The sequence below is a fragment of the Neovison vison genome, chromosome X (assembly GCF_020171115.1).
Source record: "Neovison vison isolate M4711 chromosome X, ASM_NN_V1, whole genome shotgun sequence".
NCBI classification, from domain to species: Eukaryota; Metazoa; Chordata; class Mammalia; order Carnivora; family Mustelidae; genus Neogale; species Neogale vison.
In genome coordinates this window covers 37288178-37576535 of record NC_058105.1, presented here as the reverse complement: position 1 = coordinate 37576535, position 288358 = coordinate 37288178, and the positions used below count along the sequence as shown (strand labels likewise).

The window sequence follows — 288358 nt, the reverse complement described above, 5'->3', positions numbered from 1 at the left end:
ACTATTACTATTATGATTATTATCACCATAAGTCAGCCACTGGTGGGGGTGGGAGGAGGAAGGTGGCAGTGAGTCGAATGCTTGGAACCTTTCCAGCCACTTGTCTGATTCCTAAGAGAAGAAATGATTTGGGGGTCCTTATCGACCCAGGGCCCCAGTCGGAGCTTTGTCATTGACTAGCTCTGGGACTTGGTAGCAATTTCTCTAAGCATCAGCGCCTGCCTCGTAGGTGTTCTTAGCTTAGCCCGACTGTCTGGGTAGTGTTGGTGGCTAATGGTGAGCATGGGAAGGTTTACAAATAACCTGAATGCCTCCCGCCACCAACCCTCAGATCTGCATCCCTATCTACCTGGGCTACTTGAACTTCACCTGAAGTCTTTGCCTTGTGCGGGGGCTCAGGGACCAATTCTGCCCTGCCTCTGGTGGTTAAAAGGATCATGATTCGGAAAGTTTGTGGGCTCTGGTAAACCTTTCTGCTAGTTGACCTTGACCTTGTTCCCCAGTTGTGGAAAGCAGGTGGGAGACTGCCTCTGTGAGTAAACCCTCACCTGGTAGGCTCGGGACTGGCGTGCTTTTTGTGCCGGCTGGCCGCACACTCCAGAGCCTTGGCCATCAAATTCTAGCCCCATGGTGGGGACACGGGTTGTCAGATTTCCCTCCGGGTATCTGACACGGGGGCAAACTGGCTTTTTATTATTACCGTGGCAGGCCTCTATTAATAGCACCCACGGCCCATCCTCTCAAACCCTGGTTTCCCTGCACCCAAAACCCTCGGAACTCCTGATCATTGCACTCAGCCTCCAGCACCAGTTCCCCTTACCTACCCCCCCAACACCTCCCCCTCTGCCCACACTTCCACATCGAAGCCTAGCTCCCCAGACTCCTGGGTCTGCTCAGTTGCAGAGGATATGTCTCATTTCTGTCTCATCTCTGGAATTGCGTGAATCTCCTCTTTTCTCTGGGACAGCCAGAGGCGGGCAGAGGGGGCTGGCGCAACTATTGGGGGTGAGGGGGAAAAGGGGTGGAGTTGCATAGGCCAAGTGCTAAAGCGGAGCTTCTGGAGGGCTGTCAAATGAAAGGCGGCCAGAGGCAAATGTCAGAGCCTATATAGAGGCAGGAATCTGGGACCAGAGAGACGGAGCAAGCACTAGCAAGTCAGGAGCAGTGGGGCGGGTGGGCGGGCAGGCTGGCTGGCTGGCGGGCAGGAGGGGGGCGTGGCAGGGGATAGCTAAGGGAGATTGCAGAGAACAGCTGCTGGTACTGGGTCTCACTTTAATGAACTGGCTGGGCATGGGGCATAAGTAAATTGGCCAGACCCAAAGAGCCAGGGGCGCAGAGGACATACTCTCTTCTCCCTAACTGGCAAGGTAAGATCTTTCCGGGTTTTGCCTGGTGGGGAACTGTAGCATATTCAGGGATTTTTCTGAAGATGGGAAGTGGACATCTATGAATGCTCTTTTGACTCATCTTTCCCATTGTGCTAATTATTAGGGCAACCAAGGTGCCAGTAGGAGGCTAATATTTTTCTTCCTATGCCCCTTTCTGGGACTGTCCATGCTGGAGATTGGCGGTGGGGATGGTGGGTGGTGGGGGTTGTGTTGGTGATGTGACTAAGAGGGAGAAAAGGCAGACAAGGTTGCTCATTCTAGCACAGTGAGATAGCACATTATGCCATAGTAGGGGGCTCTGGCATTGAACGTACCCGGCAATCTGTGTGACAGCAGGCAAGTTATTAAGCTTCTCTGGGCCTTAGTTACCTCGCTGATGAAGATGGAGTGCTGAAATCTCTTAGCGACGTTGTGGGGACCAAATGAGATGATGCGTGTAAAGTGCCTAGCAGGGTGCTTGCCAGTCAGCACATGCTTAGGAAATGTTCACTGTTAGTATTTCTTTAGCTAGTATTCTTGTTATCATTATGGAGGCACAATGCCACGAGATTGATGACTTTTGTGACATTGTCCCAAATAAGCAAGTGTTCCGTTTGTGGCATGGGCAGGCTGTGGGGGTGCGTCAATATTGTGTAATGTGCGTGTTGCTTTCCAAGCTATGTGCCAAGAAGCCCCTCCTGGGGCTGCTTATGGGGGCGGACTGGAGATTGCCCACCTGTGTGTTATCGAAGAAAGTTGAAATCTGTACGTGCTATTCAAATGATGTCAGAACGGCAACTTAATGCAGCGTTAGGGATGCCAAAGTCTAGACAACACCAAGGAAGGGGTGATCATAAGGACCATACAGTTTTTACTGTCACCGTGACCCTACTTAGCCCCAAACCCTGGCTAATCTGAGAAAGCTGGAAAATGGGAGTAATAATACTATCATACAGGGTGAAAGATTCAAATGAGATAACACTTGCAAATCCCTGTACCTTCTAGAGAGTTTGGAGTTTGCGTGCAATTGCCTAAGTGTAGTGCCTGGAACACACTAAGTGAGCAACCCATGGTAGTCGTAGTGGTTGCTGCGTTTGTCAGTAATAAAAATGATAATAGACAGGATTTTTGATTCACAAAATGCTGTGATATTAAACAGGATTTTCAGCCCATGGATCAGATAAATGCCTTGCTTTTTCCTGAGAGGGACCTTCAGGACCATCAGAGTAGCAAAATGGGGATTAACCCCCTGGGCAGGACTCAATGAGTCCTAAGAACTAATGATCAGCCCCCCGGGCAAAAAGCTTTCTCCTGCAGGTCCCCCGGTGCCTTGGCTGTGAGTGCTCTGGTGGGAGAAGGAGACTGCACTTCTCACAGTTTCCCACAAGGTGGCGCTGTCGCTTCATTTGTTTTGGGACGCCGAGGCTCCTGGCTCCGGAGCTAGCCGGCATTTATAGCGTTTAGAAATGGAGAGGCTGTGCTGTGCTGGGCTCTGGGACTGAGTGGATTGGTTTGAAAAGAATAGGGCTGGAAGAGATCTTTGCTCCAGCTTTAAGTCCGTTCGCGGTTGCACAGATCCTTTGACTTGATAGGCCCATCTCTGGTGCCACGTATCTGCAACGCGCGGAAAAGGTCCCCGTCGCCAGTCATTGGTCTATCTCCCAATCTTTTTGATAACTGGCTTTTGACTACCAAACTTGTTTCCTGTTTACAGATTTTCTTGCCATTTGGGCTTCAGCACGACTCCTTGATCTCATCACTTTAGGGACTCTCCCTAGACGATCTTGATCTTGTGGCCATGGCCGACATGTCGATACCTTTAAGCTCACTCCGATTCAACAGTATGCTGAGGGAGGAAAATGTTGAGCCCCAGAACAGGGGGACGACCTTCTCTGGACCAATAATAGAGACCAGAGCAGAGGTCCAGATCTTACAGTCTCAAGTACAGCCTACAGTCTCTACATCAGCGTCAGACCCCGGAGGGATGTCTGCACAGTTGATGACATCCCCAGCCTTTGACACCATGTCTGCTCCTCTAATGGGAGCATCAAATGCTGGAGCACTGTCCCCACCACTGATGCCAGCCTCGGACTCCGGGGCACTGTCCCCATTGCTCATGCCAGCTTCTGATGCGGAAGTGCTGTCCCCCTTGCTCATGCCAGCCTCAGATTCTGGAACACTCTCCCCATTGCTGTCCACTTCAGACTATGGATTAATGTCCCCGGGGCTGATGACAATTCCCGACTTTGGAACAATGTCCACAGCACTAATGACCACACCACATTCTGCAGAGATATCACCATTGGCGATGCCAGCTTCATCCTCTGGAGTGATGTCTGCACCGATAATGAACACTCCAGCCTCTGAAGCGATGTCCACACCCTTGATGCTGGCCCCAGATTCTGGAGAGATATCTTCGCTCCTAATGCCAGATATAAATCCTGGAGTGATGTCCACGCAGCAGCCAATGCCAGCTCCAAGCTCTGAAGTCATGTCACCATTGCAAATTACTGATGAAGACACTGAAGCAATGTCTAAAGTCCTAATGACTGCTCTGGCCTCTGGAGAGATATCTTCACTGCTAATGTCAGGCACAGACTCTGAAGCCTTATCCTCACTGATAATGTCAGCCCTTGCTTCGGAAACAACGTCAACCCAGCCAATGAGCACCCAAGACTCTGCGGAAATCTCCACCCAGCTAATGTCTGGCACAGATCCCGGAGTAGGGTCTTCACTGATAATGTCAACGCCAGGTTCTGGAGCAATGTCTGCACCAGTCCTGGCGGTCCCAGATGCCGGAGAGGTGTCCACATTGCCTAAGGTAGCTCCAGACACCGAAGCCATGTCCCCACTGCTCACGACAGCCTTAACTTCGGGAGTGATGCCCAGCCAGCTGATGTCAGCCCAAGACTCTGGATTGATGCCCCCACAATTAACACAAAATCTAGACCCTCAAATCATGTCTACTCCAGCAATGAGAGCAGCAGCCACTGGAGACCAGTTGGACCAGTTGGGACCAATGAGAGCCTCAGACCCGAGAGTGAGGTCCATACCACGAATGAAAGCTCTAGCCTCTGGCAATATGCCAACACTGCTAAAGTCAGTCCCAGACTCTCCAGCCATGTCTGCCCCACTGATGACAGCCACAACCTCTGGAGCCATGTCCATGGAGCAAATGTCAACTGCGGCCTCTAGAGTGATGTCCACACAGTTAACCATGGCCAGAACTTCTGGAGCGGTGTCTACAGGCTTAACAAAAGCCACAGCTGGTGGGGCAATGTCCACGCTACGAATGAGACCCCCAGCCTCTGCCATGATGTCCACGCCACTAAGGAGAGCCCCAGCCTCTATGGCTATGTCCACACAGCCAATGACAGTCCAAGCCTCTGAAACAATGTCCATGCTACAACTGTCTGCCCCAGCCTCTGGACCCATGTCCACACTGCCAATGAGAGCCCCTGTCTCTGGAGCGATATCCATGCCACAAAGAAGAGCCACAGCCTCGGGAGTGACAGCTGTGACACAAATGAGAGCCTCAGCCTCTGGAGCAATGTCCACCACGCTGATGACGGCCAAAGCCTCTGGAGCCATGTCTCCACTGCTAATGAGAGACACAGCCTCAGGAGTGATGTCCTTGCCACAAATGAGAGCTACGGCCTCGGGAACAGTGTCCAAGCCACTAACAACATCCAAAGCCTCAGAAGCAATGTACATGCAGCAAATGACAACCACAGCTTCTGGAGACATCTCCACGGTGCTAATGAGAGACACCGCTTCTGGAGTTAGGTCCATGAGGCAGATGACAGACACGGCCTCTGTGGGGATGTCCACACCACTAATGAGAGCCCCGGCCTCTGGAGACATGTCCACACCACAAATGACAGCTGCAGCTTCTGGAACTATGGCCATGCCTCTAATGGGAGCCCCAGGCCCTGGAGTGATGCCCACAGCATTAATGAGAGCCACAGCCTCTGGAAAGATGCCCAGTCAGCCAATGAGCACCCACGACTCTGGAGGGATGTCCATGTCCTTCATGAGATCCATGACCTCTGGAGGGGTCTCCCAACTGCAGATGCAAACCCGAGCCTCAGAAATGATGTCCACACCCAAAATGAGAGCCCCAACCTCTGGGGTGCTGCCCACACCACTAATGAGAGCCCCAGACCCTGGAGAGATGTCCGCACTGCTCACCCAAGCTTCATCCTCTGGAGAGATGTCCCCACCACTTATGAGACCCCCAGTTTCTGGAGAGATGGCCACATCTCTGAGAGTCCCAGCGTATGGGGCAATGTCTACTCCACAAATAACAGCTTCAGCCCCTGGAATGATGCCCATGCCACAAATGATGGCTCCAGTGTCTGGAGCCATGTCCACACCCCTGATGAGATCCACAGCCTGTGAAGCAATGTCCATGCCTCAAATGATAGCCACGGCCTCTGGAGGGGTGTCCCTGCCACTGATGAGAAGCCCCACCTCTGGAGCAATGTCTGCACCTCAAATAATGCCCGCAGATTCTGGAGAGATGTGCACACTATCGATGAGAGCTCCAGCCTCTGGGGTAATGTCTCCGCCAGTGGTAAGAGCCCCAGTCTCTGGAATCGTGTCCGTACCACTAAGGAGACCTTCAGCCTCTGAAGCTGTATCTGCAGAGATATTGAGAGGTCCAGCCTCTGGAAAAATGGCCTCTGCACAAATGACAGCCATGGCCTCTGGAGGGATGTCCAAGCCATTAACGAGAGCCACAGCCCCTGGAACCATGCCCATGCCATTGATGTCAGCCATGGCTTCTGGAGACATGTCTGTGCCGCTAATGAAAAGCATGGCCTCTGGGACAGTGTTCACACTCCAAACAAGAGTCACGAGTTCTGGATCTACGTCCTTGCCACAAACCACATACGCAACTTCCGGAGGGATGCCTGTGCCGCCAATGAAAGCCTCAGGTTCTGGAATGATGTCCACGCCAATTCTGAGAGCCACGGTGCCTGGAGGGATGTCCGTGCCACCAGTGAGGGGCCCAGTCCCGGGAGCCCTGTCCACACCCCAGATGGCAGCCACAGTCTCCGGAGTGATGTCCACTTTGGAAATCAAAGCCATGGATTCTGGAGAAACCTCTGCCTCTCACGTCAATGTCACAGCGTCTGGATCAAAGTCCATACCCCACACAACTGCTACAACAGCCGAAACAAGGAAGCCAACACCACAGGAAGTCCCATCCTTTGGCATGTTGACCCCAGCACTCTGTTACCTCTTAGACGAGCAGGAGGCAGCCCGGGGCTCATGCTCTGTGGAGGAGGAGATGGAGGTCGATGAGGAGAAGCAAATGAAGGGCTTTTTGAATGACTCTGAGAAAATGGCGTTTCTGGTGTCCCTTCATCTTGGGGCAGCAGAGAGGTGGTCCATCTTGCAGATGGAGGTAGGCAACCCCCTCTCCGATGAAAACAGATCTTTCCTGAGCAGATCACAGGGCTTATATGACTCCCTGTCCGAGATAGACATCCTCAGTGCCGTTCTTTGCCATCCCAAGCAGGGCCAGAAGTCAGTCAGGCAGTACGCCACTGACTTCCTGCTGCTGGCCCGACATTTGTCTTGGTCTGATGCCATTCTACGGACCAGGTTTCTGGAAGGACTCTCAGAAGCTGTTACCACCAAAATGGGCCGGATCTTCCTGAAGGTGGCTGGCAGCCTAAAGGAGCTGATAGACAGGTCCCTGTATACCGAGTGCCAGCTGGCTGAAGAGAAGGATTCCCCGGGCAGCTCTGGCCAGGTTCTGCTGTCAGCCTGTAAGCGGAATAATGAAGAGGCAATGGAGAATGAACTGAACTCCTATCAGCAGACTGAGGAGGTAATGATGGGGGAAACACACTCAAGGGCAGTGGTGGGGGGTGATGGGGAATGCACCCTGCTCCTTTGGGTAGAATAAGGAAGAGGTGAATGGGAGGCATTGAACTTCTAGCCCCCAACCCCCAACCCGGAGTTTCATCAGTGTCCTGGCTATGCAGTGATTGGGGGCATATTAACCTCTTTGAAGCAATGCCCCTGCCCGAGTTCCTGGGGGCGGGGAGGGGCTGGGATGGCTAAAGGTCTAAGTCTTCTGATTATGAGGGAACGACCTGGGGCCCAACTCTCCAATTATCCCAAGGGAGGCATCATCTTTGCGGGGAGCTCAGTCCTACCTACAGGCACATGTGTTGTAGACCCAGGTCACTAGGGAATCTGGCCAGCCTAGTCCTCAGTCACACGTTATGTGCATGTGGTACGTTAGCCAAGTTTCTTGAACTGCTTAGTTACTGACGTTATCCAGGCAGAACCCCCTTAGCATCATAGTAAGTGTGGCTCTTACCTCTGCTGGTTTTTGTCTGTCTGTTTTTCTCACTCCCAGCACCAGCATGTTCCCAAACGCTGTTACTACCTGAAAGAGCATGGAGACCCTCAAGAGGGTCTGCATGACCACCTTCGACAGAGCACAGGCCATCACAAGGCCCCCACCAACAAGTAATGCTTTCTGGAATCTTCTCCTGTGATGTCTGACTCCGCTGCTAACTTGAGGACTGGTTCCTGGACCCATTCCATTCAGTTACATCATAAACCTTGTGGCCTTCCTCCTTCAGCTTCCCTGCTCCAAGCACAATCCCCCACCCCCTCGTAACTCCCTGATGTCTGACTTGACCTTCTCTTTTACCCCACATGCCTATGACCTGTCCTGACAATCAGAAGTGTGGACTTCGAGAGTGTTTGGTGTATGAAGTTCTGAACTCCTATTGCCGTCAAGACCAGTCCTAATTCCTGGTCGAGAGAAAAGTCTAGGCAGGATAAACCATGTCCTACCTCCAAAACACCTTAGAGTGTCTTGCCATGTGTCATCAGGCAAATGTGAGGAAGACCTGGTCCTATTTCACTGGGCAGGGGAGCCTGTAAAGAGAGTGATGCCCGCTCCTAAACCACTCTTCATATGCCTCAACTTATGCACCCAAGATGGGTCTCCAGGGTCCTTGCACTGTTTATAGTCTCCATCTTAAACCATTCGTTTTGATCCACAATAGTAATCATAGTAGTGGCTAACATGTATTGATTATGTATTATGTGATTGGTAATTGACAAGCACCATCTCACTACACTGTTATCATAACCCAACTTGTTCTTGTGTTGTCAACTTCTGACTTCTTGATCTTTTGTCTATGGCCCCTGTTTTGTTCCTCGGTGTCAATTGTTAGCTCTGATCTTGGTGGCTCCCTCAGTAATCAAGTGCCCCCCGCTCCCCTTGGCTATTGTGCTTTGTGACCAGCACTCTTGATAAAGTTCTTGGTCTTTAAACAGGCATAGATAGTTAGAACATTCTATGAGCCGTGTTTGCCTTCAGGTGGTGGGATTGTGGATGTTCTTATTTTCCTCTTTCTACTTCTCTGTACTTTCCAGATTCTCGCAGTAAGCATGTATTACATTTGTAATCATAAAAGTCAATAAAGTTCATTTATTGGAAAAAAAAAGAAAAAACATGGCTGACAGAATTTGATTTATAGAGTCCTTCATTCAATCGATATTGGTTATCTAACATGTGTCAGCCACTGTTTTAAGGACAGGCAGATAAAAACCCTGACAGAATGAAAGCTCCGTTCCAGTGGAAGGAGTGATAAGCAAGAAAAGCCATAAGTAAGATAGACTGAAATCATGGTAAAGACCATGAAGACAAGAAATTGGGATAATGGGGACTCTGATACTAGCAGATACTAATTTATTTATTTAATAATAGCCCACATAACTGAGTTACTCAAAGATCTTTAAAAAAACCAGGAGGAGTGGCATGATGAGAAACACATTTTAGAAAGTTACTTTGGCGACAGTTTGGAGGCAGAATAGGGGAAATGGTTGAGAGCAGTTCTGAGTCCCCTGTCATAATAGTACAGGTGACCGACTTGCTGGCTGACTCGGGCATGGGCTGGGACAGCAGGGATGGAAAGAGAGGACAGGCATCAAACACTCTCTGAGGACTCTAGTTGGCTTCTCCATTACCATAAATATTGGGTCTGATTCCAGGAAGAGGAAAATGATTCTCAGAAAAAACAAAGATTGGCAGACAAATTAGCAGCCCCATGGTCATATAGATAAGAATCTGGCTCTCAGGGCTGCCTGTGGATGTGTCAATCACCAGTGCTGTTGTCCCTGGAGAAAAGAGGGGACAGTGAGTTGGGAAACCCAAATTTGAGGGTGGGGAGGCAGCAGGCCTCAGGAGAACCAGCTTTCCCCTCTTCTCTGGTTCCGTTGGCTCACAGCTCTTAGCTCAGCAAAGCACAGTCAAGCTTACTCTCTACTGAAATAGAAATGAATGTACCGAATCACAGTTGGTGTCTGGAAAATGTATGTGGGAAAGAAAATGTCTTAAAACTGAAACTTTTTTTTTTTAAGAGAGGGAGAGAGAAGGAGGGGAGGGGCAGAGGGAGAGAGAGAGAGAGAATATTAAGCAGGCTCCCTGCCCAGCGTAGACCCTGACATGGGGCTCGACCTCATGACCCTGAGATCGTGACCTGAGCTGAAATTAAGAGCTGTCCACTGAACTGAATGAGCCGCCCCGGCATCCCCAAACTGATTTTCTTATAGCCATGAACACGGAGAACAATAACAATTATTTTTTAAAAAACATTTTATCATTGAAGTATAGTTGATGTATAGTGCTATATTACTTTTGGGTGTATGACATAACGATTCAGTGATTCTGTACATTACTCAGGGCTCATCACAGTGAGTGGACTCACCATACAACATCCTTATGATATTATTGACTACAGTCCCTAGGCCATACTTTTCATCCCTGAGACTAGTTATTTTCTAATTGGAAATCCCCTGGTTCTTTTCTTTATTTTCCTCCCTGTGTTTTCCCCCTTCCCTTTTGCCTCCCCTCTTCTTTAAGCGAATGTCACTAGAGATAAATGGAACAAAAGAAGCCCAATCAGACACTGCCAGAGCCCAATGCCTGCTCCTCTACCCACCCCAAAGCTTATATTTAGAAATGTTTCAAGAGCCACCCAGCCTCTACATAGAGCTGGGCTATCATATGCCCAAGTACTTGAGACAGTTTTGTCTGCTGTAAACTGGTGTTTTAAGTTTCTCCAGGCCTCGCTGGCCTGTGGGTAAAAATAAAATCACATAAGCAGTAAAAACTCATATGGCACTGGCCCCTGTCCCCACCTGTGTGCTACATGACTTCAAGCCCTTGAATGTTTCCTCCAGGGATCTGTGGAAGACCCTGGCAGCTTCCCGTGTTCTGAGGTAGTCCTCTGCTCCTGTTCTCCAGTTCCCACCCTGCCTCATGGCTCTCAGCTGTCCATTTTGCCACATGAGGTTGGCTCCTCTGCCCCAGCTGCTGGTGGGTGCCTCTGGCTGTGGGAATACAGAAGCCCCTGCTGAGGTGGGGCAGGCAATGGGGCTGCCCTCCCTACTGGCAGCTTCGGCCAAAGTCACTGATGGTTCACAGGGGTGGGGATTGGGTTGTGGGTGGTGGTGGTAGTAATTCCCCTCTCCCGTCTGTGCCACATGCTGCCCCTTTGCCACCTGGACACTGAAGCATTGCTTTTAACCCTGTATCTCAGTGAGGCCCATGGGAGAAGAGTGGCTTCAGCTGCTTCCTCTGTTAATATCTCTGAGGCCACACACCACTCCTCCTTGTTCCAGCTCAGTGCTGGCATGCTAAAGCCACCCAGTCTTCTAATCAGACCCAACCTCCAGCTCCCATCCCCACGTCTCTATCCCTGCCCTGTGAGGCACCGTTAAGTCCACAGATCTCTTCAAAACCACTATCTTCCCTGTGAACAGACACCAGGAACTCTCTCCACACACCTAATTCTGGACGGCCGGGTAGGTGGTGGGGAAAGCCAGTGTCACCTTGTCCTGATCCTCTACCTTCTTGCCATTCTCCCATCCACCAGCTGGTCTCTGTTTCTGCTCCTCAGGGACCAAGAGTATATAAAGCCTTCTCTTAAAGACCACTTTCTCCAGGCAAACATAGACTTGGACTGCCACTTAGTGATGGATGTTTCCGTTTCTGGAACTTCAAGTCTCACGTTGGGCCCAGACAAGATCCTGTGGCACTGGACTAGTTTGATCAGATCAGCCCAAATACAGGACCTTTTCCTCTCAACCTCATTCTCCAACCAGAATAATTACAACGTCCTCAGGGCCAAGTGGAGGGTAGGGTTGGTTCGGACCTCTTCAGCATCTGGTCTCTTCAGGGGTTCTATTTAAACTGTGGAGAAAGATCTAAAAGAAAATTCTTGACTGAATACTGGCAAAAGCCACATTTTAATATGAGTATTTATTGCGCATTGACCAGGGTCCCAAGATCTGGACTAATTTCTTTACCTGCATTGTCCCATGCCCTCTTCAAAACAACCGTGAGAGGAAGGGTGCTCTTATTAACCTTATTTTCCAGAGTGAGAATCTCTGGTACAGAGAGGTTAAGTAACTGGCTCAAGGCTCTAGAGCTAAAAAGTAGCAGAGTAGTGATTTGAACATGAGCCACTAGGCTCCAGAGCCACACTCCACTATGTATTTGAAGATCATAAAGTCTGAGGGCCTGAAAAAAGTGGCCCTGATTTCCCCTTTAAACCAATAACCTCTTGAGCCCTCCAGGGCAGAAGTGATAGAGTCAGAAGAGATACAGCCTAGCTAACCATGGAATGCTCACAACAGTCCTTCAGGAGCAAAACTGTGAACCTCTGATCCTACACACTGCTCACTCATCACTCAAGAGTCAGTGTGAAATATAGACATTTTCCAACAAAGACTGAGTCAATTGACCATTCCTACAAAAGATGCTGCTCTAAGGGCTGGGCGAAGCTTGGGGAAGCTGGCAAGATTTAGAAAAGAAGAAAGCTCCCATCCCTTGACAACCTTTGTTGAAAATTTCACTGGTCTAAGCACTAGTGTATAAACAGGTATGAAACAGACTGACTGTGGCTTTCCCATGATACCCTCTAATATCTTTAAAATTTGATTCTTTTTTGGGTCAGACTTCTACTGAGATATAATTCATATACCATATATTTCACCATGTATTTTTTAATTTTTATTTTTGAGAGAGAAAGAAAGAGAGTGTGAGTGGGTGGTGGGGGTGGAAAGGGGTGGAGGAAGAGGGAGAGAAAGAATATTAAGCAGTCCCCATGCCCAGCATGGAGCCTGACATAGGGCTCAATCTCACGACCCTGAGATCATGACCTGAGCCGAAATCAAGAGTTAGATGTCCAACTGAGTCACTCACACACCCTTATTTCAGCCATTTAAAGTGTATAATGGAAGGTTTTGTTGTTTTTCCCTTTTAGTATATTCACATAGTTGTGTAACCATCACTGTAATCTAATTTTAGAACATTCCCATAAACCCAAAAAAATATTCGGTATCCATTACTCAATCACTCCGCAGGCCCTCTTCCCCTAGCACCTGGAAACCACTAACCTACTTTCTGTATCTGTAGATTTACCCCTTCTGGACATCTTAGATAAAAGGAATCATATTACATGTAGCCTCTTAGGGCTGGCTTCTTTTGCTTAACCTAATGTTTTCAAGGTTCAATCATGTTGTAGCACATATCAGTAGTTCCTTTTTCCAGCTGAATAATATTCCATTGTATGTATATACTGTGCTTTATTTATCCATTCATCATTTGATGGGGATTTTGGTTGTTTCCACCTTTTGACTATTATGAATACTGTTGCTATGAACCTTTTTCTACAAGTTTTTGTGTAAACATTGCTGGTGCAAACATAACTGGGAGTGACATTGCTGGAGCATATGATAATTCTATGTTTAACCATTTTAGAAACTGCCAGACTCTTTTCTGAAGTGGTGGCATCATTTTGTATTCCCTTCAGCAGTACATGAAACATGCAAGTTTTCCACATTCTTGCCAACACTTGTTACTATCTCTTTTGGATTATAGCCATCCTAGTAAGTATCCCATTGTGGTTTTGAAATCCATTTCCCTGATGGCTAATGATGCTGAGTGTCCCTCTAGGATCTTTTTGATACAAACTCAACTTTGCAACTCAATCTTGCAATGTATTACCATACATACGGTTGAAAGCTTCACCTTTTGAGAGTATTCTGCAAGATGCTATTGCTCCCTGGCTGTCCAGCCCACCTCCAACTATGCCTTTGCCCTAAACCTTCTCAGAATTGGGGGGAAGGGCTTAGAAGGGCAAAGTCTCATGGCACCAACCTTACCCATAGCAGCTTTCTTTCTTTTGCTACTTTCTGCAACAGAGAGTGCCTCAGAAGAAAGGTGAGTGTTGGCTTATATTTTGGAGTTTTCTGGAGGTCCAGGAGCTCTAGCTCAAAAGAAAATTTGCAGGGACATTGGCATCTTTCTTGTGGAGTCTTCCTCCATTGACCAAAACCAAAAATAGTCCAAACAAATCGTTTATTGCTATGGTCTTCTACTGGGCTAAGGCACCACTCAGAGCTTCTCCATAACCCAATCACTGAGAGAGAGAGAGAGAGAGAGAGAGAGAGAGAGAGGATGAAACAAGATGAAAAACTCCCTTCCAATTCCAGCTGTGCCAGTGACAACCTCTGTGACCTTGGGCAAGTCATTTGACCATTCTGGGCCTCACTATCCTCATCTTTATTATTGTTCAATTCTTATTAGAGGTGATAATTCCTTTTCTGTTTGGACAGGCTCTGGGTGTAGGAAGATGTCTAAGCAGCCTGGGGAGAGGATTGCTCGATGGAAGCCCAGTGTGAGCCATTGCTAGAGGGCAGCATTGTATCAATAATTATTCTAATGACACTGGCTGAGGTGTGGTCGCCTCAGAATTCTTTAATTCAAAAATGTAGTCTTTTCCTTACCCATAAATGAAGTTTTCACAAAAGGAAGATAATTTCTGGAAATTCAGAGAGAAACCAGAGAGGAGTGCAACTGGCCCCCTTCACGTTTCATTGTCCCTGAACAAATTTAAGATTACAAAAGAGAGATGGTGTATTATAATTCCTAATTAAGCCTGTTTGTTTTTGGTCGCAGTTGGATACAGTTGCACAAATACCTTTTCCTCCTTGGAGGTCCACCAGCACCATAATGGAAATGTTTAAATTCATTTGCAGGGGCGCCTGAGTGGTTCAGTGGGTTAAGCCTCTGCCTTTGGCTCAGATCATGATCTTAGGGTCTTGAGATTGAGCCCCGCATCGGGCTCTCTGCTCTGCAGGGAGCCTGCTTCCTCCTCTCTCTCTGCCTGCCTCTCTGCCTACTTGTGATCTCTCTCTCTCTCTCTGTCAAATAAATAAATAAAAAATCTTTAAAAAATTTCATTTGCAACCTCTCCTAGAGATTTGACTCACAGATTCAGTGACAGAATGTCTCATTAGAATGCTTACTATATTCAGTTTCCACCTTCCTTGGCTTATATTTATTACAAACAAAAAAATAGAATGCTTAAGAATCATCCAGGAGCGCCCGGGTGGCTCAGTCAGTTAAGCATCTGCTTCTTGATTTCAGCTTTGTTCATGATCTCAGGGTCGTGAGATGGAGCCCTGCATCAGGCTCTGTGCTCAGCGGAGTCTGCTTTAGAGTCTCTTTCTCCCTCTCCTTCTCCCTCTCTGCTGCTACCTTTAAAATAAATAAATAAGCCTTTAAAAAAACGATCATCCAGAAATTCCCCATTAAATCTTTTGAGTACTTGCCACATTTCACAATGGCTAAGTCTCTCCATGTCAAGGTGGCAGCCCAAGTCACTCATCTAGGCAAAAAATATATGTGGCTGCAACAACTATTCAAACCATGTACTTCTGGCTGTGTCCCCTTCAGCTGATGCAAGGAAAATGAGCAATTAATTTGTAATGTCTGCTAAGAACAGGGATCTGGGTATACAAATTAAGAAAATTGCTATCCTTAAGGTAAAGTTATGCAAATGGATTTGATTTCTTATTAATAACGATAACAATAAACAAAATAGTATTTTTAGTAGCAAAGTAGGATATTAGTGAAAGGGAACTGGGGTATCTCAAAAAACTTCCAAACTATGACCGGTCCTGGGTGAGAAGGTGCAGCTAACTTTCAAGAACTAGAATCAGGGATTTGAATGCCACCAGTATTCTTGGTTTTTCTCTCAGCTTCTCAGCTCTGCATCTCTCTACACATTGACTTGCTTCTTTTCTCTCTATAGGCTGGCTTTCTCCACATGGTAGGTGACTGGAACCTCTAGCACAACTCTGTCCAATATGGCAGCCATGCATCCCACATGGCTACTGAACATTTGAAAGATGGCTAGTCCGAATTGAGATGTGATGGCTGTTAAGTATAAACTGTTAAGGACACAGTTAGAGCTTAGATTTTGAAGACTGAGTATGAGAAAAAAAGAAGAATTGAAGTATCTTATTAACTAAAAAAAGTTGCATATGGAAAATGATAACGTAGTACATGTATTACGTGAAATAAAACACATTAAAATGAATTCCACCCATTTTCCTTCTTAATGTGGTAATTAGAACACTTGAAATTACAAATTTGGCTCACGTAATATTTCTATTGGACAACTTGCAACTTGCAGCTACTTGGGAAGTGATTGATTGAGTTCTGAAACAAAGCACAAAAAATGAGAGAAAGAGGCCTTATCGATGAAGCTGGGCCAAATATCCACTAGAGGCATTCTTAGGTGGCCTAAGGGGGAGGATCATGTGGAGGCACAGCAGGTCCAGCTGGGACATAAAGTTGGTTTAGCCAGATAGACAATTCTCAGAAGCATGGAGGGGCTACTAGATCGATAATGTGGAAGATATTCTCTAATCTGGGGTCATCCTAAATGCTTTTTCTCTTTTTTTACCCTCAAGCTCCAATAACCAATTATGTAGCAAGTTCTATTGATTCTACCTCCACCCACTTTTCACCATCCTCAATGTATCATTCTTTTACTTCACTTACTGTCCTCTCAGCTAGGGCTATGCTGTCACAGGCAGATGACTTTTAAACAAGTGTAATGTACAACCAAAAAGACTCTCTTTTCCCTCAAGATAAGCATTTGGGAAGACACACATTTATTTCCAAGCAAGATGGTTTTAGTTACGTCCAGGTTCTGCCACTTATCATCCATGGGAACAGGCCTTGTCACTCAGTTTTTCTGGGACTCAGTGTGCACATATCTAAATTGGGACTCCTATGAACACTTTCACATAGAAAGTGTCATTTTAGAGACTGGACCACACTGCAAAGGCAGTCATCGACACTTCCTACAGTACTGCCTTAATTACAGGGACACAAACATTTTCAGCAGCAGCAGTTTTTCTTTCTTTGAAAGTAGATTTGATTTTTCAATGGTCAGAAATCATTGAAAGTCAAGTCTAATGAGATGTGAGCTCAAGCTGGGTAATACCAAGTCTGGAAAAAGAGAAAGACAGAGAGAGAGAGAGACAAAGAGAAAGCAATGACACTAGCTTTATTATCCCTCCAGGAGAGGTTCTGAAAGTGTGTATTGCAGTAGCAAACATTGCTGGACTAAGCAGGTGGTCTTCAGCCCTGATGGTTCTGATGTACCATGCTCATTTGCATGTGGAGGAACTCAAGTATTGTTTTTATACGTACATTAAAAACTGTCTGACTACTGGCTGGCTCAACTTTGAAAATAACTCTTCATGCTTTTTTTTTTTCTTACAAAGTTGTTTCTCTCAAATATTGCTAACAACCCTGTAGCAATGGGATATGTACTATTTCCAATTTAGAGACATGGAAACTGAGACCCAGAGATTCTAAGTAGCCTACTTTTGAGGACTCTGTCCAGGGACAGAGTCTGGATGTGATTGGACCATTTGGTTCTGAACCTTGTCTCTTCTGTTGAGTATGCTGTCTGCTTGGCGTCTCCACTTTTTTTCCATGTAAATCATAATAATGATAATAATTACAATGATAAAATGGAGGTGCAGAGAAGTGAAAGGATTTGTCCAAGGACACAGTTAGAGCTTAGGTTTGGCTTCAGAAATGACTCTGTTAGTCTGCTTGCTGATCTGGTCTTTCCTCTAAGCAGCTCATCCACCCCCCCCCCTTTTTTTATCACCAACATCCGCCTGTCTACTTGCCCTCAACATCATACCAAAGTCCTCTATGTCCTCCTCCTGCTGCCACCATTATACTGGCATAGCTTTCTCTGATGACCTCTTAGATACTAAATCCAGCAGCAGGCACACGCAGGTAGTCTCATTTTAGAAGTAGGGGATCTGAATCTGTATAGGGAGACTATAACCACAGCAACAAATGAACCAGAAAATGTCAGTGACTTAACGCAATAGAAGTTCATTTCTCACTCATGTAATAGACCAGTGTGGGTATTCTTAGTGGCTAGCTTTCAGCCCCAGGGTGTTTCAGGAACCCTGAGTCCTTTCATATTCTGTCTTGGCTATACTCCATGACCTGAGGTTCCATTCCATTGGTGAACACTAGTCACATGGCCTCATCCAGATATAAGGGGAACAGGAAATCATAGTCCCTGACAGGGCAGCCACTTCCCTGTAACAGTGGTACTCTCAGGAAGAGACAGTGCAAATATTAGTGAACCACTATTCTTTTCTATCACACAAACTCAGAAATGTTGCAAGGTCACCCAGCTATTAAGTGGTAGAGAAGAGGATTTGAAGCCAAGTCTGTCTAAATCTACAATTTGTCCTTTAAATTATCTTGCCTTCTGCCTTTTTATAAGAAAATTATTTTCTTCTTTAAAAAAGAACTCAGCTCTGATCTATCTCATAACCTCTAATCACACACTGCAAGGTAGAAATACCAGGAAAGAAAAGCTGTGTCCTGGAAATGCCCTTGTTTCAGACTGCACTTTTGGACATGTGGTTCATACTCAGAAATTCTGAAATGATGATAATGATGTTCATAGTTTACTTTTGCAGTTTTGATTCCCATCCTCTCCTTCCAACTGATCTTTTCCTGGTATTTCCATGTTATAGTCTACCACTCTGAATCCACTAATTTGTCCTACCTATGAGGAAACTAATTTGCCCTTCATTTTCACATATACTCCAACAAGTTGGAGTTGAGGAGGCACAAATGGTAGTAGAATGTCTTCAAGTATTTTAAAAACTAACAACTCAATGCAAATAACTGGTTAATTGTAAAATTATTAATTGACTGTTTTAAACTCTAAAACCAGTTCTTTGACTTGCCACCAATTTCTTCTCTCCTCAGAAGTGCTTTGAGATTCTGGATCCAACTGTGGATGGAGCCAAAAGAAATATTTACATTTCCATGTATCTGTGTTCTCTGATATACAGTTGACCTTTGAGCAACTGTCAAGTTGACCCCAGCATTCAAAAATCTGTATATAACTTCTGACTCCTCAAAAACTTAACTACTAACAGCCTACTGTTGGTCAGAAGTCTTACCAGTAACATAAACTATTGATTAACATGTATTTTTTGTGTTATAGGATTTATATACCATATTCTTACAATAAAGAAAGCTACAAGAAAGAAAATGTTATTAAGAAAATCATAAGGAAGAGAAAACACATTTTTCAGTACTGTATTATGGAAAAAATACACACATAATTGGACCTGCACAGTTCAAACTCTGTGTTGTTCAAGTGTCAACTGTAATTCTCCTTCCTTTATTTTACTCACCCCAATTCAAGTACTTCTTTCCAGAATCCCTGATTAGGAAATCCCCTGGCTGCCTTGAAATAATTGAGATATGTGATCTTTGCTAAGAATGCTTGAATCTATGAGAAGCTCCTGGAGATGGCTGAAGACAAAGGTGTAAGCTTTACTAAGTGGGGACCCAAGTGTTACCAAGGCCAAGACCTCAACTCCCATTGTGGCCTTGATGCAAGCTTTCATTTTCCCTCTGGAGAGAAGACTGTTCACTTCTTATCTAATACTTGGGAAGGGCCTAAAGACCACCCTTATGTAGCAAAAGGTCCCACCCCGAGTTTAAACTATACCCATGAATAGTATTCAGATGTATCCCCGCAAGAAAGTCTATTTGCATGAGGGATTTCGGAATTTCCTAGGAAAGAATTCATCCCTACTGGAGAAGTAGTTAGGTCTGCAGTCTTGGTCCAATTACAGAGCCCTAGTATGGGAAAGGAGGACTGACTTGGGGGACCACTGTGTTATCTGTGATTTGGCTGTGTCACTAATTCAACATCCTTTTGTTAAGTATGAATAAAATGGAAGAATCATTTCTTCTACTTCGCCATAGAACTCCATGCGGCTTTGGTGCTTTGAGGACTCCAAGTGTCAGTCCCAGTAGAGGAGAAGCTCTGTCTGGAAGAAGTGACGGCAACCAGCAGATACCTTGGCCACTCAGCAAAGCCTGTTATGGAGGCTGCAGGGTCGAATCTCAGAATGGCAAAGTGAGTCATCATTGTCACCAAAGAATGACCCATGTTTTTGCTGACTTTAGTGCCTAATCCCTGCAAAGTTTTCTCTGAGAGTTCTGGATGTTGTCTCTCAGGTAGGCACAAAGAAGTACTGTCAAAAAAGCATTTGGTTCCTGCCATTTTCCCCCTTAGCACTGTAGTAGGATTTTGAAGACATTGCTTCAACCCCAACTCCTGAAATGGGTGCATAATTAGGAACCCTGACAGGGGCAAAGGTCATTTCTCAGCATTTGAATTAGTATCAGGGTCTCAAGACCCCAAATAAAATAGCCACATTCTCATGATCCAAAAAGCATGAGCATATGAACCATGTAGGGAAGTCTAAATCTCTGTGCTAGAAAGATCAAAGTGAGATGAAAACTGACCCAAGTAGAAATGCAATTACAAGGTCTTAGATCTGTAGCTCTTGAGTAGAGCCAAATGCGAATGGCTTAATCCACAGAAATGATTGCTTATGTTACCGATTTTCAGAAATTTTGTTGTATAGCCTTTGGCTTATTGATCTACTACACTTTCAAGACAGCAGAGAACATTCAGTACCACCTTCTGGACTATTCCTTGAATACAGTTTTCTCTGATGTGGCCTGAGAGACATGAGGCACTATTCTTGCTGTATCTGTTGCCTTTACTTGGCCTTGCTACCGAAGATTCTACCTCTAATCTGGACACTCTAGTCTCTAAATTTCTCTCTTCACTCAAACTGTGACACAGATAAGATTTGAGCTTGATAGGGTAGTAATGATTTTTTTTAACTAGGGCACAGGTAATTCAGGACAGAGAAGTGTGAAGAACTTGAGGAGAATGTACACATGGAAGCATTATCTGCTCATTCATTTACAGAACAGTTATGGAGAGTGACTAAGTTATATTAGACTCTGTCCAAAGTGTTTATTGACTACGGATAGGTTGAAATGAACACCTATCCATGAATCTGTCACTATGACTCTCTTCAAATGCCTTAAAGATGAACAAAACTGATATGGGCCTTTTCCTTTTGGCACATATTCCTCTTCCATCATCTAATGACTCCCCCTTCTATGTAAAATTATACATGATCCAGGAGAGACCCAATTTTGGTAGGCACATAAATGGCTCCTTAATGATGTCCGCATTCCACTCATTGGAAACTGTAAATAGATTTTATGGCAAAGGAAAATTAAATTTTGCAGATGGAATTAAGGTTGCTAATTAGCCGACCCTGATATGAGGAGATTATTATGGATTACCCAGGTGTGTCAATAATATTCACAGGGGTATTTGAAAGAGGAGGAGGGAAGGAGAAGAGAGAGAACCCGAGTAATGTAACATGAGAAGGACTTGGCCCTATGTTGCTGGCTTTGAAAGACGGAAGAGGAGAGTCAAAAACTAAGAAACAGAGGAAACGTCTAGAAGCTGGAAAAGGCAAGGAAGTAGATTACTTGTGGAGTTCCCAGAAAGAATGTAGTCCTGCCTATCCCTCCATTTTAGCCCAGTGAGACCAATTTTGGACTTCTGACTTCTGGGACTATAAGATAATAAGTTTGTGTTATTTTAAAGACTAAGTTGGTGATAATTTGTTACAGCAGCAACAGGAAAACAAATACAGCAAGAAATTGTCTAAATCAGTAATTCTCAGCCTTGATTGCATGATACAATCACTTGTAGATCTTTTAAGGGGAGGTGAATCATGAAAGACTATGGACTCTGAAAAACAATCTGAGGGGTTTGAAGTGGCGGGGGGGTGGGAGGTTGGGGTACCAGGTGGTGGGTATTATAGAGGGCACAGATTGCATGGAGCACTGGGTATGGTGAAAAAATAATGAATACCGTTATGCTGAAAATATATAAATTTAATTTAAAAAAAAAATCTTAATGTTCAGGTCACACTTCAGACCAACCAGAAACTCAAAGTGATATTTAGGCATCAGTTTTTTAAGCTTTCCAGGTAATTCCAATGCATAGCCCGATTAAGAAACCACTGGCTCGACTAAATAATTCTTGGTATCACTATATTTTAATAGTGAAAATCTTTCTTGGCTGAGCACAGTCTCTTCTTACCTCTTTCTATCAGTTTGTCTTTCAGCAGGACAAGAAAAAGTCAAAAGAGATTCAATGTCCAGAATTCCTGGAATATAAAGCAAGAAGAGAAGTGTTTAACACATCCTCTCAAGGAGCTGAAATAGAAGGTAAAGCAGGAGCAGAGACTCTCACCAAGCCTCTGTTTTGGTAGATCTATTCCTTTTTGAATGCCTGGATGTGTATCTATTTGTAAAATGCCATTTGTTTTCTTTTCAGTAAGGCACATAAAAGTCATTGGAAGATGGACACAAGCCGCCAAGTTCATCTTCAAGGATGACCTCTCAAGACTTCCATGTAAGAAAGACAAGTCAATTGCATGCCTGACCAAATAGACCTGTCACTTACCAGAGACAAGTGTGACATATGTCTATGTTACTGGCATCAGCAAGCAGGAGTTTGGAGTTCTTGGCCTTTGCAAAACTGAGAGTTGCTTTTGAAGAATGAGGACTAAGGAATTAAATATATATGAAATTAACTGTGTCATTAGCAAAAATGAATTAGATATATAAAATTATAATATATATTATATATAAGATATATAAATTATAAATCATATATCATATAAATTATTAAATTATAATATAGAATTATATATTATAATATATATAATTTTTATATATCTAATTCATTTTTTTCTAATGACACATTTAATTTCATATACTTTCTATGTATATGCATATATAAATTATATATGTATATATTAATTATATACATATATATATATATGTGTGTGTGTGTATGTGTGTGTGTGTGTTAAGTATTTATATATATCCTGAACCTGATTCCTCTTAGAGATTCAGGCAGAATTTATTATGGCAATTTGACTATGACATATAGGTAATATGAACCCAGACAGTACTATTAAATCTTTCTGGCTACAAAAGAATATGCCATTCCATTGCCAGTCTAACAGCGAAGCTTTCCAATGGACTATTTTCTGATCTGGCAAGGAGGCTGATAGATTTCTCTTTCTTCATGGAGAGCAAAGGATGGAGAATACAGAAAGCCTGCTTTAGCCCAGAAAAGTAGGATGTGTATAGAAGGCTGCCATGAACCACTGTTCCCTAGGTTAGGGTTAGGTCCAAGGCAGATGAAAGGTTTTCTGTAGAATCGACTTGAAAAGCCTGAGTAGGGGCGAAGTGCCAAGGGTTAGGGGTACACAGGAGGTGACTTGCTCCAGTTCATCATCAGTGATTATATGCATCTCTACATTTAATACCGACATAGTGGTAGCTTAACATTGGCTACAATGGGAGTATTTATGCCACAGATCTTGGCAAATGTTACAATCCTCCTCCTCCAAAGACCTGGATGTTCAATATTCACAATACAGTAAAACAGGCTGGGTCTGAAAGGTCTGGTGAGAGGATGAGGAATGTTTTGTTTGGAGAAGAAAAGACCTAAGTGAACCTAACTGCTGCTAAGGGAAGAGGGATCAGATACCTTCTTTATTTCTCTAAAGGATAAATCAGAACTACTGTGCATGTGTGCACGTGTGTATGTGTATGTGGGGGAGGATTCCATGGAGACTGGATTCAACTCGATATAAAAACCAAGAATTCATTAATATTTAGTACCATTCCAAAGGGGACAACTTCATCTTGGGAGATAGTGACATTCCACATCACTGGAAGTGAGCAAATAGAGGCTTAAAAACTTGATAAGAGTTCAAAACCAGTACAAGGGGAAGTATTTCATAATAGCTCACAGAATGCTTCTAAACCCATTTATATAATTTCCCTCCTAACTGGCTGGCTTCTTTCTTCCTCAAGGTAGTACCTTATGGGAACACAAGCAGAGTGGGAGGGTCTTCACCTCCCAATCTTCTTTTCTCTAGATTAATATTGGTAAAGGTTTTTCCTCTGACCAGCTACCTGTATGTATCTTTGAAGAAAGCCTGAAAGATATCTATCATCTATTTTTTTTTTTGCCATGTGCTTCTGAAGGCACAATACTATCCAAAAGTGTTTCCCAAAATGAATTAAAATAAGCATTCTACTTAAGCCAGGAGAAAAATAATTCACATTAAATTAAGCAGGCATTGGAAACAATTATAGTGGAGTGGAAAGAGTAGTTACATGTTTACATTGCTTGATACTATGTTCTACACAGTCACGTCAAACATAGCAGCTATGAAAAATAAACATAAGAAGAAACAGAGGAATTTTATTAGATTAAACATCTTTTCCTAGCAGCAGCTCATGGTTCTCTTTAGTCCACTGTCTGTTTTCATTAAACCAATTGTGATTTTTTGAAGCCCTGAGGCGCATGACCAAGGACTGGTTTCCATGGTTTGAATAGCTATCCACCTGCATGGGATGCATGAGGTATTCACATGGAGAAAGGCAGCTGAATTTTCAAGTATCTCCATCTTTTATCACAACCTACTTGATAGAATGGAGTGAAAATCTTGTGTTTGTATGTGTGCGTGTGCGTGTGCGTGTACTTGTGCGTGTACGTGTGCGTGCACACACAGAGCTCTTAATGTGATATATGTGGCTTCAAGTAGTATATATGTACCCTGGGTTTGGTGATACTTAGACCTTGTTTAGAACAGCAAAGAGTTTAGAATTAAAACAGAGTTATAAGAAAGTATTTCTGGATTGTCAGACTAAGGACTTCAAAAAAAAATCTGCTCTTCCATAAAATGAACAAGAACATAAAGAAACATTGTGAAAATGAGCCTTTTCAGAACTCTGAAAATTGACCCAAATCATTCAACCATCCAAGAACTATTTATTCAAGAAAAATGGCTGAATCTCAATAAAAGCAACGAGCTTTGTGATGTTTTAACTTGCTCTGTTCCCATTCCCCTCTCCCCAGCTCACTGGGAGCCTTACAAACTAACAGCTTTACAACTATGGTAGTTGTGAGAATCGGTAACCTGGAAGCCCCTGGAGGAGGCAAAGTGTGTTTTGAGCTCCCTCATTTTTGAGGGAAAATTGAGCTCCCTTATTTTCAGAAAATTGCAATTGTCAATACTTGACCTCCTTAACACCTTCCTGGAAATTTGACCTGCTGGGCTTGTCTTTATTTGAACTCACTCAGAGCTTACTCACTGTGAAGCATCTGTTCCCTGGGCCATTTAAACAAAATAATGGTGCTAGAAAATTATGGAGGCCAGCAAATGGTATGTTAGGTGGGATACTCAGGGAGGTGTTCATTTATAAGGTGATGTTTATTCAGACACCCAACCTAAAATGGTGGAATGAGCCACGTAGCTATTTGGGGGCAGAAGAAGGGAATTTTAGGCTGAAGTAACAGCATATACTAAGGCCCTGAAGTGGGAGCATGCTTGGTTTCTTTCAGGAGAAGATAACTTGATTCTAATCTTTCTTCTGTCTTTACTGACTTGGGGATTCACTGGCTCTCATGACTTCAATGGCCATCACTACAGTATTCTCCACGAGGCCTCTGCTACACTGTCTCCATATACAGAACTCATTCAGAAAAGTTTTCATGAAATACTGCTTCTGTCAAGGTATTCTCCTGCTTAAGAATGTCTAGGTGATTTCTATTTGCCTACAATTAAAAAAAAGTCCAAATTCCTCCCCAATTCTCCAAAACCCTGCACCAATGTGATCTTGTGTTCTATTTAGCACTTGTGCTGTTTTATAGACTTTGATTCCACTCCTATCCTGACCACTTCAGTTCAGCCTGTCATTCTTTCCTGGATGTAATTTTTTTTTTTTTATCGTGGCAGAATATACATAAATTTTACCATTCTAACATTGAAGTAATTACTGATAATGAAGCTTACTTTTGCCATTTTGTTATTTGTTTTCTTTTTCTTAAAAATATTTTATTTATCAATTTGAGAGAGATAGAGAGAGAGAGAGAGACAGAGCATGAGCAGGGTGGAAGGACAGAGAGAGAGGGAAAAGCAGACTCCATGCTTAGCAGGGAGCTGACCTAGAGCTCCATCCCAGGACACTGAGATCATGGCCTGAGCCAAAAGCAGATACTTAATCGACTGAGCCACCCAGGTGCCCCTGGTATTTGTTTTCTATATGTCTTCTATCTTTTTTTGTTGTTGTTCCTCATTCCTTTCGTGATTGTCCTCTTTTGTATTTGGTTGAGTCTTTTTGTAATGACACATTTTGATTCCTTTCTCATTTCCTTTTGTTTATATGCTATAGATATATTCTTTGTGGTTACCACAGGGATTTACATATAACATCCTCAAGTTATAGGAATTTATTTTATTTTATTTTATTTTATTTTCCCCAATTTATTTATTTTCAGAAAAACAGTATTCATTATTTTTTCACCACACCCAGTGCTCCATGCAAGCCGTGCCCTCTATATACCCACCACCTGGTACCCCAACCTCCCACCCCCCCGCCACTTCAAACCCCTCAGATTGTTTTTCAGAGTCCATAGTCTCTCATGGTTCACCTCCCCTTCCAATTTACCCAAATTCCCTACTCCTCTCTAACGCCCCTTGTCCTCCATGCTATTTGTTATGCTCCACAAATAAGTGAAACCATATGATAATTGACTCTCTCTGCTTGACTTATTTCACTCAGCATAATCTCTTCCAGTCCCGTCCATGTTGCTACAAAAGTTGGGTATTCATCCTTTCTGATGGAGGCATAATACTCCATAGTGTATATGGACCACATCTTCCTTATCCATTCATCCGTTGAAGGGCATCTTGGTTCTTTTTATTTTTTATTCAGCATAATCCCCTCCCAGTTCCATCTATGCCATTGCAAGTGGTGGGTATTCATCCTTTCTGATGGCTGAATAATATTCCATTGTATATATGAACCACATCTGCCTACTGTTGAATCCCTCCAGTGAATTTTTCAATTCAGTTATTGTATTTTTGACCCTCAGATTTCAGTTCATTTCCTTTGAGAAATTTCTACTTGTTAATCTCATTTTGCTTGTATATTGTTTTATGGATTTCCTTTAGTTCTTTGTGTTTTCCTTTAACTATTTGGGCATATTTAAGACAGTTGTTTAAAAATCTTTGGTATATCCAATACCTGTGTTTCTTCAGGAATGATTTCTGCCCTTTTATTTTCTTCCTTTGATTGGGACATGTTTTCCTATTTCTTTACATGCCTTGTGATTTTTCTGCTGAAAATTGAACATTTGAAAAAAAACACACAGCTCTCCCAATCTTTGTGAATTGGTTCTGCACTAAGGCAGACCTTCACTAATTAGAAGGACACCTTGTGAATCTTTGGATCCACCCAGTGTGAACACTTAAGGTCTTCTGTGGTCTTCTGTGAACATGTGTCTTGCCCGGCCCAGTTTTTGTTTTTTCTACAATTCCTCCATATACATGGATGACTTTAAACATCTTAATTTCTCAAAGAGTCTTACCCCAGCTTCTTCTCATGACCCTAGATGTTCTATTGTATTTTTTCCACCCATATTCTCTTGCCCCAGGTATTGGAAGATCTGTGGTCCTCCTGTGGCTTTCATGAGCTATGCCCACTGTGTATTTCTATGACTTTTCCCACTTTGAGATCTGAGTTAGGTGAAACAGAGTGTCCTCTTTCAGGTATCCATCAGAGGTCAGAATGTTGCAAATAATGTGTGCTCTGTTCCCTCTAGTTCAAGAAAGGAAATGAGGAACTGGGCCAGCTCTTCCTTCAGACCTTGCCATACTGCATTAAGGATGAAGTAGAGGCAAGGGTAAATAAAAATGCCATAGGGTCTCCTGTGTGGCTCAGTCAGTTAAGCATATCTGACTCTTCATTTTGGCTCAGGTCAGGATCTCAGGGTAGTCAGTTTGAGCTCTGTGCTGGGCATGAAGCCTACTTAAAATTCTCTCCCTCCTTCTCCCTCTGCCCTTCCACATTGATCTTTCTTTCTAAAAAAATGCCATGAAATTTCTTATTGCTTTGAATGCGTGTGTGTGTGTTTTTTAATTGGGTGTTCACTTCGTTGTTGTAGACCTTTGACTCTTTTTCAGAGCTCGTATAACATTATTTTAGCCAGCCTCTAGTTGTTTCTCATATATTTCTTTGGGGAAATGTGGACCTACAGCTTCCTAGTCTGTGATCTTACTGATATCACTGTTGGATATGATATTAGGCTTATTTTTGTCCTTCCTTACATGTCATCACTTCTACCCACAGTATCCTTATTTCTATTTCCTCTACCTGTTAGTTTAATGTAATGGTGAAGACTAAGGGCTCCAAAGCCAGTCTGACCTCACCTTGAACCAAGATGTGTCACTTACTTGAGATATGATAATGTCACTGAGCCTCAGTTTCTCATCTCTAAGATGAGTATGCAATAGTAACAATGCTACTTCCATTTCAGGTAATAAGATAATGTCTTTCATGTACAGTCCAAGCATATAGTTATTCCTTAAGGTTAGATGTTGCTATTGTTTTTATACTGCAGAGAAATACCATTTTTCATTTACTAGCTTTGTGACCTTAGGCAAGTTACTTAACCACTCCAAGATTCAGTCTTGAAATGTGGCTAATTATAATATGTACCTCACAGGAATGTTAAGATTAAATGAGATATTGCCTATGAAATGCTTGTAAAATGTGGGCAGTAGTACCCAAATGAACAGTTAAGTGTTTTAGGGGATGAGCAAAGCTGAAATCCCAGTTGTGTAGAATGATTGGAATAGTTATGAAAAAGTTAGGATTTAAGTTTGGTCATGAAAAATAAGTATAATTTGTGGAAGTGCCTGGGTGGCCCAGTGGGCTGGGCCTCTGACTCTTGGTTTCAGCTCAGGTCATGGTATCATGGTCGTGGGATGAGCCCTGTATTGCGGTCCACACTCGGCGTGGAATCTGCTTCAGATTCTCTCTCCCTCTCCCTAGGCTCTCTGCCCCTCTGCCCCCTCCATGCTTGTGCACAAGCTCTCTCTCTCTGTCTCAAAAATAAATAAAATCTTTAAAAAACAGTGTAATTTGTGGAGTTGGAGAAAGAACGAGTAAATTCAAAGAAGAAGGAACAGTATATGTAAAGTTCAGGGAGGTGAAAATAAGTGGGGTGTGTCAGAGAACAGAAAAGTTATTACTAATGTTGAGGCAAGTGTAGGAGCAGATCCGGGACAGATTTCTAGGGCCATTGGTATTATTTAAAGTACCACTGCTATAACAGATTAACCTTCAATTCTCAGTGGTTTATAATATAATAACTGTTTCTCATTCAACTCATAATCTTCTGGGGGTGTTCCTGGTTGGGTAGCTTTCCACTTATGCCATCATACAGGGACCCAGGATCCTTCCATTTCATGACTCTGGCTCCCCTACGTCCTTGGCATTCTTTCCATCCGGCTGGAGGAAGGGAAAAGAGAGAATGGAATAGTGTGTATAGGAGGTTTTTATGGGTCAGGCCAAGAAGTCATATATGTTACTCCTGTTCACATTTCACTGGCTAGTACTCAGTCACATGGCCACACCTAAATGCAATGGAGGCTGGGAAGCATAGTCTGACTTTGAAGAGTCTATAAGTTTGTTATGATCATTTAATCATATGAGGATTTTTTTATTTTAATTTTTTTCAGCGTAACAGTATTCATTATTTTTGCATGACACCCAGTGCTCCATGCAATCCATGCCCTCTCCAATACCCACCACCTGGTACCCCAACCTCCCACCCCCCAACCCTTCAAACCCCTCAGATTGTTTTTCAGAGTCCATAATCTCTCATGGTTCACCTCCCCTTCCAATTTCCCTCAACTCCCTTCTCCTCTCCATCTTCCCCTTGTCCTCCATGCTATTTGTTATACTCCACAAATAAGTGAAACCATATGATAACTTCTTTTAAAGAAGACATTGATTCTATTTTTGTGTGTCACTTTGGCTCTTTATTCTTAAAAAAATCAGTCCAGAAGTGAGATAAAGACCTTTATAGGCTTTAAGTGAAACCGCAAAAAGATGATTGTACTCACACCCATACACAATTTAAAATAAATAAAAGTATCACTAAACTATAAATTAAGTATAATGAAGTTCAAAAAAGTTTTGGGTTTTTTCCCTCCGTGATGACTGCTTTGATTCTTTTTAAAGAAAATTCAGTTTCTTTTTTTTTCCCCAGAAGCTTTTAATTCTAATTTTGGGGGGGGCATCTTTGTTGGTGTGTCTGTTTTGGCTATTTATTGGGTAATCCAGTTCAAGTCTAACCTTTCAGAAAACCACCTTAATGTAAAATTATTCTTTGGTTTCACTTTGAGGAGTTTAGGGCAAGTCTGTTGAAGTGGGGAACCATAACTTCACTTCCTTCCTTTCACATGTTGTTTATGGACGCAGGAAAAAAAGAGGCAGTTCAGAGAGATTTAATTCTGACAGAAAACAAGACAACTGTTATTTTCTGGCTTAAGACTTGCTGTACAGACCTGCTCTAGAGAATAATTCAAAGTAGGACCTATTTTTAACAGGAAGAGCCACAAAAGGTAGGGTTTGGATTGAGCTTAGTTTTTGACTCCCCATTAAAGTGGTGATTGTTATTCTGAAATCCAGACCTACAGCTCACCACAAAATAACGGAGTCAAAAATCAAAATCAATCAAGAATTATCAGGAGAATTTAGTTGCTTTCTTAAAAAGCTCTAAATGACATGTGAGAATGAGATCAGAACCAATGTTTCAAGTGCACTTATAAAATTGATTATGTTTCTTCCTTCTTGTTTCTCTTTGTCCTTTATTTTTTATTTATTTCATTATGGTTATAAAAGCAGCTAACCATTTCATTTTTATCATGGTTAAATCATATGAATCATTCTTATGTAAATAACATTGTGGATGTGGCATTTCTCTGCAGTACTTTAATATTTGATTATAAGATTTAAGACTAAACCCTACTGTGTCACTTGAACAGTCATTCCGGCTCAACCTCAGAGAGAACAAGGAGGCAACATATCTAACTTAGAGAAGACACAACAGGCTCCCCAAAGTGATCATGTTGTCTTAATGTGATGATAATCTATACTACAGTGTTGGCATAATAGAAAGTGGCAGAATAGAAAGTTGGCATAATAGAAAGTAAGGGGCACATATCAGAGGTATCAATAACATCAACATGTGAAGCCAAACAAGGTCATAAGGATGGATTTTATTCAATGAGACATGAGGGAGGGAAGTGGACATGTCCTCTGAGTCATATGATCAACACTAGGCACTAAGACTAGAGGACTTGGCTGCTGGGTGACTATGGCTCAAGGAGGTAAAGGTAAGAATCCAAAATGTCTTACTCCAAAATTTCAAGCTTACATGACTGGGGAGACAGAAGAAAAGGGAACATTTAGGGGAAATAGTGGGTTAAAATTGGAATAAGGTTGATTTGGGGGTGGCCACGGACCATTGACATGGGTAGTGTAGAGCTCAGATTTAGAGAGATAGGGCCATTGCTCCAGGGAGATTCCTGCTGGAGCCAGAGTTGGGAGTCATGTAGCAGATAGAAAGCTGGGAGAAGAGTTTCTTGAAGAAGACTACATAGATTCAAATGGACAGATTGGGGAACTTAATACAGGTAGAGAAATACCATGGTGTAGACAAAAGCAAAACAAAAAATGAAAGCAACAAAACCAAAAAGCATATATTCTTGTCCTCTAAAGTATATTACCCTCCAGCCATTCCTTCATGGGTTCCTGGGTCTAAAGCATAGCAAGGGAAATTGAGATTCTACCAGAAGACACGATACCACACATGTCTCCAAAAAAGAGATCTACATGGTACAAAAACAGTGAAATGTTTGTCCCATGAAGGAAATGTTAAAAAGCAAGGCTTTTTTTTGTTTTCTTTTGTTCTACTTGTATGTTTCGAGAATAACAATTAGGATGTAATCTGACCTTTCAATACACAGTTGACCTTTGAACATGGGTCTGATCTGTGTAGGTCCACTTATACGTGGCTCTTTTCCAATAAATACAGTGCAGTACTGTGAATGTAATTTCTTTTCCTTATAATTTTGTTTCTTTTTAAGAAATATTTATTTATTTATTTGTTTATATATTTGAGGGGGGGGGAGGCACAGGGAGAGGCAGAGGGGGATGGAGAGAGAGAGTTTTAAGCAAATTCCACATGCAATGGGGAACCCAACACAAGGCTCAGTTTCATGACCCTGAGATCATGACCTGAGCTGAAACCAGGAGTTGGATGCTTAACTGACTGCACCAACCAGGCACCCCTCTTCCTTATGATTTTCTTTTTTGGGGGGTAAAGATTTGTTTATTTATTTTTAGAGAGAAAGAGAGACAGCACGTGGAGGGAGGAGCAGAGGGAGATAATCCTTCAAGCAGATTCTCCACTGAGCCCAGAGCTGGACACAGGGCTCAATCCCATGACCTATGAAATCATGACCTAAGTCAAAACCAAGAGTCGGATGCTTAAATGACTGAGCTATCCACGCAGTCCCCATGTCTTATGATTTTCTTAATAACATTTTCTTCTCTGTAGCTTACTTTATTGTAGGAATATAGCATATAATACATGAAACATACAAAATATGTGATAATCAACTGCTAACGTTATCAGTAAGGCTTCTGGTGAACAGCAGGCTCTTAGTAGTTAAGTTTTAGGAGAATCAAAAGTTTTATGTGGATTTTCAACTTGTGGGGGTTTGGTACCCCTAACCTCTATGTGGTTAAGGGTCAACTTATATATGTATTCTGTATTGGTGAAAAAGAGCAAATTGGCTAGAACTAGGATCTAGAGCCTAGGCCCCTTGCTTTTTCTCCTTAACTTACTTTATTTTTTTAATCCTTTTGAAAAGTATTTTAGCACCATCGAGAATATGTGAAAGATTTATGGAAAATCAGGACTCAGCACTAATTTTGGGTCACATACTTATTCAGTGTGAAGAGTAAGTCAATGTTTCTCTTCTGTACTTCTATCTTAATGGGTGTATTATTTGGGTAAAAAACTAGACTTTAAGCTGTAATATAGACTATTAGGTGTTAACTCCAAAACGAATTTGTTTTTTCTGAGATTCAAAAGAGGTTTGTTTATATGTTTGAAATTAAGACTCATTTTCCCCAGATCAAACACATATTTTTGATGTATTTTCCACTCACAAACAATTGCCATCTAAATAGAAAAATATACACTCAAGTTAAGGAAGCAATGCATCCTTATCGATACAGAGGATTTCTGGCAGAAAGTCATTTATCGTGTAGCTCTCAATTCCCGTTTTGCTGAAGGCCTTCCTTTTAAAGAGAATCTCTGTCCACTTCAGTAGATATCCACTGAAATAACCACTTTCAGTTGAGGCAGTGTTTTTATTGTTTTTCTCCAGCTATTTGTTTGATTTGTTGCTCTACAGTTGTTTGTCACTATGCACAGTTGACCATAACAAATAACCACTGTAAAATCTGCTTTCAACATTGAAAAATGTCTGAATTAATTTTCCTGGTAGAGGCTCAGAAACCAGGAACCAATCAATGTCTGTTTTAGGGTGTTGCAGCCACCGATTCCTTGATACTCTCCTGATAAACCCAAACAGCAACCACTACAACAACCCAGCTCTTGTGAGCACCATAGGAAATACATCACTTACCTTGTTTCATTGAATCCTTACAACGGTCCACCAAGATGATTACTATTACATTCCTGTTTTGCAAAAGAAGCTGATTTAAGTTATTTGTTTCAAAGTCACACGGCAAGTGGCAGAGTTGAGCCAGGAATACAAGCTGATCTAATACCAAGGTCCTGGCCGCTCTATTTCTTCTCAAAGTTATGCTGTACTTTAGACATCCCAAATAACTTGAAAAAGGAGAAAATATGGTGGAAACTGTGATGAAGATATCTCAAATATTTTCTCTGACTGTAAAGGTTTATTTACATTCAAAGAGTCAAACTGGTTTGCAAGATTTTACTTTACTCCTTGCCCCCACCCCAAGTTTGCTGCTTAATTATATATCTAGAAGTAAATGCCAAGTGGGTCAATTCAGGTCTTTATCAGAATTGTGTCAAATATCATCTTCACAGTGAAGTCTACCTTGCCTGCTGTATTAAAAATTGCACCATTCCCCTACCCCCAATACTCCCTATTTGTCTTCACTGATTTAATCTTCTCTTTGGCACTCACTGACATCTAATATACTATGGCACTAACCTGTTTATTTTGTTCGTTATTTCCCAACCAGGATGTAAGCCCCTCCAGGGGCAAGAATTGCTCATTATAGTATCCCAAAAATTGTGTCTAAAATTGTGTTTTATACATGATACTTTATGTGGGAAACCCAAAGAACTCCAAAATTGCTAGAACTCATAACAGGAATCCAGAAATGTGACAGGATTATAAAATCAATGCACAGAAATTAGTTGCAAATCTATACACTAGCAATAAAACAGAAGAAAGAGAAATTAAGGAATCAATCCCATTTACAATTGCACCAAAAACCATAAGATACTTAAGAATAAACCTAACCCAAGAGGTAAAGGATCTGTATTCTGAAAACTACAGAACGCTCATGAAAGAAATTGAGGAAGACACAAAGAAATGGAAAAACATTCCATACTCATGGATTGGAAGAATAAATAAGGTTAAAATGTCTATGCTACCCAGAGAAGTCTACACATTCAATGCAATCTATCAAAAAACCATTGACATTTTTCACAGAGCTGGAACAAATAATCCTAAACTTTGTATGGAACAAGAAGAGACCCCAAATAGTCAGAGGAATGTTGAAAAAGAAAACCAAAGCTGGTGGCATTACAATTCTGGACTTCAAGCTGTATTATAAAGTTGCAGTCATCAAGACAGTATGCTACTGGCACAAAAACAGACTTATAGATGAATGGAACAGAATAGAGAACCTAGAAATGGACCCTCAACTCTGTGGTCAACTAATCTTTGAGAAAGCAGGAAAGAATATCTAATGGAATAAAGAAAGTCTCTTCAACAGATGGTGTTGGGAAAATTGGATATCCACATGCAGAAGAATGAAACTGGACCACTTTCTTATACCATACACAAAAATAAACTCAAAATGGATAAAATATCTAAGCGTGAGGTAGGAATCCAACAAAATTGTAGAGGACAATGCAGACAACAATCTCTTTGACCTTGGTTGCAGCAACTTCTTGTAGACATGTCTCCAAACACAAGAGAAATAAAAGCAAAAATGAACTATTGGGACTTTATCAGGATAAAAGCTTCTGCACAGCAAAGGAAACAGTCAACAAAAGTACATGGCAGTCTGAGGGGTTTGAAGTGGTGGGGGGGTGGGAGGTTGGGGTACCAGGTGGTGGGTATTGTAGAGGGCACAGCTTGCATGGAGCACTGGGTGTGGTGAAAAAATAATGAATACTGTTTTTGTGAAAATAAATAAATTGGAAAATAAATAAATAAATAAATAAATAAAAAATAATGAATAATGTTTTTCTGAAAATAAATAAATTGGAAAAAAATAATTAAAAAAATTAAAAAAATAAAAAAAATAAAATTAAATTAAATTAAAAAAAAAAAGTAAATGGCAACCGACAGCATGGGACAACATATTTGCTAATGACATATCAGATGAAGGGATAGTATCCAAAATCTATAAAGAACTTACCAAATTCAACACCCCAAAACCAAAAAGTCCAACCAGAAATGGGCAGAAGACATAAACAAGAATTTCTCCAAAGTACTTGGCATATAAAAGTCAGTGGATGTTACAATCATCATCATCATCATCATCATTACTATTATGATATTATGAGTCTTTACATATTTTATCATGAGTATTTGACATTTACTACTCAAAACTGTTGTGGCTTTAGGAGACGACCAAACCAACGTCTGTGGTTGAAAACATGGGGTGGGGGCCACTATGAGAATTATGGCCAGAAACCATGAATTACTTTTGTGGGGTTGCCCAATTAAATGTTGACACAAGTAACTACAGGATGCAGTGGATTTTTGAAAGTTTTCTGGATTCTGGACAGACTAGAACAATGGACAGAGTTGAGTAGGGAAAGGCAGTCCATCTGAAGTTTTAAATTTTGGCACTGAGGTTCATCTCTCCACATACATTACTACTCTCCTTTTATACAGACAAATGGCTGCGTATGATTCCTTACACAGAATGGTTTTAGCAACTAACTAATGAGCAAGACAGAGGGGAAGAAAAATGGTGGAACTGGTAAATGAAGTCAAGGCCATCATCACCATTTTAGGTTCTGACCATAAGATATGAAGTTTCTTGGTGACTACATATGACAGACAAAGAAAGAGAGAGAGCTGGAACCCAACACAAAGTCTGTTCACTAGGTCAGTGCAGGCAGGGTACTCAGGGTGAGTGGTACTTGAAAATCAACTAGTCATCATGAAGTAGATCTCTTTACATGCAGCGGAGGCCCTAGGTCCTACTGAGATCTGATCCTGGGGAAAAATTTGAACAAATACAAGAGTAGTTGGGAAGATCACTCTATGAAGGGAGTATTTGAATGATTATCTGATTTGGTGACAGAAGGATCCTGAAGGTATGATTAGAACATGTGGAATTGTTTGTGGGGTGAAAGGAATTCAAGTCCAGGAGAACAAGGTAGGCAAAGCAGTGGAGTTGAAAAAGCACAGAGAGGCTGAAATGTCAGGGTGTAATAGTTCAGTGATGTGGGTCAAGGCTGGAAATGTAGGTTGGGGCCATGTTGTGAATGGTTTGAATACCAAGCTGAAGAGTTTTAGGATTAATTCAAAATAGGAAACTGTTCAAAGTTTTAACATAGAAGCACAACTTGCTTAGAGCTATGCCTTAGAACAGATTAATTTGTTAGCAAATTGGAGGGTAGCTTTCAAAGTTGTTAACTGGAGACAGAAAAACCAGTTTAGACAATTGCTGCTGTCTGGACAGAAGAGAATTTGGGACTAAACTGGGGTTGTGGCAGTAGGAATGGACATGAAAACCAAAGCCAAAGCATTTAAGTAAGTCTGGCGGAGAATGGCATCTGATTGGCTCCAAGACAGATGAGATAGGCACAGATTTGGAGGGTCTGTGCTGTGGGGAAGAAATGGGCAACATTTCCCCTATGTGAGAACGTGGACAAGAGCTTACCATTGAGTCCAAGACACTCACTTAGTAAAAATTCTCTCATAGGTAGAATCAGTTTTAAAAATAAATGGAAAAAGCAGCCCACCTTTGCTTCTTTGGATACTCTGTCAATTTGAAATAATTCCAATTATTTACCTAGATTCAAAAAAAATACCACCACATTCTGGTTTCATGATGGTAGAAAAGAGATACTTTTAGACCCAACTTTTGAAAAAATACCTGATTTTCAGGACAGCCAAATGCAACTAAAGACAGAGACTGGAGTACATTCAATTTTGCTGTATTTTTGAGGCCACAGAAGTTCAGAGCAACCAAAGTGAATTGAGAGGAACGAAGAAAGCCAAATAAAACAGTTAAGAGTTGAGTGTCAAGAAATGCTTCATGACCATGCTTAAATTGGAGCCTTTAGTTAAGGGGCACTGCAGGCAAAATTGCAAGTAGCCTTGAACCTTTTTAGAAATGGCCAGTGTTTAAAGTCATACTCATCTAGCCTGCTTATGTAAGACTTCTAATCTTTAGAAGACTTAGGAAATGCTGACCTCAAATTTCCCCGTGTGTCTTTTTAGTGTAAGTTAGATACACTGGAAAGCAAAGACATGCAGCCTGGCTACTGGGAACAATTTCTTGAACAGCTGGAGAGAAATATGGTTCATCTAATTCACACAAAACCTCCTTTCAGGTAGATGTCTTATTTTGGTTAGGTTGAGAACTTTTTGAACTGTTCAAATGTTACTTTTGTTCTGATTCTTCCAAGCCAATACTCTCTTTGGGGTGAGTGACTCAAGGTTGACAGAGTTATAAGAAGGGCCATTAGGCTTGGGCCTACTCAACACTATAGGAAGATCTGCAATTAGTCTGCTGAGACTGTGAATATCTAATATGAACATAAGCAGAGCAAAGAATTTTGGCTTCCTAAATTCCACTTGGATGGACCAATCTACCTGAATTGATTGCATACATTGATCAAACAGACCAGGGGACTTCAGTTCCTATTTCATGACCTTATGGAGGGACCATAGTTAAAGTCAAATCTAGCTAGTGGGTTCCAATTAGTAGGGTCTCAAGTGAGCATATCAAGAGCCTGTGTTGTGATGATCTTTGGGAATGACAAGGTGATTGAAGAAGCTAGGGCCTGTGTCTTCACTTTGCTGTTCAGAAGGTTGTTCTCAAACATACTGTTGAAGCCCTATAACCAGTGCTGATAGGAATCTGGTGATTTTGTCACCTTTTAGACAAGCCACAATGTATGGTTTTAGGGAAAGGTGTTGGGTCTGGTCTCAGTATCACCGTGGAGCAAGTGAATTCTAAGTTATTTTTGCCAGTCATTTCCTAGAAAGCAATAACTATGTAGGTTGTTACTTGCAAATTATTGCCAGTTAAGCTAGGGTGACCATTGTCTGGATTTGCTCAGGACTGAGGGGATTCCCAGAAAATGGGATTTTCAGTGCTAAAACTAGGACTGTCTGGGGCAAACTGGGGCACTCAAAACTGGTCACTCTAATCTCGGGCATTTGCAAAGTCTAAGCAAATTGAAGTTTAATCTTTAGCATTTGTTTTATTTTTTTTTCAGTGTCCCAAGATTCATTGTTTATGCACCACACCCAGTCCATGCAATACGTGCCCTCCATAATACTCACCACCAGGCTCACCCAACCCCCCACTCCCCTCCCCTCCAAAAGCCTAGTTTGTTTCTCAGAGTACATGGTCTCTCATGGTTTGTCTCCCCCTCCGATTTCCCCCAACTCAATTCTCCTCTCCATCTCCCCATGTCCTCCGTGTTATTCCTTGTGCTCCACAAGGACATGAAACCATATGATACTTGACTCTCTGCTTGACTTATTTCACTCAGCATAATCTCTTCCAGTCCCATCCATGTTGATACAAAAGTTGGGTGTTCACCCTTTTAAATGGAGACATAATACTCCATTGTATATATGGACCATATCTTCTTTATCCATTTTATCTGTTGAAGGGCATCTTGGTTCTTTCCACAGTTTGGCTACTGTGGCCATTGCTGCTATGAGCTTTGGGGCACAGATGGCCCTTCTTTTCACTACATCTGTATCTTTGAGGTAAATACACAATAGTACAATAGCAGGGTCAAAGGCAGTTCTATTTTTAATTTCTAGAGGAATCTCCACACTGTTTTCCTAAGTGGCTGCACCAACTTGCATTCCCAACAGTGTAAGAGGGTTCCCCTTTCTCCACATCCTCTCCAATACTTGTTGTTTACTGTCTTGTTAATTTTGGCCATTCTAACTGGTGTAAGGTGGTATCTCAATGTGGTTTTGATTTGAATCTCCCTGAAGGCTAGTGATGATGAACATTCTTTCCTGTGTCTGTTAGCCATTTGTATGTCTTCTTTGGAGAAGTGTCTGTTCATGTCTTCTGCCCATTTTTTGACATGATTATCTGTTTTTTGGGTGTTGAATTTGAGGAGTTCTTTATGGATCTTGGATATCAGCCCTTTGTCTGTAGTGTCATTTGTGAATATCTTCTCCCATGCTGTGGGTTGCCTCTTTGTTTTGTTGACTGTTTCCTTTGCTCTGCAGAAGCTTTTTATCTTGATGAAGTCCCAGAAGTTCATTTTTGCTTTTGTCTCCTTTGCCTTTGGAGACATATCTTGAAAGAGGTTGCTGTGGCTGATGTTGAAGAGGTTACTGCCTGTGTTCTTCTCTAGAATTTTGATAGTTTCCTGCCTCATGTTGAAGTCTTTTATCCATTCAAGTTTATCTTTGTGTATGATGTAAGAGAATGGTTGAGTTTCATTCTTCTACACATAGCTGTCCAGTTTTCCCAGCACCATTTATTGAAGAGACTTTTTCCCACTGTATATTTTTTCCTGCTTTGTTGAAGATTATTTGACCATAGAGTTAAGGATCCATATCTGGGCTATCTACTCTGTTCCACTGGTCTATGTGTCTATTTTTGTGCCAGTACCATGCTGTCTTGGTGATCACAGCTTTTTAATAAAGCTTGAAATCAGGCAATGTGATGCCCCCAGTTTTGTTTTCTTTTTCAATATTTCCTCAGAAATTCAGATTCTCTTCTGGTTCCATATAAATTTTAGGATTGTTTGTTTCAGCTCTTTGGAAAATGCCAGTGGAATTTTGATCGGATTGGCATTGAAAGTATAGATTGCTCTAGGCGGTATAGACATTTTAACAATGTTTATTCTTCCTATCCATGAGCATGGAATGTTCTTTTTGTGTCTTCTTCAATTTCTTTCTTTTTATATTTTTAAAGATTTTATTTATTTACCTGACAGACAGAGATCACAAGTAGGCAGAGAGGCAGGCAGAGAGAGGAGGAGGAAACAGGCTCCCTGCTGAGCAGAGAGCCTGATGTGGGGCTTGATCCCAGGACCCTGGGATCATGACCTGAGCCGAAGGCAGAGGCTTTAACCCACTGAGCCACCCAGGCGCCCCTCTTCTTCATTTTCTTAATGAGAGTTCTGTAGTTCCTTAAGTACAGAACCTTTATCTCTTTGGTTAGGTTTATTCCCAGGTATCTTGTGGTTCTAGGTGCTATAGTAAATGGAATTGATTCTCTAATTTCCCTTTCTATGTTTTTATTGTTAGTGTATAAGAAAGCAACTGATTTTTGTACATTGATATTGTATCCTGCCATATTATTGAACTGCTGTATGAGTTCTAGTAGTTTGGGTGTGGAGTATTTTGTGTTTTCCATATAAAGTACCATGCCATCTGCGAAGAGAGAGAGTTTGAATTCTTCTTTGCCAATTTGAATGAGGCAACATTGCATTATAGTTACAAACATACATGATGCCTTAGACATACCTGATTTCAAATCTGGTTCTACTTATTACCTATATGACTGAAGGTCAATTAATTTCTCTGATGCTTGAAGTCATCATATGTAGAATCTCTCTCTCTCTCTATATATATATGTGTGTGTGTGTGTGTGTGTGTGTGTATAGTATTAGAATCTGTGTCAAATGGTAGATGTGATAATTAAATAAACTAAGAACACTGTGTCTATCTCAATGCCTGACACATAGTAAGCACTCATTACTTGTTAGAAATTATGTAAATCAGCTCTGATTAGCTCGGAGGAGGGATGTCACACTTGTGGAGGGCAGAGATAGGGTAAATGGTGTATAGAGACCTGCCAAATGCTCCAAGCAACATCTCTGCCTGTCACTGACACCATCAAGTACCAATGGATCTGTTTGATTATATGTCCCAACTGGCAAAGCAGTTTGTACAACAGCCTGGACTTGTTGTAGACCCATTTCTTGCTCTGGGCCTCCCTCAAAAAGGCAGATTTAGGGATCACTCCATAATAGGCTAGCGTAACACATCCAAATGGGGTAATATGTTGTCTTCAAAATCCAGGAAGGATTTCCCACAGGGTGTTTTGACCTTTTCTTGGTTGTAGGAGGGGCCAGAGACAATGTGTATCTTTCACTTTAAAAGGGATATTTTGAGTCCCATATCAGGTTCCCTGCTTGGTGGGGAGCCTGCTCCCTGCTCCCTGCTTCTCCCTCTGCCTGAAGCTCCCCCTGCTTGTGCTCATGCTCTCTTTCTCTGTGAAATAAATAAATAAATAAATCTTTTAAAAAAGACAAGTAAGACTTGGAAAGCTATAAAATAATAAAATAAAAACAAAATGAAAGGGATATTTCAAAATGCCCCAATACCACTTGATCCCTAGAAATTCCACTGAAGTAGAAGGTCCCTGAATTTTTGTTAGATATATTTCTTACCCTCTGATATGCAAATGTCATACAATAAGGCTAGTGTAGTTGATACTTCTTATTTACTAAGTAGAGTCAGCCTAATGTCATCAATGTAATGGACCCATGTGGTAATTTGTGCAAGTTGATCAAGATCCTTATGAACTAAATTATGACATAAGTGTCAGAGAGTTGATATCTGCTTCTGGTCGTCTTTACTGACAGGAATGAAGAAGAAGGCATTTGTGAAATAATTGCTGTATACCAAGCTCCAGGGGACATTCTGATTTGCTCAAGCAAAGAAACCATATCTGGTAGAGCAGGTGCAAATTATAGTCACTGCCTGGTAAAGTACATGATAATCCACTGCCATTCTCAATGATCCACCTGTCTTTAGCATAAACCAAATAGGGGAGTTGAATGGGGATGTGGTGGGAATCACCACCCCTGCATCTTTCAAAACCTTCATAGTAGCGCTAATCTCTGCAATTTCTACAGGAATGCAGAATTGCTTTTGATTTACTATTTTTCTAAAACTCTCTATAGGCAGTTCTAATGACTTCTGCTTAGGCTTTCCTACTATAATAGCGTTCACTCCACCAGTCAGGGAATCAATGTGGAGATTCTGCCAGCTGCTTAGTATGTCTATTCTAATTATGCATTCTGGAACTGGGGAAGTAAGCTCAGAATGAATAACCCACTCTACCCACCATGAGATGGACTGGAGCTATATTTCCATTGATCATCTGACCTCCAGAAGCCCCTACTTTGACTGGTGGTCCGTAGTGATGTCTTGGGTCTCCTGGAATTAGTGTCAGTTCAGGTAGTCCTAAAAACATTGGATTATTTCCATTCCTCAATGCACAGTTACCCTGCTAAAAGACTATGGGTCCCTTTGGGGAAGGGTGGGAGAAAGATTAACAGTATACATTTTCAGTAGTATACCAGGGTCCTTCCTCAAGGGGACCCAGTCTCCCTTTCATTCAAAGTGTTCTGGGTCTGTAAACTAGTTCAAGTCTGGGAATTGATTGAAGGGCTATGGATCTTTGTTTTTATGATTCAGGTCAGACTTTTGTTCACTTGACTTACATTTTTGCTTATACAGATTAAGTAACAATTTAATGGACTTTCTATTTCACTTCTAGGAATACCATGATCAATTAGTCAGTGCCAGAGCACTACATGAGCTAGACTATTTTGACTGCTGCTTTGATTCTGCTATCCATTATGGTCAACATGTTCATGTTTCCTTTGTGACTGAGTGCTGCCATTGACCCCTTCCACCCTGGGATTCAACTAGTTCCATTTTATTTAGGTGTCCCAGTTCAGTGACCATAGTTCCCCTTGTAAGATCTGGTGTATGGAGAATAGTTATCACAAAGCTTTCCAAGGATGCCAGAGCTCCCCTCACAAACTTATTTGTCATAGTACTGGTTAAAGGTATGTCTTCTCCACCCCCTCAGGGTAGCTGAGTAGTTTTCATATGACAAATCCATGCTAACATCCCAATCTCCCTAAGCCTTTGAATTCCTTCCTCTATATTAAACCAAGGGAGATCCAGCATTCCTAACTTGCTCACAGCAAGCCACCCTTTGGTCCATGTTTCAGCCAACCAACCAACCAAATGGTTAGAGCTCTTTCTGACTCCCTAAGCTGCAACATTAAATGCAGAATCTCTGCTTAGTGAATCTATACCAAATTTTGCTTGATCCAACTTCATGTTCCTTCCACTGCTATCCCACACTCCTAATATACATTCCCACACATGTTCCCTAGGTTTTTGTCTGTATACATTAGAACACTCAGGTAGTTCTTTTGGAACAAAGTGTACCTACCCATGGGCCACTCTGCACCTCACCTTTAGGCGCTTGGTGGAACTTGAAATCTAGTTATAGGGTCCAAAATTGAAGTAAGGGAGTAAGGGAGTGTATCATGAGGAGATTTGGCATTGTCTTGCATGGCAACTGCCTCAGGGGAGGCCATTATACTTCCCTCAGGCAATGCAAGGTTAGTCCCACGAAAGGGGTAGAGGAGCCACTTTTACAGGGAGCAAGGAGGCTCTTTCTCCACAAATTGTGGAGAAGTCTCTTCCACCAACAAAAGAGACTCATCAATATTTAGGGGCTTTTGTCTCTAGCTTCATCAGTGTCTTCCTACACATCCCCATTCCAAATTTCAGGATATCATTCCTTCTCATCAATGCCTGTGTGTTTACAGTAGACACACCAGGAGGCTGGGAATTCAACTTGAATTGTAGTTCAGTCTGTCACAGGGTGAGATAGATTCTGTGTTTGATTTTCAACAGTTTCAACCCCACAGCCCACATGGAAGCCATTTGGGCATTTATGTGGCACCTGAACTGAGCTGGGAATTCAAGCCCTTGAGCTCATCTTTTTGTTTTCCTGCTTTGTCTGATGACATGGAGCCAAACCAGCCAATCTCATTATACTCATTAATTTGACCAAAATGTTTGAAACTGGCATACATATAATCAATCACATCCTTGCTTCTTATAAGTGGATGATGAGAAACATCCAATGGTAGTATTTTGCATATCTATATTGCTAGATCACACCACAGGTTATCTGTGCTCTCTTTATTACTGCAAATAATGTCATTAGCATCTTTAAATCTAATCAGATCAGAGAGATAATTCCAGAATCCCCAGAACCAATTCAGAAAAATCCTTAAAATTCTGTTCTCCTACAGCCACTCTTGGCAGCAAAATCTACATTAGTCAAGTTTTTCAGAGAAACAGAACCAATAGGATATGTGTGTGGGGAGTGTGTGTGTGTGTGTATGTGTGTGTGTGTGTGTGTGTGTGTGTGGATGTGGATTTATTATAAGGATTTAGCTCATGTAATTATGGAGTCTGACAAGTCCCAATATCTGTAGTCAGCAAGCTGGAGACCCAGGGAAACCAGTTGCGTAGCTCCAGTCTGAGTCTGAGGACCTGAAAACTAGGAGAGTTGATAGTATAGTTCCAGCCTCAAGGTCAGCAGGCTGAAACCCAGGAAGAGCTGATATTTCCGTTTGAGAGTGAGGGAAGAAACTCAAGGCAGTCAGGCAAGAGGAGTCCCCTCTTACTCAAGGGAAGATCATTCTTATTGTTCTTCTTAGATCTTCAACTGATTAGATGAGGCTCATCCAGGTCAGGGAAAGGAAACTGTTTTACTCAGTCTACTGGTTCAAATGCTAATCTCATTGAAATACCTTGGGGTGCCTGGGTGACTCAGTTGGTTAAGCATCTGATTTTGGCTCAAGTCATAATCGCAGGGTCTTGGAATTGAGCCCTACATTGGGTTGGGTGCTCAGTGGGGAGTTTGCTTCTTCCTTTTTCTCTATCCTCCCCTGTTTGTGCTCTCTCTCTCTCAAATAAATAAATAAATAGTATCTTTAAAAAAATACCTTTGCAAACACACCTGGAGTAATGTTTGACCAAAGTCTGGGCTCTCCATGGCCCAGTCAGGTTGACATGTAAAATTAACTATCACAGTACTTTTAATAACAAAAACTGGTTTTCAACTGACACTGTTAAGAAAATGAGAAGACAACTTATGAATCTATCTGAAAAAAGCTGGGACAGTAATTATCATGATGTTAATGTTAGTTACCACTGGTTGGTATTTTTTCATTTTCTCTATTGTACATTGTGTATTATTGGATATTATTGTTTATTTTTTCTTTTCAAAAAATTAACAAGTATTGCTTTTGCAATATAGTAAATAGTATTGTAAGGTAAAAATAAAAGAAAATGAGAAGACATAACAGACTTTGGGAGAAAATATTCTTAAAGATCTTTACTTGGCATTATAAAGAGCTCTTACAATTCAATAATAAGAAACAAAACAGCTCAATTTTTTTTAAAGATTTTATTTATTTATTTGACAGAGAGAGATCACAAGTAGGCAGAGAGGCAGGCAGAGAGAGAGAGGAGGAAGCAGGATCCCTGCTGAGCAGAGAGCCCGATGCGGGACTCGATCCCAGTACCCTGAGATCATGACCTGAGCCGAAGGCAGCGGCTTAACCCATTGAGCCACCCAGGCACCCCAACAGCTCAATTTTTAAAAATGGGCAAATGACTTGGATACTTCATCAAAGAATATATATGAATGGCTAATTGGCCAAAACATACCTGAAAAAGTGTTTAAAGTAATTAGTCACTAGGGAAATGCAAATTAAAATCACAATGAGATACCATTTCACAGCCACTAGAATTAATAATATTGGAAAGACTACAATAACACAGGTAGATGAGGTTGTAGGACAACTGGAATTCTCGTACATTACTGGTAGGTATTAAAATGGCACTGCCCTGGGTGTGGTGCAAAAACAATGAATACTGTTATGCTGAAAAGAAATTAAAAAAATAATAATTAAAAAAATAAAATAAAATGGCACTGCCACTTTGTAAAACAGTTTGGCGGTTTCTTATGAAGTTAAACATACATCTACCCATGACTCAGCAGTGCCACTTGGAGGCATTTATCCAACAGAAATGAAAACATGTGTCCACACAAAGACTTGTGCACAAATGTTCATAGAAGCTTTATTCATAACAGCTGGAAGCTGGAAATGATCTAAATGTCCATAAACTAGTGATTAAACAAATGTGGCATATCCATATATGGAATACTACTTGGTAATGAAAAGGAATAAATAACTATTGGAAAAAAAATAACTATTGGATACTGGGAATGGCAGGGGTGAATTTCAAAAGTGGTATGCTGAATTAAAGAAACAAGACACAGAAGAATACATACTATATGCCTCCAAATATAACACAGTCTATATCAGCCCAAACTAATCTATGATATCTAAATAACACCACCAGTTGTTTTGGTCTTGAGGGAGATGGACTGCAAAGGAGCACGAGGGAACATTCCTGTGTGGTGAAAATGTTCCAAAGCTTAATTGGTGGGATTGTGACATGAATATATACATTTATCAGCAGATCACACATTCAAATAGGTGCATTTTATTGCCATGGACATTATAGATCAATAAAGTTAATTTGTAAAAAATATTGAATACAAAACTTCAGTAGATACATACAGCAATAGACTGAACATCACTGAAGGGAGAATTGCTGAACTGAATAAGAGATTTTATTCAATGAGATCTCTCATTGGGGAAATCACCCAAGATGCAGGACAGAGAGCTAAAGAGAGAGAAAATATGAAAGGTAAAAGAAGAGGTTGTAATGTTCATGTCTAACAGGAGTTCCAGGAAGAGAAAATGGAGGTAAGGAAGAGGAATAATTTTAGTGGCTGAGAATTTTCCAGAATTGAACCCAGACACAGGTGAAGATGTCCAGTGAAATCCAAGTAGGAGAAATAAAAACAAATTAACTTTTAGCCACGTCACTATAAGGCTTCAAAACATTGGCTCTGGCAGCCCTTTAGGATTTTAAGTGCCCTTGCTGATTATTTTCCAGGTTGCCTTTCTCTCTACCTGAAACTTCTTCTTTTTTTTTTTTTTTTCAGAAACTTCTTTTGACTGTCTCCTCCTCAGAGAAACTAATGAGCTTGAAGGGGAAATCTGAAGAGCATGGTCACTGAGCTTCTAGAAGTTTCTTTTTCTTTCAATCTCATCCTCCACAGAGATCTGGCAGATGTCTGCATTCCAGGCACTCTCATATTTTCATTTTATATCTGTTTGGGTAAGAAAAATCTTTGGCTTTCCTGAGATTTCAGGCACATAAATAGGGAAGACTAGCTAATTTGTACAAAAGGATCTTCCCAGAACACTGAAACAATACTCCCTAAATGGCCACCGTTCTATGCAAGCCCAAGACTGGCTGCTGGACCACTGTGAACCCTATCTCTACATCTAGGGCTTGTAGCTCTCTCAATCTCCTCTTCCTTCTATCATAAATGTACAACCCTTTCACTGCTCCTTAGTATCTCTTAAGGGTAGGCCAGGAAAAGGAGATGGAATTTAAAGGAGCCAATCCAGCTTCTTGAGAGCTGCTCTTGCAGCTCTAGAGGAGGTGGTTGAAAATGTGGCAGACTGATTTTTAAGGTCTTAAATAACGGTGAACTCTGATGATCTGGGCCCTTTATGCAGCTCTTCTCTATGTCTTCACTGGCAAGTCAGGCAGTAGCAGATGCTTTATGTCTTTTCTTTTCTTTTCTTCCTTCCTTCTTTTCTCTCTTTCTTTCTTTCTCTCTCTCTTTCTTTCTTTCTTTCTTTTATTATGTTCGGTTAGCCAACATATAGTACATCATTAGTTTTTGATGTAGTGTTCAACGATTCACTAGTTGTGTATAACACGCAGTGCTCATCACAACACGTGTCATCCTTAGTACTCATGACCCGGCTACCCTATCCTGCCCACCCCCAGTACAGGTGATGGATATGAAGGTGAGCACTTGTCATGATGAGTACCGGGTGTTGTATGGAAGTGTTGTATCCTTAGATTCTACACCTGAAACTAATATTCCACTGCATGTTAACTGCATTTGAAATGAAAATTTGAAAAAGGAAAAAAAAATTAAAAATATTTAAACTCTGAGGGGTTTGAAGTGGTGGGGGGGTGGGAGGTTGGGGTACCAGGTGGTCGGTATTATAGAGGGCATGGCTTGCATGGAGCACTGGGTGTGGTGAAAAAAATAATGAATAAAGTTTTTCTGAAAATAAATAAATTGGAAAAAAAAATCTTAATAAAAAAAAAATCTAGTGCAGGAAAAAAAAAAATTTAAACTAAACCTACCAACCAACCAGCCAAAAAACCGTTACAGCCAGTTCTCAATCTAAAGGAGAAAGAAAAATTTCACATAATCACACCATTAGGAGTGTAACTTTTTCTCCCCCCAGAAAAAAACACGAGATTGGCATGTCAGGAATGCAAATATTTGTCTGTATCTGCGGATTCCAGCCTTTCTCACAGTCCCCTTGCTAATTGTTCTGCCAGGCAGGCTTTTGCCTTTTACAAAACAAACCTGACCTGTGTGTCACTGCCCTTTTTAACAAAATTCAATCTCAAAAAATAAAATAATGAAGGTGCCCTTAAAGGACGTATGGATGGAAAAAAGAAAAAGCTTAAGTCAATAGAAATTGAATAAGAGGTTGGAACCTTGGGGTAAAATTACACATAACTAATTGGAATTCTTTTCTTTTCATGAGATAATAAAATTAGGCTCCTTAATAACTATTCCTTGGGATTAAATGAATGGCCCGAGGATACTGAGAGGGGAAGACAGGGCTAGTCTGTAGTGATTAGGGGACCCAAGTCTGTTGCCACAGTTACAGAGAAAATGCTCGACTATATTTTCTGAAGAGTCAGATGGTTTACTGGTGCTTTAACAGAAGTGATGGACCAGTTTTAACCAGAAGGACAGAATTATTTGAGTCTGTTTAGAGAGGGCACAATCTAGGGGGGGGGGAAAGACTAACTCAAATCAGCCATCCATACATTTACGTTTCCATGGCATCAAGCATGAGGAATGGGGGAAACAGCTGAATGATGGATTCAATTTAGCTTTTTTACCTGGATGCCTCTGCAAATACTCTGAGTCTTTTAAGGGCACTTACCTTGCTTGATACGTCATTTCTCTTCCACACAGCACTTACCATGTAAGAGCCTACAGTGACCGCTTGATCAAATGGTCAGTAGGATACTTGACTGTTCTGTATAAAGGATTTAAGTTTGCATCAGTCTGCAAAAGTGTGTCTACACAGTCCCCAAAGACTCCTGTTTCTATTCTTTGTTGGAGGGTTGCTGTTGGGTAGTGGCTTTCCTCTAGGAATGGCATTTCCTGCCCCATCTCACCAATTCAATGTTAGAGGAATTGCTTTGTGTCATTTTCTGGCCAGAGTGGTTAAGGAGCAGCAACTTTAGTCTACCTCCCCGTCTCTTGGCTGAATGGAGGGAACTCTGAAGGACCAAGCATGAGATAAAGGGAGCTGAGGCCCCCCATGGGACACTTGCACATGCAAGAACACTCCCATTGGCCTTTGAAATACTTTTACTTTGCTAGGCTACCCAGAGCCTGGAGAATATGTGTTAGAGCAGCTATACATATCTTAACTGATACACTGTGAATTTTAACATCTAAGGGCTAGACTGATCTCTGGGAGGCCACTTCTGTGGAGTCTGCATGGTGTCAGCAGAGAGGGGTAACAAGACCTTCTGGTAGTTCTCCGTGGCCACAGCTCTGTCACTGGGGAACTGAGCTGGGTATCTTCTATTTGCCCTTTCCAAGTCTCCTCTCCACCCCTTTCCTCCCTGCTCTCTGCCCTCTATAATTTGAACTGTATGGATTACATCAAGCAGCCCTCTTGCCCTCTGGCATGTGACAGGGTTTGGCTAATAGGAAGCTCCCCCAGGAGGTCAGAGGGAATGAGGAGCATGAGGTCAGAGTCTTGATTGCCTTGGCTTTTCCTTGTGAAGTTTCCTGGAGGTGGTTGTATCCCTCCACCAAAGGTCATTGCTGCTCTCACAGTGGCCTTCTCCACACCTCCCTCCTCTGCCTTCCAGAAACCACCATTTGTCTTGTGCCTAAAGAGGATTAGGGTTAGTGGTAGCTTTGTTACTCCTAGCTCTGGACTACTGCGCTATCCATTATGGGTCCCCTATATCCCATTCACTTTTATATAAATAGCCCCTTTTATGTGTCAATTATCTCTCAGTGATGCCGGGGATGGGGATAGCCCCTTAATTCAACATCTCTCCAATTCTCCTGATTTGAATGTGCCATCTGTTTCTTGTTGAAAGCCTGACTGAGACAGGGAACCAGGATTAGATGCTCATGAGATAGTCTCCATTAGTTAATATGAATGGGGCCCGTTGGATCTGCCAGTCTTATCCAATCCTAGTTGTGTAAACTTTGGGGTAAGACTTTTCATTTTCATAGCAGCCACAGTGGCTGGCTGAGGACATTGAATTTTTACCCTAGCAGAGGTGTCGAAAGTTGTAGCCTAAAACAGTTGGCTTCAAGTTTGACACTTCTTAAAAATGTTATGTACGTAGGTGAATTGTGCTTTCTACTATATTTGTGCTTTAAAGAAGTGGGATATGGTAGTGATGAGCACTTGGCATTGGTTCAATTTAGCCTTCAAATTAGGCTATTTCTATTGCTTATTAGCTATGACCTTGGACAAGTCACTTTGTCTCTGTAAGTCTTACTTTCCTCATCACTAAAGTAAGGATAAAAATATTATTCCCCTCATGTAGTTGTATTGTGGACTAAATGCTGGACTCCTATTTAGTGCTCAGTAAATTCTAGTTCCATATAATTATATATGCCTGAATAAAATTGATGCTTCAAGAAGATGGACCTTGTGTAGCATCTAGCTAAATGACACTCATTCCAGTTTGAGAAGCAAGCATACATTTGTACGAAGTCTAAAGTTATGTTAGGAAAAGCAAAATTAATATAAGGGTCAATATTACTGATTTTTGATTGCTGATATTTGATGTCTCAGAAGAAAGAAAGGAAGGAAAGAAAGAAGGAAGGAAGGAAAGACTAATGGAGGGAGAGAGGCAGAAGGACAGTGAGAAAGAGAGGCATGTCATCTTGAAGAGGCTGTATAGCATAACAATTAAGGACATAAGCCAGGTTCAAAATCCTGACTCTGTTGCTTATTAACAGTGGGAACCTTGGGCAACTTAACCTCTATGTGCTTCAGTTTCTTCGTCTATAAAATGGGGCGTAAAAATGGTATCTGTCCACAGGATTGTCCTAAAGATTACAGGAGTCAAAAGTAAAGTGATTACAACAGTGCCTGGAACACAGTAAGCACCGTGTGAATGTTTATTATTATTTATTATCTCTTGGGGAAATGCAGAATTTAGTTTTACTTCCTTATGCATCATTTTTATTTTGAATTACATATGGAGGGACACGCTATACATTTTTCAAGTGCTTAGTGTCATTAACGATTTTAATCAGGCCTTGCCCTGCTTCAAAGCATTTCTTGTGTTTGGAATACACTCCTGAGGTAACCCCCCACCTTCTTAGAGTAGCCTACCCCATTTCCTCTCTGACTGCCAAAATTATATGCATCCCAGCCCCCCCCACTCTCCAAGTTATTAGTTGTTCTTTCTCTTCTGAACTCTCACAGCATTCTGTTGACCATACTGTATGTAAATACTTTACCGACCAACTGAAAATTTCTTCTTTACATCTTTGTAATCCTGGTATCTGGCACGTGGTAGGCTTTCAATAAATATTCATTGGATTGAAACAAGTATTCAGCCACAGTGTATACAATGGTCTCACTTGGCTTTAATCTTAACCACAACCAAGCAAAATTGGCATTCCAATCCCTATTTTATAGTAGGGAACTCCAGACTATAGAAGAAAGAACTTTTGTTGTCAGGACCAAATCTCTCTTGCTACAAATTAAGCTTACTTCTTCTTCTGGAGTAACACCTTATAACACTGTATACATTAAAAAAATTTGATTAATTTATTTACTTTTTAAATTTTATTTTATTTTTTCAGTGTTCCAAGATTCATGTTGATATACCACACCCAGTGCTCCATGCAATACATGCCCTCCTTAATACCAACCACCAGGCTCACCCATCCCCTCACCCTCTCCCTCCAAACACCTCAGTTTGTTTCTCAGAGTCCACAGTCTCTCATGGTTCATTTCCCCCTCCAATCTGACCCAATTCACTTTTCCTTTCTTTCTCCTAATGCCCTCCATATTATTCCTACACTCCACAAGTAAGTGAAACCATATGATAATTGACTTTCTCTGTTTGACTTATTTCACTCAGCATAATCTCCTCCAGTCCTGTCCATGTTGATACAAAAGTTGGATATTCAACCTTTCTGATGGCTGAGTAATATTCCATTGTGTATATGGACCTTATCTTCTTTATCCATTTGTCTGTTGAAGGACATCTTAGCTCTTTCCACAGTTTGGTGATTGTGGACATTGCTGCAATGAATATTGGGGTACATATGGCCCCTCTTTTCACTACATCTGTATCTTTGGGATAAGTACCCAGTAGTGCAAATTGGACAGCTATGATAGAAGAATGAAAATTGGGCATTCTCTTACACCATACACAAAGATAAACTCTCAATGGATGAAAGACCTCAATGTGAGACAGGAATTCATCAAAATCCTAGAGAAGAATATAGGCAGTAACCTCTTCAACATTGGCCACAGCAACTTTTTAAGACACATCTCCAAAAAAAAAAAAAAAAAAAGACACATCTCCAAAGGCAAAGGAAGCAAAAGCAAAAATGAACTTTTGGGACTTCATCAAGATAAAAACTTCCACACGGCAAAGGAAATAGTCAACAAAACAAAGAGGCAACCCACAGAATGGGAGAAGATATTCACAAATGACACTACATACAAAGGGCTGATATCCAAGATCTATAAAGAACTCCTCAAATTCAACACCCCAAAAGGATAATCATGTCAAAAAATAGGCAGAAGACATGAACAGACACTTCTCCAAAGAAGACATACAAATGGCTAGCAGACACATGAAAAAATGTTAAACACTGTATAATTTTTTAAAAAAAGATTTTATTTATTTATTTGACAGAGAGAGACACAGCAAAAGAGGGAACATAAGCAGGGGGAGTGGAAGAGGGAGAAGCAGGCTTCCCACTGAGCAAGGAGCCTAATGTAGGGCTCAATACCAGGATCCTGGGATCATAACTTGAGCCAAAGGCAGTTGCTTAACAACTGAGCCACCCAGGTGCCACAACACTCTATACTTTTAACAGTAACTTAAGAGCATGATGTTTTCTTCTGTGCTCAAAAAAACTGAGAATTAACCTATTGGCCACATTTCAATATAGAACCTAACACTTTTCTCATGCTAAGTCTTAGAAGATCAGTCTTTTCCCCAATGAAGATATTAGAGATAAGGTAGAGAGACATGTGAGCCAATGTTAGAGCCATAGTTTCAGGTTAGAAATTAGCACATCCAAGGAAGTTTCCAGGAGAAATCAGTCCAGGGGCCTACCCAGTTAGGAGTCAGAGTTCTTTAGGCCATGATCTAAAACTTAGTCTGAGAACCCAAAGTCAGTAAAGGGGTCAAAGCCAAGTGAAGGCTGCCATAGAATCAGTCACCAGAACAGCTCTGAGGATGGTCATTGAATAGAAAATGACAAACAAATTTTTCCTGACCAGTGAGTCCAGAAGGTAAAGGGTTGACTCTCCTTGAGGAAATCTGAAGACCAGCCATTATATGGAGGATCCATGATGTATCAACCAAGAGATAGACATTTGCCTGTTTTTCCCAACCACATGTTACAGGCCATGCCCCAATTCTGACCCTATGCCAAAATGACAGAGTGAAATTACAACTACAAATATAATTTACACTAATAAACTAGAACTCTCTTTGATTAAAGTCACAAGTTTGTAATTGATATCAAAGTAATTAATTATCAAAATTAATGTCTGAAAACTGGTTACCCATTCTGATTTGTTAGTTTTTTGACAGAGGGAAGAAGTAGAAAGAGAAGAAGGAGGAGAAGATGTTCATTTTGACTTAAAATGCAGACCTTATGGTAAATTGTCATTGAATTGGTTCTTATCATTAAATACTTTTTACTTTAGGTCATTTCAATGTGCAAACAGTACTACAAGTTAAATCTCAATTAGCAGGTAGAAGAGACCTAAATTGTTTCTGGTCAGTTCAATTGAAACAGTTGACTATTTTTGTGGATATGGTCTCGTGTAAGAAGAGCCATATTTGAAATACAGTTTATAATGTAAACAAGCATGCCTCTGATTGTGCAAACAAGCTTGCAGTAGATGGAGTCTCTTTAGAATGAGGACAAATCTACAGGAGCATGATCAAGCTGAGTGTATTTGAAAAGGTTCAGTTTCTAAATTGTCCCATCTTAATCAGATGGCCCCATAAACCAAGAGAGCAGAATTTCTGGGTCTCTTCCACTGAGGGGTCATGGGCCTGGGTTAATGAATTGGAGTCACTGATTTTCCATCATGTCTGATTCATGAGTTCTGTCTAGATTCTGTTTCAAGACTTATTCACCAAGGAGACTGTCTTCTGCTCACACAACAAAAGAGAGAAAACCTAATGAGAACTAAATGGAAAATAAAGAGTTGTTTCTTCTTCAGATTCATTTTGGCTCTAGAGTGAACGCACATGCTTGAGGGTGTGTTTTTGTAAACCTCCCTTCCCCCCTTCTCCGAAGTTACTTAGTTGGCTTACCCCATGGTTGTGACTAAGTTGGAACAGTCTTCCTGGGTGTGCCTTTCTCTGTCTGGAGGGAGTTCAGAAGAAGCGGGATCAGATCATTTTGACCTGGAGCAGACTACGGTTGGGGTTGTTATCCCATTGTAACCTTTGGTCCTTGGGATAACAAATCTTTTGTCTTCTAAGTGCCCTCACCTTTAAGTGTCTGTAAGGCTGTCAGAAGACACAGTAAGAAACAGACCTTTTTTGTTCCTGTGGGAATTATTGTTGGCTTCTCCAAAATTTGGCTATGTGTCTAGGATCCGGATGTTATTTGCAGGGCACAGTTGAGAAAAATGTCCAAATAGACTATCCCTAAGCATATGTATATGTTGCTTCACCCACATATATCTATTTTAAGTGTAGTTCAGAGTTGGTTCCCACACTTGTTGGTCCCTGAGAGTCCTGAAGGACAGAGTGTAACACTTGTACACTCAGAAAAGTTTAAGGTCCAATTCAGACCTCAAAAGAGTTCTTTTAATGACTGTTAGTTACTCCTTTATTTTTTAATTTTTTTTAAATTCATTTTTTATTTATTTTCAGCATAACAGTATTCATTATTTTTTCACCATACCCAGTGCTCCATGCAATCCATGTCCTCTATAATACCCACCACCTGCTACCCCAACCTCCCACCCCCCGCCACTTCAAACCCCTCAGATTGTTTTTTAGAGTCCATAGTCTCTCATGGTTCACCACCCCTTCCAATTTTCCCCATAACAAATAGCATGGAGGACATGGGGAGTTAGAGAGGAGAAGGGAGTTAGTTACTCCTTTAACTGCTAGAACTGTGACCTGCTTTTTCAAATCTCTCTATAGGACTAAAAGCTCTATGCCAGGATTCCAGGCACTCTCAGACTTTTCCTTGCCTGGGTTGTTTCAATGAGAAGTCAGACTTCTTTGTTTCCAAGTTCCCATGAACTCACTTTCTTCCTTCACTTTGCTTTGGTTTACCTTCTTTTCCTTTCTAGAAGTGGCCACGTGAACAAGTAGAGGATGGAGTTGTGTATTGTGATTGAGAGGTACCATGGGAGGTGCTACTAGAGAAAACCACACAAGGAATTCCACCACTCAGCATTAGTGTCTCATCTACTTGCCAGGTCTGCCTTCTGAGATCGTGTCTTTCCTTGCAGTAGCAGGGCCCAACGTCCTTGTTTCTTTTTCCAACGTGGACTCTTTCTCCCTAAACCTGGTTGCAGAGTTGATAGCGAACTCCCTTGGCCCCTTGTCCCTGTGGATGTTTCTAATGATAAGCCCAATGGTTCATTGAGGGTCTAGAGCAGCCTACAGTGGGGGTTGGCAAACTCTATTTCTCTGCCTGAACCTGGGGCTCCTGTCTGTTTCTGTAAGCACAGGTTTTTTGGGAAGCTAGCCATACCCATTGGTTTGCTTATTTTCTATGACAGCTTTTGCATTCTAATTGCAGAGGTGAGTAGTTATTACAAGAGTCAATATATGGCCTGTAATGTCTGAGATATTTACTATCTGGTATTTTGTAGAAAAAAGTTATCTGACCCCTACTCTAGGGGTTTAAAGGCTGATCACTACAGGAGAATGAGCACAAATAGCAAATATGGAGCCAAGTTGTAAAATTTATGACTTCTTATATAACGGCTTCTGGTCAATTGTTTCTGATTCCTAATGTGAAAAATCCAAATCCAGATAGGCCTCAGGTGATTGCTTTTAACTTTGTGGGTGGGGCGCCTGGGTGGCTCAGTGGGTTAAGCCGCTGCTTTCGGCTCAGGTCATGATCTCAGGGTCCTGGGATCGAGTCCCGCGTCGGGCTCTCTGCTCAGCAGGGAGCCTGCTTCCTCCTCTCTCTCTGCCTGCCTCTCTGCCTACTTGTGATCTCTCTCTGTCAAATAAATAAATAAAATCTTTAAAAAAAAACAGAAAAAAAACAAAAAAAAAACTTTGTGGGTGGACATTACCCTCTGCTTCATGCCTTCCCTTTCTGCTACAGAGATAGGCAGGTGCATTCAACTCTACGAAGGTCTATCTTCTCAGCCTATAGTCTCAAAATGCAATCCAGGTGAAAAATTCAGGTGCCTCCTTCATACAAAAGAGGCAATTTTTATCTCTGGGACCCCTAGACTGGGTGACATTTAGGTACACTAGTTTCTTCTTGTTCTCTACACCTGTACCCCCAACTCCACCCAGAAACATATCTACATGGACACTCTGCTTATTTCTTAGTTGGGATTAAGATGTAAATGTGTTATGGAAAAGATTAATGCAGCCAATAAAATCTTGGTTTAATTCTTCTTACTAGTTTCCTAGCAGAGGGCAGGACTCTAAATATCAAATGGCTGTCTGCTTCTGAGCCTAGATATTCTTTTCCCAGAGTTGAAGCTACTTAATTCCCTTTGCAGGCTTCAGCTACCACTACTCTCAAGGACCAAAGCTAGCCTTGGTCAAGTAAGATGAATAGTCTCCTTGTCTCATACTCTGGGAAAAGACATTAGGTTAACCATGTTTTAAGGAAGCCCTGACCTTGTATTCTAGCTCTTACAGCCCTGTGGCCTTATTTCCCAATCATTCATTTTGTCTTGCTTTATAATCTCATACCTCCAGTTCTACTTTGTCTGTATCTTCATGGGACAGGAATCCTGTCATAAACCCCAAACCCAATGGATGGGACCCTGATATCTGCCAACATATTTCCTGGATATTGAATTCTTATCTGGATTTCTAAGTGTTATCTACTTTGGATAACAAGTTGTTATATTCCATTCAGTCTGGAGATAAATATTATTTCATTTTAGATTCCCCCAGTACCTACTGTTGGACCATTAAACAAATAATTACTGCATCCATGCTGAAGATTCCCGTTCTTATTCTTAGAACTAATATTGATTCCATTTGGGAGTTTCTACCTCCCTGATGGTTCCCCTGGGCCTCCCCAAGGTGGCTTAGAGCCTTGGAGATCCAAGAACACCAACCTTGGCTGGGAAAAGTAGTATCATATAGTCAATGAAAGCTCATGGAAAATTTGACTGATCTGACCTTTTTGAGGCTAATGCGATTTTCATGGCTATTTTTTGTTCTCCCTTGTTTACATTCTTAGTATCATTTTCATGTACTTTTCCTAATTTGTTTTTAGCCTGTGTCTTTTTCATAAATTTGTACACCTTGCCTCTGATGACTGAGAAATTGTGTGAAGACTGCAGTGTGATGATTTACCCTCTAGGATGTGTTACCCTGGCATGAATTGTAAGGTTTTGATTTAGAGGCCCAAGGAGGTTAAACTATAGCCCTAACCTCCCCCAGCATTTCATCATGGCATCTGGCAGAGGCAGTTTGAATGAGGGAGAGAGTCCTGGATGGAGATGGATGAAAGAACACTACTTTGTTTCCTTCTTAAGAAGCACTTAGCATAATTCCTGATAGAGTATCTACTCATGAAAGCATTTGTTAAATTAATAACAGTGTGAGTTTTTAAAATGCTGGCTCAACCCATTCATTCAGTTAACATTGTCTGTAGGTTGTTAATAGTGGTTTTCCTGTGTGTGTGTGTGTGTGTGTGTGTGTGTATACTCTTCTCTGACCAAAGTAATTCATCTTCTTCCCTCTGTTTCCTCAGCACATAAACAGTGATAAAACACAGTTTGTGCAATTGAAGAGCATCTGAATTTTTCCCTAAAAGAGAAGTGTTTTAAGCAACACCAAACCTGAAAGCTCTGAGGTGGGGTAAGAGCTCATATTTATGACATTCAATAAAAGTCCTTGCTTGAAAAGAACATCCCCTTCCATGAGACTTGGATGACATGAGGGTGAACTGAAGATAGTGAGAAGTTAAACACTGGCTTGGGTTTCAACACAGCTTGGGTTCATAAGGCATGGTGTGCCTGGCCTTGTCAGATTAATGAACCCTATGGCAGCAGACTGTTCCTGATGCCTATCAGCTGCACTTGGTGGGCTCTAGCTGTGGTGCAGCCAGAACTGGTGGAGGAATTTTCCTGTTGTATGTTCAGACCATGTCTCAGCCAGTTTTAGGATGCAATGATTCTTTCTCATCTTATAGCCTTTTTGAGCTATTGATCATATTTTTATAGATAAGGAAACTCAGAATCAAAGAGACGAAGTGGCCAGTTCATCAACTGCCCAGGTAAGACTTGGGACTAAACTTGAACTTGACTTTCCTGATTTCTCAGTTCAGGGTTTTTTTTTTTTTATCTCCCCCACTTTATCATCTTGACTGTGGTGACACTAATCATTCTTCTTGGATATCTTGGCTCTATGGTCAAACCACTGGGATTAAAAGTGTCTGATGTTATAACCACTGGTTGAAAATCAGGAAATAATAGTCCATAAACCCCAATCACTTAGTTGATTATCTGACCAAAATGACTACATGTACATATGGACAAATAAAACAGAAGTCTTCACCTTCTTTCAAAGTATCCACCTCTCTACAATTTCTCCATGTAGGGTGAACCAATTTAGCTAATTGTGCTAGGATATGATTTATTAGTGATAGAAGCAATCTGTTATGTTTTGTTTCCTCAGTTTTCCTCAGAACAACTCTGAGGCCTTTGTTCTCATTAAGAACCTACCTACCTTCTTAAGACTCTCCAGTGACCTCTACTGGCACACGGATAATTAATATTTACTGTCTGCTATGTACAAGATGCTCCTCTGGGCACTGTGTGTGTATAGAAGGGAAAGTAGTTCATGAGCTACAAGATCTTACAATCCAGTTAGGGAGGCAAGGTTAATACTTAAGAGACAGACATAGGGGCGCCTGGGTAGCTCAGTGGGTTAAACCGCTGCCTTTGGCTCGGGTTGTGATCTCAGGGTCCTGGGATCGAGTCCCGCATTGGGCTCTCTGCTCAGTGGGGAGCCTGCTTCCTCCTCTCTCTCTGCCTGCCTCTCCATCTACTTGTGATCTCTCTCTGTCAAATAAATAAAATCTTAAAAAAAAAAGAGACAGACATAGAGCAATACAAGAGGTGTATAGCCAAATGCTGGTGTGAGTGCTACTGATTACGAAGAGGGACAGATATCCTTAGTCTGTGCAGTGAAAAATTTTCTGAGAATATGGGACTTGATCTAGACCTCAAAAACTTATTAGGATTTTGAATTTTTAAGAAGATTTTATTTAATTATTTGACAGAGAGAGAAAAAAAGGGAGGGAGAACAAGCTGGCAGAGCAGCCGGCAGAAGGAGGGAGAAGCAGGCTCCCTACTGAGCAGAGAGCCAAATTTGGGGCTCAATCCCAGGACCCCGGGATCATGACTTGAGCCAAAGGCAGATGCTTAACCGACTGAGCCACCCAGATGCCCCTTATTAGGATTTTGATAGACAAAATCCAGGTAGAGAAATAGCCTAGAAAATATAAGGGTGAGAAACATTGGAGTTGGGGCAACAATAAGATAATCAGTATAAATGGAGTAGAGAGTATGTCTGGGAGGAGTAAACTCAGCCCAAACTCCTCTGCCTAATCCTCAAACCCTACATCATCTGTCCTCATGCAGTCATGCTACAATCCAGTGACATTTCTTCTTCCCAAAGAATAGCCTAAAACAACATTATCTTGATAAAGTCTAATGCCCTAGTAGTTTTACCTTCCTCCACACCCAATTGGTACCAAAACCAATTGCATTTCAAAACTGAGTAGCAACTCCACCAAAGCCTATTAAACCAGTGTGAGCACCCAAAGAGCAGAAGTAGGATACTGCTCCTTAAATGAATGTTTTGTCCTAGAATGAGCAATGTTGTTAGGGATGATAGGGAAGGTCATGGAAACAGTTTTGCAAACTTTGTATGCTGGAATTAATCGCCTTCAGTTTTGAAAGGGCCTATTTATCTTTCTCATTTACAGTAAAAATTCGGTGAAAGGGAAAAGTTGCTTCTAAATAATGGCAGGAAAATACCCAGTCTTTTAGAAAATTAGCTGGCTCTTAGTGGAACTGATCCACCTCTTGAGCAAGCTGTGTGGTGTAAGGTCTGAGACATTCCCTAGTGCTCCCATTACTGTTTCAGATCTTTGTCATGCCAACTGCTTGGAGGTTTCTTCAAACAAGCCTCCAGTGCTTACTCACGAAAAAGCCCTAACTCAGCTGCATGGTCTTTCACCTCAAGGTGACACATCTCACCTGTGTGTAAATGTATTTTCCCATAATTACCCCAACAGCTGTATTTTGATGATATCCCTGGGGAATAATTGTCAATGGCTAAAACACAGTCAGCTCATCTCACCAGTGAATAATGTGCTTCCTGGATTCCACCAAGTTAAAATGAACCTCTCAGATCCTTCGTGTCTGGAATGATTTCTAGGGAAGAACGAGTGACTGAGACTGCTGACACTTTTCAGAACAAACACTTGATGACTTTGACACTTGCTCCAATGTACTTGTCTTGGGATAATCTTGTACACCATGTAAGGTGATCCAACTGTTTCCTTGTCCTCTTGTTTGCACACATCAGTGTTCGTGTTTGAATGAAAGCTCCTAGCAGGCAAGGACCATGCTCCTCAGAACTCTGCTTTTTAGAGCTCCCAAGACAGAACAAAATATCTTCCCTCATTTAAAAATGTCTGTAAAGTTGCTTGGAGAGAGATTTGGGGCAATGTTGTTGGCTGTGTCAGGCTCCAAGTTCCAGACAGATATTGGAATGGGTTAGCTAAATAAGAGATGAGGTCAAATGAGTAGCAAATGTCCAGATATTTCTTTTTATTAGTTTATTTGCCTAATTCTACCCATGACCAATTAGGGAAATGGTGATACAATTAGATGTGGATTTGGAGAGCAGTTGTGTTTCAAACACAAGTAGTCCTTATATCCAATGGCAAAATGGTATTTATGTATTTAGGCATAGGAGTTAAGCTTGCTTTTCCTCTAAAATAAGGATTCACAACTTATTTCAGAGGAGGAATTACATGGATAGAATCTTTAATCTCTTCTGTGCCTATAGGAGTGTTGAAGGTGTCCTTCTCAGGGTTCTTATTGGGTAGATATTTTGGAAACAAGTCATACGTGGGACATGTCCTTGGGAAATCCATTTTTGAAACTCTAAGACATGCATATATTTCGTCAATTCAATTTCACTTATTCGGGGAGGAAGTTCATTGCTGACTGGCTGAGGCAGCTTGGAAGGAATCCTTCTCTTATCCTTTCCTGGTTACAAATTACTCAGTTCATCTGTTCATTACAACCATTCTCTTCCATTTCTGTAATTGACCTCTGGGAGTTGTGGTGTAGTAAGGCACCTAATTTGTTCATATCTTCCTGTTGCATGCCCTCATAAAATCTCCTTCCACACTCACTCTGGGGTTGGTTGTGTGATTTGCTTTGGCCATTTGGGCAGTAGCACATGCACAAGCAGAGACTTGAAAATTCTTCCCATGTGGGGCTTGCTTTCTTTCACTGCCTATAAGAATCTATCAAGAACACTAGATGAAGAAGCTTGTGCCAGCCTGCTGAATAAAGTTGTATATGGAAGCCCAGTACACCCACAGCTTTGCCCCAGTCATGAGCCTACAAAATGTTAGACACGTGAGTGAGATTGTCCTTGATCATTAAGCTGTTAGTTGCCTCATGACCTCATCACTATAGCATAGCATAAAAGAAGATTATGCTGAGTGAAATAAGTCAAGCAGAGAGAGTCAATTATCATATGGTTTCACTTATTTGTGGAGCATAACAAATAGCATGGAGGACAAGGGGCGTTAGAGAGGAGTAGGGAATTTGGATAAATTGGAAGGGGAGGTGAACCATGAGAGACTATGGACTCTGAAAAATAGTCTGAGGGGTCTGAAGTGGCGGGGGGGTGGAAGGTTGGGGTACCAGGTGGTGGGTATTATAGAGGGCACGGCTTGCATGGAGCACTGGGTGTGGTGAAAAAATAATGAATACTGTTTTTCTGAAAATAAATAAATTGGAAAAAAAAAAGAACACAACAGAGATCACCCCAATTGCTTAGTTCAGAAGAATCATCAAAACTAGCACCAGGATGAGGCAAGTGAAGTGCCTAGGACATAAAATTTAAGGAGGCACTTACTCTCAGAATCATACAAGTACAGGGTTGACAGTTGCATTAGCCCAAGAGTGAGTGGCTCCTTAAATTTTGTGCCTTAGGCACATTGCTTGCCTTACTCTAATCCCAGTCCAGTGAGCCACCAGGAGACCCACAGAATTATGAGCCAAATAAATGCTGGTGGTTTTAAATCATGAAGGTTTTGTATGATTTGTTACACAGCAATAGATAACTGGTATATGTTGACTATTTCCAACATTCTCCCCCCCCCACCCCCCCACCCCCGCTTTGTTTAGAATGACAGAATAAGCCTGCTAGGAACTGAACTGCAAATCCAATCAGGTCGTTTAGCTCCTCCAGAGAAGATCCCCTGATGCAGTGGATGAACAAAAAGTTTTCCACATGAGCTATGGATCCAAGTTGTCACTTGTTCTTAGAATCCTTAGTCTAGGGGTTGATGGTGCACCGTTTTCATAAAGCTGGTATCCGCTGAGCTAATGGCAGGATGTAGCTGGTTCTTTTTTCTTTTTTTTCCCTATACCTAGTTATGTCTAATGAGCCCACACCCACACCCTTAGTCTCCTCAGTAACAATCATTAACCTAAGCCATCTTGAAGGCTTTGTGCATTTAGACCCTCCCCACAGTCATCTTCTGAGGAGAAACTAAAAGAAGCTAGATTAACATGACCTAACCTCTCTTTCCCTATGAAAGAAAACCTTTTTTTAAATAACAGCATCAATTGTTGTCTTTCAATATTCTGTGTCTTCTTAAGAAGAGGTAATATGAAGTAGGGTTTAAGGAAGCATACATTCAGAGATATATTCAGTTCCTTTTATCACAATAAACTGCAAATAATCTACCCTAGATAGTACTTACTCTGCGTTATACAGAATCTTTCTCACACACATCAGATGTCAAAGAGCTGTCCCCCCAGTTCCCTGTTTGTGTATTTCAAGCAGTTCAAGCAACTTCTGTGCTCTAATGGTTTTGTCCTGCTGGCAATTCATCAAGTGCTTTGCTTTTATTTCTAATTGCATTAGTGGAAGTTTCTAGTGAGTGACCACATCATACTAATTTCTGGAACTTAACATTTTCTCACCTTTTTTTTTCTTAAGAAAAGGAAGATTGTGCTCCTTTCACATGGCTTTCTTCATCTTTTCCTCCTTTAGGAACTTTCCTATATCTTATAATTTCTAGATCTAACTAAAGTGCTTAAGAAATCAGGATCTGTGGGGCACCTGGGTGGCTCAGTGGGTTAAGCCTCTGCCTTCAGCTCAGGTCATGATCTCAGGGTCCTGGGATTGAGTCCTGCATGGGCTCTCTGCTCAACAGGGAGCCTGCTTCCCCGCCCCCCTGCTTTCCTCTCTGCCTACTTGTGATTTCTCTCTGTCAAACAAATAAATAAAATCTTTAAAAAATAAATCAGAATCTGTGACAGACCTTTAGACATGTTGAGATGGTATCTTTCCAATCAAGTCTTCTCTGGACCTAAAACAGCTGTCTTCCCTTGCTGCCAGTCAGGACTGGGGTTTTCTCATATATGCTCCCAAGCATCCCTGGCTCCTGGTATATATTATGTTGTCCTGCTACATTACACTCGTGGCTGCTTATTTATATCCTACAATGTAATGTAAGTTTCTCAAGGATGAGAACGCTATCTCATTTTTCTCTATATCTTCAGCACAGTGCCTTACACATAGTAGGTGCTCATTAAATTCAGTAGGATTATTCTATGAAATAATGGATGAATCAAGAAATAAATAGGACCAAGAGCTGAAGCTGGAGAACCACTTTGGCTCTTTAGGGCATATAACAAAGAGCTTAAGAACAAAGGGCTTTTGAATCAGATTGGTTTCAGTCTCTAGCTCCAAATCATACTAGCCCTGTGGCCTTAGGCAACTTACTTAAGATCTTGGTGAGATGATTTTGTTGCCACCTGACACAATGCCTGGCACATAGTAAAGAGGGACTCAAAATGGTGGCCTCTCTCAGTAGTGGAGGTAGTAGAAACAGGCATGACAGCATCTTTTGAGCTTTCCATAGAAGGTCAGTTTTCACTGTGCAGGGCTCAGGACCCTGAGAATGCTGGTACCAAGGGGATAACTCTCCATTATGTCACCAGAAACAGTTGAAGCCATTCCCTTCAAGGTGGAGATAAAAGTATAAATATCCAGGGTTAGGTATTTATTGCACTGAGAAGAATTGGTGTGATCATAAAATGAGAATGCATTTAGTGCTTTTTATATCAAGACAGCAGAACACTTTAACACCAACAGATGAGAACGATTTTGAAGTGGTTGAGTATTGGCCTTTTAAGTCATGACCTTACTTGCTTACCCACCTACACCAGAGTAGCTGCTACTGTTCAAACATTTTAGACTTCCTTTTTGGGAAATGTCATTAGAGCTGGTTTTGAGACACATAAGAAACCAGTTTTTGTCAGTGTATGTGTGTGTGTGTGTTTTAAATCATTCAGTTGTAGTCACACAACCCGTGCCATGAACATACACCCTATCATCAGTCCATGGACATTAGCACTGGCCTTTGACCTGGATTCCACAACATAGTTTCCCAAGAGCCCAGCTTCCACTGTGACAGACTTTCTAATCAGTGGGGAGAAAGGATTCTTTCTCTTGGATTTGCACAGAATGGTTCTAAGAGTGGGAATGTGCCATATGTTGTTTCCTAATAGACCTTGGGGTATTAAATGTGGAACAAGCCTTTAAGTATTTTTAATTTCTGCTGACCAAAAAAAGGTGATCTTTCCTCCATATTAAATAGAAACACTGATTTTTTTTTACTTCAAAAACATAATATGTTTTGGGGCACCTGGGTGGCTTAGTGGGTTAAAGCCTCTGCCTTCGGCTCAGGTCATGATCTCAGGGTCCTGGGATCGAGCCCCACATCAGACTCTCTGCTTGGCAGGGAGCCTGCTTTCCCCTCTCTCTCTGCCTGCCTCTCTGCCTACTTGTGGATCTCTGTCAAATAAATAAATAAAATCTTAAAAAAAACACAATATGTTTCATTGTAACAAAAAGTAAAGTATATGAGGGGAAAAAAGAGTTATTTCCCATCTTCTTCTTCCTCCAAATTTCCAATTATCCTCCTAATGAGGTCAGTATTATCAGCTTGATATGTGCATTTCCATACTGTTCTATCTGCACAAACACACATAAACACACAGGTTTCCCCCCTTTTGTGGTTTACAAAAATGAGACCATACTATATACATTATTCTAACAATCAATGTCTACTTGCCAATACCTTATGGACATTTCTCCTCTGGTCAGTACTATAGATATAATGCATTAAAAAAATCTACAGAGTATTCTGTTAAATGGATGTACTTTACTTTATTTTACCATCACCTTATTGATGGATATTATGTTGTTTCCATCTTTTATGCCATTATACATAATGCTGCTTTATAGTCCATATAAGCTTGTACTTCCAATTCTACAAATTATACTCCCTGCCATGAAAATGCTGAGCTAAAGGGCATGTGTATTTAAGATTTTTTGAACCACTGCCAGAATACAAAAAGTTTGATCAATTCACATTCCCACCAGCAATGTGTGAGGGTACTCACCAATATTGAATACTAACAATCTCTTAAGTTTTTATTTTTATTTATTTATTTATTTGACAGGCAGAGATCACATGCAGGCAGAGAGGCAGGCAGAGAGAGAGAGAGAGAGAGAGAGAGAGAGAGAGAAGCAGGCTCTCTGCTGAGCAGAGAGCCCGATATGGGGCTTGATCCCAAGACCCCGGGATCACGACCCGAGCCGAAGGCAGAGGCTTTAACCCACTGAGCCACCCAGGTGCCCCTTAAGTTTTTATTTTTATACTCAAAGGTAAAAAGTATTTCCTTGTGCTATTAAGTGAAGGTACTTTGCATTGTCACATGTGGCTTTGCCATATGCATTCTGGCACACTTTCTGTTGATAATCTGAATAAGCAAGTTGAGATTTTCTGCTATGATTCACCTGTTCATAATCTTTGCTCCTTTTCTATTACATGAGTCATCTTTTTCATATCAAGTTGTAAAAGCCTTTAAAAATAGGAGGGATATCAACTCAGCCTGTTGTATGCATTGCAGATATTTTTCTCCCAGTTTGTTTTTCTACTGAAAATTTTCCATTGTCTTCTGCTTGTGAAATTCCTTTCAAGGAGCCATTTGGACATCTCTTTATGGTTGAAAAACTTTCCCTTTTGACCTAATTCTTTGTGTTGCAATTCACCTCTCTTTCCCTGGGTTCTGTGCCTCATTATTGCTCTTCATCTCCCCAAAGACAACTGAGCTGTGTCTTTTGGAGCTTTTCTCCTGACAGAATGCAGTGAATTGACTGACCAGTTTAGTCAAGTACATCCTTTGACTTACTTTTTTTCTTTCCGTTATGTTGACTGGTTCACTGAATTGACCTTGTTAGCCAGTCTTTTTGGCACTATAAATCTGTGTGTGCACCTGTCTGTGCATGGGTACGTGTGTGCACACATGCAATAGCAGAATCACTACACTGTGGTTCCAGTTGTTGCCTTCATTTGAACTGGCCTTCCTTGGTCCATTTCCCTGGCATTGCAATCAGCAGCCTCATGGTGGATATATTCTACTTCAGTTACCTCAGTGGGTAGAGAGAAGATGAGTTTGATTGAGAATTCTGTTATGATTCTTTCTCTGAGCATATAGAGCATATAGAGCAAAACTGTGAAAAAGGTCTATTTGGTTGTTGATATCCCCCTGTCTTATCTTTCAGGGCTGTGTCTCTGATTACTTTCCTGGCACCGTGTTCATGCTCTCTACACCTTTCTTTCTCTCCCTGTAGCCAAATATCTGTCTTATTTTCCAGCAGCTAGGTTCTTGGCACAGTGACTGAAAGTAACACCTTTTCTGGGTGATTCTGGGTGTTGAGAGCTGAGGCAATAAGAATAAGGTGAGGTTATGGTTAAGAGATTGGTGAATGGGGAAATGACATTCCCCAGATGGACTCTTCAAAAGGCTAGTTCTGTGAGGGGTGTAAAGAGGGCTTATGGGGAGAAAATTTCAGTAGATAAATATTGCATAGAGTCAGACAGCTGGATTTAAGAGCTTCCTTGGTTGTGTGTCTACTATGTAAACTTCAGAAAGTCATTTTATCTCCCTGGGCCTCGGTCTCATCATTGATAAAATGGGGACAAGCACAACACAAAGATCGTAAGAATGGTTAGTGGATAGAATAAGCTACTATTGGTAAAATACTGAGCATGAGGCCTGATATTGTAAATACCCAATTAATATGCGCTCTTCTTATTCATAAATACCTTTTGGAAACCCTGGGTTATATAGATCACATCTCTAAATCTCTAATATGCTGATGTTCCTAGTGTATCAACATAAAAGAAGTAGAAAAAGTAAATGCTTTATTATATCATAGATCCCTCTTTCTATTAACATAATTCTCAATCAACTTGTGCTCTGTGGAGAACGTTTGGGAAATATCAATGTAGAAAGAAGGCATGATTTTGAGAAAGAACACTTGAGTTCCAGACAGCTCTCTTGTTTATGTGATTTTGAGCAACTCATTTAATTTCTCTGGGCCGCAGGTTACCTATTTGTACAATGAGGAGCATGAGACTGTCTGTTTTTACCTGCCTTACAAGTTACAGGGAGAGACCTTTATAAGCTCTCACCCACTATACCAACCTCAGGGACCAGGAGCAGGAGTGATTGTCCTGAAGCCAGGTGCAGAAAGAGGTAAATGGAGGACTCCTTGTGTGTCAAGTTCAAGGGCATAATTAGTGAGACCTTTTGATGGCAGTGATTAGGAGTGAGGTTTGCACACAGCCCAGCTTCCTGAACTTGCAATATGAATTGATAGACCCTCTGGAAATCAAATATATACCCAATACATACTAAAATTTTAGGGGTTGGAAACAGTCTCCAGTATTTTCTCTTCAGGGCTTTTTAAAAGGCAGCCTTCAAGAAAGGTGATACTTACCTGAAATAGCAGCCTGAGGAGGAAGATCATCTGGGACAGAAGAGCCTCCTCAGTACCCTTCAAATCAGATCTCCGAGGCAATGGTCTCCTTCCTCTACAAAGTGGAGCAGGCACAGGTTCAAATTAATTTTTCCTCTGCCTGTTGTTCCCAGACTCATGCAACCCAATGGAAAGACTATACAAGAAAACATATGACTGACCCTTGTCTGTAACATTTTGGCTGGATGTTAAGCTTCCCTGCCTTGGATCCACCCACTCCTTCCTTAATCAGTAACTTTCAGCATTCTCCCAACTGGTCTGAAGGCTTGATGAGTATTCTGGAAAGAGCACTGGGCTGGGAGTTGAGACCTGGAGGTCCTATGTGTGCTACTGACTCACTCTGTGACATGAGGCAAGCCATGACCCCTCCTTGAACCTCAGTTTTCTCATCTGTTACACAAGGCATTTGAACCGGGGTGATCTTAATGTTCCCTTGCAGTTCAGTCTACAGTTTCACTTGTTTGTCTATACCCTCAGATCAGAGTCACTTGCATTCCATTTTCCTGTGTGGAGCATATCCATTTAAGGCTAATTGCAGGATGTTGGAGATCTGTCCAGGAACATATGAAGCATTGGAATATTCATTTGAAATTAATCAGACACAACCCAACATGCAGGTGGCTGCTCTTCCCCTTCGACTCCTGGCTCTTGGGATCTATCCTCCTGGAAGGTGTTCATGGTTTACAGCTGCAGAGGACAGCCTGTGGATTATTGCCCAGAAGAGCAACTTCTGTGAATGGGAGGGGTGAAGGCAAGACCACTCACTGGGCTTCTTCTCTGGTGGATAGGGGTAAGAATGTTGCAGGATGGGGTACAGAACAGGAGTCAAGAAATGCAGTCCTACCAATAATAAGAACTGAGGTTAGAGTCCTCATTTTTTGGCCCTTTGTCTTTCTATCTGGGAATTGGCTGGGACTGGTATCATGAAGGAGACTATCTCATGCTGGCGCACTCCAAACCTTTTCAAATATAATGATGCCTGGTATCACATAGGTCACATAGTGGTCTGGAATTTTTCATATCTCACCAGTGCTTGAATCCCTATGGACCTCCCCCAACCCTTTTGCCTTCTGCTCTTCAGCTATATTCAACTTGAGTTCTCTCATTTGGGGGGCCTTTGCATATACTGCCCTCAAGGTGACTCACTGTCTCTTGTGGGGAATCTTTTTCCCCTTCAGTACTCAGCTCGAATGTTAGAGTCTATGTGATATCTTCTGCTATTATTCTTGACCAAGTTGATCATTCCTTCTTCTGTTTTCCTAGGACTCTGGACATTCCTCTGTTGTATACCCACTAGGCTGCAAGCTCCCTAGAGGCAAAAACTTGGGAATTGATATAATTCTAGTTTCAGTAAGAGACAAATCCCCAAATCTCAGTCTCAATAGTTTAAGGAAGTAGTCTATTTCTCATTCATATAAAGTCCAGTTGATGTTGGTAGGGTGTATACTAGTATTATGTATTCTGTTTCATGAAATCATTCAGGACCCAGGCTGACAGAGGTGCTAGCATCTTTAACATGTGGCTTCCAATGTCCTCTTGAGAGTCCATATCCAGCCCACTAATGGTGGACGAGAAAGAAGAAAGAAGATCATACACCTCAGGTGCTTTTTATAGGTTAAGTTGGTTAAATGGCACATATTAACTTCTATTCACTTTCTGTTTGCTGGAACTCAATCATATCACCACCTCTAACTATAAAGAAGGGGAATGTAGTCTAATTATGTGCATGAGAGAAAGAAGGAAAGGCTTTTGGCAAACACATAGCTATCTTTAGAGACCATAATACTTTATTCACTGTGAAATCCCCAGGACTGAACACAGTGACTGGGAGTTGGTGACTACATTGGATTGTGATTGAAATTCCACCTCTGGATCATGACTTCATGGTCTAGTATCTTATTACCCCAATCAAGCATGGACATATAGTAGGAGCTCAATAAATAATGGCTGGTCGTTATTTAAATTGCAGTATCCCAGGGGTATTTCTGCACTAGAAGAATTTTTGTATAATTCACCTCCTAAGGACAACTCATGCTGTAGAAGATTGTTTCTCATCAGGTTGGTTACTTTTCACTTGATCTTTGAGCCAACATTCTCCAATCACCGAATTCACTGGTTACTCAAACTTTTTGGAACCTAGGTGTCAATTCCTGTCTAGCAAAAGGCAATGTCTTAAGCCCTGAGCCTCTTCCTGTTTGGTGGCCTGTCATTCTCTCTATTTTTTCCCCCTTTTCCAAAAACACACACTTCATTTTTGCATCTTATATTTTTTTGGCCAACTCCAAGTGTATTTTAGCTACCTTCTGCCCATTATTTTCATAATTGGAGGGATAGAGGTGAATGGAATGAAGGAGATGATGATATCCTAGCCAACGTTAGTTGGTGTTAGTGTTAGTTAGTGTTATGAATACCTTATAATGCTTATCTCTGCTGTAGTCTAATCTAATCCAGCCCAGCCCAGCCTAGCCCAGACTAGTCATTGTGCTTCAGGCATCAGCAGTTGGAGACACATTTCTGTGTCTCCAACAATAAATTTCTGTGTCTTCCAGCAATAAAGAGGATATTGACTAATGGTGACTGGGAAATGTGTTCTTGTCTTTCAAAATGTCCTGGCAGTTAAAGGTCCACTCAATCACATATTGCTGTTCCATAGAGACCTCTTCTCTGTGATAGAAATATAATCTATAGTAGTCATGTAGGCCAGGAAATACCAATACTTCTAAACAGGTCTGGAGAATCAGGGGTGCCTGGGTGGCTCAGATGTTGTGTCTGCCTTTGGCTCAGGTCATGATCCCAGAGTCCTGGGATCAAGCCCCACGTCAGGCTTCTTGCTCCATGGGAGCCTGCTTCTTCCTCTCCCACTCCCCCTCCCACTGCTAGTGTTCTCTCTCTTGTTGTCTTAAAGAAAAAAAAACAGGTCTGGAGAATCACCTGTACATGGCAAGCAGTAGCATTTGACCAAGGAGGACACAATATTTGGGATTAGAGACTGCCTAAAGTAAGCCTGAATCAATTTTGTAATATGGTCACAGTAGCCTTTGAAAGGCCTCAGGCTCCCTTCCCTGAGGTCTTCCTCTTGCTACAAGGTGATTTTTGATGGATCCCTTTCAGAGGCTCAAAATCCTGTGCCCCTAAAATCTCTCCCCTACTCCCCTTGACCATACCTGCTCAGGTCGTTTCCACTCCTAGGAAAATGACAGTCAATGTGCTTTTCCATTTCCCCCAAATTTCCTTGTCCACCCTTTGTGACTGAGAGAAAAAAGGATCTAAAGTCTGACTCAATGAGTAAGTAGGAGAAAAGGGGATCTAAATTCTGACTTGATGAGTAAGTAGGAGAGGTGGTTATTAGTCTCTGAAAGGCAGCTCTTTGCTTTGCCAATGCTTAATGGTAGCTCTGGCCTTCCCCAATTATTTTTTCCAGAAAAGGGTCCTTTTTCTTCCATAGAATTTGGATCACAGACAACTGGATACTGGAGCATGATTTATTTATTTTTCTTACTTCTCCTTTAGGTAAACATATGGTAGCTTATTCAACTGACTGAGGACTTCAGATGCAAATTTTCCTTGGCTCTCAGATAGTTCAAGGAAAATCTCTCAGGCTTTGGGCTTACTGAAGGGAAAAACCAAAAAATGACCCCCTTCTCTGACCCTTGAAGGTGAAATGACCACATACTGCTATTGAATCTGTGGAGGTCAGAGCTTTTGAGGAGAAGGAAGGTAAGTAAAAAAATTTAATCTACTGAGCAATATAGCACAAATCATAGTCATTAGAGGCATTTTTGGGAGAAGAACTGGAGAAGCTGAAATGTGGCTTTCTCTGAAGTTTCTATCTAAAAGTTAAAAAGAAAACTCCTCTGAGTTAGGGAAGCAGAACTTGTGAGATTCAGGAGGTAGGGGTCAGAGGTTGGGAAAAGAGAGAAAAAAGAGAGGGAGAAGGAGTGGGAAGGAGGAAGAGAGAATGAGATTGAAAGGGACAGAGAGAGAAAGCTTGAGAGAGAGAATATAAAAACGTTGGCCCCAGACACTTTTTTCCTTTAAAAGAGGAGAGAAATGTTTATTTGGATTAACCAAGAAAACAAAAGGAAATCTAATAAGCACTGTAAATTCTGTTCCCAAAGTGTTTGTGTCAAATGCCTTTCTTGTCTGTGGTATAGTAATAACGAAATTAGAGGAAAAAAAAAATCCTGGGGTTGTTTACTCAAGAAAAAAATTGAAAAAAAAAAACAAAAACAAAAAACAAACCCCAAACCAGGGAAAGATGTTTAATTTAATCATTTGGAGAAAGAAATTGCATGAAGTTGCTTTTCTTACTCTGCTGTGAAAATCCCGTCTGAGTCACCAGAGAGTCCATAAGTCACTAAAGGAGAATGTCAGATGGATTTTGCATACACATTAATACTTTTAAGGGCAGCTTGATAGGCAGTATCATTTCTGGGGTGGGAGGCTCTGACAGCCACCCTTACAATGTTGATCTTGTAACTTAGAAAAATTGGGCTTAATCATTATATCTCCTGCTACCCTCACCCACCCCATGGTTCCCAAGAAGGCATTTCTAAGAACTTTGGCCCTGATTCAACACTAGTTTTGATGACTTCCAGAAAAAAGAACATTATTCAAATTTAAGAACATGAAAGGAGAGAGAGGATCCTTATCTTAAAAGCCTACTTAGTATAGTCAAGTTCTCTTGTTTATTTACACAATGGTGGATGCTCATATGCTAAGGAATTTCTGATCAACACCTATAGGGAGGTGTGCAGACTGAGAGTACAGAAGAAATGGTATGAACCAGTCCCGGGTTCAGTTCCCCAGTTTGCCCCAAGTCATTTAACCTCTCTGAGCTTATTTTTCCATGTGTACAATCAGGCTGATAATAATAGTATCTGTTCCACATGACTGTTGCAAGGTTTAAATGAGATAAGGATGTAAGTGTTCAATAGCTATTAGGCATAATAATTATAAAATAACTACATTCAAAATCAATCTGTACAATCCACCATGTCAGCAACCCAAAGAAGAAAAATCATACGATCCTGCTAATTGGTGCAGAAAAAGCATTTGGCAAAGTCCAACACATTTCATGGCAAAAACTTTCAGCAAGTTAAGAATGAAAGAGAATTACCTCAGCCTGATAAGGAGCATCCATAAAACAAAGCAAAACAAAAACAAAGAAAGCTACACATACACATAAAAACTACAACTAACATCATAATGGTGAAAGATTGAATGCTTTCTTTCTACGATTGGAAACAAAGCAAGGATTTTTATTCTCAGCATGAAATTGCTATAGAAATATAAACATGGATGGAAATTAAGATGAACACACTAATGTTTTAGCAAGCCTTAACTTTAAACAACAAATTTTTCTTTTTCTCATTCTTGAAGCTCTCTCTTCCCTTCATTTGTTCTTCTGCAGTCTTTTGTTCCAAGAACTCAGTACCAATATCGCTATCTTGCTGACTTCAAGGTATACTTAGTAACAAGGCTCAGATGGCTGGTGCCAGTGCCAGTCATGGGAATACCTTGACGACATGACATACTCAGTTGGCAACACATACCAGATTCTTGTTGAAACTGTCCAGATCCTATATTTTACTGTAAAACCATTTAGCTTTTTACCCTAGGCCAGCTTGCAGTCTTGGAGATACTAGCCTGCTATAGCCTCCTTTGCCTAGCAAGGTAATAAACTACCTTTCTTCCTTATACCAAAACTCTGTATTGGCATTATGTATTTTGGCTCTGGAGAACAGAAGCTAGTTTTCCACAATAAGCACTCTTGTTCACCATCATACTGGAAGTCCTAGCCACTGCAATAAAACAAGAAATAAAAAGCATACATATTGGGAAGGAAGAAATAAAATTGCCCTTATTTATAGATGACAGAATTGTCTTTGCAGAAAATCCCAAGTCTGCAAAAAAATTCTGTAGAACTAATAAGTGAGTTTGGAAAGTTTGCAGGATATAAAATCAACACCTATATATCAATTGCATTTCTATATACTAACAAATGAATGTGTAGAAAGTTAAATTAAAAATAAAAACTATTTACAGTCACTCCAAATAAAATTAAATACTTAGCATAAACTTAAAACATATACAAATTTATATGCTAAAATTACAAAACAGTAATAAAAAAAACAAAGAAGACCTGCATAAATAGACATGGTATATTCAGGGATTGAAAGAGTCAACAGAGTAAAAATGTCAATCCCCTTCAGATTTATCCATATGTTTTATGCAAATCTTATCAAAATTCCAACAAGATTTTTTTGTAGACATAAACAAGCTTATTTTAAAATTTATATAGAAAGGTAGAGGCCCTAGAGTGGTTAAAACAATTTTTAAAAAGTGGAATAAAGTTGGAGGAATTATTCTATCCAAAATTAAGACTTTCTATATGGCCATAATAATCAAGATAGTGTGGTGCCAATGCATAGATATGTGGAATATAGATCAATGGAACAGAATAAGTAACCAATACAATTAAGCTCAATATAATGTTAACAAAGGTGCAAAAGTAGTTCAACTGAAGAAGAATAAAGTGTCTTTTCGGCAAATGGTGCCAGAGGAACTGGACATCCATAGGCAAAACCCCCCCCCACAAACAAAAAACAAACAAAAAACCCCACCTTGACCTAAAACTTACTCCTTATACAAAAATTAACCTAAAAAGGATCATAGCCTTAAAAATAAAAACATAAAACTTTTAGGGGAAAAAAAATCTTTAGGATCTAGAGCTAGGCAAAGTGTTCTCAGACTTGACACCAAAACATGATCCATAAAACGGAAAATTGATTAATTGGACCTCATCAAAATTAAAAGTGTTTGTTCTGTGGAAGTATACATGAAGAGAATGAAAAGACAAGCAAGAGACTGGAAGAAAATAATTGTAAACCACAGTTGCCACAAAGGACTAGTGTCTAGAATATATAAAGTAGTCTTAAAAACTCAACATTTAAAAGCAGGCAATCCAATTGGAAAATGGGCAAAAGACGTGAAGAAGCATTTCACCAAAGAAGAAATACAGATGTCAATTAAGTACATTAAAATATGTTCAATACCATTAGCCATAGGGCAATGCCAATTAGAACCACAATGAGATGTCACTACAAAAACCTACAAGAATTAAAAAAAAAACAGTGAAAAAAATATTGGAAGGATGTGGAGAAACTGGAGCATTTGTACAGTACTGGTGAAAATGTAAAAATGGTACAGCCACTCTTGAAAGCAGTTTGAAAGTTTCTTACAAAACCGAACATAAAATTACCAATGACCTACCAATTTCACTATTAGGTATTTATTCCAGGGAAATAAAAAAATCGTGTGAATATAAAAACCTGTATAAGAATCTTAATAGAACTTTTGCTTTTAGTCACCCAAAACTGAAATAATCTCAAAGGTCTTTAATTAGGTGAATGATTAAGCAAACTGTGGTGTATTCATACCATGGACTACTACTACTCAGCAATATAAAGGAATGAACTATGTGCAACAACTTGGATGAATCTCCAGGGAATTGTGCTGAATGTATAAAGCCAATCCCCCAGAGTTACATAGTATGTGATTCCATTTACATAATATTTTGATGTGACAACTTTTAAAATGGAGGACAAATAAAAGGTTTCTGGGGGTTGAGGATATGGGGAGTATTGAAGATAGGTATTGGGCATGGTTGTAAATAGGTACCGGGAGGGATCCTTGAAGTGTAAAAACTTGCACTATCTCAACCCTTATACATACGCTGAAATTGTATAGAACTTAATGCACCTGCATACACACATATACAAATATGAATGAGGGGAAATATGAATAATATTGGCTGATTGTATCATGTTACATTGAATGTTAATATCCTGGTTTTGATTTTATACTATAGGTTTTCAAGATGTTAACACTCAGGAAAACTGGGTAAAATGTACATGGGATCTCTCCACATTATTTCTTATAACTGCCTTATAACTGTAAGTCTACAATTATCTCAAAAATTTCATTTAAAAAATCAACATTTATGAATCTTAACGTTATTATTTATTCTCTAGGATATAGTGACACCCAAAACCACATTGCTCTTTTGTTGCAGTGCTGAGGGTTGAGAGCCGATTTAAATTGGACTGTAAGTATAAAACTTAACCGTTTTATGGTTGCCCATTGGGGAACTCCATAATGAAATTGTGGAGTCAAAACACTGGGTCTCAGCTTTGCCACTTATTAACTGGTGTGACCTCTAGCCAATCTGTCTCTTTTTCCTCATCATTAAAATGGAAGTTACAATTTTTTCCTTCCCAAAGAAAGAATAGGGAGGCCAAGTGTAAACATAGAAGGACTGGCTGCCCTCTGGCACCAATTAGCTCTTGAGAGCAATAATGGAATATTCACATCAGAATACTCCCTATGCCCCAGCCTGGCACAGTATTTCTCCCTGGGAGTACTATGGACATTTTATGTAGTATAGTTCCATTGTGTGGGATTAGCTCACACATTGCAGAATATTTAGCATTCCTGGTTCCCAGCCACTAAATTCCAGTAGTGTCATTACCATCCCCCTTCTTTGCACCAAATGTCTATATGTTTCTGGTTGCCCTTTGGGGAACATGCTCGCTCCCTAGTTGAGAACCACAAGCAGGTATCTCACTAGTATACAGTAGGTTCCCAATAAATATTTGACTAACAGCTTGATTGATGGATTTTTTTCTCTTGGCTATACCTTGGGCTCATCTCATCATTGGTCTCTAGAGCTAATGTAGGTTTGTTTGCTGTGCTCTGCCCAACACCCAGACAATTATTTGCATGGGCATAATTTCACTAAGATCTTAGCTGTGGAAATGAGTGGGTGATTCCCAAGCTTGGACCCCCTGGGAGATGTAACTGGAAGGTGAAGGTGAGGCATTCTCCCCTGTGCATTTTAGAGTCTATGTGGATAAATCTTGCAGAGGGCTACAAGCCCTTCACAACATTGTTGAGCTAATGCATTCATTGCAGGTATAGTCAACTCTCAGTTACCCTCAGATGGAATATCCAAATGACAGTGAAATAATTAGGTACAGTTAGTAGATAATGAAGCACTTCAGGTGCCCTATTTACTAGTTTTTGCTTTTCTTTAGTCTCTCATGAGGACTAAATCTAGCCCCAAATGCTTATTTACCTCTTTCAACCCCACAAAGATATAAACTAGAAACTCAATAAGTTGAGAGAAAGAAGGACGGTTTTTTAAGAAGTTCCTGCCCTAGCCAACGCAACCTCTCCTTGTAGCCCCAAAAGCTAACAAACTTCCTTAGTTGCCCTGCAGGAAAGGGAGCATATCTAGGTGGACAACAAATATACCTCCAAACCACTCTCAAATCCCTCTCCTTCCTAATTCCTCACCATTTCCATTGTCTCCATCCTAACCCAAACCACAAATCTCTCTTGCTTGGAATGTTGCAGTAACCTCTGACAAGGTAAATAAGTACTTTGCTCAGTGCCTTTCAGCATTCTGACTGCAACTTTATTATTATTGTCTAATATATGCAGTTTTTCAAATTAAAACGTCCACTGTAATACAGGTAAGGAGTGGTTAAGATTAGGAAACGTTTAGAGAATATTTTGGACAGTTGAGATGCATTAATTATTTGTATAAAAATTGTTGCCATTAGATGTGTTATTTTCCTAATGCCTGAAACTCCTCTTATGTTTTCCATATACTACTCATTAGCTTAGAAAAATCTGATTTTTACGTATTGCATGGAGCACTGGGTATGGTGCATAAACAATGAATGCTGGAACACTGAAAAGAAATAAAATAAAATAAAATGGAAAAAAATCTGTGATTTTTAGATGGAGGAAGGAGTAACCTACAATTTCTTCAAAAAGCTAGTGTTTCTTATCTCTTTCTTTTTGTGATAGAGCATCTTTTAAGAATGTAAATGCATACCACACTTCTCCCATCCTACCTGCCTTCTGGGCCATCACACTTGCTGTGTTCTTTACCTCTACAATGGACTGAATGTTTGTGCCTCCCCCCTTCTGATTCGTATGTTGAAATATAATGTCTGAGGTGATGTATTAAGAGGTGGAGTTTTGGAAGGTACTTTGATCATGAGGGTGGAGCTCCTATGAGCAGGACTGGTGCTTTTATAAAAGAGACCCCACAGAGCTCCCTTGGTCCTTCCACCATAGAAGGACCTGGCAAAAAGTTGTTCAGGGAACACCTCCTCACCAGACACCAAATTTGCTAGTACCTTTTATCTTGTACTTCCGAGCCTCCAGAACCATGGGAAATAAGTGTTTTCTGCTTATAAGCCACCCAGTTTATCATATTTTTGTTATAGCAAACTGAACAGGGTAAGACAGCTTGCAATTCACTGTGTTGAGTGCTGGAGATGCAGTGGTGGTTCAGGCTACTGAAGCCATTATGAAGTTTAAAGTCTTACAGAGCAGTTAGCTAATAGTCAATCACTAATAAATATCTAATTACAAATTATCTTAAGTACCCAAAGAAAAAGGAAGAATGTTGTAAGAAGGTTCTTAACCCCAGTGTACATGGTTGGCTCCTTCTTTTCTTTTCTTTTTTTTCTTAAAGATTTTATTTATTTATTGACAGAGAGAGATCACAAGTAGGCATAGAGGCAGGCAGAGAGAGAGGAGGAAGCAGGCTCCCCGCTGAGCGGAGTGCCCGATGCGGGACTCGAGCCCAGGACCCTGAGATCATGACCCGAGCCGAAGGCAGCGGCTCAACCCACTGAGCCACCCAGGCGCCCCCCTTCTTTTCTTTTTTTAGCTTTTCATTTGAAAATAATTTCAGATTTATGGAATAGTATGCCCTTTATTCAGATTCCCCTCATGTTGCTATTTTGCTCCCATTTTATCATTTGCTTCCTTTATGTTTAATTAAAAAAATCATTGGAAAGTAAGTTGTATACTTTATAGCTCTTTACCCCTAAACACTTTAGCATGTAGTTCCAAATTATTGGGATATTCTCTTATATAATCACATTACAGTTATTTTTTAATATGATTTCTTCCTTTCTTGCTTTGAGAGAGAGAGGGAGAGAGACAGTGCAGGAGTGGGAGGGGCAGAGAGAGAAGGAGAGAGAGAATCTCAAGCAGACTCCATGCTGAGTGTAGACCCTGATGTGATTGATGCATGGTCTCAGGACCCTGAGATCACAACCTGAGCCAAAACCAAGAGTCAGGTGCTCAACAATACAGGTGATCCCACATTACAGTTATTAATCACAAGGATTTAACATTGATGCTATTTGTTAATCTGCTCTCTGTACTCAAATTTGTCGGTTGATCCAAAAATGTCCTTTATAGGATTCTCCCTCCTTCAGTACAAGATCCAGTCTACAATCACACACTGAATTCATTGCCATGCTTCTTTGATACTCTGAAATCATTTCTCAACTTTTCTCTGTCTTTTATGATATTGACAATTTTAAAGAATGTAGGCCTCCTGTCATGGACCTAATTGTGTCCCACTCTCAACAAATTCATATATACTGAAGCCCAAACCACCAATGTGATTGTATTTGAAGGTATCCTATAACAAGGTAATTACGATTAAATGAGAGCACAAAGGCACAGCCCTAGTCCAATAGAATTAGTGTACTTATGAGAAGAGGAAGAGAATGTTCATACATGTACAATGAGTACAACAGTACTCATTGTAAGTAGTACTTACAATGGCCAAAATATGTAAACAACCTAGGTGTCCATAGATGGAAAAATGGATAAAGAAGATAGAAAACACACACACACACACACACACACACACACACACATGCACACACACAGAGGAATATTACTCAGCCACAAAAAAGAACAGAATCTTGCCATTTACAACAACATGGATGGCCCTTGGAGAACTAAGTAAAATAAGTCAGACAGAGAGAGACAAATCCCATATGATTTCACTCATATGGGGAATCTAAAAGCAAAACAAACAAATTAAAACAAAACAAAATACCAAGTTCACAAATACAGAGAAAAGATTGGTGGTTGCCAGAGGGGAGTGGAGAGTGGAGCAGGGTGAAATGGGTGAAGGGGATCAAAGGGTTCAAATTTCCAGGTGTAAATAAATAAGTCATGGGGAGATAACGTACAGCATGGTGACTAGAGTTAACAATACTGTATTGCATATTTGAAAGTTGCTAAAAGAACAAATCTTAAAAGTTCTCATCAAAAGTAAAGAATTTGGGACTATGTATGGTGATAATGGTCCCTAGACTTATTGTGGTGATCATTTCACAGTGTATACAAATATCAAATCATTTTGTCATACAACTGAAGTTAATATATATAACTGATTACATTATACCTCAATTTTTTTTTTTAAAAGAAGAGCCAAGATGCCCTTCAGCACACGAACGGATAAAGAAGATGTGGTCCATACATACAATGGAATATTACTCAGTTATCAGAAAGGATGAATACCCAACTTTTGCATCAACATGGAAGGGACCGGAGATTATGCTGAGTGTAATAAGTCAAGCAGAGAGAGTCAATTATCATATGATTTCACTTATTTGTGTAGCATAAAGAATAGCATGGAGGACATTAGGAGAAGGAGGGGAAAAATGAAGGGGGAGAAACAGGAGTAGAAGACAAACCATGAGAGATTCTGGACTCCAGGAAACAAATGGAGGGTTTTAGAAGGGAGGGCAGTTGGAGGGATGGGTGAGCCTAGTGCCCTCCTCAAGGAGGGCACAGATTGCATGGAGCACTGGGTGTTACATGCAAACAATGAGTCATAGAACACTACATGAAAAACTAATGTTGCACTGTATGGTGACTAACATAACACAATTAAAAAAAAGAAGAAGAGACACCAGAGAGTTCTGTCTCTATATGAGCACAGAAGAAAGCCCAGGTGAGGTCATAGCAAGAAAGTGGCCATCTATGAGCCAGGGAGAAAGGTCTCACCAGAAATCAACCCTGATGACACCTTGATCTTGAACTTCTAGCCTCTAGAACTGTGAGGAAATAAGTGTCTGCTGTTGAAGCTGCTAAGTCTGTGGCACTTTGTTATGGTAGCCTGAAGAGACTATTACACCCCCTTTCAAAAATAACATGTGCCTCATCTGGAGCTTGTTGGATATTTCTTCATAATCAAATTCAGATGTGCCAGAATACTATGTAAATGATGTTGTGTCCTTAGTATACCACATATGGGGACACACAATGTTAACCTGCTCCTCATTGGTGATGATGATTTTATCACCTGATCAAAATAATGTCTGGTTTCTCCACTGTAAAGTTACTATCTTTTCCTTAGCAACAAATATGCAATCTGTGGAGATACAATTTTTAAAAGATTTTATTTATTTATTTGAGAGAGGGAGAATGTGCATGTGAGAGAGAACACAGGTTGGGGGCAGAGGGAGAGGGAGAAGCAGGCTCCCCGCTGACCAAGGAGTCTGACATGGGGCTCGATTCCAGGACCCTGGGATCATGACCTGAGCTGAACGCAGATGCTTAGCTGGCTGCACCACCCTGGCACCCTTACAGAGAGATATTTTAAGGCCACATAAATATCTTATTATTTATCATGTTGGTTCTTTCATATCCTTCAAGTCTTTACCTAATGTTAGCTCTTCAAAGATGCCTTCTTTGACCACCCTTATCTAAATTGAACCCTCCCCTTTGGCTCTCATGTTGCCTCTGTTTTCTTTACAGCACTCACCCTAACTTGTGATGATGCATCATTTGTGTGTTTGTTAATGTCTGTCCTCCACCAGCTCATTAATTGTGCGGGTCAAGTCTTTCTGTGCTGGGAATGCAGTAGGTGCTCAATAAATACATGTCACATGAATGAATAAATGGAAGCATGCATGGTGTGGGATTTGTTAAACAGCTTAGTATATCTCACCGGTGCTGCCCTTTGAAGAGAAATTCTCCTCTTGATCTTTACTAACTTTACAATCCATGTTGTGTGTGTGTGTGTGTGTGTGTATGAGCGTGCATGCGTGTGTATGCACTCACACACCAGAATCAGATGTGCACTACATTTATGGCTCTTAGACATCATTTTCTTACTGACTTATCAGCTATTCAGCACACAAAGCTAAAAGTCAGCCCATGTAATACATCCTGGCAGGATTTATAATTCAATAAATCCATAATCAAACAAGGGTGCCAATAGCCCGTGGCAGGAGGCTGATTGATTAGCAGGCCAGATTGCACTAATAGGTGTCTTCTAGAAGAAACCTCTCCAGCTCCCAGGACATGGCTCTGGGAAACCAGATTGTTTTCTCCCCTCATTTAGAAGAACACCACCCAATCTCAGGTGCAGAATAATAGAGTTGACTCAAGGAATAATTGTTAAGTAGGTCAAACCTGTGGTTGGGATTTCTTTTTTGGGTAGATTTCTCCCATCCTGTGGGGTACAAACCATCCCTTCATTCCATGGTATCATGCTGTTGTCCCCCTTCATTGTCCTCTCCAGGTGGCACCCTAAGTTCTGGACCTTTCCCCAGCACTCATTATCACTTTCTAGACAAACAGTTATGACCTTTGGCGTTATCTTTAAACTGCTATATGCATAGCAATAAAGTGAGATATAGTGTGTTAAAGAGCCTGGCATAGTGCCTGCCATATAGGAGGTATTAAGTAAAATGTCTCAGGACTCTGGTGCTCCCTGCTTCCAATAATAACAGCTTGCTGTGGTACAACTAATCTGAATACTATATTAATTTGATAGAAATCAGTGTGCTGTCCCACCTCAGGCATTTGCACTTTGACCACCCTGTGATTCCTGGAACTGTAATACTTTAACCCCAAGGAACGAGTCTTGAGTGATAGATTCTAAGGCCCAGTGGCCAGCTGGGTCAGTAGATAATTTCATGACAGCTACCAATACCTTTGTGTTCAGAGAGTACCTTTTATGCAGTCTATTCAAAGATTAACACATATTTATTGTGGCTTCTCTGGTAGACTCTCATATGGCACATCTGTATTTGGTGTCCCTCCCAGCACTCTCTCTACCTACAGAAGAATTATGTTTCCCCCATGCCTTTAAAATCAGGCATAAAATATGAACATTAGGGGTATGTGTTACCTCTAGGTAGAAACGTGGAGAACCAGTCACTTTCCCTTTTCCATATGATGTATTGATTGGCACCTCTAACATGGCTCCTTCTCTATCAGCTGGGATCCCAGAGTGAGGACAACTAAGATCTGCTAATGAGTAGAATTCTCCCCACTGCTCTCCTACAAACCTGGTTGGGACATGTAGTGTGAGCAAGAAAGAAATGTTTACTATAAGCCATTAACATTTTGAGATTGCTTCTTCCTGCAGCATAATCTAGTTTATCCTAGCTTGTTTCACTGCCAGAGATGCTGGAAGAGGGATAATAAACAACTCATCCACCTTTGGTACATAACAATTGTTGAACTTGGGCTGAGAGACCAATTTGCTTTTTGCTTCAGTTATGGTATAAATATTGAAAAAATCCAAGTCACAGAGCTCAAGGAGTGCAGGTGTGAGAGGTGGCATTCTTAAAGACAAAGCCTGTTCTGTGACTAAACACTCTCTCCCTTTGCCCTCTCTCCCTGGATAATGAGGTAGAACCTTTGAGCTGCCCCCCAGAGGTCTCAGCTCAATGGCTGTCAAGATGTTATAAAAACATATTATAAATTTTCACTTTTTCTCATCATAAACCAGTGTGAGAGTGGACATCTGTGTTGCAAGTGGAGTTTTCTGCTTTTAGTGACTTGACACTTTAGCCCTTTTGTTACAAACCCAGTTTTAATTTTTTTTAACATAGTCCAGGCACCACACATAAACCTCTGTACCCAGGGGAGGCCTATGTGGTCAGTTCCATTAGGGGCCTAAGCTTTTGATTTTTCTTTATTTTGCTTGAATTGATTACAAGTGTTCCAACAAGTAGTCAGGTGATTTCCTTGTCTGGGAAGTTCAAGGACAAGGGGGAAACAAAGCTGTTGAGGCACATATAGTAATTGATGAACTTGGGGAAAGCATATTAGTGACCACATGAGTGAAAACAGGGCACTGGTGGTCAGTGTTTTTTCTAGTTTTCAGGTTTGATATTTGCAGAGTCCTTTGTATCCAGAAAATTGCAAGTGAAAACTAGATATTCAATAAATATTCAATGGGCACTTGTCAGTCCTCATATTACTTGATCTCTCAGTCTTTGGCATTTCACACAGTTGACCTCCCCTCCTTGAAATACCCTCTTCTCTTGGTTTCTGACACTCCTCCTGGTTCTCACCATATATCTCTAGTTCTTCCTTGATCTCTTTTGCTGGATATTCCACCTCTGCCTAGTTGCTGAATGTTGGTATCACAGTGGTTCTGTCTTTGTACCTATTCTGAATCGTCACACTATCCCAGAATAATTTCACCCATTTCCATTACTCTATCTACTACCTCAGTATCTCCAACCAGAATCGCCTCCTAGAACAACATCTATATATCCAAATGCCTACTGAACATACTCATTTGGATGTCCCATGGGCATCTGAAAATCAACATGTCCAAAAGACTATATGATCTCCTGCTCACTCAGCTCCTTCTTCTATATGTTACTTACCTCACTGAAGGCACCATAATCTACCCAGTTGCCCAAAGAAGAACACAAATATTATTCATGATCACTCTCTCTCTCCCATCATATCTAGCTAATACTATATACTGGTGACTGTCAAATCTCTCTATATTTATGTTCCCATTGGTTTATAACATTCAAAGAGAAGTTTCATAGGCATCTTAAAGTCAATAGTTTCCAAATATAATTCATCACTTCCCCTTTTTAGTCTATTTCATTCGCGTTAGTTCTGACCAAGCCTAAATATTATTTTCACCATACATGCCATGTGATTTTATGCCTCCATGAATTTACTTAATAGGGTTTCCTCTGTCTAAAATACTCTTCTTTTCTCCATGTCATTCCATGTCCAGCACTAATGTTGTTTCTCTGTGAAGTCTTTCATAACATCCCTTAGAATAAATTATCTATTCATCTGTGTTCCTTTGCCATATCATAACTGTCCCCAAACACCCACCATATTATAACACATTTATTTTTCATGTTTGTCTTTCTATTAGACTTGAAGTTTCTTGGTGGCAGAGACCATGCTTTACTAATCTTTGTTCCCCTAGTGCCTCATAGTGTGCCTGACACAAAGTCAGCCCTCAATTCATGTTTGGGAAATAAGGGAATTTATTAAATAATATTTTACTGATATCATCTTTATTAAATAATATTTTACCAATCTCCACATTTTCTGAGGAATATGGACAAGGTTAGAGACCAAGTAGACTTGAATGGCGACAGTGAAGAGATAGTTTCATATATTTCTTCAAGTAACTATGAATCCCTTATATTTATAAAGCCCTTTAAGCAATCAAACAATAATAAGGCACATGGTTTTATGCAATCCTTACAGCAATCTTGGGAGTTGGGTAGGTAGGGTAGGAATTATCCTCTTTCAGAAGACACAAATTACTAAAAAAAATTACTAAAGGACACCTAGCCCACTTTTCTTGAGGCATTAGTACAAGGATGGTAAACTTGTTCCTCAGTTCTGTGATGGTCCAAGCTAGAGTAAATAGGCTTCATCATATAAAGAGAAAGCACTGAATTGGATAAGAAACTAGATCCTGGATTAAGTTACTAGGAGAAGTTGTAGTTCTAGGTCCTTGAATTATTTGAGGACACATTTAGTTCCATAGGTCTCTGATGATGACAATAACTGCAAATATAGCTATGTGCAGATGCCATCTTATTTAATTCTTGCAGAAACCCTATGAGATATCTTCATTTACAAAATAAGAAAACTGAAGCTCAAGGAACTTAAGCAAATTGTCCAAGGTTACACAGCTAGTATTTAACATAGCTGGAACTCTAGGCCTATCTGACTTGAATGCTGTTCATTCTTTTCTCTGTATTTTTAAAGTTTTTAAAAAATAGACTTTATTTTTTAGAGTAAATTTAGGTTCACACCAAAATTGAGTGTTAGGAACAGAGAGTTCCCATATATCTCCTTCTCCCACGTACACATAGCTTCTTTCAGTATTAACTTTTTCCACCAGAGTGGTATATTTGTTATGATCAATAACTCTACATTGATGTATCATTATCACCCAAAGTCCAAACTCTATGACTTGGATTCTATGACTCTATGGTTTGTTGTACATTCTGTGGGTTTGGATAAATGCATAATATAATGAACACACCATTACAATATTATACAGAATAGTTCTACTGCCCAAAGAATACTCTCTTCTATACCAATTCATCTCTCACTCTCTACAGCCACTGGCAATCATGGATCCTTTTACTGTGACCACGGTTTTGCCTTTTCTAGAATGTGATATAGTTAGAATCACATGGTATGTAGTCTTTTCAGATTGGCTTCTTTCATTTAGTAATGTGCATTTGAGGTTTATCCATGTCTTTTCATGAGTTGGTCGCTCATTTCTTTTTAGTGCTAAATAATATTCTATTGTCTGGGCGTACCACAGTTTATTTATCCACATCCATACTGAGGGGCATTTTGGTTGCTTCCTTATTTTGGTAATTATGAATAAAGTTGCTATAAGCATCTATGTGTAGGTTTTTGTGTGGATATAAGCTTTCAACCCATTTGGATAAATACCAAGAAGAACGACTGCTGGATTGTATTGTAAGAGTATGTTTAGTTTTGTAAGAAACAGACACACTGTCTTCCAAAATGGCTGCATCATTTTGTATTCCTTTCAGCAATGGATGAGTGTTCCTGTTGATTCACATTGTTACCAGCATAAACATTTTCCAGGTTTCAACAACAGCAACAACAACAAATTATGAAGCATGCAAAGAAACAAGAACATATGCCCATTCATAGGAAAAATAAAGAAAATAATAGAAACAGTCCCAGAGGAGGCCCATGCAAAAAAACTTAATAGACAAAGACCTCAAATCAACTTTTTTTAAGTTTAAGTTTGATTAAGTTTAAAGAGCTAGAGGAAATAAAAGAAAAAGCACTAAAGAAAACCAGGAGAACAATGTCTCATCAAATAGAGAATATAGATAGAGATAGAAATTATATAGACATGGGGAGATGGAGAGGAGAAGGGAGTTCAGGGAAATTGGAGGGAGAGATGAACCATGAGAGACTATGGACTCTGAAAAACAATCTGAGGGTTTTGAAGGGGCAGGGGGTGGAAAGTTGGGTCAGCCTCGCCATGAGTATTATGGAGGGCATGTATTGCATGGAGCACTGGGTGTGGTGCATAAACAATGACTTCTGGTACATTGAAAAGAAATTTTAAAAAAGTAGACCTAAAAATTCTCATTAAAAAAATTAAAAAAAACACCAAATCAACATTTAAGAGCTAAAAGGCTCAATAAAAGACATGAAAATTTTATTACAGGATTTCAACAGAAATTTTGAAAAGACAGAAGAAAGAATCAGCCAACTTGAAGATAGGCCAATTAAGATTATACAGTCTGAGGAAAAAAATGAAGAACAATGACTAGAGTCTAAGAGACCACTGGAATGCTATAAAGTATACCAATGCGTGCATAATAGAAGTCCTAGAAGGAAAAGATATAGAGAAATAGGCAGAAAGAATATTTAAAGAAATAAAGGCCCCAAACTTCCCAGATTTAATCAAATACATGAAGACACATATGGAAGAGCTCAGTGAACTCCAGACAGGGTAAATTCAAAGAGATCCACACTAAGATGGATTATACTCAAATATATTAGTCCCACCCCTTACCTGTGGTTTTGCTTTCTGTGGTTTTAGTTACCCATGGTCAAGTTTACTAAGGTAACAGGGAGATGATCTCCTTTCTGATGTGTTGTCAGAAGGTCAATAGTAGCCTAATGCTATATCACAATGCCTATGCCATTCACTTCTCTTATCACATAGGCATGTTACCATCTCATATCAACACAAGAAGGGTGAGTACAGTACAATAAGATGTTTTGAGAGAGAGAGATAATATGTACATAACTTTTACAATAGTATATTGTTATAGTTGTTATATTTTATATCAGTAATTGTTTTTTGAACAAATGATGCTGTGACAATTGGATATCCACATGCAAAATAATAAAGTTGGATCCCTACTTCAAAATACACACAAAAGTAACTCAACATAGCAGCCCAAGTACAAGAACTAAAACTTGAAAACTGTTAGAAGAAAACAAAATTTTATGACCTTAGATTTGGCAATGGATTATTAGATTATTAGATTATTAGATGACCTCCAAAGCACAAACAACAGAAGATATGAAGAAAAAGTAGATAAATTTTACTTGGTAAAATTAAACATTTTTGTGCATCAAAGGACATTAGCAAGAAAGTAAAAAGAGCTGATATCCAAGATCTATCAAGAACTTCTCAAACTCAATACTTAAAAAACAAATAATCCAGTAAAAAAATGGGCAGAAGACATGAACAAACACTTCTCCAAAGAAGACATACAAATGGTTAACAGACACACGAAGAAATGCTCAACAACACTAGCCATCAGGGAAACACAAATCAAAACCATAATAAGATAGCACATTACACCAGTTAGAATGGTGAAAATTAACAAAACAGAAAACAAATGTTGGTGAGGATGTGGAGAAAGGGTAACTCTCTTACACTCTTACACTGCTGGTGGGAATGCAAGCTGGTACAGCCACTCTGGAAAACAGTATGGAGGTTCCTCAAGATGTTAAAAATAGAGCTACCATATGGCCCAGCAACTGCACTACTGGGTATTTACACCAAAGATAGAACTGTAGTGATCTGAAGGGGCACATGAACCCAATGTTCATAGCATCAATGTCCACAAGAGTCAAACTGTGGAAGGAGCTGAGATGCCCTTCAACAGATGAAAAGATAAAGAAGATGTGGTATATATATACAAGGGACTATTATTCAGCCATCAGAAAGGTGCACCATTTGCATCAACATGGATGGAACTGGAAGGGATTATGCTAAGTGAAGTAAGTCAAGTAGAGAAAGACAATTATCATATGATTTCAGTCGTATGTGGAACATAGCAATAGCATGGAGGACTATAAGGGAAAGGAGTGAAATCTGAAGGGGAAGAAATCAGAGAGGGAGACAAACCATGAGAGACTATGGATCTGGGGAAACAAACTGAGGGTTTCTGAAGAGGAGTGGGTGCTGTGGTGGGGTAACATGGTGATGGGTATTAAGAAGGGCACATGTTGTGATGAGCACTGGGTATTATACTCAACTAATGAATCGTTGAACACTATATCAAAAACTAATGATGTGCTATACGGTGGCTAACTGAGCATTAAAAAAACATGAAAAGACAATCTACGGAATGTTAGAAAATTTTTTAAGTCATATATCTGATGAGGGTTTAAGATCTAGAATATATGAAGAAATATATTTGAGCAACAGCAAAAATCCCAAACAACTCACTTAAAAACTGGGTAAAGGATTTGAATAGACATTTCTCCAAAGAAGATATACAAATGGCCAAAAACCACATGAAAAGTTAATATCATTAGCCATTAGAAAAACACAAATTGAAAACACTATGAGCGGGGCGCCTGGGTGGCTCAGTGGGTTAAAGCCTCTGCCTTCGGCTCAGGTCATGATCTCAGGGTCCTGAGATTGAGCCCCGCATTGGACTCTGCTCAGCAGGGAGCCTGCTTCCCCCCCCCCTGCCTGCCTCTCTGCCTACTTGTGATCTCTGTCTGTCAAATAAATAAAAATAAAATCTTTTAAAAACAACAACAACACTATGAGCTCTCTCTTCACATCTACTGAAGTCTATAATAAGAAAAAAGGAGGGAGGAATAGCAAGTGTTAACAAGACTTTGGAGAAAACTGGAACCCTTTCATATTGCTAGTGGGAATGCAAAATGGTGCATCCACTGTGGAAATCAGTTTGGTTCCTTACAAAGTCCAACACAGAATTACCACATGATCCAGAAATTCCATTCCTAGGTATATATTGAAAATAATTTATAATAGGTATTCAAACAGTTGTACAGTTATGAATGTTCATAAGAGCACTATTTGAAATAGCCCAAAGGTGGAAACAACCATCAACTAATGAATGGATAAGCAAAAGTGGTATACCTACACAATGCAATAGTATTCATCCATAAAAAGGAATCAAATTGATACATGCTATGCCATGGATGAACCTTGAAAACATTATGTGGATTGAAAGAAGCTAGACACAAAATGTCATAGATTATATGATTCCATATATATGAAATGTCCAGAATAGGTAAATACATGGAGTCAGAAAGTCAGTAAGTGGTTCTCAGGGGTCTGGTGGGAATAAGAGTGACTGCTTAATGGGTATGGGGTTTCCTTTAGGATTATGAAAATATTTTGGAGCTAGAATGAGGTTATAATTGCACAACTTTGAGAATATACTAAATGTTATTTGTACACTTAAAACTGATTGGTTTTGTGGCTCTGGGTCGCTCAGTTGGTTAAATATCTGCCTCAGTGTTCTGGGATCAAGCCCTGCGCCAGGCTCCCTGCTCAGTGGGGAGCCTGCTTCTTCCTCTCTCTGCCACTTCCCCTGCTCATGCTGTCTCTCTCTCTCTCACATAAACACATAACATCTTTTTTAAAATGATTGTTTTATGTTATGTATATTTTACCTTAAAATTTAAAAAAATACTGTAATTGACATAATAGTGATATTGTTAGTTTCTACATTATGTTTTTGAGATGTGTACAGGTCGATATACACAGATCTAACTCATTCATTTTATTGTATGACTATACTGCAATTCATACATATATTTCTATATTGATATATGATAAGATTTTTTCCTTATTTTTCACTATTAAAAAAGGTGCTGAGGGGTGCCTGGGTGGCTCAGTGGGTTAGGGCCTCTGTCTTCGGCTCAGGTCATGATCCCGGGGTTCTGGGATAGAGCCCCATATAGGGCTCTCTGCTCAGCGGGGAGCCTGCTTCCTCCTCTCTCTCTGCCTGCTTCTCTGCCTACTTGTGATCTCTGTCAAATAAATAAATAAATAAAATCTTTAAAAAAAAAGTTGCTGAAGTAGACATCCTTTTACATTTTTTTCTGGTGCATATGTACCAGAGTTTCCCTAGGTTATGTATGCAGAAAAGGAATTGCTGATTTGTATGGCATGCATATTTTAAAATTTTACTAGACAATGCCAAGTTGTACTTCAAAGTGGCTATACTGCCTTACATTCTCATCTTCTTTATATTACCAGATTTTTAAAGCTTTATCAATCTGATGGGTGTTAAATGACATCCAATTTATGCTTTTTTAAAGTTTATTTTATCTGATTACAAATAAATTTGAATCTCTCTCTTCTTTCTTGCCAGATTTTCTCTCACATGAACTACCTATTCATAACATTTGTTCATCCTTTCTTTCTCTTGTGATACTTGTATTTTTCTTGTTGATCGCAAATTCTTTATATATTATGGATACTAATTTGTTCATTACATATGTTGCAGATAACTTTTCCTGTTTTTTGCTTTCCTGTTTGTTCCATTTTATTTAGTATTTTATTTAGTATGCACTACTATATAGAAATTTTAAGTTTGGTCAAAACTATCAATATTTCCTTAATCTTTGGAGTTTTTTTTGTGTTTTAAGTAATCCTGAGGTCATAACAATATCCATCTTTTCATCCACTCATATTTTATTTTAATAAATTAAAATTTGTTTTTCTTTTTTTTAAAAGTTTTTATTTTAGTCCCAGTTAGTTAACATTAAAATTGTGTCTTTCATATGTGGATTTTAAATATATCTAGAATTTACTTCCCTGTATGGTGAAAGGAGTCTAGTTGATTTTTTCCATATGTAAAGCCAATTATCTGAATCCCATTTACAGTTTGTCCTTTCTCAGGTCTGTAAAGCCATCTGTATCATACAGAAAATTCTGGTATACACATGAATGTATTACTGGACTTTCTTTTCTGTCCTATTGATCTGTTTGACTAATTCTGTGCCAAACTACTTTGGTTTTACAAAAATTCATGCTATTTTGTTGACAATGTCTTTGGTAGTCTAGGATTTTCTTGGCTGTTTTTGGACATTTATCTTTCCATACACATTTTAGAATAAATTTGTCAAGTGATACCAAAAAGTACTGTTGGAATTTTGTTTGGCATTGATTTATATTCATGGATGAGTCTTGAGAAGACTGTCATGTATCCCCTGATTTATTTAGATCCTTTATGTCTTTCAAAAAAGTTTTTTAAGATTTTGCATAGAGATGTTCTACATACATACTGTGATATATTTATTGCTAAGATATCTATGCCCAGCCTCTGATGGGCGCAAGCTGAAGGAGGAGTAATGACACAATCCTGGTTGTTGACATAGGTGTCTGCTCTGCCTGCTAATGAAGCTTAATTGTATCCTCTGATTTTGTTTTGTCTCAATCCCAGAATACAATTTTTGTCTTATGATGGATGACTGTTGGATCTTACTGACTTTATGACTTGGTGAACATTACAGAATTCAGTCAGCTCCTGAGCAGTTCTGAATACATTGTCACTTAATGTCCCATAGTTTAGCATTCCATCTCTACCAGGCTCCAGCAGAATTCTAACAGATATTTCTCAAAATATTTAATTAATGCAGGTAGTGTGGTCTTCCTCCAGAGCCTTAGAGCCATGCACTATGGTTTTGCCATTGGAATTTGCCATTAACTTTTCCCACCATTGACATCTCCAGTAACATAGGGTCTTTCAGCCTTGACCTGTTGCAGAGCCCAATTTTTTTTCCTAGCTCCCCTCAAAGCTATCAGCCTTTTATGTCACCAACTGTATGGGCCACTGTGGAATGTGTTAGCTCTAGAGCCCCCCCCCAAAAAAACTATCAAGTGTTGTACTTCCATTTCTATGATAAAGAAGGCAAAGTGTTACATATTCTCTTTTGCTATGGAAGGGATGTCTTGGCACGTTCTTTACCACTGAACCCCTAAAAACTGTAACAAATTGACAAGTCTCTGAATCTTTCTAGGATTTGTCTTTCATGGAATGCAGTACATGTGTCCTGACAAGTCCTTGAGTGTATTAGTCTCCTCTTTGTTTAGGTTGCCTAATCAGCATGATGTCCACAATGCCATATTTCTGTGTGATGTCCTGAAAGGTGCGTACACTCCAAATATCTTCAAATTGTCTTAGGACAGAGAGCAAAAGAGTTCACATAAACCTGTAAATATATATGTGCTATAAATATGTGTTTTTGTCCATTCTACATGAGTGTAATCTGTTTCTGATACTCTTTTCTAAATGGAACAGGGAAAAAACCACATTTTCTAAATTATTGGCCACATAATTTATACCTGAGTCCACATTAATCTGCTTTACTAGAGATAGCTGACCAACATGGGAACTGCAATGGTAAGTGCTCAGTGCATTTGTTAATGCAGAGACTTGATAGGTTTGCTAATGTCAAATTATCCTTGTATTCCTGGATAAACCTGGACACGATGACTGTTGTTGTGTGTTTCTATTGAGAGATTTGATTTGTACATTTTTTTTAAATTTAAGATTTTGCTTTTTACTTCTGTACATGAGACTGATCTACACTTTCCTTACTCATTTTTGTTCATTTTTGGTATCAAGGTTATACCAACTAATAAAATGAAATGGGTATCTTTACCTCTTTTTCTATTCCATAGAAGAGTTTCTGAAAGATAGGATTATCAGTTCCTTAAGGATTTAGTAAAACTCATCTACAAAAACTGGACAGATTTTTTTTCCTGAGGTATATTTTCAATTACAACTACAATTGCTTTCATGATTGCTGGTGTATTTATATTTTTCATTTATATTTTTTATTTCTTCTGGAGTCAGTTGTGGTTAGATTATATTTTTCTAGAAAAATTATCCATTTCTTCTAATCATTGGCATAAATCATTAGCATACATAGTATTCTTTAATTATTAAAAACTCTCTATATGTATGCATTTGTCCAATTTTACATTCCTAGTACTGTCTATTTGTACCTTTTCTTTTTTCTTTATCAGTCTTACCAAATACTTGACCATTGAGGTGCCTGGGTGGCTCAGTTGTTGAGCATCTGCCTTCGGCTCAGGTCATGATCCCAAGGTCCTGGGTTTTGGCCTACATCGGGCTCCTTGCTCAGTGGGAAGCCTGCTTCTCCTTCTCCCATCCCCTCTGCTTGTGTTCTCCCTCTTGCTGTGTTTCTTTCTGTTAAATAAATAAAATCTTAAAAATTTTTTTTGACTATTACTTTAACCTTTGCCAAGAACCAGCTTTTTGTTTTGTTAATCATCTCGACAGTTTGTCTATTTGATATTTTATTAATTTCTGCTTTCACCTTCATTATTTTTTTCCTTCTGCATTCTTTGAATTTACCAGTGGTGTGCAGGAGCAGCTCATATCAGCTAATGAGAACTAATTGTTACATTTTCAGGAAATTTGCTATCTGGTTGTTAAAAATAGCCATTTAAAAAAATTAAATTATATAAAATTACAATTAAATAAATTATATTAAAATAAAGTTAATAAACATTCAAAACTTGTCACTTCTTAATTTTACTACATTTTACTATTATTTATGCTCTTGAGATTATTTACTTCTATCCTATGGGAATGAAGGAAATGCTGTATAATGTGTACTACTACTATGCATCTTTTCCCAGTGATGTTATATTGCCAGTTTGAAATTGGCCACAATTTAAAACACAGAAATTTGTATATGCTGTAAATCAGAGTTTGACTTATTGTGTTGGTGATCGTCTAGACTGAAAAAAAGTAATGAAGAAAATATTAATAATGCAGGTTGAAATTAAATTTGTGCTGTGTCTGTAGCTATTGCATTTCCAAATTGCACAAAATATGATGGAAATATTCTTCCAGTATTTGAAAACTATTCTCTGAGTCAGCAAATAAGTTACTCATATTACTGACAAGTGAGTGAGGTTCCTACATCAGTTTCTGTTGTTTCATTTTTGTCTTACTAACAACAGATGAAAATACCAACCAACATTCATGGTGGAACCACTCTAAAAAATCTGATTGTTTAACATTTATCAGTACAGTACTGCTTTGTTCTCTTATTCTTTTACCTTCTTGAGTTGAACATTTTACTTACTAATTTTCAGGGTTTCTTGTTTTTGTATCTTTATATTTCTTTCAAATTACAACTTTAGCCAGTGGTGTGCTGGTAAACAGACTCTGAAAAAAAAAAAGAGAGAAGGGGAAAAAAAAGAGAGAAGCCCTGATTTGTAACATTTGCTGATTTAAATCAGCAAATAAATGCTCCCACCATGTTTGATTCAAGCAATGTAACAACTGTCTGGCAAAATTCCTGAATACTTAAAATCAAGGTTTAGGAGCTCATTTAAAGCAGTTTTAGTCAACTGCTAATAAGCTATTTGCCACAGCTTCTGATATGTGGTATTTCTTCTATCAATCACTTATAAATATTGATAATTTTCAAAAATGTTTATTTGCTAACATATGAAAATTTAGAAGTGCATATTTATAGTTTTGAAGTCTATGCCTTTTTGAGGGGCTTCTTCTGGTTATTGATTTCTCATTTTATTGCATTATGTTGATGAATGAGGTATGATATTCATATTTTGTTGATTTTTTTTTGGCCTAGAATGTGTTCAGTTTTTGCAAGTTTCCCTTATGTGCTTAAATAGTATTTGTTTTTCATTTGGTAGATGCAGGATTTTTTTTTTAAATATAGCTTTTATGTTTTAAAGATTTTATGTATTTATTTGTCAGAGAGAGAGGGCGAGAGAGCGAGTATAGGCAGACAGAATGGCAAGCAGAGGCAGAGGGAGAAGCAGGCTCCCTGCCGAGCAAAGAGCCCGATGTGGGACTCGATCCCAGCACGCTGGGATCATGACCTGAGCCGAAGGCAGCCGCTTAACCAACTGAGCCACCCAGGCGTCCCATAGCTTTTATGTTTTATGGAACTTTTAGGTTCACAGCAATTTAAATAGAATGTACAGCGAGTTCCTATATACTGCCTCCTGCTGACACACACAGCCTCCCCCAACATCAACAACTTGCACCAGAGTGTTAAATTTGTTACAATCAGTGAATCGACTTTGACGCATTAGCACCCAAAGTCCATAGTTTATATTAGCGGTCACTCTTGGTGTCACAGTTTCTATGGGTTTTGACAATGTATAATGACATGTGTTCACCATTATAGTATTGTACAGAAAAGTTTCCCTGTCATAAAAATCCCTTGAGCTCCACCTGTTCATTCCTCCTTTTCCTCAATCCCCTGGCAACCACTGATCGTTTTATGGTCTCCAGAGTTTTGTCTTTTCTAGGACATTATGGTTGAAATCATACAGTATGTGGCCTTATCAGACTGGCCAGTGTTTTTTATATATCTACCTAATAGCTGAATTCTACTGTCTTATTCAAATTTTATGTTCGGATCCCTGGTAACTTTTGTCTACTTTGTCAGTTCCTGAATGAGATGTGTTAAAATCTCTCATGATGATTGTAGATTTGGTTATTTCTCATTTGAGTTCTGTCAACTTTCACTTCATACATTTTGGAGCTTTATTTTTAGATGCACTGAAATTGTTTTCTTTTAGTGGATGACTATTTGTTAATCATTAAGTGATGTGTCTCTTTGTCTTCATTAATGCTTTTTATCTTAAATTCCATTTTGCATATTGTGTCCTTTTCCACCCTCCCATTTTTATTTTAACTTCTCCAATTCATGATGTTTTAGTTGCATTTCATATAGACAACATATAGCTGAATCTTTAGTATCTAATCTAAGTGTCTCTGTTCTCAAATAGGTGTTTCTAGTCCATTTATATTTATTGTGAATATTGATACACTACTTTTGTGTTTTCTGGTTTCCATGTCTTTCCTTCACTTTTTTCCTTCTCTTTCATGTCACATTGTCCAGGGACATTGAGTTTTTCAGGTTGACTTTTTTTTCTATCTATTTTTTTCTATGAGTTGGAACAGGGACCACGTAATTGCTATCCTCAGGCCAGTGATTAGGTTTTCTTTCAAAGAATGTACTTTTTCCATTTCTCTGCTTTTCATCTTCCCCAGTATTATATCACATCTAACTCAGCTATACCCACAACTTGCAACCTTGACTTCTATCTTCTTTTGAGTATTAAAATTCCAGAGTCTAAGAACTATATCTGGTTCCCTCATCCCCTTGAGATACAATTCTTCAAATCCTACCTATTACTTTGGGTGTTTTCTTTGTTTCTGATACAAAGATATCGAGGTGGTGATTTCCTCTCTTCTTTTCAAGATCATGTATGTATTTATAGTTTCATATCTGGCATTTTTACATATCTGAAATTTATTAGTTTGTAGTGAATGTGTGTATGTCTGTGTCTGTGTGTATTGGTGAGATATTGGATTACTTCCTACATCAGCCCAGGCTTTGATCTTGACTGAAAAACAAGCCTATGCTCTTAACCACTAGACTCTACTGCCTCCCAGTGTTGTTTTTCCTCTTAGGCTTCCAGTATTATCCTTAATGCTTCTTTACATTTTATAAATAGAGACACAATTTGTGAGATGCACTTTCTCCATATAATATAAATAGACATATCTGTCACATTTGAAGTTATCAAGTATGGAAAACAAGTCAGCAAATTAATTATCCTTTGTTTACTTTCCAAATGAGCCAATTATTTCCTTCATTAGCTAACACTTTGGTTTTTTATTCAAGACCTTAATAAATGAAGACATTTCCCTCTTTTAGTTCTAAATCACCTTTCACTGGACACCAGGGGGCCAAACAGAGACAATTCCTTCTTACAAAAATAAGGCCTAAAGTTTGATAAAGAAACTAAAATTTGGCTCTTAAAATTGTAGTGTAAGCAGGATTCTATATAGATATGCTGACTGTTTTTTCCTGCTATGGACATTTTGCTTTGACTAATATATTTAGAAGATTGAAGATCAACACCTGTTCCTCTAGTGGTTCTCTTTTGTACAGTGACCTTTGCCTCACCCATATAAATACACACATGGTGATTAAGCTGTCAGATACCATAGGGGACTTTTTCAGGGGTGAGGACAATGAATCACTCCTGGAATTTCTCACTTATGGTCCCCCAGATGTCTGCCATCTACCTTGCCAGCTATTTCTTTGCCCACTCTTTTATTAAGCCAGAGTCTCCAAATGGGCCACTAATATTGTGATATTTGAGGATTCTCTATCACGTATAGGCTTAGACTAGATGAACTCTTACTAAGAGCCCTCCCAATTCTGGCATTTAATGGGCTCATATTTCACTGCCAGTTTCCATGATTGAGGGCAGATATCACATGACATTAAGTTTGTGCTTAGGAAAGTATCAATGCTCATGTTTATTGCTACAACAGGACTTAACACAGAGCTATTTATCAGTAGAGAACTCACAGTACCCCAGAGCTTTTCCTATTGGTAGAAGAAAAGGGAAGGAAGCTAACATTTACTGAGTTATCATATAACATGTATTGTCTCAGTTAAAACTTACTACTTATTGGGATGCCTGGGGGGCCCAGTGGATTAAAGCCTCTGCCTTTGGCTCAGGCCATGATTCCAGGGTCCTGGGATTAAGCCCCACATCGGGCTCTCTGCTCAGTAGGGAGCCTGCTTTCCCCTCTCTCTCTGCCTGCATCTCTGCCTACTTGTGATCTCTGTCTGTCAAATAAATAAATAAAATTAAAAAACAAAAACAAAAAAAGTATTACTTATCAAAAGGATGCTATTTCTCCCTTTTATAAGAAAATGAGATTGATAGAATGAAGATAACTTGCTCGATACTGCTTATCTAGTAAGCAGTGGAGGTGAGATTTGAATCAAAGTCTTTCTGGTTTCCAAGTTCTTCCACAGCTCATGCTACCCATCTATCCATCCATCAATTTATTTCTCATAATATAGTTATTGAGCACCTACTATGTGTCAGGTAGGCACTGTGGATACAATGGGGAATAGCACAGACAAAATCCTTTCTGTCTACCAGGTTTTTTTTTTTTTTTACAGTATTAAATTTTCTTGAATATGGTAGACCACAGGACAATAAGCAAGGCTACAGTAAGATTGAAACAGATGACTTGATTGTAAAGATCCTGGAGAGCAGAAGGCAAGATCTGGTTAACATTGGTCAGGAGAAGAACTAATCCTTTGATCCATTCATCCTCTTCTTAGGACTCCCAAAATACTCCATCACATTTTGACCAAAACTAACATCAAAGTGTTATGGGAGGAGTGTTCATGCCTTTAAGAAAAACCTAATTGTGGTATAATATACATACCATAAAATTCACCCATTTAAAATATATAACCCAATGGTTTTTAGTATATTTCCAGGTTTGCTCAACTATCACCACAACCCAATTTCAGAACACTTCCATCACCTCTGAAAGAAACCATATAAACATTATCAATCACTCTCTGTTCCTATTGTTTTCCCCTTTCTGCTCCAGTCCCAGGAAACTATTCATCTATTGTCTGCCTCTATGGATTTGCCTATTCTGGGCCTTTTACATAAATGGAATCATACAATATGCTTTGTGACTAGCTAGTTTGACTTAGCATAATGCTTGCAACATTTATCCACACTGCAGCATATCAGTAGTTTATTCTATTTTATGGCCAAATAAAATTCCACTGTCTGAGTGACCACATTTTATCTATCCATTCATCAGCTGATAGACATGGGGTTATTTCCACCTATTGTTAATAATGCTGTTGTGAGCATTTGTGTACCAGTTTTTGTTGGGAGAGTATTTTAATTTGCAGTTTTGAGTATATGTTTAGGAGAGGAATTGCTTGATTCTATGTTAATTTTATGCTGAAAATATTAATGAACATCAGACTCCTTTTCCAGGGGCTCCACCATTTTACATTCCCAGCCACCATGTACGAAGGTTCAAGTTCCTCCACATTCTCACCATTTCATAAGCCCATTTCAAGTAGCCTTTATAGCACTTTAAGAACAACAATGGCATTAGTAGCCAACATCTACTTTGTGTCAGATACTCTTCCAAGCATTTTACATAAATGAAGTTACTGACTCTTCATAGGAACGCTATGACATAGGAACTCTTATTTCAGATGAATAAATTGAGACCCAGAGAAGTAAATTGCCTAAGTTCACACAATTAAAGAGTGTCAGAGCCAAGACTTGAATCCAGGAATTTTGACCCCAAATTTGTACTCTTGACACAGAGACAACAGGCCTCTTTAGTAATAGATAATAGGTCACATTCTAAGGGCTTTATACCCATTTTCTCACTTCATCTTACAAAATGCCAATGAATTTGGTACTGTTTTTTCACCTCCTATCCTGTAGATGAAGTGACTAAGCCATAGAGAGGTTAAGTACTTACTCAAGGTCACATGGCTAGTATTTGTGAAACGAAGATGCAAATCCAGATCAAGCATGCTTTGCCCCTTTGTTCTTTGGAACAGAGCTGAAGCTCAAGCAACTTTAGTGGTAAATGTAGAAAGGCAAACAATACTTATAAGTAGTTTGCACACTTAGAGATAAAAGGTGCAGGAAACAGAATCATCTTGACCCTACCAAATTCTCAGCGATGCTGGCAAATATTTGCAATTAAAAAGTAAAATTAGCTGAGAGGTTTAGGTGGAACTCAGTGACATGGGGGATGGGCTTTTTTGGTAGATAAGTGGAACATTGTCCAAATAAGAATGCATTTCCACTGGATTGTCATCAGCTGTCACTGGTGTTAAAGCAGAAGGAATGGTTCACTTTGAAAATGGTTTCCAATTATACTATTGTTTTAAAAAGCTAACAATTACAGCTCAGTCAGTCAAGCATCCGACTCTTGATTCGGCTCAGGTCATGATCCCAGAATCCTGAGACTGAGCTCTGATTGGACTCTACGCCATGCATAGAGTCTGCTTGGGATTCTTTCTCCCACTCCCTCTGCCCCTCTCTCTCCAAAAAACATTAAAAAAATCAACAGTTACATTTAATATTTTGTATTTTTCAGGTAAAAAATAAATGAAAAACTCCTTGGATAATATGCTTGCTTTGATGAATGAAACGGTGAGAATGGATTTAGATAAAAATTGGGAAATACTTTACAACTATGGCTGTAGACTAGAACTTCAAATCTTAACATTGACTTTTGCTTTATCAAATTAACAAAGTCTGTGTGGTGGTTAAGATTATAGGATATCATCTTTATGGATTCATTCTGGACCTTGCCACTTGTTAGCTTTAATCAAGTTACTTAATTATTCTATCTCAGTTTCCCCATTTGTAAAATGGGCATCATAATACCTAGCACATAGACTTGTACAGAGGATTGTAATAGGTGAATATGTATAAAATGCTTAGAGCTGTTTCTGGCATGTAGTAAGATCTAAATAAGTGCTTGCTGCTTATCTAGTAGTAGCTGTAGTAATAATAAAAATCATGATACACTAATACTGAATGTTGTCAGGGAAGAGATAACATCATAAGTATTAAAATGTACCTACCCTGAAACCCCACTTTTAGATAATTATCTTAAATAAACAATTACATTTTCAATTACAACTATGTTCACTGCAACTATGTTTACATAACGAAAAACTGGAAGCCATAAATACTGTTGGCCTGCATGTCTCAACAAGGAATAATCCGTACAGTGTATGGTTGCGTGAAAAAACTCAGGCCATAAAATAGTACACTATAATTTCTTGTTTTGAAAAAGATGTGTATATTCATGCTTGGAGAAAGGCCTGGAATATCAGTTTATGAACATTAGCTTTCTCTGGGTTGTTGATCATTCTTATGCCCTCCTGGTTATTTATATTCTATTCATTTTGTTCTCAATGAGCAGGTATTATTTGTGTAATTTTAAACAGTTAAGTTAATTTTAAACTGAAGCCTGTCAGTGTCTGGTCATCCTCACCTAGCAGCGAGCTTGGACACTAATGGATTCAGCCCAGACTGTATATGAGGCACTTTACACTCTCCACAGCCGTCCAGGGACAGAATCTCAATTAAAACATCAAGGTCTGCCTTCTGTGACCCCTTGCTGTGTTGGCTCCACCTATGAGCTGCTGTGCATTTGCATAGTTTAAAGCTCACTGGATAGCTGCCATTGTCTTGAAAAATGGAATGTGATCAGCATGGGGGAGGGAAAGTAAGGGAAAATTTGCCTTTGTTTTATCGCACCCTCTTCTTGTTAATGCTCATTCCAGACTGCTTTGACCACCGCTCAGTTGTGGTTTGGTAATTTCCATGTTTTGTTTTGTTTTTTGTTATGATGTAGGAAACAATTTGAGCAGCAGCTTCTTTCATGAGAGACAATCCTTAGGAAAAGAGATGTCCTATAGCCGGTTCACGTGCCGTGGGATGTGCCTAGGCTTAGAATGGCAGAATTTTCAAGAAAGTGCAGCCCAAGGGACACTCAGGTATTGCCTGCAACCATTATAAGTCCATGCTGACATTTTGAGTGTCAGGAAGACCTTCCTCTGCCCTTCAAGGTCATTCTAGATGAACTAAGAATCAAATAGATATGAGACAGATTAACAGGAGAACATCAGATTTAATGGTGTACTTACAGGGAATCCACACAGACAGGAAAGTCCAAAGACGGTGAGGCAACAGGAAGTTCTATGTGAGCTAAGGAGAAGGGTAAGGGTCTGAGGATACAAAAGGGAGGAGGGTGAAAGGAGTCTCTGTTAATAGCTCTCTTCCTAGCATAGACATTCCTTTCTAATGTGAATTTGAGAACCAGGAAAAGAGGTTTTCCTGCACACACTGGGTTTTGATTACTTTTAACTCAAAATAGTGTTCATGCTGGAGTTTGTGCCCATCTTGGGGTAACCTGTCTTCAGCTCCTCCTACAACAAGAAACCAAAAGTACATGTCCTTTTTGTATTTCGCATCATTAAGCAATCTTTCTTTTTCTTGTTTTCTCTTTGTAATTTTCTGTTTTTTTTTAAAGATCTTATTTATTGGTCAGAGAGAGAGAGCACAAGAAGGAGGAGAAGCAGGCTCCCCACTGATCTGGGACCCCAATGTGGGACTGGATCCCAGGACCCCAGAATCATGACCTGAGCAGAAGGCAGATGCTTAACTGACTGAACCACACAAGCATCCTTCTTTGTAATTTTCTAAAATTTGTACATGATTTTAAAACTTGAACCCCATATTTATAATGTTAAAAGTGCTTCACCCTGGTGTATGTGCTCAGGGATTGTCCACAATGCCATCACATGTAACGGGAATCGTTGGTTTAAGCCATGCCTCCTTTCCCATAGCCATCCCTCTCATTCAGTTCATTATTTAGTCACTACCATGTTCCAGGGAATATGCAAACTTACATGCCCTGAAACATGAAAAGAGAAGCTCTACAGATATGATGAATTAAGTCTGTGGTTCATTGTGAATTAGATTCGTCCATCCATCCATCCATCCATCCATTCATTGAACAAATACTCATTGAGCATCCATTATGTCCCAGCAATGCCCTAGTTTCTACAGGTACTAATAGTGAGCTGGAGCTTACATTCTAGTGGAGAGAGAGGCAATAAATGAATAATATAAAGCCAGGCAGTGATAAGTACTATGAAGAAAACAGAGCCGGGTGTGGGATGCTTCTTTAGATGGGTGGTTGGGGAAGGGTTTTCTCAGTGTTGCTAGGTGGACTGGCGAGACCCCAAGCTCTGGGGCCTCAAACCAGCCTGTCCTAAAGATATTGCTGTAGGTTCTTGGTCTTGTCAGGAGAAAGAATTCAAGGACAGACACAACAGAGTGGATGAGTAACCCAAGAGGGGAAGTTTATTAAAATGAAAGTATACTCTCGAGATGTGAGAGCAGGAGAGAACGCTGTATGCCCTGGGGATGGGCTTCTCTCTTTTACTGACAGTTGTTAACTATGAATTGAAATATTCATTCCTTGGGGTGGAGATTTCTTGGAAGCAGGCTTTCCCATCTTTTCTTCCTTATTTGGTCCAGGTTTTCCCATCATGGAATCCTCCATCTTGGTTTGCTCCAGCTTCTTGTGAAGTGTTGTCTAAAGAGGACTCTGACTTTCTTGATACCTGGCCATGACTTCCTCTTTGCTGACCTCCAGGTATTCTATTACAACCTAACTAACTGCCTATTCTAACACCAGAAGTTGACATGTAAGCAGGTAACTGAATGGAAGAGACTAGAGCATGATCAGAGTCAATCCTAGGACTGAAATGTGTTTTAAATAGTTATCTAGTATCTATTTCCAGAATTTGTTACGACTCATGGCAGAAAGTTTCCCCGGACTCCAGAAGGAGAGATGACCGGATTTAGGCAAATGACAGGAAACTTTTCACAGTCTGTACCAGAATCTAAGCATCAGAACATTACTCAGGCCACAGTTAACAGATGAGAATTCAGAATGCCCATACCAAGATGGCCTGAGTCAGGAACAAAAAATCAGCATTAGAACTCAACTCCTTTGGCTCTCAGGCTTTCTGCATCTGTGATGGAAACCTCCTCTACTCTTCCTTCTTACCCTCACCGCACCCCCCCCCAGTGCAGTGATATAAGTGTCTGGAGGAGCTCCAGATTACATGGAACAACATTTTAAAACCATCTAGACTAGAGACGTTCAAAAGCCTGCTCCAGGAAGGTTGCCAGGGCATTGAAGGAACATCTAAAGGAGAGGATGGGAGGAGCAAAGCATAAGGCCATTTCTGCTCTTGAGAGCCAAGGCACAAGCCAGTGGTGGGAAGAAAGGGAGAGAAACTAGGGAGGATAGTACCAAGATAGAACTAGTTTTGAACAAACAGGGATGTCAACAGTGACTGTGTTTGTATCCTCCCATCTTTCCTTTTGGTACCCCCTTTGTTTCTGGCACCCCTGATTTAGCTTCCACCCAGATGCTTAGTTTTTTTCTTAATCAACAGTCTACTAATCTCACCAGAAAGAGTAACTTAAAACATCTCTAAGCACTGCATTGTAAACTGAGTTTCCCAGAGTCCCAGGGTTCTGGGATGGTACTTTGGGGACCACTGTGGAAGATGAGTGGGGAAGGCTAAGCAGGTGGGCTTTGGGCTCCCTGGTTTTGCTAAACACATAAATTCTATTCCTATCTGTTATACACATAGGCTGCTATGAGAAGGTCTAGGTTCTTTATTTTTAAAAGATTTATTTATTTATTTTAGAGAGAGATGGAGAGAGAGAGAGACCATGAGAGTGAGGGCAGGGAGGGGCAGAGGGAGAAGGAGGGTGAAACTTCAGCAGCCTCACTGAGCTCCCAGCTTGACATGGGTCTCAATCTCATGACCCTGAGATCACGACCTGAGCTGAAATCAAGAGTTGATGCCTAACCAACTGAGCCACCCAGGGCCCTGGCCCAGCTTCTTAGGGGAAAAAAAAACACAACACAAAAATTAAACTAAAACTGTCACCCTAAGGTGTCACTCCTTCTGGGAGAGAATGGAGTCTAAGAGCTACAAGTTAGGATCTGGGGGATGAGGCAGCCTGCATATAATTCCAATTTCATCACAGCAGTGGCCTTGGGCAGATGGCTGCATATTCTCTGGATTTGAGATTTCAGCAGTTTTCAAATACAAGAAAATCCTCGTTGCCTCCTAAGGCTGTCATGAGGATCAAATTCAGTGGTAGTATATGAAGGGCTTTGTACTATCCCTGCCATATAAAAAGGACAAGGTTAATGTTAATTCTTACTAGCTACATTTATTAAGGTCTTCTAGAACCTTGCTACTCAAAGTGTGGTCCAGAGCTTGCTTCAGCAGCATGTGTACTAAAACTAGACCAATATAGGGAAGATCAGCACGGCTCCTCTGTAAGGATGGCATTCAAATTCATGAAGTATTCCATATGTAAAAAAAAAAAATTAAAAAGTGTGTGTGGTCCATAGAACAACACCACCAGCATTCTCTGGGAGCATGTTCGAAATGCAGAATCCCAGGCCCAACTACAGACCGACATCATCAGAATCTGTACCTTCACAACATTCACAGAGGATTCCTATCCACATGACAGTTTGAGAAACACTGCTTTGGAAGACACGCCAGACTAAAAGAATCGATCTTTAATAGTGGCATTCTAGAAGCTGTTTGCGAGGTGCTGGATGTGTTTCCTGGTACCCCTTGTGTGGAAAACTTGTTCATCTGTCAAGGCACAGCTCAAGCATTTCCTCGGTGCAGCCTGCCTGACCTACCTATCCCACCACCCACGCCCTCCTGGAACTGAACACTTCTCCCTTTGTCCTCTCCTTGACTCCAAACTGATTCTATCTCATAGTGCCAAAACACATACAGCAGAGTTGGAATGCATACCCAGCAACTCAGATGTGCAAAAATGTTCTCTAGAACTGAGCTAAACTACCCCCAGGAGCTTCCCATCCTGCTGGGTGGGGTCGCGGGGTGGGGGGAGTGCAGACACACAATTCATTGTGTCAGTTGAAAGAATCTGCCTCTGGATGAATGCTGAGTCTTGCATATTTTAACTTCATTTTCCCTCCTCTTATAAAACTCATGGTGTCTGGGAGCAGTGGGGCTGAGGAGAATAGAGCCTTGGATCCGCGCTCATTCTTGTGGGTGCTCAGTGTTTTCTGCTACAGCGTGGCTTGTCGAACAGTCCCTACACCGCTGTGCTCATGTCTCCTGAAGTGCAGTGGGTCCCTTCTGGTCTTTTAGGGACTTCACTGTTGTACCTGTTGTTAAATCCAGAGTCCTAGCTGTTTGCTCCCCTTTGGTTTTGTAACCTCTTCCTTCCCAACACAGGTCTCTGGTGGCCCACGAGGCCTCTTGGCTCCTTCAAATCTTGGATGTTCTACACGCCACATGCAGGCTCCGAACAAACAGAAATGGTACGTCAGGCCCCTGAACTGAGAGATCTCCCTCCCCTGTGGTTGTCCTCCCATCAGGAGGCCAGATTGTTCCAGCACCAAGGGAAACACAGGTCTTCTCTGAGGGGATCCACATCTTTGCAGTTTGCTCCAGCTGAGGAACACCACCCCCCACCGCCCCCACCGTTCACTGCTTTGGTGGTTTCTAACACGTCCTTCTGGTATCTGCCCACTTGCTCCTTTCCTTGCTTACTTTAACAGTTCTGTATCTCTTCATTTGCCAGGCAGGTGGAAATGTCCTTTGCATCTTAGACTGCATTCTCTTTACTCACTGGGGTTTATAGCATAATCCCATGGTTTGCTTTGAATATGTAAAGGGAGCTGCTGGTATTTGAAACTTCTTTTCTTCCCTGTAGAAACCTCACCCTCAAGATGATTATCAATCAGAGATTCTCCACCGTTTTGTGACCTGGCAACCCTCATTATCTGTCTGATGGCCCCTTATGGACCCCTTCTCAGAATAATATGCTTCAGTAGATAAAATGAACTACAAAGGATTCCAATGAAAGCCAACTATACTGCAACATAGTTACTGAAAATATTTTTTTAAAGATTTTATTTACTTATTTGACAGACAGAGGTCACAATAGGCAGAGAGGCAGGCAGAGGGAGAGGGGGAAGCAGGCTCCCTGCTGTGCAGAGTGCCCAACTCGGGGCTCAATCCCAGGAACCCGAGACCATGACCAGAGCGGAAGGCAGAGGCTTAAGCCACTGAGCCACCCAGGTGCCCCTACAAAAATATTTTTTAAAAATCATGACAGAATAGTACCTGTGCCTCTTTGTTAATGGCTTAAAAGTTAATGGCTTAAATGATAAGGTCTTGCGGCAGATCAAGTAACTACCACAATTTCAAACTAATCATGAGGGTAAATAATGTTTTGAGAGAACTGTGGCAGTATTACTGTGACAGGAAAGTGTCCATGATAGCTACTGACAGCCAAGTCACAGGTCTGGCTAATATTAGTGTGGTCTGTTGCTGGCATCCATAATGAAAGTTAAAGCTAATTTTTGGCAGAGATTAGTAAAAATTAAGATAGACTTTGTCCTTTGGGTACTTTATTTAGCTGGGGGTCTCATGTTTTTTAAAAAAAAAAAAGCCTTGTTTATAGCCTGAAAATCTGAAGCCTAACCTGACAGTCAGAGCTAAATAAAGACTTCTTGTTCCAGCTGGTATCCCCCTCACCCACAGATCTGGTGACCCCCAGGGCATCAAGATTTACAGAGAATGAAAGATATGTCTGGGCAACACTTTTAAAATGGCTATAGCCTTTAAACTATTTTATTGGCACGGATTTGTTTTCATATCTCCTTCACCAGGACCATAAGTCCTGTGAGAGTGGGGACTGTGTTTTAGTCATTGTTGTCTCTTAGGAGCTCACCTGACACATGGCTGGAGATCGCTGTCTAACAGACTAACTAACTAGCTTTGCTGGCAAATCTGCAGGACCTAGCAGCCTGCTTAGCCATTCATCCTTCACACTCTAACTGTTGCAATCTCACCATCAAAGACTTGGTCACTCATCTCAATCCCAGGGCACTCCCCATACTCAGCTCTTGGTCTGTCTTCCCTTCAATGGTCAGGCACAGGCAGGCATACACATCACAGGAGCTGGATGAGTCCCTTAACCAACAGCAATTTTCACAAGACTGGTACCTCCTGTTCATTCCACATATGATTATGATACCCTTACTATGCACCAGGCACAGAACACAGAGCTGGGGGATAGAGAGGCAAGTAAGCCAGAGATGGTCCACACTCCTCCACCATGGAGCTTACAGTTAAGCACAGTGACCTTTGAATTATGTTCTTCACCCTCTTGGGTTCATGGGTAGTCCTCAGAGTCTGAGGTAGAGAGACAAAGCTGTCAGAGCTTCTATCTAGGTCCCCCTTCCTACTTTATCCAGAGCGACTATACTTTCTATTTTATATATTGAGGTTCACTTTTAGAAACCATTTCACAGCTAAGAAATATTTAAAAACCACTGCCCTAGTAAAGTTCTTCTCATCCTTAAAGTCTTCAGGGAAGGAGATTCTAGAAGGCGAGTCTCCGTCCCCTTGGATATCGGGGCATCAGTACCTTTCTGCCTTTGATAAGGTAGGGAGAGGGGCTAAAAAGAAAGGGGCTGTGTGGCCTCTGTCCCTCTCTGTGGGCCCCGGCCACAAGACCTATAGGAAGGAGATGTAAATTTTTCAGAGAATAGGATTTCTGGAGTATTCATGCCACAGACGCCAAGCTGATGCCTTCTCCCTGGCACCCGACTTCCTTTCTCAGCCTTTATAAGTGAGATGGCAGAGAGAATCAGGAATGCAACCTTTCCAGGGCCAAAATGTGGTTAATTCCATTGATGGCTGAAAATCAAGACCAAAATTTTTAATACAGAATGGTGCCCTTTTTAGGCTGCCTTGCTTGGATGGGGAGTGCAAATTGCAAAACATATGGGGCCTGTGGAGACTGTGTTTGGAAACATTTGAGGCACGTGGTGTGAAAACATTTTCCCAAGAGCTGCTTCCTCCAGGATTGCATTATCTTGTTCTCTCCACAAGGCAAATGTGGGAACAAAGAATTTGAATTCAATTTTAAGCAATTCTAATTCTAAGTAACCTCTTCCTTCCACTGCCCTCCACCCTAAGCCTTAAAAGGTCAGACAGGGATGGTGACCCAGTTTGAGTGGTGAGGGATGAGACAGGTGAGGACCGGACAGAGGTGAATCATGATGGCTTACATGTCCTGTGACAAGAAGCTATTGTTTGCTCATTTTTTTCATTCATTCAGCTACTTCCTGAACATCAGCTCTGTGTCAGGTTCCCTGTGAGTGCTAGAGATGCAGAGACACAGACAAAGTCTGCCTTACTGGAGCAGGGGCAAGTTACAGTAGCTAATACAGTACTACTACTACTACTAAGTACTACTACAGTACTTACTAATACAGTAAGTATTAGTTCACTCCTTTATAAAGCCAGCCAGGTTAATTGGAGTAGCTCCCTCATGGGGATGGTACAAGGTACAAAAGGAGTTAAAGCCCGGGTATGCTCAACTGAAATATTTTGTGGATTTCATATTAAAGAGAGATTTTTCTCTGTTCACTTACCTGCTTAAAAGTTTATAAATGTTCTAGGAAAAGACAGAATTTGGAATCTATCCATAGGAATTTACCTGTGAATTCGGTCAGCTGCCGACCACGGATTTATTGCCTGGCTTTGTTAGAGGGCCTGAATTTCACAACTACAGCTACTTTTTCACAGTTAGTTGTTTATTTCCTGATTAACTTTTGTCCTTGGGGGCATTCTGTCTATCCAGAAACTCAGGTCCTGGCCTTCCCCAGAAGTTACAGTATTAGTGGTATTATTACTAAGAGTATGGATATTCTGCTCCTAAGGCCTATGGGTCTTTCCTTAGAGTTCAATTTTAGGGTCTGCCTGGTGAGCATTCTTGCTTTAGGGACCCTTTTTCTTGACTATAAATAGGACACACCCTGAAGGCAGGCTTAGGTGAGCCCATGCAATTGAGGGCTTATTTCTAGCCTAGGAAAGGGGAAAGTTAGATTACCTGCTGTGCTTAATTCCAAGACTGGCAGCAATTTTTATAAATATAAATATATATTTATATACATGTTATATATATATATATAATAAGTATATTATATATATGCCATATATATATGTCATGTCATATATGTCATATATATATGCCATATATATGTCATAGCCTTTGGTATAGTTTAATAACCTATTGAAAACACTCACTTTGGGCTAGGGCTAAAGAGGCGTGCCCATGGGTTTGGTGAGAAGCCCAATGTAAATGCAGTAGTATGGTGTTTAAAAGCAAAGGCTCTGGAGTCAGACTGGCTGGGTTCTAAATCCCAACTTGGCTACTACTCAACTGTGTGACCTTCAAGAAAGTCATGAACTCTGAGCCTTCATTTCTTCATCTCTAAAATGGGGTAATTATAGTACCTACCTTATAAGGTTGTAAACATAGATAAAGAGAGCCTTGCACATAGTAAGCATGGTAGATTATAGTACTGTTCGCCTATATTTCTTACCCCTTCTTGAAGTGCCTCTCTCTGTGGAATGATTATACATTTCTGTCCAGTTGAATTCAGGCATGGCCATATGGCTTACTTTGGCTGATAAAATATGAGTAAAAACAGCATGAGTCACATACAGGCAGATATTTGAAGAGCCAGGGTACACTTTATCATATTGCCTTTACTCTGTGCTGTTAACTGCAATGCTCCAGATAGAGGCTGATCTATTAGCTTGGGTCCCAAGAGTGAAAATAATATGGAGCAGACTCAACTGAGCCATAATGGACACATAGCATGAATGAAAAATAACCCTTTGTGGTTGACAACTAAGATTGTGGAATTATCTGTTACTGCAACAAACCTCCTCTATTCTGACTGATGTAAGAAGGGCTAAATAAATGTTAACTCTTATTATTAAGCAGAATCTTCCTCTCTTTCATTTACATAAAATCTCAACACATTATGATACTGACAAATTTAGTAATTCAACTAGCTACCTCATTTCCACCAATGGTTTTCAAACCTTTTTATTAATGAAGCTTTCCCTCTGAAACAAAATTAAAAATTAGTTAAATTAATTAAATTGAAATTAAATAATTTTTTAAAAAAGGAAGCTACCTTTACAAATAAAATTTTATACAGGTCTTCAATATATTAAAACAGAGAAAAGCAGTATTTTATTAACATAAATGTATTTGATAACCCAAACATACACTTACTTTTATAAGGAAAAATTAATCAGGCTAACACTGTTATGATAAACACCATTTGAAATTGAAAGTTATGATGCAGTTGTATCAATCCATATCTGTAATTGGTTTTGGTTGCATAGTAGTAAGAATATTTTGACCCACAAAGATAAGTATTTGCAAACGGTAGTAGTATTTTTTTAAAGAGTTGATTTTTAGCTAATCTCCATACCTGATGTGGGGCTCAAACTCAACAACCCCAAGATCAAGAGTTGCATGCTCCACTGACTGAGCCAGCCAAGTGCCTACAAATGGTAATAGTTTTTATTCTCTTACCAACCACATGCTGTTGAGTTACATTATATTCTTTGATTAAACTGAATGGCAAACGAAGTTTATCTTGACTTGTATATGGAAAGTTCATTTGTACATGAAAAATGAATCTATGGAGCAGCTCAAGTTAATGCATCGTTGGCCTTCAATATGTAAAAATTTGGCATGTATAACATTCTTTAGTGTATGCATTGTTTTTAGTTACTTTTTTTAGTTATAAATTTTAAGCCATTTCCAAGTATCTTTAAATAATAATCAAATTAGCTGTAGAACTCCTGGGTCATTTCTTAAGAAATGACCTTGGGAAGGAAACAAAAACATCTAATTACATCAGTATTTTCCAAGTATTGCTCATTTACATATGACCTTCACTATTTTTGCTGTATCTGAAAACCACCTGTCCTATTCACTTAATACTTGTCACCTAATATTTTTCATCAAATTGACTCACTTTTTCATTAAATTGACTCATCCTAAGCAATGATATTTCTGAAATAATGAATCTGATATAATAGTTACATTTTTCTAACATGTGTTAAAATAAATACATACTTTTTAGAAAAAGATTTTATTTATTTGATGGAGAGGGCACAAGCAGGGGGAGAAGCAGAGGGAGAGGGAGAAACAGGGTCTCCACTAAGCAGAAAGCCCAATGCAGGGCTAGATCCTAGGACCCTGGGGGCGTGACCTAAGCCAAAGGCAGATGCTTAACCGACTGAGCCATCCAGACACCACTAAATACATACATTTTTTAAAAAATTTAAAGTGAGTTTGTTTACCAGCTCTAATTTTGCATTTGTTGTTCATAATATACATCACACTTACGAGAATTGTTGAACACAGTCCAGTAATCCCTTTCAACCATGGGTTTTTTTTTTTGTATGATTATGTGACAATTTTTACAAACAATACTTGATTTTGTATCATGTAGAAACAGCTTAACTTTCTCTGAGAAAGAACTGGACTGTGGAGCGGGAAACAGATTTTGTGTGTGGAATGGGGCGTGTAACTTCTTAGGGTAACTGAGGATGCCTGCTTGCTTTCAGGCTACATACCTACAAGGAATTCACAGAGCAAGTATGTAGGTAGCAGTAATGTGACTTACTAACAGGTAGTACTTAATCTAAGAACGTAAAAATGTCTGTAAGAGTTTAAATTGTAGGTTTTTCAGATGCATATGTTCCATCCAGGGATCCAGGGATGCCATATGTAGACAAAAGAATTGTGGTGGTTCTTTGGGTTTTTATGGACAATGGCATCAGACACTTATGAAATAATGGGTGTCATGAACAGAGGTTCAGACATGGTCCATGCTTCTCTGCCATGGAGCTTACAGGTAAGGGCAAACAGAACATGAACAGAAGCAAAAGGGTAGAAAGTATCTCTATTATATCCTGATAATAAAGTGATAATATCAATTGATGTTTCAAAACTCTTTTTCCCTTTTTCTGTCAGACCCTAACAACTGACAGTCTCTATGAGCAGCTCTATGAAGGGAGTAAATGTGAACACACTGAGGAACAGAAAATCTTCAGGAAACGTTCTACGAAAACAACAACAACAACGATCCACATTAATGTCAAAACTGTTGAGATTCTCACTGACTTATAACATGAGTCCTTTTGGTAGAAAACCATAAACATAAGATACTTTTTTGTCCAGCTCTGTGGAGCAACAGCAGGAAACACCTGGAGAACAACTTGGAAATCCAGGGGGTGGCTGGCTATTCAGTTACCTTCTGCCTTTGTACCCTAAGACGTTCTAGGTTTGACTCCACAATCTGGAAGCCTCCTGCCACATGTGATACTTGACAGAATACATTGCAACCCGATTCTTCTTGGCCACTGAAGTCTCCCTCCATCATGGACACACGTGAATCCAGGCTGGAAGAGACTGTGACCAAACAAAAATATTTTGCTTTGACACTCCAGATCCAAGATTCTGAACTGAGAGTCAAAGGAGAAGGTGACCTTGACCTTGTCACTTTCGCTTCTCCTGGCTTGGTCATTTTCATTTAGGTTGAAACTCTTTACGCAACTGCAGTGAGATAAGAGGTTCAGAAGGCCTTTTCATGTTTTGTTTCTGGAGGGCACTTTATCTTTCTACATATGCCATTGTTACACAGAATGAGGTTCCATGGACATTGGGGGGAGAACTCAGAAAAATAACAGCACTTCATCTCTCAAATATGGTATCAGGGATTAAACCAAAATGTTCACTGTGGCATTTTTTGAAATAGTATAAAACTGGAGTCAGCCTAAGAAATCATTGATGGGCGAATGGTATATTCTTACAATAGAAGAGTTTAACTTAGTGCCAATGAATGCACTTTAAGTGTATGTATCAATTACGGATCAAACTTGAAAACGTATTTGCACTATTATATCACTGATACAAAAGTTGTCAGCATTCAAAGCAATACTATATATTGTTTAGGGATGCATTCATATGTATACATTCATAAATTGGAAACCTTTAACAATTTATAACTGGATTAGGTAGTCACCTGGCAGGGCCCTGAGAAGAATAGGACCTGGGTTGTGTTAGTTGCCTTGTGGGGGACAGAAGACAATTCTAGAGCAGTGGCCAGTAACATTTTCTCCTAAGGTCCTAAGGGTAAATTCAGGAAAAATTAAAATGCTTACAAATCACCTTTCCTTCCCCTTATTTGAAGTGAAGGGAGTTTTAGTCCCAACTTGGATTAGTCCCTTTATAGAGTAAAAAAAAATGCCAATGAGACCACTGGTTCTGCCACTAAAACATTAATATACAGCCATATTTGAGAGATAGCTCCCCAGAGATACCTCTCTGGTATTTCGTCCTGAAGTTTGGTTGTAAGTATGTTACAAGGTTGAGTGGGCAAGTGAGACCTATATTTTTGTGGGTAGCTCTTCACAGGTCTAGGGCAGGGGATTACAAACTACAGCTCATGAGTCAAAGCAGGTCATGGGCTGCTTTTGAAAATAGGATTTTATTGGGCTACAGCCATACTCATTGACATACATATTGTCTATGAGTGCTTTTGCATTGCAGTGGCAGAGTTGAGTAACTACAGCGGTGCCCAACTGGCTCTCAAAGCCTAAAGTCTTTACTCTCTGCATCTTTACAGAAAACTTATCATCCCCAAGACTAGACATGAGGGACTGACCAAGCAGGATGGAGCTGAGTGAGCCTGTGGAAGCACCAGATTCCAGGCAGGAGAAGGGAGAGGAGGAAGAAGAGCAGCTTGTGTCCAGCTGGATCCATTTCCCCAAATCTCCACCAACTAGCTCTACCTGAAGCTATAATGAGGTTTGTTTCAATCCATTTTTCACTGTGACTCATCCAGTTTGGCTGCCAGTGGCTACCTTTTTTCTAGTACCTTTAGATCTGTGCAAACTCAAGTCTGTTAATTAACAAACTCAGATGTTCTTTCACCTCTCAAATCTGTTCCTCTACTTGTCCATCCCATCTTGTTGCTGACAATTTGATTCTTCCAATGGGTTAGGTCAAAATCCTTGCAGTCCTTCTTGACCTCTAACTTTCTTTCTTTACATCATCCATATCCAATCCATCAGCAAATTCATCAGCTCTACTTTTCAATTAAATCAGTGTTTAACCACTTCTCATCTTTCTACCCCTGCCTCATGGCCCAAATCACCATACTCTCTTGCCCAGATGACTACAATTCCTTTCAAAAGGTCTTCCCACTTCCACCCTTCCTTCCTTATAGTCTATCCTCCGAACAGCAGCCAGAATGAGTTTTTTTTTTTAAACCAGAAATAAGATTGTGTTACTTCTTTACTGAAAACCTTCTAATGACCTCCCATCTCACCCATAATAAAATTAAAATTCTTAATTTACAAGGCACTCTACTATTTGGCCCTGCTAGCTCTTGAACCACAGCTCTTATCATTTCATTCCTCCCTTGTATCAGTTCAACCACACTAGCCTCCTTGTTATTCTTCAACTATGCCAGACCTCTTAGAGCACATGATCTTCCCTCTGCCTGGAACAATCTTCCCACAGATATTCTCATGAATCTTTCTTTCACTTCCCTAAAAATTTTTTTTATTTAAATTCAATTTAGCTAACATATAGTGTATTACTTTTGGGGTAGAATTTAGTGATTTATCAGTTGCATATAAGACCCAGTGCTCATCACATCACGTGCGCTCCTTAATGCCCATCACCCAATTTCCCTGTCCCCTCAACTCCCCTCCAGCAACTCTCAGTTTGTTTCCTAGAGTTAAGGGTCTCTTATGGCTTGTCTCCCTCTCTTGTTTTCATCTTGTTTTATTTTTCCTTCCCTTCCCCTATGTTCATCTGTTTTGTTTCTTAAATTCCACATATAAATGACACCGTATGATAATTGTCTTTCTCTGACTGACTTATTTTGCTTAGGATAATACCCTCTGGTTCTATTCATATCATTGCAAATGGCAATATCTCAGTTTTTTATGGTTGAGTAATATTCCATTATCACATCTTCTTTATCCATTCATCTGTTGATGGACATATCTTTCCATAGTTTGGCTATTGTGGAAATTACTGCTATAAACACTGGGGGTGCATGTGCTCCTTCCAATTACTATGTTTGTATCGTTTGGATAAATACCTAATACTGTAATTGCTGAGTCATAGGGTAGCTCTATTTTTAACTTTTTGAGGAACGTCCATACTGTCTTCCAGAGTGGCTGCACCAGTTTGCATTCCCACCAACAGTGTAAGAGTGTTCCCCTTTTTCCGAGTCCTCACCAACATTTGTTGTTTCCTGTCTTGTCAATTTTAGCCATTCTGACTGGTGTGAGGTGGTATCTCATTGTGGTTTTGATTTGTATTTCCCTGATTCTGAGTGATGTGGAGCATTTTTTCATTTGTCTGTCGGCCATATACATGTCTTCTTTGGAGAAATGTTGTTCATGTCTTCTGCCTATTTCTTAACTGAATTTTTTGTTTTTTTGGATGTTGAGTTTGATAAGTTCTTTATAGATTTTGGATACTAGCCCTTTATTTGATATGTCCTATGTGAATATCTTCTCCCATCCCACATGTTGCCTTTTAGTTTTGTTGATTGTTTCCTTTGGTGTGCAAAAGGTTTTTATCCTGATCCTTCACTTCCTATAAGCCTCTGCTCAAATATCCCCATCTCCATGAGATCTTCCTTGACCTATTAAATTTCTGAATCCCTACCACCAAGCTTGTACTTCCCATTCTTTCCAACTCTGATTTTCTTTTCTTCATAGCATTCATCATCATTTGACACTATTTAATAAATTATCTTGTTTATGGACTGTCACCCTTTATTAGGGTATAAGCTCTGTGAGGGTAAAGATGTCTGTCTGATTTGTTCACTGTTATATCAAATTGGTCTAGGACAGCTCCTGGGATATAGTAGACATTCAGAGAATTATTGCCAAATGACTTATTAGAAGCTAGGTTCTAGTGGTGACCACTGGTCCTTGAAAATCTCTTTGAAGCCTCACTGATGTAATTACCACGTTTTCCCCAAGGTAGCTACTTGTTCTACACACCTCTAAAAGAGAGTCTAAGAAGAAAAACCTAGGACTTTACGTCTCTGAGCATAAGGCATGGTGTTCTCCTGGTCAAATGTGATGCTTTGCTTACCTTTATTCTGGAATGATCCATTAGCCCCTAGAGGGGCCCTGTCTTTCTCACTCTCCACTCTTCTTCCCTCAGAACAAGGAGGTTAGGGCATAGTTTTCTTACTTCACCTTAATCAGAGTAGTAAGGGCACTTGTTTTCTTTTTGATTCCATGGGAGAATGCCCCATCCAGTCAGCTGCCTGAGAACAGGAGCGGCAGTCAGTGACAACAGCACCACAGGCAGCTCATTAGGCTTATTAGGCCCAACAAACCCTTCAATCCCCTCCCCCCTCTAAACTCATCTCTCATCCCCAGGCCCTCCTCCCTCTAAAGGAGCAGCCTCTTTTGTTCAGCCCAAGCCACAGTTCCTGGGGGATAAAAGAATCTGTGGCCGCTTGAATTTGAGGCCAGCATCAAGCAATGGAACAGGCTTAAAATAGATCCATGAGGCCATAAACTCTTAATGATCCCATCTCTCAGCAGCTCTGGGACACTGGAGAAAATCCAGCTCCAAGCTGTTCATTGGTTGCCAACCCCACCTACAGTGGTCTCTTTGTTCTGTATCAGCCTGGAAAATTATGCTGTGGCAAGTGGGCCCTTTCACTATTTCCTCCCTTTATAAGGCTCCTCAGAGAATGAGTAGGCCAGATGGGCACAAAGGGTACACTTGCTCTTTTCCACCTCAGAGCTGGCCTTGCTCTTCAGGGATGATTGATTTCCAAGAGGCTCTGCTCAGGAGATTGTCCAGAGGCACTGGTCTCTCTCCACTGAGCTTTTCTACCTCCAGCCTTATCGCTGCCACTTGCTCAGAGACATGTTAAGAAGACTGCTATCTTAGAACCCTGGGAACCAAAGGAGACATCAAAATGCCATGCTGACCAGTGTGAAGTGGTATCTCAATGTGGTTTTAATTTGCATTTTCCTGATGCCAAATGATGTGGAACATTTTTTCATGTGTCTGTAGGCCATTCGCATGTCTTCTTTGGAGAAATGTTGTTTCTGTCTTCTGCCCATTTCTTGACTGGATTATTTGTCTTTTGAGTGTTGACTTTGATAAATTTTTAATAGATTTTGGAAACAAGGTCTTTATCTAATATGTCATTTGCAAATATCTTCTCCCATTCTGTAGGTTACCTTTTAGTATTGTTGAGTGTTTCCTTTGCTTTGCAGAAGTTTTTATCTTGATGAAGTCCCAATAGTTCATTTTTGCTTTTGTTTCCCTTGCTTTTGGAGATGTGTCTAGCAAGAAGTTGCTACGACCAAGGTCGAAAACATTGCTGCTTATATTCTCCTCTAGGATTTTGATGGATTCTTGTCTCAGATTTAGGTCTTTCTTTCATTTTGAGGATTCTTTGTGCATATGCTGTAAGAAAATGGTCCAGTTTCATTCTTCTACATGTGGCTCTCCAATTTTCCAAGATGCCACCTCATACCAATCAGAATGGCTAAAATTAGCAAGACAGGAAACAAGTGTTGAGGATGCAGAGAAAGGGGAACCCTCTTACACTGTTGGTGAGAATGCCAGCTGGTACAGCAACTTTGGAAAACAGTATGGAATTTCCTCAAGAAGTTAAAAATAGAGCTACCCTCTAACCCAGCAACTGCACACCAAGGATACAGATGTAGTGACTTGAAGGGGCACCTGTACCTCAATGTTCATAGCAGCAATGTCCACAATAGCCAAACTGTGGAAAGAGCCCAGATGTCCATTGACAGATGCATGGATAAAGAAAATGTGGTTCATATATACAATAGAATATTACTCAGCCACCAGAAAGGATGGATACTTACCATTTAAATCTATGTGGTTGGAACTGGAGGGTATTATGCTGAGCGAAATAAGTCCATCAGAGAAAGACAGTTACCATATGGCTTCACTCATATGTGGAATATAAGAAACAGGGAAGAGGAACATAGGGGAAGGGAAGGAAAACAGAATGGGAAGTCATCAGAGAGGAGAAAAACCATGAGAGGCTCTTAACTATAGGAAATGAACTGGGGGTTGCTGGAGCAGAGGTGGGTGGGGAGAAGGGGTAATTCAGTGATGGGCATTAAGGAGGACATGTGATGTGATGAGCAATCGCTGTTATATGAAACTGATAAATTATTGAATGCTGTATCTTATAAGTTGGTTAATTGAATTTAAATTAAAAAAAAAAGATGCCACGCTGACCATTCTCCTGCTTCTAGACCAAGGCAAGACAGAGGGGGTAAGAATGTCTGCTACTTAGTAGTAAAAAGAAAATGTTTCAAAAATAGTGATTGGGGTACCTGGGTGGCTCAGTGCGTTAAGCCTCTGCATTTGGCTCAGGTCATGATCTCAGGGTCCTGGGATCGAACCCTGTGTTGGGCTCTCTGCTCATTGGAGAGCCTGCTTCCACCCTCTCTCTGCCTGCCTCTCTGCCTACTTGTGATCTCTCTGTGTCAAATAATAAATAAAATCTTTAAAAAAATAGTGTTTGTATAACTTACACCTGTGTTGAGCATCAAAATGATGTTTCTCTCCATGAACAAAAATTTCAAGTTCCTTAGATAAGTTTGTCAATTTCACTGTCCACACTTCACAAACAAAGTCAAGTGTAACATCACTTTCAAGCATGTGAACACCTTTTTTTTTCCCCTAATGAAATTTATTATTTATTATTTCCTCCCAGCTTAATTGAGATAGAATGGACATGTAACATTGTACAAGTTTAAGATGTACACCATAGTTATTTGATATATTTATATATTACAAAATGATCACCACAATAAATTTAGTTAACATGCATTACCTCACAGTATTACACATTTTTTCTTCTATTTTTCTTCTATTTTAAAGATCTATTTTCTCAACAACTTTCAAATATGTAATCTAGTATTTGTTCACCATAGTCACCATGGTGTACATTATATCCCCAGAGCTTATATTCTCTGACTGAAAGTTTTTACCCTTTGACCAACTTCACCTATTTCCTTTTGCCACCTCTGGCAATCACTAATCTCTTCTCTGTTTTGATAAGTTTGGTTTTTTGAGATTCTACATATAACTGAGATCACACAGTATTTGTCTTTCTCTGTCTGACTTGTTTCATTTAGCATGATGCTCCCTGAGTTCATCCATGTTGTCACAAATGGCAAGATCCCATTCTTCCTATGGCTGAATAATATTCATATGTAGATACTATATACATCACTTACATGTCACATTTTGTTTATCCATACATCTGTTGATGGGCACTTAGGTTGTTTCTATATCTTGGCTATTGTACATCATGCTGCTGTGAACATGGAGGTGCAGGTATCTCTTTAGGGTAGTGATTTCATTTCCTTTAGAAATATACCCAGAAATGGAATTGCCAGATCACATTGTAGTTCTAGTTTTAATATTTTTTGGGAATCCTCCATACTGTTGCTCAGAGAGGTTGCACCCATTTACATTCCCACCAATGCTGCTTAAGAGTTCTCTTTTCTCCACATTCTTGCCAACACTTGTCTCTTGTCTTTTGATGACAGCCATTTGAATAGGAGTGAGGCAATACCTCATTGTTTTGATGTGCATTTCCTTGATGATGAGCACCTTTTCATGGATCTATTGATCAGCTGGATGTCCACTTTGGAAAAATGTCTATTCAGATCATTTGCCCATTTTAAAATTGGGTTATTTGTTTTTTGCTACTGATTTGTATGGCTTCCTCATATATTTTGGCTATAAATCTCTTGTTAGATATATGACTTGTCAATATTTTCTCACATTCTAATTGTTGTCTCATGAGAGACCCCGAGCCAGAATCACCCAGATAAGCTTCTCCTGGACTCCTGACCCCCAGATATTGTGATGCAATACATGTTTGTTTGCAGCCCTTAAGTTCTGGAATAACGTGTTACCTAGCAATAGATAACTAATACAGGAGTTCAATAGGCAAGGTCTCATATAGGTAATGATAAGAAGTTGTTATCTAGAGATAAGGTTGTAAGTATTGCCTCTGGTTCCTAAATAAGGAATGTCCAAATTTGGCTGATAGTAAGGTGGGGGTATCATCTGTGTTCTGGCTCCTCTTGACTTTAGGTTGGTATAGTAAATATTTGTAGTATCAATAGGAAGTCATATGGTCAAGAGGCAATAGCTCCTCTAGGCACAGGAAACTTGGAATGTTTGTGTTATGTTTGGGAGGGCAGCACATTGTTCCAAACTTCTCAGACTTTTTTTTTAAAGTTCTTTTTTTCTTTATTTGAGAGAGAGAGAGAGCACATGAGAGGGGAGAGGATCAGAGGGAGAAGTATACACCCTGCTGAGCAGGGAGCCCAATGCGGGACTCAGGGATCATGACCTGAGCCGAAGGCAGTCGCTGAGCCAACTGAGCCACACAGGCTCCCACTTCTTAGACTTTTAAACTATTCCTTCTGGATAGTCCTCAAGCTTTGTAGATGTCTTCATCAGATAAGGCAGACATATCTTCTTTTCAATAAACACATGGTTATTTGATTTCCTTTTATTTCAATTAAATAAGATGATTAAATTAATAAGAACTATGTCATTAGTAAAGCCTTTCTATGAAATCTGTGCATAGCCATATAGCTCTACATTTCATATCAAGGTTCTTGCTTTAGGCCATTCTGAGGTAACTTTAACATCCTTTGGGTCTGAGAGGAGATGAAAACCAAGGCACAGAACATGAAAATGACTTGCAAAGGGACACAGACCACATCCATAACCATATTGCAAAACTAGAATTCTCTCCCTACCCAGAACTCTGTTCTTCTTATTCTTATCATTGTTATTTTCTCTGCTTCTTCTAAATTCTTTACCAAAGAGTATACTTTAAGACATGCGTATGGCCAAAAAAAACACATGAAAAGATTCTCACCTTCACTCATCACCAGGGAAATAAGAATCAAAATGACAATGAGATACACCTCTATACTGTCAGAATGGCTAATATCAAAAAGACAAAAGAACAAGTGTTAGTGAGGATGTGAGGAAAGGAAATCCTTGTGCACTGTTGATGGGAATGTAAATTGCTGCAGCCACTCTGCAACCTCCGTCTATTGATAAATTGATGGATAAAGAAAATGTGATCTATCTATATCTTTATCTATCACTTAGTACTCAGCTGTTAAAAAAAAGAAATCTTGCCATTTGTGACAAGGATAGACCTAGTAAGTATTATGGCTAAGTGAAATCGATCAGATAGCAAAAGAAAAATACCATATGATTTCATTTATGTGTGAAAGGTAAAAAATAAAACAAAAGGCAAACAAAAAAGAAACAAACTCATAAAAGCAAAGAACAAACCGGTGGTTACCAGAAAGTGGGGTGTTGGGGAGGTGGGTGGAATAGGTAAAGTGGATTAAGAAATGCAAACTTCCAGTTATAAAATAAGTCACAGCAGTATAAAGTACAGCATATATAGTCAATATATATACATATATACAATAGTATATATACAGAATATAGTCAATAATATTGTAATAGTTTTGTATGATGACAGGTGGTAACTACACTTATTGCAAGCACTGCATAATGTATATAAATTTCAAATCACTAAGTTGTACACCTGAAACTAATATAACATTGTATGTTAGCTATACTTCAATTAAAAGTAAATAAAAAAAATTCTAAGTGTATCTTAAACTAGTATGAAATAAAACACAAGGTTGATTTAATAATATAAAATCACTGTTAAAAATGATTTTAAAAAATACTTTCTTCAAAAGCAATATAAAGATTCGATGCAATCCCAAAAATATTGTATGTGTGTCCATAAATAGAAAATCCCATCCTAAAATTCATATAGAATCTCAAGAGATCCCAAACAGTCAAAATAATTTTTAAAAAGACAAAGCTGGATGTCTCATACTTGATTTCAAAACTTACTACAAAGCTATGGTGTTTATCAATGTGGTACTAGAACAAGAATGGACATACAGACCAATACCATCCAATAGCTCAGAAGTAAACCTTGGGATATGTGATCAAATGATTTTTGACAAAGGTATCAAGACCATTTAATGGGGAAAGGATGGGCTCTTCAACTAATGGTGCTGCTAAAACTGGACATCCATATGCTGAAAAATGAAGATGAGGGTTTACCTTACACCATATACAAAAACTGAAATGTATCAAAAACTAAACTTAAGAGCTAAAACTATAAAACTCTTAGAAGAATACATAGGGAAAAAGCTTCAGGACATTGGATATGACAATGATTTCTTGGCTATAACATCAAAAGCACAGACAACAAAAGAAAAACTAGATAAATTGGATTTCACCAAATTAAAAATTTTGTGCTACAAAGTATACTAAACAGAATAAGAAAGTAACTTATGAATAGAGAGAAAATATTTGCAAATTCTATATCTGAAAAGGTGTTATTATTCAGAACATATAAAAAACATCTCCAAATCAACAACGAAAAATAAGAAACCCAACTCAAAAATAGGCAAAGGAGGGGTGCCTGGGTGGCTCCATTGGTTAAATGTCTGACTCTTGGTTTCAGCTTAGGTCATGAGATTGAGCCCTACATCAGGCTCCACACTCAGTGTGGGGTCTGCTTGAGACTCTCCCTCCCTCTCCGTCTCCCCCTCCTGTTTGTTCTCTCTCTCCTCCTTCTCTCTTATAAATAAAACAAATCTTGGGTGCTTGGGTGGCTCAGTGGGTTAAGCCTCTGCCTTCGGCTCAGGTCATGATCTCAGGGTCCTGGGACTGAGTCCCACATCCGGCTCTCTGATTGGCAGGGAGCCTCCTTCCTCCTCTTTCTCTCTGCCTGCCTCTCTGCCTACTTGTGATCTCTGTCTGTCAAATAAATAAATAAATAAATAAAATCTTTAAAAAAAATAAATAAAACAAATCTTTAAAAAAAAACAGGAAAGGAATTCAATGGGTATTTCTCTAAAGAATTTATACAGATGTCCAATAAGCACATGAAAAGATTCCCAATATCACTAATCATTAGGGAAATGTGAGCCAAATCATAATGAGATTCCACTTCACATTTATTAGAATGACTATTTAAAAGAAAAAAAAAACAGAAAATGACAAGTGTTGGCAAGGATGTGGAGAGAGTGCAACCGCTGTGTACTGGTGGTGAAAATGTAAAATGGCAGCCATTGTGGAAAATAGTATAGTGGTTCCTCAAAAAAAAATAGTATTATTGTATGATTCCACAATTCCACTTCTATGTATATACCCCAAAGAATTGAAAGCAAGAATCTGATCAGATATCTGTACATCAATGTTCACAGCAGGCAAAATGTGGAAAGTGCTCAAGTGTCAATCAGTGGATGAATGGATAAATAAAATGTGGTAGATACATACAATGGGATTTTTTTTCAGCCTTAAAAGGGAATGAGAATTGGACACATGTTATGAAATGGATGAACCTTGAAGACATTATACTGAGTGAAATAAACAAGATACAAAAGGACAAACACTATTTGATTCCACTTATGTGAGGTTCTTAGAATAGTCAAATTCATAGATACAGAAAGTAGGATAGTGGTTTTCAGAGGCAGGGGAGAGGAGGCAATGAAGAGTTAATTATTTAATGAATACAGGGTTTCAGTTTAGGATAATGAAAAAGTTCTGGAGTTGGATATTGGTGATGGTTACCCAGCAATGTGAATGTACTTAATGCCACTGAAATGTATACTTAAAAATGGCTAAAATGGTAAATTTTATGTTATGTATATTTTACCACAATAAAAAATTGTTTAAATGCTCTCTGTCTGCAAAAATATTTCCCAGCCTGCCACATTTACATTGGCTCCAGTCCAATTTCCCACTGCCCGTGATTAGGCAGACTTCCTCCAAATCCCCTACTTTTGGCTCAAGTTAGTTAAATCGCCATGACACCAAGCCACTGGAAATAATTTCTTTGTAGGGATAAGTTTCCCAGAAATTGGAAAGTCCCTGGGTGATGCCACCATGAATCAGACAAAGCTCTGTACTTTTTCTTCAGGCAAAAGAATTCCTGAATGTCCCCTGACAACTCTCCCCTCCTTCTTACATTTATTTTGTTCCCCATGAAAATACTTATTACCATTGTGGGGGGATTATGAATATATTTCTTCATTAAGATGCTCACAAGAATGACACACTAGCACTGTTCTTCTGATGTGATAAAGAGTATATACATCTGACGCATATCGTGTCAGGAAACGGGGTTATGGGCTCTCAGAGCTGATACCAAGTATCTGCTGAAGACATCTCCATTCACCAGAGAGGATGTCTTCTCAGATTCTGGCATCTCTGCCCTCGCTTCCAGTCAGGTCTCCATGACTTGCCCAGACTTCTTCATTCCATCATCAGTTGACCCTCTTTTCTCTTGCCACTCTGGACTCCTTCAAGACCTAGGTCAACAACCTCATGTCTAACTCGTCCAGACAGCCTCTAGAATTGTACAGCACATCCCTTTGCTGCTGCACTGCCCTGCCCCCCTCAGAGGCATGGTTGGGATTTGGGGATTGTGGGGGGAATAACATCGCATCATCAAAGCAAACAGCAGGGGTATAATGGCAAATGACCCTTGGACATACACCTCATAACCTTACTGAATACCTGCTTTCTCCCTCAGTGATACATAATCCCCTGGCTAGTAGACACGTATGGAATGAATCTGGAGGGGAGGCACAACGGCTACAAAGTGAATGTTGTTGACTCCCTTCATACCCTCCACAAAACAGGAAGTTATTTCCTGAAAGCTGGAACTTGATCTCCATCCTGGATGACTCTCCCCTGCCTTTGAATGGTGTCACCATTCAATAAGCCTCCACCTGTTGGGGCCTGAATTCGTTGTTTCAAAAGAGAGATAGGATGGCCGAGGGAGAGGAGGATGGGAGATTGGGGTAGGGTCGGGGAGTACTGTATGGATAACAGCCTGTAAAACCAAATGAAAACAATACAAATGTGCAGAAACCAGATTCAGTACTAGAATCTATGCAGAGACAGTAGCTGAAGAAACTACATGCCAATAATATCATACACAACCCAGGGGGAGAACTCAAGGTCATGTCGGCAGAGGTCACCTGGTTAGCCTAAGAGCCTTTCAATGGACTGCTGAGTGGATGGGATCTGCTGCTTCAGGTGGGAGCCTTCTCTGATGGCTCAAGATGATCTCCAGGGGCTCAGCACCTGCAGCCGTCATCACCAACTCAGAGATGCCTCCGTTGGGGAGTTTGGTGGTGCTTTGAAGGTGCTTGTAATTGCATGACTGCTGGATGAGGTCCAGTGGTTTCTTGGTGAGGTGGGTGTCTGTTGGGGGTAGGCCTTCGGATTTAGAGCAGCCTCAGTCACGTCTGCAATGGCACGGGTCTCACCATCCCTCAGGGAGTGCAGCTGGGGTCAGATCCAGAGCTCATACCTCTGCCGACAAGAAGCAGGGCAGGACCTGAGGAATGGAAATGGTGGAGCACATACCTTTTATGATTTATGTGTCATTTTAGAATGTCCATACCACTTTCTGGCACAAATTCTTATATTTGATGTGAACCAACAACATGATGAAGCTGAATATTTTTAGCCCATTTTACAGATGAGAAAAGAGGCTCACAGAGGTGGATCCACTAAGTAGTGGAACTGGGACTTCTTGAACAGCAGACCTCTTTCCTGTGAGTCCTCCCAACTTGACTCTTTCAGGAGCCTGGGTCAATCCACATATTCAGAAATGAGTTCATCAGATTCTCCCTGAACCTGCTTCTCCTCCTGTGATTCCCATCTCAGTGGATGGCACTGACCTTCAGTCGAGGACAGAAATCCTGGAGTCATCACTGATGCCTTTCACTCTCTCACTAACCCCTCAGAGACCATCTGCCACCAAGTCTGTGGATTCTATCTCCCAAATATTTTGTTAAGTATATTCACTTCACTCTATCCTCACTGCCACCTGTCTAGCTCATCTCTCATCTGGATTCCTGCAGTAGCTTCCAAAGTTATTTCTTTCCCTCCAGTCTTTCCTATTGACAATCCAGTCTCTGGATCTAGAGCAATCGTTCTAAAATCAAGTCCAATCATGATTCATCCAGGGGTTTTGTTCATTTTTGTCGTTGCTAGTGAAGCCTTGTTTTAAAAATGGAATATTTAACTATTATATGATCTCCCTGATATGAGGAAGTGGTGATGCAATATAGGGGCTTAAGTGGGTAGGAGAAAAATAAATGAAACAAGATGGGATTGGGAGGGAGACAAACCATAAGTGACTCTTAATCTCACAAAACAAACTGAGGGTTGCTGGGGGGAGGGGGGTTGGGAGAAGGGGGGTGGGGTTATGGACATTGGGGAGGGTATGTGCTTTGGTGAGTGCTGTGAAGTGTGTAAACCTGGCGATTCACAGACCTGTACCCCTGGGGATAAAAATATATGTTTATAAAAAATTTTAAAAAATGGAATATTTAAATAAAACCTAATAAAGGATGGATAAAAGCAAACGTGTCTTATTTAAGTGAGGGTCAAAGGCTGGATCCCTGAATATTCTGTTTCTTATCTTCCCTGAGGCACTAAGGGTTCTGCAGAACAGGGAATAACAACCACTCATGCCACAAGTTACACTTCTTAGCATGGCTTAAGAAGCAAATCATGATTAGGCCTGTGTTTACCTCCATGGCGCCATTCCTCACTCCTGCTACCCTTCCCTTCTGTATTAGTCAGGATAGGCTATGTTATGTTGTGATAACAAACTAACCCCAAATCTTAGTGATATACAATAACAGAATTTTATTTCTCGCTCAGCTACTTGCCAGTTGCAAGTCAGCAGAAACTCACTGCCACTTCATCTTCATTCACAGACAAAGGTTCATGGAGTCTCCATCACCTGGACCACTGCCTATCACCATGGCAGAGAAAGAAAAGCCCAGTGGCTCTTACTCTGGCTGTGAAATGATCATACTGGAAATGACAGGCATCACTGCTGTTCACAATTCATTGACCATCCTTGGGTGCAAGGAGGGGGCAGGATTTTCTATCTTACAATGGACTCAGAACAATGGGGTGACTGAGAACTGGAATAATTGGCAAAAATGGCTACTGTCTACCATACCTTTCTCCCCTCATTTTAAGCCACAGTGAACTACCTGTAAGTTCTTGGAATGTGCATATACTGTTCTTTTCGAGTCTCACCCACCTAATCCTTCTGGTAAGCTTCTACTTGATCTTCTACTTTCAGTTCAACCAATATGCTTCTGCAGAACCTTTTTTCTATCTTATCCGCTTCTGTTTCTCCTTTCCTGGACCAGGTCAAGTGACCTTCTGTTGTGGACTCCAACACCCTGTTCTTCCTTCCAGCATAAACCTTATCATAGTCTCTGAATGTAATTGCTTATACAATGTGACTCTTGGCCCACAAGATTGCACATTGCCTGAGGTCAGAGACTGGATCCCCAGGGCCTAGACAGCTCTCTGGCACATTGCAGAGTCTTAATAAAGGTGAAACAAGTGAACGTTTAGAACTTTGTCTCCTTGACCCTAAGCCTTGGCCCATTTGGCACACCAAGCTTCTTAGACCACAGAAAAAAGATGAAGCTAAAACCTGCTCTCCACTGTGGGCTGAGAGAATCTGGAACAGACTGAGAAAGGAGAGTATGGCATCTGCAAGTTGAGCTTCATATATGAATTAATCCTGGGATACCACTTCCTTGGGTGTGAATGAGAGAAAAAAAAATGGCTATCCCAACAGTTTTATGTTCATTAAGTGAAGCATGCCATGGAATTTTGACTTCTTCCACAGGTTCTATTGACGAGAATCCAGCAGCAAAAAGATCCATGACTTGGGAAGTAGAGTTGAAATTGATGTTCCAGATGCTTATTGTTTGGGGTTTTAGAGTACTCTTTGCAAATTGGATGTTAAACATCCTGACTGCTTGCTTTTAGCTAAGGATATAGGTGCAGAGCTCAGGGCATTCCTCTAGGAATCTTTACTAGTACTTGATTTGCCTCTTTAGTAACAAGGAGCTTACTACCAAAGGCAGTGCATAGATAGAATGACATCCATGAGAAAGTGCTAAAGCTCATTAATAATTACAGAAACACAAGTTTCAGTAAGCAGATCTCAGATGAGTAAAAATTAAAAAGTTGATAATGTGCTGATGAGGATATGGGGATATAAGAAACCTTAAATTCTGCATGATGTAGATGGGATCAGCTATTCTGGAGAACAATTTGACACTACTCCATTCACTCAGTGAATATTTATGGCACACCATTCATGCATCAAGAACTGTTCTAGGTGCTTGGGATATAAGCAGTGAATGAAGCAGACACAAATCTGTTGGACTCATCTTGTGATAAATATAATAAGATAACAAAGATAATATATAGATATTTCATTTATTCGATAGTGATAAGTAGTAAATAGAGAGACTAAAGCAGGAAAGGGAACTATAATATGCGCCATAGGGGTTGAAATTGAAGAAAGAGTGGCTTAGGGAAGCTTCATTGTTCCGACGGTTACACAATTAACATAATCACATTAAATATACACATGTCCTTTCATCCAATGGTTCTGCCCCTGAATGTGTGGGAATATCCGAAAACAAGTCCATAGGGGGCATGTATGAAGATGTTCATGGAAGTGTTATTTGTGCTGGTAGAAGTTTAGCAGAATTCCAGTGGTAATCCTTGACTTGAGAGATTGGCTAGATAAAATGTGGTGGATGTGTGCCATAGAGTATTATCCAACAGTTGGAAGTAACAGATTAAATATACATACAGCAACATAGAGTGATCTCAAAACATAATGCAGAATGAAAAAAGTAAGAAACAGAATGAAATACACAGCGTAGTACTATTTATATAGATTGAGGATATATGCACACAAAACAACAATACAGAGTTTGAAAACACAGTTTAAGAAAAAAAGTTACATGTTAAACACACTAGAATGGCCTTGGGGATGTGGCATAAGATGAAATAAACACAACCCGACATATGGATTTGATGTTCTGGAAATCCAGATTTCTACAGCCTGAGAGTCAAGTGTCTCTAACACTACGCAATTGTGCAGACTTATCCAATTCACTTGACAGATCTGGGCTTCAGTTTCCTCTGCTATATGAGAATAATATATCCAGTGTTAGCTTCCTTCAAGGATTGTTGCAAGGCTCCAGTGTGTTAATGAACAGAAAAGGACTTCCAAAAGTTTAAAGTGAAAACACTTATCTAATATAAGCAATAGTTATTGTTGCACAGAGTGGGTATATATTGTTTGCCTCCCCGCTGTGCATTTCCATTTTGTCCCTTCCCACCTGTCCTGGGGGATTGGGGATACATGCAGTTTTGAGGCAGCAGACTATCCAGGGGAGAACACATGATCTAGGCTAAGTCACTCATTTCATCCCCTGTCCACAGTGATTATTTTGGGGTGGAGACATGATCCAAGCTGTTCTGATCAGACCTAAATCTCAAGACATTGGCTAGCAGAACTGAGGAAAGTAAGCTACTTTCTTGTTTGATGTGAATGGGGTAGTAGATAACTCTGGAAATAGCAGCTAAGTCCCTCTTTGGACTGAGAAGGGAGACTGTACCTGAAAATAGAGCTCTAATTAAGAAAGTGGAGCTGAGAAATAGAGAGAGGGGAGTGAGAAAGCAACTGAGCAGAAAAAACCTCACCCAAAGCTGGGTTTACCCTTGAACTGTACGGTGACATTGACCAATACTTGCCCTTTTTGGGGGGCTAAGACCATTCAGATTGCGTCTTCAGTGGCTTGCAAACAGAGTCCAGTCCTAACTGATGTTGTTGTTTATTTTTATCTGTTTATTTTTTTAACAAGTAGACACCAAACCCTCTTAAAATACTGCAAAGCTGTAAGCACAACGGGTGGGTCCTGAGGTTGGATGGGTACAATCTATATACCGGATGGAAATGGATTGTTCAAGGTTTTCAACAGTTCCAGACTGCAAATGATGTCAGCTGCTCCACTTTTGGATGAGGAAAAAAGATATCTGCTTTCATACATTTGTTTCCTGATCTGTCGTTGACAAGAGAAAGAATCCTGGAAATAAAATTGTTGCAGGTGCCTGATGACTCCGATCCTGTAGCCACATGTGATAAAATGGAGACTTCGGTTTGTAAAGAATGCCCCCCTAGAGGATCGTAGGCTTCAGAATTGAACACCACAGGGAAGCAAGAGGAGCCTCAGCCTACAGTCTCCTCTGATCAGCACAACTACTTAGATTCCCAGGACTGAGTCTGTGGAGTAAATGCTTGGGAAATAATACAGCAGCCAAAATGCTAACAAACCGAGTCTGCATTCGTCATTCAAACTGCTGCTTCCCTTCAGTGCCTTTGACTTCTTTCTAGAAAGACTGTCTTAACAACCTCCCTTCCAAACATTCTTTGCACAGTTGGTTTGTGAAGATTTTCCCAGATTGGAGGGGGCCGAGCAGGAGGGAAGAATAAGCCTCCAGAATGGCAGCACTTGTTTGTCACAAACATTATCAGACTTGTGTGTGCTGATCATGCTTACTGGGCATGATGGAGACTACGGAAGTTTGAGACTTGAGTCACGCCCTCCTCAAACAGAGTACTTAGCAAGACAGGAAGCAGAATCACTCATCACCTTCCTCCAAAAATATGGTTCTTGCCTAATTTACTCCTACTTATCCTCAGGTCAGATATCATTTCTTCAGAGATGCCTTCTCTTGTCAAATCCCCAAACACTCACAGCTCCATGTAAGCCTCCTTTGTAGTTTACATTTACTTGCATGCTTTTTGGGTTAAGGTCAGTTCTCCCACTGGACTCTAGGTTTCTTAGGGCTAGAGATGGTCAAAGTCTTTGTCATTTAACAAACACATATATAACTTTCACTATGCCTTGGGCAATTTTCTCAGTAGTTTACGAATATTAAGTCATTTAATTCTCACAACAATTCCATGAGGCATTATTATTGCCATTCATCTAGAAGAAAGTGAGACCCAGAGAGACAGAATAGCTTGCTCAAGCTCACAAAACTAAAACATGGCTTAGTCAGGATTCAAACCCAGAGAGGCTGGTTCCAGGCCATGCTGTCAACCATTATGCTCTGAGGTTTTGCTTACCATTGTATCTCCAGAACGTACCACAATGCCTGACACGTAATCTATACTCACTAAACATTTTTTGGATGAATTAATGGATCTTGTCCCTTCTAATGCTAAGTCAAGCAAAAAGTTAGTGTAATAATCGCACTTTGACTTATAAATCATGCCATTAAATTTATACATCATTTATAATAAAATCGTTATAATCTTTGTTTTTTTATATTCTTGTAGGTTTTTTTCACTTCCTTCTACTTTAACTTTTTAAATTGAGATATAATTGACTTACATTATATTAGTGTCAGTGTACAGCAAAATGATTATATATATATTTATATTATATATATATATATATATATTCATTACAGTAAATCTAGTTAATGTCCATCACCAAAACTACAGTTTCCTCTCTTGCAGCAAGAAGTTTTAGCAACCTTTAGGTATACCATATGGTATTATAACTCGGTATTATTAACTATAGTCACCATGCTATATATTTCTTCCTCACGACTTATTTATCTTATAACTGAAAGTTTGTACCTTTTGACCACTTTGACCCATGTCACCCACATCCACACCCACTTTAATTTTTATTACTTTGCATCTCTTTCTATTTAGACAATTAACATGGAATTATCCTAAAATGAATTTGCTAGTACAGAAAATATTTTATAGAAAATTTCAGCTACTGGTGTAGCCAAGTAAGCTGCTGTTGGATTTGACCCTCTTGCAAATAATAGGCTAAGTTTTGGCAAACTATGGCCCATAGTCCAAGTCTAGCCAGCCACCTGTCTTTGTAGATAGTTTATTGGAACACAGCCACTGCAATTTGCTTATATACTCTCTATTTCTGCTTTCAGGCTATAATGGCAGAATTGATTAGTTGTGATGAACTATATGATCTGCAAAGCTCAAAATAGTTATTATCTGGCCCTTTATAGAAAAAGCTTGCCATCATCTGCTCTAGACAAAAAATAATGACACCAAGGCATTGGCGAGTGAACAAAGCATGTTGGCACTTGGAAAAAAGAAAAGTAGGGGATGTGTTTCCTACTTTTTATTCCTTTTAACTTGAGGGTAGGCCAAAGATGAGAGTGTATGAGGCAGTTAATGTCCTTTTTCTAATTTTTATTTTATTAAAAAATTTTTTTAACTCCAGTAGAGTTAACATGCAGTGTTAAATTAGTTTCATGTGTACAATATAGAGATTCAACTATTCTATACATTACTCAGTGCTCATAATGATTATTGTACTCTTAATTCCCAACATCGATTTCACCCATCTCCAGCCCCCTTCCCTTCTGACAACCATCAGTTTGTTCTCTATAATTAAGAGTATGTTTCTTACTTTGTCTCTTTTTTCCTTTGTTTGTTTGTTTTGTTTATTAAATTCCACATATGAATGAAATTGTATGGTATTTCTCTTTCTCTGACCAACTTATTTCACTTAGCATTATACCCTCCAGATCTATCCCTGTTGTTGCAAAAGGCAAGATTTCAGTCTTTCCTATGGCAAATATTCCATATATGTATACGGGATATTATAATTATACATATAATACATATATAGATATATAGATATATACAGGTATATGTATCTTCTTCTGCATTCACCTATTGAAGGACATTGGGACTGCTTCCATAATTTGGCTATTGTAAATAATATTGTATTTATTATTCAATAAATTGGTTATTGTAAATAATCCTGCAATAAACATAGGGGTGCATATATCCCTTTGAACTAGTGCTTTTGTATTCTTTGAGTAAATACCCAGCAGTAGAATTATTGGATTATATTGTAGCTCTATTTTTTTTTTTTTTTTTGAGGAAACTCCATACTGTTTTCCAGGGTGGCTGTACCAGTTTCCTTCCCACCAACAGTGTAAGAGGGTTCCTTTTTCTCCACATCCTTGCCAACACCTGTTGTTTCTTGTGTTGTTGATTTTAGCCATTCTGACAAGTGTAAGTTGATATTTTATTGCGGTTTTGATTTGTATTTCCCCGATGATGAATGATGTTGTACATCTTTTCATGTGTCTGTTGACCATCTGGATGTCTTCTTTGGAGAGATGTCTGTTTATCTCTTCTGACAGTATTTTGATTGTATTATTTGGGTGGTGTGTGTGTGTGTGTGTCTGTGTCTGTGTGTGCGCATGTGTGTGTTGAGCTGCATAAGTGTTTTCCTTTTTTTTTTTTCTTTAGAAAGAGAGAGAGAGGATCTTAAGCAGACTCCATGCCTGGCTCAGAGCCTGACATGGGGCTTGATCTCACAACCATGAGATCATGACCTGAGCTGAATCAGGAGTCAGACACTTAACTGACTGAGTCACCCGGGCGCCCGGGTTTTTTTTCCCCATATTTTGGATACTAACCCTTTATCAGAGATATGTCATTTGCAGCATCTTCTCCTATTCAGTAGGTTGTCTTTTAGTTTTGTTGAGTGTTTCCTTTCCTGTGGAGAAGTTTTTATTTTGATGAGGTCCCAATACTTTATTTTTGTTTTTGTTTCCCTTGCCTCAGGAGGCATTGTTAGAAAAAAGTTCCTATGGTCGATGTCAGGGAAATGACTGCCTGTGCTCTCTTCTAGGACGTTTATGGTTTCATGACTCACATAGAGCTCCTTAAACCATTTGGGGTTTATTTTTATATATGGTGTTAGAAAGTGGTCCAGTTTCATTCTTTTGCATGTAGCTGTTCAGTTTTCCCAACATCATTTGTTGAAAAGACTGTCTTTTTCCCATTGCATATTCTTACATCCTTTGTGGAAGGTTAATGGACCAAATAATCATGGGTTTATATCTGAGTTCTCTATTCTGTCTTATTGATCTCTGTGTCTATTCTTGTGCCAGTACCATACTGGTTTGAGTACTACAGCTTTGTAGTATATCTTAAAATCTGGGATTGCCATACCTCTAGTTTTGTTCTTTTTCATCATTGCTTTAGCTATTAGGGGTCTTTGTGGTTCTATACAAATTTAAGGGTTATTTGTTCTAGTTCTGTGAAAAATACCATTTGTATTTTGATAGGGTTTGCATTAACTCTGAAGATTGCTTTGGGTAGTATGGATATTTTAACTATATTTGTTCCTCCAATCCATGAGCATGGACTATCTTTCCATTTGTTTGTGTTATCTTCAATTTCTTTCATCAGTGTTTTATAGTATTCAGAGTTTAGGTCTTCCATCTCCTTGTTTAAGTTTATTCCTGGGTATTTTATTATTTTTGGTGCAATTGTAAATAGGATTGTTTTCTCTTTCTGCTGCTTCATTATTAGTGTATAGAAATGCAATAGATTTCTGCATATTGATTTTGTATTCTGCAACCTTACAGAATTCATTATCAGTTCTACTAGTTTTTTTGTGGAGTCTTTCATGTTTTCTCTATGTATTATCATGTTATCTTCAAATAGTGAAAGTTTTACTTTTCCTTACCAGTTGGATGCCTTCTATTACTTTTTGTTGTCTGATTGTTGTGGCTAGGAATTCCAGTACTGTGTTGAATAAAAGTGGTGGGAGTGGACATTCTATCTTGTTGCTGATCTTCGAAGAAAAGCTCCCAGTTTGTCACCGTGGAGTATGATGTTAGCTGTGATATTTTCATAAATGGCCTTTGTGATGTTGAGGTATGTTCCCTCTGAACCATAAATGGATGTCGTACTTTGTCAAATTCTTTTTGCATCTATTGAAAGGATCATATAGTCATTAACCTTTCATTTATTAACATCATATATCACAGTGCCTGATTTGTAAATATCAAACCATCCTTGCAACCCAGGAATAATTCCCACATGATCGTGGTGAATGATTTTTTAAAATGTATTATTGGATTAGTTTTTCTAATGTTTTGCTGAGGATTTTTGCCTCTATGTTCATCAGACATATTCTATAGTTCTCTTTCAGGGGGAGTTTCTTTGTCTGGTTTTGGTATCAAAGTAATGTTGGCCTCATAGAATGAATTTGGAAGTTATCTTTCCTTTTCTAATTTTTGTGATACTTTGAGAAGAATAGGTATTAACTTTTCTTTAAAAATGTGGTAGAATTCACCTGTGAAGCTTTCTGGTCCTTGACTTTTGTTTGTTGGGAGTTTTTGATTACTGATTCAATTTCATTGGTGGTAATTGATCTGCTCAAATTTTGTATTTCTTCCTGATTGAATTTTGGGAGGTTACATGCTTCTAGGAATTTATCCATCTCTTCTACATTGTCCAATTTGTTTGCATATAATTTTTTATAATATTATCTTATAATCTTTTTTATTTCTGTGGTGTTGGTGTTTCTCCTCATTGGCTTGATACCATTTATTTAGGTCCTTTCTTTTTCTTGACAAGTCTGGCAAAGATTTTCTTGATCTTTTCAAAGAAACAGCTCCTGGTTTCATTGATCTCTTCTATTGTTTTTTAGATTCTCTTTTGTTTATTTCTGGTCTAATCTTTAGTATATCCTTCCTTCTACTTTTTTTGTTTGTTTTTCCTTTTCTAGTTGTTTTAGGCATAAGATTAGGTTGTTTATTTGAGATTTTGTTGCTTCTTGAGGTAGGCTTGTATTGCTGTAAACTTCCCTCTTAGAACAGCTTTTGCTGTATCCCAAAGATTTTGGAACATTGTGTTTTCATATTCCCTTGACTCCATGTATTTTTTAGTTTTTTCTTTGATTTCTTGGTTGACCCATTTATTGTTTAGTAGCATGTTATTTTACCTCGATGTTTTTGTGTTTTTTCCCAGATTTTTTCTTGTGGCTGACTTCTAGTTTTATAGCATTGTGGTCAGAAAAGATGTATGGTATGACTTCATTCTTTTTTAATTTGTTGAAACTTGTTTTGTGGGCTAGCATGTGATCTACTCTGAAAAAATGTTCCATGTGCGCTTGAAAAGAATGTGTATTCTGCTGTTTTAGGATAGAATTTTCTGCATATATTCATTAAGTCCATATGGACCTGTGTGTCATTTAGAGCCACTGTTTTCTTGTTGATTTTCTGTTTGGAGGATCTATCCACTGGTCTAAGTGGGATGCTAGAGTCACCATACTGTTATTGTATTACTATCGATAATATCCTTTACATTTGTTATTAGCTGCCTTATATATATGGCGCTCCCATGTTGGGTGCATATCTTCTTGTTGGATTTTTCCCTTTATGATAATATAGTGTCCTTCTTTGTCTCTTGTTACAGTCTTGTTTTAAATTCTATTTTGTTTGGGGCGCCTGGGTGGCTCAATGGGTTAAGCCTCTGCCTTCAGCTCAGGTCATGATCTCAGGGTCCTGAGATTGAATCCCGCATCAGGCTCTCTGCTCAGTGGGGAGCCTGCTTCCCCCCTTCTCTCTCTGCCTGCTTCTGCCTACTTGTGACCTCTGTCTGTCAAATAAATAAATAAAAATCTTTTTAAAAAGTCTATTTCATTCAATATAAATATTGCAACCCTGGTTTCCTTTTTACTTCCATTTGCATGATAAATGCTTTTTCATCCCTTCACTTTCAACCTGCATGTGCTTTTAGGTCTGAAATGAGTCTCTTGTAAACAGAATATAGATGGATCTTGCTTTTTTAAAGTCCATTTAATTATCTTACGTCTTTTGATTTGAGCATTTAGCCTATTTACATTCAAAGTAATTTTTTCAAGTTTTTATTAAAATTCCAATTAGTTGGGGTATCTGGGTGGCTCATTCAGTTAAACATCTGCCTTCAGCTCAGGTCATGATCTCGGGTCCTGGGATCGAGCCCTGTGTTGGGGTCCCTGCTCAGCCAGGAGTCTATTTCTCTCTCTCTCTCCCTCTGCCCCTTTCTGCTTGGAGAGTAGAGAGTGTTGTCACTATGCTAATTCCCACAGGGGTCCATGTATCTAGGCTGGACAGCAGGGTAGGGAAATGACACCCGCCAGTTCTTTTGTTCTTGGAGAAGTGTCCCAAAGATCCCTGCCCTTCCAGCACATGTTCTGAGATTAATAAATAACTTTCTCCCCTATATCCCAGGCATTTTGCAAACTGCTGCTTCTATGCTGTATCTCCATGGGGCTGTTTGTTGTGTTGTCTTTTTAAGGATCAGGTTTCAGTTTCTTATGTTCCTCCTGGCTCTCTCAGGGCCAAGCCTGCTGATTTTTAAAGTTCCAGGTATTAAGCCATGCTGATTGTAAGTACTTGTGAAATTAAGCCCCTCTAGTTTTCAAAGCCAAATGTTACAGGGATTCATCTTCCCCATGTGAATTCTTTGTGTCTTGGGTACCTGGTGTGAGGGTCTGTTTTTCCCCTCTCTCTGTGCTTATGGCCTCTCTCCCTCCTGAGGAAGGTCCCACTGGTCTGTTTAACTCCCAACTGTGTCTCTACCCTTCCTACCTCTTTGATGTGACCTCCCCTCTATATTTAACTGTGGGGAGTCTGTTCTGACAATCTTGGGTTCATTTTCTGGTTATTTACACTATGTGAGTGTTACCTACCTGTATCTATGGGAAGAGGAGAGCATAGGCTCTTCCTACTTCACCATCTTCCCTGGCACTGTGAGGCAGTTAATATTCTGATAGAAAGTTAGCAGTCCTTCTGGCCTAAGGAATTTGAGAACAAAGGTTTTGGTAACCATAGCCACTAGGAAGTGAGGGGGGAATTCCAGAAAGGACAGCACTGGAGATAAGGAGAATTAAATTCTGCCCAAGTTTCTAGCTTACCACTGAGCCATGCATTTATGAGAGAGATGCAAACCAGCCCATCTAAATTGTCAGAATTGGCCATAAAATACTAAAACAAAAATATCAATATTCTTCAGGAGAAAATATGAGAATCTCAGAGACTGCACAACCTAACATTCCAAATATTCCGATCATAATAAAAAACTGTTTAGCAAGTGAAGAAACAGGAAAATGTCACCCAGTCTCAAGAAAAAAGATAGAGAAAAACAACCAAGAGATTACCATAATGTCAGAAATAGTGGACAAGGATTATAAAACAGCTATCCCAACTATGCTTAATGAAGTGAAGAAAAATATGCTTGTGATCAAAATGATAGAAAATATCAACAGAAAATATATATCATTATCTTTTTTATTATGTTCAGTTAGCCAACATATAGTACATCATTATCTTTAAAAACATAATGGAAATACGAGAATCAAAATATACAACATATAAAATAAAAGTTCACTGGATAGGCTTAATGGCAGAATGGAATGAGAGGGGAAAGAATCTGTAGACTTGAAGATAGAATAACTAGATTTATCTAATCTTAAGCAAAGAAAGAAACAATATTGGGAAAAAAACTCTGTAAAGTTTTAGAGACTTATAGAATGACACAGTTCTGACATCAATGTCATTGGAATTTTAGAAAGAGAGAACAGAATGGAGCAACAAATTTGAATATATAATGGCTAAACATGTCCAAAATTTGTTGAAAATTCAAGAAGTTCAGTGAGCCTGGAGTAGTATAAATACAAATAAAACCATGCATGGGCACATCATAGTAATATTTCTGAAAACCAAATGTAAAATCTTGAGGTAAATATAAAATGGTACCAGAAGGAAACTGGGATCTTCAAGAATGAAGGGTGATCAAGAAAAATGATAAATATCCATGTAAATACAATAGGCTATTCCCTCTTAGGTTTAAAAAATATGTTATGATGGTTGAAAGCAAAAATTATAACACTATTTGATGGAAATTCCAATGTATGTAAATTTAATATATATAATAATGACTACAACATACAGCAGGGAGTGCATAGGGACCCCGCTCATATAACAGTAAGCTTTCTACATTCTACTGCAAATGATAAAATATAAATTATAGCTCTATAGTTGTGAAAAATCAAAGATGTTTAATTTTTAATTTATTTTTTATTTATTTTCGGCATAACAGTATTCATTATTTTTTCACCACACCCAGTGCTCCATGCAATCCATGCCCTCTATAATACCCACCACCTGGTACCCCAACCTCCCACCCCCTCGCCAATTCAAACCCCTCAGATTGTTTTTTAGGGTCCATAGTCTCTCATGGTTAAAGATGTTTATTTTAATCCCTAGAGCAACCACTTGAAATTATTTAGAAATCTACTGAAAATTCAATAGGTAAGTTAAAATGTAACACTAAAAATACTCAAATGATACAAAAGAAAGCAGGAGAGGAAAAATATGGAAGCAAACATAAAAAGCTAATAAAATTGCATACTTAAATCCATGTACACCAATAATTAAATTAAATGTACGTAGTCCAAAAGACAGAGATTGACAGATCACATAAAATTTAACACAAACCTCAACTGTGATGGTTAATCTTTTGTGTTTACTTAATTGGCCAGAGAGGGCCCAGATCAAACTTTTATTTCTGGATGTGTCTGTGAGGGTGTTTCCACCTGAGGTTGGTCTTTGAATCTAGGGATCAGTAAAGTAAATTGTCCTTCCCAGTGTGGGTGGGCATCATCCAATCTGATAAGGGCCTGAATAAAACAAAAAATGGAGAGAGGAAGAATATTCTTTTTTCCCCCTGCCTTATTGCTGAACTTGGAATATTTTATTTATTTTTTAATTGAAGTACAGCTGACACACAAGAATCCATTAGTTTCTTGTATATAATATAGTGACTCAACAACTCTGTATGTTATGCTATGCTCACTACAAGTATAGATAAGCTCTTCTACCACAAAACACTATTACAATACCATAGACTATATTCCTTATGCTGTTTCTTTTATTCTTGTGACTTATTCATTCCCAAACTGGAAGCCTACATTTCCCACTCTCCTCCACTGATTTTAACTGTCCCCCACTTCCCTCCCCTCTGGCAGCCATCAGTTTGTTCTCTTTAATTATGGGTATGTTTCTGCTTTTGTTGTTTATCCATTGTTTTGTTTAGATTTCACATATAAGTGAAAGCATATGCTATTTGTCTTTCTCTGTCTGATTTATTTCACTTAGCCTAATACCCTCTAGGTCCATCCATGTTGTTGCAAATGACAAGATTTAATCCTTTTAAATTGCTGAGTAATATTCCTGTGTGTGTGTGTGTGTGTGTGTGTGTGTGCAGCACAACATCTTTATACATTCCTCTATTGATGGACACTTGGGTTGCTTCCATGTCTTGTTTATTGTAAATAATACTACAATAAACATAAGTGCATAAGTCTTTTAGTATTAGTGTATTTGTTTTCTTTAGGTAAATACCCAATTATACACAACTAATGAATCATTGAACAGTACATCAAAAACTGATGATGTACTGTATGTTGTCTAGTTGAATTTAAATTAAAATAAATGAATTCTTAAAAATTAAAAAAATTAAGTGTGTGTCTAGCAAAAAAGCTTCAAATATTTGATCAAAAACTGATAAAAATAAGGAGAAATTGACAGATCCATAGTTACTGTTGAACACTTCAACACTCCTCACCCAGCAGCCAGTAGAACAATTATACAGAAAATCTCTAAGGACACAAAAGACCAGAATACATTATCAACAATTTGATCTAATTTCCACTTATAGAACACTTCACCCAACAACAGGTTAATACATTCTTTTCAAGGGCATGTGGAACATATACCAACAGAGAACATATTATGGAGCACAAAACAAACTTTAAGAACTTTAATAGAATAGAAATAATGCAATGATCCCAACAGAATCATGGTAAAATTCAATAACAACAATATCTAGAAAATTTCCAAATACTCAGAAATGAAAGAAAATACTACTATATAATTGATGGGTGAAAAGGAACTCTCAAGAGCATTTTTAAAAATATTTTGAACTGAATGAGTGAAAATAAAAATACATCATAGCTGTGGGATGCCAGTGAAGTATCACTTAGAGGGAAATTCATGGCAGTTAATGCTTATCTTAGAAATAGGTAAGAACTAAAATCAGTAATTCCAACTTCCACTTTATGAAACTAGGAAAAGAAATCAAATTAAACCCAAAGGAAGCACAAGAATGAAATGATCAAAAAAGTAGGCCAGAAATCAATGAAATTAACAGAAAAGCATGAGAAAATCAATTAAACCAAAGCTAATTCATTGAAAAGATCAATAAAATTGACAAACCTCTGATAAGATTGACCAATACAGAAAGACAGAAGACACAAATGGACAATACCAGTCATAAGCAAGAGAATCTCACTACAGGACCTACAGGAATGAAAAAGAAAATGAATACTGTAAAGGAGTTTGTGCCTTTGATTCTGTAACATAGATAAAATGGACCTTTAGTAGTCCTATATTCATTAAAGAATTGAGTATATAGTTAGTGCATAATCTAGGCTGGTCAGAGGGAATTTATTAGAAAGGATTACACTACAGGGGTGACTACTGCAAGTCCTTTTGCTATTTTCCTCTCTTATTCAAGAACTGACATTTTGTTAACTAGCAGGTTATACATTAAATCTTTTTTTTTATTTAAAAGATTTTATTTGTTTATTTGACAGACAGAGATCACAAATAGGCAGAGAGGCAGGCAGAGAGAGAGGAGGAAGCAGGCCTCCAGCTGAGCAGAGAGCCCAATGTGGGGCTCGATCCCAGGACCTGGGATCATGACCTGAACCGAAGGCAGAGGCCCTAACCCACTGAGCCACTCAGGCGCCCCATACATTAAATCTTTTTTATTGGTGAAATTAATGCCATACATTTAGGATGAATGCTAGAAATGGGATTTTATTTGTAAAATTAAAAGTATTAAATATAGGGGCACCTGGGTGGCTCAGCTAGTTAAGCCTCAGACTCGTGATTTTGGTTCAGGTCATGATCTCAGGGTTGTGAGATCGAGTCCCACATTGGGCTTTGAGCTGGGCATGGAGTCTGCTTAGGATTCTCTCTCTCCCTCTCCCTTTCCCTGCCACCACTTACACGATCTCTCTGTCTCTAAAATAAATTTATTCAGGGGTGCCAGCTGGGGCTGAGTTGGTTGGACAGGTGCCTTCAACTCAGGTCATGATCTCAGGAGTCCTGGGATTGAGGCTTGCATCAGGCTTCTTGTTCAGTAAGGAATCTGCTTCTCCTCCCTCTGCCCCTCTCCCTGCTTGTGCTCTCTCTCACTCAAATAAATAAAATAAAATAAAATAAAATAGTATTCAATATAAGTGGATTAGCTAAAATAGAAGACATTCCATATCTTTCCATGAACAGGTTGTAAGAATACCCCAAGGGTTTTACCCTATACTCCATAGAATAACACTAGTGACTTGATCCCCAATGGGTCCTGTGCTCTGCTATTAGTTTAGGAGGATTTCTGACTGTATGAAGTCAATGAGAAAACTACATACTATATCTTCCACAAGGATGTGCTCAGAGCACTTAAAAGGACAGAGATCTGGGACTTCATCAAGCTAATAGAAGAGGTTTTATGATGAGCTGTACTTACTACACTAATGAATAATGTCTGTATGAGACAGAATTTTATTTAATTGTATTATTTTTTAACTTTTTAAAGATTTTATTTTTTTGAGAGAGAGCAAGGAAGCAAGAGAGAACGGGCAAGGGGAGAGGCAGGGGAGGAGGCACCCCTTGAGCAGGGAGCCCTATGTGGGGCTGGATCCCAGGACTCCTAGATCAAGAACCAAGCCAAGGCCGGAAGGCCAACTCTTAAATGAGGGAGATACCCAGGTGCCCCGAAGGCAGAATTTTATATAAGCCCTTGTTTTTATGGTAATCTTGTAGTGAGAATACAGAGGAGTAGCTGGAGCTCACCGCCTCAGTTCTTTACCTGTCATCACTATATACCAAATCATACATGTACATTACCTACTGATTTAGATCAGTATTAGCTTGATATTATGCTAAGCGTTTTGTGTTTTGTAACTCATTTATTCCTAAAAGTGATGCCAGGGGATGGGAACAAGTCATATGATAAAATGGTAAGGTGAGTAAGGTAAGGCTCAGAAAGATGAAAAGACTTACCCAAAATTATACAGCAAGGTCAGGGACCTAGGCTGTCTGATTTCAGTGCTCATGTTTTAATCACTCCACTCCATTCCACTACCTGCTGTTTTGTTCAAATTCTATTTATTTATTTATGAGGGCCAGAGCGAGAGAGAGAGAGAGAGAGAAAGAGAGAGAGCACGCGCACGTGAGCAGGGTGATGGGCAGAGTGGGCGGGAGAGGGACAAGCAGATGCTGGACTGAGCCCAGAGCCTGATGCAGGGCTCAAACTCACAGCCCTGAGATCATGACCTGAGCCAAAACCAAGAGTTGATGCTTCACCAACTCAGCAACCCAGGAGCCCCTCAACTACCTGATGTTTTAGTCATCTCCTCAGAATATACAAAGTTGGACAGATGATATCAATAGGAATCAGCCTTCTGTTGATCTGAGGACAGGTTAAATTTACATTCCTGGATATTAGAGGTGTGGGGGCTCAGTTATAGATAGCTTAATATCTATACTGATGACACTTGTGGTTGAGTTTTTTTTTAATAACACCTTTATTGAGATATCATTTACATACCATAAAATTTATCCTTTTAAAGTGTGTGATTAAGTGGTTTTTAGGATATTCGGAGTTGTGTAGCACTTCTCCTTAAGCCCTGGTTGGGGAAATGGATTCTTTGATATTTGAGACATTGGTCAAATTTTGATTAATGGCCTATTGTTCAGCCATCTCCTCTGCAAAGAGTCAAACCCTGAATGTTCCACTAGCTTCCTCCAGCCTTGGTCTTTGTGGAAGTCATTCAAAGGAGCATTTAGGGTGGTTCCCTGAAACATGAACATTTTTTCATTTTTCTTTTGTCAGCTATTAACTAGCCCTGCCCAGACCTTCTACAGAAAATACATCTGGGAGGTACATGGAAGAGGCTCCGCCCTATCCTGCGGGCACTAAAGTATCTTCAGTATGGAACTTGCAAAGAGATTCAACTTTCTGTTTCAATCATTTCTTCTGGATAAAACAGTAGTTCCTCCTCTGAGGTTACAGCCAGGTTAACCAACAATTCACTATGAATGTAGCACTCTGTCCTACACATACAGTCACTACCGCTTCTAAAACATGGTTGATGTGATGGATAAAGCACAAAGCCTTCTAACCGCGTGGCTAAATTCCTAGTAGCTTTTTCATTATGTATTTTCTTAATTAGCAGATACAAAAAGTACAACTACTCTCATGGGATAATCAGAGACAGTTTTGATGGACCAAAGAAGTCATGTGGACTCAAGAAAGTAGAGGGACCAGTGAGTTAAATACAGAATCTTCTTCACAGGGTATCAAATTTTCACTCGGTAGGGTGTCAACTGTTCATCAGTCATTAACAACAATGGTCTTAATTCACCAGATTGCTTCCGGGTAGCCCATGAAATAATTCCATTCTAAAAACAGAATGGGGGTCAGAAATGGCTCAAAGCAGGTTAAGGGGGCTAAGAAGTTCAGCATTTGGAGGGCCACGTGTGCTTGGGGGAAATCAATGCTTTTTGTGATGACAGTAGTCAGAATCTGACAGATTAGTGTTTGGTTGGTACCACCCCAAAAAGCCAAACCGTAAATGTTCTTGCGTGTTGGAAGACACTAGAGGGGGAAAAAAAGAGGGTGCTGAGAATTAGGGATGGGGTCTAAAATGAAGGAGAGGGATCACAAATGTGTGATCAAGACCACATTTCTTCATCTGTTCGGAGGGCAAAGAGATGGTAGTATCTACCCCCAAATGTTAGCAGATGACTTTAGACTTCCTTTTCTTTGGAGCTTCTCTCTTCCCTTTGTTCCTTCCCAGAAACTCCTCCCCTGACACTTGGTTGCAAACCTTCCCCATCCCATCCAACCCCGAGTCCCACTTTCTATCCAAAGCCATTCAATCAGCTCGAATTGTCTTCTGTTTTTCTGGAGGGGTTCCCTCTCCAAAGTTGCCAGAATGTCTCAATATTCTTGGAGCTTGTCCTCAGTTTCCAAAACTTTAGGGCGTCCCATCAGCCACAGTTCTGATTTCAAATGCACACTGACCTTTTCCTTTCAACCAAACACCCTCCCCCTTCCCCACTGCATTGCATCAGAGCCTTCTACAGCTTGTTGTATTGCTTCAGGCATCCCCCAGCCTGTGGCTTGGGGTTAATATCTGGTCCTTTCCAATCCCACCCCATGTGATTGTGTCTTTGTTTCAGATCCAGGAGAGTAATCACACTCAGACTGGGTCTCCACTAGCCAAAGCAAAAAAGACATTTGAGGAAACAATTGGCCTGTCCCTGCAGAAGGGGATTTTGGGTTGTCTGAAAACCGGCCGATTGCCTCAATTCTCCTCTCTACCTGACATGACCTCAGGGCCACAAGTGGCTGCTTTCCTTGGCACTAATATGGTCAGTGCACAATGACTTCAGTTGCTTGAGAAGAGGCCATGTCCCAAGAGAGAGCTAATTTTCTTACAGTGAATTTTCTTAGAATTGCAAGAGAAAAGGCTCCTGAGAACTGGGCTGCAAACTTCATTGTCTGCGTCTCTCCAACATCTTTCTGAGGGCCACTTAATGGCATAGGCAGGGGGGAGGGGGATGCTGAGGTCCCCAGGCTATAGTCAGGCAAACAGGTATGGTGTTCCCAGGGAATGTAAAACCATAGAACTAACTACAGATTAGTCAGACCTTTATTATCACCATTTTCCAGTACTTCTGAAAGGTGGCAGTAATCAAATTAATCCCTTGGGTGGCCCTCTGTGGGTCCCTCATCCCTTTGGGAGGGTCACATCTCAGGCTGAGCTTTCAGGAAAGGCTTCAGATTCATACTCATTTCCCCCATCAGTATTTCCACTTTGCGTTCCATCCTCTCAGGACTTTGCTCTCAACCTTCTTAGAGAGGAATTTGGAATTTGAAGAAATTTCTTTGTAGGGGAGGACATGCAGTGGGTACCCAGCTCTCCCTTCCAGGAGTACCTAGCGTGATAAGGAGAATCACCTGCAGAATCCATGCTTCAGTCCAATGCTTATTCAAACCCTTTCGAAGCAGGGATACCCTGTTTGCCAACAAAATACAGTGTGGAATCCCAACTCCTAAGTCTTCTTCAAGCCTCTCCTTTAATGTCATTTCCTCGGGGATTTCTTCCTTGTCCTTCCATGATAAGGAAGAGTCTTGATGACTTACACGGTCATGGCCCCCTTGGTCTTGCCCTTTCTTACCATCCTTGGGATTATTCTCTGGTAGATGATGAGCTCTGTACAGGCAAATGCCAGCTCTACCTTGTCTACTGCTAGAACCCCAGAACCAAGTGTAGTACATGGCCCTCTCTGGGTGTGCCAGACATGAGTGAATACCCGGAAGTGTTTCTGTTACTACAGCATGTGAGTAAATGAACATTGGAAATAGCCGTGTCACATGTCACACCATGGGATTTTAGTGAAATTATGGTCAACCACCCCCCTCTAGGTCATTTTTTCAGAACAACAGAAAAGGGGTCAGTCACGTTTTCCTACCCTGTGTTCATGTGGTGACATTTTAGAACGAATAGCCGTGGCCACCACTCCCAGATTCTGGTGGGAAGATTTCTTCCTCCTCTCCTTGGCACTAAAATCAGATTCTTGCTCTTAACTAAAGCCTGGTGGAAGTCCTGTGAGGATACCCCCTCTCCTTTTCTATACTAGGACCCACAGAAATCTCCTTTTTGGTTATCACAGGTTGGCACTTATTTCAAAACCAGGCTCAGGATCTACTTTCTGCCTGAAGTAAGTCAAGCCTTGGCTACTTTCCCTTTTCTTTGAACGACTGGAGTTCAAGGACAAATGTCTCACTGAATTTTCAAAAATGGAATTTACTGTGTACTTGCTTTGTGCCTATCACGATCATGAACACAGTACATTATCCCATTTAAGTCCCACACAAACCCTTCGAAGCTAGGACTATTCTTACCCATTCTACAGACAGAGAATCAGAGATTGAAAGATGTAATGGGGGGCACCTGGTGGCTCAGTTGGTTAAGCATCTGACTCTTGATTTCAGCTCAGGTCATGATCTCATGGGTTTTGAGATTGAGCCCCGGGTTGAGGGGGGGCTCAATGCTTAGTGGGGAGTCTGAAAGATTCTCTCCCTCTGCCCACCCCTCTCTGTAAAATAAATACATCTTAAAAGAGAGAGAGAGATGTAGGGAATAGGGAGAAAGAGAAAGAAATGTAAATTGTTTGCATATGCTAATTCCCTGTGTTCTCTTGGTTCCCTGACAGGAGTGGACTCCTCAATAGGTTTGACTCCAAACTTCTGTGATTTTATTATTAACTGTGGTGATTCTTTGAACAGAGGTGAGCCTCTTGACTACAAGACTGCAGATGGCTTGAGCCCTTCTGCAGTGTTTCCTCCCCCACCCTTCCCTCCTGATGAAGCAATCGCTCTCCTCAGATACATTCCTGAATTTCAAAATTCACTTCTAAGTGCCCCCTCTTTGGAGTAGCATATGGCCACAACCCTGCAGTGCTAATGCACAGGCTGCATCACAGGGAGTTGTCAACAATGCTTTTAGAGGAGCAGCCCCTCACTCCTCACCTCCACCTGTCCCCTCCCCATGGAAGCTTGGAAGCTGCTACCTTCCACCATAAACAAACCAAAACCTGGGCATTTTAGAGAAGTAACAAGTTCAGAAGTAAAAAGGAGATTAAAATAGAGAGGGAGGCAAACCATAAGACACTCTTAACTCCAGGAAACAAACTGAGGGTCGCTGGAGGGGGCAGAGTGGGAGGAGGGGATACCTGGGCAATGGGCAAGAAGGATGGCACTTGATGGAATGAGCACTGGGTGTGAGATGCAATTGATGAATTACTAAATCCTACCCCTGAAACTAATAATAATAATAATAATAATAATAATAATAGAAGTAAAAGGAGAAAGCTGGAAAGCAGGAGAAATGACATAGGGTTATTATCAAGGGGAGGAGGTAGGGACTGTAGAGACTTAGGTGGAAACCTGTGTATGGCTTGCTTATTTGATCCTGCTTGCTTCCTCTCGCCCCCTCACCCCCAATACACACACACACACACACAACCCTCCCTCCTACTGTCTCCATTGCTGGGAGGTTTTCAGTGACTCCAGCCCTCTGCTTGTAATTTTATAATTGAGGAATATATTTTGTGGGTAATAAAGAGTATATAAAGTCTTTAAAAGTAAGAAGGTATCAGGGTTGAGCATCTCTCACTCACTTCACTCAGTGTTTCCTCTCTAAGGCCCAGACAGCTGCCCTGAAGGGATTCAGGTCTGATTGTCGAGGGAGGTTCTTTTTTTTTTTTTTTTTCAGTTTATTTATTTTTAGAAAAACAGTATTCATTATTTTTTCACCACACCCAGTGCTCCATGCAATCCATGCCCTCTATAATACCCACCACCTGGTACCCCAACCTCCCACCCCCTCGCCACTTCAGACCCCTCAGATTGCCCTCTATAATACCCACCACCTGGTACCCCAACCTCCCACCCCCTCGCCACTTCAGACCCCTCAGATTGTTTTCCAGAGTCCATAGTCTCTCGTGGTTCACCTCCCTATCCAATTTACCCCAACTCCCTTCTCTCTAACACCCCTTGTCCTCCATGCTATTTGTTATGCTCCACAAATAAGTGAAACCATATGATAATTGACTCTCTCTGCTTGACTTATTTCACTCAGCATAATCTCGAGGGAGGTTCTTAATGGTGGAGCCTGGGGTGGGGAGTGGTTCTCGCTAGGGCCAGGTGGGCCTGGGTCTGGGATAGCCAAATAACAGCGCCAGACTGGAGAGAGAGTGCGTGATGAAACAGGGGGCTGTCAGTACAAACAGAGTGTCTGATATTTTGCCTCCAGCCGGTTCCTCACCCCCTCTCCACTGCCCCACCCAGACAGGTGAAACTCCTTGCTCCCTCTTCTCCACTCCTCACCACCCACCCTTGCCCCCAGGACTGAGCTTAAGCAGGTACTAATTAGTACTATATATATAACTTGCTTATGTTCAGGGTTCAAGAGGCTTGTGTGGACTGGCCCTGGAATCTAAGCGTCAAATAAAATGATGTTTCTATAAGAAAATGTTGGATTCTAACCTGTGGGCCAACACTTCACTGCCAGATTGGAAACTGCTTAAACAACCAGGAGGCAGTTCAGAACTCTTGTCTAGATAACTTGAAGCCGGGCCTCGGGTTTCTTGTATGGTCCATTTTGCCAAAGCTCCATACACACCACATTGGAGACTAATTATTCTCTCTCTCTCTCTCACACACACACACACACACACAGACATGGATAGAGATATAAGTATTGTAATATGCACGATGGCTATTCCAAATATTATATTTCAATATAGATAGTCTTTGTAGAAATAAAGATACTATTTGTCAGGCACAACATTGAAACCTTAGCAAGAATCCTTCACAGCTGTCCACAAATGTGACATATTGATTGAAGCACTAAAAACCAAAAACCAAAAACCAAAAACCAAAAAAAAAACCAAACCCCTATATGTAAATCTGTTATCTGTGAGTTATTTTAAGAGACACCTTATGGCAAATCATTTTTCGAGGCAAATAAGCACTTTTCCATTTGTGTCTGTTAGCCAACATTTTATTCATTTTTCTTAGACCGGGTGACAGAGAAGATGTTCTGAAGGATTGCGTAGCCCCTGGATATTTAAGTAATCTCTGGACTGCTTTCTTTCTCAACCAGAGAAAGAAACTCACTAGATTGGCCATGCACTTGGCAAATACTTATTGAATGTCTGAAAGTGCTGGCCACTGGGTCTCTGGCCTCTCGGTGCTCTCTAGTCTAATCAGGGAGACTGGGGCTGAGAAATGTGATATTTTTATGCACGCAGTTGACTCTTGAACAACATGTGTCTGAACTGTGCAGGTCTGCTTCAACATGCAAATTTTGCATTGTACAGTACTGTGGATGTATTTTCTCCTCCTTAGGCTTTTCTTAATATCGTTTCCTTTTCCTTAGCTTCCTTTCTTGTAACAATCCAGTATATCTTACATATAACATACAAACTATGTGTTAATCGACTCTTGATGTTATTGGTAAGGCTTCTGGTCAACAGTAGGCTCTTAGTAGTTAAGTTATATGCCAATTTTTGACTGTAGTGAGGGGCTGTCCCCTGTAACCCCAAGTTATTAAAGGGTCCACTGTAACTGCATAGAAAAGGTGAGTGCCCTTAATGTCCTCATCTCTAAAATAGGGCCAGTAATGTGAACTACCACACAGAGGATTAAGTAAGAAAATATACATGTCAACAGATCGTACTCCAGAGATTGGCATGAACTAAGTGCTTTGGTTGTTATTTCTTAAGATCATGGGGCAGGGCACAACCAACTGTGCCTGAAAGAGGTGGATAAAGTCTGAGATGAGCAATTTGAGTCTTAAAAGATGAGTAGGTGTTCACTGAATAGAGACATCAGAGGGAGCTGGGTGCAAAGGCACAGAAGTACTAAGGACTTCTAAGTACTAAGTTTTTGTTAGTACTTCATAGTACTAAGGACTTTCTACTAAGTACTAAGTTCCAGAGAATGGAGTACGTATGGCAGGAGGATACAGTACACAAGGAGAAATGATAAATGGTAGCAAATTAGGAAGGGAGCAGGTAATGCTCCACAGAGGAGGTGACATTTCGACTGGGTCTTGAAGGATGAGTAAGAGTCTGCTGGGCAAAGAAGAGGGAAGAACATTCTACTGGTGGAAGGGCATATACAAAAGCACAACACTGTACACATGTATGAACAATTTGGGAGACTGTGTACTGTCACTGAAGCTCTGCATTTAAAAACTCCTGTCCCCCACGGAAAGGTTTCATGGGTATCTGAGCTTGTTTGGCTGACCAGTGGGGTGGGCCCCCTGAAGTCAGTCTGTAGGAGGGATTCAGTGGGGAATGGAGGCTGTACACGGAACCATAAGGAAGAGGGACTAAGAGGACAATCTCACGTCAGTCTTAGAGGCTTATGCTCAGTACAGCCTCCGCGTCCTGGCAACTAAAAGGCTGGAAATGGAACTTGAAGGAATCATTTCCATGCAAAAATACAGGAGACCCTGAGGCACAAGAAGACCCCTGCCTTGGCCCACATAATACACACTCAAGAGCTATGTGTTAAACTGGTTTCATGGAAGGTGGCAACATAAAACACGGGTGGCGAGAGAGAGGGGCATTCTCTCCACTTGTGCCCAAGATAAGGTGCCACTGGGGAAGACTGAGGATTCCAAAGCACCACCACCACACCGCATGTCTAGGCCTGCAGAAGGAGCCCCCACCAGTCATATCCCTGCAGGCAGTGGTGAGGCATATCAGAAGACTTATGGTGGTCAGGAAGCAGTGGGTGGCCCACATGAAATGACAGGGACTTCCTGGGAATCACCTGGGTGTGGAGACTCCGAAGAGGAAAAGATCCTGTAGGAGGAGAGAAGGACAAACACCAAGAAACATGGTCCACACCTAGAAGACCAAATTGCTATGACTGAAATTTGAATGCAGGTGATCAGGGCAAGGGAAGAGTACCAAAGGGAGTCAGAGTGTCTGGTTTGAGTTCTGTGTGGTTCCCCCACTGGAGGTGGAGTAATGTGGGGATTTAGAGTCCATTGTAAGGTAAGGGTGGGGTGGAGCAAGCTGACAGAGATGAGGGGAACTAGGTACAGCTAATGCACACAGTATGGGGTGGGCAACTAGAGGCCAAAATTCAGACCAAGCAGTAGGTCAAGGATTTGGGTTTCCAGGCTTGGCATGGGGAAATGGTTTCCCAAGCACCTCCTACACCAGGATAACACTGCTTTCCCCATTACCTTTAGTGTTTTCCTTTCTATAGGGCTTCTCCCTTCAGTACTCAGACACGGCTACATATCTCCCATATTCAAAACGAAAACTTTCCAGGGGTGCCTGGGTGGCTCAGTCAGTTGAGCATTTACTCTTGGTTTCCACTCAGATCCTGATCTTAAGGTGGGATCGTGTCGCTGCATTGGGCTCCGTGCTCGGTGGGAAGTTTACTTACCCTCTCCCTCTGCCCCTCCTCCTGCCTGTGCACACACTTTATCTCTCTCTCCCTGAAATACAGATATAAATCTTTAAAAAACAAAAACAAAACCCCAAAACTTTCCTTTGACCCCATATCCTCCTCCAGCTACTTCCTTCATGTAATTGCTCCACTGTCTACAATGAAGCTTCTCCAAAGAGTGACTCTAACTTCTGTCTCCAATTCCCCATCTCCTTATTCACTTCTGGCTTCTGCTCCTATCATTCCCCCAGCAAGTCACCACCAATGACTTCTGTGTTGCTCACCCCAGGGCACACTTTTGTGCCCTTATATTATCTGATACTTCAGCTTTCTTGGCTTCTGCTACAGCACACACCTAACTGCTTTAGGGGTTTGAGGCAACTTGGTTTGGATCAACATAGATGACAAAACTCTCACCTTGCTCCCTGTGCAGCAGACTGAAATTGAGGCTCTCCTGAAACCCAAGTCAGTGGCCTTCTGTCCCCAATCTCTTCAGTTGTCTGGGCCATGGCTTTCCTGAACATCCATGGTCATGAATGAACGTTCACTAATCCCTTGACATGCACTGGCTAAATTAAGCCTCACTGCAGGATTGCAGGCAAAAGGCAATAGTATCATAATTATCCCTGTTTTATAGATGGGGAGACTGACACAACTGGGAAGTATAGAGCTGGGATTAAAAGCATAGGCAGTTTGACCGCAGAGTCCCCACTCTTAGTGTCGTTGCTACTGTGGGAGAGAGAGAGCATTGAGCTGAGTGTGAAACAACCCCCTGATTGCCTGCTACAGGGTCCAAGGTCAACACCGACCAGGGACTCAATTACTCACACAGCATTCCTGGAGATGGTTTTTCAAAATTAACTTTTTTATTAATTTAAAAATCAAAAAATACGCCGACTACATAAATAAGTACCCTATTTAGGTACATGTCTTGTGAGAAGAACGAAAGGCTAATACTGTTACGTTAAGTTTACTCTTACTTGTTTACACGAGTTAACTATAAAATGGCTACAACTGCTAAATGGTGCTTATGGTCTTTGTTGTTCCAAGTGTTTATGATACAAATAAATACACAAGAAGAACCACATCCATTCCTCTCCTAACTACAGGTGGCTTGGCCTCTTCTCCTTATGCTTTATTGCCTACACCACACCAAACACTGGAAGGTTTCTGTGTTGGCCTAGCCCAGTTCCACAGCTCCTGATTCAGAAAGCACTTTGGAAAGGTGTGTCCCAGCCCCTGGGGGCAGAAGTCTATCTAGGGAAGCTCTCTGGGTGTTACCTTATGGTTGAGCTTTCAGAGAACACCTGGGTGGGAAGGCTTTGGGGTGAGTCATTCCAAAGGGGGAATCACCACTTGGCCTGAGGATCCAGTTACTTGTTTCCACACTATGGAAATGCTGCCACCTCTGGGAGGGAGGAAGCAGCTACTCAGCAGCCTCATCCCCAGTAATGCTCTCTGGCCTCTGGGCCCTGGATGTCCTCCCTCCCTTTCCCGTAGAGCATATGTATGAAGCGTTGGTCCCAAGAAGGCCTGGCCATGAGGCACCCCTGTATCTCTTTGAGAACAGACTCCTTTATGCCAGGTTGCCATAAAGATTTTTACATTTTTCCCTATTGGTGTCATCGACTGTAAGGAAAACAATGTTCCTCTCTCTTATGATCATGGAGTGGGAAATACATGATGTCTGCATCCTTGATACTTCTGAGTACTCATTAGAGTTCATTCATGCCCAGCACAAGGGATGAATCTAGAAGGCAAGCTTGAGATCCTTGTGGAGAATTTATAGTTTTGCCACAAAGATGATGTCTAAAGCTAGGCCTCTGAACAGAGAAGTTCTGCTCTGGTATCAAGCTGCAAATAGACATTTTCTGAGCAGCCTTCTCCAGGATTCATGACTCAGATCCCCACTCGCTGGGTGAGATGAGAATGGCAGGAAGGTTTAGAACAAAGATCTTTGTCAGAATGTCCACTTCCCCAAATGTGCAATAATTCTCCTAACTGAATAGCCAAACTTCAGAAGCTTGTGGGGACTGAGCCCCTTTGCAAAGTCAAAACGAACTCCTGTAATTGGAAAAGAAGGAAAACTGCCCCTTTAAGGAGCTTCTAGAATGTAATCATTTAGCCTAAATTTTTGGACTATAGAACTCTGACCTCAAGAAAATTAGTGAATATTGAGCTATTCGTCGGTGACTCCTATTGACTTGAAAACACAGAAGGTTGCCTTGTTGACTTTCAGTCACCATTTTTTCAACAATTATTTTTCTTCTGCGGAGTCAGTTTCGGAAGATTTTACCCAGTTCTAACTTCTTTACGGGGGCCTTGAGGGCTCAGGGAGAAAAGAGAAGTGGTATCACTAGGGAAAAGTTATTTACAGCTTCAAAGTCAATGTGGTCATGAAATGGTGTTCTTACTCTTCACCCTGCCACCATAGTTCGTGATTTCAGCAAACACACCACTGACCCAAGGGCAGAAGTTTCTGCTCGCAATTCCTTCTTTATCCTCCTGGGTACCCACAACTTCAAAGCTACTTGGGAGCCAGATGAGGGAAAGGAGGGGAGAGACTATGCTGGCTTTGACTCCGAAGAAAGGCAGCAATTTAGTCTGTGTGTGTGTGTGTGTGCACATGCGCACACTTGCGCGTATGCATGCATCTGTGTCAATGAGGATAGGGAGTTAATTTTTTTCTTAAAAACACAAGACATCCTAAAATTCAAAGAGTATAATATTTTCTCTGTACTACACAACTTCTACTAAGTCTCTTCTCTTTCACTGGAGTAACTTCCTAGATAGAAACCCTAGGGTTCTGTTTACTCTTTAAAGAAATGTGATTCTCCCAGAAACTAGAGCAGTGCTGTGGTGTTCTATCCCTCTTCCTCCCACAAATAATTCAAGACTCTTCTAGTCTGGCAGGAGGTGTCTGAGGACTGACACACCACTCCACACAGAGGAGCGAGTTATGCTGTGCATGGCGTGAATAATGAACTGCATTTGAGTCTGGGGTTTTAGGACACTGTTGACTTAAGCAAAATCAGCCCACAGTCCAGCTGCAGCTTGAGTTTTCTTGCTTTACCCTCTCCAATACTGTCTGTCTCATCTAACAGTGGCCCTTTTCAGACCTCTCCAGGTATAAAACCTTGACCAAATCTTCAAGCTCTGTTCTGCACACACGACTTGAACACATCTGGCTGATCTGAGCTTCTCCTTCGGTGAAGATCTTCCACTGGCCTACAAAGCAAACACAGAGTGGCCCAGACATATAAGAGGAGGACAGAGCCAATAAGGAGTGTAACCAATCTAGCTGATCCTTACCCACTTTGTCCCCAGTGCGGGGGGGATCAGAATACAAACATCAGGTGGTTTCAACAGAGCAATCCCCCAAAACATGTTTCTGGGACAGATACGAAAAAGGGCCATGGAGCATTCATTTCAACATGCAGGATTTGTAAGAATCCCAAGAATAATACCTAATGGCCTCAAGAGTCAAACCCAAGTATTATTCTTGGAGTTTTTGCAGTATATCTAGCATTTGAGAAATGCCCCACTATTAGGTTGTGAGCTAATTAGGTGGCTCACTTGGTACCACGTCAAATAAAGCAGTACCTGTATGTTACTGAGGTTTTGCTTTTTGGGGGGCAGATACTGGTTTAGGGAACTTGATTATTTACTGCTCTTTTCTCTTTTCACACCACCTTTTGCTAACAACTGTCCACCTCTGTTTTATTCTATGCTCACATGCTGTCCTTACACCCCCTTTAGCACACCTCTGTCCCCTCCTGTGGCTATCCCTCCCATTCCCTGCTTTCTCCTCTCCCTCCACGGACGTGCCCATACTTCCAGGCTGTCCTTACCAGCTTGCCCCTTCCCCAATCCATCATGCTAGTTGAGCAAATATTTTTGAGTTCACACCCTATGCTGACCACTGGTAATTACTCTAGATCATCCCTCTTCTGGACCAGTCCTTCTCTGACTCTCCTGATCCTCAAGTGTCAAGATTTTCCTTCTTCCGCTGTCACTTTGCCATGGCAAATAATCTTCGTAACAAACTGCCCACACTGGATATCCTCCTTGGTCTTTCGATTCCTGTACTTGTGGTGTTACAACCTAGGGAACTCCTGGTCCAAGGTCAGTAAGCTTCTCTTCATCCAGAATCTATTTTCAACCTCTTTTCTTTTCCTGGCCACAGGAGATCATGTCCCTCTTTCCTTACAGACTCAATGTCTCTGTTCCCTTTCTCCCCTGGATCCTTCACTTTTCTCTGTTCTCTCCAACACAGTGGGAAAGGAGAGAAGGGTCAAGCAAGGAACCTGCTTCCCCCAAAGTCTTGCTGTGTGCCAGGATCTGATGGTCACATGACAGAAAGGGTCAGGCCTCTTTTTGATGATCCCCTGCTGGATCATCTCAGTGCCCACTTCCTTCAGTTGCACACAGCTGGAGGCACACACTGTCTACTTCTGCTATACACCCCAAATCCTGTTGTGGACAGAGAGTTCATTTCAATCATCTTTCAAGCCCCACCCCCCTCACCCCAGTACAGTGCTTGCTCATGGTGAAACAAAAATGTGTTCTTTGAAATTAATTGGTAATTTCAAAAGTCACATCACTGGTACCAGATCCTAGTCTCTGCCCTTTTTATTCCTAACTCACATGTACGGGCTCCCAACCCTCAGTCTGAATTCTCCTCCTTTCTGTTCAGTTTATCGTCTGTAAGTTTCCTACGTTAATAAACAAGTGACCTCATCAAACCTATTTCCAGCTGCCCATAGGATAAACTCTGCTCAAATGGCCTTTAAGCATCTTCAGCTAAACATGTTCCAAGTGAAACGTATTTTCCCCCCACTACCTGTTTATTCTCCATTGTTTCCCATTAGCGAATTAACACTATTCACCCTGTCTATAAAGTTGTTATTGTTGGGAGTCATTCCAAACTTACTTCTTTGTAGTGATGCTCACAATTTAACCTCAGAGGTGTCCCTCACGGTGACCTCTCCTTCCCTGCTGACCAACCTAATATAATGTAAGAGTTGTTTGTTTGTTGTTGTTGTTGTTTTATGGTATAAGGGCTTCCTAATTCAGAGTACCACCAACTACTTAATCACTGAGAGTTCACTTTTCACTCCACACAGTGGGCACTCCATTCTAAAAAACAGACCTGCATGCATTGCACACTTGCTTAAAGCCCTCCCTTGGGGCTCTCACATCTGGAAAGCAAGTCCAACTTCTCAGCATGGTATGTTGGGCTCTTCAGAACGGCTTCACCAAAGTATAAGTATCAGACAGATAAATCTGTCTAGCCAAGACACATCTTCCTGAAGCACCATTTTCATCTCACTAGGCCATTTGTGAGTCTACAGAGAAAGCCACTTGCCTTCTCTGTGACCTTCTCCCTGGCCTCTTCCAGGGCCGCCTCCTCACCACGTTTCTTGTTCACTCCTGTCTGAGTCTTCTCTTAGGCTGAACCCTCTCCTTGAATGAATTTCCTGACCTGTCGCCCCATCACACCTTTCTCTTTCAAAACACACCTCCTCCCCGAAGCCTTCCTTGACTAAGCCCCTCTGGCTTCCTCACAGATTTCCCTGAGTACTTAAGTATTTAACTCTTCAGAACTAGACTGATTCATAGAGAAGGTATTTTCATGTTCTGTCTTGCCCATTGGCATTCCCTTTGGATAGGAATTCTGGGTCTTCTATTCCTTCAGAAGTACTCCCCCCTTCTCCAGTCCCTAGCAGTATCTAGTCCTCAGGCTCCATCCTGCATAGAAAGAGGGAGAGCTGCAGGTATGACCCAGTGAGTGCCTGGATGCTTTTAAAGAAACAGGACAACTCGGGCAGTTCTAAAGAGCTGAACAGCGCTTTGCTGCACTGGGATGTGTTATCTTTCTCTCTGTCTCTCATCCCCACCACCAGAGGATTCATCCTTCCAGATGGTACGTCTCCACTAATGAACCAACCAACTCCGGGATCTCGTGAGCTTTCTCTGACCCTTTGGAGACTCCAGGGTTAGCAGTGTTCATTAAAGAGAGTCAGGAAACCTGAACTCAAGGAAGCTTATGCTCAGACCACATCTGGATTTGTCTTCACCAGGTCCAAGCTTTTCAGCTCACATTCAGAGACCCCTTCTGCTGCTAAGTCCCCCAGAGAAGAGACAGAACATCTTCTGACATGGACCCTAAGCCTGCTGATAGTCACCGAGAATGAAAAGAGACTTTACTGGGGGCTCTGCTCCATGGAGGTCTGGAGGCATTTTCCAGGGGGGAGTAAAGAAACACAGGGTTACCACTTACTCAGGGTCGTCCTGGTCACCAGCTTGAAGTGATGGAGTTCCTCAAACATCCTTTTGGAGATCTTTTCAATATGGAAGTGCTGGAGGATGCCTGGGGCCAAGTGAAAAAGTGGGGCAGGTGGTCAGGCCCTCTCTATCTGGAGCTACCACCCCCTTCTTCTGCTTGGGTTGAGCATATCATCTCATTACTGGGGCTTAGGAGTATCGAGCTGGGCTGTGTAATGTGCTTAACCAGGAACTTGGATGGCTCAAGGGTTATAATTGACTCCATCTGTTTTCTTGGCTCACTGGCCTCTCCTAGGTTCTCCAGAGAATAGAGATATTGAAGATAGTGTTGCTGACCATGGGACCCCCTCCTAGGGAAAGCCACATGAATTGAGCATGGGTGCTGGTGGTAGCCTCTACCACCAAAGGTGGAATGAGAAATTCTGCCCTTGCCCTCACGTCCAGGTAGATTATGTCCCTGCCAAAGCACTGGGCTGCCCTTCTGGCCAAACAACAAGAGCCAGCAGTGGGACTGTAGACAGGTTGTTTGTGTAAACGGAGAAGCCATCCCTGTTCCCGAACTCACTGAAAAGCATATTTTCCTTTGGGAAATATTCAGAACCCCTTTAGGTTTCCTTGCAGAAAATGGGGAAAGTCAAAATAAGGGGCGGGGGTAGCAGGTACCCACAGTTTCAACTTTGCCTGAAAAGCATTTACTGGAATAACACCCAAAAGGAAAATGGCCTTGCAATGAAGGAGCAACAAGTTACCAGCCTACATAATCCTCAAGAGGTCTAGAGAGGCCACACGTAATTGTAGCCTGGGTGTTTCTCTACTCACTAAGCACAGCCTTTGGCTTCCCAGCACTGAACAAGAGGTCACTGAGACACTATACCAGCATGCTGAAAAACATCCACATGCCTCCAGGGAGTGAGAGGTGTGGAGAAAAAATAGTGGGTCCACTGCAAGGAAAGCCAACAGAACAGGGCTTTAGACCTAGGTGACCAATTCTAGAGGAGTTAGGGAGTTAAAGTTGGAAAACCAACATTCCTTGGTATAGACCAAAAATAAACACAGGTGAAAAACGTGTGTTCAGCATTTTTTCAGGGGTGGGGAAGAACTCACTCTTTCAGGCAAGAAAATTTGGGAAAAGGAAGAGGAAGAAGCCCCACTAACACTCGGACAATTGTTTTTCAAAGAATGGTCCAAGTGCCGAATTAGAATCACTGGCTGTTTGGGACATGCTGAGGTGCTACCTAAGGCCTACTGAAGTAACATCTCTTGGATGGGGCTGGGTAGCTACATTGTAGACCAGCTCCTTTGTATGATGCGAAAGCAGAATACAGTTTGAGTGCTCTCGAGCCTTAGGCAGGAGAGAGCAGAAAAAGGATGTGCCTTATTTCCCAACTGAAATCTTACCTCTTCATTCAGATTCCTAGAAAAGCCGACCAGACTAGATCAACACTAGCCTTGTACCTGCGGGATGGCCTGAAGAGCTATATGATCACAAGGAACACAATGCAGCCCACTATGGCAGTCAGTGTGAGTAATCAGGAAAGGAACTAGATGAACATTATGACTGGGATTGTCCCTTCAGTGAGACTCTAAATCTTCTTGAGGGTGGGGACAATGTTTTCAATGTGTCTTACCCCAGAGTACGGACCATGATTTCAGAGATGTGGCTTCGCACCACACGAATGGATTTTCATGTTGGTTGAGCTTCATGTTGGAAAGAATGGTAGGCTATAGTCTGGTTGGTCGTGACCTTAACTGCACATGAGAATCACCTGTGGAGCCTTCAATACACTCACACCAAGGCCCCATTCCTGGCCGATCCATCAACTTCTCTGAGGGTAAGGCCCAGGCTTTTGGTATTTACAGAAACCTCTTCCAGAAGATTCTGATGTGCAGCTGGGGTGGAGAAACACTCCTTCAGCCTTTGTTGGTGTAAGAAAGACAACAAACCCTAAGGGTCAATGCTTAGTTTTTTGGACCGGTCATGACAAATTTAAAGGCCATAATCACAGATGTGTTAGTCATGTTTCTGAGCAATCAGGAGAACTGAGCCAAACAGAGGAAAAAGTTGAAGCAAAATTAAGGTGAGTCTTCCCCTCCTTCCCTGTTCCCCCACCCCTTACAAAAGAAATTAACAAAGAATCAATATTATCTTGCTCACCCTTTCGAATGGTCCAAACGTGGACCTCTACCTGAGGTGGTCTTTCTGTTTCCAGGGCTATTTTTCTGGTGGTCTCCCCATCCTCCATGAACACAGACTCATACACAGGCATTGTTTCTTCTCCACAAAAGTAGCCCTTGCTGTCAAAGTTCTGGCCTGGAAGTTCTTCTGCAATCAGGAAGCAAGCAGAGGTTTTCCATGGCTTTCCAAAACCAGAAGTGAACTTCTAGGCATTCAGATATCTCATTATTCATAACACCTCACACTCATCAAATGTGTACAGTCAACAAGAACATTCTCACAGAGATAAAAAACCCATCCATATCTCCTCAGCTCAGTTTAGGCTGCCCTGTAACAGCCACAATGTCACAAAAGGACACATGACCTTCTAGGTAAGTCCACATGGTGACAGAATGCATAGCTTCACAGAACACTAACCCACCAAGCAAACAAGATCCCCCCACTGCCACAGAGGAGCAGACCTCACGAGGAGGAAGAATGTCGCCAGGCACAAATCTCTGAGGCACTTCAGGGTATATAGGATTTTCCGGGTTGGGTCCAGATCATGGTCTGTTTAGCTCATGTTACCACCAGAGACCCAGGAGATGGGCTGACAGAGCACCTTGGTTAACTTCTCTGACATCATTTAGGTATACTTAGAAAACATTCATGACACTCACTTATGTGCATATACTTGCCCAAAGGATCTATCCAAATTGGCTTGACATTTCTGAATGCTCTTTGATTTGTTTGTAAGGGGAACGATAATACCAAATCAACACCAGTGCCAAAACCTAGATGTCAGATTAGTCATATGTACATTATGCCAAATGAAAGGTTGGGAGATATACACACAAAAAAACTGGTCAAATCCCTCAACTATGGATCATTTACTGTATAAACTAAACTGTTGTATTTCGGCTTCCAGGCATAAATATACCAGCCTCCTCATACTTCCTATTCTGCTCTGCCCTCCTCTTTCCTCAACTCCCAATAAACAAACAAACAAAGAAAAAACACACAAAAAGAAAAAAAAACAAACAAAACAAAACAACAAAAAAAGTTTCTCTCCTAGTTGGTTATCCTTGAGTTGGGTTTCCTTGCTGGCTTCGTGATCAGCACCCTCCTCAGCTGGGTCTTTAAAGTGTATATTCAAATCAGGAACAACAAAGAGAAGCCAGGGACAGCCCCAAAACTCAGGAGTATGTGCAGAGGTTCATCTGTAAGATTCTCTGATGAGAGCACTGAGTGCCAGGTGCTTTGGATCTGTGACTACAATTAGGGAGACTCGTTGTTAGCCAAATGGATGCATGTTATCCAGAGGTTGGAATCAAATTGCTATTGTGTGTCCCTTGCTGACCTGATTAGTTTCCCACCCCCACCACCACTTTGGCAGTGTAAGGACAAAACCAATCTTTTCTTGATGATTCCAGGTTGGACTTTTCAGTTTGCAGGTCCTTCTAGAATCAAGCTTCCTTTCTCCTTTTGTCCCTTTGTCATTATTTAATTCTCAGTGGGGCCAGTCTTTTTTTGGGGATATATTAGTAATTAAGGGATGTGTGCTAGCATTTTTCAAGTGGGAGAAGTGAGTCTCTGGGTGTACAGAGACCTCTATGTTTTTTTCACCTTTAAAATGAGAACTGAGTTCAGTTGTTACATTTTTTGCACGGGGGTGCCTGGATGGCTGAGTCTGCTAAGCACCCGACTCTTGATTTTGGCTCATGTCATGATCTTAGGGTCACGGGATGGAGTCCAAGCACAGAATCTGCTTGTCCCTCTCCCTCTGCTGCTCCCCCTGCTCATGCTCTCTCTTTCTCTCTCTCTCAAATAAATAAATAAAACCTTAAAAAATTTGTTTGCATCAAGTTAATACTGACTATATCTCTAACAGCCATGTGATCTCCATGATGGCACTGTAAATACCTGTGATGTGCTGAAAGTTCTCCCAGTGTCCCAAAGAGTCGTCTTGCACCACTCCCCTCCCCAAGAGCTTAATTTACTCAGCAGAAGGGCTCTACAAACAACAAAATCCATCAGTGACTCAACCCTGGTTGGCGTTTGAAAATACTAAGAGTAAACAAACTATGACTTTCAAGCTACCCAGTGGACAACATCCTCCTCATTCCACACCCTCCACTTCAAGGTGCTTTCTGATCTTCCATTTGCTTCAGGTTCCCCTCGTTTCATTTCCTTCCAAGGAAGCCTTCTATGCTTCAAGTCATTTCTGTCCATTTCCGCTTCCCTTGAGGATGCTCGTATACAGAGATCTCCAGAACCAAGAAATTGAAAAAGCATTTCCTTATGGAGGTGGAAATGACTAGTGACATATTATTCCCAACCAGATAACTTTTAAGTCTCGACAGGGGCATTTTCTGCTGTAAACCAAAAGGAGTGTGTAATTATGAGAATTCCAGATATTGGGGAGGTGCAGTGAGGGTGGAGAGGAGTTGGGGAGCCTTCAGGAAGTAGAAGTTCTCCACAATCCTGTAGGTGGCCACTGGTGCACAAAGCTAGGCCAATCTCTACCAGAACAAGGGCAAGTGAGAGAAAGAAAACCCTCATCCTTTATTTTGGCCCTTAAGTATGACTGGAGGAGTCTGCAATCATTTGTCAGAATGAAGCTTTTGGCTGGATCATGAGTGAATTCTATTTATCTTTCTTCCCTTCTCAACACAAATAGTTACAAACAGTAACTGAAGTTACTGTTCTTTTTTCCAACCATCTTCTTCCCTCCTCACTCTTTGTCCCTTTTTTCTCTGTCATGTGGTGTTTTCTAAGAGGCTGAGGGTGTCGTGATCTTCCCCTTTCTCATTCCTTCAGGGCTCTACTCAAATATCACTTCTTCAGAGAAGCCTCCCCTGGCCACTCTTTTGAAAGTCACCACCCTTCCCCTTCACTGGTCCTTGATCCTGCTGGGTCTTTCTTCACAATACCCATCCCAACCTAAAATCACCTCATTGCTTGTGTTCATTGTCTTTCCTCTTCCACTAGGTTGTAAGGATGATGCTGGCAAGTGGCCTTAGTCTAGCTTGTTCATCTCTTGGAGTGTCTGTAATCGTGTCTTGCAGACGATAGGCATGTAATACATATTTCCAGATCGAATGCCTGAGTGAGTACATGTTTCCTGATGCACTGAGGTTTCTGAGGAGCTGGAGCAGATGCCCTGGCATCTGTGGCTAGTGACTCTCAGTAGGCAAAGTGACTATCAGGCATCACTCAATTTGCAGACACACCTGTTTGCCTCACTGAGACTGGTACAGAGAATGGGACAGAGACTGTCTCCTGCCATGCTGCTCTGCAAGTTGCTCCACATCCCCAAGTGGAGAGGCAAAGCAGCGCTTCTAGAGAGACTGGTTTGGTCAATCAGATTCTTCAACGTATTGTCTGTTGGCATTCTGAAGGACAGTTCTTTAAATAATAACTTCTTCTTCTAATTACTTAAATAATACATGTTGTCAAAAATTTGAAAAATGCAGATAAACCAAAAGAAGAAAATGAGAACCGCCTATGGTTCAATCATCCAAAGACAGTCATTATTAATAGTCTGCCATATGCCCTTCCAGCCTTTTATTTTGGCCTAAGTGTATTATAAACACTTTCTAAAACACAAGTGAAATCATAATGTTGTTTTTTAGTGTGCTCTTTGTACTTAACCAATCTGTCACAAACATCTTTCCATGCCATTAAATCTTGGTCTGCAATGATTTTTGCTGGCTATATAATATGGCACGTTATGGCTAGACCATCATTTATTTAACCATTCTTGTTCTGTGTTCAGTTGAACTGTTCACTTCTTAATTGAATCACCTGTATCACCAAAGGCCTAAGCATAGAATAAAATGGGATTTGGTCTGAAGGGCCAAGATCAAAATTGGAATGTTATATAGTGGGGATGCTCAAAAATATATATGTTGGCTAAGTTCATGGTTGCCTGCTGATCATGAGGAATTGTGTCAGCTCAAGGAATTTAGTTCTCTGCCTACTTTGAAAAAGTTTGGCTTTTCATCTTTGTTTACAAAACCACACATAGGTATAAGAAATGGTAGATAAATTCATGTGCAAGGAACAGACTCAGTCATTCTCGCCTAGAATATTGGAGCTGGAAAGGCCCTAAGAAATCATCTCCTCTAACCCTCTTGTTTTGCAAAGGAGGAAACTGAAGCTCAGAAAGGTGCAGAGACTTTTTCTAGGTTACATAGGAAACCAGTGGCAGAGCCAAGATTAGACTGCTTGATTACCAATCCCCAATGTTGTCAATTGCAACACTACAGACTACATTTTTATCTACGTCATAGGCATTAAAGCCACTATTTAATTTACTTTTTTTTCTTATCAGTTCAGTATTTACTACTGGCCTGGAAAAGACAATGGACTGTAAATGACCTGAATTCAAAACCTTGGTTTTATTATCAATTTGTGACTCAATATGCTTCAGTTTTATCTTTAATAGAGCAATAATATCATTATAAAATTGTAGTGTTGGGATGGGAGCTTTGAGATTAATTGTTCCAAGCTTTCCATTGTACAGATGAGGCTGATGAAGGTCAGGGTAGATTTGTTACATTTCCAAGGTCACACAGCAACTTCACTCAGGCCCAGAACCCACGCTCCTTCCACTCTAACTCACCTGTCTCCAACCCTGTCTCAAAAGGCTCATGGATGCAATTGTGTTTTATGAGTTAAACAGTGACATCAGTGACAGGTTCTACTATTCTTCTGTACAATCCTCATAAACTACTACTACTACAGCTCTACTGTTCTTCTGTATAATCCTCATAATCCAATTTCTCTGCAATTTAGAAAAGCCAGACTGAAGTCTGGAACTTAGGGCTATGTGGGCCCAAAGGTGTGGTAGACACAGGCACACCCCCAGTCTATTTCTGAGTAGTAAGTTTCTTCCAAGGAACCATCTTATCAGCCCTTCAAGAGAGGGGAGGATAGGTTCATTGTTAGAGCTGGTATCATTACGATGTTGTGGCAGATTGATTAGGATTCTGGTGCTCCAAGAACACCGAGAAGGACTCTATGGGGATCTCAGTCAACCAAAGGCAGGGCTTCCAACCAACGCACCTTTTGCCTTTTTACCTGGACACACCTTGCAGCACTTCCCATCTATTTTTTGAGGATATTTGCAGGGGTATCGATTGGGGCAGTGGATTTTCTTACACTCTTGCTTGGTGACATTACAAGTGCACAGCACACACTCCACAATGCCAAATGCTCGGAGGTTTGGGTGCCAGGACTCGCCATGGGAGTAGGTCTTTCCATTGGAAACACACACTGGAAGAGAACACAGGACTGGAAATTAAAGGCTAGGGAGCTGAAATGGGTCCCTGTGCTCAGAACCCAAGATCTGAACCCCTTAAGACATCAGGCATCCTTTGTCCTTTTCGTGGCTCAACGATGTATGTTGACAGAGCAGCTTCTGTAACCAAAAAAAAAAAAAAAAGAAAAGAAAACCCTCCAAAACAAACAAACAAAAAACCCCAGCTCAGTTCCTGTTCTCCTGTTAGTGACTATTCAGGTCCTTCAGCAGTAGCCTCTGATCCTCACAAGTGCCCGGCCCATGGTGAGCCATCAAGAAATATATCTGAAAGTGGAGGAATGTATCAATGGATGAAAGGAGAATTCCATCTGCCCTGGGTACCTGATGAAGAAACTCTAGTAGAATTTAGCCTTAATACCAGCAGTTTTACAAAAGATCTCTATGGCCCAAGTAGATAGGCTTCCTGGCATGAAAATTTCCCAGAGATGTTGGCTGCCCAGGGGGGCTAGATGCAGAAGCTATTGCTCTTCCCAAAGGGCCAGTATTTCCAGATCCCAAAGCAAATCCTTCCAAAATATCCCAGGCTATCAGAGTCTGATCCACCAACACAGATGGGTATGAAGCTAATGGCACTGGCCTCCCATCTGGCATGAGAAGGAAGGTACTAATATAAGATCTAGAGGGAAAGGATCATGAAAGAAAGAGCCTTCTGTGCCTCTAATCTTCAGCAATATCCTCTGGTCCCCACCTCACAGTGGCTGTAGAGATTCCATGGCAGTGAATCACCGCCTAGCCTAAAGATAGCCTTTGGTGGTCTCACATTTGTTGGGCGGGAAGTGAAGTCACAGGCTCCATGTTTTCTAAGGTGCCTTGGGAGAGCTGTAGGCTGAGGGGCTGATGAAGGAAAGGGGCCACAGGAACATCCTCCCATGCAAACCAACAAAAACTTGTCCGGCTCCCACTGTAAGGCAGGGAGCTAGGCTCCAGTATAAGAACTCTACTGGGCTTAAACGGGGAGGGCTGAGAATAAGTTCTCTCCCTTTTTAAAAGTGCTGAGACATTCTGGAGATTTTAAGCCATGACTGGGACTGGGTGTGTTTCTCATTATTCCCATCACCTCATTATACCCAGGGAGACCTGTCGGCATCCTGATCAACAACATCTCTAGTGTGGGTTGTATCACTTGAGGTGGGGCTAGGCTGGGAGAAAGAGCCCCACTTGGGGCGTTTCTAGGAACTGACTGATTTGGCCGCAAGACAATGGCCTCAGAAGGATGAATCATTGGGCTATTTCTTTCTCATCAAGTCCACTGGGTCACATTTGGAAATATGGATGATGTTGGCTGTCTTTTCCTGTCCTTTGCAAGTACTGCTAGAGTCCTAGGCACTCTAGCAGGTCAATCCATGTGAAGATTTTCAAGAACCTGAGAACCTAAACAAGAGAAGCTCCCAAACTTATACAGAGATAGGACAGGGAGTTGACACATGAACTGTGAGGCTCAGGGCTGGGGATGGAATCACCTGACAGCTGGCCAGATGTGTTTTTTCTTTCTCCTGTCTCCACCACTCCTCTTTCCATGGAAGATAGTGACCCTCCCTTCTAGACAATCTGATCAAGGTAGGCACGTAGTCTGCTTCAAGCAAATTTAGGCTGGAGTCAAGTTCAAAATAGCTGAGTCCTATCACTTCTCTTCTTTGACTTAGGCAGGGGACCAAGCAGATGCGTCCCAGAGGAGCACATCTGTTAGCAGGAAAGCTAAGGAGAAGGACAAGCAGGACCTCTAGTGTTATATAACCAGCTTCCCTCTCCCCTAAGCATTTCGACTAAGGGAACAATCTAGACAAGGTGAGAGCCTACACTCTAAGATGCAGGAGTGGGAGGGCAGTGCTCTAGAGGGAAACACAGCCTTCTCCCCAACAACGAACTCTTGATATGATTTTAAATCATCCAGCTGGGGCATTGAGAGTGGGGGCTGGGCACAAGTGATTCTGCAGTGAACTATAATAGAAAGGTCAGGAAAGAACCACTGCATCCAAATCAATGGGAGCAATGAAAAAATGTAAACCAGCTCGGCCTTTTGTAGGACACAGAATAAATCAAGGGATGAGCCTCTGCCCTAAAATGAAGAGGCCTGTGGAAATTATGGGATTTAGGATTTTCAAAGTCCATTACCCCACAGGTTTTTTTTTTCTTTTTCCTTTTTTTTAAGGCTTTGAAATACTTTCAGAGCAAATGGAATCTACTGGAGACAATTTTGGATTGACAATCAAACTGCATCTTTACCCCCTTCTCCCCCACATTTCATAAATTCATATTGGAATGCCTTGGAATTTAAAAATAATACATTTCAAATCAAAGCCAGATCGATAGTAAATATTTCCAATTCTTCTAATATATCACCATTTTCTATTAAGAGTTTTATTTTGCATGTTCTTCTTTTAAGCCTGTTAGTTTCAAAAGCGATTCAATGTTTTTTATCTGTAATCTGAAATTTACATCTAACTCGTAACAGATGTGATCAGCCAGCTTTGGTTTGACCAGCTTTGTTGAGATTTATAGTAGGAGCTCTTTGTAACGGATTGTTTTTCACCCGTGTTATTCAATCATTTGGTTTAATAATTTATTACTTTTAACCCGTTCAGGGAACTGACTTTGATTTGTTTCTCCTTTAAAGGAAACAAAACATGTTTGTGGTTTCGTAAAAGGGAACCAGCTGAGCTCTTGCTGTGAAGAGCTGGTTGACATGATGCCTAAAAAAGTAAGAAGCGGTCAATTGTTTGATTGAATTTCTCTTCCCCACTCCAACCCCCGCTACTGGGGTGGGGGTGGAGGCCGGGGAGCTCTGTGCAGGAAGGTCTGGGGCCACGGACATGTGTGGGTGCCTGTTTCAACCAGCTGGCTGGCTGAGTGGGACTGCATGTCCATGTTAACTTGATCAGTCCTTCTGGTGCTTGGCCAGGATGTTTCTGGATTTCTTACTGGGTTACTCATTTCTAATGACAATCGCCTCATGTGAATTAGAATCTCTAAGCGTGGGGCCCGAGAATAGGTATCTTTAGCAAGGGGTCCGGGAAGAATCCCGGGTACCCTGAGGAATGAGAATCACTATTTCTAAGGTGCGGAGCTACGGGCTTCCAAAGCGTCTGGCGCTGAGTACCTGTGAATATCGGGTGCCTAATGGGAAAACAATCTCTCCTTCCTTTAAGGATCCAATCAACTTCCCCCAAAGACCTGCAACCCCCTAGGGCAACTGCAAAAAGGCTGGGGGCCGCGTCAGGCTCACTGCTTTCTTGCCTTTCGATCTAAATAAAGACAGATACGCCGGAAGTAAAAACTAAGCTCTTCTGGGCTGTGTTTAAGGAAATCCTGACAGTTCTTGGGGTCGCTTGTCCACAGTCGCTTGGAGGCTTGATGATAAGTGATGTTCTTGTGACTGTCTGATATGCTTGGGACACAGTGCCCTTTTTAGGTCCAGTCCTCCAAAGATGGTGGGGAGAGGGGAGGTGGGGAGGTGGAGGTAAGGCATGGAAATCCTGCTGTGGATATGGTACCGAGGGACTGTGTTCCTTACCCTGTCCGTGCTTGTGTTTGTTGTTGATGACAATCTGCACGATGGTGCCCGATGCTTGCTGGGAATCCATAAGAGCTCCTCGGTGGCTTCTGGCCCCAGGAAAGCGGGGCAGCCCTCCAGCCTGTCGGCTTGGTGGAGAGTCATAGTGAGAGCGGTGGTAGGAATGTCTCTGTAAAACGACAAGGACAAACTCAGTCCCTCAAAGCCACCAGAAAGAAGGCAGGAAGGGACTGACACACACGGCTGCAGCCCTTTCATGAACTGTAGCGATGACCTGAGCTCTGATCCTAAATTAACTATGTGTCCACCCACACCAGTAGCCACATGAGGATATGAAGGAAGAGTAGCTTTGACGACACGCTGAGATTTCTCTCTCTTCTTCCAGGAGACTGGGTGAGCATCACTGACAAACCTCGGAGGGAGCAAATAGCCAATAAAAGGGAAATAAAGTGTTCTTCTTGTCCCCAAGAATCTCATGTGTAACAAGTAAGGTACTAGCCTGCAACACAAGGTGGGACAGAGGCCACAGGAAAAGTATCAATTGCTGTGCAAAGTAAGAAGAGAAAGAGAACTGGTGGGGGAGGGTTTGTGACCTGGGCCATGAAGGGTGGACAGAATTTTTTTTACAGGCAGAATTGGTGGGGAATATTCCAGGCAGCCATTTCCAAGTTGAGAATATGTAGCAGAGAACATAGAGTCCATAAAAGGGAACAGTTGAAGGATAACATTCCAAAAGTGGGTTGCAGCCAGATCATGAAGCACTTAAAATGACAGGCTAATAAGGGGACTTTATTCAGTAGGTGACAGAGGAGAAAGTGTGAAATCCTTTGAGGTTTTTGTTTTTTTTTTTTGTTGTTGTTGTTTATTTTTGTTTTGTTTTGTTTTGTTTTTTGTAAAGCAGGGAAATAATCAGAACTGTGTTTCCAAACATTGTTCCCTAATCATGTGTAGGGTGGACTGGAAAGGAAGAGATGGGACCTAAGGTAGTCCAGATAAAATGCACTGAGACTCTCAATGCAGCCAATGGCATGAGATCATAGGGCAGAGTACAGATACCCTGGACATTTTGTAGGATATCTGACACTGTATGAGAGTACCAGGATGTTAGCTAGAGGTGAGGGTTTTGTTTTGCTGTCACTGCTAGATCTCCAGCCCGAAACAGTGGCCAGCATGTAGAAGGGGCTCATTAAACACTCATTGGATGAATGAATGAATGAATGCTGTGGTCCCTAATGAATGCTTAGAGTCCTGTAGTCTAAATTATAGAACCACTGCTCTCTTGGCAAGGGTTCTATACATGATGAACCCACCAAGCTCTTATCCACCCATCTCCCAGGAGTTGAGGGAACATGAAGGCAGAGGAAGTTGGAATGAATGAAGACTAGACCCTAAAGCGAAAAGCCAAATAAATAACACTGTGTTTTGGGGGCAACTGTTGGGGTAAAGGAAGGGTGACCCACTAAAAAATCTTTTGCAGGCTGTTAGATCCTTATATTCAGTGTTAGAAATGACAGGGGATCTTGGACACACATGTTGCAAATTGAGCTTTGGGAATCAGTATTATTCTATTGGTGGGGGAGGTACTGGTGGGAGAAGGGGAGAGAGAACAGGAGCTGGAGTAAGAGAAAAAGAACATAACTCTCTAAATCTAAGAAGAGTCCATGCTGGTACATCGCTAGAAAATCTCACACAAATAAGACTTTGCATCAATTTATTATCATGTACACAGATAGGATTCTCAGTGCAAATATTTTTCATTCCCACAATGGCTTATATGTCCTTTTCACTCACATTCCACAAAGACCATTACAGATTGTTCTGTCCTTTCTGGAGTCTGGCAAAGTTTTGCCAAAGGAACACAGAGACGACAGTTTGGCTGGTGGGTGTCCTATCGATGATACTAAAGGGAGGGAGTTCAACGGGGCTAGAAATTGCAAGAGAAAAGGTCGCTGACCCAGGATGAGCAGCAAGTACAAGAAGTTCTCTGATTCGTGAGGGTGAGAACGAAGTGAAAATCTGTTCTTTGGTACCAGGCCTGAGACCCTGGACATAGGGTAAGGGCAGAAAAAAAAAGATTCAAAACCCAAACAAACAAAACAAAACCCTCAAGGATTTTGATCGTCTGCCAGAATCTCACCTTGTTTAAGGCTTTTGTTTTATAGAAAGAGAAACCAAGGCCAAAGAGGGGCAGGGTTTTATTTAGGGTGACAGTGAAGACGGAGTTTTTGGAGATGGCAGGGGAGTAGGGACGGGGGTGCAGAGTGGAGAGGAAGATGAACAGGAGGAAAAAAGGAAGGAGAGAGTGGGAGAGGGAATGTGTGGTCAAGCTCAGTGGGCTGCAAACAGCTGCTCTGAAGAAATTATCAAAGTCTGCTAAGACGGGGGTGCCTGGGTGGCTCAGTCGGCTAAGCATCCAGCTCTTGGTTTCACCTCAGGTCATGAACTCGGAGTTATGGGATCGAGCCCCAGGTCAGGCTCTGCACTCAGCGGGGAGTCTGTCTGAGACTTTCTACTTCTGCCCCTCCCCACCTCAAAGAAATAAAACTTAAAAATAAAAAAAGTTTGTGAAGAGAACAAAGTCCAGGACTGCCTGGGTGGCTCAGTTGGTTAAGCATCTGCCTTCAGCTCGAGTCCTGACCCCAGGATCCTGGAATCGAGTCCCGCATTGGGCTCTCTGCTTAGCAGGGAGCCGGCTTCCCTTCCCCTCTCTCTTCCTGCCTCTCTGCCAACTTGTGACAGTCTTGGGATAGAGCCCTGTGTTGGGCTCTCTGCTCAGTGGAGAGCCTGCTTCTCTCTCTCCCTCTGCCCCTCCTTGTGCTTTCTCTCTCTCCCTTTTGCTCTCTGTGAAATAAATACATAAAATCTTTAAAAAAAGATAAGAAGTCCACTACAGTGTTCACAACCTGGGGGTGGGGGTGGCAATGTGTGATCTGGATTTGAGGGTAATGACTCTTTTAAAAGTTGTTCTCCTAAACAAAGGAACAGAAGAGGCTTACCAGAGACTATTCTGACCTTTTTCAGGGAGAAAGAGAAAAAGACATTAACAAACTGGAGCTTATCTTCAAACCCAGCTGTGAAAAGCCTGCTTGAGAGAGCAGGTCAAGTCTAGTCAGGTACAAGTGGCCATGTAGCTAGGCTTTGTTTTATTCTGTTCTGTATTTTGGAATTATTTGATTTCCTGACTTGAAGTGCTGATAATTCTCTCAGGCTTTTTTTTTTAAGATTGGTCTGTCTGTCTCTCTGTCTGTTTATCTATCTTACTGAAGACCTTTCTACACACAACGTGGGGCTCAAGCTCACAACCTGGAGATCAAGAGTCACAAGCTCCTCCAGTTGAACTAGCCAGGCGCCCAGAATTCTCTCAGGATTTTTAGGTGGTTCTCACACATTTTTTTTTCTGATGGTTGGACAGCCCCCATTACTGCAGAAAGTTCTCCAGGAACTTCTTCCTTACTTGTCCTAAGAGGGAAGGGTTATATTGGCAGAGACAGGAAAACAGGACAGTTCAGGAAAAGTCTCCCAAGTGACTTCATGGCTGTGAATCTGAAGTTATCACAAAATAAAAAGTTTAATTAAAAATTTTAATTAAAATCTTCACAGAGGCACCCAGGTTGCTTAAGTTCCTATCTTTAGCCCAGGTCATGATCCCAGGGTCCTGGGATCGAGCCCTGAATCGGGCTCCCTGCTCAGCCCTTGGCTGCTCCCCCTGCTTGTACTCTCTCTCTCTGTCAAACAAATAAATAAAACCTTTAAAAAAATGTCTTCAGAATGTGTGGTAATTCACATGGCCATAAGCATGTTATAGCTTCATCACTGGCCCCCTGGGACCATTCCTGTCTGGGAGACACTTGGGCCAGTTTCCTTCCCAAACTATTGTTCTGACAATGTGAATGAGACATGGATTTCTATCTGTTTCCTATTGTTTCTATCCTTAAAGCTTTCACTTTTCTAATGGTTAATCTCTGAGGAATCTTTTGGGGACAAAATCAGAGTTTGGCTGTCATCCAAAACAAAATTCTGCTTGCTTTCATGTTTTGGCTTTCCACCCTGCGTCTACTTCTCCCTTCCTACAACACACACACACACACACACACACACCCACACACACACACCCATGGTACCAGGACCAGTAAATGTGAAATTATGATCTGGAAACTGAACAGAAACCTGTTTAGGATTTTCCAAAGGAGCCATAATTAAGCCACTGGTTCTCCTTGGTGTACACTTCATAAAACTTGGGAAAATGGATGGTTTTCAACCCACTTGCTGAAATAGAGCCATCACCTGTGTTCCTATCGAACTGAGGTTTTCCATGGTTCCCTGTAAGTAGGAATGCTCTATTAAAGTGACAGGCTACCGAATTGGCAATGTGTTGTTAAGGTTGCCTTTTTTGATCCCATACAGACAGTTGGGCCTTCAAAGGATATCCAGAAGGGCTTCTCCTACCTTCTAATTTTTGGCTGGTCAAGAGGGTTAGGGTTAGGGTTAGTATTGTGAAAATGTCTATGCTACCTAAAGCAATCTACACATTTAATGCAATTCCTATCAAAGTACCATCCATCTTTTTCAAAGAAATGGAACAAATAATTTTAAAATTTATATGGAACCAGAAAAGACCTCGAATAGCCAAAGGGATATTGAAAAACAAAGCCAAAGTTGGTGGCATCACAATTCCGGACTTCAAGCTCTATTACAAAGCTGTCATCATCAAGACAGCATGGTACTGGCACAAAAACAGACACATAGACCAATGGAACAGAATAGAGAGCCCAGAAATAGACCCTCAACTCTATGGTCAACTAATCTTCGACAAAGCAGGAAAGAATGTCCAATGGAAAAAAGACAGCCTCTTCAATAAATGGTGTTGGGAAAATTGGACAGCCACGTGCAGAAAAATGAAATTGGACCATTTCCTTACACCACACACAAAAATAGATTCAAAATGGATTAAGGACCTCAATGTGAGAAAGGAATCCATCAAAATCCTTGAGGAGAACACAGGCAGCAACCTCTTCGACCTCAGGCGCAGCAACATCTTCCTAGGAACAGCGCCAAAGGCAAGGGAAAAAAGGGCAAAAATGAACTTTTGGGATTTCATCAAAACCTTGATGAAAAGCTTTTGCACAGCAAAGGAAACAGTTAACAAAACCAAAAGACAACTGACAGAATGGGAGAAGATATTTGCAAACGACATATCAGATAAAAGACTAGTGTCCAAAATCTATAAAGAACTTAACAAACTCAACACCCAAAGAACAAATAATCCAATCAAGAAATGGGCAGAGGACATGAACAGACGTTTCTGCAAAGAAGACATCCAGATGGCCAACAGACACATGAAAAAGTGCTCCATATCACTCGGCATCAGGGAAATACAAATCAAAACCACAATGAGATATCACCTCACACCAGTCAGAATGGCTAAAATCAAGTCAGGAAATGACAGATGCTGGCGAGGATGCGGAGAAAGGGGAACACTCCTACACTGTTGGTGGGAATGCAAGCTGGTGCAACCACTCTGGAAAACGGCATGGAGGTTCCTCAAAATGTTGAAAATAGAACTGCCCCATGACCCAGCAATTGCACTACTGGGAATTTACCCTAAAAATACAAACGTAATGATCCAAAGGGGCACGAGCACCCGAATGTTTATAGCAGCAATGTCCACAATAGCCAAACTATGGAAAGAACCTAGATGTCCATCAAGAGATGAATGGATCAAGAAGATGTGGTATATATACACAATGGAATACTATGCAGCCATCAAAAGAAACGAAATCTTGCCATTTGTGACAACATGGATGGAACTAGAGCGTATCATGCTTAGCGAAATAAGTCAATCAGAGAAAGACAACTATCATATGATCTCCCTGATATGAGGGAGTGGTGATGCAACATGGGGGTCTAAGTGGGTAGGAGAAGAATCCATGAAACAAGATGGGATAGGGAGGGAGACAAACCATAAGTGACTCTTAATCTCACGAAACAAACTGTGGGTTGCTGGGGGGAGGGGGGTTGGGAGAAGGGGGGTAGGGTTATGGACATTGGGGAGGGTATGTGCTTTTGGGTAAATTGGAAGGGGAGATGAACCATGAGAGACTATGGACTCTGAAAAACAATCTGAGGGGTTTGAAGTGGCGGGGGGGTGGGAGGTTGGGGTACCAGGTGGTGGGTATTATAGAGGGCACGGCTTGCATGGAGCACTGGGTGTGGTGAAAAAATAATGAATACTGTTTTTCTGAAAATAAATAAATTGGAAAAAAAAAAGAGGCAGCGATGAGTTTGAAGTACCTCTCTCTTATATGGGACAAATTCCTAAAGCACATTAACATTCATGAGAAGCCCCTCACATACATTTCACTCCACCTTCCACATCCCTTCCTTCAACATGTATTTCTTGGGTGCCTACTATGTGCCAGGTACATATTTTTCTATTACTACAGATACTATTTATTATTCAAATCACATCCCATAACATCTACCCCTATTGGAACAAAGGAAAATATTTATTTATCATAAAGTGGAACCATCTGGATATTTTTGTCTACCGGGCCCCAATGTTTGTTTCTAAAGGTAGGTCTTGAATTCCTTTGAAAATCATTAACTATTTCAAGGCATTCTGAACCTGACCTCTTTTGCTACAGGAAGTATGGGACTAAGTTCAGACCAATCTCCAGCAGTTTTGGAAGAAGGACAAGATGGAAGGACAAAGGTGGGGTTGGAGGCAGCATAAAATGAAGTCAAGAAGAAAGGCGCATTAATAGCCTTACCAGCAGGACCTCCGAGCTGGCCGCAACACTTAACATTGGGATCCAAGCACCCAGCTTAAGGTGTCTGAGACCCAAATTCAGGGAGAATGGCATGTGGTTGGTGGCCATGAATTTAGTCATTCTCAATGTCCTCCCACAATAAAAAATGAGGGTGAATTAAAGGAGGAAATTGATAACACAGAAGATGAAGACGCATCATCTGTTAAGATCTGGAAGGAATCTCCCTTCCTATAAAGCAGATAGAGGTAGATGGAGAAAAGCTTCTTGAAATTTTTTTACATTTTTATTCAAATTCCAGTGTATGAACCTACAGTGACATATGAGTTACAGGTGTACAATGTAGTGATTCCACACTTCCATACAACACCTGGCACTCATGCCCTCCTGAATCCCCACCACGTACTTTCCCCATCCTCGGGATCCATATGAACTTGCAAACTGGGAAGCCCACCCCCTCTTGCAGGGGGTGTTTTGAGATATCCATAGTGTTGTTCTCTACCTGACCCACAGGTAGAGAAACAGAAACAGCAGTGTCAAAATGACAGGACCAGAGAAGAAAGCACACAGATATTGCTTCAACTTGCACAGAAGGCAGAAGCAACACTGGGAAGTTTATATTGGCCATTTTATTAGGTTCCCACAAACACCTTCCTCACACTTTCTTATCCTTGAGTTTGCCCCATAATTCCTTAGGCTCTGGACTTCTACACAATGCTTGTTGAGAACTAATTCCAGAAGTTAAAAAAAAATTTTAAATGTTATATACTACAAAATTAATCGATGCTCATTGAAAAACATCCGATGGAGGTACCTGGGTGGTTTAGTCATTAAGCATCTGCCTTCAGCTCAGGTCATGATCCTGGAGTCCCAGGATCGAGTCCGACATCAGGCTCTGCTTCTCCCTCTGATCCTCACCCCACTTGTGCTCTTTCTCTCAAATAAATAAAATCTTTTTTTTCAAAGAAAAACATCCAATGATACAGAACAGATAGAGTAAAAAATTACGCTCTCTCTTTCCCCCGCCCATTTCCACCCCTTTGAGATTACCACTCGTAATGTGTTGTTATATGATCTTCCAGATCTTTCCATAAGTACTCATTCATGCACACGCACACACTTAAAATTTTTACATAAGTAAATGATAGTAGAAGTTGTATCTTGCACCTTGCTTTGTTTACATAATATATCTTGGGGATCCCTCCACTCAAGTACCCTTCAATGTTTTGCATTCTTTTTAACAACAGCACCGTGTCCCACAGATTGGGTGTGTTCAACCAAGTCCCTATTGCTTACGTTTGGGTTCCTTCCATTTGTTTTGCTCTTAGGAAAATAATGCTGCATTGAATGCCCTATACATTTTTTTTTTGGTACCAGGGTCCAATGAATGTCCATGTATGTACCATGAACACCTTCATACATTTTGTACACTTTCATAAATCCTTCTGTATGATAGATTCCCTGAACTGGAACATCTCCTTTTCAGATTTTAAGAAGTTTGAGGTATGGCTGTATTTTGACATATTTTTTTTCTTCTTTTTTTTAAATAATTTTTTTATTTTTTTATTATTTTTTTTTTGTTTTTTTTTTCCCAATTTATTTATTTTCATAAAAACAGTATTCATTATTTTTTCACCACACCCAGTGCTCCATGCAAGCCGTGCCCTCTATAATACCCACCACCTGGTACCCCAACCTCCCACCCCCCCGCCACTTCAAACCCCTCAGACTGTTTTTCAGAGTCCATAGTCTCTTTAAAATTGGTAGATAGCCACTTCTCTCTTACTTAGCATGGCCCTTGAAACTGCCTTGGGCTCAAATTCCTGGTCTAGTGACTTCTGTGTTCTGTTTATAGATTGTGTTTATGGAATACTCAGATTTGCTCCAGTTCCAGGGTAGTAGACCTAGAGCCATTCCGGGTGGGTTTTTGTTTATTCTAGCTGATATGAAAATTCAGTAGTTCTAATGATTTTTTTCTGGGGCCCTTTGTGTGCAAGTATATTATCACACTTTTAAAAAATGTATATCTTGTCTTTTGATGAATCCAGGGACATCATATGAAGGCTCAGGCTCTTTCTGGATTGGGAAGAAGGAAGGAAGCATTTTTTTTATTTTTTATAAACATATATTTTTATCCCCAGGGGTAGAGGTCTGTGAATTGCCAGATTTACACACTTCACAGCACTCACCATAGCACATACCCTTCCCAGTGTCCATAACCCCACTCCCCTCTCCCAACCCCCCTACCCCCAGCAACCCTCAGTTTGTTTTGTGAGATTAAGAGTCACTTATGGTTTGTCTCCCTCCTAATCCCATCTTGTTTCATTTATTCTTCTCCTACCCACTTAAGCCCCCATGTTGCATCACCACTTCCTCATATCAGGGAGATCATATGATAGTTGTCTTTCTCTGTTTGTCTGCTTGACATATATTTTCTTTAAAGATTTTGTTTATTTATTTGACAGACAGAGATCACAAGCAGGCAGAGAGGCAGGCAGAGAGAGCAAAAGGAGGAAGCAGGATCCCCGCTGAGCAGAGAGCCCGATGCGGGGCTCGATCCCAGGACTCCGGGATCATGACCCGAGCCGAAGGCAGAGGCCCAACCCACTGAGCCACCCAGGCACCCCTGACATATGTTTTTGATAAAAGGATGGCATTTTGTCAATTACTTTGAAATACACAGGGACGAGAGATGCTGTTGTATACACAGAGAGGCTTTCTATGAGGTTCGCACTGACAATGGAAATGAGATGCTGCAGGGTGGAGAAGGAGTATGAGACCTGCTTCCTTTTCTCTCTTGCAGCTGTGTGACTGAGAGCCTAAGGCTTAGGAAAGGCTTTTATGGAGACATGTCCATGGTACCTCTGTCACACTTGATCTTAGCCAAAAGGCCAAGAAGCGATCATAGTACCTCTGCCAAAAGGATGGACAGACCTACCTTACAGTCCTACAGAAGGTCCTCACTACTGAGGACAGAGGTTGTCACCTGCTTTCCTTCCAGAAGACAGAGATTTGGCAAACCATCCTGAAAGGCTACCAACTTTGGATCTAGACGGCAAGTACCTAAGGGCTGGGGCTGTGATTTCTTTGTGTTCACGTCCTGGCCCTAGTTACCAACTATACAGTGTACTTAAATGGCTAGAGTTTGGTGATAATGCTGTTTAATTTTCCAAGGAAAGGGAAAGAGCAGTGGTGTTAGAAATGGGCCCTTTTATGGAGTTGCTGGGATAATAGCCATGGAGAGAGGAAAGTTTGGCCTGGTGCTGGGGAGGGTTGAATTATTTGAGCTATTCACACTTACTGCTTCTCTGTTGGCAGGTTGCCGGAAGATATCACCATCAGAATGTTCCCACGACAATTCTCCATCCCCTGTTTATTACAAAATAAAGACAGAGTCATACATACTTAGAAGGGAAAACCATCACCCTTGTGACCTAGCCACATTTTTTGTTCTATGATCCCAAATTTCTCCAGACATTTTAAATGTAGTTAAAATAGCCATCCTTCCGGGCACCCTGGTGTCTCAGTCAGTTGGGGGTCTGATTCTTGATTTTGGCACAGGTCATGATCTCAGGGTCACGGGATTAAGCCCCGCATCAGGCTCCATGCTGGGTATGAAGCTTGCTTAAGAGTCTGTCTCTCTGCCACTTCCCCCATCTCTCTCTGTCTCTGTCTCTCTCTCCTTTCTGGAAAAAAAAGAGGCTGTCCTTTATAAAGTGACCTGGAAAGATTTCTCTCTGGATCTGTCTCAATTTTCAAAAACAACTCTGAAGAAAGTTGCCCCTTTTTTAAAATTTTATTTTTTAAGATTTTTATTTACTTATTTGAGAGAGAGAGAGAGAGAAAGAGAGAGAGAGGGAGCAAGCACAAGCAACAGGAAGGGGCAGAGGGAGAGGGAGAAGCATGTTGTTCACTGAGCAGAGAGCCGGATGTGGGACTCGATCCCAGAACCCCAGGATCATGACCCGAGCTGAAGGCTGTCACTTAGCTGAGTAAACCACCCAGGAGCCCCATCCATTCACACTACAAAATTTGGGAAACAAAAGGGAGAATAAACACTTTCCATTGTGATATAGCCATCACCCTCACTTTTGCTTACTTTATTCCTGTGTCAGTTCAGTATCTTATAGTTCGTACTTAACTTATGTTTAAACTACCCTTCTAAAATGAGAATTTCAAGGATTTGGTCTGTCATAATTTGTTAAATTCACCCTGATGTCTCTGAGAAGTTACGACCTGGTCTGAAAGTTAAGGTTAATCTCGTGGTAGTTGGAATGTTTACCTAACCAATATCCAAGTTGTACTCCTCTGTTTTTGCCCGAGATACCTTCTTCTGGGTCTATGTGTCCATTCCCTGAAGAGTGAACACTTATCATTGCCTCATTGCCAGAGTAACTTCTTTTGGGAGGAAGATCCTACCTTTAGCCTTGAGAACAACATACCACAGACAGAGATATTCCTCAACGAATTAAAGATCACAAACCACAGGACAATTTCCAAGGATATTACCTTGTGTTACTGATGACCAAGTGAGTCGATGGGAAGAGCTGGGTTTTACTCTCAGTATCAGTTAAGACATGTATTTCACAGGATAGCAGGAAATATCAGAAAGTAGCAGCATGAAGAATTTTCTATTTGAATTTACCCCATGAGCTTTCAAAACCCACTTGGACATAGTAACATGTTACTGGTTCAAGGAGATTGTAGTACTGAGGGAAAATTAGGTAATATCATTGGCTTTTAGGACTTACAAAGGACCTCAAAATTCCTTAGATAGCAATGTTATAAGGTAGTGATATATAATGGTGTTATGGTTTTAACCCTTCATAATTTAAAGATCATCTCATGGAAAAAAAATTATGAATCATCAAGATGCGCTTGGGAGAGAGGCACCTGGGTGGCTCATTCGGCTAAGCCTCTGCCTTCTGCTCAGGTCATGATCCTGGAGTTGCCAGATTGAGCCCCACATTGGGCTCCCCACTCAGTGTGGAGTCTGCTTCTCCCTCTGGCCCTCCCCCCTCTCATGTTCTCTCAGAGCTTTGGAAATGGCAAGGAACACACTGAAGACAGCCACTGAAGACAGTAGAGAGTTCAGGTGTGAAATAAGAGAAATGGGGATAGTGGAAAGAAAGGAGGAGGGGTGAAGAGGAAAAGGAGTCAAGGAAGGAGAGAGGGAGGGGAGAAGACTGGTCATTGATGTAAATAAAGGTGGTAAATAATTGCTGTGTGACTTCAGAAAGAGGCTGAAGAATTCACATTTTATCCTGTAACCAATTTTTATGTAGAGGTTCCTACAGTAAAATGGTGATTTATGGCAGCTTCTCTTGGCGATGGAGTGTCTCCTACTGGAAGGCAACCGGAATCTGGGAGGCTGCTTGTAGTAATATGTGACAGGCCCTGAGAATCTCTGAAATCATGGGGAAGGAGCAAATCAGACTACTTCAGATAAAAAGGCAATGATATGATCCTGATGGGAGATATGATACAAGAGGCGGATGGCAAAAGAGAAAATATTGTAAAAGGATGCTATGGTCATGGGAGGAGGGGAGGACGCCTGGGTGGTGCAGTTGGTTAAATGTCTGACTCTTGATTTCAGCTCAGGTCACGATCTCAGGTTCCTGGAATTGAGCCCTGCATCTGTCGGGCTCCATGCTCAGAGGGGAGTTTGCTTGAGGATCCTCTCTCCCTCTCTTTCTGCCCCTTCCCTGTTCTCTCTCTCTTTCTAAAGTAAATACATAAATCTTAAAAAAAATTTTTTTAATCAAAAGATGCTAGGCTTGCAAATCTGAACAGTTGGGAAATGGCACTGCCCTTGAAGTGAATGAATAGGGATGAACTTAAATGTACTTGGTCCCTTTTCACTGGCAGCGTGGCGAGTCCAAGCTTTGTCATGAGCCAGATGAAAATAGGGGACCCAAAAGAAGACTGGAAACCAGAAGAGTTTCACCAGCAAATAGCAGAACAAAATGGAAAAGCCATGGAATGTGTTTTGGGGCCCAATCTAAGTAGCCCAAAGAGAATAAATCACAAAGGAAAAATAAGAGAAGAGCTCTCATCACCAAACACGTCCTTCACAAACATAGATTTAATGGTTGGTACTGACATGGAAGGTTTACTTAGCATGACCTTTTGAGAAGTTCCATTTATTGCATTAAGACCCTGGAGTCTTGAAAGGGCTTTTAGATAGTGTCCTGAAATACTTAGAGTCCAGGTAGAACTCTGAAGCAAGTAGTCCCTGTTAAGTGAACAGAGAGGTCAGATGGCATGGGAGCAGAGGACTAATGTCCTATAACCCAAGTTCAGAGAAATGTGTCACAACACCTAAGCATTTGCAGGCAGACGTGCGTGCCTCAGTTGAAATCATTTCACTTCAGTTAAAAGCTCCTGGAACCATTACTCGTGTACATATCCTCTCAAGTAGAAATGACTGAGCTTCTGATGCCATCGAAATGGCATTCTCTAACCTGGAGTGTTCTGTATATAAGGAGTCATTCTCATTCTTTATCATTTAAACCATAGTTAAATTGGAAGAATCTTCTTTGATATTCACATTTTGTTCAGCTGTGACCTGGGCCAAATCCGTCTGGATTGCTGATAAGCATCTTAGGTACTATGGTTTAGATATATCTCAGATATATCTATGGGACAAAATACATCAAAGAAAAAATTAGCAGTAGTGCCCTAAAACCTATTCTGTTGCTTTTTTTTTCCTCCCTGATTTGCTGGGCAAATTGTCTTGAGTAAGAGGAAACTTTTTTTCATCCAGGGCTTTATCTAAAAAAAAAAAAAAAAGAAAGAAAGAAAGAAAAGAAAAAACAAAACAACAACAACAAAAAAAATTGATTCTAATGGAGACAGATGGATTCTAGTTAATTCCGAGAAGCAACAAGATATAATTTTAACCAATTTTTAAAACCAAAATGAAAAACAACTCTAGTGTACTGTATGTCAAACAATATTCATTTAACCTTAAAAGCCACATGTGTTGTTTATTCAAACCTCAATTATATTCTGAGTGGTACCCTATGGAGCTAAAATGGCTTGGCTTTCTGGTAATGAAAGAAATGAAGAACAAGCATGTGAAAAATGGTCAAAAGCTGGGCTACAATTCAGACTGTTTATAACTCCCATTGCTTCCATTAATCTCTGGTTAGCCTGAGTAGGTCACAGAAGTAAACCCTCTCCTTTCGAGAGGACTAAGTGTACAATGAGATTATTAGAAACCCATGAAGATAAGCCTCAGAAAGCAAAACTACGCCAGCATGTGGTCACATCTGAACCACACACAACATCATACATAACATGTCCCCTAGGTCCCGATGGATGTGGGACAGCCCACTTTCATGCCTTTTTCTGGCAGACATAATTACTAAGATGGCCCTCTCACTTTCAAAAGTGTTTTGGTTTGGATGGGAAGATATGTAGTCACTCTAATCATAAGGCACATGGCAATGAAATGAATCCCTGAGACCAGGGCGGGGCGGGGACATGATCCCTGTGACAAGGGAAAGTGATCTCTATACTTTCAGAGAAACGCGTCGAAATCAGCAGAATCAGGGTAAATAGTTGAAGGGCTTTTGAGGGAAATCAGGGGAGTGTGGAGAGGAAGAAAGTGATCGTGACATCTCCACCTACTACGTGCCAGGTTCTGGGATGGGCCACTTGATAGCCGGGACAGAATACCCAAGCTGGAGATGAAAGACAGAGTAGAAGCAGATGACTCGATGGGGGTCCTCTGCCAAACATCTAATTCTCTAAATACTGTTGAGAAGGAGCAGGCATGCTGAAATTTGAGTGAAGCTTTGAAGAACTCTGGTAAAACGATTCCCCACTAGTAGACCTTTCAGGTAACAACGATATATAGTACTACAAGAAGTCCTTCGGTCTTTTGTAGATGGTCATGTGTTCTAGAAAATACTCTGCTGTCAAATAAAGCACTTTATTGTTTGGGCTGTCAATACAAGCTCTTAGCATTTTCAACAAACTATCTGCTTGAGAAACACAGAGACACAGAAAAGGGGGAACTCCTGCCAAGAGTAGCTAGCTAAATCTGAAGAGGAGTACAAAAGCATTTATCCAGGAAAGTCAGAAATACATACTTTTTAAAAAGAACATTATGGGAGTGCCAGTGCTTGTGAGAGCCAATCATGAGAGAGGCCAAAGAGAAGCTATTAGCTGGATGATACCCACAAGCCACACTTTGCTCTTTCAATGGCTATGGAGATCCAAGCTGATAGTTAGAAATGGGGTCGTTGAGTCATCCCAATAAATCTAATGGAAGTGTTACCATATCTGGCCCTGGGGAGCAGAGCTGTCACGAAGTCTGCTCCTTCCAGTAGCCTCAGAGTTCAGAGTCCCCACAGTTGCTCCACATCCCCAAGTTGAGAGGCAACAGAACAGTCATGGCTAAGAGAACAGCCCACACCAGCCAGACTGCCTGGGTCCAAAACCTGGCTCTGTCCCTTTTTGCCTGTGTGACTTTGGGCAAGTGATGAACCTCTCTGAGCCTCAGTTTCCTTGTTGCTAAAATGGGGACAATACAACCTAGCCCAGAGAGCGGTGGGGATGAAATGTATTTGTGTGTGCAAAGAGCTTAGAACAGGGCCTGGCCCACCAAGTGTTATTCCCCCTCTTCTTCCCATCCTTTCCCTCTGCTTCCTCCTCCTTCTCCTCAAGAGTAGCTCAACCCTGGGGAAAACCCAGCTTAAGGAGTTCCATGAGCATGCGTGGTAGCTATCAAGGAAAGGCTCTGGATTAAACAAACAAACGAAGCCCAGCAATAACAAAAACATTTATGCCTGCACATAGGAAAGGGAATCCTTTCATTTTGAAATCATTCCATTTTGAAAGCCAGGATCTTGGATGCAGGGAAAAAAAAAAAGGCCACAAGGATGTTTTCAGCTCGTTCCTTCTCAACTGGCTAAGATTCTCTCCTAGTCATCTCCTTATTTTCCTCTTTGTCAAAGAGGCATTTGAGTTTTAACAAAATCCCTTATTTTTTCTTGGCTTAAAATGAGGACAGATATCTGCTTCATTGAAAGAGAGTGCAATTTTATGGTCCTAACGTCGAGTGGTCAAAGTCCAAGTAGCCCCTCCCCCCCCCAAAAAAGAGAGAGTCCTGAGCTACCACATCCATACTTGGAAAAATAACAAGCGGATGGAGAAGAGAAGCTCAGAGATCTAGCAATGTTTACTGCTGGTCAACCCAGGAATGAATGGAAAGCAGTCAGAAAGCAGTTTAAGGTCCTTCTATCCACAGATACTGCATTAGCTACCTGGCCTTATATCCAAAAAAGACGTGGATGTCTGGCGGGAGTAGGGAACTTGGGGCTGGTTTTAATGGCTAAAGCCAAGGTGTAAATGGATATAGTCATTCCAGTAATTTGCTAGAAAAACTGGATCCTGGTATCCACTGTCTGCTTGCCCAGGCTATGGAGACTTGGAATTGGTAAGTTCTTAAAGTTATAATGTAGGTAATATTGAAATCTGACTTCCCCTGCATAACATAGCTCCTTTTGCTCACATTTCTTTTTTCTCTCTTTATGCTGTCAGTTGACAATCCGGACTAAGTTCTAGAAATAATGGGGTCTAGGCTCATGAAGACTATTCCAATGAGAATAATGGACACAGGCAGTGTTTCTGGGCAGTTATGGCACCCCCTGGAGTAGTTAGAAGGACAGGGCTGAAGGAAGAGTGACTTTAACCTGTGAAGAAATACTTGCTCTGACGTGCTCGCTGGAAATTCCTTATTTTTATGGTAGAACCAGACGCCTATAAACATGAAAAATGCTCCAATCCCAGAACAGGATGGGGGCATTTATTCCACATGGCCAGTTAAGATTTGGGTTTATTCATTTGTTAAACTCAGTATGAAAGTCAATGCTGTCTCATCCATGGTCTGAAGGGCTTTCTATGAAGAAACATGTTAGGCATAAGAGACATGCCCAGAAGGAACACAATGACCACCAAGGTTGGGAGTTCTGGGAGTATTAGCAAGCACGTGAAGATGAATTCTGAGCACAGGGGAGAGAGAACAAAAACAAGCTGGAAAGTTTCCATGGAAAAAGACAGCCCCTGGTGGGGATTTAGAAGAAGAGAGGAAGGCCAAGGGTGGGATATCTCTCAGATGATCCTTTCTTCATGAACATGAATGGTTCACCTAAGAACAGGGCTCATTAACAGTGGTAAGACTCTTCTGTCACTCTGAAAAGATCAGAGTGTTTCAGCACAGTTTGAAGTTTAGGGAGGAGCACAGCAACTCAAAAACCATAAATGATGGAGTTCATTTTTTTTTGAGAAATGTGTCTCATTAATGATATTTCCTTCCTTATCATTATGATCCACTGATGGTAGTGTTTCTGCAGAAAATGTGGACCAAACAAAAAACAATGCTAGACCAGTATGTGAGTGTCTATATTTGGAGGTGCTATTATTTTCTCCAGTTTTGTCTGATTTTGAGAACTTTGAAAACTTAGGTAGATTTTTATGATGTTAAAAATAAAATGAACTACCTTGTGCATCACTTCCTTCATGATCTCTGCATTCCAGCCAAGATGGCATCGCAGGTGTAATTTTGCTGTTTTGCAAAGATAAATCACGAGTCTTAGGTACAATGGCACTTCTCTTGAGTACTGACAAACTGCTTTTAAACAGTTGCTTCTGTTTTCAGTTACCTCGTGGAAGTTCATAGAAATAGCTCAATTTCATGAAATGAGATTCAGTTTTCTCCTTTGGCTCTTTGCAAATGTGTTGGATAAATGAGCTTGGGTTGAGTATGTTGGGAGTTCAGTCATCTCTCCTGCCTCCCTAGCCAGGACTACATGTGGGGTGATGTCAAGAGCTTTTCATGGCTGTAGCTCTTTCTACTTAATAAATCAACCACAAGAAATGCTTAACTCTGTGCTATGGGACACAGAGGAAGAAGGTGTTCCTTTTCCAGTTAAGGAAGCAAGACCCATGAAACAATGGAAAATATAAGAAAATATTTAAATGTTGGACTCGATAAACCAGACTAAGCCCTGAAAGTGGTCCAAGAAGGAGCTCAAGGACTCGAGTTATCGGGTCAGGCTCTTTGGAAGGGGTACAACTCAGCCTGGGCTCTTGAAAGATGGGTAGGGTCAAAATCCCTAGAAGAGAGGAGGGAAGCTATTCCAAGCTTGTGAGAGCTAAGAGAGGCACATAACAGGAATGAAAGTGGGAAGGAACTTGGCATATTTTAGGACAAAGAGAATAGCCAGCCTGGAGTAGAAGGTGTGTGTGGGTTGGTGTCAGAGAAACAAGGATGAGTAGTAGGTTCAGGGAGCGTCAGCTTGCTTTATAGAGTGTCTTTAAAAACAATCTGCGGACATTGGATAATGTGCTAAGACATGGTGGGCACTGACCAACACAACCAAGTAGTTCTGTAAGAAGAAAAGCCTGGACTAGAGTAGTATGCACATGTACAATGAAGGAAAGACAGTTATAGACACTCCTATAGCCCGAGGTGGCCAGTTTCACAGGGAAAGCAGAAGTCACGGATCCTGGGAGTTTAAGACTGCCATTAGCTATGTCCCTAAACTTTGAGTCCCTCCTCTCTCACAGGCAGTGAAAAGGAATGTGGTGTGTGTTGAGGCTGGAGAGACAGTCCGAGGAGTCTTCTTTCACCTCCCTCACAAGGTCGACCCCTCTTCATTACTAGCTTTTCCAACCCCTTTCTCTATAGCACGTGGCACAGTTGCCATTTTGTATCTACTTGATATTTGAAATTATTTGATATTATCTATTTGATAAATGTGTCTTCTGCACTACAATCCACTAGGTGAGGTCCCCTATTTGTTTCGTTCACCATTGTATCTCCAGCACCCACACAGCACTGGGTACTTGGTGGGTGCTCCAGAAGAGTGAAGAAGGGTGAAAGAAGGTAGGTATTTCTGGACAAAGATGTCCCCTGCTGGTTCTGAGCGGGTAGGCTGAGGCCATAATGGGAGGAGCTGGGCAGTGTGGTTACTCTTCTAAGATTAAGTGCCAACATGTCAAGCATGTTCTCTCTCCCCCTCTACTCCCTTGCCTTAGGAAAGGTCCCTTGTTGCGTTCCCATGAATGGCTCCCACCAGAGAGTGTAAGAGTTTGGGACTCTAGAGCCAGGTTGACAAGGTTCAAATTCTAGCTCTGCCACTCACTGCCACGTATCCTTGGGCCAATTATGTAACTTCCCTGCCTCAGTCTCCTTATCTGTAAAATGGGGTTAATAATTGTTCTAACTTTGTTGGGAGGATTGAGGTTATCACACACATCAGTGCTTACACCACTGCCTGCCACAGAGTAAGTACTACGTATGTACACTGTCCAATCAGGTTTGACTCTTAATACAGACAAAAGCCTACCTCCCCCAAAAACCTCTCCTTTGTCTAGAGTCCATGTACATAGCCTTTCCCTTTGCTTTGGCAAGATAGGCAGGAGACAGGAAACAGAAATGATAAGTAGTAGAGGGAAGCAGGAGGGGGGTGGGTTTGGGTTTGAGGCCTGCCTGCCCAGAATGTGGCAGTCATACAAGATTTTTCTTCTGATCAAGTTTCCCTTCAGGTTCCAGCGGTTGTTTGCATGCCACTTCCAGTCCAGATGAGATTTGCTCAAGTTCCAGCAAGGACATGCCCCCTGTCAATGTCCTCTTGACCTGTCTCAAGCCTCAAGGACAGGCCGAAATCCCTGCGGCTGGGGTTGAGATCCAGTTTGCGGCTAATGTTGCCACATGACCCAGGAAGAGAGACATGTACCCGTGTCTGGGGAAGGTGCAGAGAGCCTGTTTCCATGCAGCCCTTTATGTGAACATCTGCAAGTTCAGCACTCAAAAGGTTATTTCTTCTGCATTATTTTTCCTGCAGTTAGGGTGGTCAGCATAGGGGAGAAGGGTGTCTGCATTCCCTGCTGTGTGAGTAATATGCTTATGCAAGACAGACCTTTGTAAAAACATCGTTTTAGCAGGAAAAAAAAAATAACGAGGTGCTTCCAAAATTAGCAATTCAAAGGACATTCAATCACATTCTACACAACTGAAAGATGTAAAGAAATTAGGGGCAGAGAGAAAAGCATCAGTTTTATGAAAGCGGAGGACTGAGCCTTCACAGGGAAAGATGAAAGTGAAGGATTTATTTCGGCTGGAGGAGAGATCGCAGAGAAAGAACTTCACGAATTGGCAGGTGTGTGAAGGGACCGCGCATGATCAGCTGGAGCTTGCTTTTATCTGTCACTTCTGAGGGCATCATAAAAGGAAAGAAATTTAAACTGTGACAAGGGTCATGTTGAGAAGATGGCGAGTCCCAGGATCTGTTAACACAAGAGGGATGAGAAATGAAATTCTATGTGTGGAGATTAAGTAAAGAAAAAAAGGCAAGACTATCAGACATAGAGGAGAGCGTGCAATCGTATTAACCCTGAGCTGATAAATACAATGATATTATATATGAAATATAATCATTGTCTCAAATAAAGCAGTAAGTCTGTAAAAGACTTTCCATTAGGTCTCCACATCATCTCGGTTAATTTTTACAACCTTTCCATGGGTGACACTTACTATAATCTCCATTTTCAGGGCTGAAAAGAAGCAAAAAACCGAAGTTCTATGGGGACAAGCAGATCGCCCAAGGTAACATCACTAGTAGGCTGGAGCTCCATAACATCAAATCTGAGTCCTTGTGGCTTCAGGGTCTATGTCTGCTGCCCCACACATGTCTCCCAGAGGCAATAACATGTCTTTTGGCAGTTTCCTTTCTCTTACGAATTGTTCTTCAGTTTAGATTTCTCACCGTATCCTTTTCCCCCAAAAAAGTAACCTCAGCCCGACAACTGGATTATAGGAACTGGATTGTTATGCAAGCAACTATGAACACCTCGGCTCCATACAGACTCTCTTCCCTTCGGAGCAGACTCAAATGACATTGGGGCAAAGATGGGTAGGGAGATGAGGAACAAAATACCCATCTTTTCTGGCTTAAATGTCATAGCTGTACTGGTGTACAGACACACACACTGTGAGAAAGCAGGAGAGAAAGATCCAGGGTCTTCTTGGAGCACAAACCAAATCAGGCTGTGGCTAAATCCACACTGGCTTGTGAGGACCTCTGGAAAGAGCATAGGAAAAGGGATGAACATACAATGGTACTCGGAACAAGGTCATTTCTTCCTTTTTTCTTAAAGATTTTATTTGTTTATTTGGCAGAGAGAGAGAGAGAGAGAGAGCGAGAGCGCTGGCACACGCAAGCAAAGGGAGCAGGAGGCAGAGGGAGAGGGAGAAGAAGGCTTCCAGCTGAGCAAGGAGTCCAATGTGGGGCTCGATCCCAGGACCCTGGGATCATGACCTAAGCCGAAGGCAGAAGCTTAACCGATTGAGCCACTCAGATGCCCCAAATTTATTTCTTCCTAGAAGAAATATTACTTACAGTGTCCTGAAGGGCAATGGGGGAGGAAAAACCAGTTGGGGATCAGAAATGACACAGTGTGATTTCCTACTGACCATGAACCAATGGACAGCAAGTACCACCCCTACCACAGTCTATTGGTAATTCAGAGGCAGAAAACACAGGAATAATATCATATGTTAGTTGTATCTAATTCAAACTATAACTTTGGCAGTATTTCCAAGCTAACATGCATTCATTCAAAGAGTGCTAACTCTGTACCTAGAACAGGGAGAGGGAAGAAAAGATGAACCAGGAATAGTTCCTGCCTTAAGGAGCTCAGAATTGCTATGGAGAGTAAGACATGAGTACACATAATAAATTTTTTAAAAAAAGGTAACAAAGTGATTAATGCTACAGGAGCAGCACCCAGTAAAGGCTGAGGAGCCTTGGAAAGGAAGGAGGTTTACTCCTAACTTACAGGATTAAAAAAAAAAAAAACACTTTCGGAGGAGGTGGCAGATGGGCTGGTCTTTGGATAAGCAGGATAAACAGGAATTTGGGCTGGAGAAATGAGGGATGGCAGACAGAAGGCAGAGAAGAGAGAAAGGCCTTCCATCTAGTATTTATCATAATGCACCCAGAGGACCACCTGTGTCAGAATCTATGGAGGCAGTGTTTGAGCTACATCTTGAGAAACCTGTAGGACTTCCAAAGGCAGAGATGGAAGGGAAAGGCTTTTCCAGAAAGAGGCAATCTTCTCTCCTCTAAGGTCTAGCTGTACATGTGCAGTTCTTAAATAGGCAGCCATTTTGTTCTCTTGACCTCCCAGTTCCTTCCCATGAAATGGCTGTCATACATTTGTCTCAAAGTTGGTTGCCCAATGGTTGGAAGTAGATACTCTGACCATTCAGAGAGTGACATTTGTTACTTTTCTATTGCTTCCAGGATTCAGACTTTTTAATATGCTAAATTTAAGTGCACTAAAATCAAACAGAAACCACTATTCGGGGCTGCCTCCAGTCCTCCATTTGGTCTCAGGAATGGATTCTCTAAGAGGAATCTATGGACCACCAGCCTCTGAGTGGACAGTGGGGCCTGCTGACATGCACATCCCAGGACCCTACCCCAAAGCTGTTGAATCACGCAACTGTTGTCTGAGGATCTGAAAGTTCTCCAGGTGGTTTTGAAGCACACTACAGTTGGAGAAATCTTGAGAGGGTATAGTGAAGACACAAAGACACAAAGAGCACAGGAACACTGGGAGTGGAACCCAAGGTGTGTGAATCGAAGAATGTGGGCCTAGAAAGCTAAGTTGAAGCTACTGGATAGAAGGCCTTCACTGTCTGAGGCAGGGGTTGGTGTATACCCCTGGCAACAGGGAGCCATTCTTTTCATCAGCAGAGTAAAGTGGGGAAGAGCCTGGCATCTGGACTCACTAGCTACATAACCTTAAACAAGGCTATTAACTTCTCTCTGCCTCAGTTTCATCATCCATAAAATGGGAATACTCATCATACTCATCACATAGGGTCATTATGGGAGTAAATGAGTTAATGTTGATAAAGTATTTAGAAATGTGACTGGTGGGGTGCCCAGGTGGCTCAGTCAGTTGAATGCCCTAATCTTGATTTCGGCTCAGGTCATGATCTCAGGGTCATGAGATCAAGCTCCACATTGGGGGCTCCACACTGAGCGTGGAGTCTACTTAGGATTCCCTCTCTCTCCCCCTCTGCCCCTCCCTGCACCTATCCCACTTGCATGCTCACACACTCTCTCTCTCTTTCACTGGCCTTAGTTAGTACAGTATGTATCAGCACAAATACTTTTTTTTAAAGTAAGCTCTATCCCAACATAGGGATTGAACTCATGACCCCAAGATCAAGAGTCACATGCTCTAGCAACTGAGTCAGCCAGGTCCCCCAGCACAAAGACTTCTGAGTAGAGGTATAGTATGGTTAAGGCTATCTTTCTGCAAGATGAAGCTAGCAGTAGTGTACAGGAGTCATCTACCAATCCCCTCTCAGTAAATCCTATCATTCCCACCCCCCCCCCCGCCTCTAACTCAGTGCTTCTCAACTTTGGCTGCACATTGAAATCACCTCCCTCACCCTCCACCCCCAGCCTGAACGTAAATTTATCAAGGCAATTCCAATAAGCACCCATGGTCAAAAAGCAATGCCCTAAATATATTTCATATTGGTCTGTTTCTCATTCTGGAGTCCTCACCCTATACAAGATGTGGTGCTAGGTCATTTTCCTGCATGATCTCATTGAAACCTCATAAGCACTTGGAAGTAGGTGCTAACAACATTCTCCCTGTAAAGATTGTTAGAAAGGCTGAACGCACTGCTCATGATTATCCAGCTAGAAAGTAGCAGGACTGGGCTTAGAGCCAAGGCAGCCTGGTTCCAGAGGCTCCTGTCTGAACCACTATTCTCTACTCTGTCCCCAAAACAGGCACCTGCCCTCTCACATTAAGACAGGCTACTGCACTCCCCTTCTTCCTGGCCTCTCCCCTTGCTTTGCTGCCTCCCTCCAATCAAGTATAGATGCAACAGCCAATGAGGTCTTTTAAAACATCCACTGGTTCATGTTATGCCCAGCTCACAACTTTCCAGCGGCTTCCCAAGGTACTTAGAAACTGAATACAAGCTCCAGCCCACAGCTTTGAAGGTCCTATATGGGCTGAGCCTGGTTCCCTTCTCCAGCCTCATCTCCAGCCAGGGTTGACTACAATCACTACAGGCCAGCTACAGATCCTCAGATGCCTCGAATGCTCTGAGCTCTTCCTTGTGTAAGGCCCCTGAATTTTTTCTTCTGCCCGGAATGCTCTCCCTTCAGGAGTTTTGCATGGATGGCTCTTTTTCATCTTCCAAGTCTGAGCATAAATGTCACTCAGAGAGGCCTTCCCAACCACCTGATCTAAATGTTGTCCTTATTTCCTATCTTATTTCTTATCTTAGTCCTTTATTTTCTTCATAGTACTGACATTGTTCCAATTTTTATTTCTTTGTTTATCATTGGCCTTCTCTGGTAGAATCTGAGTTCCATAAGAGCAAAGAAACAATCTTTGCTGCTATGCATGCCACGTACGGTTGTAGAGGGTACTGTACAAATTTGCTGCACCAAAAGGAGTGCATTCACAAGGATTTTCTGGCAAATGGTGGTAAAGTCTCTTAAGTAAAAGGATTCTCTTTGTAACTTGCATAAAGATGCAATATAGTCTGACAGTGCCCTGTATCCTTTTTAAAATTAATTTACTTATTTTCAGCATAACAGTATTCATTATTTTTTCACCACACCCAGTGCTCCATGCAATCCGTGCCCACTATAATACCCACCACCTGGTACCCCAACCTCCCACCCCCCTGCCACTTCAAACCCCTCAGATTGGTTTTCAGAGTCCATAGTTTCTCATGATTCACCTCCCCTTCCAATTTATCCCAACACCCTTCTCCTCTCTAACTCCCCATGTCTTCCATGCTATTTGTTATGCTCCACAAATAAGTGAAACCATATGATAATTGACTCTCTCTGCTTGACTTATTTCACTCAGCATAATCTCTTTGAGTCCCGTCCATGTTGCTACAACAGTTGGGTATTCATCCTTTCTGATGGAGGCATAATACTCCATAGTGTATATGGACCACATTTTCCTTATCCATTCGTCCGTTGAAGGGCATCTTGGTTCTTTCCATAGTTTGGCGACCGTGGCCATTGCTGCTATAAACATTGGAGTACATATGGCCCCTCTTTTCACGACATCTGTATCTTTGGAGTAAATACCCAGGAGTGCAATGGCAGGGTCATAGGGAAGTTCTATTTTTAATTTCTTGAGGAATCTCCACACTGTTCTCCAAAGAGGCTGCACCAATTTGCATTCCCACCAACAGTGGAAGAGGGTTCCCCTTTCTCCACATCCCCTCCAACACATGTTGTTTCCTGTCTTGTTAATTTTGGCCACTCTAACTGGTGTAAGGTGATATCTCAACGTGGTTTTAATTTGAATCTCCCTGAGGGCTAGTGATGATGAACATTTTTTCATGTGTCTGATAGCCATTTATATGTCTTGATTGGAGAAGTGTCTGTTCATATCTTCTGCCCATTTTTTGATATGATTGCATGTTTTGTGTGTGTTGAGTTTGAGGAGTTCATTATAGATCCTGGATATCAAACTTTTGTCTATACTGTCATTTGCAAATATCTTCTCCCATTCTGTGGGTTGCCTCTTTGTTTTTTTGACTGTTTCCTTTGCTGTTCAGAAGCTTTTGATTTTGATGAAGTCCCAAAAGTTTATTTTTGCTTTTGTTTCCTTTGCCTTTGGAGACGTATTTTGAAAGAAGTTGCTGTGGCTGATATCGAAGAAGTTACTGCCTATGTTCTCCTCTAGGATTCTGATGGATTCCTGTCTCACGTTGAGGTCTTTTATCCATTTTGAGTTTATCTTTGTGTACGGTGTAAGAGAATGGTCGAGTTTCATTCTTCTACATATAGCTGTCCAGTTTTCCCAGCACCATTTATTGAAGAGACTTTTTTCCACTGTATATTTTTTCCTGTTTTGTCGAAGATTAATTGACCATAGAGTTGAGGGTCCATATCAGGGCTCTCTACTCTGTTCCACTGGTCTATGTGTCTGTTTTTATGCCAGTACCATGCTGTCTTGGTGATCACAGCTTTGTAATAAAGCTTGAAATCAGGTAACGTGATGCCCCCAGTTTTATTTTTGTTTTTCAACATTTCCTTAGTGATTCGGGGTCTCTTCTGATTCCATACAAATTTTTGGATTATTTGCTCCAGCTCTTTGAAGAATACCGGTGGAATTTTGATCGGAATGGCATTAAAAGTATAGATTGCTCTAGGCAGTATAGACATTTTAACAATGTTTATTCTTCCGATCAAGAGCATGGAATGGTCTTCCATCTTTTTGTGTCTTCTTCAATTTCTTTCATGAGTGTTCTGTAGTTCCTCAAGTACAGATCCTTTACCTCTTTGGTTAGGTTTATTCCCAGGTATCTTATAGTTCTTGGTGCTATAGTAAATGGAATCGATTCTCTAATTTCCCTTTCTGTATTTTCATTGTTAGTGTATAAGAAAGCCACTGATTTCTGCACATTGACTTTGTATCCTGCCACGTTGCTGAATTGCTGTATGAGTTCTAGTAGTTTGGGGGTGGAGTCTTTTGGGTTTTCCATATAAAGAATCATGTCATCTGCGAATAGAGTTTGACTTCTTCATTGCCAATTTGGATACCTTTTCTTTCTCTTTGTTGTCTGATTGCTGTTGCTAGGACTTCTAATACTATGTTGAACAAGAGTGGTGAAAGTGGGCATCCTTGTCTTGTTCCTGATCTCAACGGGAAGGCTGCAAGCTTTTTCCCATTGAGGATGATATTTGCTCTGGGTCTTTCGTAGATAGATTTGATGAAGTTCAGGAATGTTCCCTCTATCCCTATACTTTGAAGCGTTTTAATCAGGAACGGATGATGGATTTTGTCAAATGCTTTTTCTGCATCAATTGAGAGGACCATGTGGTTCTTCTCTCTTCTCATATTAATTTGTTGTATCACATTGATTGATTTGCAAATGTTGAACCATCCTTGTAGCCCAGGGATGAATCCCACCTGGTCATGGTGGATAAACTTTTTAATGTGCTGTTGGATCCTGTTGGCTAGGATCTTGTTGAGAATCTTAGCATCCATATTCATCAGTGATAATGGTCTGAAATTCTCCTTTTTGGTAGAGTCTTTGCCTGGTTTGGGGATCAGGGTAATGCTGGCTTCATAGAAAGAGTCTGGAAGTTTTCCTTCTGCTTCAATTTTTTGAAACAGCTTCAGGAGAATAGGTGTTATTTCTTCTTTGAAAGTTTGGTAGAATTCCCCAGGTTATCCGTCAGGTCCTGGGCTCTTGTTTTTTGGGAGGTTTTTGATCACTGCTTCAATCTTGTTACTAGATATTGGTCTATTCAGGTTGTTGATTTCTTCCTGGTTCAATTTTGGGAGTTTATAGTTTTCCAGGAATGCATCCATTTCATCTAGGTTGCTAAGCTTATTGGCATATAACTGTTGATAATAACTTCTGATGATTGTTTCTACTTCCTTGGTGTTGGTTGTGATCTCTCCCTTTTCATTCATAATTTTATGAATTTGGGCTTTCTCTCTTCTTTTGGATTAGTGTGGCCAATGGTTTATCGATCTTATTGATTCTTTCAAAAAACCAGCTTCTAGTTTCATTGATACATTCTACTGTATCTCTGGTTTCTACCTCATTGATCTCAGCTCTAAACTTGATGATTTCCCTTCTTATGTGTGGAGTTGGTTTGATTTGTTGTTGATTCTCCAGTTCTTTAAGGTGTAGGGACAGCTGCTGTGATCTGGATTTTTCAGTTTTTTTGAGGGAGGCTTGGATGGCTATGTATTTCCCCCTTAGGACCGCCTTTGCTGTATCCCATAGGTTTTGGACAGAAGTGTCTTCATTTTCATTGGTTTCCATGAATTGTTTCAGTTCTTCTTTGATCTCCTGGTTGATCCAAGCATTCTTAAGCAAGGTGGCCTTTAGCTTCCAGGTGTTTGAGTTCCTTCTGAACTTTTCCTTGTGATTGAGCTCCAGTTTCAAAGCATTGTGATCTGAGAATATGCAGGGAATAATCTCAGTCTTTTGGTATCGGTTGAGTCCTGATTTGTGACCCAGTATGTGGTCTATTCTTGAGAAGGCTCCGTGTGCACTTGAGAAGAATGAGTATTCTGTTGTTTTAGGGTGGAATATTCCGTATATATCTATGAGGTCCATCTGGTCCAATGTGTCATTCAATGCTCTTGTTTCTTTATTGATTTTCTGCTTCGATGATCTATTTCTGAGAGAGGCGTGTTAAGATCTCCCACGATTAGTGTATTCATATCAATATGACTCTTTATCTTGATTAACAGCTTTCTTAAGTAATTGGCTGCTCCCATATTGGGAGCTAGATATTTACAATTGTTAGATCATCTTGGTGGATAGTCCCTTTAAGGATTATGTAGTGTCCTTCTGTATCTCTGACTATAGTGTTAAGTTTAAAATCTAACTTATCTGATATGAGAACACTACCCCAGCCTTCTTTTGAGGCCCATTGGCATGAAAGATGCTTCTCCATCCCTTCACTTTCAGTCTGGGTGTATCTTTAGGTTCAAAATGGGTCTCTTGTAGACAACATATGGATGGGTCCTGTCGTTTTATCCAATCTGCAACCCTGTGCGATTTTATGGGCGCATTTAGGCCATTCACATTGAGAGTGATTATTGATAGATACATTTTTATTGACATCGAGTTACCTTTGAAGTCTTTCTTTCTGTAGATTGTCTCTATATTTCTGTTCAATGCTATTCTTAGGATTTTTCCACTTTTATAGAACCCCCCTTAATATTTCCTGCAGTGTCAGCTTGGTGGTTGCATAATCTTTTAAGCCTTGCCGGTCTTGGAAACTCTTTATCTCTCCATCCATTTTGAATGTCAGTCTTGTTGGATAAAGTATTCTTGGCTGTATGTTCTTCTCATTTAGTGCCCTGAATATATCTTTGACAGTGCCCTGTATCTTTACTCTACTGGCCAGTATGTATCTAGCTTCTGGCACAGAGCTGAACTTAGAGTAGATGCTCAATAAATATGTTGATTGGATGGAAGGAAAGAAGACGAAATTAGAATACTGCTAGAGGGCAAGCCAGAAAGGAGAGGGATATAGAAGACAACTGATAGATTTAGTAATTTGAGAAGAGGAAATAAAAGAGAAATGAAAGGTGATTATTCTTGATCTTAGAGAGAAAACAAATGGCACCATTATTAAAGATAATGGAAACTAAATAAGAAAACACTAACTTGAGAAAACATCGGTGACATTTTGGCTATAATTTGAGAAGATGATGCCTTCTGCCTTCCATTTTGCTTTTCCTGAGTTTGTCACTGTTTGACTGTGGGGCTTTAAAGAATCTATCTAAATTTGAGGTTTTAAAGACTTTACCTAATTTGCCCTGCACAGTCTCCAAAACGTCAGGGCTTTGCAAAACCTGTTCTTCCTGTTAAGGTTGTGCATGGAAATGGCTTGTGTTTCACACGACGTAACATGGAGGCCTTGCTAGAAGGGATTAAGGCACAAGCGACACAGACACTCACTTTTCTCCATAAATGATGCTCACTCTTTCTCTCCTCCCACACACCAGGGCAATTTCTTTCAGGTAGTGGCCCTTAAAATCAGTGTTTCCTTCCTCCCTTTGGTGAATGGACTTAGCTTCCCCCCAACTTTGGCTAAAATCTAAGGTGACCATGGGAAAATTCCCTTGCTTATGACACTGGCCAGGCATTTCCTTCTCCTTTAAGTCCTACTATCCGGTATGGCAACATCCCTCTGTCGTGGGATCTGGGATGCATACCTCTGCATAGCCGGCAACAGGAATCAGGAACGGAGACTGGAAATGCACAGGTTAACTTGGGGCAAGTCTTGAGACCACAGTACACATTCCCCTCCTGCCAAGGAGAAACAGAATTAAAGGTCAGGGGGACATGCGAATAAGCATAAAGGCTTCTTAGCTCGGGACCTGGGATGAGTAGGGACTCGAAACATGGCACTCCTTCCCAGTGTTCTCCCATGGTTAGTTCTAGACACTTCCTAAATGTTATTATGCTTTATTTTCTTCTGTTTACTATTTCTTCATGCCAGAGACTATGTTACTGAAGAGCTGGCCCTCCTTGTTGGGCCTCCTCATCTAAGATTGTACAAAGCAGTCCATGTAAGGGCCACCATTGGCCTGCCAAACCCCCCAAAAGGTCTTTTTCCTCTCTTTTCTGTTCATTGTATCTTCTAGTCCCCAACACATCCCAGCTGGATATTGGGATCTCAGGGAATGCAGATCTGTATGAGAGCCACCTTTTATAATGCTCCAAACCAGGGAGATGAGTTCTCTGGGGTAATACAAAACTATACAAGATGATCTGAATGGACAGTTCCGTTCAGCATAAGGCAAGGGAGAAGAGCAAGTTTACCTGCTATGTCTGTCTTTACATAGTTTCCACTCCCTAAAGTTCTATGTTCCAAACATCATTCCTTAAACCTTGTTTTTTTAATATCTTGTTCATTTATTTGAGAGAGAGAGAGAAAGAGAGAGAGCACGAACAGGCAGAAGGGCAGAAGGAGAGGAAGAAGCAGGCTTCCTGCTGAGCAGGGATCCCAATGCCATGGGGCTCGATGCCAGGACCCTGAGATCAGGACTTGAACCAAATGCAGATGCTTAACCATCAAAGCCACCCAGGTGCCCCTAAACCTTGTTCTTAGAAAGATATTATCTGGGGCTAGAAAGGTCCCTGGAAATTCATTAGTAAGGGAAGGCCACAACCAAATTCTCCCAAACTACCGAGATACCATACTTTTACTAAAAGTCACCAAGGGAAGAGATTCTAGAACTTCCCTCTGCATGAAATCCAGTGTTTAATGCCCTTACAAGCAAAAAAGTTCCTACATTGAACTTCATTTCCTCACACTTCAGTTGAAACAGCCATTTTCTGGTTCCACCTCTTACATTTTCTGGACTGCACAATTCCATGAAGATATAATCAATATACTTTATTCCTAAGGTATATAAAGTTATTCTGACAGATTAGGTCAGAGGAATAATAATGTTTTGCTGAGAGAGTTCTCACTGCAGGGCATCAGGGGCAAACTGATTGGGAGAATACATCAGATAGGAACCAAGAGATAGCTCCATTTTTTTTGTGAATTGGACTGAGTGGCCTTAGATGGCACCAATGACTTTTCTGCCCCTAGCATTCCCAAGGCTTCAAACAGTTGAGTTCTTCTGATGAAGGCTTTGCTGAGGTCACCATTGTTAAAAGGAGGACAGAGCAAGACCATCAGCTCATGTTTGTGCATTTAAACAATCCTAATGTTTTAATAAAGACCAGGATATGACTATGTCTGATTTCTTTCACAAGGTCAGGATTGTTCAGGGCTCTTGAAAATCAGGGAGTCTGGATTGACAGGATTAGGATTTAAATTAGGATTTAAATGCAATTCACCTTGGGGTGTCCTGGGTGGCTGAGTCAGTTGAGCGTCCAACTCTTGCTTTTGGCTCAGGTCATGATCTCACAGTTTGTGAGATCAAGCCCTGAGTTGGGCTCCATGCTCACTGGGGAGTCGGCTTGAAATTCTGTTCTTCTCCCTCTGCCCCTGCCCCCGCTTGCTCTCTTTCTCTCTCTCTCTCTCAAATAAATCAATTAATCTTTAAAAAAAATAAATGCAATTCGTCTTCCTTCCAAACACCTTATAGTGTAGCCACCAAGTACAGGTGTAAGTACAGGAGGAGCTCTGGTGTTGGGGTAGGGCTAGCAGGGACATTAAGACACCAGGTCTTACCGAACAGCTGCACTGGGTACACTGATTGGGTTGCCGGTTCTGAAAGAGCCCTTCAGCCACGAACAGCTCACCATGTTGGTAAGTGGTCCCGTTGTACTCACACGACTTGCTGGTCACCTTATTGTTCGTTGGTGGTAGGGAATCTTCTGGGACAGGGTGGAGAAAAACCATACCAAGTATTGGCTTCACTGCAAAGAATTTCATAAATCCCAACAGCAGATGGGGCTGTACCACACAGAGGGAGTTAAAAGATAATCCCTGATTCAGTGGCTGAATGGCAATGGGCATGACCATCCATCTATTCTTTCATTTGCTGAGCATTTATTGAGCACCTATTGTGTTCCAGGTACTGTGATAGACATGAGAGAGAAATCAGAGAAGGACAAGGACCCTGCATTCACAGAGCTAAGAGACCAGGCGAATGACATGTTAACTTGCCTGCAAGGACGGAGTCCTTTCAGAAGAGGAACCATCTATTATAACTGCCTTTGTAACTTTACCCCCTCTCATGTTTCATATCGCTTGGCATGTGCTTGTATGCTTATTCTGGCCTCTGGAGTCCTTGCTTTTTTTTAAAAATGAAATATAGTTGACATACATAGTCTTTGCTTATTTTTAATTCCATCACTAAGCTCACCCTCTCCTTCCACTCTTTTCCACCTACTGAAGTCCTGTCTGATTTTGAAGGCTCAGGAAAAGTCCCTTTTCCTTTATGAAGTATTCTCTAACAGCTCCAGCCCACGACCTGGCCCTCTCCAAACATGTGATTTCTGAAATACACAATCCAGCACTCGAGTGTTACTATAACTCCCATTAGTGACTTAGAGTCACCTAGCCAACAATTTACGAAGAAATTTCACATACATTTTTATAAGGGAGCCTCATAACAACCCTATCAACCAAGTAAATCAGATCCTTAACTCCATTTTTCACTTGAGGATAACAAGACTCAGAGGTTGACTTTTCTGAAGTCCCAGATGTAGTAAGTGATGACCCCAAATTCCATCTTTTTCTGTCAACCTAGGTACACATGTGTGTGTCCTGCTTTTTAAGGACTGGGTTGCTGCCTTATAGAGTTCCTCTTCTCTGTGGTGTCTAAAGCAGGGTTGTCATGGAGCAAAATATTAATGCACCAATGCATTTGATGAGTTGATTCTAATCAATGGTCTCAAGATGTCTTTTTACACACTCACGTGTGCACAAACACACACCCAGCAATGAACAAGCCCCCAGATTAAACTCATCGCTGATGTACAAATTAACAATAGATATAAATGGGGCTTGGAAAGTGCCCTCTGTAGAATAGCAGAAAAAAAGAAATCAAGGGAGTTGTGTGTTTCATTGGGGGAAGGCTTAGACAGTTAGACCATCCTTTCTTTCCCATCAATCGAAAGTATAATGCAAATGAGTCCATCTTATGGGTTAGTTATAACTCAATACAACCATTTAAAACAACAGAGTGATGCTCTGGTTTCTCTTGAGATCATATAAATCTTTCATTTTTTGAAAAAAACAGAATGAAATTATTGTTAGGATATAGGTGAAAATTATAAAGGCTAATAGTAATAGCAGTAATAATAATAATAGCTTAGTTCCATCCATGTTGTTGCAAATGGCAAGATTTCGTTTCTTTTGATGGCTGCATAGTATTCCATTGTGTATATATACCACATCTTCTTGATCCATTCATCTCTTGATGGACATCTAGGTTCTTTCCATAGTTTGGCTATTGTGGACATTGCTGCTATAAACATTCGGGTGCACGTGCCCCTTTGGATCACTACGTTTGTATCTTTAGGGTAAATTCCCAGTAGTGCAATTGCTGGGTCATAGGGCAGTTCTATTTTCAACATTTTGAGGAACCTCCATGCTGTTTTCCAGAGTGGTTGCACCAGCTTGCATTCCCACCAACAGTGTAGGAGGGTTCCCCTTTCTCCGCATCCTCGCCAGCATCTGTCATTTCCTGACTTGTTGATTTTAGCCATTCTGACTGGTGTGAGGTGATATCTCATTGTGGTTTTGATTTGTATTTCCCTGATGCCAAGTGATATGGAGCACTTTTTCATGTGCCTGTTGGCCATCTGGATGTCTTCTTTGCAGAAACGAACTAGAGCGTATCATGCTTAGCGAAATAAGTCAAGCGGAGAAAGACAAATATCATATGATCTCCCTGATATGAGGAAGTGGTGATGCAACATGGGGGCTTAAGTGGGTAGGAGAAGAATCCATGAAACAAGATGGGATAGGGAGGGAGACAAACCATAAGTGACTCTTAATCTCACAAAACAAACTGTGGGTTGCTGGGGGGAGGGGGGTTGGGAGAAGGGGGGTAGGGTTATGGACACTGGGGAGGGTATGTGCTTTTGGGTAAATTGGAAGGGGAGATGAACCATGAGAGACTATGGACTCTGAAAAACAATCTGAGGGGTTTGAAGTGGCGGGGGGGGTGGGAGGTTGGGGTACCAGGTGGTGGGTATTATAGAGGGCACAGCTTGCATGGAGCACTGGGTGTGGTGAAAAAATAATGAATACTGTTTTTCTGAAAATAAATAAATTGGAAAAAAAAACATACAATGTAAATAAAATACAACACTTACTTAAAAGGAATAAAAATAATAATAATAATAGCTTAGATTTACTGAGCCCTAATTAATATACAAGGTACAATGGTGAATGCTTTTCCATAAGTGATTACATTGGCTTTTACTAGTACCATTCTGAAATGGACACGATTATGCCCATTTTGCTGATGGGGAAACTAAAGCTTAAGAAACTAACTGTCTTGCCCCAGGTCTCACAATTAGAGAGCTTCGGTAACACCAACATATGAACTGATGTCTGACTGATTCTAGAATCTTCCATCCTTCCTACTACAAAGGAAGGTGTTAATCATATCAAACCTGTAACAAGGGATGGACCGTTTAATTTAAAAACCAAAACTGGGGCATCTGGGTGGCTCAGTGGGTTAAGCCGCTGCCTTCGGCTCAGGTCATGATCTCAGGGTCCTGGGATCGAGTTCCACATCGGGCTCTCTGCTCAGCAGGAGGCCGGCTTCCTTTCCTCTCTCTGCCTGCCTTTCGACCTACTTGTGAGCTCTCTCTGTCAAATAAATAAATAATATCTTAAAAAAAAAACAAAAACAAATAAAAACCAAAACCAATGGAACATGAAGGCTGAGTTGTCTCCCTAGAATGTTTTGGCCTACAATACCCAGGAAACTGATATCACATTTACTCTGGCTCCAACAATTTGCATAACTAACTCAATTCTATACTTTGCTATGTAACTTGACCTATGAGTTCTGAGTAACTCATTCCTTGGGTGTTAACTAATTATTAATGACTCCTCACAGAATACAAAAGTAGTTCCTTAAAAAGAAGACTTAGGGGCACCTGGGTGGTTTCATCGGTTAAGAGTCTGACTCTTGATTTCAGCTCAGGTTATGATCTCAGGGTGGTGAGATCTAGGCCCATGCTCAGCAGGAAGTCTGCTTGAGATTCTCTCTCTCTCTCACTCTCCCTCTGCCACTCCCCTCACTTCCATGTTCTCTCTCAAATAAATAAATCCTAAACAAAAGAAAAAAAGAAGTCTTAGCTTCTAGAGCATGTTTAACTCATACCAGTTGACCCTAAGTGCCTGCTCCGGCCCACAGGTACACACAACCAGACAGCTGCAGCTGGTACACAGGAGTAAAATTCACTGGAAAAAAGACAGAGGCAGGCCCATTCACCCCTCTGGGCTCTAATTATACTAAATCTCAATATTTTGTGGTGAAGGAAAACTGGGATGACCTACAAAAGAATATCAACCATGACTCTTACAGGAGTTGACAGATCTTTGGAATGCCAAAAGAAAAAAAAGAAGGTTGGAATTATTTTGCTACAGAAGAATGTGGATTGATTTTTGAAATGGGCCTTATACCAAGGGATTGACGGGGAAGCAACTGCAGGGTGAGGTTTTCCAGTGGAATCATGACCTTGAGAGTCTTCCTTGCAACAGTCTTCAGAGTAGCCTGGCATAGAGTCTATTAATCTACCCAACAGGAGATGGGGAGAAAGCAAAAGAGAGAAAGACAAAACAGAATCAAAGAAAAAGAAACCAATTATGAGCATGCTTACCGCTAGTTTTACACAATACATTTATCTTAATATCTTTCCATTTACTCTTATTTCATACTTTTAATAACCCTAATAGAGTGGTGAGAGAATTACAGATATGAGGCTATTGATATCCCAAAAGATTTGGCCCATGTCACCCAGATATTAAACAGGAAAGCCAACTCAGAAATAGTTTTCCTGTCTTAAAGTTTATGCTCTTTTTATAGAGTGGGTGTTAAACACTGGCAGATGGAAAGGAAATGAAATCCATACCTGGAAGAAAGATCTGTGTTTCCATGTTTACTACATCCCATGCTCATTGCAGCATTATTCAGAATAGCCAAAGTAAAGAAACAGCCTAAGTGTCAGTCAGTCAATGAGTAGATAAAGAAAAAGCGGTACATACATACAAGGGAATATTATTCAACCTTAAAAAAGACATCTCACCGCTTACAACAACATGACTGAACCTGGAGGACATTATGCTAAGTGAAATAAGGCAGATACAGAAAGGAAAAAAATTGTATGGTCACATTTTTTGTGAAATCTAAAAACACGTTGAATATATAGAAGCAGAGAGTAGACTGTTTCCTTTGCTGGGCAAAAGCTTTTGATCTTTAATAAAACCAAAAGACAACTGACAGAATGGGAGAAGATATTTGCAAACAACATATCAGATAAAGGGCTAGTATCCCAAATCTATAAAGAACTTATCAAACTCAACACCCAAAGAACAAATAATCCAATCAAGAAATGGGCAGAGGACATGAACAGATATTTCTGCAAAGAAGATATCCAGATGGCCAACAGACACATGAAAAAGTGCCCCACATCACTCGGTATCAGGGAAATACAAATCAAAACCACAATGAGATACCACCTCACACCAGTCAGAATGGCTGAAATTAACAAGTCAGGAAATGACAGATGCTGGCAAGGATGCGGAGAAAGGGGAATCCTCCTACACTGTTGGTGGGAATGCAAGCTGGTGCAACCACTCTGGAAAACAGCATGGAGGTTCCTCAGAAAGTTGAAAATAGTTGAAAAGCTACCCTACAACCCAGCAATCACACTACTGAGTACTTACCCTAAAGATACAAGTGTAGTGATCTGAAGCGGCACGTACACCCGAATGTTTATAGCAGCAATGTCCACAGTAGCCAAACTATGGAAAGGACCTAGATGTCCATCAACAGACGAATGGATAAAGAAGATGGGGCATATATATACAATGGAATACTATGCAGCCATTAAAAGAAATGAAATCTTGTCATTTGCGATGACATGGTTGGAACTAGAGGGTATTATGCTTAGCAAAATAAGTCAATCAGAGAAAGACAATTATCATATGATCTCCCTGATACAAGGAAGTTGAGAGGCAACGTGGGGGGCTTGGGGGGTAGGAAAAGAATAAATGAAGCAAGATGAGATCTGGAGGGAGAAAAACCATAAGAGACTCTTTTTTTTTTTTAAAGGATTTTATTTATTTATGTGACAGAGAGAGATCACAAGTAGGCAGAGAGGCAGGAAGAGAGAGAGAGGAGGAGGCAGGCTCCCAGCTGAGCAGACAGCCCGATGCGGGACTCGATCCCAGGACCCTGAGATCATGACCTGAGCCGAAGGCAGTGGCTTAACCCACTGAGCCACCCAGGCGCCTCTTAATCTCACAAAACAAACTGAGGGTTGCCGGGGGTAGGGTGGTAGGGAGAGGGTGGTGGGGTTATGGACATTGGGGAGGGTATGTGCTATGGTGAGTGCTGTGAAGTGTGTAAACCTGGCGATTCACAGACCTGTACCCCTGAGGCTAGTAATTCATTATATGTTAATGAAAAATAAAAAAGATTATATTAAACAAATAGAAGCAGAGAGTAGAACGGTGGTTACACTGGGGGTGGGGGAAATGGGGGAGATGTTGGTCAAAGTGTATAAAGTTGCAGTTACATAAGATGAATACGTCTAGAGATCTAATGTATAGCATGATGAGTATAATTAATAATACTAGATTGTATCCCGGACATTTGCTAAGAGAGATTTCAGGTGTTCTCCCCACAAAGTAAATGGTAACTATGTGAGTAGATGATGCTAATTAGCTTGACTTTAATAATCATCTCAATATATATAAATATGTATATCAAATCAGTATGTTTTACACCTTAGACATATACAACTTTTACTAAAGAAAAGATTGTTTTCTTAAACTTGGAGGTAGGATCATGGAGTCAAGAACCCCAGGGTGGGTAACCACTTTCTCTAACCTTGCCAAGTCACTTTACCCCTTTGGGCCCCAGTTTTTCTATCTAAGAATGGGATGTATGGAATTGTTGAATCATTATATTGTACACCTGAAACTAATATAGCACTGTATGTTAATTATAGTAGAATTAAACATACATATACATGAAAAAAGGCACCCCCAAACTTAGTGGATAAAACCCATAAAAACCCCAAATCACCATAATAATAAATTAATTAAATGGGCAAGGACACAAATGCTAGCTGTACAGTAAAGTCGAACAGCAAGGCCCTTCCATTCCTAATTTAGAACACAAAGTAAAGAATGCACACTCCTGGAAATAAATAAGAAATAAGTAATTAAATTCGAGAAGTGACTTGTAATCTGCAGTTTTACTGAATAAAAATGGGACTCAAATCTCCTCTTGCATCTTTAGAATGGGCCAACACAGCATGCAGGGTGCCACCAAAGCAAAGAAGTCTACCTGGTACTCTACACTCTCCCTTCCTAGATTTTCCAAGGTGGCTGGGCTTCTAACCAACTATTCCTGGAACACATTCGGTGTTCCTTGCCAAATACCGGAAGAAAATCAGTCCAAGAAAAGCTAACCTCAGGGCCCCTCATGGCAATGGTACTCTGAGGAGGAGTGGGACGAGGACATGATGGGGTCAGCAGACAAGGGCGAAGCCATGTGACTACAGTTGTGCTGGGAAAAAAACTGTTCTTTCAATGCTCCCCCTCCTCATTAGGAATGGTCTCACATGTAGCAGAATTATGACTTCTGGGGGGCTTGGAAAAATGCTCCCCTATCTTCCGTATCTCTCCCTTCCTTTGAACTCACTGGTGCCTAAAATGCCATCACTGGAAGTCCATTCCTTTGGGATAAATGGTTGCCTTTTTCAATCAGATTTTTATAATCCCAGTATTTCTGTGAGAGGTTACACATGGTCCAGAACATCTCAGTATGAATAACTTTGCCACAAGTTTGTTTTGTTTTGTTTTTTGCTCTTCAGAGAAACTGGCAAATTTTACCAAGAAGTCTGTGGTCCTATCCCACTTCCTTTGGTACACCATTCTCTCCCCTCCTGGCACTGGCCTTCTTCCCACCCTCCAGAACCCAAAATCCTCATGTTGGCTGCCGACTTCTCTATTCTCTCTACCCTCAAATTTCTATTTTCTTAGCAGGCCACTTCTTGGCAAGTCAGAAAGGCTGCTTGTATGTCAGGAGACAAATCAGCTCCCAGTGTTTATGAGAGAAATGCAAACCTCTCCAGAGCTTCAAGGGATCAGTTGCCAATCTCCTGGACTCTTGGAAGTCCCTCCCTTCTCTTGCCCATCACTACTGTTACTTGGGTTCCTACTTGACACTTGATGGCTGAGCCTGGTGCTAATGTTTCCAGTCTGGTTCTCAGTCATTCTACTGGTGTGGTCCCAGCACATCTGCAGACCATGTTGGAGGTGTGGTGGAGAGGGAATTTAGAGATGACGATAGAAGGCTTGAAGTAAGAGTTTGTCTTCCCTTTAATCATGATGATACACACACACAACATAGAACTATATAGTTCAAAGGGTTTGACCCTAGATCTCAGAAACATAAGAAGGAACAGGCCAAAGGAAGGGGCAAGGAAAGAAGTCCTGAAATAGGGTGTTGTTTGTAGGCAGTGTTTTCTGCTCTCTCACATCAGTGCAAACAAAAAGAATCGAACCTGGTCTCTGAGGTCTGCGAACACTGGGCACAAAACCCAGCTTTGGCATGTCTTTGATCTGTGACCTTGGGAAGGTTACTTGATCTCTTTGTGCCTTGGTTTCTTTGTCTTCAAAATGAGAATGTCCTCTACCTTACAAGACTATGAAGTTTAGAGATCACTTATTTTAAAAAGCCCCAAAGTATCCAGTACATAATAATGCCCACAAATGCCCATAAATGGTAAGTGGTGTTGGTATAGAAATAAGGACCACAGAAGAACATAGAAGGATTTCCTTGCTTCCATGGATAACTGGACAGTTAATTAAATGGCGATTGCTTTGTGCTTATGTGTACGGTAAGTGCTCTGGGGTTAACAACAGTTAAGAGACTATTTTCCTTTTCTCCCCCCTTCTTCATTTAACATCTGCTTATGGGGGATTTGACTATACCCAGCACAAACAGGTCCTCAAGCTTACCATGAAAATAATTGGTACCTTGCTGGGTTGGAGCTGCAGAGGTAAATAAGACTTGACCCCGACTTCAAGGAGAATCCTGCTTTCATTGGAGGGGCTGGCATTAAAAGATGCTAATTGCTAACATACTTAGATAACTCATAAACATTGAGGCTGGGAGGCCAGATTATAACCAATTGCCAAACTATGTCAAATGGGAAAAAAATGTCACCTGCATCATGAACAATTTAGGTTGGACACTAGAAAGTAATCCTTAACCATATTTCTCATTCCAAAATTCAGTTTGGGGAGTTTCTGTTGGAAAATAATAATTCTACTTGAAGGCCAAAGGCTAGACTAGGTGAATATTTCGAGCCCCATCCAACCATAGAAAATCAGTCTTACCAAGCTGGTCACAGTTCTCTACTCCTACTCGTGGGACAGATCCTAGCTAGGACTCTGTGTTCCCAGTCTGAACACTATGAGATGGTTCTCTCCTCCCAACACTATTCAACACCTCTGGACAGTGGGAGCTAGTACAGCACTTTCTAAAACAAATTATTTTAAAGTGTATAAATTTGGGTTGCCTTTTGGCCTTGGCCCAGATGGGAAGAAAGCAGATGACTAAGGGTGCCATGGGAAACCACTAAGCTCCTGCAAGAAGTGCTGCCATAGCTGATGGAGGGACAGCTGGGTGCTGCGTAAAGCAAGGACAAAATAAATCCTGCAGAATGAATGCATCCCAAACAGTGGCTGTGTCTATTCCCCTTCAAAATAGGAACAGGTGTTCAGCCTCTGAGGCCATGTGGGTTCAGGTGAGTTGTTCTCTGGAATGCTAAGAGCAAAGGTACTGCTTCAAATGGGTCCATCAGCCACACCTGGGATGCCTACTATTTAGATTTCTTCCTTTCATTTCTCCAACCCCTCTTACCTCTCTTTGCCTTGGGCCTCTCCAAGGGGCAGCTTAACTGCACCTGCTTTCCTGGGGCAGAGACCTAAGATTTCCAGATCTTTCTTCAACTGTCCTCTGTGGAAACCCAACTCTTCTCTGGCCCATCACATTGAGGTCTTGGTAGGGAGGATTGGGACTCATCTTCTTAATTCATACCAAGGTGCCAAGGGAAGACAACTTTTGGAAACACATTGTCTTTCTAGATAATGAAATCGTTATGTGGGCTTCTGGTGCTTTATCCATAATGAAGCTGTAGAGCATGAGGCAAGAGATATGGAACCTTCCAGAACTTAGGGCTTATGTGGAGGAGATGACTGAATACAGCCTCCAAGGTCTGTCCTACTGGGAGGAGAGGCCTGACTTCAGCTTCCCATTTGGGTCCAAATTCCAGCTCCACTATTAATTAGTTGCCACAGATTAGCTGAGCAAATCATTTCATGTTATTGAGTCTCAGTTCCCTCATCTAGAAAATGGAGCTGATAACAAGATCTACCTCAAACGTTGTTGTGAAGCACCAACAAGATAATGTGCTAGCCATAGAACTGGGTGAGTATTAATGCTTAGTAAATGCTGCTATTATTATATTACTATTAGCTATAAAAGATAGAATTTCTGGAAGGCAGGAAGTAGGTTGCTAAGAGAAGAGATGTGGGGCTGCCTAATCTTTACGGCAGGTGCTTGCATTAGACTGAAAGTCTATGTCCTCCCTGCCCCACAGATTCATATGTTAAAAACCTAATCTCCAGTATGATGGTATTAGGAGGTGGGGCCTTTGCAGAAGACAGGAATAGACACTTTTCTGAAGAAGAAGGTGCCTGCGTGGCTCAGTGAGTTAAGCATCTGACTCTTGATTTTGACTCAGGTCATGATCTTTGAGTCGTGAGACTGAACCCCACATTAGGCTCTGTGCTCAGCATGGAATCTTCTTGAGATTCTCTCTCTCACTCTCCCCCTCCTTGCACTCTCCTCCTCTCTGTCTCTCTCTCTAATAAAAAAATAAAATCTTAAAAAAAAAAGAAGATGGGGCACCTGAATGGCTCAGTTGGTTAAGTGTCTGCCTTAGGCTCAGGAGCCCCCATGTTGGGCTCCCTACTCAGCGGGGAGACTGCTTCCTCCTCATCCTCTTCTCCTCCCCCTGCTCATGTGTGTGATCTCTTAAATAAATAAAATCTTTAAAAAAAGAAGACCTACAGATGGCTAACAGATACATGAAAAATGCTCAATATCACGCATCATCAGGGAAATACAAATCAAAACTACAATGAGATAATCACCTCACACCAGTCAGAACAGCTAGAGTGAACAACACAGAAAACAACAGATGTTGGCGAAGATCCAGAGAAAATGGAACCCTCCTACACTGTTGGTGGTAATGCAAGCTGGTGTAGCCAGTCTGGAAAACGGTATGGAGGTTCCTCACAAAGTTAAAAATAGAGCTACCCCATGATCTGGCAATTGCACCACTAGATATTTACCAAAGGATACAAAAATACTGATTCAAAGGGATACATGAACCCTGATGTTTATAGCAGCAATGTCCACAATAACCAAACTATGGAAAGAACCCCAATGTCCATCAACTGATGAAAGGATAAAGAAGTGGTACGTATATGCAGTGGAATATTACTCAGCTACCAAAACGAACAAAATCTTCCCATTTGCAACGATGTGGATGGAGCTAGAGAATATAATGTTAAGTGATATCAGTTAGTCAGAAACAAGTATCATATGATTTCATTCCGATGTGAAATTTCAGAAACAAAACAAAAGAGTGACAGAGGAAAACCAAGAAACAGATTCTTAACTACAGGGAGCCTGTTGATGGTTTCCAGAAGGGAGGTGGATGGGGATAAGGGGGGAATAGGTGATGAGGAGGAAGGAGTACACTTGTGATGAGCACTAGGTGTTGTATGGAAGTGTCGAATCAGTAAATTGTATATGTGAAGCTAATAATACACTGCGTGTTAACTAACTGGAATTTAAATACAACCTTGAAAGAGAAGACAAAAAAGGAGGTGGGGCCTTTGGGAGGGAATTAGGTCAAGATGTCAGAACCCTCCCAAATGGGATTAGTGCCCTTATCAGAAGAGACCAGAAGGAAGGGAGGTGATCTCTGTTTTCAGCATGAAGGTGGCTACCTATAAGCCATGAACTTGGGTATCACCAGATACCACATATGCTGGCCATTTGATCTTAGACTTCCCAGCCACCAGAACTGTGAGAACTAAATGTTTATGTTGAAGCTACTCAATCTCTGGTATTTTTGTTCCAGAGGCCCAAGCTAATACAGTTGTTTTCCACTGCCCCTTAGAACTTCTCGAAAATGGCCAGATTCTGAGTGGTGACTAGAAAGTCACCTCTGAGCCATCACATTCACCAAGAATCCTCTTATGCCCATGCTCTGGGCTGACTGGCCCTTCCCGCTAAGGCAGAGCTCCCAAAGATGGCAAGCCCACTCTGTCCCTAAACTCTCTTCCACTTTGCTCCACCAGAATGCCTGACACAACCCCAGGTTCAAGCATTAGTCAGAAAAGGGCTTTACCTTTTCCAGAGGTTTAATCAGTTCACACTAGAGAGTACCAAAGACTGGAAAGGAGTACCCTGATGAAGAGCACACCCATCATCACACCCACAGTGTGCTACCACTTCACACCCACCAAGGATGGCTATCATTAAAAAGGAAAAAACATCAATTGTTGGCGAGGACATGGAGAAATCAGAAGCCTCATCCACTGCTGGTGGGAGCATAACAGTATAAAGTGGTGTAAAATGGAAAACAGTCTGGCAGTTCCTCCAAGTTCAATACAGAGTTACCACCTGAACCAGTAATTTCACTGCTGGGCATGTACCCAAGAGGAGTCAAGGCTGGGACTCAGATAAGGTATGCAAATCTTCACAACAGCCAAAAAGTGAAAACAACACAAGTGCCTATCAATACATAAACCGATCATATATCCCAACAGTGCAATACTATTCAGTGAGAATAGATCACTCTCGAAAACATTAGGCTGAGGAATAAAGCTAGTCACATAATGTCTGTTTCTCCTTACATGAAAAGGCCAGAACAAGCAAATCCAGAGAGACAGAAAGTAGATCAGTGGATGACAGGAGCTATGGGGAGGGTGGGGGGGGATGACTGCCAGTGGGTATGAGGTTTCTTTTGGGGATGAGGAAAATATTCTGGAACTGGACTGTGGTGACAGTGGTACCTTGTGATGACACTAAACCCAACTAAACCGTACACTTTAAGAGCGTAAATGGTATGTGAATTATATCTCAATAAAGTTGTTGGCAATAAAACGAAACCACTAAACATCCTACAACACGGACACCAGGGCTAAGTATGGGAGTGGGGCGGGGCCTGGACAAAATGAAGGTGCTGCTCAAGGTGACAGGGAGGCAGGCAAAGAAGGAAAGGTAAACGAAAAAGGAAAGGAGAGCCCACAAGGGGTCAGGGCTGGGGTGCGGTGGGGTGGCGAGCTCAATCCCAAATCTTAGTTTTGTCTGGTGTTCCGTGGCCATGCCACAGGGTACCCACCTTGGGAGACCGGGCAGGTCTGCCAGACCGCCGAGCGAAAGGGGGTGGGGTGATGGCAGGGAGGATTTCCCTGCTCGGAATCTTCAAGAAGACTGGGTTCAGACCCACAACTTCTGCAAGATTAGTGGCCTCCCTACTCACTCTCCCCAGCCCAAACCCCAACACCCACCCCCCAACCCCGTGGGGGCCCAGGCCAGGAAATTCTTGCTGCAGATTCAGATCACTTTGCAGCTCAACACACAGACACAACACTCTGTCCCAAGCAAGAAGGTGCCGAGTGAGAAGAAACAGTCATCTGCTGGTCCAGCTGGAGAGCAGAGTGGAAGAAAGTGCTGAAAGCTCACACCCTGGTATAATCCGCGGCTTTCCTCCTCACCCGGAACCCATCTGTGGGCTGTTTTTCATCCCGCTTCCCTTAATGTTTCAGCTGTTGGCAGTCAGTAGCTGACCCTGCCTGGATATGCCCTCTTATCAGACAGATGCCAGGAAGGATGGCTTGAGGAGAGGGTCTGGGCCAGAGAAGACGACGTCTCTCTGCAGCAAACATTGCTGGCAGCCTGGGCACCAGATCGGGGTGAGGGGGGGAAACATGCTTTCTTGGCTGGCTGGTACCACTGACTTGCTCCATTCAGTCTGATTCTCTGGGCCTCAGTTTTGAAAGAACCTGCTTGCATTTGTGAGTAGGTGTAAATATTCATCAGGGGCAAGCATTTCATTCGCTTCTACGTCACAGGGCAGGAGTCAAAATACACAAGGTTACATTTTTTAAAACGGTCCAGGGAGACAAGAAGCTATACCCAACATGGCCCATCGATGAAGATTATCTCCAGTTTACCAAGAGCATTCCATCGGAAGGCAAAAAGACAATTATCCCTAAGTCTGCTCCCGTGGTCCAGGGTCCAGAGCTTACTATAGCTCATAATGGTTTGGCCAACTCCAAAAAGGCCCCTCGGTGTGTGATTTGCCACCTTTCAGATAGCAATTCTAGCCTTGAGGTGTCAGTCACCTGCCTGTTGACAAGCTCTACATGGGCAGCAGCCCCGTGGCAAGGACCCAGCCTGGGGAACGAAGCACATCTCAAAGATCCATCCCCTTGGCTCAAGCGCACTCTACTTCAGACCAGCTGGGTCTTGGCCCCGCCGTGCTCCTCAGCAAATGTGCACTGGCTCACACTAGACCCCACCACCTCCCCCCGACTACACTTTGCTTCCTCATATTTTATCTAGCCCTCGCTGTTCATCCCACATGCTCTGATTTCCTGTAGCAGCTCCAGTGGTTTGTCTGTACCCTACAGTCTAACCCCCGCTAACAAGCGTACTGTTTGCTAAGTGATCCAGAAGGATAAAGGAGGCAAGCCTTACGTCTTGACTTCTCTGTCTCCTGCTGGCTCCAGCACTGGAACAGCAGAACAAAAGTTCACATAGTAATATAAGCTCACAGGTTGCGAGTCTATTATTAATTCCCTTAAGACATATATGCATCCAACCAGGAGCAAGTTTATTCTTCATTTAAGTCCCAGAGAACCAGAGAGCTAGAAGCAGGACTTTTGAAGGCTTCTGAAGGGAGTTACAGAATTTTGTGTATGAGGGTATGTGCATTCTACCAAGAAGAGGGTCCATGGGTTCCATCAGCTTCTTGACCCCTAAGAGGCGCCTCTGTTAGTTTAAGATAAAGGGAAGAGCCTTTGGGGTTCACCTCAGCAGCACGGGAACTCTGTTGCCAATTCAGTCCCCGTTCTTGGGTTCCAGAGCTCCACATGCTCATTTTCAGCTTTCTGTGTGCTGTGGAAAGCTTCCCATAATCCAATCTTTAGAAGGAACCACTATGTTCTGTCCTGTCAAAATGTCTTCTGCTTTACTGAACAGCTTTATTATCAGCTCCATTATTCAGCTCATGGACCATTCCAGTCTCATTACATAAGCCTTCTGGAGTTGCCTGTGTGTATCACCACGAGGCAAGCGGAAATGGCCTCCTCTCTCAACAGATGCTGATGAAGCCCAGAGTTGCCAAAGGGACCCTCCCTGTTAAGTAGAGCCAAAGCAAGGACTCAGGCTTAATTTTACCTTGAGCCACAAAACGTGAAGGCAAAAGAAGCCTGCTAAAATCCAGTCCAACTGGGGGAAAGGGAAAACAAGTTCTTCTATTTTCAGGGGCTAACTCTCAAATCCCAAGTCTTTATCTGAATTTGGGATTATGCAGTCCAACAATAAGAATCCATGAAACAAGATGGGATAGGGAAGTAGACAAACCATAAGTGACTCTTAATCTCACGAAACAAACTGTGGGTTGCTGGGGGGAGGGGGGTTGGGAGAAGGGGGGTAAGGTTATGGACATTGGGGAGGGTATGTGCTTTTGGGTAAATTGGAAGGGGAGGCGAACCATGAGAGACTATGGACTCTGAAAAACAATCTGAGGGGTTTGAAGTGGCGGGGGGGGGTGGGAGGTTGGGGTACCAGGTGGTGGGTATTATAAAGGGCACGGCTTGCATGGAGCACTGGGTGTGGTGAAAAAATAATGAATACTGCTTTTCTGAAAATAAATAAATTGGAAAAAAAAAAGAAGCCCCTTCTTCAGTGGCTCTGATAAGTTGTTATTATTCCTATGCTACTCTACTATGGATTTTTAAATTTTTTTTCTAATTACCCAATGGTGTAATAAGTGGACTCATAGTTGAAATGGGAATGGGAAATCAACTAGGCCACATGACACCTAATTGTAAACGACAGGTTTTGTGGTAACACGTCACTCCCTGCCGTCCCCCTCTTTCCCCTAAATAAATTAAGAACGAGTTCTACTATTACTCTGTTAGTTCTAATCCTTTGGGAATAAGTCTTTTTTTTTCTGAAGGTCAATGACCCTTTGAAATGAACAAATTAGTCACTACCCTCAAGCAGCATTTACAGAAACAATGTGAGGCATCTGGCTGAGACAGTGGGGAGTGTAGTCAAGCATTCCTTTATATTGCCTACACCAGCATTTCCCAAGTCCACTCTGCAGAGTACTCCTAGTCCGCAAGATGTCCTGTGCAAACAAAATTCTGTGCTTCAATAAAGTTGAGAAAAGATTCATAGTCTAGGTTCACAATATCCCTTTCAGCGCATTGATGGATATCCCAAGTCCCATAGTAAAGGACCCTGTTTCCTTACAAACCCACATTTTCTCTAACTGAATTTACCGAAACACTTCAATATTATTTTTTCCTCGATGGAATAGCTATGAACATCCTGGGAAGACTCATAACTAGTTATTTTGAGGATCTGGATATCTGCCATCTTGTGGACACCAGACACTACTGAATTCAGGTCCCTGCTCCCACTCAGTCTCTCAACCTTTGGCTAAGACCTAACGTGTTTCTCCCTAGGCAGCTGTGTAGCATTCCCTAAGCCTTTTCTTTTTCCTTCCCTTTCCTTCCTTTCTTTCATTAGTGAGTCCTGTAAAACAAGAGAAAATGCACCCTAATGAAATACTGTTAACTTGAACCATACAGTTTGGCACTTGTGACAATGGCCCAGTGACATCCTCCCTGGCTCGGGCACCAGGGAGGATGGAAGTCAAGCCCAAGAGTTTGGATTTTTCTTGTAGAGGAAAAGAAGCCAGTGAAGTGATTTCAGCAATGAAGTGAGCTGGTGAGATTAATATTTCTGAGAGGCCGGTCTAGGATGACTGGAGGAGAGACCTTAGGGTGGGAGGCAGAACGTCAGGAGGCTAGAGAAAGGACCCATTGTTATCACATTACATACTCAGGGAAGAAAAGAGGCATTCAGTACTTGAGGATTAACTGAGAAAACGTATCCCCAAACATGCGTTTGTTGTGTTTGGAAAAGTGTTAGTGGCAGGCTTCAGAAAGTGGTCCCTGGAGGCCATTGGCAGAGGCTGAGAGAAGGTGGTGGCAGACGAAGGTTCCAGGCTGCTGGAGAAAGTCAGAATGCTCTGAGGAAAAGTCAGTCCACCTCTTCCTGGAAACCAAAAGAGGCAGTTCATCTGTCTTGTCATGGAACTACCCGAGGCAAAGACAGGGTATCCTGTTTCCCCCTCAAAGGAGACCCTTTCAGTATGGAAGCTGAAGTCCCTATTGGGCCAAGGGTAACATAGGTAAGAGTGTACAATATGGAGAATGAAAAGGAAGTGTTTAGGGAACCTATGTTCAAAACAACTGCACTCCTGCTTACCGTGGATTGATAACTCTTCCTCAGGAAATGGATGTGTGAATGGTGAAGAAATATCAAAGATCCCTTGCAAATTTCCAATTGGAAACTGGGATTCTTCTCTTGACAGCCAGATGTCCACAGGATGTGCCCTGCCCCCACCCCATTTTCGAGTGAAGTGATTATGGGCAATGGTGGTTGTAGGGGTCAGAGGCTAAGCAAGTAGATAAGGTTTGCTGCCATCTTTGCATTTACCAGGACTGGAAAGTTATTTACCAGATTGGATCACTGCTTTGAGTCACTGATTCTCAAAAGTGCGGGGGAGGGGGGTGAGTCCCTTCATTCTCAAGAGGATCAGGGTCTCTGGTGGGAGTGGTTTCAAGGTTCACACCCTGGCCCAGCCTAACTTGGGAACCACTCAGCATCACGACAGATGTCACCAATGGGAGTGTGGTATAAGCAGACACTTCAGAGGTGGAAACAGACCTACCAGCCATGGTTCCAATAACTACAGCATCAGTATCATTCACAACTGGAAATTTACTGACGCATGCTTCCCATGATCAGGCTCTGTGTTCAGCACCATATAGATTCGTGTGCATTTAACTCTGTTCTCTGGAATGCCACCCCAGGAGGAGGTAGGTGTCGGTATTATCTCCCTTTACAGGTGAGGATGCTAAAGTAAGGAAGTGATTGAACTGGAACTGGAAGAAAGGTGGTGTCTGGCCCCAGAAGTGGAGCTACAATCTATTGCTTTCCAGATCCATGCTGCATTGTTTGAAAGCACAGCTTGGCTAAAATAGCCACCCACACAAAACCCTGTCTGATGCTCAAATTGCTTCTCTGAAGTTACCCTGTCTGAAAAGAACCCCTTGCCTCACTCATGCTGGCTCTCACACACTCTCTCTGGCACAGAGGAGGTCTAACAAAATATAAGGATCGAAAGGAAGCACATGACCACCTCATCTCCAGCGAACCTCAAAGGGTTAGGGCCGGTATGCAGAAGTCGGTGGGGGAGGCTACAACCCTGGGCTGTGCTTTCTTAAGAATGGCAGAAAATTTTTAAAAAACTGCAGACTGATTACTTTCTTAGTCACATGGCCAATGAAATAATCTGGGAACAGAACAGTTCCTTCTACAGAATCGGAAAATGGCATCAATGCCCAGCTCTGCTTCTCAGAGACCACCCACCCTCTACTCAAATTGTGGCGGGGGACCAGCAGCATTAGGGTCACCGGGTAGCCCGTTAGAAATGCAGAATCTCAGAACCCCACCCAGCCCTATCAACTCGGCATTTGCGTTTCAACAAGATGGCCAGTGATTCCCAGGCATGCGAAAGTTGGAGAGGCGCTGCTGCAGGGCTTCAGGTTCTAGAATCCATCTTCTTTTGAACTTTTGATAATACCCTAGAAATGGAGTCAGCTGCTCACAGGTTCATGAGGACTGAGAAGGCTTTTTCTCTTCCAGTTCTGGACATATACACGTGACGTTCGTTCCATACTGTTTCATTCTCTGCCCCATGGAAGCAGAAGTGCAGGTGATCTTAAAACTGTGCTCCCTGACACCCCAAATCTTTGTCTCTAACTGCCCTCTCTATGAGAAATGGCAAAATACATTTAATTAAACACCAAGATCCTGCGGGAAGTTTGGGTATGCATGCAAGGTCACCAATACTTTCAGACTACAGCAATGATTCTCAACCGAGGGCAGGTTCCCCCAGAGGACCTACCTATCTGGCAGTGTCTGGAGACATTTTTGTTGTTGTTGTTAAGAGTAGGGGACAGTGCCACAAGCTTCTAGTGGGTAAAAGTCAGGGGTGCCACTAACCAACCTCCAGTGCACAGGACAGTGACTGACAACAAAGAATTCCCTGACCCCCAAAGAGGTTGAGGATCTCTGGATTGGAGGAAATCATAAAAACAAATGATCTGACCCATAAATATTCAATATAAAGCCAGGAAGAAATGGAACTTGAAAGGGCTTTTTCCATTCTGACCAAGAGCTGTGGGTTGGACCCAAAAGCTCTAGCTGCCCTCGAAAGAGTGATGTCCTCCTTTGGCTTACAGGGTTGACCCCCTTTTCAACCTGAGGTTTTTCTCCAAAACCACCATGTAATAGCAACAGCTCCAAGGCCATGATACACACTGAAAATCTCTTTCACAAATATTACTCTTCAAACTCAACATTAAAGGAAATGGAAAAAAATACCTTTACCTATTTTCTTTCTACAAGAAAAGGCAAATACCATGAAATAGTTAAAAAACTCAAATAGAAAAAACATGAACCAAGGAGTAACTATAAGAAATACCAGCCAGGGTCAGCTGGGTGACTCAGTCATTTAAGTGTCTGCCTTTGGCTCAGGTCATGATCCTGGGGTCTTGGGATTGAGCTCCATGTCATGCTCCTTGCTCAGCAGGGATTCTGCCTTTTCCTCTCCCTCTGCTCATGCTCTTTCTCTCTCTCTCTCTCTCAATCAAATAAATAGACTTAAAACATCTTTTAAAAAAAGAAACATCAAGCCATAGAGTTAATATAATTATTGAATGAGAGCATTAAAAGGATTGAGTACCCTGGTAGCCAGGGCAAAAAGTCCCCCTTTTAATGTCTGCCTTTTAGTTTTTTTAAAGTGGTTTATGATCAGTCAGAAGGATTTGCCTGAGGTCACTGATCATCATTTCACTGAATGTCATTTTTTTTTTAACCTTTCTTCCACTAGGACACAAATTCCAAACCTCTGTACCAGCAAGAATATAACTACCTTCACCTAAAGTTGAGGCCATGTGAAATACAGTACAAAATATGAGATCTGGGGGGCGGTTGGCCTTTACCTTTATTTATAATACGGTCTCTGAGGGCAACATTATTCTCCCACTCCACCAAAGCCTGTGATGCTCTGTGAGTGGCAAGCATTTCATTATGAGCAGGGTGTTAGTCAAGACTCCAATCGGATACTTGGCAGCTCAAGCCCTTCCTAGGGAAAAGTCACCCTTGCTTAAGACAAGTATACAGTAGTATACACATGTTGTGTATACATATGCTTAAGATAAGTACACAGCAGTAGACACATGTTGTGTATACACCCTTGCTTAAGACAAGTATATCGTAGTATACACATGTTGTGTATACACATATTGTGCTCATCAAACCCACATTCTTTCTCTCCACCCCATCCCTGCCCCCAACACCCAGCTACATTTCATTTCGCAGCCTCGTGTGCGGATAGTGGGGTGAATGGAATGCACTCTAGTCAACAGAATGTGGTGAGAAATGACACACATGTCGTTGAAGCCTGACCTGCAAGCCTAGTTCACAACCCTCCCTTTTTTTCCCCTAGGCTGAGGGTCACATACAGACGATCCCATGGAAGACTCCAAGATCCTAAAGGATGGCCAGTCCCCTACCCTGAAAAGGGCCTAGACCCCTGAAGGACTATATGGAGCAGAGCCCTCCCTCCCCACAGCCTGCCTCTGTGGTGTTTAGCCACTGAGATGTTGGGATTTGAGAGCAGTTAGCTCATCCTGACTAATTTTTTGGTCCTCACAAATACATTCCTTCCTCCAAAACTATGGGCTGTAAATTTTGCTTTAGCCTAAATTATTGCATTAATATCACTCTCTACCATTCACTTTTTACCTCCCACTTCCATCTCGACAACTGCCCTCCATAGCTCTAAGGGCAGGGACCTCCTAGAGTCAATGTGCTTCAAACTTCCACTCCGATTCAAATTCCCATTAAAAGCAAACCAAAGTGAAATCAAACCCAGAAGCATGGGAAGTCCAGCTGTTCTCTGGCCTGCTGCTCAGTGACAGTCAATCCTTGGATCCAATGGCATGTAGGATCTAGTTGGAAGTCCTGCCTTTATGTTCAGAGTTGGTCAACATAGCATTTTAAGGAATAAGTACTGTCCCAATACTTCTAGTTCCTAGGATATACCCTTATGTGTCAATGTCAACTACCAGCGGGAATAAGAAAGCCAGTCAGGCTTGGGCAAACTGGCAAACCAGCCAGGAACCTAAGGGCTGGGCAAGAACGGATATGAAGAAGAAACCTGAAAAAAAAAAAGTTCTTAGAATGTGTGGTAATAAAAAAAAATTAAAAATAAAATAAAATAAAATAAAATAAAAAGAACGTGTGGTAGTTATTAGGGCTATTCATCAATATTCTTGTTCTGCTCCTTTCAGACACATGAAAAAACATTGTGCTTCCCTGTCCCCTGAAAGTCAAAACATGGCTGTATGACTTGCTCCAGCCAGTGACACATGAGCAGAAATAATCTGTGTCACTTCTGGGCAGAAGTCTTTAAGAGCCAGGACCAAATTTTCTATGTTCCCTTCCCATGCCATTGGAACTAAATTCCAGATGGTAATGCTCGGTCAGCCCCAGGTCCCCAGATGAGAAAGATATGTGCCAATCTGAGGTGCACATGCACTTTGAAGCCACTGAGATTGTAGGTAGTGACGCCATCATAATGTAGCCTATTCTGATTGTTACAGGGTGTCGGATATTTGACAAAGAATGGGCTTTCATATTCAAAATAGGAAAGATGAAATATACTCCCACAATTTTTAACATCTCTTCCCGCAAAATGAACTGGGGGGAAGAGTCATCCCTTCCTCAAAGTGATGGTCAAACACCCTAACATGTCTTACCTACCAGTTTGACTCGGCCTGTTATGTCTAGAAGAGGGTTCATGGGCTGAATCTGACCTGCAGTTTGTTTCTATAAATAAAGTTTTATTAGAATGCAGACATGACTGCTCATTGACATCTTGTCTATGGCTGCTTTCAACACAACAATGGAGTTGTTGGAACAGAGGCTTGCAAAGCCTAAAATATCTGCTCCCTGGACCTTTACAGAAAAAAGAAAATTCCTAATCCCTGGTCTGGAAGAAGCCAACTGGAAAGAGATCCGTGGAGTGTCTGGAAAAGAAATCCTTCACACTGCCACTCAGAGTAAAGAGTACCCACGCCTGGTAGCTCTGTAGCCAAGGGCACACACCAATCAAGAGTTGGTCCTAGCAGGACTGACTCGGTGCTTCAGGTCTTTTCAGAGACAGGCAGAGGGAGCCCTGCCACCAATGAATTTCAGTAAGCACATCTTTAAAGCTCTGTTGTTTACCAACCCCTCTCTCTCAGTATTAGGAAGAAGACAGGATCTGAACAAAGGATATACACAGTATATTTCAGGATTAGTGAACCTGACAGTCCTCAGGATGACTCAGTGGAAAGTTGCTTAAGTGCTTGCTCAAAATGATTCACTGCCTGGAGATTCCATGGCAAATGAGATTTTTAGGCTAAACGGGGTGGTACGGTCCATCCACCTCCCTGAACTTAGCATAGAGCAAGCAGGCCGGCCCTATGCAGGGGAGCAGGCCCTCAGAGGGTCTGATGAGGGTCTCAGCCTGCTGGATGAATGTTAGCCTCTGCCGTGGCCACTGGCTGCCCTCTGGGGGGGTGGGGGTGTATATGGCGTGACTGGAATGCTAGGAATCCTGGATGGGCTTAGCAGGGACTCCAACTGGCTTGGCCCTTCTACATGCTCCAAAGATTTTCTCCAGTGTCCTTGGCATCCAATGACTATACTTGGGCTTAAGATTTTAGGGTTGGGCGGGTCCTTGGAAGCCTTCTATCTCAATACCAGATCGCTCCTTCATTAGTGGGTACCAACAAACGGGCTGGCCATTCCCCTGCAGATGGGACACAGGCCATTTGCTTCCTTGCTTCAGCCTGGCTCTTGGCACGTCTGCCTGGAGGAACCAGCTGCTTGGCCACAACTCAGCCTTTGGTGGCTGTTAACAGGTTTTGCTTCAATTCAGCTATTTCTGGGTTATTGTTGGTTGGCTCTGGGTTGGGGACAAAGGCCTGGGGTGGGAAACAGAGAGAGAGGAAAAGAAAGAGGAAAATGCACACTCTTCTTGGACCTATGAGTTGAACTTTCTCCTTGTAGCCGTCGATTCTGAAGTCAGCACTGTGGACTGGCTCTCTCCTCTCAGTTTCTAAGGTGACCAGTTAAGATACAGTTCCCAAGTCCTGCTAATGGTCCCTGGAGTTCTAGGTGATTGTGTTTTGCCAGAAAAAAGTGGAGAAGGGAGAGAGTTATGGGCCTGATGTTCCTGGTTACCATCAGGTCTAGCGAATTTGGAAAGCAGATGGGTCCCAGAGCACAAGTGCTACAGGATTTTCATCGGCCTGCTAGGCATGTTCCAAAGGTTCTCTGGTCTATAAGGGAGTACCTGCATGGGCCACGGCCAGGTCCACAGAGCAGAGGCCCCGCCTCCCTGGGCTAAGACTGCATGAGCACTAGCTGACTCCAACACCCTGAAGGAGAGAGAAACAGATTTTTCTTGGAAAATACAACTTGAAAAAGGACAGACACCAGGATGTCCTAGAGAATTAATTTGTTCCATCAACATTTGATTCGTCCAGAGCCTGCCTTGTGCCTTGGCAAATCAGGAAATATAGACTCAGGGTCCAAATGATGTCCAAATATCAGGGCATTAATCTCTGTCATCAACAGTGAAGAGAGTGGAAAGGAAGAGGGATATTTCCTATTTTTGAAACTCATCTGCAAGGGAGATGAGGCAGAAGCACAGCCCAGGAAGCAGGGAGCCCTGGGTTCCAGGCTCACCTACTTGGAACCTACGCTGTGGTTTCAGGTAAATTACAGAGTCTTTCTCCATCTCTCCATTTGACAAATGTGAGCAGAAGGAACAGGACAAAAAAAAATCTGTTCAAGACATGATTTTCTGTGGTTGTAGAGTATATCATTGTTGTCCTCAAGAAGTTTATGACCTGAATGCAAGACACTGAGCTGATGGGTGAAGGGACAAAATTAAAATTCAGTGCAACAGGAAAGTATCCAGTGAAAGATACAGAGCCATGCTATCCACAACAATAGGCACTAATTCTGTGTGCCTGAGTGCATTTAAAATTAATGGACATTAAAGAAAATTTTCAATGCAGGTCCTCAATCATACCAGTCACACTTCAAGAGCCCAAAGGCCACATGGGCTGCCATCCTGGACAGGGCAGATAGAGACTAAGTTCCATCATCGCAGCAAGTTCTACTGGACAGCACCAGTATAGACAACTTTGAGGCAAAGATAACCAGAGAACACAGGACTTCCCCTCTGCACCTTCTAGGCCTGGGCTCATCATGGCCATCTAGCTGTGACTGAGGCTGTCATTTCCAGATGGTGGGCTGTGCTCTGGCCCCCATTATTGCCTTGCTCAGAGAACTCAGCTGCTCCACGCTTCCTCCCCTGACTCCACTCCTTTGATCTTTTCCCAGGGCCTTTAGGAAAGCTAATAGCCATCCAGCCCTTTCATGAAAAATTCCCTTTCAAACAGACCTATGAATAATCTAGACAATTCAACAATGTGTGCATCTTTTAGAGGTCCCTGGGCTATGGGCCCAAGAGGGATGGGGTGCAAAGCCTGACAAGGACCAGTTTGATTGATCCATCAGAATTGTATTTATTATTTGTATTTATTATTTGGCCAGGGTGGAAGATAAAGTCCTTACATGCTCCCTCCACAGCACTATTAATAAAATGAAAAAAAAAATTATCCCATGTAATCCCTAAGACTGATTTCAAATCAAAACAAAGCAAATGAAGGAAAGCAAAACAAAAGAAGAGCAAGACAGGCACGAGGGCTCCCCAGGGTCATCCTCTGGCCCGTGGGATGGGCGTGGGTATGAGTGTAAGGGTAGTGAGACTGTGGTTGTGAGGGTCACATGTGTGTGAGTGCGGATGGTTGGGGAGGTGGGGGGCTGGGCGGCTTGGAGGCTTGCAGATTGAGGGCTCTTCGGCAATCCTCTGACTCAGAGGAGGAGCCTCCACTTCTGTTGGTGGAGAGAGGAGAATTTAAATTTCTTCCAACAACCTCATGCCGCATTCCCCTGAAAGAGGGGCAGGGAGGACAGTGTCCTCACACAGATAGTGGGAACAGCTGCTATTTTAACAATCAGATTTGCTGCCCGCCCCCACCCTGCACCGGGGGTGCCAGGAGAAAATGGAACGGTCTTAACTGCAAAGGGTGCAATTAAAAAAAAATCAAATAAATAGCTGAAGGCACACTTGCATTGAACTTGTGCCCAACGCGGTGACAATCAACAAATTTCCACTGAACGCTGGACAAGCCAACCCATCTTCAAAAGAGAACACAGAAAATATTGCAAGTTCAGTTTGGGGGCAGCTGGATGATCTTTATGTATCCTGTCTCAGTTTTTTTCCCACTTTTGCTGTTTCCCTTCTCCAGCTAAGACTTTTGTTTCTTCATCCAGCCCCTCCCAAGTTAATTTCTTTCTAATGCATCTCTCTGGCTCTGCCCCTAAGTGCTGTGGTTCTTCCAGTTTGTGCTCGCACATGTGAGGACAGACCATGGCCCCGGGCCTCCAAGGCAAGTCTGTACCACCTGTGAAAGGCCAGTTTCCCACCTGCCTGTGCAAAGAGGGGAGATGAAGAAGGTAAATCCAAACATACATAGAATAACGCTATGGCTTCCCTCGAGAAAATTTACATTTTGGGAAGTCCTGTCCTAAGACATTACCCGGTGCCTGGGGCAAGGACATAGTCTAGCTAAGGCACAACTTTGAAACCAGCTGGATAGAGCCACTAAGGTTCACATCAAATCCTTGTCTCCATCCTGGCCAGCATGTGCTCCCCTCCCCAGACTGAACGGTGCGGCCCTGCATGCACTCAAAATTAACAAAAGAAGCTGGCATTTGTTGAGAGCGGGCTATGGGCCTAGCTCGGAGCTAAGGAACTTAATCCTTGCGCGGGTCCTTCGAGAACTGTGACCCTCACACCTGCTCACGCACATATCATCTCACCCGCTCACACACGCTCCTCATGCGCTTTCACATTCATCACGAGTGTGTGTCCACCGAGTGAAGGCCCGCTGCACTATCTCCTCAGGGCTTCCCTCTTCAAAGTCCTTTCCAGAAGCCTCTCCCCGACATCTGGAATTCTGTGACTCGTGAGTTATTTTACAGAAGTATGAGCCTCTCTGCTGCTGCAGGGTGAGTGCCCCTGGAAAGGGTCACTCAGCCTAGTTCTCCTCAGGTGTTAGTGACTCTCTGAGCTCTATGACAGCCGAGGGGTGGGGACAGATGTGAAGAGGTGGGGAACTGAGAGAGAGAGGAAAGGGGGTGCAAAAAGATGCCTGGGGACACTAGAGACAAACTTCATCTACCCCTGATGCTTGCAGTGGGCTGGTGTCTAACTAGAAGACATGCGAAGCCCTTGGAGACTCGGTCACCACCAACCTGACCTTTCAAGCCTCCTCCCTCCTCACGGCCCACACCCACTCCAGACCCTGTCCCACATGTGCCTTCACACATGCCCTTCCCTTCCTTTTCCTCCATCTGGAAGACCTCCATTTGTCTGTCAGAACTTAGCCTGAGTACTGACTTCTCTCTGAGGAGCACGCCTCCTGGCTCTTGGAGAGTGTCTCTCTTCCTCCCCTCTCTGCCACCCAGCCCTGTCCACACCTCCACGCAAGTACTCATCACATTGTGTTGTAGGCAACTCAGTAGGCCTGTCTCCTCAACTAGCCTGTGGGTTCTCGGAGGCAGGGACTGAAACCTCAGCACCATTCATGGGACCTGGCCCAAAGCCTATATTCAGTAAACGTTTGTGAAAGGAACGAACAAGTGAGTGAGTGAGTGGACACAAACCACCAGCTTCTGACTGGGAGGAGTTTCCCTTCCCTGGGCTTCTCTGAATAAGGCTACTGTCCAGTGTTTCTCGATGGGGTCACCACTGCAATTCAGATGGGACATGTCTCCGCTGTACTGTGTTCCGGCACACTGTGGAGCATTTAGCATGCCTGGTCCCTGCCTACTAAATGCCAAGGACATTCCCCAATCACTGTCATGACCAAAATAGTTCCCCAAGGTTTCCAAAGTTCTGGGAGAAGGGCAGGGAGGCACTAATCCTCCTCGGTTGGGAAGCGACACTATGGCAATAGTTCTCTTCTCTGATCCTGGTGGTCTGAGAGGCCCCCTGCAATAAGGTCATGCTGTGCTCCAGCCAGAACATGAATTCATAAAAGAGTAGGGACTGGAGCACCCATGGCCTGCTAACAAGAATTATGATAGCCTAATCAGCACTAGACAGTACAGAGCGAAGAAACCTCCTCAATGTAGTTTACAACTGAAGGCAGGGGGCAAGGTCAGGCCTAACCAAAAGGAAAACAAACAAAAAAGAAACAACCTAGTCAAGCTTTCAGGGCAGCCCAGGGATTGTTACCTTGTCTCCCAAAGCATTCTGGGCCTGACCCCATGTTTCTGCTAAATGCCCACTCTGCCTTTAGAACACCAGCTTTACTAAGCAGCACGCTCACTCGGGGCACCTCTGAAAAGAGAATCAGAAGGAAATAGAAAGGAAAAGCAGAGGGGCACCTAGGTTGCTCTGTTGGTTAAGAGGCCAACTCTGGATTTGGGTTTCGGTTGCCATCCTGGGGTCCTGGGATCAAGCCCTACATTGGAGCTTGAAGATTCTCTGCCTCTCCCTCTGCCCCTACCCCCTGTGGCTCAGTAGGTTAAGCTTCTGCCTTCAGCTCGGGTCATGGTCTCAGGGTCCTGGGATCGAGCCCCGCATCGTGCTCTCTGCTTAGTGCAGAGCCTGCTTCCCTCTCTCTCTCTCTCTCTGCCTCAGCCTGCCTCTCTGCCTACTTGTGATCTCTCTCTCTGTCAAATAAATAAAATCTTTGAAAAAAATAGCAGAAACGGTGCCATTTATTTTACACCTTCTGCCGGACACTCATTAAACCTATCACCAATTTCCCTTAGACTCCCCACAACTTTTCCCTAAGGCTGGAGACATACAGTCAGTGCCTGCTTATGCCAGTGCTGTCACTGGGATCTCTGGGAACACGTACCAAAATGCCCGAGTTTCAGGCTTTGCCCACATTCCCTATTCCTGATACAATCTGGGGACCTGGGGTTCAAATTCCTTCTTTTCCCTGCCAGACACCACCTTGCTTATACATGCACCTCTCCCAGCTCTCTATACTTTCCAAAGCAGTCTCCCACATCAACTTTGTCTTCACTGTCAATGTGAACCTTAGTGGAAGGGAGAAATTGTCACTCTCATTTTACAAGTTAAGTAAATGGGCACCAAGAGGTCAGTCACCCCTGTGCACGTTCCACAGTGAACTGGGGAAAAGGCAGGGTAAGACCCCATCTCCTTTCTGGCCCTGTGCCTTCCTCCCCTCATGATAGCACAAAACAGCCTCATGGGGTGGGGGAAAGGGAATGTGGACCCCACAAAACCAAAGCTCTTCCTCCTTCCCAAATATGGTTTTGATTCTGAAAGCCAGATGGGTTCTCTGGTCAGTGACACAGACCTGAAGCCAGATGGCTTCATGTAGATGCCTCCATACCGCCACACTACACAGTTCAGAAGACAAAGTCCCAAATGCCCGCCAATCCCCTCTGATTAATTCCAAGGGCCTACCGAGAGGACAGAGAGCACACTCTTTGTCCAGGCTTCAGTACTGAACTGCTTTGGGGGTGGGGGGAGGAGAAAAGACTGGACCGGACCAAAGGAAACCAAACCCAACACCAAGGAGATCAAAATAATGTACATAATGGAACAAAAATCACAGATCCCAAACAGTCATATGCGTAAACACAATCCTATGCTTAACTGTAACACTTAAAGGTTTTTGGGTCACTGTTTGCCTCCAATCATAATCATCCAAAAGAAAGTGAAATGGTAATGTCATTTAAAAATGTAAGATGCTAGGAAATATAACTTCTGTTGCTAAAACATAAGTATACAGTTGAATTGGTGGCTTATAAAGCAAACAACCTTGTAACTACCATGCAGGTCAAGAAAGACAGTATTGGGAACACACTAGAAAGCCTGTTCTCTCCCCACTGGCAGTAACCACAGTCCTGAATTTTGGGACAATCATTGCCTTGTTGTTGGTGATAGTTTTATCACATTTATGTACCTCCTTAAGGAATATAGTTTAATTTTCCCTGTTTTGAACTTCATATTAATCGAAATGCATTGTACGCACTAGTATATGTACATGTGTATGGCTTTTACTCAATGTTAAGCTTGAGTTGTTCTATGTTGACTTTTAAAAGACTTCTGCTCCTGGGGCACCTGGAGCCCTGCCTTCGCCTCCAGTCATGATTCTGGGGCCCTGAGATCAAGCCCCACATCGGGCTCCCTGCTAAGCAGGGAGTCTGCTTCTCCCTTGCCCTCTGCAACTCCTTCTTGCTTGTGCTCCCACTCTCTCGCTATGCGCTCTCTCTCTTGAATAAATAAATAAAATCTTCAAAAAAATACTTCTGGAGGCTCCCCTTATCCATGCCTAGAAGTAGAGTTGACCTTTGAACAACACTGGTTCAAACTATGAGGTCCACTTATCCACAGATATTTTTCTAATAAATATGGTAGAGCACCATACATGCATTTTCTTTTCCTTTTGATTTTTTGTGAAATAAACTCCACACCCAGCATGGAGCCCAACATGGGGCTTGAATTCACATCCCTGAGATCAAGGCCCGAGCTGAGATCAAGTGCCGGATGCTTAACCAACTGAAATACTCAGGCGTCCCCTTATGGTTTTCTTAATAAATGTTTTCTTTTCTCTGGCTTCCTGTATTGCAAGAATACAGTATATAATACATGTGACACACAAATATATATCAGTTTCCTGTTCTGTTCTCAGTAAGGCTTCCAGTCAACAGTAAGCTCTTTGTAGTTCAGTTTTGCAGGGAGTCGAAAGTTATACACAGATTTTCAACTGTGGGGCATCAGCACCTCTAGCCCGTGTTCAAGTTCATTGTTCCATGGTCAGCTGTACTTCTTGGGACTTGACTTTCCTATGCTAAAGCCCATTTCTGCCCACTCCCCACCTTTGGAGGTAGAAGGAGAAAGCTGATCAGCATCCTTAGGACCCATTTCTCTTTCAGAAGATTGTTGAAGTCCCTTCAGTCTTTCTTTCATGGGGCTCAGTAATTACCCTTTTTCTCCAACATTGCCTCTCAGGTTTGATGCTCTGATCCTTTAATAATCTTTCTAATAAAATCATACTGAATGGCTCCAGACGTGATTTCTCTCAGAGAGCAATCTCAGAGGACATCCTTTTGGAAAGGCAATTCTCCAGATAAAGATAAACAGGGACACAGTTCTACCCCTATGGATTTCTCCAAAAGATGACAAAAATTGCCTGTCTTCAGCTGCTAACAGATAACATGCTCTGAAGTTCTCTAGGAAACGTTAATAAGGAATACTTCTGTCTTTCAAAACCCCCAGGCATTCACAGAGTCATTACCGCCAGTTCCTGCTTGTCATGGCTGTCATTGCTCAAGACTGTGTGGTCTCTGGAGTCTTCCTCAGCCGAGGAAAAGTACTCTGAAAACTGACATCTGCTGGATGCTTCTTGGTTGTCTCCTGACTTCAGCTGCTCCTCTGTACCGCCAGCCACTTCTGAAATTTCTTCTCAGCCTACTTCCCCATTTGGAAAAGGAGACACACCGCAATATGGATGGACCCTGAAGACACTGCCCTAAGTGAAAAGCGACAATCCCAGGAGGAAATACACTGTATGATTCCACTTACAGGAGCTACCTGGAGCAGCTGAATTCACAGAGACAGACAAGAGAATGATGGTTGCCAGGGACTGAGGGAGGGGGAAATGCAGATTGGTTTCATGCCGACAGAGTTTCCATCCAGGAAGACAGAAACATCCCTGAGATGGATAGGATGATGGATGCATAGCAACATAAATGTACATAATCCCACAAAACCGTACACTTGAAAGTGGTTAAAATAGTAGGGGGACTTGGGTGGCTCAGTTGATTCAGTGTCCGACTCTGGATTTCAGCTCAGGTCATGATCTCAGGGTCCTGAGATCAAGGCCCAAATTGACTTTGTGTGCTCAGCAGGGGAGTCTCCTTGAGATTCTCCCTCTCTGTCTGCCTCCTCTGCCCCTTCCCCCTACTTGTTCTCTCTCTCTCTCTCTCAAAAATAAATAAATATTTTTTTTAAATTTATTTATGGACAGATTACAAGTAGGCAGAGAGGCAGGCAGAGAGAGGGAGGGGGAAGCAGGCTCCCTGCTGAGCAGAGAGCCCGATGAGGGGCTCGATCCCAGGACCCTGAGATCATGACCTGAACCGAAGGCAGAGGCTTAACCCACTGAGCCACCCAGGTGCCCCCAAAATAAATAAATCTTAAAGAAGTGGTTAAAATGGTAAATTGTTATGTATATTTTACTACAACAAAATTTTTAAAGATTTATTTATTTGAGAGAGAGAGAGAGATTTGAGAGAGAGAGACAGAGAGACAGAGATAGCAATTGAGACCATGAGCGGGGAAGGGAGGGGGCAAAGGCAGACCCCAACACAGGGCTCAATCCCAGGACCCTGAGATCATGACCTGAGCCAAAATCAGGCAACCTTAACTTAACTGACTGAGTCAACCAGGCTACAATAAATTTTTAAAAAAATAAAAAGACATTAAGAAAGAAGAAAGGAAAGAAGGGAAGGAGGGAGAGAAGCAGGGAAGAGAGAGGGAAATAAAGAAAAAGCTAGGAAGAAAGCAAGCCAAATTTCCCTGCTCCTCTTTCTCAACCCCCATTTTTGTCCTATTAGAATAAAGGAATACACCATAGAAAAGTGAGTGTGGACTCTGATTTGGCCTTACGTCCCTGAGGGCATGATCTTCGGAATGTGAAATAAAATCAAAGCTGCAGGAATTTGCTAAAGGAAAGAAAAATCAGGCTTGAGGGGACATTTACCTTATCTTGATGTTTTAAAAATAATCTCTACTCCCAAGTTTGATGTTTTACCCTTTCTCTCCAATTAAAAAAAAAATCTAACCGACCTTCTTCCACCCTGTCCTGTCCACAACATTATTTATCCCTTTCTTTAAAGACACAGTACATATACTTCATAGTTTCTCTCTTGTTCAGGGAGCACAACCCTAAAAACAAAACAAAACAAAACAAAAAACCTGTCTCAGCAGCCACATATCCATTGCTGAACCACCTCCCACTCTCTGGGTCTCAGCATATAGGTGGCAAATACAAGAAACGACACATCAAGACATTTATACAATAGCCTGCTTTGATGGCCAAAAATGGAGTCCTGTGAGAGGTGGATTTTGGAATGGATTTCAATAACTGACACCCTAAGTCTGCCAGTTTCTAAAATCACTTTTAGGGAATAGCTGACGGTGTAAAACTTTAAATACAAAAATCAGATGAAAATCATTCCTATAAAGACTGTTATTTATCTTAGTGGCTGCAAATAATCTGGTAAACCTTCTGGGTTATAGTTATTTTGCATCCAAAACCCTGGAGTGAAACCCTTTGGCTCTAGGTAACAGATAGCAAGGATATTTGGTTACTTCTAGAACATATTGGTTTTACATTAACAACCCCAAAGTTGAGAGCTGGCAACTCATCCTAGAAACTACTGTGTCCTCTGCCACAAATAAAGAATTTATCCTTCATATTACAGAGAGGCTTGGCATCCCACGGGACTGTGGAAAACATAGAGGCTGATTCTTTAGCCTCCCGCTTCGACCTCCACACCCCAAAATTCCTCTGGGTGCCTAGGCTAGTGGCCTTGGGAATCTCCTCCCAACCCTCCCCCACTCTTTACCATCAAATTCTGCCCTCTAGTTCCTCTGTGCAGATGAAGTTGAAAAGGTTAGTAAGAGTTAAGTCACCACTTTCAAAGACTGAAAAACTTAGCAGGGATCAAAGCCTGAATTAAGAAGATGAAACGGGGCGCCTGGGTGATTCAGGCCATTAAGCATCTGACTCTTGAATTCAGCTCAGATCGTGATCTTAGGGTTGTGAGTTCGAACCCCACGTCAGGCTCCACACTGGGCTTGCGGCCTGCTTAAGAATCTCTCTCTCTCCCCCTCTGTCCCTCCCCACCTCTTTCTCTCTCTCTCTAAAATACATAAATTAAACTTAAATAAAAAACTTTAAAAATTAAGAAGATGAAGCTGTAACAATGATAGCATTTTTGGTGTCAGGCAACTTGGCAAGGAAGTGGGGAAGGAGAGGCAGAGGCTGTCGCTGCACTGGCCAGACAGGACTTGGAATTGCAGGTGACAGGAGATTGAAGTAATAATCACTCAGAAAGCATGCTCTGGTTTAAGAAGGCAGTCCTGCCACCAGGAAGAGGGCTCACTAAAGGGTATTTCCCTAAGCCTTCCCTTAAAATACCCCGGATGTGACTCTGATTTCGAACGAAGTTGAAAACAGACTAAGCTTGAAAACACTGATTTTATTTCAAACTATGTTGATTGCTTTTCCCTTTGAGAGTTTCATTTGTTTATCAGCAGAAATTCCTGGGCTAATTCCGAGAAATGCCATTCATTTCTTGCCAACAACAAGTCATGGACAATGGGTGGGGTGGGGGGGGGTAGCTCCCTACGGAGGGTCCTTCTTTCTGGACAGAAGAGCCAGGGGCTCTGAATGTGGAAGGCTGCAGAAGAGGAAGGCTTTAGGTGGGAGCTCTGGAAAAGCAGGGGGGCTGGCCAGACGGAACAGTATGCACATGTAACTTTAGGACTGGTTGTGGGAAAGTGTCATGCAGACAAAGTACATTTCTGGGGTACTCATGCTCCCCATTATCAAAGACTATGTTGTATTGCTCCTGGCCCTGTGCTTATGCATAGAGTACTCTCTTCCAAGATCTTGCCCAGCACTGCTCTCTGTAGGCAGTGCTCTTGATCTCCTTTATCAAGACCTTCCCTGGGACCTAAGGGCAGTCCCTATTCCATCTGCATCAGAATGAACTAAGGTGCTTGTTTAAAGTGCAGAATACCAACTGAATCAGAATTTTTAGTGTAAGGCCTGGGAATCTGTATTTTATCAAATCTCCCATCCTTTACACAAAAGTTTGAGTAACACTAGCTTGGGGTCTTGTTCTAAACGGGTTTGATACCTTTAATGAACTCCAAACTGAGATACTCTATATACTAATAACTTATTGCTAGAATATAAATACCTTCTGTAAACTAAATGGCATAATCCAAAACTTCTTAAAACATATACTAAAAAACACTAACCCTTCAAAGTGCCTTACAGAAATAAAGTTGAATGAGTTTGAAAAATATTGCAGCCCATACACCTGTCTTATAGAGTCATAATATATATTAACATATTAAAGGTTCTGAGAAGTCCTGCATTACAAGCAAGCTATTTAACTTTCCCTCATTCATGAACTCTCACTTATCTGCCTATATCAATGTTTTCCTTAGTAAACTCTATTATCATCCCATTAAACAGTGTTCTTTGCAACAAACTTTGGAAAACACTACTTTAATCCATAGGAGTGATTATAATCATGGAGGTTTCTTTCTTCTTCTTTTTTCTTTTCTTTTCTTTCTTTCTTTCTTTCTTTCTTTCTTTCTTTCTTTCTTTCTTGAGAGAAACAGACATAGTGAGAGACAGCATGAGTAGGAAGGAAGGGGAGAAGCAGATTCTCTGCCAAGCAGGAGGAGCCCGATGCAGGCTCGATCCCAGGACCCTAGAATCATGACCTGAGCCAAAGGCAGATGCTTAACAAACTGAGCCACCCAGGAGTTCCAATGGTGGATGTTTCTTTAATATAGAAAATAAATGAAAATTTATTTGGGACAGTGGGGCTTCTTGGTATCCCTCGATGAAGTGTCACCTTCTTTACCTTTATGTGGGGCCAGCATTGCTTAATGTCCATTGAAAAAAAAATAGAAGGGTTCTACCCTATCATGAAGCAAAGGCATAGTTTTCCTAAAAGTCTTGTTCTTACATGCTAACAGGAAATCACATTCTTTTTCTATTTATTTATATATTTATTTATTTGAGAGAAAAAGAGAGACATAGAGCATGGGAGTGGGGAGAGGAGCAGAAGGAGATGGACAGACAGACTCTGCATAAGCGCAGAGCCCAGTTTGGGGCTCAATCTCACGACCCTGAGATCATGACCTGAGCTGAAATCAAAAGTTGGGTGCTTAACTGACTGAGCCACCCAGAAGCCATACTGTTGAGTGTTGAAGGACCAAATGTACGTGGAGAATAATAGAAATAAAGCATGAAAGATAGTGAAAGGGTCTAAGATGTAAGAGAGCAGACAGTATAGACATGGAGGGGCTAGTGATCCACAGTGAATATTTCTATGGATAACTCTTAACAGCTGGTGTGAGAATACGAACAATAAAATAATAAAGTACAACTCCTGCTATCTGGAGGCCAATGTTCTAGAATCCTCAGTGTTTTGGATAGCTCTGGAGCCAGAAAGAGTTTTTTGAAAATGCATCAATTTTGAGGGGCAAGGAGATGGCCCCCCACTGCTCACCTTGCACACTATCATCATCATAGCTGCAGTTAAGGAGAAAGAGCATGATAGCTGGCCATGAACTTTATTGTTTAAAAGGAACTGACCCTTTTCAATAAAATCGAAGGGAGAGGTAAATAGAGAATTCAGAAAAGAACAAAAGTGAAGAGAGAGGGGCACCTGGGTGGCTCAGTCGGTCAAGGGTCTGCCTTGGGCTCAGGTTGTGATCCCAGGGTCCTGGGATCAAGCCCTGAGTGGGGCACCCCACACTGTTGGGAACCTGTTTCTCCCTATCCCTCCACCCTTCCCCCATGCATGCACACTCTCAAATAAATCAATAAAATCTTTTTAAAAAGAGAGAGAAGAGAGAACAATGGAGATCAGACACAGATGGCACGAGCCTCACTCAATAGCTATGAGGACGGCCATCAGCAGTTACTCAAAGAGATGAACCAAAAGACAACGGGGTGGCTCTAAACTCGGGACAAGATTCCTCAGTCAGTTACATGCATAATTTCCACATGACTCAGAAATCCCACTCCTGGGTATATGCCCCAAATATCTAAAAACTTATGCCACAGAAAAACCTGTGGAGTGATGTTCACAGCAACGCTATTACCAATGGCCAAATGGTGGAAGCAACCCAAATGCCTGTGAGCTGCTGAATGAATAAACAAACTGTGGCAGATCCACACACTGGAATATTACGCAGCCCAAAAAAAGAAGAAAAAAGAATGAGGTACCCATACATGCTACATCATGACTAAATCTTAAAAACATTATGCTGAATGAAAGCAGCCAAATGCAAAAGGCCCTACACCATATGATTCCATTTCCATGAAAAGTCCAGAAGAGGGTGGATCCATAGAAACAGAAAGCAGATTAGTGGTAAGCAGGGGCTGCTGGAGGGAGGGGATACTGACAGTTTACAGTGTTTCCTTTTGGGGTGGTGAAAAACTTCAGGAACTACATTAGTGGAGATGATTGCACAACACTGTGAATGTTCTTAATGCCACAGAGGCGTACACTCTAAAATCAGAAATGTTAGGTTATATGTACTTTACCATCATAGAAATTAAAGAAATCCTACCCATCCTGAACTTTTGCTCTTAAAAAAATTCGGAGAGAGCAAAACAGGACCGTTTACTTGATTATTGTAACAGTGGAAGTCAGAGACATGAACACAAAGTCATAGAACAGGAAGAGGTACACAACATGTAGGTAGGTCCACAACTAAAGACCAAAGGAAAAAAAAAAAAACAGAATTGGAGTGATCAAGTGACCAGCAACCATCACTGGGAACTGTCAAAGGCTAAATGCCATAAGCTTACCTCATCTTATAAAGGCTATTTCCACTGTGGTATAGATTTGTGTAATCCTAGCTTGTTTGGATGCATGTGGTAAATAAGAGAATGCTATTGGCATAAAGTAGAAACTGCACTGGTTCCTTACATGAGTTTCTCCGCACATTAATACACTGCATCACGGAGGGACAGCAGCTGAAGGCCAAGTACGTGAACACAGCTGAAATCAGCAAACCATGAAAAAATAAATACTCTCTCCAATTCCCATTCATCCCACATTCTCCAACTTGTCTCAGTTTGGCCATATGCTCTGCCTCTAAGTGCTTGTAACATGATTCTCTCTGATCTCTGGGCATTTTTCTCCTCTCTCTATAACTCAGCAGCTTCAACCCCTCCTTAGTCCCTCTTCCCTCAAGCTAGTGTCATCATTTAAAAAGGTGAAGTCTGTACTTACTGTAATTTCCTTTTATTTATTAGGAATCTAATGTGCCTTTTTAAATCATGCTAGTTTTTTATTAGTATAGTTCTTTTTAAAAAAAGATTTTATTATTTATTTTAAATAGAGAGAACAGAGCAAGAGAGAGCACAAGTTGGGAGGAGCAGAGGAAGAAGGAGCAACAGGCTCCTTGCTGAGCAGGAAGCCAGACTCAGGGCTCCATCCCAGGACCTGGGGATCATGACCTGAGCTGAAGGCAGATGCTTAACCGACTGAGTCACCCACATGCCCTTTTATTAGGATAGTTCTTTTATTAGTACTCTGGTTACAAAGTTGTGTAAGTTTCCAGTTATTTTCTCCAATCTCATTTGTTCCTTAAGCCTTGTTATTTTTCAGTGTCTAGTTTTGCAGAACGTGAAGATTTTCAGAAATGAATATATAGTAGCCATTCTGGAAAACAGTATGAAGTTTCCTTGAAAAGTTAAAAACAGAACTACCCTACCACCCAGCAACTGTACTATTATGTATTTACCCAAAGGCTATGAAAATACAGATTTGAGGGGGCAATATGCACCCCGATGTTTATAGCCACACTATCAACAATAGCCAAACTATGGAAAGAGCCCAAATGACCATCAACTGATGGATGGATGAGGAAGATTTTATATATATATGTATGTGTGTGTGTATATATATATGTATATGTGTGTGTTTGTATGCATGTGTGTATATATATAGGTATGTGTATGTGTGTATATATCCCATGCTGGAATATTACTAAGCCATAAAAAGAATGAAATCTTGCCATTTGCAACAATGTGAATGGAGCTAGACAATATTATGCTAAACAAAATTAGTCAAAGAAAGACAAATGCCATATGATTTCACCCATATGTGGAATTTAAGAAACAAACAAACATGGGAGGAAGGGAAGAGAGGCAGACCAAGAAACAGACTCTTAGCTACAGAGAACAAACTGATGGTCACCAGAGGGGAGGGGCGTGGGAGTATCATTTAAATGGGTGATGAGGATGGAGGAGGACACTTTTGTATGTGCTGCCAAAGACATCACAAGGAGGAAACTTTTGATAAGCATGGGGTGCTTTATGTGTTAAATCACCATATTGTACACCTGAAACTCATATTATACCATGTGTCAACTAACTGGAATTTAAATAAAAATTTACAAAAAAAAATTCTTTAAAATTAAGAAATGCATATAGCTTATTAAAGCAGACATGTGTATATTTGCCAGCTAGCTCACAACCCAACTTTTGTCCAGACACAAATGGCATTGGGTTTCTAGCTTCTCCCTATAGAAACACACAGACTAGGGTGCATTACTGGAGAGGTCATTTCTTTAACTTCCCTTGAATTTAAAAGACTATGGTGAGGGGTGCCTCTCTTGGCAAAACCACACCATCACTGTCCCTTAAAACCATTTCATAGAGCTAAATTTGTTCACACCTAGCCAAAAGGGAATGCTGTGGATTAGGTTGCTGGTAAGAGACCAAATTAGATATTTTGGCAATTTTATAACAACACTTTAATGATCCAAGAATGCTGGAATACCCCCAAGGGAACCCAAATTTATGAATTCTGAGTAACAAATTCATTACGAATGGCCATTAAAAAAAATCTTAGGTAGGTAGGGGCACCTAATTGGCTCAGTTGGCTGAGCATCTGACTCTTGATCTTAGCTCAGGTCTTGATCTTGGGGTCATGAGTCTGAGCCCCATGTTGGGCTCCATGCTGGATGTGGAGCCTACTTAAAAAAACAACTTAGGTAATATCATGATTTAGGCTCCTGGTCACTATGAGTCTTCTTTTCATAAAATTATATATAAAGAACAAAAGGAAAGCAGTCATGTTTTCTCTTCTCCACCCTTCTTTCACTCCGCTTCCCAAACAAAGATATGGAATTTCATTCCATAAATCTCCCCTTATCACAATGTTAGAGGATCCTGCTCATAGACTGGGATGGATTTAGTGAGCCTTCTAACTTCTGTGCAGTCTTGACTCTGCCATTAAGAATGTTCTAACCTCCATGGAGCACCAGCCTCTTTGGGCTTAGTAGAGCACCCTGTCATATGGGACCAAGACCCGACTTCTGCCATGAAACTCGAGGAAGTGCTGATGAAAAAATTTTCATTTTCTCTTAATGGGAGTCAGTATGGATTTCTCTCTGGTAATTCTAGAAAAGTAGTCTGCAAACTTTGATTGCCATAGTTCAACAGGAGCTGTAGGAGACAACCTCAGTTACAAGTGGGAACTTTATAAATTTTTGGAGTGGTGAGTTTAGAGAACAAAACCAGGGGAAACACAGAAGTAAATGGGGGGGGTCCTCTATCTCTTCCAATGGAAGATGAGCTGTAGGTATGTCCCACAGGATCCTCCCACTGAATCCATCTCTAACCATGTGAATTCTCCCTGAAGTCAACCCTGCTATAGGACAGTATCTAGAGCCCACATCTTGGGCATATGGATTCCTTGCCTGTTTTCTCTTTTTGATACAGAACGCGCTCATCATCTTGGCTATAGATCTCCTATTTTTAAATGAGGACATTTTCATCATGGTGCCTCCCCTTAGGTTAAGACAGAAAATCAAAGACCCTTCCTTTGACCAAACATTCCGGTGGCCCTGAAGGCATGAGTTTCCTCATGCCTAATAATCACTGGGGTGGAAGGAGTACAGAGGAGTCATCACAGCCATTGCCCAGTCTCAAAGCACAACTGTGACAACTCTCAGATGGGTGGGTACCTTTTTACTTACAGAAATATGCTGGATAGAGGCTAAAATTCTTTTTAGTCCTTTATACTAGGATTGAACAGCTACTGTGTCCCAAAGTTCTTTATTTTACCAAACTCCATTCTCCTCTGCTATGGTTGAAGGTTTAACCTTCAACATATTTACTCTTTTTTTATCTTCAATATAAAGAATAGCTGATCTGCATTCCAGTTCAATATGGCAGGGAGAGACCAGGTGAGAACTCCTTGCTCTTTTCCTACCAAAGAGTGAGGGGAGAAATGGAAAACTCACAGTTTTATTTAAAAAAAAATAAGTAAATAAACAAGTGGGTGAGTGAGTAAATAAATAAATACAACTTTAAAACTGCAAAATCAGGCTCAGAAAAAAAGGGAAACTCCTTGAAAAATAAAACACAGAAGGAAAAATAAAGAGATAAACAGGGGCCAAAGCCATGTGGTCCACTGGCACCTGGGACTGGATACAGATAGCTGGGCAAGAACTATGGACTCCAAGTGGCTTCTCATGTAAAGGTGAGGACTAGGACCACACTCCTCACATGTAAATAGGGGCTGACATAACTCTGCCCACCTGCAGCTGAGATCCCAGTCCAAGATCATTATCAGGGACTAACACTGTACAAGAAAACAGAGGTAGAAATTGACCATCCAAGCAAGAGGGAGCCCAAGCTGAGACACTAATACATGACCTGGTTAAGAGCTAAGTGACCTACATGGCTTGGAACAAACTTCCGCCCAAGAAGGAAGGACATATGCAAGAGAACCCTCCACTACACACACAGACAATGAGCTTTTAAACAAAGATTTTAGAAAAGAAGAAGAAATTAACAACTAGAAAATCTGTCAAGAAACCAGTAAAAGTGAGAATGCACACCTGAAAAATATATAGACATGGAAACAATCTAAAATGGACTCTAAATAAATAATTCAATACCTTAAAGAAATAAAGAAAAGAAGAAGATCCCAGGTCTTTAAAATAGCAATATAGAGATTTTTTAAAACGTATCTAAAAACGTGGGGGGGAAATACAGTTATTGAAAATAAAAGAAGAAACAGAACAAAACAGATCGCCTAAATAGGAGGTGTGAAAAATCTTGAGAAAGAATTCATGAATTGGAGGACAGAACTAAAGTAATATATCATTATGGGGAGTGTACCAAGATGGAAAATACAAAGGAGGCATTTAGAGACACAGGATATAGGTGCCTGGGTGGCCATCAGCTAAGCATCTGATGCTTGGTTTCAGCTTAGGTCAGGAGATCAAGCCCCACATCAGGCTCATATTCAGCATGGAATCTGCTTAAGTTTCTCTCTCCCTCTCTCTCTGCCCCTCCCTCCCATGCTCTCTCTCTCTCTCTCTTTCTAAAATAGATATTTAAAAAAAGAGAGACACAGAGGATAAATTAAATGAGTTGCAAAAACGTATACCAAAGGCAACTTTAAGAAGGAAGAAAAAAGAGGGGTAAGATACATTTCAGAAAAATAATGAGTAAAACTGAAGAGAAATTAGTCCATTGGCTGAAAAAATCATGTACTAAGCAGGCTAAATGAAAATAAATTACACATCAATTTACTTCATCATGTGCACCAAAGAAAAAGAGGAAAAGTTAAAAGTTAGAAGAAGGAGAAAACAAGTTACCTACAAAGGAACTACAATCAAACAGTAGATTTCTTATCTGCAAATGGAGGAAGTCCACAGACTTATCTGTTAGTTTTTTCTAAGTGCTAAGGGCAAACAAGCATGTACCTATAATTTTATACCCAGCCAAATTATCACTCAAGGATGGGGGCAAAATAAAGACATTTTGCATATAAGGATTAGGAAACTTTGGTACCATTGCTCACAGAAAAAACTGGCAAAAGTTATAGTTAACAAGAAGGAAAATGAGGGAGGAGTCAAGATGGCGGAGAAGTAGCAGGCTGAGACTACTTCAGCTAGCAGGAGATCAGCTAGAGAGCTTATCTAAAGATTGCAAACACCTGCAAATCCATCGGCAGATCGAAGAGAAGAACAGCAATTCTAGAAACAGAAAAACAACCACTTTCTGAAAAGTAGGACTGGCGGAGAAGTAAATCCAAAGCGACCCCCGGGGGGAGGGGCCGGCTCCCGGCAAGCAGCGGAGCAACGGAGCACAAAATCGGGACTTTTAAAAGTCTGTGCCACTGAGGGACATCGCTCCAGAGGCTAAACCGGGGCGAAGCCCACGCGGGGTCAGCGTGGCCTCGGGTCTCGCAGGGTCACAGAAAGATCGGGGGTGTCTGAGTGTTGCAGAGCTTGCGGATATTGGAACGGGAAAGCCGGCTACAGAGACAGAGCCGACAGTAAGCTCGCAGCTCGGTGTTGCCTTGAGCCAGTCGTGGGCTCAGTGAACTCGGAGCACGGCCGGAAGTTGGGCAGACGGGAGTTACTAGGAGCTGTTCGCTGAGGGCGCACTGGGGAGCGGGGCCCCGGGCTTTCGGCTCCTCCAGGCCGGAGACCAGGAGGCCGCCATTTGTGTTCCCGTCCTCCGGAACTCTACAGAAAGCGCTCAGGGAACAAAAGCTCCTGAAAGCAAAGCCGAGAGGATCATTCAGCCCGGCCCCTGCTAAGGGCGGTGCAATTCCGCCTGGGGCAAAGACACTTGAGAATCACTACAACAGGCCCCTCCCCCAGAAGATCAACAAGAAATTCAGGCAAGACCAAGTTCACCTACCAAGGAGTGAAGTTTCAATACCAAGGAGAGCAGCAGAATTCCAGAGGAGGAGAAAACAAACCACGGAACTCATGGCTTTCTCCCTGTGATTTTTTAGTCTTGCAGTTAATTTAATTTTTTTTTCTTTTTCATTTTTTTTTCTCTTCTTCTGCTAAAATTTTTTTAAACTTTTACCCATTTCTTTTTTAACGTTTTTTAACTAGTGTATATAATATATATACATATATTTTTTCTTTTTTATACTTTTTTTATTCGTTTTTTTTAAATTCTTTTTTTCTTTTTTTTTCTTTCTTTATTTTTGAACCTCTTTTTATCCCCAAATCAGAAGAGATCCCAATCTCTTCAATCTCTTTTTTCAATTCTTTTTTTAATTCTTGATTGAATTTTTAATTCAATCTCTTTTTTTAATTCTTTTTTTTTCTTTCTTTCTTTTTGAACCTCTTGTTATCCCCAAATCAGAAGAGACCGCAATCAGAAGAGATTGGGAGATCCCAATCAGAGGAGATCCCTCACCCAATCGTGAGGGGGGAGAAATTTCTCCCCCCTCACGATTTGGGATCTCTTCTGATTTGGTTAAAGCATATTTTCCTGGGATTGTGGCCACCCTTTTAGTATTTTACTTGCTCCTTCATATACTCTTAGCTGGACAAAATGACAAGGAGGAAAAATTCACAACAAAAAAAAGAACAAGAGGCAGTACCGAAGGCTAGGGACCTAATCAATGCAGACATTGGTAATATGTCAGATCTAGTGTTCAAAATAACAATTCTCAAGGTTTTAGCCGGGCTCGAAAAAAGCATGGAAGATATTAGAGAAACCCTCTCCAGAGATATAAAAGCCCTTTCTGGAGAAATAAAAGAACTAAAATCTAACCAAGTTGAAATCAAAAAAGCTATTAATGAGGTTCAATCAAAAATGGAGGCTCTCACTGCTAGGATAAATGAGGCAGAAGAAAGAATTAGTGATATAGAAGACCAAATGACAGAGAATAAAGAAGCTGAGCAAAAGAGGGACAAACAGCTACTGGACCATGAGGGGAGAATTCGAGAGATAAGTGACACCATAAGACGAAACAACATTAGAATAATTGCGATTCCAGAAGAAGAAGAAAGAGAAAGGGGAGCAGAAGGTATACTGGAGAGAATTATTGGGGAGAATTTCCCCAATATGGCAAAGGGAACGAGCATCAAAATTCAGGAGGTTAGGAGAACGGCCCTCAAAATCAATAAGAATAGGCCCACACCCCGTCACTTAATAGTAAAATTTACAAGCCTTAGTGACAAAGAGCAAATCCTGAAAGCAGCCCGGGAAAAGAAGTCTGTAACATACAATGGTAAAAGTATTAGATTGGCAGCTGACTTATCCACAGAGACCTGGCAGGCCAGAAAGAGCTGGCATGATATTTTCAGAGCACTAAACGAGAAAAACATGCAGCCAAGAATACTATATCCAGCTAGGCTATCATTGAAAATAGAAGGAGAGATTAAAAGCTTCCAGGACAAACAAAAACTGAAAGAATTTGCAAACACCAAACCAGCTCTACAGGAAATACTGAAAGGGGTCCTCTAAGCAAAGAGAGAGCCTACAAGTGGTAGAACAGAAAGGAACAGAGACAATATACAGTAACAGTCACCTTATAGGCAATAAAATGGCACTAAAATCATATCTCTCAATAGTTACCCTGAATGTTAATGGGCCAAATGCCCCAATCAAAAGACACAGGGTATCAAAATGGATAAAAACACAAAACCCATCTATATGTTGCCTCCCAGAAACTCATTTTAAGCCTGAAGACACCTCCAGATTTAAAGTGAGGGGGTGGAAAAGAATTTACCATGCTAATGGACATCAGAAAAAAGCAGGAGTGGCAATTCTTATATCAGATCAATTAGATTTTAAGCCAAAGACTATAATAAGAGATGAGGAAGGACACTATATCATACTCAAAGGGTCTGTCCAACAAGAAGATCTAACAATTTTAAATATCTATGCCCCCAACGTGGGAGCAGCCAACTATATAAACCAATTAATAACAAAATCAAAGAAACACATCAACAATAATACAATAATAGTAGGGGACTTTAACACTCCCCTCACTGAAATGGACAGATCATCCAAGCAAAAGATCAACAGGGAAATAAAGGCCTTAAATGATACACTGGATGAGATGGACATCACAGATATATTCAGAACATTTCATCCCAGAGCAACAGAATACACATTCTTCTCTAGTGCACATGGAACATTCTCCAGAATAGATCACATCCTTGGTCCTAAATCAGGACTCAACCGGTATCAAAAGATTGGGATCATTCCTTGCATATTTTCAGACCACAATGCTCTGAAGCTGGAACTCAACCACAAGAGGAAGTTTGGAAAGAACCCAAATACATGGAGACTAAACAGCATCCTTCTAAAGAATGAATGGGTCAACCGGGAAATTAAAGAAGAATTGAAAAAAATCATGGAAACAAATGATAATGACAATACAACGGTTCAAAATCTGTGGGACACAACAAAGGCAGTCCTGAGAGGAAAATATATAGCAGTACAAGCTTTTCTCAAGAAACAAGAAAGGTCTCAGGTACACAACCTAACCCTACACTTAAAGGAGCTGGAGAAAGAACAAGAAAGAAACCCTAAGCCCAGCAGGAGAAGAGAAATCATAAAGATCAGAGCAGAAATCAATGAAATAGAAACCAAAAAAACAATAGAGCAAATCAACGAAACTAGGAGCTGGTTCTTTGAAAGAATTAATAAAATTGATAAACCCCTGGCCAGACTTATCAAAAAGAAAAGAGAAAGGACCCAAATAAATAAAATAATGAATGAAAGAGGAGAGATCACAACTAACACCAAAGAAATTCAAACTATTATAAGAACATACTATGAGCAACTCTACACCAACAAATTTGACAATCTGGAAGAAATGGATGCATTCCTAGAAACATATAAACTACCAAAATTGAACCAGGAAGAAATAGAAAGCCTGAACAGACCCATCACCAGTAAGGAGATTGAAACAGTCATTAAAAATCTCCAAACAAACAAAAGCCCAGGGCCAGACGGCTTCCCCGGGGAATTCTACCAAACATTTAAAGAAGAACTAATTCCTATTCTCCTGAAACTGTTCCAAAAAATAGAAATGGAAGGAAAACTTCCAAACTCATTTTATGAGGCCAGCATCACCTTGATCCCAAAACCAGACAAGGATCCCATCAGAAAAGAGAGCTATAGACCAATATCCTTGATGAACACAGATGCGAAAATTCTCACCAAAATACTAGCCAATAGGATTCAACAGTACATTAAAAGGATTATTCACCACGACCAAGTGGGATTTATCCCAGGGCTGCAAGGTTGGTTCAACATCCTCAAATCAATCAATGTGATACAACACATCAATAAAAGAAAGAACAAGAACCATATGATACTCTCAATAGATGCTGAAAAAGCATTTGACAAAGTACAGCATCCCTTCCTGATCAAAACTCTTCAAAGTGTAGGGATAGAGGGCACATACCTCAATATCATCAAAGCCATCTATGAAAAACCCACCGCAAATATCATTCTCAATGGAGAAAAACTGAAAGCTTTTCCGCTAAGGTCAGGAACACGGCAGGGATGTCCATTATCACCACTGCTATTCAACATAGTACTAGAAGTCCTAGCCTCAGCAATCAGACAACAAAAGGAAATTAAAGGCATCCAAATCAGCAAAGAAGAAGTCAAATTATCACTCTTCGCAGATGATATGATACTCTATGTGGAAAACCCAAAAGACTCCACTCCAAAACTGCTAGAACTTGTACAGGAATTCAGTAAAGTGTCAGGATATAAGATCAATGCACAGAAATCAGTGGCATTTCTCTACACCAACAACAAGACAGAAGAAAGAGAAATTAAGGAGTCAATCCCATTTACAATTGCACCCCAAACCATAAGATACCTAGGAATAAACCTAACCAAAGAGGCTAAGAATCTATACTCAGAAAACTATAAAGTACTCATGAAAGAAATTGAGGAAGACACAAAGAAATGGAAAAATGTTCCATGCTCCTGGATTGGAAGAATAAATATTGTGAAAATGTCTATGCTACCTAAAGCAATCTACACATTTAATGCAATTCCTATCAAAGTACCATCCATCTTTTTCAAAGAAATGGAACAAATAATTTTAAAATTCATATGGAACCAGAAAAGACCTCGAATAGCCAAAGGGATATTGACAAAGAAAGCCAAAGTTGGTGGCATCACAATTCCGGACTTCAAGCTCTATTACAAAGCTGTCATCATCAAGACAGCATGGTACTGGCACAAAAACAGACACATAGATCAATGGAACAGAATAGAGAGCCCAGAAATAGACCCTCAACTCTATGGTCAACTAATCTTTGACAAAGCAGGAAAGAATGTCCAATGGAAAAAAGACAGCCTCTTTAATAAATGGTGTTGGGAAATTTGGACAGCCACGTGCAGAAAAATGAAATTGGACCATTTCCTTACACCACACACAAAAATAAACTCAAAATGGATTAAGGACCTCAATGTGAGAAAGGAATCCATCAAAATCCTTGAGGAGAACACAGGCAGCAACCTCTTCGACCTCAGGCGCAGCAACATCTTCCTAGGAACATCGCCAAAAGCAAGGGAAGCAAAGGCAAAAATGAACTGTTGGGATTTCATCAAGATCAAAAGCTTTTGCACAGCAAAGGAAACAGTTAACAAAACCAAAAGACAACTGACAGAATGGGAGAAGATATTTGCAAACAACATATCAGATAAAGGACTAGTGTCCAAAATCTATAAAAACTTAACAAACTCAACACCCAAAGAACAAATAATCCAATCAAGAAATGGGCAGAGGACATGGACAGACGTTTCTGCAAAGAAGACTTCCAGATGGCCAACAGACACATGAAAAAGTGCTCCATATCACTCGGCATCAGGGAAATACAAATCAAAACCACAATGAGATATCACCTCACACCAGTCAGAATGGCTAAAATCAAGTCAGGAAATGACAGATGCTGGCGAGGATGCGGAGAAAGGGGAACACTCCTACACTGTTGGTGGGAATGCAAGCTGGTGCAACCACTCTGGAAAACAGCATGGAGGTTCCTCAAAATGTTGAAAATAGAACTGCCCTATGACCCAGCAATTGCACTACTGGGAATTTACCCTAAAGATACAAACGTAGTGATCCAAAGGGGCACGTGCACCCGAATGTTTATAGCAGCAATGTCCACAATAGCCAAACTATGGAAAGAACCTAGATGTCCATCAAGAGATGAATGGATCAAGAAGATGTGGTATATATACACAATGGAATACTATGCAACCATCAAAAGAAACGAAATCTTGCCATTTGCGACAACATGGATGGAACTAGAGCGTATCATGCTTAGCGAAATAAGTCAATCGGAGAAAGACAACTATCATATGATCTCCCTGATATGAGGAAGTAGTGTTGCAACATGGGGGCTTAAGTGGGTAGGAGAAGAATCCATGAAACAAGATGGGATAGGGAGGGAGACAAACCATAAGTGACTCTTAATCTCACGAAACAAACTGGGTTGCTGGGGAGAGGGGGGTTGGGAGAAGGGGGGTAGGGTTGTGGACATTGGGAAGGGTATGTGCTTTTGGGTAAATTGGAGGGGGTGGTGAACCATGAGAGACTATGGACTCTGAAAAACAATCTGAGGGGTTTGAAGTGGCGGAGAGGTGGGAGGTTGGGGTACCAGGTGGTGGGTATTATGGAGGGTGCGGCTTGCATGGAGCACTGGGTGTGGTGAAAAAATAATGAATACTGTTTTTCTGAAAATAAATAAATTGGAAAAAAAATTCATGAAAAAATGAAAAAAAAAAAAGAAGGAAAATGAACTCACAAGGAAGTCACTTTCAAGAACAAGAAGGAAAAGAAAATGAAGGTTATTTCTATACTCCCTAAAATGGGTTTTCTAAGTCTTACAATTATCTCTTTTCTGCTATTTCTGATCTCAATTTCTTTAACACTTTCTTTTTCACTCAAAGAATCTGCTGGCTTATACTTTCTCTTTTTCTCAATACTTGCTTCCTATTCTGTAGCTGGTATAGGTGATGGCTGTATTGCACTCTACACTCTTCCATTCTGTGCATTGGGTCTGGGTCATGCCTCAACTTCCTCCACATGCGACAACAATGTCTACATAGTTTAGATAAATTCCTATGCCGTTAGACCACTGTTGGAGACTTCCAGGGGGTAAAGAAGTGGAAAAAATCTCCAGATTGGCCTTTTAATCCAGAAATTTCTCTCCCACCTACCAAACCCTTCCTTTGTAATCCAGTTTAAGTAGAAGAAGCAAAGAAACACATATAACAATAGTCAGCCTCATTTGGGGATTTATTCCAGAAGCCAACTTTCAGTTAAATCTTATGCCACATCAGCCTCTTACATCTGAAGCATATATTATCATTACCAACATTCAAAATGATAAACATGTGACATGACATGATCTTTTGTCATCTGGGAAAGACTCTCCTGTGTTCATCATAGTGTATATACTGAGGTAGGAAAGTATAGTTCACAAAGGTAGTGACCAAAATGGTTTGGGGCTTCTTCATTAAATACCTCCATTCCTGTAACTGAAGTGTTAACTGAATTTTCACTGAACCATAATCCTAGCCCCATTCTTACCATTGCTGCCTGGACACTTTTGGTTACTCTCTTCGAAGTTCTGAAGGTTCCTTGCTACTTAAAAAAAGCACCACCTATGCCCTAGACTAGTGGTTTTTCATGTTTTTGGGGTCATGTACGCCCCCTTTACAAATATCAATAAAGCTATGGATTCTCTCTAAAGGAATGTACACGTATACATAGTTACACCAGAAAGAAAACAATTTTAAAGGGTTCACTGACCCCATAAAGCCCACCCACAGACTTGTACTCCAGAACATCCATCCTAGAGGGAAACAGGATCAGCTTATAGGACTATGAAGCTTCTAATGCCCAGAACCCGAGGCTGTCACTTAGCTTTCTCTAGGACTGCTGTCCAGCCCACAGGCATTCTCTTAATCATTCCATGCTTGTACAGCCTCTGGTGTGGGAGCCAGGCCCCAGTCAGATGTGAACAAAGTGTCACTGAGGGAGCCCCTGCCTCAGACAAACACCCTAGCTGCAAACCCTCCAAGTAGACATCCTAACAGCCTCGTGAAACAGTCTCTGCCCGCCTTCCCCTTAGATTAGCTCTTAACAATGTGTACATAATAACTGTGCAGTCTGGAGGAGGTGACTTTTTAGTGGGCAGGCAGCTTTATATTGTCATAAACCTCACTGGTTCAGCTCCTTTGATTTATGCAATCCCAGCACTAATTGCTTGAGACACGTGCCGCCATGCTACAACTCCCCTGGTGCCCACTGCCCATGGTATGAAGAGGCTGTTTATGGCACAAACTCTCTGGGCCACGATGCCCTTCCCCCAACTGACAGCCACCTTCAAATGATTAAAAGCCCAATGAAAACCTGTTACTGGGTACCCAATAACTTATTAGAGCCTAGAATGGGCCTCGCTTGGGCTATAAACAATATTTAGGGGCCAGTGTGGGCTGCCTGAAAGTGTCCTATTGTTATTCCTGTCTGGAAGTTTCCCTTCTGGGGAATTAGGCAGATGGAGTGTGTTGGGGGGAAGAGGGAGGAAGGAAAGCCCCAGCTGGGAAAGAAAGAGGTGATCTGGTTTACCTGGGCAGCGTGGGCAGCACAGATGAGGAATATGCACGGGGGAAAGGCAATGGAGGCTTGGACATCTGACTCGGCTACAGAGCACATTCCCATTCTGGAAGAGAAGGCAAACTATGAAAAAAAAATTAGGTTCTTTCAGAAGTTACCTGCACCCTTGCCAGTTTAGGGAACAGTCATGCAGAGACTTACCCAGACAGTGAATGATGCATTCCCAAGAAGCTGAAAGAAATCAGCATTTTCTTCCCTTTTCTCATCACTAGCACCTCTGCTGGGTTGGTTGATAGCTTACTGGCATATTTTTCTAAACCTGGGGTCACTCTTGCTCCAGTTTTCAAAGCCTCCCTCCAACTGTGGAAGGCCCTTCCTGGCCCACCTTTGTGGTGTTTCCACCATTTCTGGCTCCAGCCACACATCCACAGGAGCCTGGTCTAATTACAGGATCACCTGCCCAAGGCCACAGAAGGGAAGAGATAATGAGCAATGGGTCCCCTGAGCTGCTAGCCTCCCCTGGGCAAGGAGACATCACTGGCACATGGGTCCTGGATTCCATATAACTCTGCCTTGGTCCAGCAGGCTGGGTGCCTTCTCTCCTCACTTCCTGTTTCTGTCATAGGCTTTCTGAACACAAGCTAGGCTTTGGAATTGAGCTGATTACCTAGCATGCCTGGGTGGGATGACTGGGTCCCTGCCCAACTTATAATTAAAAGAATCCTAGCTCTGACAGCTCTCAACCATGGCTAGATCAAAGGAAAGCTTTGGAAATCAATGTTGCATTAGCATTTCCATGCATAATTCATTCCAAGCAAGAGTGACTTGTATCTATCATGCTTTTGTGGGGGAAGAGGGTGACAAAGAGGATGGGGAAAGAGAAGATGCTTAACACTGGAGCTGTCGACCTTGGGATCTTATTAACATTCTCATTGCCCCGCAGACAGCAAAGCTTAGCCCCCAAGGATTAGCTCTCCATTTCCAATGTGTTGGCTCAAGAATCTGACAAAACCATGTCATACCAGACAGCTAATCAGTCCCCAGATGCTCTATTTAATACCTGCCCTAGCCATTTAAAGATGCAGGCTTCTTTTATCCAAGGCTGAATAACCTTACCATAAACCTCTTTCTTTTCTCATGGACTTTCTAGAATATGTTTTCAGAGTGTTGCATTTGGAAACAACACAAAGCCTCCTTCTTTGTCACACTACTCAGAGCCAAGTGGTATCATCTTGAAGTGAAATCACCAAGCATATGAGAAACCACTCCTTCTGACTGAGGCCTATACTGATGCCTCCTTAGTGCCTTAAACTTAATTCTGTTCTAGACTTAATAGATGAATAAAAATAATAGCTGTAATCATAGCACAGATGAAGCTGCGGACAGCAGTTAATATCTCTTGAATGGTGGCTGTGACCAAGCACAGTTTTTGGTGACTGAAACGTATTAGTGAATTTAATCCTTACCACAATCCTATGAAATACATAGTATCATTATCCCATTTTAAAGAAAAAGAAGCTGAAGAGATCTCAGAGAATTTAGGTAACTTGTCCAGAGTAACATGGCTCCTAGGCAGCAAATCCAGGGTCAGAAACATGGTCTGCCTTGACTCCAGAGCCCAGTAGCCTTTTAACATTACTTCCTACTGCCTGAAGGTTAGGTTTCCACATGCATCAAATTCGAAAAGTCCAATTTTTTTACTTAACTGGCAAAAGAATCTGGCATGCAAGTGACTGCTTCTGTACTACCTGGGCACTCAGGAAGAGTTACAATTCTTCCACAAGGTCTCAAGAGAGGCTGGTCTTGAAGATTCTTTCCATATGCTGGGAGTTCTCTATTCTCAAGGCCTGGTACAAGCCTTCCTTACTCAATTGGTTCTCTACCAGGGGTTCATTTGTTCCCCAAGCAACTTTGGCCATGTCTTGGGACATTTTTGGTCATCACAACTGGGACAGGTGCTATTGGTTTCTAGAGGGCAGAGGCCAGGGGTGCTGCTAAAGATCCTAACTGTCTGTGACAGCTCCCACAACAAGGAATAATCTGTTCCTGAATGTCAGTAGAGCGAAGGCTGAAAAACCCTGGCCTAATACAAGATGGTAGAGGCTTTTTCAGAAAGATGGACCACAGCTGTGTTCCTAAATCAAAGCCATGGAAAGAAGATGAGAGCACTTCCTTTTGCCTATTGCAAAGATGACAGTAAGTGTCCAAACGCCCTTCTGACTGTCTAGTCAGGAGCCAAGTCCAAGCCAAGAGAACGCTAATGGTCACCAGGTACAGGCCAATGTTCTGCAGCCTCGATCCTAATTACCGCTACTGGCCCAGACAATATCAAATACGCTCTCCCAATGAACTGGTATATGATCTGTTCTAATCTCTTTTCTAAACACAAGCCTTGAAAATGATCTTCAAAAATGATTTTGTCATATAACCCAGGCATTACATTGAGTTCTATTTCCCCTCTCACGCTATCAAACTATTATTCTATCTTCTCCCACCACGGCCCATATCTTTTGGCTAGGAGACCATAAATATCTGTCCATAGCAAATACCTAGAGATCCCACAAAAAATCCAGCCAATCGGCAACAAGAGGAAAAAGTCAGGAGACCTTTATTTATCCTTACAATCTGCTTCTCCCTAACTTCTTTTAGGCTTTCACCACCCCTGATTCCTGGCCATCCAGGCACTGGAAGGACCTCTTCATGCCGAGGAGCAAACTGGGTATCACACTGTACCTCTGAGCAGATGCAGTTGACACAGTAAACCAACCCATAAGGTTCCAGGTAAGGATGCCATCTCTCGCCCACTCTGTACTTCTTGTCTTGAAACACACAGTATGTCTCTGAATCTGTGAGGAAGGAGATGGAGAATATGCCTGTTAGACACCATGTACAAAGTCATAAAATCCAGAGGCAATCGCACTTTCCATCTGTTTTTGTGTTATGTCAAGAGCAGAGGCATAGAGAATGTTTCCAGAACCCCTCCTATGGCCTCAGTGTTTCACATGCTTCTCTTATTAAATCCTACGATAATCTGGTAGGGTTAGGCACCACTGTTAGTCTCGTTTCACAGATGAGGGAAATCAAGTCACACAACCAGTAAGTAACTGACAGGAGATTCAAAACCCAGCTTTGCCCACCTGAAGCCAAGATCTGGGTTACTGCTCTGTTACAATGGTAAGATAAGGGAGCATGCTGTGTGTCCTTCTGGAAAAGGCTGTGCTCCCTTGCTGAGGAAAAGCAAGCTCAGGTCTGAAATGCTGATCTAACTTTCTCAGAGCAGCCCGGAGGTGGTGTAGGAGTCATGAACTAAGCATATTGTATTAAGTTCTTATAAATGGCTTTTGCCCATGCATGCTAATATCATCCAATCATGAAGCAAATGTTGGGGCACCCAACTCTTGGTCAGGCCCTCCACTGACTGCTGGGAATAGAATGGTGAGCTAAAAGACCCACGGTCTTTGCTCTCCTTCAACTTACAGATTTTTCTTACTTAAACTACTTTCAATTTACTCAAAAGCAATGCCTCCTGCCCCTTTGATAAGGAGCAATGTTGATAGGCACAGCTTATCTTGTGCTAAAATTCCTTGAGCACACTATGTTACTTGCATGTCTTTACACGTCTTATTTCTCCATTAAAGTAAAAGTTCCTCAAAATCTCAGCTTAACACTCAGTTCAGCACACCGTGACCAATAAATGTAATCAATTAGCAAATGACTGGCCAATGAATTTCCGAACTATGTGATTTGCCTTCGAATCCCATCCACATCTCACCTGCTTCCCATCACAAAAGGCCAAAGTAAACTAAGACTCATCTTGTAGCAAATGCATTCGTTTTCTCCACTCTCCAGTGCACATTTCTCTGATGACCAAAATTTTAAAATAAAGAAAAGGCAGCTAAGCAAGAAACTGGGAAAAGATGTATTTTTAAAAGATTTTATTTATCTGAGAGAGAGAGAATGAGAGTGGGAGGGGCAGAGGGACTCCCCACTAAGGAGGGAGCCTGATGTAGGGCTCGATCCCAGGACTCTGGGATCATGATCCCAGCCAAAGGCTGACACTTAACAAATTGAACCACCCAGGCGCCCCAAGGGAGAAGATATTTCCAACAAATAAAGAATTAATATTGGGAACACTTTCTCATCATTTAAATTAATAAGTAAAGGACCAACCAATCCAGCAGAAAAATGATCTATTCCTCCAGGACGTGAATAACAATTTGGGGGAAGAAGAAATGGCAAGCAGGCAATAAACATGAAAAGATGTTCAACCTCACTAGTAATCAGAGATTTAGATTAAAACTGCATTAAGGTCATTGTCTCAAGTCACTTACTGCTTTAAAGACCCTCAATGATTTTTTTTCAGCTACCTGCAAGATAAATTCCAATTTACTTTTCAAATCTTGATTTCCAACTTCTTCAGAATGATGAGCTGGGAGTCAGAAAATCTGGATTTGAATTCCTTTTTTTAATTGTGTTATGTTAAGTCACCACATAGTACATCATTAGTTTTTGACGTAGTGCTCCATGATTCATGGGTTGCATATAATACTCAGTGCTCCATGCAATCTGTGCCCTCCTTAATACCCACCACCAGGCTCACCCATCCCCCACCACCCTCCCTTCTAAAACCCTCAGTTGGTTTCCCAGTGTCCATGGTCTCTCATGGTTCGTCTCCCACTCTGATTTCTCCCCCTTCATTTTTCCCTTCTCCTAATGTCCTCCATGTTATTCTTTATGTTCCACAAATAAGTGAAACTCTAAGCAGCTCTAGCTGTGTGACATTGGGCAAGTCATTGAAACTGTCAATCTTAAAAAATAAAATAAAATAAAAATAGGGGTGCAGAGTGGCTCAGTTGGTTAAGAAACCGACTCCTAATTTTGGCTCAGGTCATGATCTCAAGGTCATAGTATCAAGCCCCACATCGAGCTCTGCACTCAGCATGGAGTCTGCTTAAGATTCTCTCTCTCCTTCTCCCTCAGCCTTCCCCCCACTTCAAAAAACCATAATAAAAAAATTGAAACATAAAAAATAAAAATAAAAAAATAAACTGTCAATCTTAACTTTCAATTCCTGTGAAATACAGATTATCTATTTCTCAAGGAGAGTTTGGAGGATTAAATTAAATTCTCTGTAAATTATAGAGTACTGCAAAGGGGAACCTAGGTGGTTCAGTCATTAAGCATCTGCTTTCAGATTGGGTCATGGGATCGAGCCCCACATCAGGCTCCCTGCTCAGTGGAAAGCCTGCTTCTACCTCTCCCACTGTCCCTGCTCGTGTTCCCTCTCTCTGTGTGTCTCTCTTTGTCAACTAACTAAATAAAATCTTTAAAAAAATAAAGTACTGTAAAATGTAGAGCATTATTTTGTATTAATTATTTTCTTTTTAGAAAAGAAATACATACTTAATGTAGAAAACTGGAAAACATTCACAAAGTTCCAAAAAGAACAAAATAAAAATATAAATGTATATATATGAAAATCATTATACACAATTCCAGCAGGAGACAACCACTTGTAATATACTGGTAACTTACAAATAGCGTGTGGGTTGAAGAAAAAAATCAAAAGGGAAATTAAAAAATAGTTTGATTTAATGAAAATAAAAACACAGCATATCAAAACCATTGGGATTCAGCTAAAGAAGTACTTAAAGGGAAATTTTTATCACTAAAGTACCCATGTTATAAAGGATGGAAAGTCTCAAACCAAGAAACTAGAAAATGTAGAGCAAAATGAACCAAAAGCAAACAGAAGAAAGGAATAATAAAGAAGTCAGTGAAATTGAAGATAGAAAATCAACGGAAAAAAATCAGTGAGACCAAATCTGTTTTCAATAAAAGCCAATAAAATTGATTAACTTCTTACAAAAGTAGCAAGGATAAAAAGAGAGAAGATGCAAACTCTCAATATTAGAGACAACAGAGAGCATTTTAAAGAATAATAACAAAGGAATATTATGAATAACTTCATGCCACTTAAGTTAGCAACCTAGATGAAACAGGTGAATTCTTTGAATGACACAAATTACCAAAGCTCAATGTAGAAGATATAGATAACCTGAATATTCCTATATACATTTATTTATTTATTTATTTATTTATTTATTTGAGAGAGAGAGAGACCGCACAGAGGGAGGAGCAGAGAGAAAGAATCTAAAGCAGACTCCCTACTGAGTGCATAGTCCAAAATGAGGCTCGATTTCATGACCTGGAGATCATGACCTGAGCTGAAATCAAGGGTTAGAGGCTAAATGACTAAGCCATCCAGATGCCCCTTTGATATCTTTTAAATAACTTGAATTTGTAGTTAAAATTTGGTCACAAAGAAAACTCCAGAGCCAGATGGCTTCACTGGTGAATTCTATCAAACATTCTACCATACATTTCAGAAAAAAAAAATCAAGAGGAGGGATTACTTCCCAACTAAATCATTGATGTAGGCATGACACTGACATGAAAACAAGATAAAAGTTATTACAAGGACAAAAATAGTACTATAGACCTGAACTATCTCACCTGAACATAGATGCAAACATTCTCGATAAAATTCCAGTTAATTAAACCCAACCATATATATATATATATATATATATATATATATATATATATGATCTGTCCATGTTGTCCATGTTGATACAAAAGTTGGGTATTCATCCTTTCTGATGGAGGCATAATACTCCATAGAATATATGGATCACATCTTCTTTATCCATTTGTCCATTGAAGGGCATCTTGGTTCTTTCCACAGTTTGGCGACCATGGCCATTGCTGCTATGAACATTGGGGTACAGATGGCCCTTCTTTTCACTACATCTGTATCTTTGGGGTAAATACCCAGGAGTGCAATTGCAGGGTCATAGGATAGCTCTATTTTAAATTTCTCAAGGAATCTCCCCACTGTTTTCCAAAGTGGCTGTGTCAACTTGCATTCCCACCAACAGTGTAAGAGGGTTCACTGTTGGGAACTGGGGAATTTGGAAAGGGAGTTGAACCATGAGAGACTGTGGACTCTGAGGAACTAACTGAGGGTTTTGGAGGGGAGGGGAGTGGAAGGTTGGGTAAGCCTAGTGGTAGGTATTGTGGAGGGCACATATTGCATGGAGCACTGGGTGTGGTGCATAAACAATGAATTCTGGAACGCTAAAAAGAAATTTAAAAAATAAAAAAAATTAAAAAGTGTGATACTTTATGAGCAAGTGGGATTTATCCCGAAAGTTAAAGGTTAATTCAACATTCACAGTTCAGTTAACTGAACTCATATATCAACAAACTGGACAAGAAGAATCATATAATCATTACAAGAGATGTCAAAAAAGCATCTGACAAAATTATACATCCATTTGTGACAGAAACTCTCAGCAAAGCAGAAGAGGACCTTCCTTAACCTAATAAGGACATTAAAAAAAAAGCCCTACAGTTAGCACCATACTTAATGGAAAAAGACAATGCTTTCTCCCTAAGATCAGGAGTTATGGAAGGATATCTTCCACCACTTTGGAGATCCTACTCAGTGAAATTAGGTAAGAAAGAGAAGGAAAAGGCATACATATTAGAGAATAAAACACAAAACTGTTATAGATGGTATGACTGTCTATAAAGAAAAATCCCAAAGAATAGATTTAGAGCTACTATAAATAGTAACAGTATTTAAGCAAGATTACAGATTACAAGGCCAATATAAAAAAGCCTGTCACATTTATATATTCTATAAAGAACAATTACAAATTGAAATTTGAAAAAGTACCATTTGCAATAGCTCCCCCTAAACATAGAAATACCAAAGTATCTAATAAAATGTGTGCCAGATCCCTAATCAGAAACCTACAAAACAATGATAAAAGAAACAAAAGAAGGCCTTAAAAAATGGAGAGGTATGCCTTGTTTGTGGACTGGAAATCACAATATTGTGGAAATGTCAATTCCCCCCAAAGTGACATAGATTTAATGAAACCCAAAACCAAATATTATCAGGATATTTTTGTAAAAATTCATACTCTCATTCAAAAGTTTATATGGAAAGGTAAAGTAGTAGAATAGCCAAAACAATTCTGACAAAGTAAGATTTGGGAGGATATATATGGTGTGATTTCATGACTTAACGTAAAATTATATTTTTCAAGGCAATATGTTTTTGGCAAATTTTAGACAAATATATCAATAGAATAGAATGATGAGTCAAAAAATAGACCCACACTTAACACAGTCAATTGATTTTCAACAAAGATGCAAAGACCATTCAATGAAGAAACAATATTCTTTTCAACAAATGCTTCTGGAACATTTGGACAGTCATATACAAAACAAGAACTAAAATAAATCTGTAACTCAGACCATATACAAAAATTAATCCAGGATGGATCATAGACTTCCATGTAAACTTTAATATCTTTAAACATCTAGAAGAAAATGTTGAAGGCTATCTTGGTGATATTGGGTTAGGCAAAGACTTCTGAGATATGACACCAAAACCATAATCCATAAAAGAAATTTAAAATAGGACCTCGTCAAAATTAAGAACTTCTGCCTTTGAAAGAGTGGTAAGGGATGCTTGGGTGGCTCAATCGGTTAAGCGTCTGACTTTGGCTCAGGTCATGACCTCAGGGTCATGGGATCCAGTGCCATGTAGGCTCCCTGCTCAGCAGGGAATCTGCTTGTCTTTTTCTCTCTGTCCCTCCCCCTGATTGTGCTCTCTCTCTCTCTCTCTCTCAAATAAAATCTCAGTGGATTAAAGCCTCTGCCTTTGGCTCAGGTCATGATCCCAGAGTCCTGGGATCAAGTCTGACATCCGGCTCTCTGCTCAGCAGGTTGCCTGCTTCCCTCTCTCTCACTGCCTGCCTCTCTGCCTACTTGTGATCTGTCTCTCTGTCAAATAAATAAATAAAATCTTTTTAAAAAATATTTTAAAAAACAGTGTAGAGAACAGAAAGTAAAGCCATGGGATGAGAGAAATTATTTGCAAATCATATTTCTGATAAAAGACTTTTATCCAGAATACATAAAGAAATCTCAAAACTTGAAGATAAAGAAGAATCCAATTTTTACAAAATGGGAATATAATTTGAACAGACACTTTACCAAAGAAGATTTACAGGTATCAAACATATAATTAACCAGCAGAAAAATGCAAATTGAAACCATTTTCATGGTTTCATCATGAAGCCATCACAATGGCTAAACTCAAAAAAACCTAACCATAATAAGTGCTGGTGAGGATGTGAAGCAACTGGAATTCCCCTTTGGTGGAAATGCAAAAGAGTACAGCCATGCTGGAGTCAAGTTGACAGTTTCTTATAAAGTTACGCAGAATGCTTACTATACAACCCAACAATCTCACTCCTAGGTGTTTTTCCAAGTGAAATGAGAACATACATGCAGTTCACGAGAACTCTGGCCCTTCCATCCGCTGATGCAGGTTTAATAAAGTTGTTGGTGAAATATTATTGATCAAATGTCATTACCCTGCATGTAAATTGTCCCCAAACCCTGCTAACATCTACATCAATAAAATGTTCATCATAACTGAATAAAAAAACATATTCACACAAAAACCTGTACCTACATGTTTAGAATGGCTCTTTTCATGGTCGCCCAAACCTAAAACCACCTCAAATGTCCTCCAACTGATGAATTTATAAATATCCACACAATGGAATATTAGAAATAAAAAGAAATGAACATAGATGAATCTCAAAGGCATTATGCCAGACTCAAAGTCCCATATGGTATAATTCCACTTCTTTTCATTCTGAAAAAGGCAAAACTATAGGGACAGAAAACAGATCCATAGTTACCAAGGACTGGGGTGGGGGAAGAATTTTAACTGCAAAGGGACACAGAGGACATCTGTTGGGTGATACAGTCATTTTTCTATCTTGATTACAGTGGTGCTTACATGGCAGAATGATTGTGTCAAAACTCACAAAACTGTACCCTACAGAAAGGGTGAGTTTTGTTGCATGTAAGCCATACCTTAATAAAACAATTTTTAAAATAGAAAAAAGAAAAATCACATATAATTCCCCTACCAGGAGATAACTACTTTTAACATTCCAGAAAGGTCATGCCCATTTTTTTCCTTTTTCAAATTAACAGACTTTGTTTCTTATAGCTGTTTGAGGTTTATCAAAACACTGAGCAGGAAGTACAGGCTTCCCATATATCCTCTCTTGACCCCACCCCCAAATATCTTGTTATTGACATCTTCAGTTAACTGTGGTACATTTGTTACAATTAATGGACCGCTAGTGAGATATTAACATTAACTAAAGCACATGAACATGTACTTTGTTTTGCACCATGTTATGTGTCATGACAAATGTATAATGATACATATCCACAAAGGAATAATTTCAGCACCCTAAATATCCCCTGTATTTTGCTTTCTCATCTCCTCCCTCTTCTGCCCCCTATCCTGAAAAATCACCGATTCTTTTTTTTTTTTTACTGTCTTTACAGTTTTGTCTTTTCAAGATGTCATATAGTTGGAATCATAGGGTGTGACGTCTCTTTAAACTTGCTTCTTTCACTTAGAACTATGCATTTAAAGTTCCTCCCTATCTTTTCATTACTTGACAGCTCATTTATTCTGTCACTGACCAATATTCTGTTATACGAACGTACAGCTTATTTATCAATTCACCTACTGGAGGACATCTTGGTGGCTTCCCATTATTGGAAATGGTGAATAAATCTGCTATAAATGCAGATATAAATGTGTGCAAGTTTCGTGTGGACATGTTTTCAACTCACTTAGATAATGCCTAGGAGTATGGCTGCTGGATCATATAGTATGGCAATGTTTAGCTTTGTAGGAAACTGTCCAATGGTCTCCCAACATGACTATACCATTTTATATTCCCACCAGCAGCGAAAGACAGTTCCTGTTGTTCCACACCTTCACCAGAATTTGGTGTCCTCTGTATGTCTGGGATCAGCCATTCTAATAGGTGTGTTGATTTAATTGGTAATTTCCTAATGACATACCATGTGGAGCATCTATTCACGCACTTATTTGCCACCTGTAAGTCTTCTTTGGTGAGGTGTCTGGTTAACTCTTGGCCTATCTGTTAATTGTGTAGGTCATTTACTTTTCTTTCTTATGCTATGTGAGATTTAGAGTTCTTTGTATATTTTGGATCAAGTCCTCTATCAGATACGTGTTTTGCAAATATTTTCCCTCAGTCTGCGGCTTGTCATTTCAAGCCCTCAACAGTGTTTCTTGCAGAGCAGAAGTTTTTACTTTTAATGAAGTTCAATTTATCAATTTTTTCTTTCATGGAGCATGTTTTTTCTGTTGTATCTAAAAGCTTACTACCAAACCTGAGGTCACCTAGATTTTCTCCTATGTTATCTTTTAGAAGTTTTATACTTAATGTATTTTATATTTAGACCTTTGATCCATTTCAAGTTATTTTTGTGAAAGGTTTAAGGTCAGTGTCTACATTCTTTTTTTTTGCATGTGGATGTCTTGTTGTCCTGACACAATTTGTTGAAAAGATTGTCCTTTTTCCAATGAAATGTCACTGCTCCTTTCATCAGAGATCGGTTTGCTATGCTTGTGTGGGTCTTTTTCTGGGCTCTCTATTATGTTCCATTGATCTATTTGTCTCTTCTTTCAACAACATGATGCTGTCATAATTATTGTAGATTTATAGCAACTCTCAAAGTTGGGTAGTGGCAGTCCTCCAACTTTATTGTTCTTCAGTGTTGTGTTAGAAATTCCGGGTCTTTTGCCTTTTCAAGGAAAATTTAGAGTCACTTTATTCCCACGGAATAAGTTGCTGGGATTTTGATTGGTATTATACTGAGTCTATGGATCAAGTTGGACATACTGGTATCTTGATAATATCGGGTCTTCTTATCCATGAGCATGGAATATCTTTCCTTTATTTGATTCCTTTCCTGAGAATTTTGAAGTTTTCCTTAGATAGATCTTGTACACATTTTGCCAAATTTATACCTAAGTACTTTCATTTCTTGGTAATAATGTAAATGGAACTGTGTTTTTTAATTATAAATTCCAATTGTTCATTGCTGGTATATAAGAAAGCAATTGATTTTTATATATTAACCTTGTGTCCTTCAACCTTACTATAATCGCTTATTAATTTGGGGAGGGGTTTTTTAAATTGATTCTTTAGGACTTTTTACACAGGTAATCATGTCATCTGTAAACAAATGTAGTTTTATTTCTTCCTTTCAAACCTTTACACCCTTTGTTTCCATTTTAATGCATTAGCTATGACTGCAAGTACAATGTTTAATTAGAGTGGTCAAAGGAGACATCATTGCCTTGTTCCTGATCTTAGGGGGAAAACACCTAGTTTCTCTCCATTGAGTGTAGTCTTAACTATAGTTTTTTTTTTTGTAGATATTCTTTATGAAGTTGATGAAATTCCCCTCCATTCCTAGTTTGCTGGATGGTAGTGGATTTTATCAAATGTTTCTATGCATCTAGTGCTATAATCATGTGATTTTTCTTCTTTAGCCTGTTGGTGTGATGGATTACATTAATTGATTTTTTAAAAATATTTTATTTATTCATTTGACAGACAGAGGTCACAAGCAGGCAGAGAGGCAGGCAGAGAGAGAGAGAGAGAGGGAAGCAGGCTCCCCACTGAGCAGAGAGCCTGATGCGGGGCTCGATCCCAGGACTCTGGGATCATGACCTGAGCCGAAGGCAGAGGCTTTAACCCACTGAGCCACCCAGGTGCCCCACATTAATTGATTTTTGAATGCTGGAACAGATTTGCATGCCTGGAATAAATTCTGCATCTTGTGGATTTTTCATACATTGCTGAATTTAACTTGCTAACATTTTGCAGAGGATTTTTGCATAAGAGATATTGATCTGTAGTTTTCCTTTCTTGTAACCTCTCTTCCTGGTTTTGATATGAGGGTAATGTTGGTTAGGTAGTATTCTTTCTGCTTCTATCTTCTTTTTTTTTTTAAAGATTTTATTTATTTATTTGACAGAGAAAGATCACAAGCAGGCAGAGAGGGAGGCAGAGAGAGAGGGAAGCTGGCTCCCCGCTGAGCAGAGAGCCCGATGTGGGGCTCGATCCCAGGACCCTGGAATCATGACCTGAGCTGAAGGCAGAGGCTTTAACCCACTGAGCCACCCAGGCGCCCCTGCTTCTTTCTTCTAAAATAGACTGACGAGTGTCAGTATTACTTCTTCCTTAAATGTTTGGTCAAGTTCCCCAGTTTATCATCACAGCCTGGTACTTTCTGTTTTGGAAGATTATGAATTATTGATTCAATTTCTTTAATAGATATAAGCTATTCAGACTATTCCTTCTTTAGTGAGTTTCATTGAACTGTATCTTCTAAGGTATTGGTCCACCGTTTCTAAGTCATCAAATTTGCGGACACAGAGTTGTTCATTATATTTCTTTATTATCCTTTTGATATCAATGCATCAATAGTGATGATGGCCTTTCTTCCATTACTGATATTTGTAGCTTGTCTCTTCTCCCTTTTTTCTTAATTAACCTGGTTAGAGGTTTGTTTTATGGATCACTTCAAAGAACCAGTTTTGGTGTCATTTATTTTTCTCTATTATTTCCCTGGTTTCACTTTCATTGATTTCTGCTTTAATTTTAAAAAATTTATTTTCTTTTGATTACTTTGGATTTGATTTGCTCCTATTTTTCTGATTTCCTTTTTTTAATATTATTTATTTGACAGAGAGAGAGAGGGAACACAAGCAGGGGGAGCAGTGAGGAAGAAGGAGAAGCAAGCTTTCTGCTGAGCAGGGAGCCAGATGCAGGGCTCCATCCCAGGACTGTGGAATCATGACCTGAACCGAAAGCAGACCCTTAACCAACTGAGCCACCCAGGTGCCCCTATTTTTCTAGTTTCTTTTTTTTTTAAGATTTTATTTATTTATTTGACAGACGGAGATCACAAGTAGGCAGAAAAGCAGGCAGAGAGAAAGGAGGAAGCAGGTTCCCTGCTGAGCAGAGAGCCCTATGTGGGGCTCGATCCCAGGACCCTGAGATCTTGACCTGAGCCGAAGGCAGAGGCTTTAACCCACTGAGCCACCCAGGCACCCCTATTTTTCTAGTTTCTTAAGGTGAAAGTCAAATTATTGCCATTAGATCTTTCTTTTTCTAATATACTAATACTATGCTATAAATTTCCCCTAAGCACTGCTTTTGCTGCACCCTGTGAATTTTGATAAGTTCTATCTTGACTTTCATATAATTCAAAATATTTTAAAATTTCTCTTATTTCTTTGACTCACATGCTATTTTTTAAAGATTTTATTTATTTATCTATTTGAGAGAGAAAGAGTACACACGCAGAGAGGAGCAGAGGTTGGTGGGATGGTGGTGAGAGAATCTGAAGTAGACTGCTTTGAACACAGAGCCTGACACGGGGCTCAATCCCATGACCAGGAAATCATGACCTGGACCAAACCCAAGAGTCAGAAGCTCAACTGACTGAGCCACCCAGGCACCCTGATCCATGTGCTTTTTCAAAATATTTGGGGATTTTACAGCTATCTTTCTGTTACTGAATTCTAGTTTCATTTCAGTGTGAACTAAGAGGATATTTTGCATAATGTCTATTACTTTTAATTTTGTTAGGTGTGTTTTATGACCCATGAATGTGGTCCATCTTGGTAGATGGTTCATGTGAGCTTGAGAAGAATGTGTATTCTACTGTTGTTGGATAAAATATTCTATAGAAGTCAATGAGATTTGGTTGATGGATGGTGATGTTCAGTTTAATTACCTCCTTACTGATTTTCTGTCTTCAGGACCTGTTAATTATTAATAGAGAGGTATAAAAGTTCCAACTATAGTAGTAGATTTGTCTGTTTCTCCTCGTAGCTCTAATAGTTTTTGCCTCACATACTTGGGGATACCCTGTTGGATGCATACACATGTTTCCTTGCTCTGAAAGTCTGCTTTGTCTGAAATTAATCTAGCTACTCCCACTTACTTTTGATTAGTGTCAGCATGCTATAACTTTCTCTGTCCCTTTACTTCTAATCTATACGGACTTTTATATTTTTTTAAATGACCTTATTTATTTATTTATTTGACACAGAGAGACATATAGTGAGGGAGGGAACACAAACAGGGGGAGTGGGAGAGGGAAAAGCAGGTTTCCTGCCAAGCAGGAAGCCAGATGCGGGTTTTGATCCCAGAACACTGGGATCATGACCAATCCAAAAGCAGATGCTTAATGACTGAGCCACCCAGGCATCCCTCTGTTACGGTGTTTCTGACTTCTCACATTTCCTTTTGTTTCTTTCTTAAGAGTTTCCATCTCCTGTTCCATCTAATTTTGAATATTATCCACTTTCCCTAGTAAAGTCCTAATCAGACTACTCACTGTTATTCCAAATTCCCAGTCTGATAATTCCAAAATATTTTCTATAACTGAATCTGGTTGATGCTTGATTTGTGTCTTCAGACTCTGTTTTTTTTTTGCCTTTCAGCCTACCTTTTATTTTTTGTTGAAAGTTGGACATGAGGCACTGGATAAAAGAAACTAAGGTAAATAAGCTTTTAGCATGAGGTTTTATGTTAACCTACCTGGAATTTAGGCTACTTGTACTCTTTGCCGTAGCTGTGATGTCAGAGCTAAAATTTGCTCTAATGTCCTTGTTTATTTCCCTGCCTATTGTTCTGGGCTTCCCTAGATTTAATAGTGTCTGAGGTGTGTAGTTTTCTCACCTGTAATCTCCTGTTATTACACAAGGGCCCTATCGATGTCGTAGTAAATCGTGGCAGGGGTTGGAGGGAGACGCATTCTATAAATCATACAATTAGTTCTTAGTCTTTTAGTGAGTCTTTGCCTCTGAGCTGTGACCTTCAAACATGCTAATTGCATCTGCTCTCCTCCACCTGTATAGATAAGACAAGAAGGCTAGTGGAGTTGGGTATTTCCCTTCTTTCCAGTTCATTAGACTCTGATAAAATGCAAATGAGGGAGGCTCTGGTAAAATCATTTCCCTTGAGGGAGGGCCTTAATTTAGGAGAGTAAAGAGCTTTGGGCTTATTTCAGGATACATTTCCCCTCCTATGCCTGGAGCCGGAAGAAATTTCTCTCCAATCTTCATCCTGAGAACCTCATAAAACTCACACAAAAAAGTTTTCTCTCAAGCTAGACATACTCCTTGTCCAGCAATACCCTTGCTCCTACCAGGACTCAGAAGTGGTGATTATATTCACCAAGCTTTCCAGATTTCAGAGCAAAGAATATAAGGCAGTTTGCCCTGTGACCTCAATTTTCTAACTGATTCAAGAGGAGTTGTTCCTTCAGCTTTTTTGTGTGTGACAACGGGAGTGACAACTTCTAACCTCTTTACGTGTCAGACCAGAAACCAGAAACTCTTTCCATTTTTTTCTGTGCATTGTATGTATAAAAGTTTTATCACAAAATTAACAACATAGAGGTCATATATTTTATAAACTATATTCTAAACATATCATGGATGTTTTTGTGCCATTAAATATTCCCTTATACTTCATGCTTAGTGTCGTGATTCTAAACCAACGCTGTGGAACCATAATTCATTAACCAATCACCTATTTGGGGGGGGGGTATTAGGATTTTGCATTTCCTTTTCTTAAAACAAATTCCATGATAAATACCTGTTAAATAAATTTTTATATGCAACAGGGGTTATTTTCTTAATATAAAGTCTTAGAAGTAGATTGATTAGTCAAAGGTTTTGAATGCATTCAAATTCTTGATCTGTACTGTCAAACAGCCTTCCAGAAAAGCTATACTAATTTACCTTCCCATTTGCAGTAGGTGAGAATGCCCAACACTGGATAATTCACTTATATAAAACTTTGCCAATTTGGACACTCGGGATGCTTCCATAATGTGGCTACTGTAAGTAACTCTGAAATAAACTAATGGGTGCATGTATCCCTGTGAATTAGTGTTGTTATACTATTTGGGTAAATACCCAGTAGTGTGATTACCAGATGGTAGCGTAGTTCTATTTTTTTCCCCCAATTTATGTATTTTCAGAAAAACATTATTCATTATTTTTTCACCACACCCAGTGCTCCATGCAAGCTGTGCCCTCTATAATACCCACCACCTGGTACCCCAACCTCCCACCCCCCCGCCACTTCAAACCCTTCAGACTGTTTTTCAGAGTCCATAGTCTCTCATGGTTCACCTCCCCTTCCAATTTACCCAAATTCCCTACTACTCTCTAACGCCCCTTGTCCTCCATGCTATTGGTTATGCTCCACAAATGAGTGAAACCATATGATAATTGACTCTCTCTGCTTGACTGATTTCACTCAGCATAATCTCTTCCAGTCCCGTCCATGTTGCTACAAAAGTTGGATATTCGTCCTTTCTGATGGAGGCATAATACTCCATAGTGTATATGGACCACATCTTCCTTATCCATTCATCCGTTGAAGGGCATCTTGGTTCTTTCCATAGTTTGGCGACTGTGGGCATTGCTGCTATAAACATTGGGGTACAGATGGCCCTTCTTTTCACGACATCTGTATCTTTGGGGTAAATACCCAGGAGTGCAATTGCAGGGTCGTAGGGAAGCTCTATTTTTAATTTCTTGAGGAATCTCCACACTGTTCTCCAAAGAGGCTGCACCAACTTGCAATCCCACCAACAGTGTAAGAGGGTTCCCCTTTCTCCACATCCTCTCCAACATATGTTGTTTCCTGTTTTGTTAATTTTGGCCATTCTAACTGGTGTAAGGTGATATCTCAATGTGGTTTTAATTTGAATCTCCCTGAGGGCTAATGATGATGAGCATTTTTTCATGTGTCTGATAGCCATTTGTATTTCTTGATTGGAGAAGTGTCTGTTCATATCTTCTGCCCATTTTTTGATGTGTTTGTCTGTTTCGTGTGGGTTGAGTTTGAGGAGTTCATTATAGATCCTGGATATCAACCTTTTGTCTGTACTGTCATTTGCAAATATCTTCTCCCATTCCGTGGGTTGCCTCTTTGTTTTTTTGACTGTTTCCTTTGCTGTGCAGAAGCTTTTGATTTTGATGAAGTCCCAGAAGTTTATTTTCGCTTTTGTTTCCTTTGCCTTTGGAGACATATCTTGAAAGAAGTTGCTGTGGCTGATATCAAAGAGATTACTGCCTATGTTCTCCTCTAAGATTCTGATAGATTCCTGTCTCACGTTGAGGTCTTTTATCCATTTTGAGTTGATCTTTGTGTACGGTGTAAGAGAATGGTCGAGTTCTATTTTTAACTTTTTGAGGAACCTCCATATTGTTTTCCACAGTGGCTGCACGAGTTTGCATTCCCAACAACAACACATGAGGGTTCCTTTTTTCCACATCCTTGCCAAAAGTTGTTTCTTGTGTTTTTGATTTTTGCCATTCTGACAGGTATGAGGTGCCACTGTAGTTTTGATTTGTATTTTCCTGATGCCAAGTGATGCTGAGCATTATTTCATGTGTCTGTTGGCCATGTGGATGTCTTCTCTGGAGAAATGTCTGTTCATGTCTTCTGCCCACTTTTTAATTAAATTATTTGTTTTTTGGGTATTCAGTTATATCAGTTCTTTATATATTTTGAAAACTAAGCCTTTATCAGATATGTCATTTGCAAATGTCTTCCCCCATTCAGTAGGTTGTCTTTAGTTTTGCTGATTGTTTCCTTCACTGTGCAGAAGATTTTTATTTGGTGTAGGTCCAAGAATTTGGATTTATTTTCAGCCATAACGAAGAATGAAATTTTGCCATTTACAACAACATGTATGGAGCTAGAAAGTGTAATGCTAAGCAAAATAAGTCAATCAGAGAAAGACAATTACCATGTAATTTCACTAATACCTGAAATTTAAGAAACAAAACAATGAGCAAAGGGGGAAAAAAGAGAGAGCGAGTCACACCAAGAAACACTATTACTATAGAGAAGAAACTGATGGTCACCAGAGGGGAGGTATGTGGGGGAATGGGTGAAATGGGCGAAGGGGATTAAACGTATCATGATGAGCACTGAGTAATGTACAGAATTGTTGAATCACTATATTACATACCTGAAACTAATACTGTACGTAACTATATTGGAATTATAAATAAAAATTAAATAAAAAAAAATAAAACTGCCAATTTGTTAGTGGAAAACAGAACCAGTCTTTTTCTTTATCAGGAAGGTTGAATATATATTCAATTTTAATAAGTATTTTTATTTCCCCACTTGTGATATTCCTATTTTTGATATCATTGTTGTATTAATCTATACTTCTAAGCTCAGAGTAGGTGCTCAAAATCATGTGTTAACTGAAAGAACTCAGAAAATCAAAATTACTTTCCAGGCAGAACTTGTGTGCTTCTCAGCCAAGTCTTAGAAATACAATTTTCTTGGTATAGACACCAATTAAGACTCTTGATCCACAATAGGCTAGAAGGGAGTAGGAAATATTTTAAATATTTTAACAATCCCAGGATCTTTAACTGATGAGGAATGATCCTAAACTTCCCAAAACAAACATTTAAATGAGGCACCTTTTGTTACTTTCCACATGTGAGTGAAAGGGGAGTGACTTTTTCTACGGTAAATTTATAATCTCACTCTCAAATACCTAGGTGATTTGCATTTCACATATATGACTTATCTAGACACTTCAGAAAGAATCTGGGTATATACTTAGAAGCAAATCCATGAAGGGGGCTATTCAAGTGTCATTATTAGGCTAACATAAATAATTCTACTCGTCTAAGTCTGCAGCATAAGTTAAGTCTAAGACATAAATGTAGCTAAGCTAAAAGTTAGTTTGCTGATTTAAATCCACATTACAAAGATGGAACCTTGTGTATTATGCATTTGACTACAGATTACTGTACTTGCTTGAATTAGCTCCCTCAGACTTTGACATTAAATCTACTTACTTAAAATATGAAGTTGGATGAGCTTTCACTATCAGCTCTGCCGTCTGCATGGTCAGGTGATTTACTTCTTACCAGATGAAAAAAAAAATGTGATAAGTCCAAGATTAAGACCCCTGAAAGACTAAGGAACCACGAAAATAAGACAAGCTGTCAAAGTGTAGGTTTCAAATGCCTTTACATATTTTTTAAACTCACATCCAAATTACTAAAAGGTTTTAACTTGCAAGAAAAGAAACAATATACATTTATGCCTCAAGGAGGGTATCATTTACATATTGATATTAAGGAAATTGTCACCTCATTTCTGAAATAACTTTAAGGTAGGTTATGTCACAGGCACTATTATTAAATGGGTCTTTTCGATACAACTGAGCACCCCGTATTCATGAAATCCACACATCTACCAAAAATAACTTGTTTCAGTCAATAGATTCCATTTCCCCCAAAGTCAGTCTCTAAGTCAGTCTCTAAAACATATATTGTTGGACAGCATATGAAAACTAAACAATCTGAATTTTCCTGCTCTAAATGTGGCTCAAAGTTTAATGTAGCTGGTAAACGTAGAAAACGACTAGGGCCTAAACAACAGCCAGATGAGAATGGTCATAGCATTCGCAACAATAACAAAACAACCACTAGTATTTGCCAGGCTAGGTTCTAAGGTTTCACATACACGAATTTACTAAATGACCACAACAGCCACATAGGTTCTATTATTAGTCCCATTTTACAGATAAGGAATCTGAGGTAAAGGAAGATTAGGTATCACACCCAAGTTGATGTGACTGGTCAGGCTATAGAGCTGGGATTCAAACCTAAGTACCCTGACTTCAGACCCAAGGGCTGTAACCACTAGAGGATTCTAGCTTTTCCAGCTACACAGTTGCAAGGTACACGTCACCCACTTTAAGAAACTGGAAAAAAAAAAGGCTTCCGCACATTCTTGCCTATTTCTCAAGTTACTCTTCCATAAGACCTTTGAAACAGCTTTGATCACCTTCTAAAGAATCAGGTGTTGTCCACAACAAAGTCAAGTCATAACCTAACAGACTGTATAAAATGGTATATCTGGGAGGCTTCATTCTGCATTTTTTGTACCTATCACTATGATAAAGGCACAAAGTATAAAATAAATATCCACCCTTGTTTTGTTTTTTAGCACATAAGAGTGAAATCACATGATGTTTGTCTTTCTCTGTCTGACTTATTTTTTTTAAAGATTTTATTTATTTATTTGACAGAGAGAGAGATGACAAGCAGGCAGAGAGGCAGGCAGAGAGAGAGGGGGAAGCAGGCTCCCCGCTGAGCAGAGAGCCTGATGCGGTGCTCCATCCCAGGACCCTGAGATCATGACCTGAGCTGAAGGCAGTGGCTTAATCCACTGACCCACCCAGGCGCCCTGACTTATTTCACTTAGTATAATATCCTCTAATTCCATCCATGTTGTTGCAAATGGCAAGATCTCATTCCTTTTTGTGGATGAGTAATATTCCACTGTGTGTACTTGTGCATGCAAGTGTGTGTGTGTGCGTGCATATGTGTGTGTGTGTGTGTGTGTATCCCACATCTTCTTTATCTATACATCTACACTTGGGTTGCTTCCATATCTTGACAATTGTAAATAATGCTGCAATAAACATAAACATACATATATCTTTTTGAGTTAATGTTATCATTTTCTTTGGATAAATATCCAGTAGCGAAATTACTGAATCATAGGGTAATTCTATTTTTAATTTTTTGAGGAAAATTCATAATTTTTTGACAGTGGTTATTAAATAAATATGTTATACAACAGAAACAAAACATTGCATGTGAATTATTCTTCAATAATTTTTAAGTGGGGATGCCTGGGATGCTCAGTAGGTTAAACGTCTGCCTTCAGCTCAAGTCATGATCCCAGGGTCCTGGGATTGAGTCCTGAATCAGGCTCCTTGCTCAGCAGGGAGCCTGCATCTCCCCCTGCCTGCCTCTCTCTCTCTCTATCTCTCTCTTCCTCTCTGACAAACAGATAAATAAAAATCTTTATAATATAATTTTTAAAATGTGTTTACAAGACAAAAAAAATAGTACCCATGCTGTCAAGGGGTTTAAAATCTAATTGCAAAGCTAGATTAGCCAAGCTGGAAGTTCTTTTTCATTCTCTCTAAACTTAATAATACTCACACAGCATTTCTTCTATGTTATGGTACCAGAGTCTGGCAAACTATGCTTCTTGATGAAAATCTTACTCAAACACTAACTTCTGATGGAAACTGCAAACATAATAGTGTATCATCATCTCAAAAATATAGGATTTGGCCAATTATGCTCCACATAGAAATCCACAAACCCCTGGAACTGGAGGCAGACATGGAATGGAACAGTAATGCCACTAGAGTTACTAAACAAAGTTCTACAATTACTGACTCTAATTTTTTTCAAGCACATAACAAAAGTAAACACTATAAACCTTAAGACTCGTTTTACCATGGGTGTCTGGGATTAACACAATTACCACTGATGGCTCGATGAGTACACTGAACAATGATCAATTTTAAGAAACTATGGCAGAGTCAATTTTAGCACATGCTTAGAAGTCTTAACTTTTACAAAGTTTTTGGCATTAACCCAAGGGAGAATTTAATGAGTTGCACAGCATAATCAACCACACCTAAAGTCCCAGTATATCATCTTGGACAAGAAGCATATGTGAGCTGATTTTATTAAAACAACGATGACTCGCCAACTTTTAGAAGATATAGGCAAGAAAAAGTAAGCTTATCACTTGCCAGTAGCTGACAGATACCAGCTGGAGAATGCATGGCTTACCACTAACTAATGCTATCTGTGAGCAGAACTTGCTCCCAAAGTAACTGCAACTGACATTTGAGATGGACATTCAACCTGCATTGTCATAGCTAATTTTCAAAATGGTGCATCTGGCCCTAATTAAAAGTGGCGATCCCTGCTACTTTAGGGGCCCCTGTTAACAAAAATAATGATAATTAAAAGTAAACAACGGGAGCACCTGGGTGACTCAGTCCTTAAGTGTCTGCCTTCAGCTCAGGTCAGGATCCCAGTGTCCTGGGATCGAGCCCCGAATCAGGCTCCCTGCTCAGTGGGAAACCTGCTTCTCCTTCTCCCACTCTCCCTGCATTTGTTCCCTCTCTTGTTGTGCCACTCTCTGTCAAATAAATAAATAAATAAATATTTTTAAAAAGATAAAAGTAAAGTAAACAACAGAGATATGTGACTATGCCATTGATGTTTTGCCCAATCATTACCATCTAGCACCCAGAACTGGGTCAAAAGGTCAATAACTTAATCGTCAGTCTAAAAGCAAGAAAACATTCTTAGGAACTGTTTTTGATAAAAGCTATTACTGTAGACACATCATCCTGCAAGTATTACAATAATATTTATTTTATTATAACATACAGTCAATGAAAAGAGCAATGAATCTTTGCTGTTCATTATATGAGTGGACAAATCAAGTACACAAGTTCCTTTTTAATAATTTTTTTAAAGGCTACTTTAGACTATAATAAAGCAGAGGGGAAAAAAAGCATAAATACTTCTGTCGTTTATCAAACTTGAAGCCAAGTGCAGAAAGGGCAAAACAAGATATAGTAGTTACACATGAAAAAGTGTCCTATTTCTCTGGCAGTTGGTTTATTAGGATTGAAGTCTCTATCAGATTTCCTCCGGGCTTTAAGACTTCACTTCCAGGTTATGGAAGCCAGGAAAAAGCCAAAGTCTCCATCCCGCATATTCAGCTTATTACTGTGCGTCTGGGGTTAGTTACCTTATTCCTACTTAGATCATTTGCCCCAAATTAACTCAAATTCATATATATTGAGCAGCCTCTACCATCATGGCCTTTTCACTACCTGAACCTTGGTGGCTATTTCAATTTTCTACTAGCAGGTGGGCAATCTCAATGAGAAGAAAAGAGTCCATATTTCAAAGCATTTTGACAGCGAGTAAGGCCACACCACTGACTCAGATAAGAACTGGAGACTTCTATGAAATCTCAATTTATTGTGCTTTTCTAGCCCCCCACTAGTACAGGTAACTGGTAGTTGGTGGTATTCTCCTCAGTCCTTACTATGAGGCCACATGGAGATCCTGTCAAAGAAAGGCTGCTTGGCTGGTGAGACCTGACCTGAGTATTCTTCTGGCTAAAATCATCTCTCTTTTTTTTAAGATTTTATTTATTTATTTGACAGAGAGAAATCACAAGTAGACGGAGAGGTAGGCAGAGAGAGAGGAGGAAGCAGGCTCCCCGCTGAGCAGAGAGCCCGATGCGGGACTCAATCCCAGGACCCTGAGATCATAACCCGAGCCGAAGGCAGCAGCTTAACCCACTGAGCCACCCAGGCTCCCCTAAAATCATCTCTTACATGTCATCTGGCACGGGACTCTGGGTAAAAATCAAAGCTTTTGTTTGAACAAACAAGTTGTTCTTCCTACCAGCACCTCGGCAGTACAAGTCTCTGGTAAAGGAGTTTTGCTTTCCATTTGGTCAAGAGCTCAAGATGTGGGGCACCTGGGTGACTCAGTGGGTTAAGCCTCTGCCTTTGGCTCAGGTCATGATCCCAGAGTCCTGGGTTCAAGTCGCACATTGGGCTCTCTGCTCAGCGGGGAGCCTGTTTCCCCCGCTCTCTCTGCCTGCCTCTCTGCCTGCTTGTGATCTCTGTCTGTCAAATAAATAAATAAAATTCTTTTAAAAAAAAGAGCTCAGGATGTGCTCTTGAACTTTTTTCACAGTGGGATCACCTTTGCATGCCCTGTGACAGATATATATATATATATATATAAATCCAGCTTTTGCTTCAAACAGCATGGGATCTATCACCATTGCAGGTGCATTTTCAAGAATCTATTGTGAATTGACACAATAAACTGGTTATGAGGTAGGGCTTCATTTTTGTGAAATAATGTATATGTATGACACTACATATGCATAGCCGAGCATGGAAAAAAAAAAAGCACTAGGGAGCACGAGCAGGCGGAAGGGCAGAGCTAGAGAGACAGAGACAGAGAGAGAGAGAAGCATGTCCCCGCTGAGCAGGGAGCCGGATGCGGGACTCAATCCCAGGACCCTGGGATCATGACCTGAGTGGAAAGCAGATGCTTAACCCACTGGGCCACCCAGGTGTCCCCATTTTCTTTATATTTTATGTGTCTTCTGAATGTTTAAATGAGCATCTATTTTATTTTATTATTATTTTTTGGAGGTACCTTAGCTTTTTATTTTGGCATCTATTTTAAAATCAGAAAAAAAAACCATGTTAATGTAAATTAGATTGTACTGACAATCTAATCTACATCTAGACCATCCGAAGTTAAAAGGAACTAGACCACACTGCCTTCACACTTACAGAAAGACTTTTATTGAGTTATAATTTATTACTTGCCCTCTTCTTTTACAGAGTCAATAAAGAAAAGCTATTCTTCTTTCATCTCTGAAACCAAGGTTACAGATGGTATCCTTGTACCACCCAAATGTGCCTTATTCAAGCATCCCATGATCAATACTGACCAAATGGGCGGGAGGTAAGAATGATATCTGTAAATGAAACTGGAATTTTCTCTTGCCAGCCACTCCAGACTCCCTCTTTTTATTTTTTCAGAAGCACAAGCCAAATTCGGAGTGGGAATGCTACAGTGCACCAAAGCAGGTATTCAAAACATCTATGCTTCCTACTTTCTTCAGAGGTGCTCTATTTCATTTCATCTTTAAAAATGTTAGCTTGCAGCTATTCTTTCATATATAGCCTGTACCTAATCTTTTTTTAGAAGAAGCCAGGCTATAAATCTTAAAGGAATAACACTCTTTTCAGTGACCTTGGGACAGTGATAAAAGTCCAGGTGTGCTCCAAGGACCCAAAGCCAGAACCTCATTTTCCCTCGTCCCACCTCCTCAGTGCCTTTGCCGTCCAGTGAGCAAGAATTCTCAGCTTATATATAGAGAATCCTTCATTCAGAGAGCATGAATGACTCAACCGATACCACATAGCAAGCAACAGAACTGACCAGAAACCAGGTCTCCTGCCTTAAAGCACAGTCCTCTTTCCATTAGACTCTGAGGACATTCCAATCCTACTGAGAAGTCAGGGAAATCTAAGAAACATGGACACAGAGGCACATATTTTTAACCTTCCTCACAAATTTCCTTTGGCTTAGCTTCTTCAGGTTCCTGAATAATGTTCATGCTAGTCCCTTTTAACTCCCCAGTAGTATACCGCCTCTCCTAGGAATTCTGGTTACAAAGTTCTTTATTCATTCACTTGGATCACCCCTTATGTGGTAAGTGGCTGCCCTAAGCAAAGGAATGGGCTTAGGGCCCATTCAAGAGCATGAACTTGCTTCCCTTAGAGAACTGCTAGAAGCAAACTAGTGTCATGAACAGAACACTGAATTTAAGGACCTGGGGTTTGGATCTAAGCTGACTCCAGAGCCTCCACTCCCAACCCCACTGGCACCCCCGACATTAAAAAAAAAAATCATTAAGATTGACTTTGTGGGACACCTGGGTGGCTCAGTGGGTTAAACGTCTGCTTCAGCTCAGGTCATGATCTCAGGGTCCTGGGATTGAGTCCTGTATCAGGTTCCCCATTCAGCAGAGAGCCTGCTTCTCCCTCTCCCTCTGCTGCTCTCCCCGCTCATACTCTCTCTCAAATAAATAAAATCTTTTTAAAAAAGAAGAATGCACTTTACAAAACATAAAGGTATCCAAAGTTGAGGTGTTCTCCCTTTCATATACTTCCACCTACAAGAGCCTCTAAGACGTAAAGCAATCTATTCTTTTGCTTGCAATTCTTTCTGCCATTCAATAATCACCTCAAATGTCCAAGCAAGAAGCTAGAAGAGGAAAACTCAAGCCTGTCTGGTTTGTTTGCATGACAGAAGCTTAGTGTAGGCTCCGTAACAGGTTTGTTTTCAGCCAGATATTGGAAGCTTTTCTCCTGAAGAGAAAAAATGAGTGAGATTCTAGTCTCCTGGAAGATGCAGCTAACACCTTGTCCAGCAGGAACGGGCTCCACGAAATACATGGACAATCCCTCTCCCCAGAACCTTTTCCAGACCTGGCCCAGCCTGGTCCTTTGGAAATACATAACTGAATATTCCTCACAACTCACTTGTTCCACCTCACTTTAATCCATCGTTCATTAACCACGTTAGAACTGCCAAAAGAGGCAAACTCTTCAGTGTGCCTGTCCCATATTTGCATGAATTATCATGCACTGAATGTTACGCTCCTTTGAACTTCAAAAGAGCTTCCTGGCCTCTTTGACTACAACTTCAACAACAAAGCATAATGGAGTTCCTGAAAGAATCCCCCTCCTCCCCAACCCCCCAGCCGCCTCCGCTTCGGACTTCAAACCTTGTTGCTTCTGGACAGTAACAGACTTTTCTATAAGCCACACATGGCTCTGTCATCCATTGCAATGCGCCATCAGGACTCCCTAGGTTCCAGAAGCCGACTTGTCTCTTGGGAGAGCAACATAACTAACAGCTAACTAGCTACTAGCAAGTGGCAGCCCTCCCTTTCCTTGTGAAAACAGCCTTCTGCAAATAATGGCCTTTTCTCCAGACCTCTGCATATACCACACCAACCAAGTGAGCCTCTTTGACCAAATGGCACGCCCCCCTCCTTGTACCCTGACGCCCAAGACAGGAGAGCGAACAGACTGCAGTGTGTGCATTGATATAGGAGCTTCTACTGAAATCAACCCATAAAGGGTCAAAACCCTTCTGTAAAATGGCGTCAGGCAGCAAGGAGAGACATGACCTTTACACTTCTAGGTTTCCCGGAGTTTTCCCAGATTTTTATCCCCGTCATAAAAGTCATACTTGCCAAATGTGGAAACTCCAGAACAAACAAGCACAGAGATGAGCAAAAAGAAGTCATGGGCCTATCACCCACAGATAAAACAAAAAAAAAAATTAGCTCCCCAATGAACACTATTCATGACTATAAATTTTAGATGGAATAAAGAACTATGGGTAAAACCCCACATTATGGAAGCAGTAGAAAAAAATATTACAGAGTGAGTGGTAAGGACCTCCCTGGGAAGAAGAAATTTCGGAGCCATAAGGGAAATAAATAACTGATCTGACGACACCAACACTTAAAACCTCCCCATGGGCAAATCCATCTTAAAGTTTAAAGCAAAGGGCAGATGGGAAAAACAGTATTTTAAATACAAAAGGTCACTAACAAGTTTCAATATAACAAAATGTTCATAAGTTCTTACCGACCACAAAGACAAGCAACCTAACTGCAAAATGGGCCAGTCACTGAAGAAATTCAATTGGATCGAAAACGAATTGCAAAGATATGCCAGTAGTAGGAAAATACCACAGCAAAGCTGTAGCATGATTTCCCCCCATTAAATGGGCCACAAGATACAAAGATTAATTATACTTTTAGTAAAGGAGGTAGAGAAGGACACTCAGAGAGTGGAAGTATAAATGGATGCAACACATTCTGGAGGATAATTTGACAGTGCTCACCAAGGTGAAAACCCAACATCCACTCTGACCAAATGATTCCTCAAAAATACTTGCCTAATTGCCCAAAAGGTATTCATCAATACCTTGTTTTTAATAGCAAAAACTAGAAACAACCTCAATATAAATAACTAGCGACTGGTTAATTAAGTCATGGCACACTTATACAACGGGAAACTATACAGGCATGAGAAAGAATATGGCACAGTTATACAGCAAGGCTGTGACGTGAAGGAGGTCCCAGACACATATCCGAATAAAAGTTATAGAAAATACATGTCGTACCCCATATTTGTAAAAGAAAAAAAAAAACAACAAACATGTACGTGTGTTTTTGGACACAGAGAAAAGAGTTTGGAAGATCACATAGCAAATTATTAGTAATGGCTACTACCCCTGGGAAGGGGATTGGTAGCTGAGGGACGAGCTTTCTTTATAAAGCCCAGATACTTTCAGATCGTTTTGGACGACAAGTATTATTAATTTTAAAATTTAAGAAAATTAAAAAGGACTTAATTAAGCATTTCATGGGGCTCTCAAACTTATGATATGCACTGTTTTTAATGGTAGCATGAGAGTATGTTACATACATCGTTTATGTAAACAACCCCAAGTGGACGGGCATTTCCACTGCTTCTGACTTCTCCCTATTAGAGCTGCAGTATAAATCTCCGTGCATACCTTGTATGTATGCATGTGTATGTGTGTGCATCTGTATGTATCAAGGCAACATACAGAGGGCATATGCTTTGAGATTTCCCCTTGAGTGGAGATAACTTAGCACATGTCCTCAAGACAGTTAGCTTGGGCATGGCCACACGGAATGACCCTGAACCGCTCATTCGGGGAACAACCATACCCTTAGCCTCATCATCTGACTATATCCCAGAAACATTAGAAGAGAACTGGGGGGTCTAGGCCATCTACTATATAATCATTTTGACACCAACAGAATATTAAAAGAGCTTGGGACAAATTCATGGGCAGGAGGGGCCTGTAAATATTTTTGAAGTCCTATTTTTCTTTGGTTTGTCAATTCAGCTCAAGATTGCATGGACAGTAATCTTCAAGTCTTCATACCTATGGAAGACTTCCCAGAAGAGATGGTCTTCCAAGAGTTGCAAGCTTTCCCTTATCAAGCCATCAGTAACAGTTTCTTCCTAAGAGAGCAAGGATCTTGGGCCCAGCTGGGTTGTAACCGGAGCTGAGGATGAATGGACAACTTTCCTATCACAGCCACTCAAAGGAGAGTTTTCTGGCAGAAGGAGGTCATTTGAGGGAAACAAGAGAGAGAGAGAGAGAGACTGATTCAGAGTTTCCTTGCTGAAACCTGGGCCCTGCTAGACTTCTTCTCATGTCCCCATCAAGCTAGATATCACCACAGGTCACTTGTGCTCAGAAGCCTAATCAAAAGCACCCTTTCTCCCGGGAAGAAGACAGAGAGGACTATGAAAAGCACAGGGGGACAGAAACACACGTCATGGTGGAATGGATTTGGCACTGTTCTCCCTGTCAGCAAGCCTCACGCCGGCTATAGTCGACTTCCGCTGATAAAGGAGATAAATGTTTCAGTGATGGGCTTCAGATGCTGCTGCAGCTCCTACCAAGAAGATTTTCACAGTTCCTCCTCATGAATAAGTTCAGTGGAGCAGAGAATGCCCTTCTTGGCCTGTCTCCATTTTGTGCTTCTTTTGATGCAGCCAAAGAGGGGAACCCGAGCAATGGCTTTTCCTTCCAATTTAGAGCAAGCGTGCATCCCAGAGAGGCCTACAAGTGGCCCCAAGAAGGTGAGGCTCGTACTTTCAGCAGAAAGCTCCTAACAAGAGCAGCGATGTCAACGGTTACACATCAGTCTCCCAAACGTGGGTAATTATACCCCCTTCCTGTCGCTCGGCTTTCTCCAATGTGTTAGCCCATCACACGGATCGCTGACTTTCTAGAAATATTCCCTGGCTTTGTGGGGGCGTTCTTTCAATAAACAGCATCCAATTTGCTCATGGTCCCTGGAATCTCAATTTCCTCAAAGGATTTTTCATCTGAATCCAGTTCATGTGAAGGTTTTTTCCTTCTTCGTTTTGTGGCATAAGGGAATAGGCAGAGCCTGCCTTACTTTTTCTTTTTCTTTTTTTTTTTTCTTTTCTGTGTTATTCTTTCTCATAAACTGAAAACCTCTGCTGAAGAGTCTGAAATTTGGGAAAAAATCCAGCTCATCTGTCAGATATTTCTAGAGTTACGTAAAATGGAATGAGATTTGTACAGTTTAGAACAGGAAAAGGAAAATAGGCTAATGTGTCATGTGTTCTAGGAGATGAAAACTATATGAAAATCAAAAAAACAACCCTAAATTTAGTTGGCCCGATGCAGAGCTCCCATTCTTTTATCAACTCATGCATAAGTCATAACATTCACTTTCTTCTCTTAGAATAATTGTATGGCCACATTTGGACCAAATCACAATCCCTACAGATTATAAGCACATTTTCAAAGAAATTACAAGAAAGTATCATGTTTTTTTATCTCAAGACACTTACGTTTTACTTGCTCTGTTTTGCTTCCTTCTAGGAAAAGAAAGAACAGCAACAAGGAGAAGATATATTTCACACCTCCCATTTTCCACTTCTTTCTCATCTTCGCCACTGCAAAAGGCCACTCAAAACTTTCAGGGCCTGGTGTATTGAAGCTGTTGAGAAGAAAGCAGAAAAAAAAAAAAAGACGTAGGTTCTCAGAAACTGATGGAGATCACCCATGCCTAAACTTTTGACTCACCAGGGGGGGAAAATGCTGGAGAATTTATGTTAAGTGTAGGCACTGTTTTCCTGTGTGAGAAAGAGCACTTGCCTCTCCTGTCTTGGCGGGGGCGGGGGTGGGAATTCAAGCAGATGAGCATGCATTCCTATCCAATGCTAAGGCCAAAATCCTTATAGACATATCATAGGAAAATAAAAACAAATTTTGAAATCATCCTTTTTAACAGAATTAGAGTTGATTTCTCAAGAGATTTTTCTTCAGGAGAAAAGGGAAATGGGTTTGCAAAATGGGTCCTTTGACAACAAAGATAAAAATAATAGGCATGGGACCCAAACAATTTCTTTCTTTTTTAAAGATTTTACTTATTTATTTGACAGAGATCACAAGTAGGCAGAGAGGCAGGCAGAGACAGAGGGGGGAGCAGGCTCCCCGCCGAGCAGAAAGCCTGATACGGGGCTCAATCCCAGGACCCTGAGATCATGACCTGAGCCAAAGGTGGAGGCTTTAACCCACTGAGCCACCCAGCCGCCCCCAAACAATTTCTGAAATGCAAGTTAACTCATCTTAGCTTCAAGACTACTGCTACTATTAATCCTTCAGAGAGGAGGGGTAAATCAGTCAATGTTTCTCCTGCACCTTCTAAGAGATCTATAAAGATCTACAGTTCAGTTACTTTTGTTGGAAAACATAGATGTAGTTAGCAAATGGATACAATTAAACACCTTGACGGGTCAGACATATTGCTCTCACATGAAGTCCACTGCAAAACGGAAGGGACATTAGGCCAATTTATATAGACAATGTGTTTGCACTGCACCACCATGCAGAAGACCATCAAAGCAACTACAATTCTTTAAAGTGTGAGACTTGCATTTCTTGTCTAAGGAGTGGAAATCTTAAGCCGTTTGAGCCTTAGAACACAGAAGGTTTGCTATCGCTCAGGTCCAGCCGCTGGTCATTTCCATAGACTTTAGAGTTTGTAAAACCCATCCAGTGGATGGCTAGAAAACATTTAAATGTTCAAGACACTTCAAATTTCAATCTAGGGTTAACCCCACATGGGAACTGGGCACATTGATGGTTTCTGAAGGGCCAACCTAAATATTGAGTATAAAGAGCTGCCAAAAAGGCAAGATGATCCTTCCTGCTCCTTAAACAAGCGCCAAATTTCGTAGGACGTGTTCCTAGCCTCCTGAAAGCGTCGTTCTGACATCTTGGTCCCCGCTGTAAGCTTGTGGTCCAGCTTTAAACGCTCAGCACGTCTCTGTCCTCCGAGAGGTACCAGGTCCCCCTGAAGCAAACCAACAGAGCTACTCACCCCAGCGAGGTTCTATCTGAGCCTACTTTAATAAGCTTATCCCCCAAGCCTTCGAGTGAGAAAGACTTTCTAACTGCTGAAATCCAATTTATCACAATCACATACGAATCTCAGGGGGTATTTTTTGAAACCACAGTTTTCGGGTCTCCCCATGCAAGAACCAACAGGGCTGTTTTTCTTGTACAATGGTTGGGCGATTCGGTGAACAGTAGCATTGCTTCATAACTCAAGCTGGCAAGAAAACGGCTCTCAGAATTTTTTTGCTTTTCTTGGGTCCCAACTGATGTTATGAGCAAATAGAAAAGTTGGTGACGAGAGAGCAATTAATCTCTTTTGGCGTTTCTGTCGTCTGCGTGGCCTCCCAGGCTGTGATGGAGAACATCAGAAAATGAATCGCTTTACAAATATTCACTTTTGATTTACAAGATCTGAAGTCCTGTCTTTGTATTCTGTGCAGAAATATAAACTGAGAAGAATTCCCTCCCCAGGACTCCTCCCCGTTCAATGTCGCCTGATCCCTGTAACTTTTTCTTTTGGGGGAGGGAGGTGGTTTCAAGGCATTTGTTCGGACGGCATCAAAAAACCTAAGCAAGCATTGCTCAGCAAACATGCCGACTCTTACACTTGCAAAGAGCCAAACTGTCCTTAATTTTTCAAATTATACTTTGACCCAGTTAACTGGAGTTATTTCTGCATTAACTCTCTGCTTCACTCGGGCTGTTGTGCTATCGAACTTGCCCTGACTCTCTTACAGGTTACTTAGAAAAGTAGCCCACAGACCTGTTTGGGGGGATCTAGCCCCCACCCAAGAAAGCAAGTAAGAACACAAAATCCTGCAACTAACACTGGGAGGGGGCAGGGGGGCCTTATAGAAGAACAAGAAACATGTCAGAACCTAAAGAAGTATATCCATCAAGGAACCTCTATGAAACAAGCATTCACAGAGTTCATTTGCAGCAAGCAAAGGGACTGAAGTCTCCTTGCCCAGCTGGAATCACAAGGTAATCTGGGCCATCCAGTGTCAGAAGTTGGGACCTTCTCTAAAGAGGTCTCCTGGGTAGAAGAGAACCAAAGAGACATTTCCAAAGGCTGGCTAAGGGATGAGCACAGCAGCCAGTTCTTCACTGCCCACAATGTCTCTTTAATCCTCCCAAGAGGTTTGACTGCCCTTGTAAACTCACATTTGCTGTCTTCTGTGGGTCAGCCCCAGGGGTAGTGATTCTCTCTGGGCCAAACAACAAGAAGACACTGGGGTCTCAGGCACACACCCATCCACTGAGATCCTCTCCTCACTCCACCACCAAACAAGAAAAGCTCAGTTCACTGGTGGTGGGTGGCCACTGAGAAAATGGCAGTTCTAGCCAGGGGTGTCTCTAATCAGAGTCAGTGCTTTCACTGCCGCTTATGAATGACAAACAATGCCTTACATTTGGCTTACAAAACACCTTGCTAGCCATCATTTCGTTTTATTCCCCACAACTCCACCTTCAAAACTGGCACCCTGGAGCCCCGAGAACTCAGCTGCCCATTCTCATAGTGGCAGGGCCAGCCGGGAGGGTGTGAAAGGCAGGCTTTCCAGGCCCTAAGCTCTGGCAGTACGGTGCTGCTTCCTGAGTCCAGCATCACAAGCTCTGACCCCAGTGGTCTGGGCCGGAAAATGAGACAGATGTCCAGAGGGTAGAGGAGCCTCTTGCCTCGGCTGCCTTGTTTCATTAACTTAGCACAGATTAATCACCCGCAGGTCCAGGGCACTTCAGCAAGCGAGAAAAAAGCCTCTCGGGACACAGACAGTAACTAAGGGGACTGCAGAAGCCAGCCAAGTGGCCTCCCCCGGGCGCTAGAGCCTGGAGATAAGCAGGCCCAGCAGGGAGTGGCAAGTGGTGAGTTCAAATCCAAGGTCCCTAACCTTCCCCGGGTAGGGCGCCTGGCAGCCCACCTCCAACCTGGCCCCTGGCAACTGGACCCGAGAGTAGCGAGTTGGGGTGGCAGGTCCGGGGAGAGCGGGGCGCGGGGGGGGGGGGCTGGAGCCAACAGAAGACACCCCACCTGTGCAAAAGCTGGAAAGGAAGGTAGGGGGAGCGGACATCGGGCACTGCTCACTGACCTGGCCACTGGCCTGCTCCGTCTTCCACGCGTGCACGCGCTCCAAGCTCCCCGGGGCGCTCCTCCGAGTTCTGGGGCTCGCAGGTTGTGGCGAGAGCTAGAGTGCGCGCGAGGGGGGAGGGAGGACTCAAAAGTGGGTGGGAGGAAAAACATCACCGCCCTCACACCACGAGGGAGCAGCGGCTCGCTAAGCTCCCGGGGGCAGAGCTTAGGCGCGGGCGCGGCGGCCCGGGGCCACCTGCCCGCCCGCTGCCCGCCGCCCGCCGTCCGCTCCCCACTTGGCCGGAGAGGCCAGCCGCCCGGCGCAGGCGGGAAGTCCGCGGGCACGCAGCAGCCGCCAGCCCGCAGCCCGGTCTCCGCCCCGGCACAGCGGCTTTCCTCCTGCTCTGCGGGCCCCAAAGTTAGGAAATCGGGAGAAAGTGTGAGGCTCAGCCGGCGACTTTCCCATCACGCAGCGCCCCCACTGCACCCCCCTCCTCTGGCTAAGCCGGCGTTGGGGTCTTAAAGGGACCGCACCTCTCCTCCAGCCCCTCCTCCCCCTCAGCGCTGGAATGCACCTAGGAGCTCCCCATCCCTCGGGCGGGCGCTGGAGACTCCGGCTACCCTCTGACCTCCCTGTCTGGAAGCCCGCAACCCTTTTCCTCCTGCGCAGGGCCCCTCTGAGTGCACCTGGTCCGGTCCTGAGCCGCTGCGCTGAACGCAGGAGGAGCCGGTCTCTAAAACTATGCCCCAGCAAGCTGCTTATCATTTCGGGGACGTTTCCCAAATCTACACCAGGGCTAGAAAAGTGGCGAAGTGTTGGTGTCCTTACACGCGGGGGGTTGGGGGGGACATGGTGTCTGTATGAAGGGAGAAGGGGTGATTTAAAA

At 41.3% G+C, this 288358-nt stretch overlaps 2 protein-coding genes, 1 non-coding gene and 1 pseudogene across 7 annotated transcripts; 2 read left to right on the top strand and 2 right to left on the bottom strand.

Annotated features, from left to right (window-relative positions):
* Positions 1-3165: 3165 nt before the first annotated feature.
* Positions 3166-8111, top strand: RTL9 (retrotransposon Gag like 9). Its single transcript, XM_044235292.1, has 2 exons — positions 3166-7209; positions 7747-8111. Exons 1-2 carry the CDS (start codon positions 3166-3168, stop codon positions 7861-7863), a joined length of 4161 nt encoding a protein of 1386 aa, XP_044091227.1. The 3' UTR covers positions 7864-8111.
* Positions 8112-106250: 98139 nt separating this feature from the next.
* Positions 106251-106353, top strand: LOC122897829. Its single transcript, XR_006382663.1, has one exon. It is a non-coding gene; the product is annotated as a U6 spliceosomal RNA (small nuclear RNA).
* Positions 106354-127026: 20673 nt separating this feature from the next.
* Positions 127027-128594, bottom strand: LOC122896544 (annotated as a pseudogene).
* A 26097-nt stretch (positions 128595-154691) lies between these two features.
* CHRDL1 (chordin like 1) lies at positions 154692-287591 on the bottom strand. Of its 5 annotated transcripts, none has more exons than XM_044235461.1 (12): positions 287491-287591; positions 283852-284000; positions 255691-255803; positions 252970-253063; positions 202644-202789; positions 200668-200761; positions 181196-181263; positions 171128-171296; positions 167361-167570; positions 162291-162458; positions 160131-160220; positions 154692-157075 (listed from the first exon to the last, which is right to left on the bottom strand). In XM_044235461.1, the coding sequence occupies exons 2-12, from the start codon at positions 283946-283948 to the stop codon at positions 156945-156947; spliced, it is 1380 nt and encodes a 459-aa protein (XP_044091396.1). In that variant the 5' UTR covers positions 283949-284000; positions 287491-287591; the 3' UTR covers positions 154692-156944. The 5 variants fall into 5 exon arrangements, with proteins under 5 accessions (XP_044091396.1, XP_044091398.1, XP_044091397.1 ...); XM_044235463.1 differs by having other exon boundaries at positions 167376-167570; XM_044235462.1 differs by having other exon boundaries at positions 202644-202786.
* Between the last annotated feature and the right edge of the window lie 767 nt (positions 287592-288358).

Bases quoted from the DNA above. Each gene is read 5' to 3' on its own strand.
- CHRDL1 (XM_044235461.1), bottom strand. From the start codon at position 283,948: ATGAGAAAGAAGTGGAAAATGGGAGGTGTGAAATATATCTTCTCCTTG. The intron at 253,064-255,690 runs GTACAGTGTGAT...CTTCTCTTCCAG, and splicing joins TCAACTGCATCTGCTCAGAG to AATGGGAATGTGCTCTGTAG. The intron at 167,571-171,127 runs GTAAGGAACACA...GTTCTCTTCCAG, and splicing joins CAAACACAAGCACGGACAGG to TGTGTGTTTCCAATGGAAAG.
- RTL9 (XM_044235292.1), top strand. From the start codon at position 3,166: ATGGCCGACATGTCGATACCTTTAAGCTCACTCCGATTCAACAGTATG. The intron at 7,210-7,746 runs GTAATGATGGGG...TCTCACTCCCAG, and splicing joins CCTATCAGCAGACTGAGGAG to CACCAGCATGTTCCCAAACG.